General features: G+C 40.4%; 4 protein-coding genes and 2 pseudogenes across 5 annotated transcripts; 3 read left to right on the forward strand and 3 right to left on the reverse strand.

Moving 5' to 3' along the window:
- Positions 1-37874: 37874 nt before the first annotated feature.
- On the forward strand, positions 37875-198275 carry NOTCH2 (notch receptor 2). Of its 2 annotated transcripts, XM_054564807.1 has the most exons (34): positions 37875-38201; positions 83614-83695; positions 109801-110060; positions 113208-113543; positions 122305-122427; positions 139126-139359; positions 140682-140837; positions 141271-141459; positions 142408-142521; positions 143328-143441; positions 145094-145327; positions 148938-149048; positions 161891-162083; positions 163432-163577; positions 165327-165440; positions 167837-167956; positions 168350-168502; positions 171216-171444; positions 172469-172670; positions 174084-174237; positions 176040-176224; positions 177853-177985; positions 180543-180779; positions 183169-183281; positions 184248-184753; positions 186133-186480; positions 187056-187198; positions 187396-187606; positions 188041-188137; positions 190160-190325; positions 190965-191266; positions 191992-192139; positions 192725-192822; positions 193722-198275. In XM_054564807.1, exons 1-34 carry the CDS (start codon positions 38129-38131, stop codon positions 195108-195110), a joined length of 7413 nt encoding a protein of 2470 aa, XP_054420782.1. In that variant the 5' UTR covers positions 37875-38128; the 3' UTR covers positions 195111-198275. The 2 variants fall into 2 exon arrangements, with proteins under 2 accessions (XP_054420782.1, XP_054420784.1); XM_054564809.1 differs by lacking the exons at positions 161891-162083; positions 163432-163577.
- On the reverse strand, positions 72242-72856 carry LOC129063748 (high mobility group protein B1-like; annotated as a pseudogene).
- On the reverse strand, positions 89991-90866 carry LOC129063747 (protein FAM204A-like; annotated as a pseudogene).
- Positions 198276-216774: 18499 nt separating the features above from the next.
- On the forward strand, positions 216775-219042 carry ADAM30 (ADAM metallopeptidase domain 30). The gene has a single exon (XM_054564784.1). The coding sequence runs from the start codon at positions 216775-216777 to the stop codon at positions 219040-219042; it is 2268 nt and encodes a 755-aa protein (XP_054420759.1).
- Positions 219043-227832: 8790 nt separating this feature from the next.
- Positions 227833-228381, reverse strand: LOC129063718 (active regulator of SIRT1-like). Its single transcript, XM_054564785.1, has one exon. The coding sequence runs from the start codon at positions 228379-228381 to the stop codon at positions 227833-227835; it is 549 nt and encodes a 182-aa protein (XP_054420760.1).
- Positions 228382-242825: 14444 nt separating this feature from the next.
- REG4 (regenerating family member 4) lies at positions 242826-252548 on the forward strand. Its single transcript, XM_054564779.1, has 5 exons — positions 242826-242892; positions 245836-245933; positions 248589-248726; positions 250456-250561; positions 252469-252548. The coding sequence occupies exons 1-5, from the start codon at positions 242826-242828 to the stop codon at positions 252546-252548; spliced, it is 489 nt and encodes a 162-aa protein (XP_054420754.1).
- The last annotated feature ends 9948 nt before the right edge of the window (positions 252549-262496 follow it).

Consider the following 262496-nt stretch of genomic DNA (forward strand, 5'->3'; position numbering starts at 1 on the left):
AGATTGTTTAGAAATATGGGAGACAAAATTCAACGCACTACTAGAAGTAGCCTGTAAAAATCAAATGAGGAAAGGTGGATTTCTTCTAAGAAGGAGGTAATTTCAGTTTCTTTCAGAAAGAGAAGATTGGCTGGTTGAAAACCAAGAACGAAATAGACAAAACAAATTCAAGTCTTTGGAGGGCTGAGAAAAGCTGTGTTAAAAATACATTAATGTATATTTCATACTTGTATTTTAATTGCAAAACAGATGAGAATAAAATACCATATGGCAAAAAGAGTCAAAGTTGAGTCATAACATAGGGAAGATTCTTGTGGTGGTGTCCAAGGAATGAGTAAGGAAGCAGTGCAAAGCCTTGGGGAGAGGGAATTCTTAATATTAGGATTCGGGGTTGTTAATCGTGAGATTCCCGGGTAATACAAGAGACCCTGGAAATGGGCCTTGGCTTAGGGAAAAGGAACTACTGGATCCAAGTAAGGAGGTCTGGCCCGCCCCACTTTCCCTCTCACTCCAGCTTATCAGCTGATTTTGCCGACTATCTCGTGACCCTCCCAGAGGTTTTGGAAAGGAAACCAGATGCAGATGACGGTTAAGAAGGGCCAGCTGGGATGGGGAGCCACACATGGTGAAAGGCAGGTAGGGAAACTGAAGATTAATGCATATAAGAAGCTTTAAGAGGCTAAACCTATTTCAAGTCACATTAGATACTGGCTATGGGGGTGGCAGCCTATTTGTTCATTGAATCAATATTTACGGAGAGTTCTTTCTAGGCCAGGCCCTGTGCCAGCATTGGGCTGAGTGCTGGGAATCGAGCTCTGAATAAACTATTTCCTGATTTTTCTGCTCTCTTCTGGTGTAAGAATTGGAATGATGTCTGACTCTCATTGGCACAGAGAGTGAGCAGGACTGTTTCTGCAAGAGGCAGACATCGGCATGGACAGAGAGGTCAGGTTGGGGACAGCATGGCCTGGCTGATACCATACTTATATTGTACCCGGAATTTGTGTTTATTTTCTATGCTCAACTTCGTATTGCTTGTTTTATATTTGATAAGCAAATCAACTATTTTATATTTCCTTATAAGTAATTTCTAGGTATACAGTTATAATGTTTGGGGGAGGGGCTTTTGATATTCAGTCTTAACAGCAACAATGTTCCTACATTGCTGGGCTTGACAATCATCTAAAACAAGTGTATTTCAAATCACTCAGTAGAAGCAGCAGCAAATCAGTGAGGGCGCATGATCCATCACTCCTTTACTACATGGCTAAATCATGAATCACAGTGGGGAACCCCCGGCAGGGTGTAAGGATTTTAAATCATTACAAGAGCGGTGATTAGTGTGCAGATACTCTGGGGAGATGATCCCCACCCAAAACTCGTTGAGACACATTTGGTAAGCACTAACTCAGAAAGGCAACCTGGCAATGAACTTCCCTTAGGGTGTATGCCCTATTTCACTCAGCCTGCAAGTAGGCCTACAAGATCACCCCTGTTCTCCCAGGCAAAAGAATTTGTCGTAATTAGCCACAGAAAATTGAAGAAACACGGATGGTGTCATCAATAGCCCTAGGCCCTTCACTTATTACATAGGATGGAGATGAATACTCAAACAATTATTTGCCATTGTGGAATGTGTTTTCCCTAGTAACAATGTTGTACATGATTGTAAGACCTCTATAGTAGTTTATTTAACTCTCAAACACATATATGGTTGACACCTATACAGAATCTAGTCCAGTGATCTTAGAATAACTGGAATTCAAATTATATTAATTGAAAAAAAAAGTTATACCAGTAGAAAAAGGGAAAAGAATAGGGGAATGAGTAAGAGGAGGAGCCAAAGTTAAAGTTCACTTTTTAACTGATTTAATTTTTGCTATATATTTATAGGTATAGGATCTAGTTGAAAAGATTTCAATCTCTGCTCTAATGTAAACAAGGATTCTAGGAGACAGAAGATTTTAGGATCTACTTTTTAAAGTTTCTAGATCTGTGGTCTGTATAATTTCAGCCTCAATCCTAAGCCCCATTAAATACCGAAGCCATTTATTGCTATGGAGAATTTTAATCAGCATAATTCAGTCTTAATGTTGATTAAGTGCTTACTCTGTGCCAGGTATTTTCTAGTCATTTTATGCATATTAACACATTCAAACTTCACAAAACTCTAAGGTAAGTATCATTATTGTTTCCATCTTACAGATGAGGACATTGAGGCACAGAGAGTAAGAAACTTGTTCAAGATCTCTTGACTGGAAAGTGATAAAGTCAGGATACACAGCCAGACAAGGTGACGCTGGGGCCGTACTAGCAGCCGCCATTCTGCACTGGCTCTGCAGACTTACTGATCCCAGTACGTATCTCCAAGGAAAGGGTTTGTGAAAACAACCCTTAGATATTTAAATGTTTGGTACTCACTTGTTACCAGTGGAAATTTGTTAACTTTATTTCTAGAACAAAGTGACAAGCTTAGTTTATAAAATCATCTTTCTCTGCCCTTTTTTTCAGGAGGTAGTAGTGACATTTTAAGAAACAAAATAAGTTTAGAGTTCCTTTGGTGAAGACAAATGGTGTAGGGCGATTCTTACATAAACTGGGCCAGCCTTCCAGGACCTGTTTTTAAGAGGTACCAGTTGCCGGTAGTGAAAGCAACCTACATACCAACGAAGTTAATATTCAATAAGATCATATGTTTATTTATATGCATTAAAATCTTCCTAGATAGCAAAACATACATTTCATTTTTCTTCTTTTTTTTACTGTATGCAAAGTTTAATATTCTAATTCCATACATTATATTTTCTTCACTTTGAATTAAAATGCATTATCTGATAAAACAGTAAAGCAGGCTAGGAGTTTAAAGATCACATGTTTAGTTCCCTTTTTTTCAAGTAAGATGTGAATTCTTCATTTATAAAACCAAGTGAAGATCTGAAATGCAGTTCTAAAAATATGACATTGTGATTCTTTAATAGTATATTAAAATGCTATATAAATATTCAGAGAAACAATTACATAATTTTTCATATAACCCTTGATTAACCAATGATTTATTTGACCACCTTGGAAAAGTATAAATGGAATCCTAGATCCTAAATCTTATAACTAAATGACCCTCTCTTTATTTATTTATTTCATTTCATTTGATGGCAAAATATCTTAATGGAACTGTAATTTTTTTTATTTTTCAGTTACAGTTTACATTCAACATTATTTGGTATCAGTTTCAGGCATATAGCACAGTGGTTAGACAAGTGTATACTTTACAAAGTGGTTCCCCCATATTTCCAGAACCCACCTGGCACTGTCCATAGTTATAGCAATATCATTGATTATATTAACTATGCTGTACTTTACATCCCCATGACTATTTTGCGGCTATCAATTTATACTCCTCAATTCCTTCAACTCTTCCACCCAGCCTCCCACCCCGCCTTTCCTCTGGCAACCGTCAGTCTGATCTCTGTATCTATGAGTCTGTTTCAATTGTGTTGTTCATTTATTTTGCTCTTAAGAGTCCACATATGAGTGATATCACGTGGTATTTGTCTTTCTCTAATTCATTTCACTTAGCATGATAACCTCCAAGTCCGTTCATGCTGCTGCAAATGGTAAGCTATTATTGTTATGACTGGGTAATAACATATCTGTCCAATTTTCCCAACAGCACTTATTGAATAGACTGTCTTTATCCCACTGTATGTTTTTGCCTCCTTGGTCATATATTAATGGACTATAAGGGTGTGGGTTTATTTCCAGGCTTCCCGTTTTCTTCCATTGATCTATGTGTCTGTTTTTATGCCATGAGCATGCTGTATTGATTACTATAGCCTTGTAAAATGGTTTGATAACAGGTAGCATGGTACCTTTGACTTTGTTCTACTGTCTCAAGATTGTTGTGGCTATTTTGAGGTGTTTTATGTTTCCAAATAAATATTTGGATTATTTGTTCTAGTTCTGTGAATCATTGGTATTTTGATAGGAATTGTGTTGGATCTATAGATTGTTTTGGGCAGTATGAACTTTTTAATGATGTTAATTCCTCTTATTTATGAGCACAGTATTTGTATCTTCCACTTATTTGTATCTTCTTCAATTTCTTTCTTCAGAGTCTTATAATTTTCTGACTATAGGTCTTTACCACCTTGTTTAAAGTACCTATTCTTTGGTGGGTTTTTTGTTTTTTATTTTTGTTTTTTTTGCATTTGCTTTTGTAAATGGGATTGTTTCCTTAGTTTCTCTTTCTGGTAGTTCATTATTGGTGTATTAAAATGCAACTGGTTTCTGAATATCTATTTTGTAATTTGCTACTTCACTGACTTCATTTATCAGTTTTGGTGGGTTTTTTTTTAAAATAATTTTTAGGGTTCTTATAGGGTATCATGTCATCTGCAAATAATAACAGTTTTACTTCTTCCTTTCCAGTTTGGATGACTTTTACTTCTCGTCTAATTGCTGTGGCTAGGACTTCCAGTGCTATGTTGAATCAGACTGGTGAAAGAGGACATCCTTGCCTTGTTCCTGATCTTAAGAAAAAAGCTTTTAGTTTTTCCTCATTGAGTATGATGTTAGCTGTGGGTTTGTCATATATGGTCTTAACTATGTTGAGGTATGTTTCCCCTAGTTTCATTTTGCTGAGTTATCATAATTGGGAGCTGGATTTTATCACATGCCTTTTCTGCATCTATTGATATGATCATGTGATTTTTACCCTTTAGTTAAGTAGTGTATCACATTATTTGACTTGCAGCTATTGCACCAAACTTGCATCCCCGGAATAAATTCAACTTGACCATGGTGTATGATTTTTTAAATGTATTGCTAAATTCAGTTTGTAATATTTTGTTGAGGATTTTTGCATCTATGTTCATGAGGGATATTGGCCTATAGTTTTCTTCTTTTGTTATGCCTTTGGTGTTGGAATCAGGATAATGGTGGATTTGAAAAATGAGCTTGGGAGCCTGTCCTTCTCTTGAATATTTTTGAATAGTTTGAGAAGATAGGTGTTCTTCTTCAAATGGTAAAATTCACCTGTGAAACCATCTGGTCCAGGACTTCCATTTGTTGAAAGTTTTTTGATTAATGATTCAATTTTGTTCTTGGTAATCAGCCTGTTCAGATGTTCTGTTTTTGTTTTTTTTTCTTGATTTAGTCTTGGAAGATTATATGTTTCTAGGAATTTATTCATTTCTTCTAGATTGTCCAATTTGTTGGCATATTATTGTTTGCAGAATTTTCTTACAATCATTTGTATTTCTTTGGTGACAGTTGTTAGTTTTCTTCTTTCATTTCTGATTTTATTTATTTGGGTCCTCTGTCTTTTTTTTTTTGATGAGTCTGGTTAAAATTTTTATCAATCTTGTTTATCTTTTTAAAAAATTTTTTAAAAAAGTTATTTATTGATTTTAGAGAGAGAGAAAGGAAGGGAGAGACACATAAGGAGGAGGGGGGAGAGGGAGAGAGAGAGAGAGAAACATCAATTTGTTGTTCCATTTACTTACGTATTCATTGGTTGCTTCTTGTATGTGCCCTGACCAGAGATCGAACCCACAACCTTAGCATATTGGGACAACACTCTAAACAACCAAGCTACCCAGGTAGGGCCTTGTTTATCTTTTCAAAAAACTTGCTCTTGGTTTCTTTGATCTTTTGTGTTGTTTTTTAGACTCTATTTTGTTTATTTCTACTCTGATCTTTATTATTTCCTTCCTTCTAGTCATTTGGGGTTTTGTTTGTTGTTCTTTTTCTAGTTCTTTAGGTGTACATTTAGATTGTTCATTTGAGCTTTTTCCTGTTTCTTGAGGTAGGTCTATAGTGTTATTAATTTCCCTCTCAGGACTGCTTTTTTTGTGTCCCATAGATTTTGGATTATGTTTTTATTTTCATTTGTCTCAAGGCAACTTTTGACTTTTCTTGATCTCATTGTGAAACCATGCATTGTTTAGTAGCCTACATGTGTTTATGTGTTTTTCAGGGTTTTTTGTAATTGTTTTCTAGCTCCACATCATTGTGGTTGAAAAGATGCTTGATATGATATAAATCTTCTTAAATTTATGAGACATGTTTGTGGCCTATTCTGGAAAATATTCCATGTGCACTTGCAAAGAATGTATATTTTGCATTTTGGGGATAAAATGCCCTAAAAATATCAATTCAATCCATCTAGCCTAATGTGTCATTTAAGGCCTCTGTTTCCTTGTTGATTTTGTCTGGAAGAGCTATAGATTGATATTAATTAGGTGTTAAAGTCCCCCACTATGACTGTATTACTGTTGATACCTCCTTTTATGTCCATCGATATTTATTTTATAAATTTAGATGTTCTTATGTTGGGAGTATAAATGTTCACCATGGTTATGTCTTCTTGTTGGATTAATTTCTTTATCATTATATTATGTCTTTTTTTGTGTCACATTATAGCCTTTGTTTTAATGTCTATTTTGTCTTAATATATGTATTGATACCACAACTTTTTGCCATTTTCTCTTGCATGAAACATCTTTTTCCATCTCTTTATTTTCAGTCTGTCTGTGTCTTTTGATCTGGAGTCGGTCTTTTGTAGATAGCATATATAGGGTATTGTTTTCTTTTTCATCAACTATCCTTTTGATTGGAGCATTTAAGTCATTAAGTCCTAAGTCATTTGCATGTAAAGTGATAGTACATTGTTCCTTCTATTTTATTATTCATATTTATGTTCCTTTTTTGCCCTTCTTTCCTAAGGAAGTCCCTTTAGTATTTCTTGTAGTACTGGTTTAGTGGTGATGATCTTCTTTAGGATTTTTTTTTTTTTTTGCCTCAAAGCTCTTTATCTGTCCTGCCATTTTAAATGATAGCCTTGCTGGATAGACTTGGTTACAGGCCCTTGCTTTCCATCACCTTGAATATTTTGTGCCAATCCCTCCTGGCCTGAAATATCCCTGTTCAGAAATGAGTTGAGGTTCTTATAGGAGCTGTCTGTCAGGTAACTGTCTTTTTTATTTTTCTCTGCTTTTAAGATTTTCTCTTTGCTTCTGATCTTTGACATTTTAAAGATGATCTGTCTTGGTGTGGGCCTCTCTGGGTTCATATTGTTGGGACTGTCTTGTTGGGACTCTGTGATTCCCAGAATTGTGTGTCTTTTTCCTTCACCAGGTGAGGGACATTTTCTGTCATTATTTCTTCGAATAGGTTCTCTCTCTCCTTCTTCTGGTACTCCTGAGATGTTATTATATTTCTTGTTGTTCCAAAGGTCCCTTACAAATCTAATTTTTTAAAGTCTTTTTTCTTTTTGCTGCTCTGATTGGATTCTTTCTGCTACCTTGTCTTCCAAATTCCTGATTCAATCCCTGCTTTAAAAAAATTTAGTTTGCTTTTGATTCCTTCTAGTGTATCTTCATTTTAAGTATAATATTCATGTCTTACTGGCTCTTTTTAATGGTTTATATGTACCTTTTAATGTTTACCATTTCTTTGTTAAAGTTCTCTTTAAGTTACTTTAGCTTATGATTGTTATTTTTAACTCTTTGTGGTGTATTGCTTGCCTCCATTTTATTTAGTCCTTTTTCTGAGCATTTTCCTATTCTTTCATTTGGAGAATGTTTCTTTGCTTCCCCATTTTGGCTGCCTCTCTGTATTTGTTTCTGTGCATTAGGTACATCTACTATGTCTCCAAGTCTTGGTATGGTGAACTTACGTAGTGAGAGTCCTGTGGGACTCAGGGGTACAGATGTCCCTTATATGGGCTATGCGAGCCTTCCTGGTGTGATTTTGTTTGATTGCTGTTGACCCATCTGTGGGTGATTTTGGCTTTCAGGATGGCAGACTGTGAGGATTGATCCTGATCACAGTGTATGGGCTGCTGTGCAGGAGCTGACACCCAAAAGTAGAATTCGTCACAGCAGGTTCTGATACCTGCCAAGCTCTCTCTTTGGGTTTGCTACTTATGGAGTTAATCAGGTTGTGCTCTTGTGGATAGAAGCCAGCCACTGGGTTTATTTGTTCTGGTCCTCTAGAGGGACTCCAGTGAAAGTTGGTGTCAGATGATGTTTGTAGCAGGGTCTGGGACATCTGTTAGGAGCTACCAAGCCATCCTCAGTTGGGGGCTGCCTGTTCTGGGCTAGGTGTTTGGGGAAGGGACCAACATGTCTAATGGGGCAGGTTTGCATCCATCAGACTGAGCCTGGGGTAGGTCAGCAAAATGCCCAAGTCACCCTGAGATCTGGCTCCACCTGCTAGCTGCCTATTAAGTGCAGCCACTGAAAGAGCCCCTGGTGGTACGTGCAGTGTGTGAGGCAGGATCTGAGTCACCAGGTAGGGGTGAGTGGTGCTCACCAGGCTGATACAGATTCAAACTTGGCAGCGGTGCTTGGTCTGAGGTAACTTAGCGAAAGTCTCAGGGTACACCAAGGCCAGCCAACACCTGCCTGAGGCCTGTGGATTTTTACAGTGGAGCGGGGTCTCAGGGAGTCATGTACATGGAGCCAGTAGAGTTCATCAGGTTAAAAGAGACTCAGATTTGCACTGTGGAGGGAGGGCTCTGCACAGGAATGGCAGTACTGTTTGGGGCACACAGAGAAAAATAGCCCTTGCCCCAAAGTCACCAACTCAGTCTCTTTCTGTGTGTTTCTAATACCTCTGGAGTTTGCCTAGACCTCCCTGAGAGCGTTCTAAAAGAGTCTGCAACATGGGCCCAGGCTGGCTGCAGGTAGCTGATTCTTCTGCAGGGCATGTGTTTGGCAGGGTTAGATGACAAGGAGTCAGGAGGGTAAGGCTAATGCATTTCTCCAGGCTGATGCTGTATGGAGGGGAGTGCTTGACCCAGGATGGATGGCATCTGTGGGTGGCATGGGAGAGGGATTCGGCACAGGGACACTGGTGGCCATCCCTCCAGCTCTCTTCCTGAAGCCAGACAACCCAAGCTCTCCTTGTGTGACTCCAGACCTCTCTGAGCCTCCAAACCTTCACCAGAGCCCAGGGTGAGTCCCCATGAACTAGATTTTGTATGCTGGTCCTTTAACAGGGCACCTAGACTTTTAACAATCTCCCATTTCACCCTGGGGAACAAAATCCCTACTGATTTTACAGTCAGTTGTTACGTGGGCTCCTCTTCCTGGCACTGGTGCTGTGGGCTGGGGGACCCAGGACAAGGTTGAGACCCCTCGCTCTTCAGGGGGCACCTTTGCAGCTGAGATATCCCTCCAGTTCTCAACCACCACACGTGAGTGTAGGGCCAGCCCTTTTTACAGCTCCGCCCTTGCTACCAACGTTGGCATGGCTTCTTCTGTAAATCCTTGGTTATAAGACTTCTGTTCAGTTAGTCTTCAGTTGCTTATTTATGTTGATTGGTCTGTAACTTAGTTGTAATTCTGATTTGATTTTGGAAGGAGGTGAGTGTAACTTCCACCTGATCTGCCACCATCTTGGATCCCTCCTAAATCCTTTTCATTTTTCTTACCTGCTGTTTTCTGAAGTTAGTACACATTTCCTTCTCATTTCTCTCAGATTTGATATAAGGCTAGCCTTTTCATATTTGATACCCTTAGAGAAAAATCAGCAAAAAGAAGTGAATGGGAAAGCATTTAGACTTATTATGTCTTAATTTGTGATATTTTAGCATTTCAGTAACTCTTATCATGTATTTTCTCCAGGTTCTGTTAGGTGTAAGAAGGGGGAGAGAAACTAATGTGGAGTGAGAACTTTTCTCCTTCCCATAGTTATTTCTTGCATAGGGTATTTAAAATTTTTTTTATAGTAATCTCACTTTGGAGAAAGGAACAGGAAGTATATCATTTTTACTGGGAATTTTCTTATAGAACGTAATTTTGAGTTTCTTCATGAGATAAAAGAGATGCTAAAATTATATCCCGCTTCAGTTTCAAATAATGTATTTTGGTTCAAATTTTGCTGTGAATTTTAGAACTTAGTATTGTGTCATAGTGGCTTGGCTAGAGTTTTTTGATTCCTAAGGACTGTTAATCTTATATCCTGAAATATAGTTCAGATGTCATTCAACAAATGAAAATGAGGTGACGTTAGTGGGTTTAGGGGTAAATGCACCAGTGAGAATAAGCCCCTTAAGAATAACAGCCTCAGGGAGATGGGTCAGGGACAGCCCTGTCCCCTCCTTGGTACAGGAGCTCTGTTAGAAGGCCAAGCCCCACTCTGGAGGCGAAATGGCTACACTACACATCTTGTTTGTGTAGATGACACTGTGAGACCCAAATCTACCCTGTTAGCTCATTCTCTAAGAACCAGCCAAGCAACTGAAAACAGTACATGCTTGGCTAAGTCAAAGCCCAAGGGGATACTAGCATCATAAGATTTACCCGCCCACCTGGAGCATGAGTGTGTGAGAGAGTAAGGGAAAGGTGGTGTCACCACTCTCTTTGTGTGTGTGTGTGTGAGATTGTGTGTGTATGTCTACCAAACTACTAAACAGCCCTCTTTTCCTCTTCTAAAGCCTTGTTTTAAAGAAGGCTTGGCTCAGTTGCATCACTTTCAAGTTACTGTAGCTGGTTTACAAACCACTCTGAAGTTATGCCCTGGCACAAATTTATCAGCTATGTCTTAGAGTAAAAAGGAACCCACAGACATTGTTTAGTATGAGAATATGATCAAAGTGAGAATAGATAGTATAGTAAGAAATTAGATAATTTATATATTTGAGCTCAATACTAAATAATGAATGTTATTTCTTAAGAAAAGTCTAATATGATATTAAAGTTTAAAACAAAATCTCTAATAAATTAGATTTAAAGAATTATATTCCAATAGTGAAGAAAGATGATGGTAGAAGAATACATGGAGGAAGATTTTAATTTTAAAAAATTAATTTAATGTAATTTTTTTTTAAATTAAGAAAAATAGGAGGTCTAGAAAGCAGCCAATCCAGGTTGGCATATGAGAAGGGAAGGCTCCAGGGAGATCTCCTAGATAAAAAAAACAAACAAAAAACTAACGTACTTAATTGTGCAGAAAATAGAATTGAGAGGTATATTACAGAGCTACTAAAGTATTTAGAATTAATGATTGTATAAATTAAGAAAAAATTAAAAAATCAAGTAATAACTCCAGGAATATTTTAAAACTTTGAATAAGAAAAAGAACATATTCATGTTATTCTATTTAGCTCAGTCGAAAAAACATTCACAGTCATAATTATGTAAACTCTGAATGTTGATTTACTGAAAAATTATAACTTAGGAAGAAAGGGAATTACTATTAGATTTCTAAAACTGTTTCATGAATTAGTTACTTTAATAAAATTCTCTGGATCTAAGACAGTAAAATCATATCAGCAAAAAGAGATGTTTTACAAGAGAGTTAGTTGAAAGCTATAGTCCCAGCATGATAAAGATCAAATAGAATAAGAGCTAAGAGAAACCTTTGCTTTTTTATTTTTATTTTTTTCAGTAGAAATTGGCTCTGTCCCTAGAAACTCTGAATTTTAAATTCTGGTAATCAGGCCAGTGTTCCACTGATGGAGCAGAAATGTGAGAGCACATTCTAGTAAGTCAAAGGTACACAAGAATTATAAAGAGGACATGGAGAAACTGATGGAGTTCTGCTATTCTGCTGAGCTAAAAATAAATAGGGAATGGATTAATTTAAGGGGGATAAAACTCAGGTTTCTCTCAAGGTTCTAACGTTTTCAAAATGTATTTGTCTTATCACTTAAAGGCTTATAATAACAATAATCTAAGCTCTGTTTATTTTTCTCAAAAAAGGAATAGACATTTGAAGAGACAATTCTGTACTCCTTAAAGCAGAAAGAAGCCGTCCTTTTACCGTGTGAATAATTTAACCAGAATCATTGCCCACTATTCAGAGAATGGTTTATATAACCTTTGGGTCAACTTGTGCTTCATGGTGCACTAAGCTCTTGACACTCACCTCTGTAATCCAGAGGCAGATTTGTTATTTGTATTACCAGATATTGACTGCAAACTTTCAAAAAAAGGAAACTCCCTCATCGGATTACAGAATATTAGAACAAAAGAGAACTGACAGATGATCTTGCCTAAGCTGCTATTTTATAGATGCAGAAACTGAAGCACAGGGTGACTTGCTGGTGTCTTGCCGGTGTCTTGCCAAGCTGGGACAGAAGCTGGCCTAGTGCTTGGCTCCCGACTCTCAGATCCACTCTCCATTGCTGAGCTCATGTACCTTCTCTCATTTTTTGGTGAATGAATGTGTTAGGCACTGAGAAGGTAAAAGTGAAAGACATAATACTTAACATTAAGGAGTTCAAAATCTAATAGGGAGAATAGATACATAGATGCCTCCTCCAAAGCATTATATTGAATTCTGCACACTGTTGCTAGAATGATCCCTCTAAAAACAGAAATTAGAACATTTTGTCTGTCCCTACTTAAAACCCTGCAGCGGCTCCTCATTCTTGTCAGGTAAATCCTCCTCCTTGTTTTCTGACCTAACTGCATCGATGTTGATGTTGATCAACCATAGAAAACCATTTGTGTTTCCCTAAATGTGACATGCTGTTCTATCCTGCTAGGACTTGGCTCAAACAGTCCCCTGCCTGAGTGTCCTCTCTTTATCAAGCTCCAGAAGGATTATCTACCTTATAATACCTTTCCTTAGGTTCCTCTCCTCTAATTTCCATTCTTACAGATGGAATTGACCACTCCCTCCTTTGTTTATTGGCTGCTGGGTCCTGCTTACACTTTTCCTGTAGCACCTATTGTGCTTTGTAACACTGATTTTAAAAAAATACATAAATATATGTATTTCTGTTTTCACATCTCTTTCTCTGATAATTGAAGGTAAACTCTTTGATGGCAGGACCATCTCGTTTGTATCCTTAGAACATAGCTCAGCATCTGGCTCATAAAAACTCCATGGAATGAATGGCCCATAGAGGCCCTTACAAAGTGCTGTTTCAATGCAGTGGAAGGAGCCCTGACCTCTACTTGGAGGAGCTGCCCCAAGAGATAAAGTATGTGGGCCACATCTTAAATGATCAGTAGCCCATCGAGGCAGAGGACGGGTGTTGGTTCATATCTGGTGGCAAGAATAGAATGCACAAAGGTGCAGAGGCCTGAGAAATGGTGGAAATGGTGGCATGTGTGAGAAATGTTAAGGAAACCTGAGAGGATGAACTATGGGATCTGTTGTTAAAGTAAAAGTATCTGCAAAAGACAGTCAGGGCCTGTGTGTGAAAGTTCTGGTGATCTATGCTAATAAAGGAGGCTTTTTGTTTTTGTTTTTATCCTCATCCAAGGACACTTTTTCATTGCTTTTAGAGAGAGAGGAACAACAACGTGAGAAACATTGATTGGCTGCCTCCCATATGTACATGGACTGGAGATTGAACCCACAACCTAGGTAGGTGCCCTGACCAGGAATTGAACCAGCAACCCTTCAGCTGTAGGACAACACTTCAACCAATTGAGCCACACTGGCCAGGACAAGAAAGGAATTTTGACTGTATTACAAGGGACTAGTAAAATAGTTGTAAAGGTCAGTATTAAAGAGTATGAATAATTGGATGTGTGTGTCGAGAGGTAGGACAATGCAGCAACTGAGCAGAGGCTGCTCTAGAGAGGGTTGGGACTAGCAGCTCTGAGTCCTGTGCGACAGTGCTGATCTGAGGGTTCAGAGAACTGAGAATGGTCCCAGTGAGAAGTGATGGGAGCCAGAAGTAAGGCAGTGGAGATGGAGAAAAAGAGGATGATTGGAGAAATACAGCACTGGTGGAACAATGAGTGGTTGAAGAGGAGGAATGAGGGAAAGAGAGGAGTAAAGAATGATTCCAGTCCTGGCCAGGTGGCTCAGTTAGTTGGAGCATGCTCCTGTACACCAAAAGGATGAGGTTTCAAATCCCACTTGGGACACATACCCAGGTTGTGGGTTCAATCCTCGGTCAGGGTGCGAACGGGAGGCAACTGATCAATGTTTCTTACATCAATGTCTCTCTCTCCCCCTTCCTGTCTCTCTCTCTAAAATCAATAAAGATATCCTTGGATGAGGATTAAAAAAATAAAAAGAATGATTCCAAGCATTTATCCAGGATGTTTAAATGAATGACAGTGTCCTGATATGGAATGCAGGAAGAAGAAGTTTTTGAAAAATAGCATGAAATTGAATTTGTGATGCTTGTGAGGTACACACATGAAGATATTGAGAAAGCAGTTGGAATTATTTGTCTCATACTCAGGAAAAAGGATAGGTTATGAGTATACTTAGATGATAACAGAGTTCCTAGGAGAAGATGAGAGTGTGTGGAGCTCATGGGAGTGAGAGAAGAAGCTCTCGGACGAGGCCCTTGGAAACGGAGGAGAGCGAGACAGCCAAGACTAAATTGGAGTAGACAAAGAAGAAGTAGGAACAGATCCAGCATGGAGTCATGGAAGCCACAGAAAAAGAGAGTTTATTCCATAGGGAAGAAAGAGTTAGTGGTGTTCAAACCAAAGAAAGGATAAGGATGATGAAGACTGAAAAAAGGTCCTGGAAGAGCTGTAATATAAAGCTGCAGACCTGCTCATTGGGGGCTGGAGGAAGTCCAGCATAAGCCAGCCCCAGCGTTGAGCCAGTGAATCAGAGACAAAAGGCTCCTATTTCCTAGTCCCACCCAGTTCATAAGCTTGAGGTTGAATTAACCTATGATTTACACTAAAATGGCTTCGTGTAGTTAGGGCTAGTGAAATTGAGGTGGTTGGACTATCTCTGGCAAGAACTTGATAAAGAATTGAGGGGCTTTCATGTTAATTTTATTCTTCATTTTTTGTAGGAGTTGGGATTGGGTTAAGGGGGTAGCTGACTGAAGATGAGAAAAACATAAAAGGGAAGGGGAAATAAGTATTTGCTCTTTAAAAAGGTGATGTGCCAAACAGCAGTTCTAGGACTTTTATCCTCCTGCCTCCACAAAGACTAGGGTCTATTTATAGGAAAACTATAAGATAGCATGGCCAATATAGGCTTCAGTGGGTGAGTAAAAAAAAAAAAAAAAAAAATGTGATCATGATGTAATTTGTTTCAGAGTCCTCAAAACTGTTTTAGTAAGGGACTCAGTAAGTATGGGGATTCAAAGTGTGTTCTGTGGACAGGGTTGAAATTAAGAGTACAGAAATGGAGAGGAAGCACTGAAGAATTGTCAGAGCCAATTAAGAATGCTGTGCCATACAAGCACTTCATCAGTGGACTCATTGTGGAGCGTGGCAGGGGTGAGTTTGGGTGTTGTGAAATTCACACAGTGATTCACATGGGGCATGACCTGGGCTCTAGTCATGTGTAGGAGGTCCAGGTGTCAGACAATAGTAATTGGAAATTAAGAAAAGAAAACTAAACAACAAGAAGCCCACAGATGGTTTGAGAAGCACCGCTTTTGGATCACAACTCATTTGTAAGTTAAATTTCTTATAGTTACTTTGTGACAAGATAGTTGACAGAGAGTTTGAGTACATACTAAAAAATTCAGACACAAAGTGAAAGGAAATTGAAAGTAATTGTAGAAGATGTAAGTTAGTGTCAGAAATTTCCAAAGTTACCTTCTGAAAAGATTTTCTAGATTAAATAAAAGATTTTCTAGTTTATTTTTTAAAATTTTGTTCATTACAATATCCCGTAGGTCTGTCATAGTACTTGGTACACGGTAGGCACTAAATAAATATCAGGTGACTATTTAATTAGTTGTTCTAACTACAATGTAGAGAATAGATTGAGTAGCGAAAAGGCGAGCAGTAGAAAAAACAGGAGAATTTAGAGACAGTCTAACTATAGGCTGATGGGGCTAGTCAGCCTAGTAAACACTAAAGTAAAGAAAATATAGATCTAAGAAATATTGAGAGAAATCTCTAGTTTTCCCCATCTTAGTAGGCAGCATGTCTATCCATTAGGGTACAGTTTAGAAATCTGAGGTCATCCTTGACTCTTCCTGTTGTCTTTGCACCCAGTACTCTGTTGCTCCTTGAGTCTTAAACAAGTCTTTATTTTGACTTTTCCTTCTCCTCTTCACACCACTTTAGTTTAGGCTGTAGCTTCTGGGCCCGCACTTTTGCAATAGCTTCCTAAACAGTCTCCCTGACTGGCTTTTTCCTGTCAGCCTTTCTTTCAAAATTGAAAATCTGGTATTTTCACTCAGCTGTTTAAAACCATAAATGGCTCCCAATTTACCTTCTAAACTTAAGCAACTCCTAAACCCTGTGATAACAGACCCTTTCAAGGCCATATATCATCCGGTACTTGGCCCACACTCCAGCCTTTTCTTCTGCTCCTTACCCAGTGATCCTTGAACCTCAGCAACATGACACTACCTGTAACCCCTGCCCCGAGGGTGTGCATGCTCATTTGTGCTTCTATGCTTATGCTTTTCCTTTTGCCTGGACTGTTCTCTGTCTCCACGCTCTGCCTACTGTTCTGTCTGTATTCATTTCCTATTGCTGCTGCCACAAATTGCCACACACGTAGTAGCTTAAAAATGACATGAACTTATCCTCTTCACTTTTTGGAAATCAGAAATCTGAAATGACTCTTTTGGGGGCTAAAACCAGGTTGTTGGCAGAGCCGCATACTTTGGGAGTCTCTAGGATAGACTCTGTTCTTTGTCTTTTCCAGTTTCTAGAGGCTACGCACATTCTTGGGCTGATGGTCACATCATTCCCACCTCTGCTTCCATTGTCACATCCCCTCTGGCTCTGACACTCCTGCCTCCCTTTCTTATGAGGACCCATGTGATTACATCAGACCCACCTGCATGATCTATGATCTTTCCCTCTTCCCCAAGTGTAATCTGCAGAGTCCCTGTTGCCATGTAAAGCAACATACTCCCAGCGTTAGGACATGGACATCTTTAGGGAGCCATTATTCTGCCTGCCACACCACCCAACGCCCACTGATCTCTTAAAGCTCAGCTCAGATAGCATGTTTCTCTGAGTCATCCTCTGTTAATCCTTCCACACAGAGCCGGTCACTCTATTTTGTGTCATATACGTGCTGCTGCCATCACTGCATGGATTAGCTTGTATTGCATACCTTACACTTTTATTTGTCTGCTATACTCTGAGGCCTTGAGGGGGGGAGCTTATTTCTTTGTATTCCCAGCGCCTAGTACAATACATGACATACAGTAAGTATGAACAGAATTTAAGTTTAGAAAATGAATGTGCCAGGCACTGTGATGAGCCATTTTCATGAGCCCTAGAGATGTGGATTTAAATGGTGACTGAGGCTAATGTGTCCTGACTCTCCAGGGTCCTTTCCACCACTCCCACCCTCATGGTCACACCTATCTCTTGAGTCACGTGGACTTTCTGATCTTTCTTTTCCCTGCCTGTCCCATCCTCATCTCTCTGATTGTATTGTTTTTCCTCCAGCTTTTCTGTTCTGTGAATCTCTATTTATTCTTCAAGGCATAAATAATTTTTCTTCTTTTGCAATGCCTTTTATAATCTCCTCAAGAGAGAATTAATCTCTGCCTCATTTGGTTTACTATTTTGTATACATATCTGTGTTACACATCTCACATTGTGTTTTGTTTGGTTATGTACATATCTATTGTCCCATAAGAGTGTACAAGGACCATACCTTATTTATAGCAGTGCTAGACATATAGCAAGTGATCAACAATATTTATTAAATTAAACTGAGCATGTGCATGCAAAAGCATGGAGGGCCATAGGAAGGAATCAAAGATAAAGGATGCCCTTGAGAAAAGGTAAGGAGGGAGGAGGAAATGGGCATGACACTCATAGAGTGTCAGGAGATTCAAGGAAGCGAGAGTGTAATGAAGAGCAGAGTTAGAGTGACTCACCTTTAACGGAAGAGGAAAGCATGAGCAGCAGCACCAAAGGCCACCGAGACGCTAACCTGGGAAATCAATGAGAAAGGCCATTGAGAGATCCTAATGGTTTTAGGAAGCATAGCTTTTAGACCACTCAGTCAGGGCCCTGGGTCCACTCTGTTTTTAGGTTGGGGGAGGAAGGATAATAGAGAAAATAAATGACTTGAGGAACAGGAAAACCAGACTTATTCCATCAACTTGTTTGAATGCCTGAGGACATGACACCACAGCACGACTCCAACGTCAGGTTGGAAGGCTTGGTTCTTTCACCTAAGACAGAGTTCAAAATATGGGGCGATGTGGGTAGTTCTCAGGGAACACAGGGACCCATTTGATGTGTTCCCTTATACGAATCAGATGTTTTCATTAATGGGGCAGTCAGCATAGTGGCCCAGGAACCCAGACTTAGGATTAAAGGTGAAATGGCTAATCTGGCTTCAGATCTGAGAGCAATTGCTCTTCCACAGAACTTTTCTGGATATTGGGATTTCTCTGTTCGAGGCATTCTCTGACCCAGTGGAGCCATATTCTCCACGCCTCTCTTGTCCTGAATTTTGCTCTCCTGTCTTCCACCAAAACTACCTTCAGCCACATTCTCTAATCTGTGTATTACTTGACTAACCTCTATGGCTAGCTGTCTGGATTTTTTTTTCCCAAATTGATTTCATCTAGCATCTAGTTTTGTGTTCTGCTTCTATTGTGTCTATTTTGGTCTGATAGGTAATGCATTTTCAACAGGAGTGAGAATGGTTTTTGGTAGGATAAAAACAACTTAATTTTTAAATATATAATGCAGATACAATATAGCACATAAACTAATATATCTGTGGTATAAAAATGTTATGGGGGAATAATTTAAAAATGTCTTAAAAGGCTGCTTAGGAGGGCAATATGGGGGGGTGGGTAGAGGTTGAGGAACACTGTGATAGGTTATGAGACCAAAATTTGAGTACAAGAGGAACATTAGGAGAGTGGATGGTGAGGAAATGGAGGTAGCCAGGGTTGGTTACTTGCTTGAGAAGTAGATTATGGAGAAGATTCCAAACGAGCAAACAAATTTTGAGTGTTTATTATATGCCATGAACTGTGCGAAACACTTCCACATTTGTCAGCAGAAACTTTCTCCTTATTTTAGTCCCAATGTACATGTTCTTTTTAGGAACAACAGCAACAGTTTCCATTGAGATGGTAGCCTACATATCTCCCCTCAGCTTCAGCAGTTTTTATGCTAATTATGAACTTGGAAGCAACTTCTCATTCACATTTTGCAACATAAGAAAATGAAACACACAGTCCAGCTTGTGTTTGTAGAAGCTCCTTTCATGGCAGCCTTTCAAGGGGTTAGGCAATTTAAAAGATGCAATTGTAATCATGACTAACTCATTAAGATGCTTCAGGGAAACCTGAATATCTTTAACCTACTTCTGAAAAGAGAGGCAAGGAAAATACAGGATTGAGAATAATCCAGGGAAAACAATTCCAACTCTTTGAACAATAGGCAGACTCTAGAATCTCCTTAGCTAGCTGGGCTTGAGAGAGGGCAGGACAAGAAAAAGTGTTCCTTAGAGGAAATCTGGCAATCATTTGTGTCTACTTGCTCTTCTAGAGTATGACCTTTATTTGGTTGTTTGTTTTGACTTTTAAATGCTCTTTGTTCTCTCATAGCATTCATTAAGAATTTACCAGTAAGTCTTTGCGTTTATACTAGTCAGATTGTCTGTGCCAATCTTGACTCCTGAGCTTTCCTTCTCTCCTGCTTTCCTACCTTGTCATGAGCCCTGAAGCAGGGATGATGTTGTTGGGGTGGAAAACTGAGGGGAGAAGATGGATGAGCCACAGTGTCCACTTTGAATCTATAGCCAACTCTTGGCAGCTTATCCGTGGTAAATCTTGTTTTCAGCTTCTTGTTGACTTTATCACCCACTCTGTGTGCTTAACTCTCTGATGGATGTTATCATTAGCTCTGTTTATTCACAATGCCAAGAGCACCAGTTGAACAAGGAACTATTCAGGAAAATCTACTCTTCAAGGGTCAAGTTGACCAGAGAAAAAAAGAAACATTATTGTTTTGTTAAAATTGGCTTTGTTTTAGAAATAATCATTTACATTTAGTCAAACTAGTTGTATGTACAATCACAGTCTTATTCCTTGTTCCTGGTTATACTTTTCACTTGAGAAGGAAGAGAAGAGATGAAGGGAAGGTTTTATTTTATTTTATTGTTTTATTCCTCATGCAAGGATATGTTTATTGATTTTGAGAGAGAGAGATATCAGTGTGAGAGAGAAACATCGATTGGTTGCCTCCCATATGCACACTGCCCAGGGATCGAACCTGAAACATAGGTATGTGCCCCGAGAGAGGTGGAACCCTCAACTTTTTAGTGTACAAGATGATGCTCCAACAACTGAGCCACCCAGGCAGGGCAAAGGGAAGATTTTAAAACACGGTTTTAAAACCCGAATGTCCATCAGTAGATGAGTGAATAAAAAAGCTGTGGTACCTTTACACAGTGGAATACTACTTCACTATAATAAAGAAGAAAATGTTACCCTTGCAACAGCATGGATGGACCTAGAGAACATTATGCTAAGTGAAATAAGCCACTCAGAGGAAGATAAGTATCATTTGATTTTAAGCATATTCGGGATCTAATGAACAAAATTAACTAACAAACAAAATAGAGACAGACTCCTAGAGAACAGGCTGACAGCTGTCACAGGGGAGCTGGGTGAGGGGAGTGGAAGGATTGAGAAAAAATTTTTAAAAAACTCATGGGCATAGGCAACAGTATGGTGATTGCCAGAGAGACTTGACTTGGGGTATGAACACACGATACAGGGTATAGATAATGTGCTATAGAGTCGTGCACTTGAAACCTGTATAATTTTGTTAACCAGTGTCACCTCCATAAATTCAATAAAAAGGAAAAAACAAAACAACAAAAACAAAAAAAACATGGTTTCCAGCAGGAGTCTGAACCACAGGTAAATGTGTGGGTTTAGGGGATAGGGAAGTATCTTTGCTTAGGCGCATGCAACTGAGAGGAACCATTGACTATAGGAGTAGAGCAACAGGGCACATTTGTGGGTAATTAGGCAGCTTTTCCAGTCCTGGATCACTTTCACATTGTGACCTCAATATATTTTTTGTTTTACAAAGTCTTAGAGTATCAGACATATCCACTCAAACAATTCTTTCAATAAAGTGAGTATTTCTAGGCTGTCCTGGAAATCAGTACACTTTGAATTTAAGCCCTGTTGTGACATTGGCTAACTCTAACTTTCGGCCTTTTCAGTTCTCCAAGGTGGTATGAATAATGGAAAACATACAGGCTTAGGAATTATTACACCATGGGTTAAACCTACCCCTGCCACACTTACTAGTTTGTTGACCTTGGAAAATTCATTTAACTTCTTTGAGCCTCAGTATTTTTATTTGTTAAATGGAGATAAAATGATCTTCCTTGCAGGAATGTTGTAAGGATCTAATGAGATCATGTATGAGCACACCTTAGTCACTAAATAAATAGCTGCTCTCATAGGAATATCTGCACAGATGTAGGAAAAGGCGAGGTGACCAAAGGCATGGCCATCTGAGCTCATTAGCTGCTAGATGCTTCCTTAACTTTATTGTATCATTAGAGAATGAGGCGAATGCAGCTTGGCAAAATAGAAATTCAGGCCTGTTTTATTTCTGCAGGATCTGGGCACCACAGAAATCAGAATGTGCAGGAGTAAGACAGAGAGAGAGAGAGAGAGCGAGAGAGAGAATGAGAATAAGGAGGCTGGAAAGGCTCTGTTCTCCCGAGGCAGGAAGTGCGGGAGAACAGAAAGGAGAGGCGAAGGGCTGCCTGCCGGTGATGTGCCCACCCAGCTAAGTAACCAAAGTATTTCCTGCTTAGTCTCCACAGATGTTGCTCCTCGTCTCTGGATAAGTCCCTCGAGAGTAGCTGCACTAACTGCCTTGTCCATGGAGCTGACAAACTGGTAGGTCATCAAAGAAAGAAGGAGTCATGGGAAATAAAGGCCTGCAGTTCACACTCTCAGTCAGAGTCAGGTGGGTGTGAGGTGGCACCTTTGCTCGTGCTCATTAACGAAGTTTCTCTTCACGTTCTCCTCCTCCCCTTCACCTGCCTGCCCACTGCTAGGTTCCACTGGGTAGGCAGCAAGTGCCCACTCAAATCATTAATTATGTATTGCGTGTGTACCCAACATTCATTCAACACACCTACATTGAATGTCTTCCATGAGAACAACAAAAACAGTAAAATAGGTTGTAATGCACAGCGTGGGGAATATAGTCAATAATGTTATAATAACTATGACAGTATCATGGTCACTAGACTTACTGTGATCACTTCATAGGTATATAATTGTCTCATCATTATCTTATATACCTGATAATAATATAATATTGTATATTAACTGTAATTCTAAAATGAATTAAAAAATAATAAGGATTAGACTGTGCACTCAAGTAGGTCTCAATACAGTAGTCACATGTTCAGCTAATTGTTAAATGGTATATACAGTATGTAGGAACCAACTGTAGAGGGGCTCAGGGAAAGGCACAACCAAAGTGAGGAAGGCCTCCAAAGGAGATTATCTTTGATCTAGGACTTTGAGCTAGAATCCCACAGGTCATGGAGAAGATGGGGTGAAGGAGGGGAGGGAGTAAGGGTGTGCCAGGAAAAAAAGGGCACATGCAGAGATGGAGAGCATAGGAACTCAGAGCATATCCGGGAACTGGCTGGTAGGTTGATGTGCCTGGAACATAGACTGTGCATATGGGGCAGCAGCAGGAGAAGAGGAAAATGTGACCAGAAAGCCAGTTTTTAATTTTTTTCCCCAGCCTGTGGAATTTAGGCTCTACTCACAGGGATCGGGGAGCCACTGGTAGGTTTTAAACATAAAGTGATAGGGTTATACTTGTATTTTGGACAGTCTTGTGGCCTTCAGAGCAGTGAATGGATTGAAAGAAGGTGAGACTGGAAACTGGAAGATCAGTTAAAGAATAATCAATTGTATCAAAATGCTGCCAGCTGGTCCAGGAGGATGTGGTTCAGGAGTTCACTGAAGATCTTTTGTGACATCCAAAAGTAATTTTATTAGAACACTTCAAGCAGAAGCCAGGTTACTAAGCCAGTGGTTCTCAAAATGTGGCCTCCAAACCAACAGCATTGGTGTCACCTGGGAACTTGCTAGAAATGCAAATTTCCCAGCCTCACCCCAGACCTCACCCAAAAACTCAGGGAGCGGAATCTAGAAGTTGGTATTTTCACATGCCGTCTGGGTGATTCTGATACATGGTAGAGTTTGAGAACCATTGACTTAAGCAAATATAACTCAACTCTTACAGTAACAGAGCTGTCTGATATTCCCTAAGTAATCATTAATATCATGGTTCCTCAGACCTCTGCATAAATTGTGTCCTCTGTCAGCCATGTGCTCTCCCCCACTCAATATATATATAGTCTCTACCTAGCAGTATTGAATTTATAGTTCAAGGCCTAAATCCTGTCACCTTCCACAGAAATTTTTCCTGTGGCTTCCCCAGACAGCCTTTCTACGAACACTTTTACACATATTTCTATTATGGCACTTATTTTATTGTGCCGTGTTTTTTTGGTTTATATTTGTCTCCCCACTAGCTAGAAACTCCTCAGTGGTAGGTGGTGCCTTGTTCATATCTATTTCCCCATCGTTTTCACAGAGAAGATGCTCAATAAATGTAGGGAAAGGAAGCTATCATGGGTGGAGGAGGTAAGAACAGCAGGGGATAAACTACCGTTTAAGAAGTCTGGGAGTGAAACAGAAATTTGGCTGAGACAAATTTAATGTGTGCGGTGTGTAATACATTAAGGCTGAAATAAGATTGTTGGCTGAGGGGATTAAACCAGTAAAGAAGAGATGGATGACAATGACGGTGGGGACAAAAGGAAAATGAAAGGCAACATGGTCTTGCAAAAGGCAGAAGAGAGTGAAATCAAGAGCCAAAACAGAACGATTAACATTGGAGTGAAGAAAAGACTTTTCTCTCGGATATGAGGACAGGCAGTAAAGGGGGGTGCATGAGAGATAAACTGTGAGGTTGAGGGGGGTTGGGAATTTTTTAGATGGCCCCCCAGTGTAGAAGAGGGAAGGCTAGGGAAGGTTTTAAGGGTAGATGATATTTGAGCTAGGAGACGTCTTTCTTGAAGCGGGAAGTGAAGCCTCTTGCTGGGAAAGAAACAGGGAACAGAAAGAGGGAAAGAGGCCCCAGCGGAGTGGTAAAGTCTTGCAAATGCCAAGGAGGTAAGTGGGGGGGGGGGATGGTAGGTGAGCTTGGAGAGCAGCAGCAGGGGGTTCTCTGGGGCTGCTCCATTTCAGCTGCTGAAGGGCCGCCCCTTCACCCTACGGACTTGGTGACGGAAGCGGTGCCGGAGGATTGTCTGCAGGGCTGTCTCAGCTGTACGCTAGACAACTCTGGACGCAGAGCCCAGTACTAATACAGAAAGCATTCTAGGTCTATTTATCATCAGTGCTGAAACACAATGCAGAAACTAACAGTGCTGCATGTGACAACTATGTAGCAAGAAAGGAAAAGGTTTATGATATATGAGTAGCTGATACAGCAGGATAACAACTGCATATATGTCTTCATCATAACTGTTTGGAATGCGCATATGAAGGAATAACTAAATAAAATATTCCCAAATGCTATCAGCCATGGTATTATAGGTGATTTTCTTTTAATTTTTAAATAACATTTTTTTGTGGTTTATAATTGAAACAAAGAAACGGCAATAAATAGAATCGGTTCTTTCCTTACTGGCTTTGTTTTTGATTAGGTACACTAAGAAGAGAGTATTTCAAAGTAAAATTGTAGCATGGAATGAACCTGAAAAATCGTCTGACTTTCTCTCATCTGAGGGGCAGAAGTAGGGACATGACATCCTTGAGCCACCCCAGGGCTGGAGGCTGACAAGCAAGAGATTAGGCAGCATGCTGCAGGGGAGCACAAAGGACAGATGCGATCAAGCCTTTGTCTCAAGAAACTTTGTGGACCAGGTTTACAATACATGATTACAGGACAACTTATTCTGTGCTCAGGTGGATCCCTGAGGTAGAGACAGGTGGGGAGGCACATGCACCGGTCAGGGGTCACTGTGTGTCACTGGAGGGGGTCAGATGGACCTGGGCTGTGCCACTGTTTACAGCCGTGTGCTTTTCAACAACTTCTCAGGTTTCACTTTGTGAAGTGGGAAAAGTAGTATCTACTCATAAACCAGTTGGCGCATTACAAACAAAATAGGTGAAGTGCTTCATTCAGTACCTGACGCACAGTAAGCGCTCCATAAATATTTACTGCCATGATGATTAGTAATGTGACTGTTGTTATTATTATGCACAAATATTGATTATAGAGGGACCTGATTTGGACTGGGGGCATTTTGAATTCTTTGGGGAGAATTCAGGGAGGCGTCTGGTCGGACCGAGGGCAGTTCTCTCTCACCGCAGGAACGATGCTGTGGGTTCACCGCAGGCCTTCAGGAGGGAAGAAGGAGATGTGCAAGGAGGAACTCCCTGTTGGTTCTTCTTCTGCTACTGTTTGTGTTGCTTTCCCACTTCTAAACAGGTGCACATTACTCCAGAGCACCTTTTCACTTTCCTCTCCCACTCTCCTCTTCTGGTTTTCTGTCTGCAACTCTTTTTACTTCCCTTTTCTCCTCAAAATCCCAAGTGGTAGAAGGGTAAGAAACTATACTACCTTTGAGATGTTCCAAGTTTACCTTTTTGAAACTTGGAGGTTGTCTTCCAATTCTAGGAATTTACATGTCAGTCTGTGTTCATCCTATCCATTCCTTCACTTTCTTAAAATATAACTGCACTCCCCCCGCAACTAACCTCCTCCCAGAACTAAATTGGAAATACAACTAAATTAAAGAATAACCACCCTGAATCACCAATGAAAGACTAGCTGAAAAGGAGTCTTATAACCAAGGATTTATAGAAGAAGCCATACCAAGACTTGCAGGAGGGATGAAGACGCAAAAAGGGCTGGCCCTCTCCCACAGACAGTGGCTGAGATTCCAGTGGGATACCTCAGCTTTGAGGGGTTCCACCCTGAGAAGCACGGGGCCTAAACCCCAGGCTGGGCTTCCCAGACCAGAGTACAAGAGCTGGGAAGAAGTGACCATATAACGTCTGGCCATAAAAAGCAGCAGGGTTTCTGTCTGCCAAGGAGAGACGGAATCTTCTGGAGACACAGGCACCCTCTTAAAGGACCAACACACAAAATTTCATTCGCAACCACTCACCTGGGCTTTGGTGGAGGGAGGGCAATGAGGATTGGAGTCTCCTGGGGAAAGCATGGGGTTTGGGGCTCTGGGAAGTAAGCTGGGGGGAGGGCCAGTGAGGATCCCTATGCTGAGTTGCTCTCCAGTGCCAGTGCAGCAGTTACCATCTTTCTTGGTCAGAGCACTTCCCTCATGGCAGCCTCAGCCTGTGGGAAAGCAATTATCCCACCTTCTGGAGGAGGACAAGGAGAAGGAGGAGGAGGGGGAGGAGGAGAAGAAGGAGAAGGAAGAGGAGGAGAAGGAGGAGGAGGAAGAGAAGAAGAGGAAGAAGAAGAAGCAGGAGGTGGGCAGGAGGAGGAGGAGAAAGACGAGAGGAAAAAGGAACAATGACAAAATACAGAGGAGCAGAGTCAAATGAATAAAATGGCAATAAATTGTACCTATCAATAATCCCTTTACATGTAAATGGCTTAAATGCTACAATAAAAAAACATAGGGTAGCTGAATGGATAAGAAAGCAAGATCCATATACATGCTGTCTACAAGAGACCCATCTCAGAATGAAAGATACATACAAACTAAAAGCAAAGCAATAGAAAAAAAAATTTTACTCAAATAAAAAAAAAGCTAGATAGTCACACTTATATTTGACTGAAAAGACTTTAAAACAAAGGCTATAGCAAGGAAAAAAGAAGGACACTACATAATGATAGAAGGAGCAATCCAAAAAGAGGAAATAACTCTGGTAAACACTTAAAAAGGAGCAATCCAAAAAGAGGATATAACTCTAGTAAACACTTATGTACCCAGTGTAGGAGAACCTAAATACGTAAAGCAAATCTTGATGGACATAAAGGGGAAGACTGACAGTAATATGATCATAGTAGGGAATTTTAACACCCTATTGACATCAATGGATAAATCTTCCAGGCAGAAAATCAACATAGAAAGAGTAGCCTTAAGTGACAGACTAGATCAGATGGATTTAACTAATATTATCAGAGCATATTACCCTAAAGCAATAGAATATATATTGTTTTCAAGTGCACATGGAACATTTTCTAGGAGAGACCACATGTTAGGACAGAAAACAAGTCGCAATAAATTTAAGAAGACTGAAATAATATCAAGCATCTTCTCTGACTATGGTGGTATGAAACCAGCAATCAATCACAGGAATAAAGCTGAAAAACACACAAAATCATGGAGGCTAAATAACATGTTTCTAAACAATGAATGGGTTGACAATGAGATCAAGGAAGAAATCAAAAGTTACCTTGAAACAAATGAAAATGAGAATACAACAACCCAAAACCTATTAGATACAGCAAAAACAGTCATAAGAGGGAAATTCATTGCATTACAGGCCTACCTCAGGAAACAAGAAAAGTCTCAAATAAATAATCTACACTTAAAGGTACTGGAAAAAATAACAAACAAAGCCAAAAGTGAGCAGAAGGAAAGAAATAATAAGGATCAGAGCAGAAATAAACAAAATAGAGTCTAAAATCAATGAAACCAAAGGCTGGTTCTTTGAAAAGATAAACAAAGTTGACAAACCTTTAACCAGACTCATCAAGAAAAAAAGAGAGAGGACCCAACTAAATAAAATCAGAAATGAAAGAGTAAAAGTAACAACTGTCACCAAAGAAATACAATGGATTATAAGAAAATATTATAAACAACTATATGGCAACAAATTGAACAATTTGGAAGAAATGTAAATCTTCCAAAACTGAATCAAGAAGAATCAGAGAATCTGAATAGAAAGATTAAAACTAGGGAAATCGAAGTAGTATTAAAAGAAAAAATCTCCCAACCAATAAAAACCCTGGACCAGATGGCCTCACAGATGAATTTTACCAAACATTCCAAAAAATAACTAATACCTATTCTTCTCAAACTATTCCAAAAAATTCAAGAGAAGGGGAAACTCCCAAGCTCATTTCACAAGGTCAGCATTATCCTAATTTCAGAATTATATAAAGACACTACAAAGAAATAGCATTATAGGCCAATATCCCTGACAAATATAGATGCTAAAATCCTCAACAAAATATTAGCAAACCAGATCCATAAAAGGTCATATACCGTGATCAAGTGGGACTTATTCTGGGGATGCAAGGTAGATAGAATATCTGCAAACCAATAAACATGATACACCACATAAACAAAATGAAGAATGAAAACCACAGTGTCATGTCAATAGATGCTGAAAAAGCATTTGATAAAATCTAGCACTTATTTATGATTAAAAAAAACTCTCAGCAAAGTGGGACTAGTGGGACCATACCTCAGCATAATAAAGGCCATTATGACAAACTCACAGCCAACCTCAGTGCAATGGGCAAAAACTAAAAGCATTTTCCTTAAGATCAAAAACAAGACAGGGATGTCCACCTTTACCACTCTTATTCAATATAGTACTGAAAGTCCTAGCCATAGCAATCAGACAAGGAGAAGAAACAAAAGGCATCCAGATTGGAAAGGGGGAAGTAAAACTGTCATTATTCACAGATGACATGTTATTGTACATTTAAAACCCTAAAGATTCCACCAAAAAGCTACTAGGTCTAATAAATGAATTTGACAAAGCAGAAAAATACAAAATTAACACTACTCAGAAATCGGTGGCATTTCTGTACACCAATAATGCACTATCAGAAAGTGAAACTAAGAAAACAATCCTATTTACTTTTGCAACAAAACAAAAATCACATACCTAGGAATAAATTTAACTGAGGAGGTAAAAGCCCTATATTAAAAAATTAGAGAACATTGAGGGAAGAAATTGAGGAAGATATAAATAAGTGGAAGCATATGCTGTGTTTATGGACTGAAAAATTAACATGATTAGAATGTCCATACTACCCAAACCAATCTATAGATTCATTGCAATTGCTATTAAAATACCAATGGCGTATTTCACAGATCTAGAACAATTATTCCAAAAACTTACATGGAACGAAAAAAGAAAAAAACCCCAAGAGCCTCAACAATCTTGAGAAAGAAAAACAAAGTTGGAGGTATCAAAATATTTGATATCAAACCATACTACAAGGCTATTGTAATCAAAAGAGCCTGGTACTGACATAAGTTCAGGCATATAGATCAACAGAACAGAACAGAGAGCCCAGAAAGAAACCCATGTTTTTATGGTCAATTAATATTTGACAAAGAAGGCAAGAGTATACAAAGGAGTAAAGACAGTCTCTTCAAGAAAGTTGGACAGGTGTTGGGAAAATTGGACAGGTACATGCAAAAAAATGAAACTAGACAACCAACTTAACCATACACAAGAATAAATTCAAAATGGATTAAAGACTTAAATGTTAACTGTTGAAACCATAGAAATCACAGAAGAAAACAGGCAGTAAAATCTTGGGCGTACTTCATAGTGACAGTCTTTCTCATATATCTCCTTGGGGAAGGGAAACAAAAGATAGACTAAAGAAATGGGACTACACCAAATTAAAAAGCTTTTGTGCAGAAAAGGAAACCGACTAAATGAAAGGACAACCCACTGAATGGGAAAACATATTTACCAATGATACACCTGAATGAAAGGACAACCCACTTAATGGGAGAACATATTTACCAATGATACATCTGATAGGGAGTTAATAATCAAAATTTGTAAAGGATTCATACAATTCAACACCAAAAACCAACGAACAATCCAGTTAAAAAATGGGCAAAGGACCTGAATAAATACTTCTCTAAAGAGGACATACAGGTGGCTAGTAGACTTGTTAAAAGATGCTCAATGTCACTATCATCAGAGAGATGCATATTAAAACCACAGTGGGATATCACCTTACACCTGGCAGCATGGCTACCATCAATAAATCAACAAACAACAAGTGCTGGGGAGGATGCAGAGAAAAGGGAATCATAGTGCTCTGCTGGTGGGAATGCAGACTGGTGCAGCCAGTGAGGAAAACAGCATGAAGTTTTTTTCCAAAAAAATTAAAAGTCAAACTGTTATCTGACCCAGCAATCCTGCTTCTGAGAATATATTCTAAGAATCCCCAAACACCAGTTTGAAAGAATATCTGAATCTCTGTATCCCTATGTTCATAGCAGTGTTATTTACAATAAACAAGATCTGGAAACAGCCCAAGTGCCCATTAGTAGACGAGTCAATAAAAAAGCTGTGGTGCATTTACACAATGGAATACTATTATGACTCTAAAAAAGAAGGAAATCTTACCTTTTGCGACAGCATGTGTGGACCTGAAGATTATTATGCTGAGTGAAATAAGTCAGAGAAAGACAAATACCATATGATCTTACTTATATGTGAAATCCAATGAACTAAATAAACTCATGATCAAAATAGAAACAGAAGCATGGATACATGGAACAGACTGACAGCTGTCAGAGAGGAAGGGGGTCTGGGTAAAAAGAGAGTGAAGGGATTAGCCAAAGAACACATATGCATAACACAGAGACACAGAGAACAGTGTGGTGACGGCCAGAAAAAGGTGGGGCAGGGCCTGGGTGGAGGTGGGCAAAGGCGGGGGGAATGGAAACATGTGTACTAGTGTCAACAATAAAGTAAAACATCAGCTTAAAAAAAATAATAACTCTACCCTTCATGACTGTCTTTAGTAAATACTCTTAAATGATAGTCATCAGTAGAAAGACAAGGATTTAGGACCATGAGAGTTCAATTAAGCAAGGCTCATTAGAGGTAACTATATCTTTAAAAGAAACCAACAGAGGTGTGAAGTCCGCACAGGGCTTTTCTTGGCAATGAGGTGTACTTTCCTGGACCCAGATATAGATCCCAACGTGGGAAGCATACTCTGTCTTGCTAGCATCTGTTCTTGTCTTGCTTAGACTTTTAGTAAGTGTGATAAAGAAGGGAAGACATCAAAGGTGTGGCAGCAAAGTGATGAGACCAGAAATCTAAGCGAGAGAGCAGGATGGTCATATTACATTATTCTTTGCATTTATTTATTTATTTAACTTATTTTTATATTTAAGTATAGTTGGTATGCAATGTTACATTGGTTATATTAGTTTCAGGTGTACAATATAGTGATTCAACATTTTTATACCTTACAATGTGATCACCCCACTAATTCTAGTGTAGAAATCAGAATGATTGAAAACAAAAACAAGCTGGTATCCAGATCAGGTACAGCCACCACTCACCTGCTGAGTTCCAGTTTCACATTCCATTCTACTTTGACGAAATATAATGATGCACTTTCGGCTGTGCTGGAAACCCTATTTGTATGTGTACAAGGTCATTATCTTCTGCAACAGATACCTGCACTGAGCCCAGCAATTACCACCTCTGTCTCTCCACACATTAGCACACGTACACACCACAGCCCAGCAATTACCACCTCTGTCCCTGCACACATTAGTACACATACACAACACTGATTTGTACTTTCCTATCAAATTACTCTTTCCCTTTTTAATTAGAATGTTTTCAGAAGCAAACCCTATCGTTAAGGCCATGTACGCTTCTATTATAAATACCAGCTGCCAGCCATTAATTATCCCCTGATGAATTACTGTAGAAGGAGACTTTATAATGCTTACTTTTTAAAATGGGATTTCTTTTCCTTACTTTTGGTGCCCCCATTCTCATACTTAGTTAACCATTTTGAATTGCACATAAGAAAATGTTCCTTTTTCTTCTGCTTCAGGGTATATGATCTGTAGTCAGATAGTATGACAATTTTTTCCATACTTAAAGGTGGAAACTTTTTGTAGGTCTGGACCTCGCTATTTAAAAACTCCTTGGCTAATCTGTGAGGGAAGAACATGAGAACGTTGGGTAGAAACAATTGAAGTCTCTGAGAACAAACACCTTAACATTTCACAAATATCCAGAGTTGCATAACCACTGCAGTGACTGAAACACTGGAACTCATCCAGTAATCCTGTGGTTTGATAATTATACAGTTGTAGGTTTATGCTGCTCTTGAGTTGGGGAGACATCCTTGTGCATACAGGTTAATCCTTTTTTTTTATTACATCATTATATATAAAGTGTATATACTGACTTAGGAACTGAAGTGTAATTACCTCCCAGCATAAAATACTCAAAAATTTAAGTCAGGTAATGCTAAAGTGAGCACTCCTGTACTAATTTCCCTCCTTCTCTCATGGATAGTAGAGAATTTTGGATCCTAGGTAAGTTTTATAGGTACCATTCATCATACAAGTACATACACATGAGAAGAGTTAACTCTACAAGGAAAATCTTAAATTTTCCTCTCGTTCATATTAAATTGAAACAATCACATTCCTAAAAGGGCAAAAATATGGCAAGAAACCCAAATTTCAACTTCTTATATTGCTTATACCCTTAATCAGAGCAGAGACGATTGTGTCTATGCTCATTTAAAGGGCTTGACTGGTTTCTAATTCTAATAGTAGTTTGAATCTTGAGATTGGCTCCTGCATCTGGAACTTGTCCTCAGTTTGGCTGAACCTGGTGGACCTCTCAGAATGTGTACGTACTATATGCTCTATGCAAGGCAAAGAACCAATACTGTGGGGTTCACAAACATGAGCAAAGGATGTTTCTTGTGTCTACACTGTTAACAGTGCAGGTGAATAGGTCATCTCAGTTCATTCCTATCTTGCAGTCTGGGGACTAAACAAAATCAAAGTGGCCTTAGAATTAATCACAGTGCTCTCTACTTCCCCATAGCCTTGTGCTTTATCTTTGTTCTAGTTATGTTTTTTCCATATTGTTCCCCCCTGCCCCTTCAATTGGCACAGGCCAATACATGTCTGTATTGCCACAGAATCAAGGATATGCTTTGTGGAGGGTGGACTCTCAAAAAAATGCTTTTAAATCAAAGAATGCATTTGATTATTTAGGCTTAGTAATTACAGTGGGTCAGCTTGTTCTGTACCGATACAGAAGTGATAAGAAGCTCCTCAACCTTTTGCCAGAGGTCCCTACACTAAAAATCATCTTGAATGTGCTTCACATTGTTGCAGAAAGAAAGAAGTGTGGAATGAGATAATCAGAAGTCTGAAACTGGGGGTTTTGTCTCAGCTCAGTCACTAATTACTTATTTAACCTTGGGCAGACACTTAAACTCTATCTCAGTTTCCTCATCTGTGAAATGGGAATAATAATGACTGGCTTAGCTATTTCCCACGATTGCTTTGAGAATCAAATGAGATATATGCGAATACTTAAAAGTGTTTTTGGAAAGCCCAAAGCTCTGCACAAATGCAAGGCATTATTTTGCAAAGAAACTTTACTTTTAATCTCTGCATCACACCCCCCTGGTTTCCTCAGCTCTGTGGTGACATATATGGAATAACTCAACCTATGCTTGGTATGTACCCCAGAATCTCTTCTGCAGCATTTATAGTGTTTCACTGATTCAGCCTGGGAGTCTCCAAAACACGTAGACATTCTGTCACTCTTGTTTCTCTCTCCAATTCATATAGATATGGATGCTCCTCATTCAATATTTATTTAAGACATACATTATTGAGCACATAGGTGCACTATCTATCATGCTAGGAACTTGGGCAAAATAGACAAATAACAGCATCTCTCCACTTGAGTGGTTTTACAGACTTTTGGATCTGAGAAAACAGACATGAGAACAAACTTGTCCAGTTCAGCATTTGTTTTGGGAGGCAATTTTACATAAAAGTTTTAGTTAATAGAGACATGTATGCACATTTTTAGTTTTGACTAAAATACAAGCTAGTGTTGGCTCCTACCCATGTTTTTCTACTGATAATGGCCTGTAGATTTTAATTTGAGCTTGGACACAGATTGTTTTTTTCAGAGGAAAGTTTGTGAAATCCCATTTCTATGTATCAGTGAATCTATAAAGCTTTGAGGAATAGCAATTGCTATTGATTAGTTATAGGATCACCTGAATGTTTTTCTGCTGGTTTCTCCGATAGAGTAGAATTTGCTTTGACTAGAAGCATTGTTCTTGGGGAAGATAATTCCCAATCCAGTTGAGCAATTAAACTGCTCAGAACATTTGTGGCTAATATCTCCAGGAAGCTCCTGGCATTTCATGTCCTCAGCTGCTATTTGAGTTTTGAGACACTACTGTAGGACCTCCTGGCTTATGATCGGGATCAGGGAAATAGTGAAATAGTCACCTAAATGTACCCAGTGGAATTTAGGCTTAGCTATGGAGATGTCACATCCAATTAGTCACATATTTCAGTGCAAGTCCATCCTTTTGGGAGACTACTCCCAGCTCTCCCAAAAGTAGTCAACAGTCCCTGCTGCTACTGAACACAGTTTCCCTCCTTCCAGCTACCTTGATCTCTTATCTTGTCTGCTTAGCTAATCTATGGAAACTCCTTTTCCTTCCCCGGTATTTCCTATGTCCATCATGCCTCAAGATACTGAGGTCATTGCTAAATCCTTGATCGCCCTTTCCTCTCTCATTGAAGCAATTACTAGTCTTACGAGCCAATGCCCATCTTTTCTGCCTTTCCACAGCCCCTGCCTAATTCCTTATCTTCCCACTTTAGGGAGCAGGCTGCGGTCTCTATTGTTCCGCTATCTCTAGAGTCGTTCCATTGCCTGGAACAACTTAGATCACTAAACATGAGAAATCTCTTCTTTATCATCTTTTTTAGTCTTTCGGTCTTCCAGTTCTTAGTCCAGCTGTTGAGGTTGTCCTGGAAGCCCTGCCTGACCACCCGTGTGCTGCAGTAGTACTCAGAGTCCCTCAGCTGTCACACTGGATCTTACTTATTGGCCACTTGTCTCTCTTTACCCCTCTACTTCTTATATAGGATCTGGCCTGTGGTAAATATTCATCCAAATGCTGGTTGATGGGTTGGACATACTTGTTCTCATCTCTTAGTCTTGGCCAATTCCAGTATTCCCTCGATTTTCAGCTTCCTTTTTTGTTTTGTTTTTATCCATCTATATCCATAACTTCTTTCAAAATGTGTTCTTAAAAACACCTTTCAGTCATACCCTCTACTTCCACTCATAACATTTATTCTTTATTCCTCCTGTAATTATGGGAATGTATGTAATAAATTTAATATAACAAATACTAAAACATTATATGTTAACATAATAATCGCTTTCCTTAAAACAATCACCTTGAGAAATCGTACACTGTTGTCATAGTAATGTCATAGTCACAGTCTTTCTGGAAGCTGTTCTTCTGAAGATATTTTAATAATGATAAATCTAATCTTTGCAAGTGATTTTTAGAATTGTATACAGTCAAATCACTATGAATGGTATTGAGTAAAGCGAATGATCAAGCTGATAACTCTGTGTTTGCAAATAAAAAGTAACATTATCATCTTTCTCTGAACATATTTACACAAGGGAAATTCCAGAAACAATTGGACTATCTTATTTTTGAAAAGTTTCTAGCATCCCAAGGTGACTACTTTTAATAGCACTCGCTTATCTATTATAAAGTGCTTATTAAAATCCAGTTGGGAATTTTACAGGCCTATGATCATACTGATTTGTACTTGTTTAGTGTTTTTTCACATTGTAGTTCAACATCTATTATGTGATAGATGCTGGAAATTAATAAGACCATGGCCTTTGTCCATCAGGACCTCCTAATCCAGTTGAAAAGATAGAAATACAAACAGTCCTGTGTGAAAAATAGATATCAGTGTAAGATAAAGAAGCAGTACAGTAGAGGGACTGTCTGTGAGGGGGAGGAATTTGCTACAGTGTCACCAAAGCCTTCTCAGGACTGAAGGATGAATAGTTAGAAGTTCACCAAGAGGAGGAGGGAAGGGGACTGCAAGAGTCATTCCAAGTCAAGGGAACAGAAGGTACAGAGACTGAAACAAGAAGATATGTTTGGGGAAATCTCAAGTCATTCAATACTGTTATTGTGTAAAGTTCACAATAGGGCAGACAGGACAAGGGGGGGACCCAGTGAAGAAAAAGCCTTGTATTTATCATTTTTCGAACTATGGACTGTATCCTGTAGGAGCCAGGGAAAGGCTCTGTGAATAGGATTTCCCTTCCCAAAAGGACCATAAACCTCCACATCCAATTAGTCACATAGGGTTGCTTGCTCCAACCCCCCAGTATTTTTTTGTTCAAGATTGTCTCAGATACATCCCTTTCTTTTCATGTGATATCTACCTCATTAATTCAGACCTTCATCAACCCACACCTGCCTGGACTGTTTCACAAACCCCTGGCAGGCCCTTGGTGGACAAAATATCATTTTTTTGTTCCTGACAATTCTGTTTAGGATTATCAGAGCACCCTACCTTTCCATCCAGTCTCACTCCGGTTCTAAAATCCTCAATGTTTTTCTATGACCTGAGAGTTAACTGCACACCCTCCCTCCCCACTCCTCACTCCCCGCCCCCTCTCAGCTTGTCATTCAAGGTCCTGCATGTTCTGGTCCCAACCCCCTTTCTCTCCTTGACTCCTGTCACAACTAGTAGTGACAGAAGTCATTTACTGCTTCCATTATCTGTGCCTTCACTTTTATGGTGGCTCTCCCTTGGAATGCTATGCCCATGCTATGGCCTCACATTTTTCATTGCTTTTTTAGACAGAGAGGAAGGGAGAGGGAGGAAAAGAGAGAAGTATCGATTGGAGAGAGAAGCATAGGTTGGTTGCCTCTCTCATGTCCCGACGAGGGATCCCCCGTGCCCACAACCTAGGTATGTGGCCCGACTGGGCATTGAACCGACAGCTTTCGGCTGCGCGGACGATGCTCCAACCAACTGAGCCACGTCAGCCCAGGGAGCTTATTTCTTACAAATAACAAGCCCACTTGTATCCATTGCCTGATGTCATCTCCCACACTCCTGCCCTGGAAGTAACCAATATTCTGGTTCTATTCTTTTACTATATATTGGGTGGTATACATCCATAAGTAATCTATGGTATTGTCATGAAAAAGCTTAAATAGATATATATGATATACTTTATATCTCCTTCTGCAACTAGTTTTTTCACTATCATTGTAATTTTAAGATTTATCTCTATTGACGTATGCGAATAGTCTTTTCAACTGGTGTATCACATTTCATTTTATAAATATACCATACATCACTCATTAATTTTTCTGTGGGTGGGCATTTAGGTTGTTTCTAATTTGGGGCTATTATAAACAATGTTACAATGAATATCACTAGCTGGTCTTGTGCTTACAAATTTTACTGGCCTTTTTAGATCCTGTACCCATCCCAGCTTCTCCATGAAAGCCCGACCCGAATCCCGCAACCCACAGCCGCAAAAACTCCGTCCTCAAAGTAGTTTGTGCCTCCTGCGTCTTTAGTACCATTCCATTGTGCTGAGCAAACGAACGAATTTGCTCGAACGAATGCGTGAATGAATGAATGAATGAATGAGTAAGTGAATGAGTAAGTGAATGGTGCAGCTCAACCCAGCTGACGGCTCTGTTTTTTTAAAATGGGCTTTGGCGCCCTACCCTCATTTCCAAGACAGCGCCGGTCCTCTACCGCATTCCCCCGGTTAGTCCAGGAGGATGTGGATGTGTGGGTGTGGGGGCGATACCTAGCTCGGCGGGTGAGGGCTGGCTCTCCCTGCAAGTTCAAGATCTCGGCAAGCCTAGCGTCTGAAGTTCAGCGTCCCCCTTCGGCAGGGCAGGGCCCAGCCAGGAGCTCCGGCGTCGACGGCGTTAAGGCGCGTCGGGACCCGGCGCGGGCAGGGGGAGGTTGGGGGGCTGTCTGAGAAGTCGTAGTAGATCCCTCCGCGTGGCTCGGGCCGGCGCTTCTTCCTGCGGGAAACCCCTGGGTGCCGAAGGCGGCGGAGCTCGGCCGCGGCGACAGGGGCGGGGCTTGCGGTGGGAGGAGGCGGCTGAGGCGGAAGGACACACGAGGCTGCTTTGCCGCACACCGAAAAAGTTTGTCTCAGAACTTCGGGCGCGGCTCAGGCGGCGGCCCGTGATCGCCTGACTAGGGGAAGGAGTGGAGACATCAAGCCTGAGTTTCGGGGCGCAGCGCGAGGCCGTGAGCTGCAGACAGGAGGAGGAAGGAGAAAGTCGGGGGCTCCTCTATCGGGGCCCCCTCCCCATGTGGATCTGCCCCGGCGCCGGCGGCAGCGGCGGCGGCGGAGGAGGCAACGATGCCCGCCCTGCGCCCGGCTCGGCTGTGGGCGCTGCTGGCGCTTTGGCTGCGCTGCGCGGCCCTCGCGCGTGGTGAGTATCAGGCTGGGGGTGCTGTCCCCGCGCCGCGGTGCGCGCACCGCCGACCCCGCCTCGGCCCGCCACCTGGGATGACCCTTCGGTCCCCTCTGTGCGAGAAGGCCGGGCTCGGCCGTCGGCGCGGAGTGAGGCCACTTGGTTCCCGAAAGTTTGGGCATCGTGGGGGCCCCTCCCTGAGCGCGTCCCCTCCCCCGCGCTCCTCGCCGCCGCCTGCTTCCCTAGGCGGGTGGCCCCACACACGCCTCCTCGGCCGGGCAGCGAAGCTCAGAAACTCCCTTTCTCGAGCATGGAGTTCAGGGTGTTGGGCAGTCTTGCCCTTTTGGTTCCGCGTTTCCCGGGGTTGAAGGGGAACCGAGGGCGGGCTGCCCGTGACATACCGACGCCAGCCGCGGACCGCAGAGGGGCTGAGCAAAGGAATGCCAGGTTCTGGCCTGGAGGAGCGGAGGCAGGGCCTCCCAGCCCGGCAGCTCGCACCTTCCCCGCCAGACGGAGTGGGCCAGCGGGGAGGCACACAGCCCGGGTGGGTGGGGTTGGTTTGGATGGGACCCGGGGTTCGCGGTGCGCCTGTGCCCTGACACCCCGAATCCGTGGTCCCGGCGTGTTGTGCTCCAGCCTCTGGAAGGCGGAGGCAGGAGTAGTAGCAAAACTGGTGTGGCTGCATGCTGGGCCACATGATTTAAAAATCTCAACCGCTGTTATTCTTTCCGAGGCGCGGAGCTCCGGCGCTGTTTCAGAGTCCGTGTCCAGCCCCAGGAATGTGGTGTGACGATCACCAACCTCTCCAACCTGGCAGCCGCGCTGCTGCTCTTTTGGCAGGTTGGGGGTGGGGCATGGGAGGGAGAGGAAAAAGGGAGACGTTAATTCAGAGTGCTTCCTCAGAAGGCCTCTTTATGGTTGGATATTTGCAACAGTCTTTCTGAACACGGTTGGGTCTAGGAAAGGAAGTCGAATCATTTTTCACTCTTCTCAGTCTCCAAACTACCTTTACACTATCTCAGTTTCCAAAAATTTTCAGACCGTTTAGGGGAAAGAATTTGGGCTTCGGAACTCTGCTCTGTTATCCTGGGTTCAAATCCAGCTCTGCTGTGCAAACTCTCCAATGCAATGGGAATGAAATAACCCAGCTAATAGGATTAATTAAGAGAGTGCATATTGAACCCATGGCAGTCAAAAGGTATTCATCAAGTCCTTTCAGGGCAGAGCTGTGTTTTATTTTTTCTGAACTCTCTGCTTCCAGTGGGATGGTGGCTTACATATGTTTGTTAACTGAAAGTAGCCTAATCTGAAGGAATCTTTTACCTTGATTAAGAGGAAAAAACCCAACACCTGGTACATGAGCTATGTCTCTGCAAAGAAAAGGTAAGGCGATGAGCTTCAGAAAAATTTGCTCTTTGTTCATTGTTAACAGGCAGTGGACATGCCAGTCACACATGTTGAAAGAGAACAAGATTATCACAGTGCTGGGTTGTTCAGAACCAGCCAGATCCTTTTTGGAAAGTTCAAATTCCACACACCTCAAGGTCCCTAAAAATTTCACAAGTGGACGAGGAGGCCCTGTGATGATAAGTCCAACCTGTTTCAGGCGCATTTAACAAAGCACACAATGGTAGCTTTGCCTTTCTTTTTCCTTTGAGCGAGAGCTTTAGTGTAAGTGTAGATTTAGAATAGAGAGGAGTATAAACAATGGGCTAGTCTGAGGGTTACAGTCCCTGGTTGGCCATTAACTTGTTTAGTAAATAACTTCATCTTTATGATCTGTAGTCTTCTCACCTATGAAATAGAAGAAATAACCTACTTTAGAGAATTGGAGGGAATAATAAATATGATTGCAGAGCAGTTTGCAAAATTAAGTGGTCACTGATACGACATCAAGAATAGAATTATTCTAACACACAGGACTTCTCTCATTCTAGGACCTCGGTACATATAAAGGTGTCCTCTTTTTTACTTCTGCATTGATGAGTTGTTGCTATTACTAGCTAACTTGTAGGTGAGTAAGTTGAATGTTAGTCCTTTAGCTCAAAGGACAAGATTTAGGTATTTTGATTTTTAGGCAGGTGTTTCTCAGATGCTAAACTGCAATAGAAGAGGTTGAAGAACCTGTTTCTTGGTACAAATCTTAAAACTTTTCAGAGTTTGGTGATGTTTTGCTAAGGTACCGATTGTAAAACACTTTTCCAAACTTTTGAGCGTTCCTGTATTTGGCTTGTGGCCAACTGTTAATTTAAACATCACTGAGTTCCTAAGGCGAGGAGCTGTCAACCCATCTGTCTGATTGTGTAAACAGCTACCCAAGACCACCCCTTGCTTCTTGTTTTCTTTTGCTCTGCAATATGAGTGACTCCCGGTTTTGCTGCATTCTAGGTAATTTCTCAGCTGCATTTACATCTTGCTTTTAAAGAAAAATCACAAAGAGCAATTTTTTTTTTCAGATGGAGCTGAAACTCTTTTTCTTTCTTCCAGTTCTTTCTGTATTATTATGCCATTTTTTGGGAGGGGGCAGGAGGAATGAGAGTAATTATTTCTAGTCTCTTTTTTGTGTCCCAAAGTTTTGATTTTTAAAAATATTTACCCACATTTTCTGCACCGTTCTCACTCTACTGCCTCTTCTGTAGTCTTCTTATGGCATGGAGGAGTAACTTCTGGTTCGCCTGCATTGTATCTGCTGACTTTGGGACTTTTAGAAATGTTTAAATTCAGTGGGATATGCTTGGATGCTTCAGAGCAGCCTTACAATACATTTTAAAAATATCATACCCACAGAAATTTTATTTTGCCCACAAAATTTGCATTGATCTAGTTCCCACTCTCTGATGCCATTCCTAGTAGTCCTCCTCCTTACTCTGTCCACTGTGACAAAACAAAGCTCCTTAACCTGGCTGCTTCGAAATCAGCTCAGGTGATTCTTGAACTCACTACCCAGGAGTTCTGATACAGAAGGTCTGAGAATCTGTATTTCTCAAAGTTTACAGGTGATTCTAATATAGTAATGTGGTTGGAACCTACTGATTATTTATTACCCTGCCTTCAGGTGTGGGTGTATATGGGGGTGTTCCTTCTTAATTTTAGTAATTTCTAGAGTGAACCTAATCTTAGCCATTCCAGTGTTTAACCCTCTATTTTTAACATAAAAGTTATAGAGTGTAATGCCAATTCTTCATCTGGGCACAGTAGGTCCCCATTAGCTCCTTAGAAGAGCTTCATATATTTGAATGATACTATCATAAGCTTCCCACCCCCTTTTTTCCCCTCAAGCCTCATTCATATATGCCATTGTGGACCTTCTATCTATTTGCTCTTAATGGTTTTAGAGTAAAAAAATTCTACGCCATGATTTGGATGAGAACGTCATAAGAGATTACATTCTTTGGATATTGTGTTTATACTCCTTATTTCTTGGTATTTCTACTTGGATGTCACAACTTGAGCCAATCATTTTCCTGCCACTTTTTCCTGCTTCTCCTCTCTTCTTCCCTTTCTCTGCAAATGACTTGAAGTCAAAAGGTTTTTACTTCCTTATACTCCTCTCTTTATATATGTATTTTATTTTATTTCCTTATACTCCTCTCTTTATATATGTATTTTATATTATATATAAATATACATAATGCTATATATAATATTTTGGAAAAATCACTGGCCTAGGAGCCAGAAGACCAACTTCTCCTCTAGGTATGTTATTAATTATTCTTGTAATTTTGTGGGAGGGGTACTGTTCTGGTCCTCCATTTGCTTAGGTACTTTGTTCATAGTCACTGAGCCAATTACGGAGTTGAGGCTAGAATCTCTCCTGGTCCTCAGTCCAGCGCCTCATCTGCTCTATGCGCCACTTACATCTCTTGTACGAATGAGCTCATATACACAAAAACACTCAAAACATCCTCAAGTGCTTACTGTTAATGTGTGCTTCTTGTGGGAAAAAGAATCGTCTTTTCACTTGTAATTCTCTCACCCCTCCCTCTGTACCTGTCACAGTGCTGTGGCCTCTAATATGCTGCCAATAAATATTTGTTCAATTGGACAACTACTTTTAGCATTTGTTATTCTGCACTACTATGGTACTCCAAGATAGTTTTTTAAAAAAGTATTTGCAAGAGTCATTGCTTACCTTACATTTGGGGAAAAACCAGATTTTCCCCTTCCCCAAATGTTGTATTTAAACGCACTATTTTGAATTTATCTCACTTTCTCTGTCTGTCTCTCTCTTTTCTGATCACTTCTGCAATTCATGAAGTTCACTTTGACTTTGGTATTTAGCTTCAAAGGCACTGGCATTTACCACCTGCCTCTCACTTGAGTTGCTTCTACTGTTTCCTGTATTACTATATTACTGGGCCAGCAATTTCTATTATTTTGTTCAGAGTTGCCATACCCTAATGTAATTTGATCATTTTAGGGACTGTTGGAATAGTGTTTTTAAATTTTTAAAAATTGAGTTAACTAAGTTTATGTTTAAATGATTTTTTGAGACTTTTTTCCCATTGTGAGTTGGGTATTGCAAACTTGTACTTGACTAAGGATATGTACATTTAGTAAAGTTTGTTTTTGTTTTCCCCCCACCAAGAGAGTTCCTGGAAAACCACTACCACTGACAAAACTCTAAAGGTGAGATAGTAAATAAATACAATTTTGAGATAACCCAAAAGTTTGTGAGCTATATCCACTACTAGATTTGCTCCTTGAGGGCAGGGACCATGCCATATGCATCCCTTCCTGGCCTGCAAAACCTGCCTGGCAGGTGCCCAACGTGCAGAGTCAGCAAGCAGCAGGGTTTGGTCACAGCATCTGTGACTCCTGCTTTGTCCTTTCCACCTCTGGGACAGTCTGGAGGAGAGGCTGATGGTGAGTCAGGGGTGTGCCTTTATGCTCCGTTCTCCTTTGAAGAGAAAAGATCAGTTGAAAGCTGACCACACCTACAGACTTTTATACTATCTCTTTTTGTTAATTAATGGGTAGCTGAAATTTTCCTCTTTGTTGACTTATGCGTTGGCAGGAACTCTAAATTATTGGTTTGGCCAAAAAGTTGGTTTAGTGTTTTCCCTGCGATAGCTCTAGTAGTGCTTAGTTGTCTTTAACTTCATTAGAAACAATTTGTTAGATTGTACTGTGACAGCTGTCTTATCACTGTGCATTTAAAAACAACTTATCACACTTGGTGAATTTTTGTAAACCCATTTTAATATTAAAGATGGAAGAAAATAGACAGCATTTTTGGCATATTATGCTTTATTATTTCAAGAAAGATAAAAACGCAACTGAAATGCAAAAAAGATTTGTGCAGTGTATGGAGAAGGTGCTTTCACTGAACAAATGCGTCAAAGTGGTTTGTGAAGTTTTTTGGTACTGTTGACATTTTGGCCAAATAATTCTTTGCTGTGGGGCTGCTTTATACATTGGAAGATGTTTAGTAGAACCCCTGGCCTCTACCCACTAGAAGCCAATAGCTGGAGATAGCTGACACACTAAAAATATCCAAATCAATAAAGCTATTGGTGAAAATGAAAAGTGTGTCTTTTATTATATGGAAAAAACCATACAGATTTTTCGGCCAACAACATATCTAGTTGCTTTGTTCATCTTACAACATTCTGGTCGAGAGGTAGCCTACCTTTTTCTGCTCGTACACCTCTGGTGATAGACAGTTCCCTGCCACCAGAGGCGGGTTAGTCCATCTTTAAACAGTTCTAATTTTTAAAAAGTCTTATATTCATCTGGAATCTGTCTTATTATGACCTGCCTCCATCCTCTCAGAAACCTGTCTATTAGGACTTGCATCTTCTCCGGAATTTGCCTCATAAAATCGTGAGCCCTGTGTGGGTGGTAGGACTCAAAAGGGATACCCTTTGCCAAACTGACATATACCCCTTTGTGAAAGGAGTTAAACCCAGTGAGGAGCATGAAGCTGATCCCATCTGGGGTATTCTCCTGAACATTGGAGAAAAACAAGGAGAAGAGTAAAGCAAGACAGGGAGATAATAAAAGCCACTGGTTGGAGTGAGAAAAGCAAAAACAATTAGCTGGGTTAACTTATTTATATATGTATAGGTATATGTATGTGTATATGTATATGTATATAAATACATGTTTCTGTATATAACTAAATAGTATTCTGGTAGAAGTCCTACCTATTGGCTCTAAGATATATTATCTTTGTAGCCCTCTTAGTGGTATGTTAGGGAGCACTGCGGTGTGTATCCATCCTTAATTTGTGTGCTTCCCTTAGCGTCATTTGGTAGGGAGTGTAGGGTATTCTGTTCTAGATGTGTGGGAATCTCTGACCAAGTAGAAGATAGGATCCTGCTTCCAAGGAGTGGGCCTCATCATGGAGACAAATGAGCATACAATTAGGAATATGAACTATAGTCATTTATTCACTTACCTACACTCTCTAAAATCAGTTTTCTGCAGTCATGTTGGCTGAGAACTATTGGGTCTGGTAGAGTAAACTCCAGGTTCACCAGGGAATAGCGACCCCCAGCTCACCCCTGCTGGGCTTATGTGCTGTTCTCCTCTTTATCTGTTGTAATTTAGAAATATAAAAACTTCACTTGGGGAAAAAGACAAAGACCCCTTTGTCTGGTGAGGGTGTAAATATAAATTTGGCACATGTTGTGGTGTCTATTATGTCTATTAGTGGGTTTGTGGCAAGAGAGAGAGCTGTGTTCTCAGCCTGGATGCCAAGCCTGATCTAGGACAAGTTAAGGTAGAAGTATCTCCTTTGGAAGATCTAGTTCCCAGTGGCGGTGGCTGAAGGAACTTCTTGTCACAGCCAGGCAAGGACTGAGGTGCGGTATGGACACACCCAGAGTTGCTGCCTTAGGTGGGTGGCATTGATTAATCATACTAACATCTCCCTCACCCTCTTGTGCTTGTCTTGGCAAAACCCTGTTCTACCAGCTCCTCAGAGTTTGGGCTTTACTGGATATGACTGAGCAAACTCTTGGGTGGGGGATGTCATTTTACTGTTCTTTGCCACTGTTGAACTGCAGGCCAGTTGCCTCGGTCCAGCTCTGGTGCCCTTGGTCTTCTGGCCAGGCAGTGTGGGGCCGGGGCCTCTCTTCCCTGTAGACTGAAGCACCTTCCCGAGAGGCCTGCCCTAGGGTAGTTTCTGGCCTTCAGCTCAGTCACTTTTGCAGGATATTGGAGGCTGGGCAGTGGCTCTGGTTCTTTGAATACATCAGCCAAAGATCATGCCAAGACGGACTCATTGTCTCACAAAGACAGGTTGGGTGTTGCAGAACCTGTTTCTGGGTTAAGAGTAGCTCTCCCACTCTCATATATATTTATTCATATGAAGAAAGTGTGTGTGTATTTTGTGAGGTAAGGAAAATATGATGATAACATTTTGATTGGAGTCAGATATTGTCTCCCTAATAATATGTTGTCTTTTAACAAATAACATTGCTTTAAAATACAGTTTTGCTTGCTGAATAAAGTTGTATGAGAAGCTGTGGTGACATTCTAAAGTATACTACCTTGTTCAGAAGCAGGTGCATTTTAAAAATTGTTATTTGCTTCTTTTTCATCTCTTTTTATTCTCATCCCTCTTTTGTGAAGAGATTCTGGAAGGCTTTTACGCTTCAGAGATGAAATAGCCTATTTTAACTAGTACCTGACAGGGAGAAGTTGCTATTTTGGAATACTTAGCCAAGATTCAAATAAGAATAGTTGAAAAGTGTTTACTCACTGATATATTCTATTGAGTTTTTGAATATGAATAGTTAGAAAACTAGATAGTGCTAATGTGTTAACTTCTCAAAATGATAAATGTGGTAAGCTGGCAAAGAAACTTCTGTTTAATTCTTTGCTTTCACATGTTTTTGTTTGTCCAGAAAGTGTTGAGACTTATTGGAGTTTGAGGACATGTATATTTTGGTTATTACTTTTTATGTTTTTCCTTTGCTCTGAGCATGCCCTTATTTGCTAGATATTCTTGAATTGGAAACATTAAGGACATTTACTTTATTACAACATTTAAAGCACTTCTAATCTTTATGAAAATTACTAGAGAAAAAAACACATCCTGTGAGTCTTGTCTTTGGCATTATGTTACTAATTTAAGGAACAATGTATCATGGCTCCTATGAAACATACTTTCTAAGAGATTTAAGGAAAATGGTTGTAACTACAAACAAACATTGTAGCATTTTAAGGCAAGGTGACATAGCAACAGCATTATTTTTTTTAGTTTACACATAATTAATTCATCTATATTTTGTTGATTTTCTCTGGCATCTGTACAAGATTTTTGGAGGTGGTGATGGTGGTGGTAGTATTTTACTGTTAATATTTTAGTGTACATCTTTTGGTTTTTATTTTTCCCTAACTTTAGTGTTAAAAAGTTGTTGATTCATAAGGTATGTACAGTTTTCTGTTCTGCTTTTCTTTGGTGGTTATATTTTTCATAAATTGAATTTAATGGTTAAGTAGTATTCTAATTAATAAGTTTACTGTATTTTGATCATTCTCCTTTGGTTTGCTTGCATATTTAGTTGGTTCCATCCTTTTTTTCCTGTATAAATGAAAATGATATTAATCATTCTTATATAGAAAGAAATTTACCTCTTTAGGATTTTTTCCATTAAGCTAGATTTTCAGAAGAGAGAGTAATATATATATATATATATCAAAGAGAGTGATTTTAAAAAAGATCAGGAAACAGGATTTTAAAAAATCAAGAAAATGTAAGAGAAAATCAGAATGTCCAGTAATCTTACCAGTTCTAACCAAAACCCACAATTAATATTTTGATAGAGTCCAGTGCTTTTCTGTTTCTGTTATTGTAATTGGGATTTTAATGTACATACAGTTTTATCATCTGTTTCTGTTCCGCTTAAGTACCGTGAACATTTTCCCACTTAAGTAAATGTTCTTTAAGAATGTGGTTTTTAAGGCTGCGTACTCTTCTACCTTAAGAATCTGTTATATTTTATTTAAATTGAAATCTTTGTAGTTTCAATTTTTATAATTATAAATAATGCTATGATGAATATTCTTGTTATAAACATCTGTAGGGATATTTGTTCCAAAAGTCAAATTATTGTAACAGAGAATATGGCCCTTTCTGTGACTTTTGATGCACACTACCAAATTCCCTTCCGATAGCTTGATCCAGTTATGCCTCCATCAGCAGAATGTCATTGTTCCCAACCATTGTCCACACCAGTTTTATTTTTTAAAACTAACAATTTGATAAGTAGTAACTGCTACCACGTCTTAATTTTCCCTCCTGACTACAGTGATGGTGTATGTTTTTTCATATGGTCAATGGCTATTTGTATTGCATTTTCTTTTATTTACTTATTTTGGTAAATTGTTTTTTTAACCCATCAAGGTGTTTATTTTTGGTTACTGATTTGAAAAAGCTCTTTAATATTAAGTGTATTAGTCCTTTATCTATCTTAAACATGGTGCAACAGGTATGGACAGGTTAAACTAAATAGTATAAAATAGCTACCAATATTGATATAAAAATTGCTTATTTGATAGGTTAATTTTTTTAATCGTTTGATTTTTGAGCTTGGTCAATTTTCTGAGCATTTGTTAACTGGCATTTTCTGTAGCTACTTTAAGATTCTAATCTGACTACATCATAAATCAACAAGCTGTCAGTTGTATATGCTCAGGAAATGCACATTCACTTTAATATTTTATAAAAAGCTGCTGGAGGAAAACAGTATATTTTGGAGCCAAATATGTGATTTTGGGTGGGATTTTCATCTGCTTCTGCCTCTCTTCCTAAATATCTAAATATTTGAAGTAACATCCCTGAAAGGCAGGTTTAATGCACTACTAAATCTGACCTAATTGATCATAGTACAATGGTCTAGCCAGTCTGTTTGGTCAGACAACGGGGTGACTAAGATTCCCTCCCCTCTCCCCTCACCAAATTGATTAGTTGTGGGACAGAACTGACTGAATCAACCTGTTGTTTTGGCACCCCGTGGACACCACCTGTTTTTTCCATTTCTCCTTCCAGCCTCCCACTGCCCTAGTGTAGTGCTGTGTGCACAGTGGGTAGGAGATCAACTTGTTGCTGAAGAATGTTGCAGTAAAAAAACTGGATTTTTTTTCACGTTTGTGTGTTCTTAAGACACCCTGCTGCTTTTGACATTAAGAGCTCCAGCTGAACTGCTCTGTGCAGAAGCCTTGCAGGTCTTAAGTGTTTGATTCAGAGTAATTTCTGGCAATATGAATGCTTTCTTAAGTATTATTGGAATTTACTGGCTGGTCGTTTGCCAGCTATTACCATATTTAGCATGAGGAGACCTGGAGAACAAGGAAATGCACATTTCTGACCAACCAAAGAAGGAAACCGCTTTTGAAAGACTGAGACTTTTTAAAAGGCATAGTTCGGAGAGCACTGGTTAGAGTGAGATTCCAGTTTGTGACTAGTGGTCTTTGTTTCTGTGCCCAATCCGCAAAATTAATTTATGGATGAGAAAACAGATTTGATAGGGAAGCTCTTTCTGATCCTGAAGTCTAATACTATTTCTGGGAGGAAATTAGAGAATTCTTCTGCCTGGACTGCACAGTGAGAGGCTTAATCAGCAAGTGAAGCTGTTGATTACAAACAGGTTGGTGGGTGTTAGTCTCATCTTTCTTCTCGAAGGCTTATTAGTTTTCTGCTTTGTCATGGCCTGAATTTGTCTTGGCCCAGCTCTTTTTCTCTATCCTACTTTTGGAACCATCAGCCTTCCCTGGATGGCTTGAACTTTTTTGGCCTCAGTTTTTCCATTTTAAAGATGGAGATAGCATTTGGAATGATCAGTCAAAACAATGAACAGAAAACTTATTTTTGTGAAGTAAAACAACTCCAACATTTACATAGCAATGTAGAGTTTACACAGCACTCTCACAAAGTCGCCTGCTGTAATCCTTGCAAAACCTTGGTGGAAAATGAGCCTTAGAGGGGTTAGTTTACTTGTATACCATTGTTTAACCCTAGATAATAAATGACAGTGCTGGGGCTTAAACCTGTGATTTGACTTTTAAACCTCAGCTGAAGTTTTTTTTTTTTTTTCTTTTTTTTTGTCGAAGTCTTACTCTGTGTTTGTCATTTTGCTAGGGGCTTTATATATGTTTCCTCATTTAATTCACATGACTATCCTTTGGGGTAGACAGTATTTACCTATATGACAGATAAGGAAATTGGAACTTAGATTCATAGCTTTGAGTATCGGGATGAATCTTGTGGTTCTTGAGGGGCGGAGCCAGGATTCAAACATCTGTCTGGTTCCAGGGCCTGCAGCCAACACTGGCACTTTGCGTGCATTTATGCAATTACACATCACAACCGCCCTACAAGATCAGGTGCAGGTAAATTGGGGAGGCCCAGGCCTACAGCATGCTCAAGAAAATGCAGTTAATAAGGGGCAGAGTTGGTCTGTCTGTTTCTGTAACCCTTACTCACTCATGTACACTGAAGATGCATGTTTTGATAATATGTATAACTAAAATTGAGTTCTTAAGACAGTGTTTTGAACATAGAAGCCAGCTGTTACGAATCGTATCTTCTGAATAAATAAGAAATGGGTGGGCATTAGTTGACTGATGGGCCTTGCCTTCTCTCAGTTAATTTCTCTCCCCAGGACAAGCAAATTGAATTTGGGTTGAGAGGAGGGTTGTTCCCATTAGCATTTGGAAGGACCAGTCAAAACAATGAACAGAAAACTTATTTTTTTAAAGGATAAGTCTTTAACCCCAAATGGGCCACAGATATGAGCCTTTCAGAGGGCCCAGCTCCTGAGGGCTCAGCTTGGGGGCATTCCTTTTTGTGTTTCTGGAGACCTCTCTTTGTGAGGGAGTTGTCAGCTAATGGGGAAAAAAGGTGGGATACTTGTAAGTCTGGCTCTAAATGTACTACTGGCCCTGTGTCCTTGGGCAGGTTTCTTAAGCCCTCTGTGCCTCAGTTTCATTATTTATAAAACGAAGATAATAGCAGCATGTAATTGTTAGGGTTGTTTTGAGGATTAAATAAGTTAGTAAGCCTTATGTTCATAGGATAGTACCTGGCACAAAGTAAGAGGGCAGTGAATAGTAGTCGTTGTTGGTGTTATTTTATGTTGCAATATGGATTGGCCTTTTGTTGCTTTCACTTTTTCTTTAGTCAAACTGGTGAGAAATAGGAACTTTACCTTTGTAACATGTAGATTGTTCACTGGCTTCTGGTGACCCTATAAATATTTAGGGGTATTATATTTGAGTTTGTTCCCTTACTGGAGTGTACTTCCAATTTAAAAAAAAACAACTTTTGTATATTATAAAAATTGCAATGATTAAGTGTTAAATTATTTCCCTATTATTTATTAACCAGACACCTGTGGTTGTATGTTAACAGAAACTGATATTTCTGAGGTATAGCTTTGAGGACAACATCAGGTCTAACACTTTTTCCTCCGCAATTTCCTGTCATATGACAAACATCATGTGCCATCCAGGGTCACCATGTGGAATACTAGCCTAAAGACAAAATATTTGATGTTTTAATTAGCCTCGTAGCACTTAATGGACTGTCTCTGTTAGACATTTTGAAATAGTGAAAATATCCCATGGTCTATTATTTAAAGTTCAGGGGCTCCTGGAGATTTGGGATCTCAGTCTGGGAACCAGCCATGCAGTCCATCCTTGTTTTACAGATGAGGAAACCAAAGCCCAAAGATGTGAAGCAACGGGTCAAAGGGCCCAAAGCAAGGTCAAAATTGGACCCAGAATCCAGGCACTTGTTTTCTAGTCAGGTGATCTTTCCTCTATATCCTCTATTCAAATGATGCATCAGTATGTTGGCCCTCTGTTTTTTGAGATCTGAAAATGAACAGAAGGAATAGGGTGGGTGGGGGAGGGGAGAAGCGTGGCCATATCCAGCATGCCAGAGACGGCAGAGAGAATATTTGCCTGTGAACCCCTGCCTGTCCCTTTGGATGTCTTTGTAGTGGTTAAGACAACCCAGCAGGGTTGGTGTCATTAGTGATTCAGAATTGGATTACCCAGGACTGGTGGAGTCACTGTCTCAGAAAAGGGTTTCATATTTTAAGATTTGTTTCCTGTGGCACTTTGCTTATTCTTAAGTTTTGGCAGACTTACGCAAACGGTTGTCAGGTTTTTTGTTTTGTTTTGTTTTATGACAAAACTCCAAGTTTTATTTTGCTGACTTAGTAAACTGTTTTCTTAACCACTCCCTCTGCTCCCTCTGTAATTATTTCTAAGACTTTTGTTTCTCAGTTGTGGGAGTACTGTGAAAGGTTTTCTTTTATAGTCTGAGATATTTATAATTATGCATAAGCACCCTGTTTATAGAAAATGTATGTGGTACATATGTTAACTCATATACCCTTAAAACACTTAAAATATTTTACAATAACTTAAATCTTTCCAAAAGAACAGCTGAAGCCACTTACAGTGAAAGGGGCATCCACTAAGGACAGCAGTATTTGAATGTAATGCATAGAGATAAATGTGAGTGTCACTTTGGAGGAACTGGGAGTATTTGCATGAAAGCTGAGCAGGGGATGCCTGCTTATCAATGCAGTGAGCAAAGCAGGCAGTCTCTGTCCTCATGAACGTTAGAAGAAGTAACAATCGCTTCCGTATACTGAGGGTTTGTTATGTGACAGATGCTTAGGGAAAAAGTATTTTACCTGTTTCCTTTAGACCTCACAGCAGGTGGTATGATTCTTATTTACTGAAGGGTGGAGGGCCGGTCACCCAGCTCACCCAGCCTGTCAGCGGTACAGAGCAGCACACTGGGGCCCCTCTGTCCTGACTCCAAAGCTCACACGCTACCCGCTACCCGCTCTCGGTAACGCCACTGCCCGTAATCCCACAGATAATAATGTGACTTTGGGTTTACTAATATTTTGTGTACTAAACTGACTTCAGTTTTACTCTTCTTAATATCTTTCCTCTGAATGAACATTTGCATAATATGGAAATGACTTGAACTTCCAAATTCCATTTTGAGGTGTTGCAGTTCTTTCTCAATCTTCTTGAAAGGGGAAGAATGGATTTATGTTTGTCATAATCCAAGGGAAGTTATTTAGCATTTCTTTCTCTAACTTCTTGATCCTAAAAGAAATTCTTTAGTAGATTAACAACAGGAATGAATGTGTAACTTTTTTTTCTTTTTAATAAAATGCATTTTGAAAGATTGAATCCAGAGTCGTATTTGTGCCAGGTTTTTAAGTTACAGATAGTTTTTTCTGGACTGTGCTCTTGTATTCTTATTCTTTTATTCTGAAAGGGATGTAAGAGACCATGTAAAATGATTGGAATGCCTCAGCGTATGAACAATAGACATAGCCAATTAATAATAAAACTACCCAGTACTAACCTATCTTGGCCTGGGAACTTTGGAATTAACTGTGGGCAGCATTCTAAACATATCACTATGAAAAAGCACAAGGATAAACTTGGCTTTTCATTTCTGTAAACTTTCTCCTTATTATTTATCTCCTTTGTTACTGAAAGTTGAGGTTGTCTGTACTAATAAATGAGAGAAGTATGTTTGGTACCAACAGATAACCCCTTCTGTTTTAAAATACAGTCCTACACCTGAGTGCTCAGACATGTGGGTCCTTGCAGACATACTGGACTTTCTCCTTAAGATTTTGTTGTGTTAGCAGCCGGTTGAATGGTGAAGGGGAGAATGTCCAGTGATATTAAGGATAATGAAAAAGAAAAATGACCGTGTAAGTTGATTGCTTATTTTTAATTATCTCTTCGAATGACTTTTAGATACCCTTCCCCACTACTTTTTGATTTTTAATTTAGTGTAGCTAGTGAGTTTTGGAACCAGCTAAACCTGGCTCTGATTCTTAGATAAGACTATTAGGCAAGCCACTTAACTTCTCCAAGTCTCAGTTCCCTTATTTATACGAAGAGGATAATAGTAGTAGTACCTAACTTGCAGGATTATTGGTAAATGTTGGGAACAACATTTAATTGCATGGTTCTGAACACAAAATAGGCACTCAAGTGTGGGGACCCCCAACATTTGAACTTCATTAGCCTCATGGTAATTACCTTATTGGGAGGATATGGGCTGGGAATACTTGTCTCTGGACCTCCTTGTTTCAATTTTCTTTTAATGATCCCCTTTAGACTCTTCTCCATTGCCAAGGGAAGATTATGGGTCACCTAAAAAACAGAGGAAAACACTATTGTCTAGTAATTTCAAGTATATATATTAACACTGTGAATTAAAATACTTTTGTGTGCTCATAGTGTGCAGCTTCCTGCATCTTTCACTTCAAAAGCAATTGATTCATAGGAAAAATTATTTAGTGATTCAAATTAAAGCTGGAGAACTCTTTCAATAAGGAGGATCTACTTGGTTGGCTTATTTGTTCCCATCTTTCATCCCTGAGTCTTCATGGAAATCAGATTTGAAATGTTAGAAGCAGTTGGTTTTCAGCATTGAGAAAGCTTATCTAATCAGGCATGTGAAGTGGCCTATGTCGGATTTCTGTGCCAGGGAAGGCTAAGGGAGGTTGAGGAGATTATCACTCTTGCTTGTAATTCCTGAGCATTGTTGAGACACTAGGATAGTAATGGGGAAATTTAAAAGTTTTTTTTGAAGTCGGTTACACTAACCCAATGCACATATATCTCCCGACCCATTTGGGCTCATCTTGTATAGGTATATGTGACCTAATTTGAGTCATGTAATTAACAGTTTATCATTTCTGGGCTAGATGATGAGGATGGTTTTGTTTCCAGAATTTAGGATTGGGAATTTTACATAAAATTACATTTTACATTAAATAGTGCTTTCTGGTTTATAATCATTTTTCTAAACATGATTTTATTTGAACCACAAATAAACTCTGCTAAGGAAGACAGACCAGTGATATTATTTTACTGATGAGAATAATAAGTCTCAAAAAGCTTATGGAAATTCCTGTAGGTCACATGATGAATATATGGCAAAGCCAGGAGGGCAGTAGTTCATTTCTTTCCTTTTTTTTTTTTTTACAAGTTTATTTTTTATTGATTTGAGAGAGAGGCAGAGAAATATTAACTTGTTGTTCCACTTGTTTATTTATTTATTGGTTGCTTTTTGTTGTGTCCTGCCTGGGGATTGAACCTGCAACCCTGGCTTATCAAGACGATGCCCTAACGAACTGAGCTGTCCAGCCAGGGCTATTAGGGCAGTGGTTCTTGTTCCATTATACTGCATTGCTTCATCCATAATGTCCCTAAATCTGAATTCTGTTACTCATGATATGAAAGGGTTCTCTTCCTTTCAGTTTGATTAGCTGTGTCAGTTAGAGCATGTCGGCAATGAAGTAGAAGTTGAGGATTCTTTTCTGACATGGGTCATTAACTTTTCTTAACAGATTCTATGCTGCAGTAACCACTTGTCCTTGTTACCTAGACAGGATGTTGATCCAAAGTAAAAAAGTCTGGAGTATGTGGCTGACTCAGCCTAACCCATCACATCTATTTTTTCTGCCAGTGGGTCCATCATGTCATGTTCATTGACATGCACTTTATGTGCTCTGATGTCCATTTCCTAGTACTTTTTTCCTCAGCTGTTTAATGTCTAAGCCTTAGTTCTTCCTGAGTGGCCTGAAATGACTTTACTGTTCCTTAAATTTTTCCCAACTTCTCTCAGGAGCACGCAGCATGGGCTACTCCTTAGTGCAATTTCATTTCATAGCTTTTGGCATTACTCTTAATTATCATAACCTTAAATTTAAACAATGTAAATTGTGTATGCTGATAGGCATGTCCATATTGTACTGTCATTTTAGCATTTCATCTTTCCTTTTAATCAAAATGAGGAAATAGAAAATGTTTTGTTATGGTAGTTTTACACATACACCCACAAGGAAATGCCTAACTTCTGTGGGAACTGTAACTGATACAGTTCAGGGAAGAAAATGCATGATGGCTCAAATTTTAACTCTGCCAAATGTTGATGGGGAAAGAAAAATGATCAAGCTCACACACTGCACTCCAGTTTAGCTTCCTGATTCTAAAGCTATCAACTTATGAGTGTCTGCCTTGTTTACATCTAATGGTGTATGAAAGCATGCTTGCCTTTCCAGAGTGCATTTCACAAGTTGTGCTTTTCGTTCAAGGAAGTCATCTCAGCAAACATTCTTTCAGGTGTACAGTGTAGTACAGCTTATTGGAAGCTGAAGGTTTGACACCTTATTATCAACAGAATGCTAAGTGGACCATTTTGACCCCACCAGCAATCCAGTTGGACATTTGGCCAGGCCCTGTGAGCAGAGAACTTCCTTTGAAGGGCCACTGCCATCTAGCCACATCGAGGTCATGCACCTTTCTCACTAGGAAGAATTTGGCACTTACATATCATGAGAGCTGGGATTCACCATTCTCCTTCATCCTGAGAGCTTTGATAGGGTTGCTCCTGAAACACATAGGTATCCAAAATGCATATAACTTGTTCATGGAAAATTACGAATTGATTATTGTATATATATTTTTATTTATGACAGGTTGAAATTAATAGACTTGTTGCATTCACTTCAGTTAAGGAATATTTATGGGTTTGATAGAGTTTCAAATTTGATGATGTGTATATTTGAATTAAACAAATATTCCTGCTGTGTGTGTGTGTGTGTGTGTGTGTGTGTGTGTGTGTGCTGGAAGGAATAGACCTTGGCACTGTTTTTAAAAAATTATTTGATAATAGTGCCTATTTTCAGTTGGCAAAGAATAACTATGCAGAATGTTGCTAAGGTCACTAGAGAAGATTTAGGGAAGTTGTAACTAGTTTAATAACCATCTGTGGAGTGACATAGATCGACACACCCAATTACACAAGACCTGAGTCTGAGAACTGTTGATGTGCAATCATCCCATCAGCATCTGGTCATCATTATCAGCAACAATAGTGGCTCCACTGTTTCTTTGGGGCCACATGAGAACACACTGTGCCCATAGTAAAGGGTAAGTCAGACCTGACTAAAACGTAGCTCTCCCTAACGCCTTGTCCCCAAACCTCTCCTTAAATATACCCTTTTGCGAGATTTTGAAGTAATTCAGTCTATTGACTGTTTTTCATAGATTTTCCTTCTTAAATACCTTGTCTTTCCAGCTCAAATTTTTGCCAGTTCAAACCAGGAAGTGCCAAGGTACTATGGGTCACTTTTCTAACTGACATCTTTGCTGTTTGAGAGACGTCATGTCTGTGGCTTCCTGCTGCTTTATGTGTAAGAAGGTATTCAGTATCTATTCTGTTTTACACTTAATGTTACAACTGCTATCAAACCACTTACGAGCACTTTCTAATGTAAATCATTTTGGTCACTATGAGTGGGAGGAAAGGAATTAGTTCGCAGGAATCAATTTGCATGTTGAAAAGATAATATCTAATAGTTTGCAAGAGCTAAGCACTTTCATGTGCATTCTCTCTTTTACTAGGGGTGTGTTCGTTTACGGAGACTGAGGCAGAGACCCTGTCAGACCTAATCCAGTCACCCCGTACGTACAAGGGCTAGCTGGAGAACCAAAGCCAGGTCTTCTGTCTATTGGTATATAACTGGATGATTTTGTTGGCAGAAATATGGAATCTTCTGTTTTTAAGGGGTACCCTTTTGCCCTTAGAAGTTATGTTAGCAATTCTTTCCAGAGTGGAAAGAAGATGGTTACATTTTCCTACCTTTTCATAAAAATCACTGTTTTCTTTAAATCTTGTTGGTTCTAATGTGAGTGTGATAGCATTGCAGGGCTTCTGACTAAGGAGCCTTATAGAAAATTAAAGTTTTATAGAAATTAGCAAGCTTTCCCAAAATTTTTTGAAGGAGTAGACTCAATCTAGTAATTCTCATGTGTTCTTTGATTTATCAACACATTCCAAAGTTAAATTTTGTAGTTTTAATATTTACCTTCTTTCTGAAGCATATATCTGCTCACAAGGGGGTGCTTAATATTTCTCATTGATTTGGCAAGTGGTCAAATGTATGGTGAGCACTGGTAGAGCAGTGCCATGTAACTTCAGTGCTAAGGTTGCTGTGTGCAGACTGGCTGTGAGACCTAGCTTATCTTTTGAGAAATGATGTGGAGTTTCAGGAAGTACCCTGGGCCTGTGGTCAGAAGTCCTGATATGAGACACCGTGACGCTAGGGAACATGCTTAGCTAAGACACCATTAAGAAATAGACTTTGCATTCCTTTTAAAAGTCAGGTCTTGTGCTGAATGTTAGAGTTATTGTTTCAAAGGGCCTTTTCTTTCTTTCTTTTTTCTGTTTTGTCTAGTTTAGGCTCTTCTTGAGCCTAAACTAGACTCAAGAGGAACCTAAGCTCCTAGGTGAGCTTAGGAGAAGCAGAAGGGGAGAAGCAATTCTTGGGAACTTTCCTTGGAGGTTATAGCTGGCTCTAAAGAATCTTGATTGGAATAAATGAGTAACTAGTTCCTAGGACTAATGAACTTCCCACAGTCCCTTTGGTGTACATGTAGTTTTCTGGGATTGCATATTCTCTCAAGCCATCATGTTTTGGAATAGTGGTTTTCAAACTTGAATGTGCATCAAGTTTTGGAGGATTTGTTAGAACACAGATTGCTGGGCCCACCCCCAGAGTTTCTTATTCTGTAGGCATGGAATGGGGCCTGGTAATGTGCATTTCTGATAAGTGCCCAGGTGATGCTGCTGCTGTTTGGGGAACTACACTTTGAGAAACATAGACTTGGAGCAGTTTCAGGTGTTTGAGTTTTAGGGCAGTGGGAGCTATGCAAGCTTGGCTTGGATTTTTTCACAGCTCTTCTAGTGCACAGAGGAGAGCTTCCAGATGTACTAATCAATTAATTCAACAAGTATGTGTGTCCACTATGTGCCAGGCACTGGTACACTTGTTAGGGGATGCTGTGAGGAAAGCACACAAGAATCCCTTCATTTCTGGAACTTCAGTGAGCATAGGCCAGGATTAACCTGATATTCCTGCTAGTTGTTGAAGCTTGCAGATGAGCCTTTTCCTTTTCCTAGCCCCCTTCCACCTATTCTTCTTTCTTTTGGAATCTTTGAATTCAATAATAATGACATTGCTGTTATTAATCATCACCATAATGTTTAATTCTGTGTCAGACAGTGCAGTTAAGTGCTTTACATTCATTACCCACTTAATCTTTAGAACAACCATGGTGTTTTCATCCTAATCTAAAAGATGATCTTTGAAAGAGTTAGTAACTTACCCAAGATTTTGCCACCAGGTAATGGAGCTAGGTCTGTCTGCCTGCAAGATCACGCTCTTTACTATCATATGTGTGTTAGTCCAGTGTTTAACCTCCAGGCTGTGATCACTAGTGGGTCATGAAACCAATTTGGTGGGTCTCAACCAGCACTTTTTTTGGGGGGTGGGAGGGAGCAGGAATGGAATAGAATAGGAAATACTACACAGTAAGAATAAGCATTGTTTCTGGAAATTTTTGTTTCACCGGGCACATATATATGTGAATATTGAGTTCTGCCTTAAAATATATTTCTTACAGTAGACCACAGTAAAAATGTTTGTAAGCTACTGCCTTGTTGGCTATGGGATCATAGGTTATCAAATGATTTTTAAAAACAGATTAGAAAATTTGGGACTTAGAAAAGTAAGTACTTTTTCAAGAGCACAAAAATAGTGAGTGGTTCTGCAAAGACAAGGTGTCTGACTTTTAGTCGCTGGCCCAGGGCTTTATTTCTCACACCTTACCGCTTCCTTAAAAGTGTACCATATTGCCTGGAAATTGAATCCTGTCTTGCCATATGATGGAAAATATGGCACAGAACCTTTAGAGATGTTGACAAAACCTGAAAAGGGAAGTTGAATCCCAGCCTTCTCTGGGTAAATGAAAATGGGGGCCATGGAGTCCCCAAAGTCTGCACATAAAGATACAACATTTCTGCTGCTATTTCCGGTGTGCTTGATGGGATGAAGATAATAACCTTAACTAATGGTGCCATGCCATAGCACATTTCATATAGTGACTCAGTTAATTAGTGATTATTTTGACAAGATGACTATGGCTAGGATGCCAACTTGGCTGTTCTGAGTGAGAGGGGACATCCTATCAGCGTGAGTTAGCACTTCTCTTTGCTGTCCCCAGTTCCTCATTTTGTTCCTGCTGAGTTCAGAGCTGTTTTCCTCATGGCCTCAGCTTCATTTTCTTCTGCCAGACCATACACTTTAATTAGGTGGGTAATTTAGGTTCCTGTAACTTCTCTCCTTAAATTAGCATATTGCTGATTTTCACTGGGGGCAGGGCCGTGGATCGTCAGCATGATGAGGTGAGGATAGATGTTGTCCTTCGTGCAGAATGCGTCCCCAGTACTTTACATGAAGGAGCTCACAACCTGTCTAGGAGTAGTAGGGGACACTTGGAAATAACTTGAGAATGCTTACAAACCCTTCCAGCAAGTGCTCTTTAGTATCGTACAAATGTTTTATGGAAGCTGAGGGAATGCAAAGTCAGGGCCTCTTCAGGGGGGAAGGCATGGGTGGGGAGGAGAGGCTAATACATTCTAGATAGGAGAATGACATGTAGAAGCAAGTAAGGTTGAGATGAAAACCTTAAGTTATGAATCATAAAAATTGAGTGAGAAGGCCTAAAGAGTGAAGTAATTGGCCTTCAGTTCTTTGATTGGATGATTGAAAGTCATAGAACCTTGATCTCCATTCTATGGTCCCTTTCATCCTATGACATGTTCACCGGAGTTGTCTTCCAAAGCAGCTGATTACGGAAGAGTGACTGTCACTCACCCTAAAGGAAATGAAATACAGACAACAGGAACATGTACCAGGTTTATCAGTTTCTCTGTATTTTCCCCCAAATGCTATGTGTGTTCTAGTTGTGAATTGCAGGGGTAAAGCAGGAACCACCAAACGTTAAAAACAAATGTATGCCCCAAGAAAAAACTTTTTTTGTTTTTTAGCATAAGCTCTCTCCTCCAAGTAAGTTAATAGATATTTATAAATTATATACAACTGTTAAACCATACATGCATATGTAAATTCTTAGTAAAGTGTAATTTTATGTTTTTTAGATTGTAAGTGTGTAGACATTCTAAACGTTTTTCTGGTACCTCAGTGGATGGTCTTGCTTGCTTCTCCCCACCTCTGAGATATACATGTCTTCATTTTGTAGACCACTGGTCTAGAATGAAAATTGAAGAGTTTAATGTCAAAGCTATTGGTTCTTTCATTAGGTAGGTTATTCTTTTACTTGCAGTATTTCTAATGTTCCTCTGCAACATAGTTTTTGAATTGAAGTTTTGAATTTAAAAGGTGTCTTTTCAGAGTAGAAGAGCTAAGGATGGAGGATGTATGTGAATTTGGTTGGATCTTTCCTTGAGAAGAATGCTGTTTTTAATCTAAGGAGAATGAATAACTTCCTGTTCATGGTCTGTGGTTTTATTTGTTTATTTTTTAAACTTTATTTATTGATCTTAGAGAGAGGAAAAGAGACAGACAGACAAATATCGATTTGTTGTTTCACTTATTTATGCATTCATTGATTGATTCTTGTATGTGCCCTGACTGGGGATGGGACCCGCAATGTTGATGTATTAGGATGACGCTCTAACAGACTGAGCTACCTGGCCAGGGCTTTCCTGGTCTCTGCTGTTATAAAACTTTTGTTTGATGTCACTAAGCCTTTCCTCCCCACCGTTATAGTGATTAACCTGCTTCCTAATCCATATTAGGGCTTGGTAAATGCTTGCCGATTAAAAAAAAAAAATTCAGCCTTAACTAGGGAACAAATTAGAAATGACAGGGTATGGAGAATAGACAACACTTTTCTGTGGAATACTGTTGAATGGTACTGGTACCATGCAAAGGTTGTTGATTTGTTATAGGTCTTTTGCAGTATTATCTAAGGTTGAGCAAGACTTATAATCAGAAAATAAATTAGTTTATTTCATTTCAGAGTTTGGAAGCCCAGGCTTATGGGGATTCATTAAAACAAAGATATACTGAGTAAATGTCGTGAAAGGTTATTTTGGTAATTAGAAGAAATTCCATTTTTGTAATGAAATAAAAAGGAATAATACTGGTTATTATTTGTGGAGAGACTCTGGAGAGCAAATCAGAGAGATAAAACTCACTTTGGTTACACCACAGAGTGAGGCAAACTCAGGGACACATATTCTATATATGTAGGTTATTTCCAAATATTTTTTTCAGTTGTGTGGATCTTTAGGCAAATCATTTCAATGTTAGAGTAGCTCAGTTCATTACTGTTACTGGAAAAACGAGTTAAACCAAGCACAAGTCCTACTGAAGGTGAGTCAACAGTGTCATTTTAGCGTAAGGAGGGACAGAGTACATTAAGTGAGTTATTCCAAGCCTTGTGGTTTTCCTCCAGCTGAGCAAAGACAGCTGTTGTTTCAGAAGTGGGGCTTAGATGCAAAAAAAGAAGTTATCCATTTCCTTTCTTTCTCAATTATAGCTATTTAGTTTTCTTTTTGTGTGAGACTTTAAAAAATCCCTTTTCTCCTTAGATTTCTATCATCAGATTTCCTGAATTAGAGAGTATATTATTTATTATAGACTATTTGTAGTTTAAAACTGTACTTTGAATTCATTTACCAATTCATGGACCAGGGTTGTTATATAGCATCAGATATCCTTTAAAAATGTCATAAAGAGACAGAAAACTGGTCTATTTTACCATGTCATCATTTTCTTCCGTTTTTAATGGTGTGGACATGAAATAAGGTGGTATTTCATTGAACAATATACCAGACTGTAGTGAAGAAATTTATCCTTTTGACTTTGGAAGATGAGAGTCTTGTGTTCTCGGCCTTGTGGAAAAATAGTGCTATGAGCTGTCTGAGGTTTCCTCAAGCAGGAGCCAGTATTATTAAGAGTATGTGTCTGGATAGTTTATTTCTTGTTTTGGGAAGGCGAGTATTTGTCTTTTCCCCCCTCTCAGTTGATTCCTTTAATTGGAGAGAAATAGACCAGATGAAGAAAATGTTCTATCTCTTATAGCAATTTTGGTTTACCACATTAGTTATTATCCTTCTCTGAGTAGCAAGCCACACTTTTCCTGTTTAGTGGTTCAGTTTTCACCAGCTTAACTGCACATGTGTTCTTTGAAGGGGTTTGTTTCTGATCAATTAAATTATGAGTAGCTTTATCAAATAGTGATGCGTTGCTTACTTTTAATAAAGTCAGCATTATTAAGAGTAAAATCTTATCAAGATAAGTCATGATCATTCTCATGCTCTGGTTCCATAATTTCCTTTGCTTCTGTGATGCTATTATTGAGAAGAAATGGTATCTAGTTACAATTCTACAAAGGAATCACTCTATATACAGTTTCACCCATTCTTTTACCTCACAGTATAGTTTGTTTTTGTGATTTTCAAGAGAAATAGTGCATAGCAGCAGTTTGAATCCTAGAGTTGGCAAGTTTTTTAAAGTGGGATTCTTTTCTTGTGAAGGTAGGACTGATACTAAGGAATGGATGTCATTTCTTACTCGGGCATGTTTGTGAAGCATGGTCCTGAAATACAGCGTTGGAGGTCCCTCTAGTCCTGGGAACTCTGTCTTGAGTTTGTTTTTAACAAACATGGGTCATTAGCCAATCTTTGGCATAAATTTTTTTTATGTACGTAGCTAGTACGTGGGTGCTGATTCACAAGTTATAGTCACAAGTGCATATTATGGAGGTTTGAAAGTTTGGGTGGATATAGTCACAAGTGCATATTATGGAGGTTTGAAAGTTTGGGTGGATATCAGGTTTTTCTAACTGCATCTCAACAGATGTATTAAGTGAAAGGATGCTGTACTAGTGGGTAAAAGATTTGTGCTTTAGTCCTGGTTTGGCCATCTTGACTTGAATGATTTTGGGCAAGTCCTTTCTTTCTTTGAGTTGTGGTCCTCTTCTGAAGATGGTGCCTATGTGATTGTTACGGGGATCAGATGAGATTGTATGAAAATGTCTGTAAACTATGAAGGCACTTTGATTATTACCTTGTCTTTGGCCAGTTGATGTGGGTTCATTCAGCCTTCTCAGGGCTGAGTAATCGAGGGTTGTAAGGTAACCTTCTGATTTGTTTGGCTAAAGTGTTACATGGCCTTAGAGTGCTTCTAAGTTTAAGTGGGGAACACAGGTGGAAATCAGCTGAAAATTCCTGCCCATTAGAAGCTGGGATGTTAATAATCCTAATACATGTTACCAAGTCAACACCAGCTCTATCTTTAGGTAGGGTAGGTGCTTATCACTCTTATTTTACTGGAAGGACACTGACCAACTGACTAACTTAGGAAATGACTGACTAATTACTGAAATTCACATCACTAGAGTTGTTTCTTGAGGGTAAGGTGTTATGTTCTTTGGAAGGATGCCAATTTGGGTTATTTTCTGTGGAGGTGGAAGAGAAGTTCACTGTGCTCAAATTTATCAATTTGTCTTCACATTCGAAAGCCAGATTGCATCAAGGGGGAGTATATTTGGTCCACTTGATATTTTTAATATAAAACTTAGAATATGTATGGGAACTTATATGTAGGCCTGTAACCAAAGTGATTACAATGCTTGGTTTTAATGTTTTCAATGAGGTAATGTGTGCTTTGGTGGGGAGGAGGAGAAATGTTATTTAATCACTCCCACTGCACTAATAACCACATTCAAAAATCCTTTGTCCCTTTGCTTGAACTGAGGGTTACTTGCTCTAATACTGGTTTTCCAAAGGACTTAATCCTGTTAAAGTGATGTGGTGCCCGTGAGAAGGACGTTCCTGCTGGGCCTGAGTGGTAGAACTGGTAAAACTCCCTTTGTAAATCCTTTTTGTTTAACGTGAGTGTCACTCCCATGTCCCCAAAGTGAAATAAATTTATACTGAGGAGAGTATTTTAAGAGCGATTAAAAAAAAAAAAAAAGAAAAAGATTAAATTATCTCCTCTGCCAGGTCATTGTGATCTTAGAAAGCTAGAATAAACTATCATTTTGCAGATTTTTTTTTTTGTCTTCTTTTGTGGGAAATTAAGGGTTGTTTATGTTCTCTTGGAGGGAGATAGAAAACTACTGGCCTGCTCTGTTAAGAGTTTGGCCTGGCAAACCTTTTGCAAGCATTTACCATATGCCTGGCATCATGGTGGGTTGAAGCTAGGTGGAGCAGGCCTTCTGGAGGTGTTGCGCAGTCTGTCTGTTGCTGGAACTCCCTTGGGCTGCCAGGCAAAAGGAGTGGCGGTAAAGCACATGAAATGGGTTGTGGGCCAGGGCATCTGCTTTTTATTTTTTTTTAAATTTCTCTAGGAATTTATGACTTATTTATGACAGTTGGGGAAACACTGTGCTCCAGAAAGTCAACACCTCTTACAGGATTTACCCTCCCAAATTTTAATCTCATATATTGGAGTTTAGGTCATTTCTTTTGCTCTTTCTGAGAACTCTAGACTGAAGCTGGAATAAGAGAAGTCTTTGGGCTTCTTTAGAACCACATCCCCCCTCCCAAAGAAAACCCCAAAACCAAAAAACCCCACAACCTTTGTCAAAGGCAGTGTGACTTTCAGGTTTGTCAAATCAGGTGTTGCTACAAATGGGGAAACCTAGATCTTCCATGTTTGAAGACATAAACATAGAAAGTTTAAGTCTCTGTATGGCCACTTATTGGTATACGCGGATTTTCTGCTTTTGTTGCCTTTCTTTGCTCATCTAGTGACAGTTGAATGAGCAAGAATTAATATGAGCATTTGCAAACCAGATCGCTGTTAGTGTGCTTGGCTGTTTATACTAAACTATTACAACTCCATAGAAATCTAAGTAGTGTAGGAGAAAAATTCTTGCTTACTTTCACAGTAAAGAAAGAATATGAGTAGTTGAAAGGTTCATGGTATTGGAGGGCTGGGTATTTAAGAGGAATCAATTGAACTTTGAAAATTATGACCATTTCATCAACTATCTTTAAGTGTACATTATTTTTTTCTATTGACCCTGGGAACCCAAGTTATGTTGGTGTGAGCTGGCATTGATTTGTGTTTGAAGAAACAAAAGAAGAGAGCAATTAAAACAAAACTAAGTAAAAATTGAAGTTTGGGGCTCATGGGGTTTTTTTTTTCCCCTACCCTCAGTATTTAATAAAGATTTGATATTTTCCTGTTCCAAGGTTCTTGCCCCAGGCATGTTCTCCGGAAATGGGAAAAATATACGTTGACCATTTCCAGATTTAGATACATTCTTTGCAATGCTGGTTTCTATACTTATCTGAAGTATTCTGGGTATGATCCCAGGATTTATAGGACCTTTTGAGCTCTTTGGTTTAGACAATTCTCAGAGTTGCATGCAGGAATTTGGAGTTGAATATTGTCCACAAGTGAAGAGGGTTTGTTTTTGGCTGAAGGTATAGAACCTCTGTGACTCAGATGATGATAATATACAAGTAGAAATAACCCAAATGTTATGACCTTATCTTTTGCAAACCATGACTTCAGAACAGTTAAGCTGTACATGTAGTGGGACTTTATGTAGAACTCAGACTCCTATCATCCATTAGCACAGTACATTGATTATGGTGTTCTGTTGAATCAGTTTGTGTGAGTAGCCTTCATTACCACCAGTCGGGGTTTTTAAAAAAGGCGGTGGGGAAGAATGCCTGTGGGGAAATCTGAGTCTGTTCTTTGGATTTCCCCCAGCTGGTTTTGGGAAGTCTCCATGATTTTATATAATAACATATAACAATCTTAAGTTTTTCCATTTTTCATTTTGAACATAATTTTGAAATTTATTCTTTCTTTTGGGGGTCTATTCTAAATTAACAAACAATAGGAATTGTCTATTCCATTTAAAAAGCATTCTAAACAACTTAAGCTAAAAGAAATTGTTTCTTTTGCGTGAGTAGCAAGAAGATTATATGTATTTAAAAAAGTTTTTTCCAGCATGGGTACTTAAAAGCATATATTTAAAATTAGGGCTTAAAAAAATGAAGCTGTACTTAACAAAATAGTCTTTAAAAAGTTTAAAAAGGGAACATTTACTAAAAGCACAGGAAATTGGTGACAGGCAGAATTTGTCTCTGATAACAGAACAGATACAGATTATAAAACAGAAAAGATAATAGATAGAAGATAAAACAATGGAATAACACCTCAGATTGGCCTTTTTTGACCACTAAGCAGTGCACAAATATATATAACCCTTTGTGTAAAGAATTATTTAGTGTCCAGATATGATATAGCTTCTTCCCTTCTGTTGGGTTTTATCACACTGAGACCCTAAACCTTTTGGACATAAGCCCTATGATTATTTTGGTCAGTGTCATTTTACAAAAAGGATTAGATACTTAGAGTGAAGAAATACATTGAGGCTATTTTGGATCAGATTGGTGCATGTTGTTATATGGATGTGTATCTGTGAATCTACTTGGGGGGAAAATGGTATGGTACCGTGAAAATATACTATCTTAGCATAGTATTCACTTGGAACTTTTGTTGCTATGTTTTCTGTATTTGCCATTTAGGTATAAATTATTTTGACTTCCATTCAACCCATTTTAGTTAATTCTTAACACAATACACATGGCCTAAGATTCATGAGGAAGAGTAGGAAAGTGTGTGCCTTCATTCATGAAAATTTTAAGGCAGGAACTTCCAAAGTTTTAATATTTTAATTTTGTGAAGATTAGGAAAGTATAGTTCCACTCTCAACTTTATATCCTGTTAAACGCCAGGAAATTTGCACCATTTTATCCTTCTCATTTTGCTTTTCTACTCCTTATACAAAATGAAATTAGAATTAATAGGCACAGTCATGTTTGAGTATCCATTTGGAGCCTTAGACCATTTTAAGCACATAAACTCTTGAGTTTGTTAATAGGTTTTGTCTTAGTTACAGAGAGTTAGTTCAATGAATATCTTACGAGTGTTGAGTATACCTGTTCTGGCCAGGCACTGGGCTAGGTACTGGGGTATACAAAGGTGAGCCAATCATGCTCACTGCCTTTGGGGAATTTGCACAGAGATGGGTGAGAGAGATGGATAAGCCAGCACTTAAAACACATCTGCCCAGAATGTAGTGGGAGAACAGAGGAGAACTATCTAAATTAGACTGGAGGGTCTCTGAGGGTTTCTTAAGCAACATAATACCTTATCTTTGGTTTGAAATATAAGTAGAAGTTAACAAGATGGAGCTGGAATGGAGAGAGGGGCAGTATTTTCCAGCTGGAAGAATTACATGTGTGTAGAAGTGATCATTAACAAATAGGCCATATGTGATTTATAAGTATATGTGGAGTTTTCAAACTTGAATTTCATATGGAAGAACTAAATTCATTTTCATTCCCCAAACTGGGAAATTAAAATTTAGCTCACAAATAAACCAAAATTTTCTGCAGTCTTTAAAAAGACAGAAAAATAAAAGAAAAAGGAAAAAACAACACACAGTATACAAGGTCTGTATGGAAGAAGTCCAGCCATTGTTAATATAACGAGAATGGTTTGCGTGACATTGATGTAACCTGGCAGCCAAGAAGAGTGAACTGAAATGCACATACATAAACAGGGACGACTTCACTGTACTAGTCAGTAGAGGTGATAGATCCTTTGAGTGAGCATGTGTACTGTGTGGCCATCCCATTCAAAATGACTGAGTGAGTAGAGCAACAAATCTGCATCAGATTTTGCATTAAGCTTGAACATTCCTCGGCAGAAACTGTTTGGATGGTTCAGAAGGCTGCCGCTATGGGCAGCTTCATCACAACAGTGTGTCCACTCATGCATCATGTCTCCTGCAGAGGTTTTTGGGAAAACATCAAATCATGCTTGTGACTTAGCATCCCTAACAGCACAGACTTGGCACTCTGAGACTTCTGGCTTTTCCCAAAACTAAAATCACCTTTGAAAGGAAGAGATTTCAGACCGTTGTAGATGAGATTCAGGAAAATACACTAGGGTAGCTGCTGGTGACTGGGAGAACTGTGCAAGATCCCAAGGTGCCTACTTTGAAGGAAACTGAAGTGTCATTGTCCTATGTACAATGTTTCTTGATCTTGCATCTTTTTCAGTAAATACCTCTATTTTTCAAATTACAGGGCTGGATATCTTCTGGACAGATCTTATATGTCAATATAGCACAGCAAATATTGATGGATTCTGTTTTCTGAAATAAATCCAGTATTATAAAGTAGAACAAAATTGGAATTTTTAAAATCAAAGATTGTTCTAGATTCATCAACTCACTGGAAGGAACTCACTGGGATGAATATTTTTATAAAACAAAAATTCTATTAGTAATGTCAAAAATACCCTTGTTCTATTTATAACTGCACTTTTTGTTGGTTATATTCTCTTAAATCAAGGCATACCTGTTTTTGAAAAGTAGTTTTGACAATATTTTGCTGTGAACCCTATAGGTTAAGCCTTAATTACCTTGATGGGTCTAGTATCAGCATCTTTTAAGTAGGAAACACATTTTTTCTTAGATGGCATGTGTAAAGGGCATAGAAGTCCTTGGAACATTATCAAAAAAATAAAATTGGTATCTCCCTTGATGCATTTATTTGCCTTTTAATCAAGACGAATTTCAAGAGGATGACAGATGTTTTTCGACTTTGTTTTTATTTAAATGTACCACTTGGGATTTGAAGCTTCTGCACTTCTGTTTGTTTGGATTCTTTTTTTCATGGCTTGATCCCAAAAAATGGAATAAAAAATTTAACGAAAGCGTTGTTGTTTGAAATTGCGGGGTGCTACAAGAATTATTGCAAATCCCTGATGGCTCCCTGTCTGCCCTTAATTCTCCTATTTTTGGTAGTAATGCAAGCAAGTCATTTTAGAGAACTGTGCTTTGTTCATTTTACTGAGCCTCTTCCAGACACCATGTGCCGAGGGAACAGCAGCCAGCCACAGCCAAAGTCCTAAGATGTAAACTCAGACTTCATCTTTCTCAAATGCTGCTACTTGAAATTTGCATGAACTTGATGAGAAAATTAAAAGGGCCCCGTATACCTCCTTTTCACTTATTTTAGGAAGCCCAGTCATTCAAGTCATTAACATGTCCTTTGAGTGAGCAGAGGACATAAGCACAGACAGACACCGCACTGCGGACCGAGGGAGCAGGGTATGAAAAAAAATCATGTGAGATAGACAACAGGCTTATTTGAAGAGGCTGCAAAGCAGCAAATAATGCCAATTTGACATGATTACATGTTAATACAACAAGGGAGATGGAAGGCTGCTGAGGTTACACCTGCTGGGGTACAGGCTTGCTCATGTTAGAGGTTTCCTGAAACAAAAGGGGGCTTTTGAACCAGTGATACGTACCTGGCATGATACTGAAAAGCTCTGGAAAACCTAAATAAATGCCTAGAGAAAACTTTAGGGATGATTCCATGAAGTTTGGACCTTGGGCCTGTTTTTAAATGGGCATATTCCTTAGGCATTGAAACTGGTTAAAATTAGTGACAGCTTATTCTGTTGTTTGCAGTTGTGTTTACAGGCAAACTTTGGAGATGTTGCGGGTTTGGTTCCAGGCCACTGCAATAAACTAAGCTGTAATCTTTTTGCCTGTGGAGGGTATTGTATGTACAATTGGGGCCTATGAACTTGAATATATACTGGAACCTTGTCTGGACTGAGTTACACTTAGTACTTAACAACAGGGGTTAATTTCTTATTGGTTCTTTTTGGAGTTATTCTGAGATTGATATTGAGGGTCTGCTATATAATAAAAGCTATTTTTATTTTCATATTAGAGTCTTCTGGGTAGGTCAGATTCCCTCTGTACCTACCTCTAACTTCCCTCCATTAGAGTGTATAGACCATGAGGATAAGAATTGCTTTATTCCTGTTTAATTTCCATGCAGTGCCTAGTAGGGAGAGGGTCATGCTCACAGTAGTTGTTGAACAACTGTTAATAGAACTGTATTGAAATTGAATAACATTCTTGCTCATATATTAATTATTTTACCTTTAGCAAATCACTTCTTACACCTGCAGTGCTATATACATATACTTTAAAAAAACAAAAACAAAAATAGCAATGATGTGTGTGTCTGTGTGTGTGTTTGTGTGTGTGTGTGTTTGTAGTTCAGTGTGTCTTTTTTCAGACTGCTACTGATGGCAACTGGGAAGAATTTATTCCATTTATTGATATTACATCCTAAACTGCCCAGAACTCTTCTGTTTTTCTAGATTTCTCGGTTTAAGTTGGGGTTTGATTGATATAGTAAGTTTTCCTAAAGACGCCATTTATCATGCAACCAAGAGTTGAAGTACCTATTAGGTGAGCGAGCCTTTATTGAGCTCTTACTGTGTATCAGGCATTGTTTTTACACTCTTTAATGTATTAATTCAGTTACTTCTTAGGAGAACTTTCTGAAAAATTACAGATGGAGAAACTAAAGCATAAACAGGATCCAGCGATAGATGGTAGCAAATGGTAGAGCTAGAATTGAAACCCAGATCTTGATTTCAGTGTCTAAACCACTAAACCAAATTGCCTCAAATCTACAGAAAAGAAGAAAGGTTCTCTATCCTCTAAGTCTTTAAAAGTGAACATGCAGAGCTGGAAGACTGTATAGAATTAAATGGGTGTTACAAGAGTATGGCTTGGCTTATGAGGACCAGAACTGCCAAGAGCAGGCTATATAGGTGAGGCAGGGGTGAGCTGGGCCTCAGAAGAATGAGTAGAATTTAGATAATAAAGAGGAAGTAGCTGTCAGAGGAAGCTGAGATACGAGTAGAGGCACAGAACTGCGTTCAATGGTGAGCTGTCAAGCAAGAGGCTGTATTAGAGTGGTGGGAGTCATTCCGATCTTGTAGGTGAGCATGAGGGTTTAGACGAGAAGTCACAAATGGCTTGTTTCTGGAAGAAAAGCGCCAAATTCGGCACTGTACAGAGGTATGGCATAGACTTCTCAGCTGGTTCTGAAGCCCAACTGAGAGTAAGTTCTGAGAATTAGGAGCCGAAAATCATTGTAGATTACGGCAGCAATTTTCAACTTGTGTGCTGCAAGAATTTTTAAAACATGCAATACCTTACTAGTTGGGCACTGACTTCTTTTCCCTTAGACTATCAAATAAGAAAAATGACAACAGCCAGCACAACTATAGACATCCAGTGTGAATGAATAAAAATTATACCTTTTCTGTCAGGTTGGCAAAAAATGTATTTTTCTGGTGTGCCTCAGAATTTGAGTAATTAGTTTATGTGTGCCATGGGGTGAAAAAGATTAAAAATTGCTGGATTAGGGAGTGGTGGAGTGACACATTGCAAGTTAGATGCTATTAGAATAAACTCTACCATTTTGGGGAGATGGATGTCTTCAGCCTGAGTCTAAAAAGAGATGGTTTGGATAAGCTTATATAAGAAAGGAAAACAACATTGATCACTGCAATTTTGTACAACCTTGACTTTTTTTCAAACCTATATCTGATTGTCCTTTTCCTTGCTTAAAGCAGCCCAGTCATTCACCCTCACCGTAGAGGATACCCTGTGATCTAACCCCTGCTCGCTTCCCTGGCCTGTCTGCTGTTCCTCCCCTCCTTGCTCAATAATCTGTACCCATATGAATCTACATTACCAGATTCATTCCCACCTTAGGGCTGTATATTTGCTGTTTCCTCTGCCAGGAGTTACTCTTTCCCCATATTTTCATGATTCTTGTTCATTTTTAATTTATTATTATTTTTTACTAATAAAAAATTCTATTTACTTAGAAGCATTCAGAATGTCAACAAAACAGCAGCAACTTTTTTTTTTGTTGCAATTACAGAGTGGTATTCAATTAGCAATTATTTTGTATAAGCTGCATCAGTGACAACTGAAAGATGAGAAAATTACCATCCCCATAAACAGCTAATTTGTGCTGTGCATCAACAAGAACCTGCTTTAAACCTCCATGCCAATTTATAACTGCCATACTGTATCAGGCAAGGTTAGTGACTGTTGAAAATACCATCAGGCAGGGCTATCTAAAGACACATTCAGTAGTGTGTTAACTATACAAAAAAAGACACTATGGTTTTAAAAATAAATCTTATACAACCTTACATTTCAAATTTTTTTCTTTAAAAAGGAGTGCACAGGGGGGGTTAAATGCTTTATAGGCAAGGGAAAAAAAAACTGCTACAACCAACTTATTCTTCATCATCATCTTCTTCTTCTGCCTCCTCCTCATCCTCTTCATCTTCCTCCACTTCCTTCTTTTCCTTGTTTTTTTCAGCTTTGACAACTCCCTTTTTGGCAGCATCAGGCTTTCCTTTAGCTCATTATGCAGCAGTATCCTTTCCGTATTCCTCCTTCAGCTTAGCAGCCGTCTTTTCATAAGGCTGCTTGTCATCTGCAGCAGTGTTACTCCACGTCTCTCCCAGCTTCCTCGCAACATCACCAGTGGATAGGCCGCGATGTTCTCCTTTGATTTTTAGGTGATATTCAGAATAAAACAAGAAAAAGACGGAAGGAGGCCTCTTGGGTACCTTAGGATCCTTGAACTTCTGTTTGGTTTCCCCTTTAGAAGGAATATAAGTTTTCATTTCTCTTTTATAACGGGCCTTGTCTGCCTTTGCCATAACCTCAGATTTTTCTTCTTCTTTTTGAGGATGAGTGGACACAGTCTTCCGCCTCTCTGAGCACTCTGACAAGTTGACTGAAGCGTCTGAGTGCTCCTTCTTGTGCTCCTCCTGGCAAGTTTGCACAAAGAAAGAATATGATGACATTTTGCCTCTCGGCTTCTTAGGATCGCCTTTGCCCATGTTTAATTACTTTTCCTCAGCAAGCACAGCATTGCCCAGTGCCTGTGCTTGCCCCGGCGTTGTCTCTATGGAGCGCAATGTACTACTGGCGATTCTTGTTCATCTAATTCCCAGCGTAAAGGTACCTCCTTACACACAGGCCTTTCCTAGTCATCCTGCCTTTGTGATTACTTTGTGTCCCATAACTGGGTTCTGTTTCCAACAGAATCAATCACTTAACCACCATCTAAAATAATTTTGTTTATTTTTTCACTTATTAGCTGTCTTTCCCTAATAAAGGGACTTTATTCTGTTAGCCATGGTATCCTTGACATCAGGGCCTGCACCTTACCATGGTAGATGCTCTGTATTTTCTGAATATTAGAAGATTAGCCCCCTATATGTTGCACAGAAAATGTGAGAAAACTGGAAATTGGCTTCTAGATTTTTATGTCACAGTGCCCTGTGATGGAGTGATGAAATTGACATCTGCTCCTCCTTGATTTTGCCTCTTGCAGAGGAGTAGGCGTGTACATGAAGATAGGCGTGTGTGCGCACACACACTCTATGAGGATTGATTTCAGTCCGCCAGTATTTATTGAGTGACTGTCATTTGAGGCTTAAGATGAAAATTTGGGAAAAAGTCACTCTTTTTCTGAATGACTAGTTTCTCTGAGTCTATTAAAACATCAGTTTAATTTTAAGCATCAGTTCTCCAACTGTGACATGACTGAGCATTTTGTTTTTACCCCACAAATATAAAGCTGCTTTCAATTTCATTGTTAAATGTATATGTTTTACACTGGGAAAAATTTAAGTTGAATTTTGAACTAAAGTCTTTCCCAGTCACTGTCATGGTTTTGAGTTCTCAAAGTTTTAACTTTTTTTGTGTAGCAAATAATTACACTATTCATTTAGAAAATAGCCCCCAGGCAAAAGTCATGAGTCGCAAATTTATTTTTTAGTTTACTCAGGCAATATGTTATCATACAGATCATCCAACACCTCTAGTGGATTATATAGTCTTAGGGGAGTCCTTAAAGTGGACATATGCCTTTGTACAGTTGTTGTTCTCAAAACGTTCCTCCGGCCAGTAGCAGCAACATCACTTGTGAGCTTGTAAGGAATGCAAGTTCTCAGGCCCCCTCTGAACCCACTGAATCTGTCTGTGGGGGTGGGGTCTGGCAAACTGTCCAGATGATTCTGCTGCAAACTCAAGTTTGAGAACCGTGGCTTAGTAAATGTTAAAGGTTCAAGGTAGCATAACCCCACAGATCAGCCAAATGGCATTAATTATTAGCCCTGTAAGCCCACCTCCTTTTTGGTCACTGAATTTGATTGGTTCACTAAGAGTAGGCTGTTTAAGTGATTTGGTAGATTGATTGTTACATATTGACTTTGTGTTGTTTGTATTTCTCTGAACCTGTCACTGTATTGATTTGCCAGGACACCTAATAGGAACAGACTGCATTTTTTTTTTTTTTTTTACACCCATGGCTTTCTGACATGGCTGCTGGGTCCTTATGCTCTTCTGGATAGATTTCTCCAGGTACCAGGCATGCCATGCATATACTTTTAGTGAGGGAGGTGTCACTGCTGGATCACATGGGACCTTTAAGAGCATTTAGTTTACCCTAGTTTGGTTTATAGATGGGGGAATGAGCTTACGTGAGGTTGTCCTTTGCTTGTAGTAAGTAGCACAGCTAGTGAGAGGCAGAGGCAGGTTTTCAGGTCTCCTGACTCCCTCCACTGCACCAGGATTCCTGCAGGGGAAGTACAAAGCTGCAGTTTGCTCTCTGCCTGTGGGACACTTCTTTCCTACTGAGAGGTTTTCTTTTTTTATTTAAAGGAAAAAAAGCAAATAGTAAAAAGTCAGGAAGTTCTCATTGGAACTAATAAAAGTGTCCAAAGAGAATGAAAAAAAAAAAAAAAACAACAACAAAAAACCCAGTTTGAGAACTTTGGTATGGAGGAAATAACCTGACATTAACTGTTTTAATTATAGTTGTTGCATTGGGCTTATCAGTGTGGGAAGAGGGAGCATTTGAGCCCTACAGGGAAGTGGGATATAGACAACAAGATGACCATTTTCCTGAATCTGCCTGTTCAAGTTGCAGCCTAGCGACTGCTTGTGTGATCCTAATGGCAGTCATGGAGAGGTGGCTAGACTCAATAAGGGACCTGGGTCCTAGGCTGGGCACTGCCAAAGCTAGTGGTTTGGTGCCCTCAGGAAGCCACTGAACCTTCCTGGCCTTCACTTTCTAGTAAATTGGTATAATAATGCCTATCCTGTCCATCCTGAAATTAAAAATGTCAGATAGTAGGAAGCAGTGTATCATTGTAGGTAAGAGCACAGACTGTCGTGGAGCCCAGGCTTTCTCAGTTCAAATTCTGGCTCTTTTTAAAAAAAATTGATTTGAGAGAGATAGAAACATTGATTTGTTTTTCTGTTTTATCCATATATTCATTGGTCACTTCCTGCATGTGTCCCGACCAGGGACTGAACTTGCAATCCTGGTGCATCAGGATGATGCACCAGGTCACTACCAACCAAGTCACTGCGCCAGGACTCAAATTCTGGTTCTTTAATTCACTGGTATGATAATAGGCAGGTTACTTATCCTTTCTGTGGAATGGGCATAATGAAATTAACTACTTAATAGTGTTACTGGCATTGGGGTTCTTGGGTTCCCCAAGATATAAATTGAGAGGAAACCCCAGAGAAATTTCCAGACAGATTTTATTAAGCTTATGCTCGAGCACAAGGGCGGCAGCACAGAGGAAAGGAAGTCCTTTTAACTGGCTCAGGGGCTGGCTCTGCTTGGCTGCTTTTATAAGCTATGGACAAAGTGGGCTTGCATAAAAAGGTGAGCTTTTGAAAAAGGCAGACTTGTGAAGGGTTTGGGGAGTGGAATTTTCCATGTCAGGGTGGGGTTGCTTGGCACCTATATCTATGCTGTTGGGGCAAGATGGTGGTGTTGCTCATTCCCGCCACCCCAGTAAAGTCAAATAGTGGCCAGATCTTGATCAGCTGTCCTTGTGGGTCAGTAGTCTAAGGAGGCAGTTAGGAGGGTGATAAAATCAGCTACCTGTGTGTTTTTGAGTAGGGAATAAAGGGGTGGTGACATCCTTGTGTTCCTTCAAACCACTTGGTCTCAACTTGGCTTCCTGGGCATCTGCTATTTTCTATTCCCGGGCCTAAGCCCCTATACTGTTTCATTCCACATACCACCCCCTCCCCCATACCACGAGAGATTTTACCCTTCCTATTCTTTTTTGTTTTAATTTTTATTTATTGATTTTTTAGAGAGAAAGGAACGAAGGGAGGGAGGGAGGAGAGAGAGAAACATCAACTTGTAGTTCTACTTATGTGTGCATTCATTGGTTGATTCTTGTATGTGCCCTGATTAGGGATTGAACCCACAACCTTGGCATATGAGGATGACACTGTAAGCAACTGAGCTACCTGGCCAGGGCCCATCCTTCCTATTAAGGGATTAGAGTAGTTCTGTAACTACTTTCTGCTGAACATTGTCCCTATACTTAGCAGGAATAAAATTCTCTCACTCTCTGATCTGAAGAGCAGTAAGGATATGGGTCTTTCTTGTCCAAGCTGGAAGCCTTGCATAATTATCAATTTAATGTGGAACTGTTGTAGCCTGGAAGAGACAAACTTTATGAGAAGGTTAAAGAGGCAAGGACCAAATAATAGGAGGAATAGAAGGGTCACCAGGGGCCCCTGAAGGGGAAGGAACTAGGTAAACAGGGCAGATAACCTCTAATGGTTTCCCAGACTTGATTTAGGTTGTCAGGGTATATACTCCTTTTAACCAGGTAGCCTGCTGCGATGATTTCTCCAAAGTTTATATTACGTTATCTAGCTATAGTCTGTAATTGCAAGGCTCAGGGGGAAAAAAGTTCTCAATGATTCTAAGGCGAAGGATGGGAGAAAAATGAAACAATAGTTCAGAGGACTGCAGCCAAACACTTTCATTAGGAAAGCTCAGGATCCAGTGTAGTTCACAGGTGAAAAAATAAAATTTTAAAGATAATTAACTGGAGCAGAATCTAATAGCTACCGTTGTGTATTATGGTTTCTATTGAAACAGTTTTCTCTCGGAAATCATCCTCATTTTATCAAAGATAGCCAACATAAGACTAATTTATTGTATAAGTCTAGTTTGAATAAATTTGGTCTGTTATTTGCATAAGTACAACAAGAATAGTAATCGGTCATATAGGCTTTTTTAAATCTGCTTTGCAGGAATTTCATAAGAGGTCTCCAGATAGAACTTTAATTAACCTCTCAGGGCTAAGAAGTCCAGCTGCATAGTTGCCACCAGCACTTGCCTTCAGTGCCAAAGATTTGGGTGAATTTCTCAGGTTCTTGAGGTTTCCCTAAATGTCTTGAGCTTCTTTTGCCATGTCTCAGGAAAGCAACCTTTGCTCCTCAATCTGGAAAGACCGCTGCGAGCCATGCAAACCAGGTACCAGGCTGCTTTTCCAGGGGCTTTCACAGCCTCTGAAGTCCATCTTAATCCCTTAGAGCATTCTGGTGAGATTCAGTCTGTGCGTATTTCTCTCAAGCATGACATTCCAGTCAAAGCCATATCGAGAGTTTCCAATTGTGTCCTATTGTAAAGAGAACAGCTTCCTATGGAATTTATACCAACAACCATATTGCCAAACTCCTTCAGAGTCTCCAAATTTCTGGAGTGATTAATTAGGGAGAAAAATATAAAAATATTTCAATATGGCTTACAAAGGTATTTACCAAACTGCTCTATGTCATAGGTAGTTTAAGAGGAAACATGTTTCCTTTTATCTGGAAAGCAAAAATTAAAAATTTAGTAATATGTCCAACAAAAAGTTATAAAAATAATTATCATCTGTTCATTCAGTCCCATATAATTAATTCCTGTCTGTCTTGATCTTTTGTCAGTATTTTATGAATCCAGTTTTTCCTTAGCATTTTATAAATTTTCATCCAATTTAAAGGTATGATCTGAAAGTATATCCCCAGAAAAACTTTTATTTTAGAATAAGTTAGAATCTTTTGCATGGATCTTTCTGAAGATGAAACATACTTGCAAAAGCACCAGGGTAAAACAGTCACGGTATGTAAATGACAAATTTAAAATGACATCGTTATAGATCTGATTATAATGCAATTGACAAAGAACTTTGCTTTTCTATAACATATTTTAAGATAAGAATTACAAATGAGTATTGTATTAGGACTTTATAGGTTACTGGAGGTTTTTATGTAATTTCCAATTATAATATTCATATATATAAAAATATGTTACCCAAATCCAATACAACTCTTTCCTTAGTTGACAAAGCTTCCTGTGCAATTCAAGCATATCAAATAGACCTAATTAGTTCAAAACCTCTCCCTTGTAAGGAAAGAAAACAAATCCTTTGAGGTATTCCAGGGTACCATTGGAACAACGCAAAGCCATTTCTAAGTTCAGAAAAATTCCTCCTGTTAAAATTTGAACCTGGGAAGTTTGTCATACACACTTACCGAAAGATCTTATATCATTATGAAACAGTATTAGATCATTTATTTACCCAAAGTGACAATAAAAATGTATCAAATAAATATTTAGGTCAACTAAACTTTAGTTCTTAGGATTTAGAAGATTGTTTTCTTAAGTAATCAAGGGTCTAATTAAAACAGTATAGCACAGAACTATTTTAATAAAGCAGAATCTGTGCTTTCTAGGCAGTTTTTTTAAATAATCGTATCTGAAGTAGAACAATAAATACAGGAAAACCTTTGTTTTTCACAGAGTAAAAAAGAACCAGGCTCTCATTCTACATTTGCTTATTTTTGATATTTAAATTCATTTATTTAATTAAACTTTAATCTTATTTAGGTTAACCATAAATAAAATTTCCTGAGGATTTTTTTAAAGAAAATTTTTAAAGATTTTTATTTATCTATTTTTAGAGAACGGGAAAGGGAGGAGAAAAGAGAAAGAGAGAAACACCAATGTTTGGTTGCTTCTTGCGTGCCCCCTAATAGGGACCCGGCCTGCAACCCAGGCATGTGCCCTGACTGGGAATCGAACCAGTGACCCTTTGCTTTGCAGTCTGTCCAGTGCTCAGTCCACTGAGCTACACCAGCCAGAGTTTCCTCAAGACTTTTTTTCATAGACCTTGTACAACTTTCCTGGTCCCTCTTAGTTTGTCTGTTTCTACTCATTCAGAAATAACCAACCTTATTTTGGGAGAAACCTTTTTCTTTTAATTCTTTCAAAAAATGTATTTTCATACTGTATGCCTATTACTAAAAACATACAGTTTCTTTTCAGCTTAATGAGAAATATTAGCTCTTAGGAACTTCAATTTCTAGTGACAACTAAAAAGTAAGCAATTAGTATTGATATATTTATGAACACATTTAATAATTTTCTCAAAAATACATTTTCTCACAACACAATTTTTTAATGTGTTACAAGACATGTTTACTAATGGACTCAAATATCTTTAGTTTCTCTATGATAACTAGAAAGTAGAGAAACCTATTTATCTACATTATCAGTAATCAATGTTTTATTATCTTATTGGAAATGTGCTAGACATTCAATGAATAGCCATCATTTAATTTAGCTAGCAAAACTTTAAAGTTTCAAGTTACCAAAGAGATTTATAAAATAGTTTAATTACATAAATGATTTAATTATTGCTAGTTTACCTAAAAGAAACTTTTTATCCCATTTTAAGTTTAACTTACTTGCTCCTAAGTTTAGATTAATTATAAGAATTTTATTATACCAAGTTATTTTCCTTGCTGACAATTTTGCAACAGAGATAACATGAATTTATTTAACTAATAAACCCAAGTAGGCTAAAAGTATTAATTTAAGGCTGATAATTTTTAAAGATATGTCTACTTAACCAAACCAAACCCAAATCAGCCCCAATCATGTGACTCTGGAAAGTATTTGGGTTAACCTGTTACTAGTTTAAGATTTTGCTCAGATGACCAAAGCTTTACATGTAAGAATTTTTTTAAAGCCATGTAAAAATTATAGCCAATCATAGAATGCTTTCTATTGTCTCTGAGAGGCCTAGGATCCTCTCCTTCAAGGGTACCCTTTAAGGTGGGCTTGTCAACAAACACAAACAACAGAAAATAGGAAGTGTGCACAATAAAGGTGGAAAGCTCAGAAGGTGAAAAGGGCAGCTTCAGAACGCCTGAATTTAAAGTGGCAGATTTTCCTAGAGGAAGATGGTGCTGGGAGGGAGCCAAAGCATAGGATGGTGGCTGCCAGGTGTCTGGAGATGAAGAAGATGGCGGAGGGGAAGAAGAGGCCTCAGATGCCATTTTACCCCTGTGCTTGATCTCAGTGGGGGCAAACTGCAAAACCATTCTGGGTGGCCACAGCAAACAAGTCATGGGATAAACTAACTGGGAACTGAACTGAAAGTGCAATGTTAGGAGCACCAAATCCTAACCGTTAGAACCTAGGGAGGCGTGGCTTAAACTCTGAACATATGGATTCCTCTCCAACATGGATAAAGTTCTGGTGAGTGAGCCCTGGACAGGCTACCTTTGTCAGCTGCTTTACCAGGTAACCGTGAAAGCCCAAGAGGAGTAAGTGAAGACCTCATTCCCCTGGGAATGGCTCAAAGGGCCAGTGGGAGAGAGCCGCGCCTCTCTTCTGTGGGGTCCGAAGGCTCTCACAAAGGAGTTTACTGTGGTCACCGAGAAAGTCAAAGCACTGAAAACAACACATCTCACACACATTCATGCATTCTCCCCACCCCCCGCCCCGCCCCGCCCCGAACATACAGTACTTTCAAATTTGATTTGCCAGCTCTAGACCAAATTCAAAACCAATTTTTAGATAAAAACAAAATTCCATGGCTAGGTTGAGACACAGATTTGACAAGTAACAGATACAGTTCCAGTGATCAGCTACCTAATTTTCTTACTGTAAAATGAAAGGGCTGTTGGTCAGCTACACTTGGCCAGTGGCAAGCACTGCAGTTCCATCCCTGGAACAGTTAGTCAAGGCAGCTGCTCAGACAGAACCTGAAAGGACTGTCACTGGCCAGAGATCACTGAACCACAGGTGGAAAGGCCACTTTCAAGGCTGTCCTTTCGTGGTTGCCATTGTTTTTTGACCCCCAAGAGAATACTGGGGATAGGCCACATTTTTGTTTTTATCTTTTTTAGTGTTGAAGAGAGTAGTCTAACAAGTAGCCAGGATTGTCAGTAAGTCAGTCTCATCAAGTGGAAACACACACAAAACAGAAACAGAACACAAAAGAACCTAACTTCTGCAGTGGGTGGGACTGGAACGCAACCTCAGGACTGACTGAAATCCTAGACACTGAGGGTGGAACAGAAGGAGGCAGTCCATCTGCCCACTGGTATAACTTCTGTGGTGGGACTAGAATCCAGCCTTGGAACATGAACCTGACCTCTGGACTCAAACCGCGGCACTCAGGGTGGGAGAGAGGGAAGCAATCTGCCTATCAGTATAACTGTAGTGCAACTCGAACCCAAACTCAGGGGCTGCGGTGGGACTTGAACCTACTTTCAGGGACACAGGACAAGATCAAACAATCACATGAGAGAAAAAGACAAACTGGCCAGGAAACAAAATATGTCTGTGTAGGAGGAGAGGGCCAGGAGTATCAGAGACAGACTCACGGATTGCAGGGATGCTGAACCAAAGGTCCGAGGTTTGACCACTTGTCAAGCCTGATTCATGACTCTTCCCCCTGCTCTGTCCTGCTGCTATAGGGACACAAGGGGTCCCACCTGAATTGCCACAGAATGTTACCAGCATTATGGTTCTTGGGTTCTGTAAAATGGAAATTGGGAGGAAACTCCAGAGACAGATTTTATTAAACTTATGCTCAAGCACAGGGCAGCAGCAAAGGGGAAAGGAAGTCCTCTAGACTGTCATGGGGGCTGGCTCTGCTTGTCTGCACTTATGAACTGGAGACAAAGTAGGCTTGCGCAAAAAGGCGGGCTTGCGCAAAATGATGGGTATGTGAAGGGTTTGCAGAGTGGAATTTTTCTTGTCAAGGCAGGGTGACTTTCTACCCTTGTTGGGTTGCTTGGCAACTGTCTTCCATACCTGAACTATGTGGGCAAGATGGTGGTGTCACTCACTACTATCCGAGGAAGGTCACGTAGCGGCCAAACCTTGATCAGCTGCGCATGTGGGTCAGTGGTTTAAGCAGGGCAGTTAGAAAGGAGATAAAATCAGCAACCTCTGCGTTTTTGAGGAGGGAGTGGAGGGGTGGTGATGTCCTTGTGCTCCTTCTAGCCATTGGTATCAACTCAGCTTCCTGGTCTCCTGGTATTTTCTATTCCCAGGCCCAAGTCCCTGTACTGTCTCAATAGGGTTGTTGAGAAGATTGAATTAGTCTATGTAAAGTACTTAGGACAGTACCTGGTATTTAATTAATAAGTGCTAGGTGTTAACTGCTGTTGTTATTACTGTTTTTTAGTGTTATTAATTTAAGAGGTGAGATTTCTGTGAACATGTTCTCAAATAGTTCTATCACTTGATAACAGTACTGGGCAAGTACACAGCTCTTATGGAATAATTGTTAATGGAGGATGTTTTTCTAACCTCCAGCTTGTACCTGGGTCCTGCTGTGAAGAGAAACTGGTTTTGATGCCCAGGAGGGGTGGGTCTAGAACCTCTGATACTGCAGTTTATTCAAAGTATGGTGTGGCTATAGGAAACTCAAAGTGGAGACTTCTCAATTTTGCTTTCAGGTATTTATACGTGAACCGTCCTAGGAAATGGAAATCTTGATAATCTAGAAAATGTTCATGAACTTCAATTTTGATCTTTATTGTTTGCTAGGTTTCTTTCTGTCTTGCCTTTTCGTTGTTATTAGAATTATAATAAGCATTTTGGTGATGAAAATTCTAACTCTAAAAGCTAAACAGTCAAGGTATTGTAATTATGAAGCAAGTGAGTGACAGACTTTGGATAGCTTTACTCCTTTTTTGGCTTCAATCAATTAAACTTTCGGCTATTGCTGTTTATTTCTGTTTTGGGGAGGGATTAGGGTGGTGAAGTGCCTTTTCATTGCCTCATAAGGGGAATGGGGTTCAGGAATTTGAGAATTATTTTATCTGTATGTATAAATGAACTCTTTTATTTACTTTGAGCCCCCTCCTCTATAATCTTTATTCATTGTCTCTTCCCTTTTAAAGTGAGAGATTATATTTTATTTATTTCTCTATGTATTCCATTTCTCCTTTTTCCTCTGGATCCTAGTATAATGCCTGGTACATACTAGGTTCTCAGCTACAGTTTGTTGAATGAATACTGTTTATGTGTCTTGATTATTTCTTTGAGTGGCCTTTTCTGAAACCTTACCTGAAGACTTAAGTAATTAATTAATATCATGGTGGTCTAATATGTACCCAGGTCTTCCTTGATATGCATTGATGCTCTTTGCATGCCATGGGTGTTATAGTTTGGATTTCCCTAGTTTCATTGGGAGACTGAGATGTAAGAGCTGGGGAGATCAAGTCACAGAGAATTAAAAGCATTATTCAAGGTCACAAAACAGTTACTGTTGGAGGAGACACTTGGGATGAGCTTCCATGCTTCTATGACCCCAGAAGCCAAAAGAAAAAAAAAAACTGATCAAAACTCTAAAAGGAAACCCAGATCAGGTTGGATATAGGAACGAATGTTGACTTAGATTGAATAACATTTCTTTGATGTCTGAGGGTTATGATTAGTGACTTATTTCTAATGTGCATTTGTTTTTATTTTTAGCATTGCAATGTCGGGATGGCTATGAGCCCTGTGTAAATGAAGGAATATGTGTTACTTACCACAATGGCACAGGATACTGCAAGTAAGTTTTTCTCTGTGCTTTCTTTTCTTCATATATTTTATTTTACTTCAGTAGGATACTGGGCAAAATTCAGTTCTACTATTCTATTTTTAATACTTCTGTGAAATGTTACACGTTCTCTAACTTTTCCGATGTTACATGTTCTTGTATGCATGAGGATGGAAGGATGTGGGAGTCACATAAATAGCTAATAAGAACTCCTTATATGTTATTTTTATCTTTTTCATTATGATAAAGACTTTCCAGTGAGTATTTTGAAATGACTTAAGCTAGTTTTTAATTAACTAGGCTAGTAAGTATACATGTTGAGTGCATTCTCTTACATTTTTCAGTTTAAGGAAAACCCTTAAAATCACTCCTCAACATGATAGTATGATCTTGTTTTTAGGTCAAACTAAATAGATATTAACTTTTTAATTCTGCCTAAGAGCCATATGAAATTCTTTTTTTTTCTATTGTACAAATTCTGAAAAAGACTGTGCTAGAAGAAGATACACACATATCCTAGGGATGGGGTGGGGAGCCATTGCTGTGTGTAAATGTCATGATATGAGTTTAAAACAATAAGGATGAGAATAGGGCTAGGGAGCATAGGCTAGTTCTCAAGAATGTTTCTTTTCTTTTTCTCCAGCCATGTAGATAGCCACAATTTTTGTTTGTTTGAGGTAGCTTGTGGGATAATCTCATAAATAGGTTTTCTAGGTTTCCTATGACCTTTTTTTCCCTTCTACCTCAATTGAAAATTTTTGATAGGAACATGTATCATGGAAAATAAGACTTGATAATATGAATTTTATCTTCTTGAATACTTTTATGGGAATTTATCCAGGACATTTTGTTTCTTCTCTGGATATTCAGTCAAATACCATAAAGATAATAATGACATTTGTTCCCATCAAGTCTATTCTGACCAGGATCTAGGTTCTTTAATGTCATAAACAAGAATTTTTCCAAGTCAGAAAGAATTTTCTTCACTGAAGTGAAAATATTCTAAGCTGTGGTGACAGTAAGGCTTAACAATAGGTTGTTTGGATTGGAATAAGATAACATTGGAAATGAAAATTTTTATGTAACTGATTATATACTAAGTAAACAATTATGTACGGCTAACTTAGTTCTTCTAGCTGGAAAAAAAAAACCAACCCCATCTCAAAACATGTGATGCATTCTCCTCTTAAGAATGGAAACACAGCTGGAGATAACAAGGGAAGGAACTTTAATTCCTTAAAATTGGACACTGAAATCTTGTTCAGTCCCTTTTTGGCATCTGGTGTCTTAGTTAATTGCTTTCTTATATTGTTTAGCTCTCTTGTGATAGTTAACCCATTACATTATGATTATTTGTTGATATATTTGTTTCTTCTAGTGGGTTGTGAGGTCCTGGTCTTATGCATGTTTGTATAGTTATAATGCCTGGTATGTTGCTAGTGTTTAGCAATGTGTTTCTTGAACCAAAAAGTGCTCAGTAGATAACACTTGCATTAAAAATAATCTATTTGTCTTAAATAAGAAGAAACTGGTCCTTTCCTCTAAGAATTTTATTTGCCTCTCATAGCACCTAGGAAGGTAGGACTATACAGAGAAGCAGTTCGGTTTACTTCCATGCAGTCTGGAGACAACTCACCTTGGTGACTTACATAGGGGAAGTTTCAGATTGATTCTAAGAGCTGGCCTACATGTTTGTGGTCTGACATGGGGAGAGACGGTTTCTAGAGGAGGACCAATTTCTGAGCACTTACCAGGAAAGGACACTAAGGGTCACTTTTGGGAGCAAACTGATTTGTGGGCCGCTAGTCTCCAGCTCTCCAACCAAGGTGAGAGAGACCAAGTTGTCCCCAGTTTCTGGAAGAAGCACTGCTAGGGAACAGGGAACTCACTTTGTGAATGACATAAATGGAGCTGCCTGAAGTCTGTCCCTGGATACTTGTTAAATTGTTGGTGGGATGGGTTGCTTACGGATATATTCCTGGGTGGGTCCCTCATATGTCCTCCAACCCTGTTGTGAAGGATATGCGCTCCCTGAGAAAGGCAAAGTAAAAAAAAATGGGCGAGGTCATCCTTTTGGGAGACCAATATGGACCACAAAACTTGGGAAAAAAGAGAGTTTTGCTACCTCAGTGAAAGTACTATTAGCATCTTCAGAGTGGCAGTGTCAACATAAGTGGACACAGGACACACAAGAACAATAATATCAGGGAGGCCGAGTCAACCATCCCTGCAATCCCATGCCAATCTCCATAGGTGTTAAACAGAAATTTAAGCAAAAATAACATCTGCTTAGTAGACCTTTCAATGTATTCTCATCAACTTTGTTTTTTCCCTGGGGAAAGAAGGTAGGTAATCCAGCTTGTTCAGTAAATATTATTTTCACAAAATGGTAATTGAATATTAGAACACTTAACAGGTTTATAAGAATTACATCAGACATGCAGGGCATGTGATTAACTTTTTATTCATGAGATTGCTTAGTGGATTAAGAAAAGAAAGTTAAAGCCAAATTCCTTTGGGGGAGAGTGGAAACCAATGGAAAATGTTTTAAGGTAGGAGCTATCTGACTGTTTAGAGAGCATAACACTACTGATTCAGCTAAAATATAATGGTTGTTTACAGAAATTATAGAAATCCTTGATAATATCACATTGATGGATGAGGATAAGTACTTGTAAAGGTTAGTTTTGTACACAGCTCAACTGTTTTTTTTCCCCCTTCACTGTTAGGAGCCTAAGTAGTCAATCAGTTTGTGATTATATTGGGATGCCAGACAAGGAGAGCCTGTGTAATCGTGCATAAAACTCAATTATTGCTCCTAAATAGTTGTTGTCAGATCTTAATAAAGCCCTCTCACTACAGAGAGATAAGACATTTCATTCTCTCCCTTGTCCTACTGGGAGGTGTAAGTATATAATTAAGTTTAGCTGTCATTAATCACTTTCAAGTTGTTGGTCTCAGACTTTCAAATATAAACCATTCCAAATCCCAATTTGATTAAAAATCATGGGCAACTCAAGTTCACTAGAATGCTGGGGGTGGGTGAGGTTATGATTTATAAAACTCACAACGTGTGCATTGTTAAGACATGTTTGCCATAATTATTTAAAGTCCTTGTCTGGCAGTTTTGGCCCTGGGCAGTGTGGCTCAGTTGGAGCGTCGTCCTGTAACTGAACAAAAGGTTGCAGGTTCGATTCCCGGTCAGCGCATGTACCTGGGTTGTGGGTTTGACCCCTGGTCTGGGCTGGGCTTAATCCCCAGTCCAGGCACTTGGCGGGAAGCAGGCGATCAGTGCTTCTTTCTCGCATCAATGTTTCTCTCTGTCCTTCCTTTCACCCTTCCTCTCTCTCTAAAAGTAATGAAAAAATGTTCTTGGGTGAAGATAAAAAACAAACAAGCAAACAAACAAATAAAGGCCTCGTCTGCCAATTCTTAATATCTGGTTTGTCTCTGGTTTGTGTTTCTATCAACAACTCTTCCTCTTGCCTATGGATACAGTTTCCTTTACTTCTTGTTTATGGTAGTTTTATCGTTTACTTGACATTGTGGGTGATGCATCTTAAAGCTTATCTTTCACTAAAGAATGTGAAATTTTGTTCTAGCAGGCAGCTACATTACTGGAAGATCACCTTGATCCTATGGAAGACCTGCTTTTAGGCTTTGCTATGTTGGGTTTGTTTTGTCCTTAGTCTGATGGTTTAACTCTGAGGCCTGGGATGTGGGTCTTACTCCCAACATGTGCCCACCTAAGGGGTTTCAGTGGAAACCTGAGTTGTTTCCTAAACCCTGGGGTGTTTCCCAAGCACCTCTATTTTGGTAGGATTTGAATTCAAACCTCCCACTTTCCAGAACCATGCTCACCCTTTCAGCCTTCTACCTCTTGTTTTCTCTTGGGTTCCTAAACGTCACCTTGTTCACGCACAGTCAGGAATCATTGACGGATCTGAGTGGAGTTGTATGCGTGTTTTAGGGCTACCCTCTCGGTGCTGCTGTCTTTTCCAGGCCCCTCCAATTCTCGCTGCTTTGCAGTTCCAGACACCTTTTTACTGCTCATCCAGTAAGACTTTCACTTTCTGCTTGCATTCCGTCCCTCTTCTGCTACATGGACTGGGAACACTTTCCGGGAAAAAGCTGTATAAATGTAGGTTTTATATAGTTTGCATTTTTTTTCCCCCCTGAGGCTCATATCCCTTTCAGTTTTTGCCTTCCTTTGGTTGTTCTTTAGTACCTTTGATATTTTGTCCAGAGTTTATAATTATCAAAATCAGGAGAGTTGGTTTGATATGTTTCCCTGCCATTAATTTTAATGGTAGAAATTATTGTTATAAAGTAGTCTTTCAAAATTTTCTACATACCCCTTAGGAGATAACTAGCGCAGTATTTGTTAAACAGTGGAAAGTCATCATGAGTCACCTAGGTCCTGGACATCGGTGATTGCATTTGAGAATCTTTACTTTCTGCCAAAGTATTTAACTAAAAACTACATTTTAAATTAAATCATTATAAATATGTTATAAAATACAAGTTTGTGTCACATTTTACTTAAAATTTGTCTACTATCTATAAGAGACGTTTAGTATTAATGACTAATGTTTATCTTTGCCAGGGTGAGGGAGTAATGTTGGTGGGCTAGGCCTCCTGAAGCCATCCAAGGAAAGTGGAGTTGTTGCTTTTGTCCTCCTGATATGTTTCTGCATAGTTAGGAGCAAATAGAGACAGTTGGATTCTTCGAGTCTGGCACGCAGCAGATGATACATTAGAAATGTTTGTGTTTCAAGGTGCTCCCCTAGAAAGACATTTTCAAAAGTCACGGCTGTCAACATTTTCCCCTTTCACTCACCTTGTTAGTATATTCAGTGCTGTTTGGGACATTGCCAGATCAGAGAAATACACTGGGAAAAATATCAACTGTTAAATCACTTTTTCTTTCTTCTTTGTTGAAATTCTTCCAGCAAAGTTCCTTCAAGTGGGGTGTCCTATTTAGCAGAACATAGCACATAGAGTTTTGCTGGCAGATGTTGGCAAAAGCCTGGGCACTTTTTCGTAATTCTTTTATCTTTACCATAAAATGAGGAATGGTGCCTTTTGGCTCACTAAATACCTTTCACAGGGTAATCTTTGTTTTTTTAATGTGATGCTTAAGGAGTTATTAACTCAGGAATTATTTAGTGTATGCTATTTATGTATATCATATGTAACAATGTAACAGATAACTCAGGTCTATGATAATAATTGATATTGTTATCACATTACTTCATACTTCTTTGGTAAGCCACATAATAGTAATCAATTTGTTAACCTGGAGTTCTTAAAGAGGTTCAGAATGAGTCTTACTAGAGTCTTGTAAGGTCAGCTGTGAGACAATTGACTGTAAAGTGGAACCGCCAGTGAATCAGGCTGGGACCAGAGTTAGGTGAGTGAGGCATTTGTCTTGAGCATAAAATTTAAAAGGGTGCCAAAAAACTCAATAATCAAATAATATTTTTATGTAATAGTTAAAAGATCAAAATTAATGCAATAAAACTATGATAAAAGATGACCAGATTTTAAATAAAGAGAAGATCAGTATTACGGACTTTTTTTCCTTTGCCTCAGACTCTAGTATGGTTCATTGTTCCACGGGTGAGTGGATGAAGGCTCCTGGAAGAGCCCTGCCTGATGACAAGGGGAGGGTGGAGGAGTGTATGGCAGGTGGACTTGAGCACAGCCAGGATTCCTGTTGCTGCTCAGATCATTGGCAAGTTAAAGACTACTATGCTAGCTAACACTTATCAGGCACTTACTGCGTGCCACGCTCTGTGCTTAGTTAAGTTCTTTATATGCATTTTAGTCCTCATATTATTTAGTCTTTTTCCCCCATTTATTTATTTATTTATATCTGAAGTTACACTAAAACTAACCAATTGCTTTTATTACGTGACTGTCAAGTATCAACTCTACGGCATCCAATAAAGAACCAATAATTACATTTAAAACATTAAGATAGAGTCATTTGTAAAACAATATCGAGACTTTCTTACATTTATGACTAATCCATTATAAACAAACGCCAATCTTAAAAAACACAATTTCAGAGTACGTGCCGTTACACTGAGTACAGATAAGAAAGCACGAGGAGCTCATTGGCTATGCTACACCAGATGGATGAAAAGCAAAATCGATTTTATACTGTAGGTCCTGTGAATAAATAAACCCTGATCTTTTTTCCTGTATGTATGCTTAGATTCCCTGTACAAATAACAGAACACTCCATTTCATTCATTTCAATAGAGTAAACTCTTTAGAAAAAGACTGATAATCAACCCCCAAATTTTATGCTTATTTTTCTACTTCTACCAATTTTCTGACATATTTAACATAAGGAGGGATTTCAGTCAATTGACCAATTGAAGACTCGTGTAAAAACTCAAGAAAAGACACAATGTCTTGAAGGACCCTGGCGAGTTACATGTATCCCATGTTGCTTTTGGTTTCCCATCTCTTCTTTGCTTCAAATCCTCATGCAAGTTTCCTCTTTTTTTGAGCAACCTGTGAATTTTCAGCTTCCTTTTTGGCTTTTACAAAGTTATGGCAGGCCATGGCTTTGGCAATTTTTACACCAAGCTCTCGGGTAGCTAGCTGGTTGCTCAGCCTGGTCGATGCTCTTTTCAAGACCCGACTTCTCCATTTTTTTCTTTTTCACAGGGGGTTCAAACCTGTCATTGACTCCAAAATACTGAGTAAGTTCCTTCCGCTGGGCTTCACTCGAGGACTGTTCACTATGAGATTTTTCTTCATTCTTCAATGTACCTTTTTTGGAGCGTTTTCTCTTTTTCCTTCTGAATCTTGAAGTTGAAATTTTCTGTTCAGAGTGTTTTTTATGCAGTTCTTGGAATTTATTCCACACATGCAAGGGAATTCCAGAAGGACACGCTTCATATGCATTTGTATTTGCCTCTGCTTCAGTTTTTGGTCCATCTGCAGGGAAGTCTGAGATCTCTGCGTTTGTAATGGTCCCATCTTCTTTATCTTCCTGTAAGTTCAGTCCAGAGTTCTCTAATGTGTCTTCATCTTCATAACCCAACTCAACATCACTTTCATTTAGGCCGGGAGGTAGAAGCCCACGCCACATCTTTTCTCCGGTAAGAGGCCAGCCACCCGGCAGCCATCTTAAGCTGTTTAGTCTTAATATAGCTATTTTACCAATGAGTATATGAAAACTCAGAAAGGTTAAAGAGTTTACCCAAGATCACATAACTATTGAGAAGCTGACCTCTTAGAAAATGTGCTGTCACTCTGAGTCTCAATTTTCCTATCAGTAAAATGGGATCAAATTACCTATTTTAAAGTGGTTGCTCAAACTACCACTTTAAAGGAAATGTGGAACATTTGAAAGTGTATAAAAGGTGGCTTTTTAGATAAGGGATATGATTAAAACTCTTTTTAAGTCTTGATTTTAAACTAGAGACAGTAGCATTTGATAGGCCTTGGCCGCTCAGAGAATACTGGGGTATTGAACCTGCTTGTAGCTACATGAGGGTACATGAACCAGGCTTTGCTCCTGCTGCATTTCTGAGAAATAGGCTTTGACTTGAAATCTCAGTGCAATTACTGAAGATGAAATATAAGAAGAGGGCAGTGAAGGTGGGGACAGAGGTTATTGTCAATTAAAATGCTCTTTAGTAGAGAAAATTAAATTGAAAAACTTGAAACTTCTCTCTTCTTTTTCCTAATGGAAGTTGAGCAAGTCCAAACAGACTTTATGCTGCTGTGAAATCGAGACAGGCCAAGCACAACGACTTTTGATAAATGTTGCTGCCAGTGCAAAGTCACAAGTTGTTGAACACAGCACCTTATATTTGCACAGTGAGTTACAGGTGTATAGATATATGCTCTGTGAGGCTTTCCTTGTTGAGGACTTGCGGTCTGGACTTCTAACAATACCGTTCTTAAGTGATTCTTCTAATTAACACATATCCTTGAAACATTCTTTAACAAGTATGTTAAGTATTCCTCAGGAATTTTTCATAAAGGAAGTGTTGATTATCAGCTTCTTATCAATATATAACAACAGAATTCCCATACTCTTTTAACTAATCTTTATTCTTTAGGTGGGAACCCTTATAAACTTAAGTGTTAGGTGGAAAATTAGGAGAAGGTGGCTCTTAGGCTAGGCCTGTCTCCTTTTGCCTGCCTAGGGTAACTGCCAATAAGTTCAGTCAACTCATTTTGGCCTGCAAACTTGGCATAGATAGATGTGAATTTAGCTAGATTTCTTTCAACACAATCCCCAGGTTAACTATAATCCTATATAAAGTTTCTTTTTTATTGTTTTATGGTGGCATGTCAGCACCATTAATTTTATGTAGGAATTCTTTTGCTTTGTTTTTTCTTGTGACTAAGCAGGATGAGAAATATTTCTCTTTCAAGATCTGGAATAGCTTAATTAAATCCTTCAGTTTAAATTTGTCTATCCGTCTTTCATCAAGGTTAGCACGATTGAATACAAAGGGGCAGAGGATATCAGAATGTGATAAAAATGTAATTAACTTGAAGTTTCTAAGTACTTTTTTCTTTGTTAAGCTGCCATAAATGTGTGCTTGTGATGGAGGTTTTCATTAAGCCTCTTCTCAAAATCCTGTACCTAGGAATTTTGTAGCTGGGGATGAACTTTAGTGTCTCCTTCACCCTCACTGTGTGTGTGTGTGTGTGTGTGTGTGTGTGAATGTTTTGTTTTCATATTTGTCTTAGTTATATTTTACTTTACATCTCAATTTAAGGTCTACTGCATTTTCTCTGAGTCTTCCGAAAGTTCTCCATATTTAGCCATTGTCAGTAATCTTCACTAGCACTTTGTCCTCTGTATCTAAAAATGTATTATAGGTTCTTCTACTATTGCTTTCAGCCTTTCATTATTAATGTAATTATATTTTTAAAAGTGTTCCTCTCCTAAATAATGTCCTATTGGATCTTTATGAAAAGGACTTTATACAAGTGAAAACAAAGTCTAGTAAAGGCATCATTGTCCTGGCCTGGTGGCTCAGTTGGTTAGAGTGTTGCCTCATATACCAAAAGGTTGTGGGGTTCTGTTCCTGGTCAGGGCACATACCTAGGCTGTGGGTTTGATCCCCTTTTGAGGCAGCCAATCGATGTTTGTCTCTGTCTCTGTCTCTTTTCCCTCTCCCTCCCTCCCTCTGCTTTCCTCTCTCTCTAAAAGCAATCAATAAAAAAAAATTTAAGGGCATTATTTAAGTGACAGATGGTATTACTCAGTGAATACATCTAACTGGAATACTATATCCAGTTTTTTTTCTTTACCTATGTATGAGGAGAAAGTAGGTATTAATGAGAAAATAACCTGGTTAGGACTTATGTGGAACAGTAGCATTTATGGCATTGAATCTATATAGATTCAGGCCAGTTTCCTGAAGTTACTATATTTATAAACTTGTATACTGAACACTGAAAGTCAGATAGACTCTGAAGCACAGTAGGATCCTTACTCTTTGTCTTAGTCGCCTCGGGCTGCTGTAACAGACTACTGCAAACTGGGTGGCTTAAATAACAGACACTTATTTCTCACAGTTCTGGAGGCTGGGACGTCCAAGATCAAGGTGCTGGCTCCTTGTGAGAACCAAGGTGTTGGTTCTCTGTGAGAACCTTCTTTCTGGTTCGTAGATGTATGCCTTCTCACTATACCCTCATGTAGTGGGGAGAGAAAGCTCTGGTCCCTTCGTCTACTTATAAGGGTCCTCGTCCTATAGTGAGTATCCCATGCTCATGACTTCATCTGTCTAATTACCGCCTAAGGCCTCACCTCCAAATAGCATCACATTAGGAATTGGGCGCAACATAGGAATTTGGGAAAAGGGATACAAACATTCAATTTATAACTCTTTGAAGTTATTTATTGAGTATTAATTGAGCCAGCTACTATGATTGAGCATGTGGTGGGTTTTGTGAAGAGACAGAAAAGGCCAAGAGGCCTGTGCTGTCTGACTTTTTTAATCACAAGTACGTGTACCTTGGCAGTGTCTGATGGAGAGTGTTGTGTTTCTCTGGCATAGGGCGTGGTGGCAGTTTTCTGACATCTTGCCATCTTGTTGGGGAGCTGAAGCACACATGTATGTATAAAATAAAACCGTGTGCTGCACAGATGTTAAGAACTATGGCGATGCAGACAAGGGAGCAACTGAGGGACAGAAGACAAATCAGAGGAGTTTTAGTGGGTAACTTAGATTATCAATCTGAAAATATTGACAATGCTTTAGGAGGTGGATAGGTAAAATGATGAAAGTGGAAGGGCTGTCATTTCCTGGAATAATTGTTACCAATGTTATCATTTTTTCTTAATGACATAGTTTTAAAACTTCTCTTCACCTTGGTTGCCCTCTTCTGTCTGTACGTCAGTTTGTGTGAGGTTTACTAAACCAGAATGTGGATTAATCTGGTTTCCTAGTGACAGAAAAATAATTTTTAAAACATCATTCCTTTAGCACATGTTGGCTAGAGTGCCTGAACATAGACTGTCTGGAGTGAGGGAGGAAGGGGAGACCTGCTTCCCCCCTCAGACCTTTCTTGACTGTTGATTCTTATGCTGCTTCCAAAGCAGAACAGCCAGAGAGGCTTGTAGATGCCATTGACCATCAGAACTCAGGAACCTCCGAGGCAAGGAGGCTGGGCTGGGGTAGGAGGAGTGAGGGAAAGCAATGACACGAAGGACAGGATCAGTTTTCATACACAGCAAAGGGCGTTCTCCTAACTGGTCATCCAGGTGTCCTAGCTTCAAATCTCTTCTGTCTAACATATCACTGGTTTGATCCAGTTCATTTCAGGGATCCAGAGTGAGCAAGCATCTGTTAGCCAAATCTTCGGTTATGCCAAATTAGCTCATGTTCTTTACTGCTTGTTTCCTCTGATTATATAGTACACATCCAGACCCTCAATTATCCAGAATAAGCCAGGGTTGCCTATTTTGTGTGGAAAACATTTAACAGTGGCTATGATTCTCTTGCAGAGACTGTGGTAGAGACTTAGCCATTTAATCACCTGTCCCTTTAAGATTTTGAAATGCTGTCTCTGGTTGTGTAACCCAGACACATCTCCTTGAGGAATCATTTTACTGGCAAACTAGCCCCTTCTGAAACCTCAGTCATCCTTAAAAGTACTTCAGGAACCTCTTTGACTTTAATTTTTCCACTTAAGTCTATTTGTATATAATGATTGTGTTGTCTGATTTTTTAAAATCTCATATTGTTCAAACTCAGAGCATTGGGTTTCTGGGTCACTCTTAAAAAATGGACAGACTTGATTACTAATGAAAAGTTGACTCATTTCCTTCTAGGCAAAGGCTGACATTGACTCTCAGAGATCATAATTAGTCTCCACAGAAGCAAACTCTAATTATGGGATATCACCTATTCTTTCCTAAATTTTAAGTATTATGACCTGGGGAAGTGAGTAAAATAGGCATTTATGTATTGAGAGGATGTATTAAAATGATACCTGGAAACAGATCCTACATGAACTAAGTTAAGTGGTTGATTCCATGCAAGTTTAAATTTGGTGCATCTCTTCCCAGACCATTGTTATACGCACACATCAGTCATTTTTAGCCTTGTGTAATTTATCAGCAGCTCAGATTCCATAAGGAGACTGCAGTGTCTACCACCATTCTGTACTGAAGAAAACAGGCTCTCATGCTGGCCAGTTGTTCAGGGAAGATGCTAAGACTTTTCTTTCCCTTTTAGGTTCAGGATTCCTTTTATCTTCCATATCCTATTTAAATATATTTTTCTTTCTCCTTTTTATGTTCTTTGCTTCCATATGCTTCCTGTGAGGAGTTAGCTGAAAGTGTAAGTTCATTTATACAAGCATGCATTGAATTGTCTTTGCACTTACGAGGATAATGGTAGGCAGGGTAAAGGATTTAAAAGAAGAGACACAAGGTACATTTCTTGCCCTAGGGAGCCCTTGCACAGAGTGGGTCAGTGGTCAAGAAGAACACAACCATTGACTCCAAGTATAAACATCAGCAAGTATCATTACATCCTTGGGCGGTACTGCTGAGGGAATTCAAAAGCCAAAGTTGTAGAGTCATCCTACTTAGGATGATGAAGGGACCTTTGGCGCAAGCATCTTTTCTACTCCTCTTGTTTTATAGGTGAGGAGACCAAGTGACTTACCCTGTGTTATGTAACTAATTAGAATGTATACTGGGACTAAAGGTTGTTTCTCCAATCTCACTAGGTAATCAAAAGATTCAGTACTGTTTCTTCTCATTATTGGTAGCAGCCTTCAAGGAACTAATGTGGATGAATGTTTTATTTATATATATACCTTGGTGATAGGGGGTGGAGGAGAGGGAATTAAAAAATAAAAACTTCGGGCTTTTCTGAGTCAATTTTTCTGAAAGACCAATAATTTTAACTCTAGCTATACATTTTTATTTTTTTTCATGTTCCATGAAATGAAACACTGAAATTCTTTTAAGTTCCTCATAAAGGTCTGCATGAACATCTGAGGGTCCATGGGACGTACCTAAATGGAATCTTACACTTTCAGAGCTTGAGAAACTATTACAGGTTATTTGTTCTGGCATTTTGTTTTAATACATGAGGTGATTGAGGCTCAGAGAGGTAAAGTGTCTTGTTCAAGGTCTAGTAGCAGAGCCAGGGCTGGTTTAGAGGGAAGGTTTGTTGGGAGCCACTTTATCAAAAAGGTATGAGAGCCTGTTAAGATACTGGGTGAGAGATTTTTATGAAACAATATACTCGTTATATTTTTATTCATAAATATATTTGTTCCAATATGTCCTAAATACATCTCACCTATCATTAGACATGGTTTGTTTTCTTTTCTCTTTTTAAAGCAGAGTAATACAGGAGCATGGAACCATGTCAGGTGTCAGGGCTTTGCCCTGACTCAGTTTAGTAAGGGAAGTGCCTCCCCAGAGTTAATGGGAAAACATGGGTCATGATTTATATTTTGATTTCTTCTATAAGATAGCTTTTTGTTTAGATTTGGGAGATTTTATTTGGAACTTCAGTTTGGTTGCTAAGTACAGGTCCAGCCTGGGCCATTTCAGGTTTTGCAATGTCTTCTGTGCTTGTTACCTACATCTTTTTTGGTTTTGGGATATTTAAATGTACTATATTCTCAGAATGCATTGATCTCCACTTTAAGTAAACTTCAGGGTATTCTTTCAGGATGCTTGTTTGATTCTCAGTTTATCTGGTTTGGAAGGGCACAGATCATTGTAATACCTAAGTGGGTTTTTTTTTTTTTTGTTTTTTTTTTTACACTTTTAATCTCCCAGACCATAGTCCTATTATTTAAGGGAAGTATAGTGTTGTTTTTTGGTTTTTTAAATTAAAGTAGACACTGTTATTCTTTTTCTATATGTCCACTGTTTTTATCTGTGGTTCTAGTTAAGGCCATTTAAGTGGGATTTTGAAGTGTTTCAGGGCATTCTGAAGTTATATTTTCCAGTTATTCATTGAAGGGTTTTGCATACCTGCACATATGATTACTTTGAGAATGGTTTATTCAGAATCTACAAAGAAATATTTTTGCTCTTTCAAAATTTGAAGAAATGCAATTTTTTCTTCATCTTACTTTTACATTCACATTTGGTTCTATATGATTTGGGTGCAATTATTATGAACTAGGAATCTTTTCAGACCAAATCATAAGCTTTTGGAATAGTTTTGTTTTCAGACAGTTTTTTGGAGTTTGAACTTTGAAGGTAGTCATCCAGTCACATTGGAGAACAGAAAGCAGGCACCACATTCCCTCTTCTTCCTTGAAATCTTGTTTAATTTTCACTACTCAGTCTCTAAAGAATCTAACAGTTCATACTTCTGAGGCAGTAGGACGTCCTATCAGGGCTCCAGGTTCCTGGTGGTTCATGTAAATGTTTTATCGAAGATTAATAAAAGTGCAAGAGAAAATGAAGACTCTGTGTGTACATGTTAGCTAACTTCATATTTTGGGGGGAAATGTGATTTTTTAAAAAATCTACTTCATATGGCAGTGGCTGGCTCACTTTGAATGACTTAGGGATGAGTGAAGGCTAACAAGTCCTCTTTATATCAGGAATATTAATGAGTTTTGATAATCTTTGGGTAAGTACCTCAACCTAGTAGTTCCCAAACTTTGAGTACAAAGGGCCTTTTTAAGGTGTAAAGATTCCACAGACTGTTGTGTTTTGCTTTTTGGCTTCTGTTAAGAATGAGCACTGAATAGTTGACGGCTTCCTATATGCCCATTACTGTGTTAGGCACCTGGAGTATGGTGGTGAACAATTAATTCTTAATCTGTTGGGGAGCACACATATTCATAATAAAGTATAATAAGAGATATGATATGTTAGGATTATGGGAATGTACTGAAAGGATATTGAGCCTATTTTCCCAAGGAAAAACATTTAAGTAGGATCTTGAAGGAATTTTAGGGGTTAGCTATGAGAAGAAGATGGGGAAAAGTATTTTGGACTGAGGGAACAGTATGTACAGAGGTCTGGAGGTGAGAAGCCTTGTGCTGTAGCACATTCTGGGAGCTGAAAGAAGTTGAACCTAGCAAGAGTATAATGCATAGAGGAGAGATGAGCTTGCGATGAAGCCATTTCTCAGTCTCTTGTTTGAGAACAATGCATAATGTCAAAGCCTAAGAATTCAATAACCATTTTATAATGGCATATGTTTTAATAATCGTAACAGCATCTAAAATCCATTTAAATATGCACAGGACATTATTTAGTAGTCCAGAGAGTGCCTTATAAGCACTTGCAGGCTTCTTGCCATAATCATACAGTGCATAGCTTGGGAACAATTGACCTAACTCACTCATTTTTGCCTATTACTGTGAAGGGTGCTTTTGTAAACTCATATGTTTAGAGTATGTTTGCCATGTTCTAATCAAAAGTAGATGTTTTTTCAGGATTCAGTGCAGTGAAATATGGTAAGGTACAGATTGTGTGCTAGAAGACAGAAGAAAGACCACCTTCTGTTAGAGCAGCAACACAAGTCTTTCAGCACCATTTGTATGTCCTTGCCCAATCTTTCAGGTGATGATGGAAGAGACTGGGTGCTCAGTTCGGCTTCTGAGTTCTGATAAATGAGCCCAGATTATAAACTGGAAGATAAGGGCATTTGCAAATTCTTGTGTAAATAAAGCATGGTTTCCCATTGCAGTTACTGATTTCATGGTCTCTAATGAAGATGAATGATGCTGTGAATGAACAGCTTCAAAGCTTGTATCACTGCAGCTTCTTTTGGGTTTGGATTTATTAAAATCAGTGTCTGTTTATTACTTTATTCAGATGGGGGGCTGGTGGTGAAAACCTGAACACATGAAAACCAAGTGAGGTGGTGTTTCAGATGATTCCCAGCCTTGCATTTCCCCGTGAAATTCTTTTCCTGTGGGAAACTTTTAATTTGGAAGCATTCAGCCTAATGTGGGAACCAAGATTAACATTTTCTGAAATACCTCTACAAGAAAAGCAGAAATGTTCTCTTCCGGAAGCTGAATTTACATAGTAGAAAATGGGCTGTCCTGCAGTATTTGGTAGTTTTTATTAGTGGTGGTAAAAAGTGTGTGTGTGTGCGCTCACGTGTGTGCACACATGCATGTGTGTGTGTGTGTTAGAAAGAGAGAGAGTTGATTGTATATTTATCTTTGTATCCTTTACATCCAACCAGCAAAGCCCTGGAAAGTGTGTTTTATCCCAAACCAGCCCAGTATTGGGTCCTAACTCTATACACGAATAACTTTTGTCTGGTACTTTTTGTTTTTCCTTCTTGCTGAGTAAGCTGTAGTGGTTTTTTGTCGGGGAGGCGGGGGAGGTGAGAGTGGGAGTGGGAATGGCAAGAAGTTAACGTGACAGAGCTTCCCTTTTCTTCCCCTCTCTACCAGGAAGTTAACTAGAAGTCTTCATGCGTTGCTTCTTTTCCTTTTTTAAAAACAAGGTCAGTAATTAGCATAACCCAGTTAGTTACCTTTGCACAGAGTTACAGAATTAGCAAGTTGACAGTCTGATGAGATGTCAAACTGGAGGTCCTGGGAGGAGGGAGACCATGAGGTTAGACTAATAGGTTGGGCCTGTTGTATGCCAACCGAAGAATTTAGCCTTGATTCTCTAGGCTCTAGGGCATCTAGAAGTTTGTAGCCAGAGCCTTGGGAATTGAATGTTAAACAGAAACTTTCACTGGTTACAGTTAGCCTTGGCTGTTAGCAATTATTTTTATCTACTTTAACAGGGGGAGCAGGGATGGAGGCAGGAAACTAAGCTGGCATTATGGTCACAGAAAAGAACAGACTGATTTGGGGCTCTTTCAGAATGCAGGCCTTTATTACTGACCAATGCTTAATTTGGTTTCTGGGTTTTGTTATTTTTTTCCCCTTGCCCTTACCTCATTTACCTTAACGACAGCTCCCCCCTCCAGAGCACAGCTAGGGCAGGCTGCCACTGCGGATTGGGGGGCCGGCCGAGAGGCCCAGAGCAAGAAGAAAGTGGGTTGAAAGCAGAGTTCTGTTTAAAGAATTTTCTGCTGGAAACTAGCCCAGAGGGAGTAAAGAGGAGCTTTAATGAGGAGCAGCTGCAGGGCCGACGCAACCCACATGAGACATTTTTTTCCCCTCCGTTCCACATTCTGTATAGTTTTTAAAACATCGTGATTTTGAAATAGCTGTTTTGTAAAGCCCGCCTCTCTTTTTCTTCTTGTATGCAGTGGGGTTTTGCTTTGTTGTTTTATTTTTTTTAATGACCAAATCCTTGCTAAAAAAAAAAAAAAAAAAAGCTACAGGCAAAGTTGCAGCAAAGCCCTGGATGCAGTTTGTGCTTACCCTGCCGATACAGAACATTCAGTGGAGAAAACAAGGACAGAGAACACTGGCTTTTATTTGGAAAAGGGGCTTATTTCCTGCTCAGACTTCAGTCATCTTGGAGCTGACATGCTGCTACAGTGTTTTCAGCTTTTCTCTAGACGAGTGGCTATTCACTTAGGAAACTTGAAAGAACAAATTTTTCTGTCCTGTATTACTAGGGAGACAGATCCTGAGCTGCAGCCATTGCCAGATAGATTGGAATTGCTATTCAAATCCCAGGGTCGTTGAAATCTGTAAAGTGGCTACATGTAAACGAATCCAGGCTGCCCGTGACATGTGAGAGCTGGGGTCTGGTTCTCGTCTGTTTTACTGAGGGGGGCTGTATGGGCATCCTTTCCATTGGAAAGTTTTCTAGTTCCATTAGGATGAATCCCTTGTTTTTCTCTCTTTTTCTCCCTTCTTTCTTCCCCTTCACCTCATTTCTCGTGTGTGTGTTTGAACAGTAACAATGAAAAAGAGTGGACCTCTTCATGTCAGAAATGGCAGACTGTTTCAAAGAAGGCAAAGACCTGTTAAGTATTCAGATCAGCTTTTGGAATTATTTTACAGGGAAAAGCCCTCCAAAACTTTCCCTGTATTCATAGCCTCCTCTCTGAACTGTATTCTTTCAGCGCTCCACAGCTAGAGAAGGGGGATAGAGCAGGAGGAAGTCACTGAGAGAACCACTAAAATAAGTGCTAACTTCCCTCCAGGAGGGAGGCATTCAAACAGTTTTGGGAACAAAAGGCAGCTGTTAGATTTATTCAGTTACATTTTAGAATATATTTTACACAGACCTTTATTCAAGATGGAGGCCATTTAAAAAAATTTACTGGGGTAACTTAATAGAACTTAGATTTGTGAGGGAACTTGGATGATTAGCCAGGATGATTAGCCATGTTTCCAGCCTCTAACCAAACTCAGTTCAAGCCGTCCCAAGAAGAAAGCTATTTAAGCTCCTGTTTTCAGGCTGAGTCTTAATTCTCACTTAGATCAGCAGGTATGAGGGGTACTTGTATTACAGTTGAGCATGAATTTGCAGAGTTGAATGGCCTCCTGCCTTAGGAAACATGGGTCCTTTATTTCTAGCTGTTTCACCTATTTCTCCTCTTTTTTTTCCATGTCCACAATTCTGCTGAGCCTTCTTGGGTCTGAGGAATAATCTTGTACTGCAGGATGACTGGGTGGGTTTGGCCTGTGTTCTACTAGGCAAAGCACAGAGTGGGGTTGAAAGGGGATTTTGTAGCAGATTTGGATTGACTAACTTTATCCATCATACGAAATATAACCTGCTTTGGAACCAGTTGCCTAATTGTACATAGTTGCTCATGGTATACAAGATACCTGCGCCAGAGTCTCAAGACATGCCCTTCCTCTTCCCCACCCCCACCCCACACAGGAAATCAAATGGGAGTTTGACAGGCACAGGAAAGACATAACAATATCTTAAATGAAGAAGAGCCATACTAGTAGGAATAATGTAGTACATAACATGGCAATTCATCTACTGTTGGAGGGATCAGAAATGGGTAAGATGGTTTGGAAGAAGCTTAATGGAGGACATAAGCTTTGAGCAGATCATTGAAGCAGAGATGGAAGGAACATAAATTAGAGATGTAAAGATAGGAAAGCATGATGTTTCTCACTGGAGAGTAGAAAGATTTTTACATAGGTAACAGTAGACAAGAGTGGTGAAGTAATCTGGAGTGTTTGAGTTATGGACTGCTAAGCAGTAAGAGAGCTGGTAGGAGTGGGGCAGACAAGCAGGTCACAGATTTTAAGGCACGTGGATTTGAAGGGCTGGGCACTAGTGTGAGTTTCTGAGCAGAGAAGTGAGATGATCAAAATTATACTTGCAAAGGGTTATTCTTTATGTAGTGTGCTTAGTTTCAGCAAGGCATTTCCTGGCTGTCACTGTGGGGACGTGTGGCTAGAATGATGGTGCAGTTAAGATGATAGAACTGACTGAATAGGTGCCAGTCTTGGGGTAGGACCTAGTAGAACACTTTCAGTTAAGTGCTATTTTATGTTTTGATAAAAGGTCTAGGTAAAGAGAGAGATACAGTTATGGATGATGCAAAACTGGGAGAAATTTCTAAATTCACAAACTTGGGAGCAGGTCTGTTGGCTTTGGCGTCACTATCAGTGCAATAGGAGTTCAGGCCAGTTGACATCTGAAGTACGGCGCCATACTGAAATTCTGTGATTATGTGAATGACGTGTAAGTTATCTCAATCAAGAAAACTTGAGGTAAAGATTCAGCATGGTGAATTTAAAAGGAACAAATAATAGGTTCAACTATTGGGTTCAAAAAGCACATTGGAAGAATATAGAATAGAGAAATATGCTGACATAAAAGTAGTTCATGTGAGGCCCTGGTGGGGTAGTTCAGTTGGTCAGAGTGCCATCCCAATATGCCAAGGTTGCAGGTTTGATCCCTGGTCAGGGCACATACAAGAATCAACCAATGAATTTATAAATAGGTGAAATAACGAATCGATCTTTCTCTCCGCCGCCCCCCCCCCCCGCCCCCGCCATCATCCTTCTTCTCTTTCTCTAAAAAAAATCAATAAAAATAAAAAAAATTTAAAAAGTAGTTAATGTGAAAAAAAGAAAAGATCAGGGTGTTTTAAATGACCACGTGTTTAGTAGCAGGTAATGGTATTTTGTGCCTTCTAAAAACGTGAGCACACCTTTAGGCTGCAATAGTAGAAACAGTGTCCAGAAGGTGATGATCCAGCTCTGTGCTGCTCTGGTAAGAACATATGTGTTATGTTCTTTTCCCTTCTTCTTCCCATTTTGGGCCCCACTTTTTAAAGAGGTTTAGATGAACTAAAGTCATCCTGGGGGTGGGGAACAGGATAGGTTTGATAACTCTGCTTGCTACTGGCTGTGAAATCTTAATCTTTCTAAGCTTCAAGGTCCTCATTACAGAATGGAGATCATAATACACTGTTATAGGGAGTAAGAAAAAAAGATAACAGCTGTAAAATGCCTAGCAAATACATAATACATAGTAAATGCTTCAAAAATGTTGGTGACTATTGATATTACTGTTGTTATCCTAAGCATAGAAGAGCCACTAAAATAGTGAGGAAATTTTAAAAATTTTATACTGAGGACTAGGGCAAAGCTTTGAATCCTAGAGAAAGGACAACAAAGGGTCAACAGAACTGTCTTCAGATTCTTGGAGGGCTTAGTGTAAGAGAGCAGAGGCTTGCTCCTCTTTGTTCTGGAGTACTCTGGAAGGGATAGCCAGTAGGAAATTGTAGGGAGGCAGAATTAAAAAAAAAAAAAGATACAATTAACATACTATTACATTTATTCTTTTAAAGTGTACAGTTTATTGGTTTTTAGTGTATTCACAGATATGTGTAACCATCACTATTATCTAATGTCTAAATATTGTCATTATGTCCTCCCAACCCCAAGAAATGCTCTAGTTCTTAGTAGCCATTCCCCATTTCCCTCTCTTCCTGGCTCCTGGCCACAACAATCTGTTTTTTTTCAATCTCTGTAGATTTTCCTATTCTGGACATTTCATAAAATTGAAATCATACAATATGTGGCCTTTTGTGTCTAAGTTACTTCAGTCAGCATAATGTATTCAAGGTTTACCCAGGTCATAGCATGTATCAGATTTTTATTCCTTTTTATGGCCAAATAATATTTCATTGTTTGGATATACCACATTTTATTTATCCATTCATCAGCTATGGACATTTAGATTGCTTCCATTTTTTGGTATTCTGAACAATACTGCTACAAACATTTTTTACAAATTTTTGTGTGAACTTATATTTGCATCTACCTTGGGCATGTACCTAGGAGGGAGGCAGAATTTTAAGACGTCAGGAAGAAAGAGCTCTCTGTCAATGGGATCCACCTACACAGAAGGCTGTTCTTGTGTTGAAGTAGTGCACCAGTAATTTTATTTTACTTAGTAAATGCATGGTATTTACTATGTGCTGGATATCACTCTTAAGTGTTTTGTAATTACTTAAAAGCCTATGAGGTAGGCATTATTATTAAACCCATTTTACAGCAAGGAGAGTTAAGTAACTTGCTCAAGATCACACATCGAGTAAATGGGGACCTGGGATTGAAATTCACGTGGTCTGGTTCTAGATAGCAGGAACAATAATAGCAGGAACAATAATTTCAACATTTATTAAATTCTAACTATTTCTAAGGCACCATGCTTAATTGTTTGCATTCAGATAGAAACTTGTAATCATCTTTTAGTGACATTGTAGAAAGACTTCTACCACTGGGTAGAAATTGCCGTAGGGTGCCTTGAATTCCAAGTTTCTGTTATTCCAAGGATGGATGGAAGTAAAGTAGGCACAAGCCAGCAATAAGATGTGTGTCCTCAGGCATTGAAGACTGTCAGAATTTATGAGTGATAAGTATTATAGGAATTCAGTTAGCAAGAATTGTCAGAACATGGTAAGAAATTATATGTAACTTAAAAGAATTAACCAGAATTAACTTTTGAGATTATGAATGGAAGTCTTAGAAAAATGAAGGAATTTGAAGTTTCATGGGAACATTATGCCACTTTTTAACTGTTTTGATTCAAGTATTGGCAGTATATATTTTATTAGGGTAGGTAGATGACTTTTAATAAACTCAACATATGGAACTGGAGCTGCATATTTAGTAGTAAAATACATTATGGTAGTTGTTTAAAACCAAATGAACAACAGCAATAACAAATGCATATGAGAGAACAGAGCAGGGCAGCCCAGACTTAAACTAAAGGTGGTCATAATTGACAGGGAAGAAGGAGAAGAGGAATCAGCAATCTAGACTAAGCATTTACGAAGCTTTAAGATGGACAGAGGGAGTCACAGAAGCCAAATGTGAAAAGAGTAAAATGATGGAAGATATGTTCAGCAGTACCTCCTGTAGGAGGAAGAACTTCCCTTTGATGAAATCTCAGATGAGACCTCTGAACTTGACAAGGGGAACATTGCTCTTAGAACAAAGTTTCTGAGCAGTAATTTGAAAGTTCTGTTACAAAGAGACAAGAAGAAGATGGAAAAGAAAGAAAAATAACTGTGAAACTAGTCTGCAGTTATAGAAGTTTGGCTGTGCAGGAAGAAGAATTGAGAAAGGGAAATGAAGCTTAGTGAAAAATGTAGGTTAAAAAAGTTTTACATGTTTTAAGGTAAAGAAAGAGGCTGTAGTCTCATCCTTTTGAACATCTTAAATAAGAAATCGAGCCTTTATTATTATACCAGCAAGAGGTCTTAGTTTGACATAAAAATAAGATGTGGTTCTATACCTGGACTTTGGGAGAATAAGTCAGTTATACATCAATCACATCTAAATATCTCACTAGAGTAAAACTAAATGTGTCTTACAGAGGTGCCTGGAGGCCCTTCGTGATCCACCTTTCAGTCACAGCTGTCATCCGTTTCTGCTGCTCTTTTTCTTAACCCCTTTGTTAGAACCATGGAGGTCTCCTTGCTGGTCCTCAAACATGCCAGGGCTGTTGCCTGTTTTAGGGCTTTTGCATTTGCTGTTTCCTCTGCCTCGAATATGCTTCCCCTAGAGACCTCCATGGTAGTCCATCACCTCATTCAGATGTTTACTCAAGTGTGCCTTTTCAGTGAGGTCGTCTCTGTTTTTCCTATTTAAAACCAAAATACCTCACTATTATCTATCTCTTCTTATCCCTAATTTCATCTTTTCCTATCCCTCTTTCCTGCTTTATTTTTTTATAATGTTTACCTATACCTAACAAGTAATACATTTAACTTACTCATTTTGTTTTTGTCTTCCCGTACTAGAATTTTCAACTCTAAAAGTTCAAGGATTTTCTTAGCACTAGAACAATACCTGGTACTTACTAAATGTTTGTTGCATGAATGGATGAGTGTCATATTCTTTGTGGAAACAGATATGAGAACAATCGTTTTCATTATCAAAACATCATTATCAATAAGGATGTAGGATGCTATGTATAGAATAAGGCTTCATATATTCTCTTATCCAGGAGTTGGCAAACTTTCTGCACCAGGTAGCAAGTAGTTTTGTGGGCCATATAATCTCATTGTAGCTGTTCAGCCCTGTTACTGTAATGCGGAAGTAGCCACAGACAATTCATAAATAAGTGTATGCCCCTGTATTTGAATAAGACCTTATTTATGGACACTGAGATTTGAATTTTACATAACTTTCAAATGTCATGAAATATTCTTCTTTTGATTTCCCCCAGCCATTTATTTTATTTAAATTTTTCAGATTTTACTTATTTTTTTGATTTATTTTTAGAGAGAGGAGAAAGGAGGGAGAAAGTGAGCAAGACAAACATTGATGCGTGAGATACATTGATTGGTTGCCTTTTACACGCCCTCAACAGGGGGCCTGTCCTGCAACCCAGACATGTGCCCTGAATGGGAATTTAACCAGCAACCTTTTGGTTCCCAGGCCAGCACTCAGTCCACTGTGCCATGCCATCCAGGGCCCCTGACCATTAAAAAATGTAAAATTATTCTCAGCCCAACAGGCAGTGGGCCAGAGTAGACCCTCAAGGTGTAGTTTGCCAGCCTCTGCTTTTACTGGTTTCTTAAGCATACCGTAGTTATAATTTATTTTTCCTTGTAGGGAGCAGCAATATAAACACTAGTAACCGGTAATTCAGTAATACTTACTTTTGTTTGGCTCCAGAATATTTTGTAGTAGTTCATTTTTATTTTCCTGGGAACCTTATGGGTTTGTGATGTGCTTATGATGGTGATATTTCAGTGAGTTTGCATTCTCTGAGCAGATACCACATGATAGTATTGGAGAGGTATTGGTAATATGACAGGCCATGAGCAAAGCTGGGCAAAACCTACCCACATTTAAAAGTTTGCCATTATTTACAAGGTGAATAATTTTCATGTGGCGGAATCAAGCATTGTCAGCTAGGCTTAATGTCCAGAGGACTGGAGTCCTTGTGAATGAGAATTGTGGTGCAGTCTTGAACATTATCCAGAATAAATTTCTTGAATAAATTGCAAATTCTTTTAATAACACAGCTCAGGGTTAATTTTAGCTGTGCTCCATTGGCAGTTTTTACTCCCCTACTTAAAAAAAATTAGAAAATAACCTATTATCAAATCAAGCTGTGACTTAAACAATGCATCATATTTTCCTCAGTAAGTACCAAGAGAGAAAGAGTGTTTTTCATTTGCAGAACTTTTTAATAGAAGGTTTTTCACATACTTGATTTTATTGAATTCTTACACAACTATTTAAAATCTGAGAAAACTAATAGTGAAGTTAAAAATGTTGTCCAAGGTCACAGCACCAGGACTCCTACAGAACCTGACCATACAAGGTGCAGACTCCTTGCTGGAAACTTGAGCCAATCTTTGGTTTGAGTGCTGTGTCCTCTGCTCCCTACCTCTCCATCTCTAACTTTGCCTTCTCATGAAGATGCTCAAAACTCTGACTGCTCCTGGCTCTGCTGCACTTCCTGTACACAGCTCTGGGAAGGGGCGAGGAGGCTTGGCCAATTGCATCGCTGCCACACTGAGCTACTTACTAGCTCTGTTTCCTCCTCAGCCATTTTAGCTGCTGCATAATTCTTCTGGGCATATTCTATCTTAGTTCCCTAATCTCTGGTTCTCCTTCCTTTCTCAATAACTGTGACCTCTGAAGGCTACCTTGACAACCAGTAGCTAATTAAAAGTCTTGGATATGATTGGCAAAGACAGGAAGAAGTGAAACATGATGCCAGTGCTTCAAGTCTGGGTGACTGGGAGCATCAGGGCACAGTGATTGGGCGGAGGAAGCTGTGATAGGAAGGGGGGGGGCTTCCCCATCCCCGCCCCTCCCACAACATTATTTATTTATTTATCTATCTATTTGTTTATTTATTACTCTTCAATTACTTTCAGTATTATTTTGTATTGGTTTCAGGTGACTGGCATAATGGTTAGAGAATCACATGATTTACATAGTGTTCTCCTCAGTATTTCCAGTACCCAAATGGCGCCATACAGTTATTGCAACATTATTGACTATATTCCCCTTGCTGTACTTTACATATTTGTGATTGCTCTGTAACTACCAATTTGTACTTGTAAATTCCTTCACCTCTTTCTTCCCAGTTCTCCAACACCCCTCCCAGGGAGCTGGTTTTGAGGAGAAGGATTTAGAGTTTAAATGTGTTACCTTTGAGGTAATGGTGGAACAATGTTGTAAGTTTAGTTTTCTGCGCTCCAAGAAGTAAAATGTAGAAATAGTTTGAACCAAATATCTGGGGGTGCAGCCACATGGTAAAATTTATAGTTAGAATTGAAGTCATCATGTTCCTTCTCATTGTGAAAATGGAGACTTTCCATACCTTTTTAATGGTATTTAGAGAAAATTCTTATAAATATTACAGACAATTTGGGATGGTTGTGTATGTTATGAATCAGTGGGTGGCACATACAAAAATTCTTCAACATACAATATGGAAAATGTTACAGGATGTTATTCTTGAATTGTTTTCCACTCTTCACTTTGGTGTCTATATGGTACCTTAGACATTTTTAATGTCATTTTAGTTATATTTTGTGCCTTTTTATTTGGTTAAAAAAAGCTGCCTACTACTTATATCTTAACAGATTTAAGTTAAAAAGAAAAGCTCCTGTGAAGTGTTCCCCATTCCTTTTTGTTTCTTTATCACAGTCTCAACCTCCTGAACATAGCCCAAAGATCTAGACCAATTGATGTTTCAGTGGAGAAAAGAAAAGGAGAACGTATTATTTCTAATGCTTAATTGAGAGACAATGTAAAATGGTAAAAAAAAACCCATGGTATTTTATATTTTTAACTGGAGAGGATAGAGGGCCAGTCCATGCATTATCATGTGAATGTCTTAATCCTATCCAAGGGCTTAATCAAAATGAGAAAGTTAATGAATTTAAACACAGGTATCAACAATGCTGCACAAAAAGGTGCTGTTATACCATACCAGTCTGTGTGTATATGAAAGAAGTCTATGGTTGTATTTTGCCTTTAAATAAGGGTCATGCTGACTGGCTGCGGCAAACCATGCTGGATCACCTGCCTAGTATTCTGTCTCCAGCCTAGACTCAAAAGGACATGGGAATATGAGGTTAATTTCTCTAAACATTTTTGCTCCTAAAGTGTGGCGGTTTGCAGTTGTACCTTCAGGCCTGTCAATTCACAATCTAGTGTTTTCTCGACTGGACTGCATTACCTTGTAAGCTTTTGGCCTTACAAGAAGTCATGTATTTTCATGGACTTCTCTCTTTTCTACACAGATGTCCAGAGGGCTTCTTGGGAGAATATTGTCAACATCGAGACCCCTGTGAGAAGAACCGCTGCCAGAATGGTGGGACATGTGTGGCCCAGGCCATGTTGGGGAAAGCCACCTGCCAGTGTGCCTTGGGGTTCACAGGCGAGGACTGCCAGCACTCCACCACTCACCCGTGCTATAAGTCTCCCTCCTGTCTGAATGGAGGCACCTGCCGTGTGCTCAGCCAGGATGACCACGAGTGCATCTGCCAAGTTGGTTTTACAGGTATCAGATGCGCCCTGGCCCATACATTCCTATTGTCAGTATATGTCTTTATTCAACAGCTTTAAATCTTGACATCTGGCTCTTAAGAGTCCCCCAACTCTGGTACATTCGTAACATTATGGTAAGGAACTGGAATGTTCCAGACAACTATTTTTAGCTTCATTTTGAGAGTTTTCTGAGGAGAAAGAAAAAGAAAAATGGTCAGATACTCAGAAGTATTTGACTGCTTAAAGTATACATGTCAGGATTGGAGATCAGAATGACGTCATTGTCACCAGAAGAAAAGCTGTTCGTGTTCTTAATTATTTGCTTCTTGAAATCTCTCCCTAGACATTCAGGGTATTGGCTCTTCTCGCTTTCTAAACTCTGATTGGTCCTTTTGCTTCTGCATTGCCTTGTCCTCGTCCATTGTATTTTTGTGTTCCTTGGACCTCTGTTTTGAGGCTCCGTTAAAGTCTTATTATGGCTGTCCCAAGGGAATCTCACTAACTGTCCTTGTGTTCATCACTTGCTGGTGACTCAGATAGTCATCTTTTTTGCTCTACCCTGACCCTGACATTCAGACTCATATTTCTAACTATGTATTGCATATTAATTATCCTTGGAGATTCAAGAGGCATGTCAAACCCAACATGTTGATATAAATAGTGCTGCTCTCCAAGTACTTCAGACTAGAAACTCCCTCTCGCTTGTCCTTACCCGCCTTAGGCTCAGTCACCCAACCCACCCTTTGAATCGCCTCTCACCTGTCTACTTCACTCCATCTGTTCTCCTGTTCTCCAGTTGGGGTCCCTGCATCTCTCACCTGGACCCCTGCCGTCATTTTCTAACTGGTCTCTTTGCCTTTATCGCTCCATTTTGTTCACCTGTCACATTGCCACGTCTTTAATTATAAATGCAAATCCTATCATAAACTCACTGGCTTACAATACCTAATGACTTCCCATCATCCACAGAGTAAACTGCAAAGTCTTTTCTGTGGCTTCCATAGCCCTTCGCAGTCTGGACCTTACATCTTTTTATAGCCTCACCTCCCTGCTAGCATCTAGCTCTAGTCACGCCATCATTCTCATCATTTCCTGAAAATGTCATACGTCCTATTGCCTCTCTGCTGTTGCACATCTCTTTTCCTGGAATGTCCTTTTCTATAATTGGTGATTGCCCAATGTTTTTTTAAAACTCTTGTCTTTCATGACTCCTTTAGGCAGTTAGTTTTTATGTTCTAATATTTAATGTACTGTGTCTATTGTAATTATTTTTTTACATGTCTCTCATCGACTAGATTATGGGTCCTTCAAAGGTAGGCTTAAACTTTATTCCAAATGAACCGTGTTTATTGTTAGATGAGAAAAGGAGAGCCATTCATTTTTTTTGTCCCCCACTACACCAATAATTCTGTAAATCTAATAAGCAAAAAATGAAAAACATACTGAGAAAACTAGACTGGATCAGTTAGTTTGGAATTCTTGTTCTTGATTTTTTATTAAAGGGTGTTGGTAGAGGTAGATAATAGTTAGGATGATCCCTTATCTCCACTATGACTGTGACAGCTTTAATGCTGTGAGTCATTGAAGAGATTTGGTAGTTAAGGGAGTTATTCTTTCCTGATTATCAGTTTTGAGTTGTTTTGCTCCACAAGACAAAGGGCGACTATGCCGATTTAAAACGGTTTAATCCTGAATAGGTAAAATGGCAGTAATGCCTTCTTTATCATTAAAATGATACTCTGAAATGATCCCCAGATAAAAAATTTTTCCTTTGCCATTAAAAGGATTTCTTCTTGGGGTTCTGCAGGGTTCCAGTTATGTTTGTACATCTGCGACTTTTATAAGTCACAGGCTAAGTTCATGACTTTTAGCCTTTTAGTCTCATGACTGCTTCTACTTTTGTCTAGTTTTCATATACAAGGAGTAAGAGATTCTTCATCCTCTTCAAACACATCAAGCAATATTTATATCAAGACTACAGTTGGTAAAATGTTTCCCAGAATATGTGTGCATGTGTATTGTGTTTAAAGGAAAAAGAAGTAGTATTGACTTGCTTATATCTTCTAAGTTCCAAGAACTTAACCTTTTGCTGTTGTGATAGCCTTACACTCTTCCTAGTCAGACTTTATTACCTTAATCTCCACTCTTAGACGAAGAATAAGCAGGAAGCTAATGCCTATACTACGTAACATTTGTGGGAAACCAAGTTCAGGGACCTTTTTATTTCAGTTATAGGCACACACTCTGATGATACACATGGTTGTCTAAAGTAACCATTTTAATCTCCTTTCCACTGCTGGTAGGTACTTCTCATGAGGAAAAAGTAGGGAGAAAAATACCAGGTTTTTAAAAATTTTCTTTCTGCTTTGCACCCTGAGATATGTGTTGTGCCCAAGTATTTAATGTACCCTTCCTCTTTGGTTTGGCATTTAGTTACGGGCAGAAAGCACCTCTGTGTGCTCCAGTGTCACCCCTTTCTCTCTTTTACAAAAGCTATCATGACTCACTGGCTTCCCTACGGGATATTGACTTTGACAGCCACTTAGAGTATTACAAATTCAGCAGCTTCTGACATCTTTAGTGTAAAAAAAAAAAGCTTAAGCTAATGACAACAAAAAGCCACATGAATACCAAGTTTATTAGTAGCATGGCAGTGTTTTTTTCCTCTTTTGAACTCTTTCTGCTTTGCTTCCTTGGAGTCATGCCTTGGTATCCAGCATGTTAGAGCCTTCCTGCTTCTTCTGGTACCTTTCTACCTAAGAGAGTCCACAAGAGTTACCTTCCTAGCCTTTTAGTCTCATGACTGCTTCTACTTTTGTCTAGTTTTCATATATAAGGAGTCAGAGATTCTTCATCCTCTTCAGACACATCAAGCAATAGTTATATCAAGACTCAATTAATATGTTTCCCAGAATATGTGTGCACGTGTATTGTGTTTAAGGGAAAAAGTAGTAGTATTGACGTGTTTATATCTTCCAAGAGGTCTATTTAGTAACTATATGTTATGGAAAATATCAATACATTTTATTTATGCAGAGAGCTTAGGGATTCTCCATGCAGTAACCCCCTGATGGGAGCGTTTGGGTGGGAGATGCGGGGTGTTGAGGATGGTGCCGACTCCCATTTCCGTGAGCAGTACTGAGTTCTGTTATCCTTCCAGGTAAGCAGTGCCAGTGGACTGATGCCTGCCTGTCTCAACCCTGTGCAAATGGAAGTACCTGTACCACTGTGGCCAACCAGTTCTCCTGCAAATGCCTAGCAGGCTTCACAGGGCAGAAATGTGAGACCGATGTCAATGAGTGTGACATTCCAGGACAATGCCAGCATGGTGGTACCTGTCTCAACCTACCAGGTTCCTATCGGTGCCAGTGCCCCCAGGGCTTCACAGGCCAGCACTGTGACAGCCACTATGCACCCTGCGCGCCCTCTCCCTGTGTCAATGGAGGTACCTGTCGGCAAACTGGTGACTTCACTTTTGAGTGCAACTGCCTTCCAGGTGAGGAGTTCCCTTAGTGTCCTGGGATTGGAAGATGCACCTCCTGCACTGGAGGAAAGTGGTGGGTGGGGCTCAATTGCTCCTTTAGGAAGTATCCTTCCTAATGAGAGTGGAGTCGGGGAGGGCCTGAGGAGAAAGGGGAAGTGAGAATTTTGTGTGAAGAGGGAGGAGTTTTATGGGTCCAATGTGATGTATAAACTGAGCAGGGGGTAATTTAACATGTCAGGGTTTATGATGATGAGTGGCTAGGGAATTGTTTAGTGTCCTTTTTGGAAAAACAGTAATAAGAGAAACAGCTGTGGGAAAGGGATAGACAAGTCTATGGCATGGAAAGGAACACAATGAGAATTAGACATTGAAAAATAGGTGTGACTAATGAAGTGCTTTGAATTGAATTAACAGTAATAGGTGATCAAGTTCCCTATATGCTTTTACCTCTAGAAAAATAATTTTCTATCTAGTTAAATGTATCTACTTACCTTTCTATAATTTTCCCTGGGTTTCTGGACCTCACATCTCTCTCCAGTTACACTCTCTGACTTTGGGGTAACTCTGCCTTGACTTGAAGCTAAAGAATTTTGGAACTGGGGTTGGGGGTAGTGCTCTGTTAATCAGTGAGCACTTTATGATTAGCACTGAAAGATTATATATGGCACAATCATACATAATCCCAAGGTGGAAACAAAAAGATGAGCAATGTGTGAGAATGTGGGGCCCAGCATTCAGCAGAGGTGGAGAAAAGAGAAAGCCTGGCCAATTCACTGAGCTCCTTATAAAAATGATGAGGATGCTGAAAACTGAGAATTTTGATTGGGAACAGAACATAAGCAGCTGGAGCAGATGAATTACTAAGCAACAAAGATTCTGTTTTTATACAAATATCCTTAGTACAAAAACAAAAGAAGGAAAACTGTTGGTGGGAATAATGTGCTAAGCAACAGAATTGCCTCAAGAAGAGGTTGTTCTAGCTACTCTTTCAGAATGAGAATCTTCGATTCTGGTGTTGAAGGTATGGTTCCCCTGTAATGGGGTTGTGTATTTTATCTTTTGGGGATCAAAGGTCATATATTAGTCCCCGTTATAAAACCAAATGGTAATTTACTCAGTTCATTTAGTAAAAATTTATTGACTGCCAGCTATGTTGTAGACACTGTGCTATGGGCTATATAAGACACTGCCACATAATTGAAAACTTTCTACTATTTAACTGTAAGCCACAAGAGTGAGCTATTATTGTATCACTTTCAGTTTCTCTTTCAATGAAGAATAGATAACGCTATCATTCTAAACACTAAATAAACTTTTATTGGCATAATATTACTGTAGTCTACATTATCCAAAAGAATAACTAAAAGGTATCTTCACTCCTGTTTTCGTGTTAAGGATTAAGGAAGGAAATAGAAATGTAAACAATTTAATTTTACAAATATTCTAATAGTCTAATATTCTAAAAGTCTACTAGTCTGAGGGGCTAGTAGTAAAGATTTGTGTGATTTATTGTTGCAGGCTAATTGTGTTTTTAAGTTTCAAGAGAATTGCTTTTAATAGTCGCCTAGAACAAGAGGTTGATTTGGCAGCAAAATACTGACGGGAAGTTAGAGAAGTCAATAAAGGAAGTTTTTAGCTAGGAGAGAGTGATTACTCACTCCCATAGTCTCTGCATTGTTATCCATTAGCCATGATAAGAACCTTAGGGAATTCTGAGAGTGTGTGCAGGAAAGGATCTGTCAAACCAGAATAGTATCTCCTCCTTGAGAAAGGAAATAACCAGGGATTCCACAGCTGAGAGGCTGCCAGGGCTGGTGGGATGGAGTGAGGAGAACTTGGCTCTCTCTTAAAAATTGCTTGTAGTTTTAAAGCAAGACATTTATTTAATCACTGGTGAAGTGAGAGAGAGAGAGAGAGAGAGAGAGAGAGAGTGTGTGTGTGTGTGTGTGTGTTGGGGGTGTGGGGGTAGGGGAGACTTGGTGAAGAGAAAAACTAACAGATAATGCCTTTTATGAGTCAGGCACTATGCGAGGTCCTTCTGCATCCATTAGTCCATTTACACAAAACCTTGGGGACAGGTATTCATTTTTCAAGTTTTCCCATGTGAAGTCACTCAGTTTGGGAGATGTCAAGCGATTTACCCAGAGTGGCACAGCTGACATATGGTCAAGTGGAGTGTTGAACTCAGGCAGGTTCTTTCCAAAGCATTTGCATCTTGCTGCACTACCCTGAGCTACTTGTATACCCCTCAATGTGCTTTGAATATGTATGAAACTTTTGTTAAATATATTGAGGTGTTTGAGTTAAAAAGAAAAGTAGGCTTATGTTATAAGAAAAAAGACACTTCTAATTATGATTGACTAGTATTTGTTACATATCAGCCTATATGTGACCTGTTGTAGACATTTACAAACAGGTAGACTAGTTCTTGTCTTTCAGGATCCCATGATCTAAAAATCAGATGACATTAGCATAGACAATGTGTAGAAGTAAGTTAAAAAAGAATATAAAATAATAGATGATTTACTAGCACTGTGGTTAAATAGATATTTACACAGTTTGTGAGATTTTATGCTCATTGTTTTTCTGTCCTAGGTGGTTTAGAAAATATTAACTTTATTTCCACAAGGAAGTAATGTCTGGAAGATGATTTTGTTTTATAAAGTTTTGATAAATGCAATACTTTTCTCCTTGCCCTTTCCTCTGTTGCCCTCCACACTTTTCTAAATGACTAAAATGCTACTTAAAATAATAATCAATATTTCACTTCTAAAACTGGGAATACCAGGTCAGCAGAGTAGCTTGTGAAGGCAGTCTGTAACTCCCAGATGGCTGCTTCCCAGCACATTTGAAGTCTTTGCACTTTTAATTGAGGCCTAGCCTGATCACCCTATTTAAAATTGTAACCATACTCTAAACCTCCTTAATTACTGGCCTTTATCTGCTTTTCTTTTTTCTTTAAGACTTATCTTCTTACTATTGAATTTTTACTATATAATTTACTTCATATGTCTATTGTTTGTTGTCCGTCTTTTCCAGATTTCTGCTTTCTTCTCTTCTACAGAGTGAAAGCTAGGATCTTTGTTTTTGTTAGTGATATATTCTAAACACCTAAAAAACAGTGCCAGGTATGTAACAAGCACACAGATGCTTATTGACTGAGTTTTGTACCATATCACAGCGTTGAGAATGTAGCTGTGTTTGGTTTTCTTATTTTCTTCCTGGTGTCGTGCCTCTTAGACCTCACCTGGCTTCTCCCTTTGTTCTTGTATTCTCTGATACTGGATAAGAAGAATTTTAGAGTGTTCTTTAACTCTGAAAGTCAGTGAACCCCACATAAGTTAGTGATTATATTGGAAGGGTTTAATTATGGTTCTTTTCCTGCAAAGGGCATTAGTGTTACAGTGAGTTGATTTTAGTATTATTTTAAGACTCCTGGAGGGGGGAATTAAAACTGCAAAAAAATGACTCATTTTGTATGACAAAGAAAGTAGAATTTCTCTATAGTGGGAAGAAAAAAACAATATATTCAAGAGGGAACTGATAGACATAAACCAAGGAACCATATTTCATCTTCTTCTTGGGTCAGCAACTTTTAATAATCCAGACCTTCATGAGCTACCATTAAGTAAAGTATTTAGCAGATGCCCTGAGAAGGAGCACTCAGCCAAAATCATTTTAACATAAGAACAAAATAGAAAATAAATTATTCAATTATTGACTCCCAGTATTTTGAGGTTAGGGTCAATTAGTGGGGAGAGAGTGAAGTAGACTGGTTTTGTGTTTGTGGACATTTAAAAAAGTTGCACAGGTAATCAGGGAACAGTGGGGTGTTTGAACCTACTGGCTGTGAACTTGTGAGTTCACAGTTGGATTGAACAGACCTCAATGTACTTTCCTTTTTTCCTTCTCTCCCACACCTTTTTATTCCTCTGTGATTTTTTAAAACTTGCATAAAAAGCTGTGTGATCTTGTCCTCTCCAGACAACAAACACCCTTTGTGTGAACCGGCCCTGTACTTCACGGGGTGATTATGTATAATATCCCTATATCATTGAAATAATGCTTGAGCCCATTTTGTGGCTTTTGTGTCTGCTCTGTTTTTGCTGATCTTAAAAGCTGTTAGAAAGAATTCCTCCTTGCATTCTCACACACAGGGCATGTGATGTTCTCCTGGGCATTAGAGTAGTCATATCTTGGCAGGTATCTCTGGAGCAGATGCAGAAATTTGCTCATGCCGCTTTTCAGGGTGCATTATTTTAGCTCCTTTGACATGGGTCCCAAGTGCAATTTTACTCGATATGCTTGGAGGTGTTTCCTGGTTTCCCATGCTTGGTAGTTTGCCCATGCTATCTCTTTAGCTTTCCATCATCTTCTTCCCCCACCCTCCCTGCCTTTTTACATAGAACTCGTTCTTTATGATGCATCAAAGGCACCTATTTCACTGAAATTCCTTTTATATTCTCTATCCTCTTGGGGATTAGAGACCCTCTAGGGTCTTTTGGCAAGCTCTGCACCTCTAGCAGATTGTTTATTTGTTCATCTTTCCCAGTAGATACTCTAGTTTTAACTCTGCCCCTCCCTCTCCATACCCAGCTTAGTGCCTGGCTCAAAATTGAGACTCAATGAATATTTGACAAGTGAGTGAATTGAATATGATAGACAATTCCTATATTATATAATTTTTAAAAATATACTGAATTTATTTCTTTTGAGTTCCCTTATTCATTCCTGTGACTTCTTTGGTAATAAAGTTAGAAAGGAAAGTGGAGAGCATTGGGGAGATCCCAGGGAGGCAGGCAGGAGCAGCAGTCTGGGTGGGTGGTGTGGCGGGGGGATGCACGGGCCGGTCCTGGGGGTCGGTGAGCTCCTCTGGCTCATTCAGAGGATGGAAGATATGTGGCAAGAAAATCAGTTGGACCCAGATAGGACCTACTGCTTTGTGATAGACTTCTTTCCAGTGGGTGGGGGGAGAAAGTAGTCTCATAGATTTTTACCTTTTTGCCTTTGTCCCTGCCATTTCAGGTATCCCTGGTTTTTTCCTCACTCTTTTATTCCTCTACATAGAAGCCTTTCCTGAGGACTTTCAGCCTTGCCTGAGAGAATCCCTTTGTGCTTTCTCATCTTCTCCTTTTGCTCTCCCCTCTGTGTCTCTACACCTAGCGTTTCCACCCTCACGCCTCCTGGGGTCTGGAAATGGAAAGATACAATGCTCTCTTGAGAGATGCTGTTCTCTGTGTGGGAAGACAAGTTCAAAGGACTCATTTCTGCTCCCCACCCTCACTGTCATTATTTATCAGTTACATGGCCCATAGTTTTATAACAGCACAGTCTTAAAATGTTCCTTCTAAGTTTAATTTCTCTCCTTGTGGCCTTTTAAGGACGTGAATTGGCGTTAAGCAGTAGATTCCTTTTAGAACGGTCATGGGAGCCTCTCTGTAAGTCTGCTACACCCATCCCACACACAGGTCTGGAGGCTTGTCTGTTTCCCTTTCCCCTAAAACCTTAAAATATATTTTAAAGAAGTGATTGCACTGTAACTTATTCATATAAGCCTTACCCACCCCCCTTGCATAGACTTCCTTACAAGAATTTGCTGGCTATTTCCAAAAGAGCTCTGTAACTCTATTTTTAAAAGCGTAAATCCTGCCTTAACTTTGATTTGGCTTGAGTTTTTCTCAGACAGGGAACTTTTGACCCAAGGTCAGTTTTTCAGGTTATTCAAAGAGAACTCTGAAGTCCCAGAGAATATACTGATTGAAACTGGGTAAAGTCTCTAGTTCAGTACAGACTCCTACCTACTAGTCATGTAAATTTGGATTGTGGCTGTCAACATCTTCATCTGTCTACATAAAAGGATTAGAGCAGATAATCTCTAAGGGGCGCTTTGATCCCATTGATTAATAATATTAGCTAATATGTATGTAGGAGAGGAATTACTGAGTGATAGGGTAACTATTTAACCTTTTCAGGAACTACCAGACTATATTCCAAAATGGCTGCACAATTTTACATCCAACCAACAATGTCTGAGGTTTCTCCACATCCTTGCCAACACTTGTCATTATCTGTCTTTCTGATTACCATAATCCTAGTGGGTATGAAGTAAATCAAATTGTATTTTTGATTTGCATTTCTCTGATGGCTGATGTCAAGCATCTTTTCATGTGCTTTTCAGTCATTTGTATAATATCTTTGAAGAAATGTCTATTCAGATCTCTTACCCATTTGTAATTGGGTTGTCTTTTGTTATCGTATTATATATATTGTATTTTTATTATTGTTTTAAGAGTTCTTTATAAATCCTAGATACAAATCTCTTATCAGATACATGTTTTGCAAATATTTTCTCCCATTCTGTGGTCTGTCTTTCACATTCTTGATGGCGTCCTTTGCAGCCCAAATGTTTTTAATTTTGATGAAGTCCAAACTGTCTATTTTTTTTCTTTTGTTGCTTGTGCTTTTGGTTGTATTTAAGAAAGCTTTGCCTGGCTCAAGTCACAGAGATTTAATCCTGAGTTTTATTCTAAGAGTTTTACAATTTTGACTCTTACACTTTGGGTTAATTTTTGTGCCTGGGTGAGGAAGGGGTCCAACTTTATTCTTTTGTATGTTGATACTTAATTGTTCCAGCACCATTTACTGAATTAAGCATTTTTTTATATCTAACTCATTTAATCTTTACAACAACCTTTTGAGGTAGGCCCTATAAATTCCCCCAGAGAGGAAATAAGTATCGTGTCCACATTCACGCAGGTGTTGCATGACGAGGCTGAGACCTGGACCTAGGCATTTTGGCCTCAGAGGCCATGCTTTAACCATGAACTAACTCTTTCACATTTCTCCTTCTTCTCTATCTACCTATTCGCCAGGAGGAACTACCTCAAAAACAGTCAATCATAAAAAGAGAACATCTTATTTCTTATATGTTGTGGTTATAAAGAAATGCTTCTGCTTTCTTAATTTGTCTGTGGTTGGTGAATTCAGTTAGTTGTAGCATTGGCTCATATAAATTCAGGGTTGCAGTTTCCAGTCCTTATACAAGGGCTTTATCATCTCCCTGACACCCTAGTCAATAACATTTAGTCTTAGTCACTGGAGAGATCAGATTCGGGGGCGGGGGATGACCATCACCAGTTCTAGAACATCACCAGACCACCCAGGTTCTAGCAATGGTGGGCCGGAAGCCCTATCTCCCTCCCACACTCTAAAACTGAATCTTGAGCTTTTTTAAAGATTGTTTCCATTAAGAGCAATAGACTAGGGACAAAGACCTCAGTTCTTGTTCAAGTACTGCTGCTTGGTAGACCTGTAGATTCGCCCTCACTTTATCATAACATTTTCTGACTTAGCCCATTCATAGGATTAAACAGATATATCATTAATATGACAATTTAAAAAAAAAATCTGAGTCTATAAAATTTTTCATAGTCTTTCTCAAGCTTACTTAGTGAATCAGCTGCCTGAATGGCCTGAGTACCAAATACAAGGAGAAACAGAATTCTCTTCAGTCAAGCTTTCATTTATTCCCATCTTCTGTGAAATGATTTCCTTTGGTCTCTGGGAAACTTGATTTATACTTATTTACATGACTGCCAGTGTGTTCAGAGAAATTAGCCGTGTTCCAGTGTAACAGAGCAGGTGTAGAATACCTCAGTGGCTTGTGGTGAGGAATGAATAAAGCAAGGTGTGATCGATGTCTCTCCCCTCCCTCAGGCTGTTGATGCCCTGAAAGTGGGGACTCTGTCTCTTTTACTCACTGTTGTATCCCCACTCATTAAGTGTTTTGAGTGTGAGAGAGGAACCTTAAGGGACATTTTGAAGAGGCCAAGTACATAGTCATGCTGTATTTTAAAGAGCACCATGTTTAGTGAGCATTCTCTTGTTTTAAAGCTGGCAGTCTTCTATTTTAATAGCTAAGGAATTAGGTAGCAAGGAGAAAGAAAGGGAAAAGCCCAATATATAAATTACTGTGGGCAGTTAGGGTAAAGTTTGATGTGCTAGTTTCATTTTTCATAAAAGGGGAAAATCACGAGGAAGGAAGCAAAGCTATAAATGTAGTGACGAGGGTGAAGAATTTGAAGGGTTGGGAAGTTTAATTAGTAATAATACTACCCCATTTTCAGATAGTTTTTTATATTTATATAACATTTGACTTGTGATGTGGCATTTATAACAACCAGAAAGACAGGCCAGGCAGGTGGAGTCAGCCTCATTTTACAGAGGAGGAGGTTGATTCAGAGTTAGGAATTTACTGTATGTTAAGTAGTTTATAGTGGTAAGGTTGGAACTTGAGTTATATCTTCAGACTTTAACTTCAGTATTTTTCTTATGCCCTTCACTCCCACCCAGTTTTCCCAAACAATCACCCCAAGGGGAAAAAGGAGTTTAAATCTAATTAGATAATCTTTTATCTGTTCTCATTAATCTAGCATGGAGCTGAGGTAAATCTAATACCCCTTTGTTAAGAACCAGTGAATAGCTGTCCCCAGTAGAGATTTGTCTTCACTGGGATTTTATTTCATGAAATTTGTGAGGTAACTGTGAAAGCATGTCATTGGCATAATGAGTCACTTTAACCGTCCAGCTATGCTTGAGGCAGGAGAAGGCAGAAGGCTGGGGGATTTTTTAGTACAGTGAGTTCTGGGCTGACCAGCTGCTGGCTACTGAACTGAAATAATGGAGTAGATTTGTTCTGATGATCATGTCCTGCAGGAGAAGATCATTTCGTCTGTATGGAATTCATCATTTTCGCTTGTTCTTCCCTTACCAGGCTTTGAAGGCAGCACCTGTGAGCGGAATATTGATGACTGCCCTAACCACAGGTGTCAGAATGGAGGGGTTTGTGTGGATGGAGTGAATACCTACAACTGCCGGTGCCCTCCTCAGTGGACAGGTATGTACAGTGTGGCTGAAACCAAGATGGGGCATGGATTGGTAACAAGAGGCAGGCTGTACTTGAAGTAGACACTTTTCACATGGGTCTCTGTGCTAGATCGTTGTGCTAACCCTCTAGGTCCTCCTGTGTTCACATAAAGAAGCATGTTCACAGGTATTTATTGGGCAGCTGCTCTGAACTCAGCCCCGTGCTAGGTGCTGTGGCAGATATGAGAAAGGAGCATTACTGACAGACTCGGAGGTTGTCTGGGAAGAGCAGCACGTTGCCCGGAATGTAGTAGCTGTGCAAGAAATACTTGAAAGGAAAAGAACGTGCTTAAGTGCAAACATATAAATGTTCTTCCCACACACACATACAAATGGTAGCTATGTGAGGTAATGGATGTGCTAACTAATCTCACTGTGGTAATTATTTGCAATATATATGTATATTAAGTAATCACATTGTGTACCTTAAAGTGGACAATCATATTTCAATAAAGCTGAAAAAAAAAGGAAACTACAACTTGTCAAATTTTGGTATAGTATCAAAGAATATTCATAACTATAAGAAAAGGCTATTAGACTACTCTTCCAACTTAAAAAAAAAGTATAAGTTATAGAGACTTTAAGAGTTCAGAGCTTGTTGCTTTTTCACAGACAGAACTCTACCTTATCTTACTGTTGTGTCATATAATTATGCAAAGGGCTGGGCAGGTGCTCTTGATGATGTATTTTTATGACACTTATCTACATTTTTATTTTTCCCTTTTTTGGTATCCTTTGTGTGCAAAGGACAAAAACATATTTTTGTCTCTGACTGTGGAACAATAGTCTTCCTTAATTTTACAGCCTCTTGGAAGTTTCTGATATTGTCTTAGCCAGATTTTCTACTTCTGTTTGAAAGTTCAGTAATTTTATGCAGACAGTTGGATCCAATTTCTGTTTATTTATCTAACTGAAAGTGGAGACAATTAAGAGCTGATTAAGTGATTAAGAACTGAGTCTTTTAGAGATAAATTGATTAATTTAATGTGGAAATCCAAGAACAGATTATGTTATAAGGAAGAAACTTCAGTACCAGTGACGGATGGTGCCTAGCAAAGAAGTCTTCTTGTTGGATTGCTGCCAACACTACCTGGTATTTAGTGCTACAAATCACTTTTCCCTCTTCAGAGCAGCTAATTATTTAGAATACTTTTTAGAGCTGTAGACCATGAATGAAAAAAGATTAAAAGGATTTAAACTTCAATAACATGATTTCCTGAAAGGGCGCATATTTCTGCTTGTAATGCCAACTGTCCTTTTTTAATATTTTCCCACTCGGTTTCCCTAGAATTGGACTTCCCCTAGAATTTCTTCTTGGTGTCTTGATCCTAGGACTTCACTTCCAACCCTCTGCTCTTTCTGCTGTGTTCTCACTGTATCTTTTGCCATTTCTGTGGTAGATTTTTCAAAGGCCATTTTTTTTTTTTCAACTTGAAAATTACTGTGAAGTTAATTACATGACAATAACTGGAAAGATTTGAGTGTTTCTTTTTAATGTCCCTGGCAGTGGTACTAGGTGAGACAGGATGTTTGTTAGGAACTTGAGCCCATCCTCATCTCTCCCTTGCCCGTGGCAGAGCGGCTCTAAGGATTCAAGATTAAGTGATACTGTGATTTCATTGCAGGTTTTTCTTTGATACCACACTCAGTTTCCTACTTTGATATTAACTAGGAAGGCCCAATTTTGGAGGAAACTGTCAGTGAAATGATATTTTACCAAAATTTCTTACCCCAGGATGGTGAAAAGTACCTCTTTTCTGTGAGGGTCCTTATAAGATGTTTCTTTGCCCATATATTCTTGGATTTCTAGAAAGGATGGCAGAAATGATGGGTAAGTTCATTGTGGCAATGATTATTTCTTTTTATCTGCTGTCATTTAAATTGACCCCTAGACTTTGGTTTTTCACCACAGTTTCCCTTCCTTTTTAACTCCTTCCAGTTCTTTGATTTTCAGTGACAACCTTCCTTTTTGCTATCTTCATCAGCAGTGGGATAAAGTCTAAGGTTCTTCTGCTTCATATGAATGAAGGAGTCCTTCCTAGCCCTAGCCCTGTCTGCTTCTCCACACGTTCCATCCACCCAACAGTACTTCGTATTCCAGCAGTAAAAACTGTTTCCAGTTCTCCTGTATGCACCACATCCTGTGTCTCCATTTATACCATTTCTTTTCTCTAGATTTCCCTTCTTCACTCCTCTCCCTCTCGTCCTCACTATTTTTGCCTGCCTGGCTCAGCTTAAGTGGTTGCCTCTTTCAGGAAGCCTTCCATGACCTCTTTCCTGTCTCTCCAGGCTGAGCTAAGTATTCTCCTCTGGGCTTCATCACTTTCCCATACAGTCCTCTGTGATAACACTCACCACATTAATATTGGTATTACTGTATGCTTGAGGTGTGGGAAGGTACCGAGTTACGGGGTGGACCTTTGTTCTCAGTAAAATGTAGCTGAGCTCTTTACCATCCCAGCCCCCACCTCATTATGAGAAGAATAGAAAGATAATTTTGGGTTGTAGAGTTCCTATTTCTATTGGTATTAGAGCTATAAATTCAGGTTAGTATTTTCTGCTTTATACAAATCAAAGAAATGACTGGGCCTGGGAGGTAACTAATGTTTATTAGCATCCAAATATGGTGCTAATTACAATGTTTATTTTGTGTAATCTTTGCAATAACTGTATTAGGGTAGTTTATTAAATACCCTTTTTACAGATGATGAATATCAGAAGGGCTGAATAGTTTACTCAAGGCACATAATAGTTGGGCCAGGGTTTGAATCTAGGCTTATTGTACTCCAAGTTTTGCTCAATTCTGTGGGGTTTTTTTCCTATACAAATTTACTCTGTGAGTTGTCTTTTTAAAACATTTTTATATTTAAGAACTTCAATTATTTTTAAGTGATTGAAAATTTAATTTATAGTTATTTTCAGATACGGTGATCTACTGTTTGTGTTTTTGCTTTTTAAAAATTTACCTGGTTACTTTGAGATTAGAAGTTAATATTAAGTGAATGCTTTACATTCAGTGTGGTGGTTTTTTCATTATACTGAAGAGCTTTATTACATCTTTATTCAGAATTCCCCTTATAATTTCTGGTTGTAAAGTTGAAGCATGAACTGTTTGCTCTGAATTTTGAGAGACTAGGAGAAGAAGGGTTGGCGTAGGACACTGGGCGAGGGAGTGAAGTTGCCAGCTATCTGAAAAAGAGTGGATGGAACTCTATCGCAGAAAAAATAAGTGCCAACTGGAAATAAATGGAGATTCAGGAATTGGCTGTGTTTTTAATGAGAAGAGCCTGATACTTACTGTGTTGTTTGTACACATGCATAGAGGGCTTCGTCTCTTGTTGCAAATTTTAGACTTCAGGATGACCTGAATTTTTCCAAGTCTATTTATGGTTTGATTTGAGGTAAATGAGTCAGCCTCCTTTTTTTTTTTTTTTTTTGGAAGGCTTTATTTGCCATCCACGGAACTAATATCTCTTAGTTACTTTATTGGGGTATTGGGCGAATAAATGGTGCAATAAAAAAAGCTTTTTGAATTTTTCATTTACTCAGCAAACAATTATCTTGTAAAACATTCTAGATTATGCTGTTTGGTATGGTAGCCTCTAGTCACATCTTGATATTCAGCACCTGAAATGTGACTGGTCTGAATTGAGATGTGCCACAACTGTAAAATACTTTATTTTGAAGATGTGGTATTAAAAAAAAAAGTAAAATATTGATTAAATGCTAAAATGATGTTTTAGATACACTGAATTAAATAAAATATAATACTAAAGTTAATTTTACCAGTTTCTTTTTTCCTTCTTAAAGTGCTATCAGGGAATTTACATCTGTGTCTCTTAGATATTTGTATTGGACAGCACTACTTTAGATGCAGAGATGTTCTGTAGGTGTTACCATTGCTGCTACCGTGTAGGTGTCTCCTTTCTGATTCTGGGTGGTAGTGGGTGTATGTGTAGCTCTGTGTAGAGGGGCCTGGAGTTGGCCTCACTAGAGGAAAGCATGGTGGCCACGTTCTGGCGTGGCTTCCACATCAGTGGTGAACAGAACTGTTTTCTAGTTCCACACAGAACCATTATACCTGACATGGCTACCTAGGTCAGTATTAGTTTGTGCCCTCAAAAGCTTCCACTGCTTTGCACAAGCTAAAGCCCAGGTAGAAGAAGGAAATGATACTGGGTTTGGACAGTGAATTACTTTCTTTACTGGAATCTTGCTATAGAGATGGTTCCTTTACAGAATGGAAGTACTCCTGAGGACTTGATGAAGCCCGAGCACAAATGTTTTTATGATTTCTGTGCTTGGCCCCAAGCCATCTGCTGTCTTGTGAGAGAAGTTCTGCTCAGGCAGATAACCACTTAAGAAAAAAGTTATGAAAGGCCCCCAAATTAACTAAGGCAGTGTAGATTAATGTTTTGTCTACGTATATTGTTATTTGAATTTTCTTTTTAAAGGTTCATTTCCTTCAGAATTAAAGTTGCCTCTAAACTCAACTCACAAATTCCTCTCTGGCAGCTTTTGGTTTTGGGTTCACTCCTAGGGCAGACGTGATTTATTTTCCTGTGCTTATTATTAACCCAGAAATGTAATTTCAGCTTGGGTTTGGAATAGTGCTTTTGGGACACTAAGCAGAAGTGAACAACGGAAGTTAGGTGGATATAAGTCAAATGAAACCGACTACATTTTCTCTCAGCTCTCCTTTGTAACATGATGAGCATGAAGACTGGGTTAAGGTTCCCTTTGCTGTTGGTTGCTCCAATTTCAGTAAAATTTTTTGGCATGAATCAGCAAGGCACATATTGCCAGAGGTGCTCCATGAGCTCCTTATGTCTGGAAATGGAGTCTTTTCATGGTGGTATTTTGATTTTGAACTAAATGCTTCTATTCCAATCTAACCCTTTAGTTGGTGATAAGCTATTCTCTAGGATGAGGCTTTTCTCACAGCTACTTTTCTGCTCTTGTTGGTTAAGAGTACAAACTATTTAATTATACCCAGGACTGTAGTTTTCTTAATTGCATTTTGCATGGGGAATGGGAAATGCATCTCCCATTTCAGTTACTCTGCTGTCAACTTGATTGTGAAGTCTTGATAATAAGCCTGTTTTCTGGAATTCTGATGCCAGCCCCAATTTCAGTTTGCTATCAGTTGGGCAGACTGCCAGAGTGCTAACCTGAAGCACTCTCACCCCAGAGGTCTCAGAGCTGATGGCGGCTGTACTGGTGGGAACAGGGGTGAGAGGTTAGTATAGGTCCCCACTCAGTGCAGGAGGTGAGACTGAAGGATCTTTTCTGCCCTCATCCATGACTCAGTATCTGGCTTTGGCTACTTTCCAGGCAAGATCCAGTTTCACTTCATAGATTTCAAAGCCCCCACAGAATGATTGTAATGTAGCTTCAATAACAGATATTTGTTGAATAACTGCCGTATTCAGTATACTATGCTGGATGCCATAAAGACATGAAGAAATATATCAGTTTCTATCTTTAAAGAAGAGTCAGATTTGCTAGAAAGAAATAAGTCTACATAACCACAATAGGAAATAGAAAGTATGAATGGGCATGAGTTTGAAAGAAGGATGGATAGGACTGGGGACCATTTAAGTACTCCATTGGATGAGGGAGGAGATTGAGAAGAGTTAACTTTCATTTTGAATCTGAGTAATGAGAAAATGTAGGAACTGTTGACACAGAAGTGAGCTAGAGATGATGGTGAGTTTTCCAAGTGAAAAACATTCAACAGTAAGACTCAGGAGGTCAGAACAGAGAGGTAGGGGCTAGAGACTCAGAGCTTGAGTTTTGTTTTTGGTTACCTTGGGAATGTATCAAGTCTCTAAGGGCAAGTGTGTGGAGTGAGAAGAACAGAGAGTGGAACCTGAATTGTGAGAAATTTCTAAAGAAAATGAATGAGGAAAGAGATCCAAAGAAGGACGATGAGCAAAGGGGATGTGGGAGATTTGGAAAGAAGCTTACCATTATAGCATCACTGAGTCAGTGGTGTGTTTTAAGATTGTGCCCTTAACTCAACTCTACACACCTCTTTTGGTAGCGCGTGTAATGTTTTCCTGCTCTTACTGGTTGACGGGCTTGCTTTGCTCAGTGGACTCTCAGCCTCTGGAAGATTGGGAACTAGTCTTACTTATTTTGGCATTCCCAGGTCCAGATTTATCAAATGATGGTTATTGAATGAATTACAGCCAGGAGAGTCAAATAAGAATAATTGCACAGAGTTAATCAGACTTTTTTTTTAAGTAATTGGAAATATTCTACAATGTAGTTTAAAGGAGACACAGAGACCAGATTGCAAGGCTTAAAAAGAAAGTGAGTGTTGAGGAAGGAGCGAGGGGAGGTGTGGGCATAGCCACTTATTCAAGATTTTTTACCGCTGGAAAAGGGGGAGAGGGAAGTGCAAGGCTGGAGTCATAGTGGACAGGAACTTCATTCATGTGACTGACCATAGATCCTTGGCTAGATTAAGAATTAAGACGGCTAGAAAAGGGATTGGTTAATGAACTGGGTTATTTAGGAGGAGCTAACTTTTAAAAGTTTTAGTTGGGGATAAATTAGGTGAAATGGTTGTTGGGAATGGGAAAGGAGGAAGATGGGAAGGTATAGTCTAGAGTGTACCAACTCTGAGATCTTGGAATTGGAACAGTGAATGTCATATAGTGAGATCCAGGATGGGAGTATGTTTGCGATACGGAGTCGATGGAGAGGTCAGTTGAGGTGAGAAAAGTAAGAATTCTTGGCTCAGATGACCTTATTGGTTCCTAACCCAGATATTGATTTCAGAGGAAATGGGAAAGAGTGAGAGGAACATAAGCCATGTACTTAAGTCATTTGAGGAAGTGAAAATTGGCCCATGAGGACAATAGATAGAGGTAAAGTGATTTAAATTATAGTATTTAGTGTTCTTTTTATTTTTAAAGGTATACATGTTTAGAAAAATTTGGATTTGAATCCATCTTTCTACTTTTTAATGTCAAAATGAAACTGTATACTAATTGCCTTTTCTTTAAGATGAAGAATATTGTCTCTTTGCTCTCCAGATTTTGTTTATATGATCTGGCATTTAAAAATTAATATTATAGTATAGTTAGTATTGAGTTTTAAAATCTTATACATATTCTTTAAAAATTATTCTTAATATTTACACTATTTTATAATCCAATTTATAATGTTTTAGGCTTCATTCTGTGTGTAACTTGCTTTATGTTAACTACCAGTACTTTTATATCACAACCTTTTCATTCCTGAGTTACTTATTTTGATTCTTTTTTCCATCAGGTGAGTACGTCTTTTGAGTATTTTTTTTTTTTCCAGAGAAGTTAACATGTTGGTATATCCTTAGAGGTCTTGGATTTTTTGGAAAATACCTTTTAGTTGCCTTCATATACAAATGGCCTCTTGCCTAGATATTGAATTCTTGGGTCACATATTAATCTTACTAAGTTCCTAGATTGGAGTGTTTTAGGGAAGTCCCAGAGAAGTCAGCCTCTGTCTCTATCACTCCTCTCTCTCAAATCAAATCTTTAACCAATAATTGGTTATGGATATTTTATCCTAGTACTTTTTGAACCCTTTGGATCTGCAGACATAGGTCTATTCTCACCTCTGAAAATATTATCTTTTTCATTTGTTTTTGTGTTTTCAGAAACACCTATTACCTTCACGTTAGGTCATCATTCTTCCCCATGGCTGCATCTTCTCTCTTGCTGTTTTGTCTCTTGCTGGTTTTTTCTTTGTATTTTATGAGAACTTCTGAAGTTTTTCCTTCATAACACTGATTTATTTTTCTTTATTGTTAGTTCTGTCCTTTGTACTTTCCAATTCTGATTTTATTTGAACTGCATTTTATATTATTTGTAATATTTACTCTTTGTACCCAGGTCCTCTCTATTTCTCCCTTTCTCTCGGCCTGCTTCCTTTCATCACAGTCTGATGTCCTAAATTATTTCCCATTTCTTTTTTAGAACCTATATATATCTAAATTTATTCAGAATACAGAACCAGTTATTTCTAAAATGTGTTCAGTTTCTGGAAATGAATATTTTTCACACGTATGTTCTTCAGCTACATTTTAAGTGGTACGTTCCCCATCTTTCATATTTCAGAATATTTTCATAGGTCCTGTGTGTTTTCCATTTTGCTCATCTGTTCATAATAACTGCCCACAAAAAGAGGAGGTTGATTCTCTTTGGAACCCCTACTGCAGTTAGTTTTTTCTCCAAGTGAAGTGGGGGTTTCTTTATGTAAACTTGTATAACAGTCCAGCAGCCCAAGGAGGGGGAAAGAACCAGAGAGCGAGCCTCCAGGCAAGGGGACCAAAGCTTGGAGCCACTTTCTTCTCTGTGCCAGAGTCAGCCTTCTGGACATCCAGAGGGTGCAGCATCCACTGCTCTCCATACAGCGTCTGAGCCTGGATGCTCTCTGGTGTTACTGCATCCAGAACTTGCCCCAGATGCACCGCAGACTTTCTTGTTGCTATAGTGGCCATGGGAGCCCTGGAACTCCCCAGCGTTTTAAATTGCTGTTGACCTGGAAGGGTGAGATAGAGTTCAGTCCATCTTCCCCAGAGCAGCAGAGTGGGCATTCTGAAACACAGATTGGATTGTGTTGTTTCTTTGCTTAAAACACTTCACTGAGTCCTCTTTGTCTCTGCATAGAGTTCTAAGGCTCGGCACATAACTCCCTCTGCAGCCATATCTCCCCAGTGCATGCCTTGTAATTGAACCCCACGGAATTGGTTTTTTTTTTTATGGCCTCAAATGAGCCATGTTATGTTTTCTATTCAAACCTATGCACATACACCTCATTCTGCCTGAAATACTCACCACTTCATCCCCTCTCACACATGTTCTCACATACATACAGGCTCTTACACAACCCAGTAACATATGAAGTCTCTCTCTCTTGCTCTCGTTGTCTCTTACTCTCAGCAATTTAAAGTTTATTCAACTATAATGCGGCTTATTCTGACTTTAAGGTAGCATTAGATGACATGCTTCTGAGTCAATTCCCAAGATATTTCTCTTGTACTTTGTCTGTTTTATAGATTTGTGCAATCTCTGGCACTAGTGAGTCATCTAGGTTTGGATTACATAGCAGTAAACAAATGGATAAAAGAACTTTAGAAGTAGCTAAAGCAAGAGCCCACTATGACCTTAGAATATAGTGCCGAATGCTGCCATTACTGTTACTGTTATTTGGATGATAAATTCTTGTTAATGCAAACTTAGGTATTTGAAGGGGTAGTCTAGGAAAATAAATTGTCAAAAAAAAGATGCACTACCTTGATATGGGTTGCCATTAGGTCCCGTAATTGTAGCTTGCCAATGAACTTATTATCCCCAACTGGACCTGGACAATATAGTTCTTCTCTGTTCTCCTCCTCTGTGCTCCCAAGGCAACATATATCTATCTATTAGAACAATTATTGCCCTTTGTAATTATTTGTTTGGTTATAAAACCTGTATTTGCCTTTAAGTCCTGCAGGGTTATAGCCACAACTGTTTTATTCACCATTATCATCCCAGTGTGTATAGGTCAAGCCTGGCACATAGTATATTCATATTTGTTGACTAAATGAATGAATGGGAACATTACATTTTCCATTTGTTTCTGACCCTCACCCCTCCAAATTTAGGGCTGTTACTGGATTCTTTCAGGGTCTCTCTCCTTACCTCCCTGAAATACTTTAGTGTCTTTCTTCAGTGTGGACCAGGGCTATAAAACTGGAGTTATTGTACAAGAGGATTACATTTGACAATTAAGTGCTTAACACAGTGTATTATACCTAGAAATAGCTTAATGAATAAATTTTTACTGTTTGAAGTCAGTGGCAGCATTAAAGAATAAAGAAACCATGGATTCTTTACCTACTTACCTTTATGCAGATGGAAGCAACTGGAAGAGGAGGACCTCTGCCAAAGATGGCTGACTGGGATATATTCTTGAGGAAATCTTAGGTTTCAATTGAAGAAGGAAGGTACCCACAATAATGTAGAGTTACTTTTGAGACATAGTTGAAGGATTAGGGTCAAAAGACAAGATGAATTTTGTGTAGTCTAAAGTAGAAGAAGTTCAGCAACTAAGAAGGGGGCTGGAATGAGAAGTTTTGTGTATTGATTGGTGGATGTAGATAAAGGGGTGTTGAATAGGTTAGAGACACCCTAAAGGTGTGAAGGAGATGAATTGAAAGATGATTATTATTTTGGGATTGGAGTGAGTTAAGAGGAGGAAGGAGCAGGTAAACATTTGTTTCACAAATATTTTTGAATACTACTCAAAAAATATTACTAACTGGGCACTTTGGTAAGTGTTGGGGATTTACTGATGAAGTAAATAGCTACCACCCATTTCTTTAAGGAACTTAGTCTAGTAAGAAACACAGACATAAATAATTATTTCAAAACTTTGAACTGTAATAAATGCCTTCAGGAAAAGTAGCAGCATATTAAGAGGCAGAAACAACTGAGCTCTTTGAGAAGGTGACATTTCAACTGTGGACAGCGAGCCAGAATTAGTTAGAGAAGTGTGGGGATAAGAGTGGTCCAAGCACAGGGAACAGCACTTACAAAGTCCCTGATGAGGGGGAAATATTGTCATCAGTTTGAGAAATGAAAAAATGCTAAACTGATAGAGCTAGTAGTGTTTCAAAGGGAGGGACTAGAGAGGTAGGCAGAAAACCTGGATAGGATTTAGAATTTTATCCTAAGTATAATGGAATTCATCAAAGGGCTTGAACAAGCAAATGGCACAGTCCACTGTACATGTTGGTATCATTCTGGTGACTGTTTAGAAAATTTATTGATCATGATGCAGGGAAACCAGTCTTTTGAGGAGTCCAGAAAAAAGGTGATGGCATCTATGAATAGTGGCAACATTCACACTCACTGAGATTCTTGCATTTGTCCATATGTGAGTGCCCCCACCCATACATTATCCCCTTAGTCGCTGCCTACCCCAGGCTCTGTATACACATTGGTGCTTGTGCATTTGTGTACATGTGTGGATGCCAGTATTTATACAGAATGATTCAACCAGCTTTAGTCCCATCAGGCAGCAGAATGGTTAAGCTTGTCCTCTCTTCTTTCACTTCAACAGTGGAATGGAAAAATCTGTTTATAGGAGAAGGTTTTGTAGGACAGAGGTGATAAGATGCTCTGCTGTGGAATGAAAAGATGAAACTCCACCCCTCAGGAGCTTGGGTGACTACCGGTTGGAAGGGTATATTGGAGACTGAATTCTCTTGATTTAACCAAGAAGAAGAGGTAGCAGGGTCATGGCGAGGGCCAGCCAACCTCTTTTTTTATATGTTCTCATGTGGTGGCTGTTGTTGCAATGACAGTTGACCCTTAACAGGGCCATTGATGTGATAAAAGCTTTTCCCACACACTTCACAGTTGAGAGATGACTAGAAAGGGAGAGGGCTTCTTCCCAAAGTGCTAAGGCTCATTGACCATTTCTTTTCTTTTTCCCCTCCTCCTCCTCTTACTTCTCAGTCACTTGTAACTCCAAGTCAGATTGATGGTTTGTGGTATCTTGAGAAAGCCACAACGAGCTGTTTGTATCCCAGTGTATTGCAGCTCACAAATGGTGTCCATTTCGTGGTCCATGGCCCACTGGGCTAAAGCTTGATGCTGATGAGGTCTGGGTCATGGTTTTCCATTTCAGTACAGTCCTCTTGGGCTCAATTTTATAGTTACTGCCACAGCTGTACCCGTAGTGTACCCTATGGGTTTCAGACAATAGGATGGGGCAATAAGAAAGATCAGTATGAAAGTGACCCTACTCCTGTAAAACCAGTACAGCATACTTATTTTTCTAATGGTGAATTAATAGTGTCACCTTCCTTAGTAGCATTACTGAGGCCTCTTGCTCTCCCTTGTGTTTTCAATTCTGCCCTGCCCCTCAACAGTCAGCTCAGAGTCCCCTTCCCCTACTACTAAAGTAGTCTGTTGTTAGCATGTCATGATTTCTGTTTTTAATTATGTTTATTTCAAGTTTTCCCTCCAGCTAACTGTGCAAATGTGGGCAAGTCACTGTACCTCTCTGGTCCTTGTTGTCTCATCTGTAAAAATGAGAACATTAGATTAGGCCTAAGATCTATTTCACATTGATACCAAGTGTCTGTTACAGTGTGTGACTTGTAAACTGAGGTGAATGGCAGACACAGTCCCTGCCCTCATGGATGTGAGGTCAAAGGATAAGTAACTAGCTATATAAATCAAGAGGGGAGAATATCTGAGGTGGAGAGAACAGGATATGCAGAGGCCCTGAGGTAGGAAGGAAGTTAATGTTTAAGGAACCAACAGTAAGCCCTCGTGTGTGGAATAAAATACGTGAAGGGAAGGTATGTGTTTGAGATAATTTATGAGGCAAAACTATCCGCCAGAAAATTATCGGTAGCTATAAGAGGCTCTGAGCATTTTAAGGTGTCAACAAAGGATTTGGTAGTGTGGCATTTCATACCAAGTTAGCCCAGACTCATGGTGGCAATAAAGAAGGTAGTTTCTAAAAACAAGTGATTTCTTTCTCTCTTACACACAGAAGATGGGAAAGGCCTTTAGTTCCAGTGTTAAATGGCAATAGTCTATAATATCTGGCAGGTGAAATTACTAAGAAGGATAATTGATGCCCTCAAAAACTTGCCTCACTGAGCTTTGTACAATATATTGGAGTTCACCAGCAAAGTGTGTGTGTTGAGACAGATGATGATACATGTTGAGACTTGTTTGGATTGAAGATTTAGTAGCGTGGTCAGGCATGGAGGCAACACAGCTCGCCCTTTTCACCAAAGGCTTTTATGTGCTAGGTCGCTCATAACTTGGTGCTCTCTCCTTCTCCCCCTATTAACAGAAAGCCCTTTGCTTTTAGTCCCTCTTATATTCTACGGACAGACCAATCTTTAAAGGCAATTTTGATCCTGTCTTTCCCCCACCCATGAACCTATGATAACTCCCTTTGCTTGTTGTATCAAGTTCAGAATTCATAGTCTAATTCCAAGCTTCAAACGATCTCCAGCCTTTTTCCTTTTAAACTTCAGCCAAAGAATGCACTTTAGTCATTTTGATATCTTCAAGGCCTAACCTTACCACCCTCAGTGTGCACATCCCTCCAGCCCAGGATGTAGTGGGAAAAGCTGAATGACCTAAATGTATCCAACCCCTCTAGATGACCACCAAGAAATTTTCCTACTTCAGCAGTCAGTATACTTTTGTTAATTTCTAACAAAGGTATTCTTTATTGTGTCAAGTTTCTATGCCTTCTCAGTGCTTTAAGACCCTAGGATCAAATCCAGGGCTGGACACTTAACTGCACTGTGGTAAAAAGCAGCAGATTTAGAGTCAAACTGACCTGGGTTTGAAGGACATTGCTCTCTCTTACTGGTTTATGACCTTGGGAAGCTTCCCTCACCTTTCTGAGCCTTATTTCTTATTCGTAGGCCTCTGCATTGGTTTTCTTCTGTGCCAAGAGGGTGATAACATGAAGGAAGCACAGTGCCTTAGAAGATGTTTCATTGGGAATTTTGGAACAAGCGACTGTAGTGGCCCCCTGGGTTACTGTTTGCTACCTTCTGAATTTAAAAACTGGTTGATAGAATTGGAATTAGGAGAGAAAAAAATTCTGGCAGAAGTGAGCTTGGGAAGGAATGCTGTTCTGGAGCAATGTGCCTGCAACTTAGAGAAAAATGATCCATGCTGTAGGGAATTCTTACCAGCTAGTGTGCTCTTGGCAGTAGACTTGATTTCTCTAACAAACATTATCTAAGAGATATACCATCCTAAGGTGTTCAGTGATCGTATGTAACCTTCAAAAATCAAACTCATTCCAAAAATAGTGAACTGTGCCCAAAAGTACATGTGGTTTTTAGATAGTAATTTGCACTCGTAAGTTTTTCCAGTAATCGGATTGTGTGAGTCATGATTCTAATTCGCCCCTTCTTTATCCCCTCCACTGCCCCCTGCCTTTGTGTGCTTGGGAACCTGAGACACACAGAGATGGCTTTGATGAGGTGAGATTCCATCTCAAGTCTTCATTAAGAATTTTAGAGTCAGGTGGCTCTAGTTCAAATCCCAGCTTTATTTGAGTGCAGAAAACTTCACACTGGGCAAGTTATTTTACCTTTCTGAGCCTGATTCCTCAACTATAAATGATATAATTTTTGTTACAGCTCAAGTGCAATGCCTGCTTTACAGTAAGCAATCAGTGATTTTTGGTTTCTTTTCCCAAGTGCCAAGTTTGCATTCCAAGCATTGTTTTTTTACCTAGTCTGTCTTATTACAATATTTAAGTGCTTGGGTATTATAGTGCATAAAGAATACATGAGATGTTTTTAAACACACAGTGTCTTATACTCAGAATTATCATAGAGCCAGTCAAAGAGAAAAATAACATCCAGATTGCTCACAGCAAGTCATTTGGTTTGAGCATAACATAGATATTTTAATTAGCGTAAATGTAAGAGACGAGATTCTCGGTAATTTCCAGGGTACAGCAACTCTTCATCTACTTCTTGGTCATGTTTTTATTCCTAAATCCCACCTACATCCTAATTACACATCTGTCTCTATCTGAAGTAGCATGTCTGTCAGCATGGTAAGGGAGCAAAGCTTGCTCTCATAGATGGCATCACCTGCCCTGGCCGAAGTTGTTGCCAATACATGCTCGCACTTCTGTACTCACTCGCGCACTCTGTGTTAGTTAACACTGTGGGTTGCAACTGACAGATCCTCATCTGAAATTAGGGAAACCCATTGCAAGGGACTTCTCTCAGAATAGCTGTGCCCCTGAAAGGGTTCAGAGCAGTTGGGCTTCCGGAACAACTAGAACCATTAACTTGACCGCACTTCTTTTCTGTGCACTTCTGATTTGCCCCTATCGTTTTCTCTGTAGACTGGCCACTTCACCCTTTTGGTCCATGTGGCAAAGGGTCCCTTGTCCAAAAGTTTGGAAAGAGACACGGCGATGTGTAGCTTGTATCAGATGCCCCTCCCATCAGGAGGGCGTTATGTAAAGACATGATGGCTTCTTTAAGAATTGTATAGAGGAAGTGGGGTGAGGAGAGGAGCGGGGATGCTGAACACAGAGGTCCAGACATGCGCACACACCCATCCTGCCATCCTAGGCAGGGGGGTCTTAGGTGGAAATACAGAAAATACTCCTGAACTGAAGAGAGGTTGGTTGCAGCCAAGCGATGGGAAATAGATGTTCAATTAAATAAGTGCAATAGAATGATGCCGGTTCTTTAATAACGGGTGTAATGATAAGTGTAAAGAATGGAGTAATAGTGAAAATAAAGAATGGGTGGTCAGTTAAGTCAGATCAGACACAACTAACTTTTCCTAACCCTGATGGCCACACAGATGGGCACATTGCAGGCTTTCTGAAACTACTTGAGCCAATTGAACTGCTGCTAGGTATTCTGGGGACTAGGGATAGCATTGGCACTTTCTGAGTGTAAGCATCATGTGCTTTTTCATTAAGAGGCCTCTTCAACAGAATACCTGTTTGAATTATTCACTGAGTTCTTTTGCAAAGAAGAATTAAGGGCACCTTGAGGTTTTTCGAGTTACAGCCACTTGTGTTTTAGAGAATTCAGATGACCTGAATATTAGTTCCCTTTGATAGCTCTCTAAAACTGGTATTAAAAAGACCTCCAATAAGACCAGTTCATCAACCTGTTTTACAGTTCAACTGGGCTGGCACTAAACTGCTGTTAATCACAAATTCCTTGCTTGTAAGTTGAAGATATACTCTTATTTCTTGTCATGGGTGCCGGGAGCCTTTGCCATAGTCCCCCATCCATTGCTATTGTAGTGACCTGCAGTAGGTCCATGACTGGTTTCACCTTTATCATCCTCCAGTTTGCTCTCTTTCAGACAGAGCATACTGATCCTTTTTCCATTTTCTATCTCACTGGGCTGACTTTCTGTGTCTTATTCCCCAAATCTATATCCTTGAAGCTTGGGTGATGCAGGCTGAGCACAGTTTGTTCCAGTTTCATCATCTTGGTTTTGTTTTTCATATCCGTATTTTACCAAAGCTTTTATTGTCCTTAATATTTTCTATCTTTGTTTGCCCTTACCTTCACTTTTAAAGGAAATTTCTTATTTTGAGACGACTGTAATTTCATGTGCAGTTATAGGTATTAATGCCCTTTACCACGTCTCCCTCAGTGGTAGCATCATCTTGCAATACTGTTGTACGGCATCGTAACCAGGTTATTAGCGTTGATAGGCAAGAAACATAACAATTGCTGTAGCATTTTGACTTTTATATTCTTTCTCATTATTCTTTTCCTTACTCATCTCTCAGACTCTTCTGTCCTTGCTCTTCTCAGTAATATATTCATTGTCCCAGGGATTTAACTGTGTCAGGGATTCTGAAAGACTTATCTTCTCTTTGATAGATTCGTGAAATTCTCATGGTGTCAGAGTTTCTAGGAATAGCAACTTCCATTTTCTTCTTTAAATTATTTGCCTAGAATAAATATCATTTGGATGGCTCAAGGTGGCCTTAAAATTAATGTGAGAACCCGATCTGCTGTGAATTCTGCTTGCCTTAATTTCAGGCAAGTCACATTAGGAAAAGGAATGTGTGGGAGCTGGTGTGGTACTGTTCCTTTGAGACTGAAGAGCCCTAATCACAGGCACTTTCCCCCCCAAAGGACAGTTCTGCACAGAGGATGTGGATGAATGCCTGCTGCAACCCAATGCCTGTCAGAACGGAGGCACCTGTACCAACCGCAATGGAGGCTACGGCTGTGTGTGCGTTAACGGCTGGAGTGGAGATGACTGCAGTGAGAACATTGATGACTGTGCCTTCGCCTCCTGCACTCCGGGCTCCACCTGCATTGACCGTGTGGCCTCCTTCTCTTGCATGTGCCCAGAAGGAAAGGCAGGTAAGGCCAATAGGGGGACAGGGCTGGAGGTTAGGGAAGGGGCCTGCGAGCATTCAGGATTTCTGCCTTCTTCTCTTTCAGTCGGGTAGCTGTGTCCTTTTAATAACCATCAGCAGGAACATTTTGCTCAAGAGTGTAATCGCTAGCCCAAGTGCTACAAAGCTAGTGTTTTTCCTTAGCGCTTTTGGCTCTCACCTCGACTCTATATACCTTAGTTTTCATCCTAAAAAATGAAAGTTAGTCACTATTGTCTTGGGAACGTCTGTTGACCTCCTTAAAAATCTTGGACTGAAAAGCATCTCAGAAATTAAGACAAAAATTACTAATAAATGGAAATAGGGACTTGATATTAGGAAGAAATAACTTATTTGCTCAGGAGGAGTTGGCAGGAGAGAAGCATTTAAATGTATTCCAACTCTCAATGTCTACAGAAATATTCCTCTAAGAGAGGATTTTTACTGACTTCAGAGTTAACATTGCTCTAGCTCCTCAGTTTAACAGCTTCTGGTTCTAGGAATAGAGAGCAATGAGGGAGGAATGTGATGGAAGACGATAGCTCAGGTGAGAGAATTCCGTGCCCAGCAATTTTGAAATACTCTCATGTTTAGGCCTTTCCAAAAGCTCCACCTCTAGCTTTGTAGAAGAAGCCTTAGCTACCTGTTCTTAAGCTAATTGCAGAGTGGAAAATCCAGTTCCCATGTGAACTATGCAGAACATGGGGCCTGGTAATATCCTCAGAGTCCTGAGGGCACTTGAGCCAGGAATGTTGACACTATTAAAAGGTTGCCCAAGCATAGTCTGACGATGTTCAGCTGGGTTGTTTTGTTTTTTTTTTCCCCCCTTTCTGAGGCTAGTGAAATGCTGGAGCCCCATAATCATCAGGTAGCATGATTTTTGGTAAAGTAAGTTGCCAAATAAAATACAGGATGCATGCAGTATTTTGGACATAGAGTAGAAAATTATTTATTGTTTATCTGAAATTCCTGTTAAACGGGGCGTCCTCCATTTTTGTTTGCTGAATCACTGCTGTGGCAGTGCTATAGGCAGGTTGTTACCATTTTCCTGTCTCTGTCATCTAACCATCTCACTTTATGGCTTATAGAATACTCTACCCTTGAGGAGAGGTCTAAAGGGTTAGGGTGAGGATACCAGGGCTTTCTGGCTCCTTATTTGGCAGCATGTCCTTCATGTAGGATTAGCCAAGGGGAAGTTGCCTCAATCTCCATGGTGGATTTTGATGAGCCAGTGTATGCTTTTCCCTCCTCCGTGAAAGAGACAACTCTTCTCCAAGCAGGGACATTTTCTCTTTCTTCTTGCCACAGGTCTCTTGTGTCATCTGGATGATGCATGCATCAGCAATCCTTGCCACAAGGGGGCACTGTGTGATACCAACCCCCTGAATGGGCAGTATATTTGCACCTGCCCACAAGGCTACAAAGGGGCTGACTGTACAGAAGACGTGGATGAATGCACCATGGGTGAGTTCACAGAACATTTTCTCTTCCTTGTGTGTCTGTTGAGCTCAGCAGGCATTTAAACTGAAGCACATTTTACTCTAGGAGCATGCTTCCCCTGACCTCAGACCTCTTGTTAATTGCCCACTGTTTACCACTAACCTATCAGGATAATGATCTATTCTCTAGGAATTGAAATATATGGACGATCTGTACTTGATTCTTAATATACGGCCGTATCTTAGTAACAGTTTGGGCAAAAGAGCAGCAGAGACACACAAGACTTGAGGTTGCCCTAATCTTATTGTTTAACTTGTTAAGTATGGAATTGAGAAGCAGACCATTAAATGCCTGGCCCCAGCGCTTTGCAACAATCGGGTCCACATCTGTAGTCCACATTTGTGCAACCTCTCCATCAGGTGCTTTGATCCTGGTAATTGGTTCTTGTCTCTCTCAGCCAATAGCAATCCTTGCGAGCACGCGGGAAAATGTGTGAACACAGACGGTGCCTTCCACTGTGAGTGTCTGAAGGGCTACGCGGGGCCTCGCTGTGAGATGGACATCAACGAGTGTCATTCAGACCCCTGCCAGAACGATGCCACCTGTCTGGATAAGATTGGAGGCTTCACATGTCTGTGCATGCCAGGTACTTGGGCCCAGCTGTGTGTGGGGTCCAGACAGGAGGTACTAACCTGTGCCTCTCTTAGGTGGAGCACTCGGGATATGTGGCTATTCCGAGAGCTCTGTCAGCACTTCCTGCTCAATACTGATGGGGCTCCCAGCCAAGGGACCCTTAAGGAGTGAGGCAGTGCTAGAATTTTTGGAGCTAGGAAGACCCAGTCAAAGAAGCCCATTGTGTCAAAACTCAGAACATTTCCGAAGTGAATGTTTTTATGCAAGTATTCTTTAATTTAATAAAGTATTCAACCTAAGAATCTTTTAAATAGCAGCTTTCCCGATTCCCGTATATATTAAAAATACTATGCCATTCCATTTATAGAAGTTAATTTTACCCCTAATTATATAGGACCCTGCCATTTACCCAGGGTGATGTGCGCATTATTAATTAGTTGCATTCTGGAGCGCTTCTGCAGAGACCATTCTGTGAACTCTCAGAGAATGCAGTGAAGTCCAGGTCACGATGAAGGTTGATGGTGGCTGCTTGCCTTGTTAAGGATGCTAGTCGCTCTAGCCTTGGGCCTGGGCCCTCCTGACCTTTACTTGCACCCTGAGAGCAGCAATATCTCCATCTCAGCTGGTCTTTAGGAATAAGCAGTGGGGGTCCTATGGGCCTGGCATGGTCCTGAAAGCAAAGCCTGGACCGGTCAGAGAATGTGGCGCAGTCTTTGTTGGCATGCTAGATCATACCAGTGTCTTTGGAGGTAACTTCTTCCCCCTCTTCACCGTGACATGGATATCCCAGGGGATTCCCCTGTGTGATCAAACAATCACTATCATGGCACAGTCCCCTTGTCCTCTGCAGAAATGTTCACGCTGATAGAGGATGTAGTCATCTTTGCGAGTTTGGATTTTCTTGTCTAGAATATGCCTTTCTCTCTCTCTCTAAGCCACTTGTGTGGTCTGTTTTGTTCAGGTTTCAAGGGTGTGCATTGTGAATTGGAGATAAACGAATGTCAGAGCAACCCTTGTGTGAACAATGGGCAGTGCGTGGATAAAGTCAATCGCTTCCAATGTCTGTGTCCGCCCGGTAAGTGCCTACACCTGCCCCTGTTATCTTTGAAAGCATAAAGCTGACTGACCACAGGGAGGGGAGGAGGGAGAGAATGTGTGTGGGCTGTACATGAGGAAGTCATTAAAGTAAGCACTTCAGAATAGGAGAGTGTGTGTACAGAAATGGGGAATTTGTTTCAGCTAGATTGTTTTTCAAATCCTTTGTGGCCAGAAGTCCAAGTCTACTCTGAAAGGCCCATGACCTCTCTGTCTGTGTGTATATTTCAGAAAGTTCATATCTCACAGAGGCCTTAGTTTTAGGCTATTCAGGATTTTATTTTTCCCCCATGGGTCATAGTCTCGAAGGCCATTGGTGAGACTATTATTTTTAGACATTTCACCTCTGAATCAGAAACAGACAAAAGTCAATTTTTCCCAATGAATGCTCTGCCTCTCCTTATGCTCCCCAAAGCTGTTGTTGAAGACATGCCAAATTTCCTACCATACACTGTAGTATCTCTGACTTTCCGAGGGAAAGTCCCCGTTCCTCTGACACTACACTCACTTGTTGGAGTGCTTCACCTGTAACCTTTCAATCCTTGTTTTAACTAGAAGGTGAAATATGCGAGGGGAACAAACAGAGGTGGAGACACACACAGGTTGACGTCCTGGGCTTCACTCAATCATCCCAGTTACGTGTTGGAGAGAATTCTAATTTTACTTGTGCTGACCCTTTGGTATAAGCCTTGCGAATAATATCCCGACGATTCTTGGGCATCATTCTCATATAAAGGAGGGCGTAGGATAATCCTTTGTCTTGTGTCATCACTATCCCTTTTTAAGGTTTCACTGGGCCAGTTTGCCAGATTGATATTGATGACTGTTCCAGTACTCCGTGTCTGAATGGGGCAAAATGTATTGATCACCCGAATGGCTATGAATGCCAGTGTGCCACAGGTAAGATTTTCCTCATTTTTTTACTCTCCTGGTAGGTCCACCTGAATGAAACAGGAGACTGTCCTCTTCCAGCTGCCCTGCCAGGCCAGTCCACTGACAGGGGCTGTTCTGTGTTGAGATATGTTCTTCCAGCATGTTTTTTGCTGCTCTCATTGTTTCCTTCGACAACACCTGCCTCTTTCTTCACCACAGTAGTGGCCTGGCCTGGACATTTCCATTTGGTGTCCATGTCTTTCTGGGACAGATTTTGGCAGTGGTGAGTTTCCAGCTGGCTTGACTTGCTCCTTTGGGAAGGGGAAGAATTCCGTTGGAAAGCTATTTTTCACTGGGGCTTCTCAGCAGGAGGTCTGTCACTGTATTTCTTGAGGCAAGTGATTGAACAAAGGCCCAGAAATCTAAGGACAGTTGTATGCAAGTGCAGAGATTTTCTGCCTAAAGCACAGACCATGCAGTGAGAGTCAGGTGTGTCTCTGGACAGGTGCAAGAGCTCTGTCTGGGGAAGTTTGTGTACTCTTTCCTGAATTCTGCTATTAGAGTGGAAGAGAATCTGTTGGTAAATGTTCTACATTTCTGATCTGTGGCCATATTTCCCAGTTGGAAGTGATCTGAATAAGCCAAATGTCCCCTAGTACTCATTTTCTTCTGCATAGAACAATATTGTAGAAAAGGTCTAGAAATGATGAGAAAAGGTGATTTTCCAATTTATTTTTATCCCACTGTTTAAGAAATTAGGAATATAATTCAAAACATTTTTTTTAATTTTAGGAAATGGGTTCTTAAACAATTTTAAACATCATGTTCATTTCTTTCTGATCACAGAGAAGCAAACTATGTCACAAAAATAAACAATGAGTATTTCAGTAGTACTGGAACACTACCACTTAATAGGCCTACTTGGATTAGGCTTAAACTTCCTTCTCTCCTCATGAACTGTTGTCTCTGGTTGGAGAAGTTCCAGGTTATGTCCTCCTCTGGCCAGATTCTCCTCATGGAGGATAACCTTCACGGGAGAGAGATGAAAAACCTTGAAGTCATGTTTAAAAGGGAGGAGAGCCTTACTGGAGTCTCCTAGAAGAGATTTAATGTTACATGAAGGAGTTTTTATTTGTCTCTTTTTCATTTAAATGTTTGTAATTTGTTCATTTTATTCAGCAAGTATTTATTAAAAACTTACTGTATGTGCATAGTATTTTGGGAGGAGTTGAGAGGAATAAAGAGGAGTTCTCTGTCCTCTAAAGTCAGAATTTGGAAGATAAGGTTCATGAAACCATTCATGTATTACCTATATATTAGGCTTGGGAAGAAAGGAATATAGAGGTAAATAATACATAGGAAAAATATTGAGAGCTATTCCCCACGAAGCCCACCAGTAAGGAATGAAGATTCAGTTAAAGCATCTCTGCAATGAAAGCATTAATCACTTAGAAAAAGGTACTTGAATTCTACACATTTGATTTAAAAAACTTTTTTTAAAGCACGACTCTCTAGGCCTGCCTTATAAATGAGTGCAAATAGTCAGTTTCAACTGCTCATTCCTACAGTATGAGTTATGGCATGGGAGGTGCAGGGATAAGTGGATGTGGCTACATTTATGTTCAGGTGTGGAATATCTGCCTTGGTTTTCAATCCGTCTTGGTAAAATTCTTTCCAAGGATTCACCGGTGTGTTGTGTGAGGAGAACATTGACAACTGTGACCCCGATCCCTGCCACCATGGCCAGTGTCAGGATGGGATTGATTCCTACACCTGCATCTGTAACCCCGGGTACATGGGCGCCATCTGCAGCGACCAGATAGATGAATGTTACAGCAGCCCCTGCTTGAATGAGGGCCGCTGCATCGACCTGGTGAATGGCTATCAGTGCAACTGCCAGCCGGGCACCTCAGGTAAGCCCGCTCGCTTTGTGTTTCCTTTGGAGTTTTCACTGCTTCTCAAAAACAATTTACGCAGGTGTCTCAGACTTTCTTGGCATATGCTTAGATATCCAAAAAACAGTCCTTTTTCTGAGACGCACAGCCAAAGTCAGAGCCAGAGACATCTCAGAGGGAGATGGCTCTGGCCAGGGAAGAAATTAGGGACAATAGCTTTAGAAAGCTGGTGATTTTTATGTATGTGTTTTCCCTAAAAGGAGGCATGCTACTTCAAAAAACTGAAATTACTATTCAAAACTGAAGACCCTCTTGCTTTTGTGGCTTGATATTACTGTCTTCTTTTTTTATAATCTCCACTGCAGACTAATACAGTTGTCTCCCCCCCCGACCCCCCGCATCCCTTTCCTTCACCCTCCCTCCCTCCTTTCTTTCCAATAGTTTTCTTTCAAATTCAGAGTCCAGTATCTTTAGTGTGACAGTTTTCTTCTGCCATTTGTCTCTGTTGGGCTTTGGGCATTTGTGAGGATTGTAAAGGAGAGGAGAGACTTTGCAGCGCACCCTGATTGCTGCAAATTAGAATGTAGAGCCACCACTTCTCATCCCAAGTTCATGGCTGTTTCCTGACTCCAGCCGAAGGACTCTTAGTTGTGAGGGCATGCTCCTCCTTGCTGGGGATAATGTCGAATGATTTTCTTGGGCAGTAGCATTTCACAGGTTTCACTGGATTCTGTTTTACTTACTCGAGGAATAATCATGGTCCCAACTGTGGTTAATGGACAGAGAAGTACTATATCTCAGATCAAAGGCAAATGTATTAGTGGAAGATTAACTAGTGTGTACCTTTGTTAGAAGGGAACCTGCCAGAACAACGGAGTGATTTATTGAGAGCTCACTCTCGATTTAAGGAAAAGGGCCTAGGTAGGGGGCAAAGGTGGGGGAGGTGGTTAGTTGCTCTCATTTTATTTTGTTATTTCCAAATGCATTCCTTCAAACTTGTCAAGGGCCCTGGGCTTCATCCAGGACCTCGTACATGCCAAGTTTGAAAACAAAGTCCTTTTTGAGTTGTTCAAGCATATGAAAAACATCCCATGCCTTCACAGTTGAAAATGCCTTCCCCCTCCCCACGTTTAGATAACTCACTAAAAGGGCTGAATAGATCTTTGTGAAACCTTCCAAAAGCAATTTGCTTCCGGGCTGGTCCCCAGACATGAGAAATTGCAGTACGAAAAGAAATTTGAGAGATTTACAAGCAATTGAATGGATGCCTTTAGAATGGCAGGGCTGTTTTAGGCCTTGCTATCGTTCCTATTATAACAAGCGTACGGGAACCTGGGTGAGTGGCGGGTTAGCAAGCACTTTGTTTTCTCTGTGATGATATCGTTATGGCAGGATGTATCAGGTGTGTTCCCTGGGGAGGACAGCGAAGGCAGTCACTGAGGAAGGCAAGAAGTAGATGTGAGTGGTGTGCAGGCAGCGTAGAGAGGGAAGGCCCAGAATCTCATGGAGAACCGCCAGATTCACTGCTGTGGCTGTCAGGGGAATTAAAGCAGAGAGACCCAGGCAACAGAAAAAAATCTCGTAATGGGCGGAGAAAGACCTGGCAGGTAGGGCCCTGGGTGAAAGCATTCATTCAGCTAATCTTTAGGGATAGACTCTCGAGTTCTAGAGTAAGAATCCACGACCCATTCATAATATGGTCCTAGGTTGGTAGGTTGGAGCATGGATGAGCATGTAGACAGGAAGGATACTTTACAATTTGCTGGCTATGGTTGTGGTTTCTCACTCACTGGGCACTGCAAGTTGGGTGTCTCCTCATGCCTTCTCTCACTCGTGCTCTTATGATGGGACACTGTTAGGTAAGTTATTTTTGGTTTGAAGTCACAGAATTCAATTTGACTTACTTAAAGAATTATGAATAACCAAGAAAACAATAACAAAACGAGCAGAATTTAGTGAAAGCACAAAAAGGCACTTCATGGGTTTCAGGTGAGTTTGGAACAATCAGGCTTTGCAGAAATGAGCAGGGAGCTGGGCCATTTGCAGACCATAGGTCACACAGTTCATATTCTTACATTCTAATGAGAAAATCCCGTTGGCCCAGCTTTGGGGTGGAGTCACACTGGACCACCCAGCTTTCTGGGGCCTTCTTGGTCAGATGGTGGTTAATGGGGTTGTCAGGCAAAGGCTGGACACCTCTGTTAAAGATATTCGCTTGGATACAAGGAGTATGGAAACCCCTTCCTCCTGTGTGGCTAGAGAGGCAATATAACCTCGTCACTCACAGAATGACCAGTATGGTGTTGTGAAGAGTGTGAAGCCAGAGACCCGGGTTCATATCCGATTGTGCTGCTGTGATTGTACAAGTCATGATAAAGTGGGTGTAGCACAACCTGATTTGGCGCTTGAGTTAGAAGATTAGGGAAAAGTTATATAAAGTGGGGAGGGAGAATACTGTGCACCTAATAATGGCTCAATAAATTTTGATGTAATTATTGTTATTAATAAATATTAGTGCAAAGTGAATAAAAATTATGGCATTTGTCATCAAAATTTCATGTTAGTTTATAATCCTTATTACCAGGCTTTATTTTTTTAGATTTTTTTAAACTACCAGAGTATTCTTTTATAATACTCAAAAAGCATCACAAAATTCATGTTAAATAAATCATGAAATATCAAGAGTATTTTTACCAAATAACACTAACAACAATGATTGGTATATCTCTACTGTTTAGTTACACATATTTTTAGTTAAAGCTTTCTTAACATAACCAAACTCTACAGTTTATTCTGGGAATAGTTCAGGAGGAAGGCAGCATGCTTCAGGAGGAAATCACCAGACTCTTTAAAATTTATCCTGAACTTTAGTCCAGAATAGCAACTGTCAGTTTGAAGCTGATGGTAGTGGGTACAAGTTCCGAAATTCTAATTTTCATGTGAACGCTTAAATTTTATCTTTGGAACACAACACTGTCAGTGGTTGGTTTGTTTTGAAATGATGTGTACTTCTTTCACTTTAATGTGAACCGTACACTTAGGTCTGAACAGCTCTGGTTTGTGTGTCAGTAGTTCTTTCAGTGAAAATGGGATTCAAGGAAAAAGCAACTGTTTCCACTCAAAACTGAAACAGTCACACAACTGCTTTTCCTGGAGATAACTCCATATTTTGCACACAGAGCAGTAGAAGTGTAGTCAAGGTCAAGACGTTATAACATGATAAAGTTAATACTTTTGACTGCTTCACCAAAGCCATTGTTAAGTGAACCTGTCTTTTGTTGTGTTTTCACTGCGAGTGCCTGGAGGTAAAGAACACAGTGGCCACCACTGCGGTGTGGTGCCACGGCTCTGCTTTCTGCTGAGATGCCGCAGTCCTGCCGCGATTGCTTTTGCGCATCCATACAAATGCCAACACCGGGGAAGAGGCAGATAGTGGCTTAGTATGATGAGGAAGGTCAACTTGCCCTCACGTCCCCCTGGCAGGGTCTGGGGGATTGCACTTTGAGAATTGCAACTTTACCCAGGGTTGGCTGGATACTCTTTGGCTTTCTTAACAGGATCACAAGCAGACATCCTTGGTATTTCTGTGGCAACATCGCATGGTTCCCCTTTGCTTTTATCCTTGCAGGTGTTAATTGCGAAATCAATTTTGATGACTGCGCAAGTAACCCTTGTGTCCACGGAGTCTGTATGGATGGAGTTAATCGTTACAGTTGTGTCTGCTCACCAGGATTCACAGGTAATGCTCCTTTTTGTTGGGAGGTTCCACCTTAAGTCTCATTACTTTGGTAAAAGGGCACCTATGGGGACATTACTTTTAAAATGTTTCCTATTTCTTTGTCTTTTGGAAGTTTAGATGTTTTTGTTTCTGTGCTTCTCTGGTCCAGTTTTCTGCTTACAGGCCTTCCTTAAACTATACCATGGAAATTTTCACTAGTTAGTGCTTTTAGACGATGTGTTTATAGCTCCTTGAAAAGAATTTGTAGTCAGACTCTGCATTTCTGTCATGCATTGTGCTTGAGTTACATAGCTTCCGAAGCCACCTTCCTTTTTCTACACTTAGTGGTGAACACCTTCTGTAATGGCATAGCCAATGTAAAATTCTAAATACTTTCTTCTGAGTACTTCTTATGGAGCTTGCTGGACGAAGCCAGAACCAACCTCATTTGCCTAACACAATTGAGATTGTTTTCTCCCTAAGAGGAACAAAGTAAATGCCTAAAATAAAATTGGCTAGAATCCTTCTTAAATTATAAATGGCTAGAGCACTTACACATGTACACATGTGTACACACACATCTTCTCTTTTCTCTCTTTTATTGTTAATCAGATTAACTCTACCTTTTACTCTCCTGATAAAAAAGTACTAGAGGCTACTGAGGCCCCTTCCATACCTGTTCATTAATGGCATCATCAGAGGGCATATACTCTGCCTATCCTATTCTTCCTAGGCAATGCCATACACAAGCAGGCACTAACATATGCTGTGATCATTTAATAAATACCATGTGGTCATTTGCAACCAATGTGAGGAACTTCCCTAAGAGCTTTTTAAACTATGATGGCAAAAGGCAGTCAGATGTCTTTTTATAAGAGTAAATGTCTGCCTCTTGCTTGCCAGGAACTTAAGAGTCCTCTGTACTTCAGAGTCCTTTTCTCCTGCTTTGTGTGATTGTGGATGCTGGACAGGAATGTTGGTGGCTTGCATGGGTCACTGTAATCCCTGTTCGTGGGAGATCACTCAGAAGACAGGTATCATGAAAGCTCTCATATTTAGTGCCCAGCTCTGCTGGTGGTAGCCAGATGTACTTCTGTGTCCTCAAAGTTATTACTCCAAGGTTAAGTGACAGGCAACAGAATATACAAAAATTCTGCTGGATAGGATATTAGGTGCATTTTTTTAAGTGGGTAATAAAAATATAGTTACCATTTATTAAGGACTTATTTTCAGCTAGACATTAAATTAAGTGCCTAACCTCATTTCACTGTCATTGCTATTATCATTCTTACAGTACTGATGAGAAACACCAGAGCGTAGAGGGGCTGAGTAATATGACCAGTGCACTACAGCTAGGAGTCCAACCCAGGGGTCCTACTGTAGAGCCCATGCTCATTCCCACTGCACTGGGCAGCCTAAGTGAGTGCCTGTTGTGGTTTCTTTTTAGGTATACAAGCCTTAGACTAGAGTTCTTCCTTTTACTCTACCTCCTCCCCCCACCCCCACCCCTTCTTTTGGAAAAGTCAGTGAATCATAGTTTCTCTCTTTTTAACATTCAGCAAACCAGGAAGGTCAAGGAGGGAGGACATAGGCTAAAAATACTATAAAATAAACTTAAGGTGTAGCATGAGACTACATAACCAAGAAATGGAATGTTTTGGTTACTGGGTGGTACCTTGTTCTTGGAACTGTTTTCTAGTCTGTTGGGAGTTTTTTTCGGGGGGAGGGAAGGGGGAGGTTAAATCAACCGCTGAAAATATCAGAGACAACTGTGGTATACATATACACTCAGAGCTGCGAATGTGAGGTGCTTTATTCTTTCCTTTGTTTTATTTACTACTACTTTTTAAAAACAGATTTAAGGGAGTTTTTAAAGTAAATTTGTTGGGCTAACATTGTTTAATAAAGTTATATAGGTTTCAAGTGTACAGTTTGGTAATACATAACCTGCATATTGCATTATGTGTTTTATCACCCAGAGTCGTATCTCCTTCTGTCACCATATATTTGAGCCCCTTTTACCTCCCCCACACCCCTTTCCCTCTGGTAACCACTAGACTGTTGTCCGTGTCTATGAGGTTTTTTTTTGGTCTTATTTATTTGTTGCTTTCAGTTTTATATTCCACACATAAGTGAAATATTGTGGTTCTTGACTTTTTCCAAGTGACTTATTTTGCTTAGCCCGATATTCTCAAGATCTATCCATGTTGTTGCAAATGGCAGTATTTTATCTTTTATGGCTGAGTACTATTCCATTGTATATACAAGGTCTGTCTGGAAGGTAGCCAGCCATGTAATATGAAAAACAGACATTTATTGAAGAAGATTCAAGATCTAAGAAACGTTGTACATAAGACAATGATGCCTCAGTCCCCTTCAAAGTAGGCACCTTGGGACCTCACGCAGTTCTCCCAGTGGCCATCAGCTGCCCTGTCATATTTTCCTGAATCTCTTCAACAGCCTGAAATCTCTTCCCTTTCAAAGCTGATTTCAGTTTTGGGAAAAGCCAGAAATTGCAGGGTGCCAGGGCTGGGCTGGGCTGTAGCGGGGCTGAGTCACCTGGATGATTTGATATTTTGCCAAAAAAAAAAACCCTGCACGAGACATGATGCATGAGCAGGCGTGTTAATTGTGGTGAAGCTGCCAATCATCAGTTGCCCATAGCTGTGGCCTTCTGAATCACGCGAATAGTTTCCATGGAGGAATGTTCAAGCTTAATGCAAAATTTGATGCAGATTCATTGCTCTACTGGCTCAATCATTTTGAAAGCGACAGCCACACAGTACACACGTTCACTCAACAGTGTCTACGGCCCCCACTGGCTAGTACAATAAAGTTGTCATTGTTCACACATGCACATTCGTCCTTGGCTGCCAGGTTACATCAGTGTCGCACACACTGTTCTCGTTATACTAGCAATGGTTGGGCTTTTTCCAGATAGACCTTGTGTGTACCACATCTTAATCCGATCATCTATTGAGGGACACTTTTGTTTTTATATCTTGGCCACTGTGAATATGCTACAACGAAAACAGGGTATATAAATAAATGCTTTCAAATTTTTTGAGTAGATACCCAGAAGAGCAGTTGCTGGGTCATATGGTAAGTCTAGTCTTAATTTTTTGAGGAACCTCCATGCTATTTTCCATAGTGGCTATACCAATTTACATCCCCACCAGCAGTGAATGAGGGTTCCTTTTACTCTGCAACCTCTTCAGCACTTGTCATTACTTGTCCTGTTGATGATAACCATTCTAACAGGTATGAGGTGGTATCTCATTGCAGTTTTTATTTGAATTTCCCTAATAGCTAGTAAAGTTGAGCATCTTTTCACATATCTGCTGGTCATTTTTATGTTTTTTGGGGAGAAGTGTCTCCCCAGGTCCTCTATTTTTTAATTGGATTGTTTTTTGTTGTTGTTGTTGCTATTGTTGAATTGTATGAGTTCTTTTGCATATTAACTCCTTATCAGAAGTGTTGTTTGCAAATATCTTCTCCTATTTGCTGGGTTGCCTTTTTGTTTTGCTGAAAATTTCTTTTGCTGTGAAGGTTTTTAGTTTGATAGAGTACCATTCAGTTATTTTTGCTTTTACTTCCCTTGACTTTGAGGTCAAATTCATAAAATACTCTCTAAAACCAAGGTTCATAAGTTTAGAACCTGTGTTTTATTCTGTGTAATTTATTGTTTTAGGACTTATATTTAGGCCTTTGATCCATTTTGAGTTCATTTTTGCATATGGGGACAAACAGCAGTCTGTTTCATTCTTTTGTATGTGGCTTTCCAGTTTTCCCAGCACCATTAATTGAAGGGACTTTTTTCCCCCCACTGTATGTTTTTATCTCCTTTGTCAAAAATCACTTGCCCATATACATGGGGGTTTATTTCTGGGTTCTCATTTCTGTTCTATTGGCCTGTGTGTCTGTATTTCTGCCAGTACCATGCTGTTTTAACTATTGTCACTTTGTAGTATAATTTTAAGTCAGGGAATATAATACCTGCAGCTTTGTTCTTTTTCTCAGGATTACTTTGGCTTTGGGAGGTTGGGGGAGAATCCTTTGTGGTTCCATACAAATCTGATTATTTTTTGTTCTATTTCTTTTTAAAAATGTCATCGGGATTTTGATGTGGACTGCATTAAATCTGTATATTGCTTTGGGTGATATGGCCATTTTAACTATGTTGATTGTTTCAATCCATGGACATGGAATATCTTTCCATTTCTTTGTGTTTTTTTTCAATTTCTTTTTAAAATGTCTTGTAGTTTCAAAATATAGGTCCTTTACATCCTTTGTTAAGTTTATTCCTAGGTATTTTATTCTTATTGTTGAACTTGCAAAAGGAATTTTTTTTTCATTTCTTCTTCTGAAATTTCTTTGTTGATATATAGTAATACAGTGGATTTTTGTATTCTGCAACTTTACTGTATTTGTTTATTGTTTCTAATAGGGGTTTTTTTGTGGTGTCTGTAAGGTTTTCTACATAAGAATCATGTCATGTGCCAAAAGTGACTGTTTAACTTCTTCATTCCCAATTTGGGTGCCTTTTATTTCTGTCTCTTGCCTATTGCTCTGGCTAGGACTTCCTACGTACCATGTTGAATAACAGTGGTGAGAGTGGACATTCTTGTCTTGTCTCTGGTCTTAGAGGACAAGCTTGCAGTTTTTCATTATGGCATTAGCTGAGGATTTGTCATATATGTTCTTTATTATATTGAGATACTTTCCTTTTTTCTCCTTTTTATTGTTTCAATTATAATTGGATGTTTTATCTTAGCAGATGCTTTTTCTATATCTAGTCATATAATCATATGATTTTTATTCTTTATTTTATTAACTTGGTGTATCACATTGATTGATTTGTGTATGTTGAACTGTCCATGTTCCCCTGGAATGAACCCTACTTGATCATGAAGTATATTTTAATGTGTTATAATCAGTTTGCTAGTATATTGTTTAGGATTCCTGCATCTATATTCATCGTAGATATTAGTCTGTAGTTTTTAATGTGTGTGTGTGTGTGTGTGTGTGTGTGTGTGTGTGTGTGTGTGTGTGTTATCCTTGCCAGATTTTGGTATCAAGATGATGCTGGTCTCATAAAATGTGTTAGGAAGTATTGTTAGTTCTTCAACTTTTTGAGAAGAGTTCTAGAAGAATAAGTATTAAATCTTCTTTGATGTTTGGTAGAATTCACTAGTGAAGCCATCTGGTCATGCCCTTTTACTTTTTGGGAAGTTTTTGAGGGTTGTTTCAATTTCCTCACTGTTGATTGGTCTATTTAGATTTTCCAGTTCTTCATGATTCAGTAGAGGAAGGTTATATATTTCTAAGAATGCGTCCATTTCTTCTAGGTTATTGAATTTGAAGGCATGTAATCTTTCAGAGTATTCTGGTATAGTCCTTTGTATTTCTGTAGAGTCTTTGTAATTTCTCTTTTATTTCTGATTTTGTTTATTTGAGTCTTTTCTCTTTTTTCCTTAGTGAGTTTAGCCAGAGGTTTGTCAATTTTATTAAACTTTTCAAAGACCCAGCTCTTTGTTGCATTAATTTTTTTGTATGGTGTTTTTCCATTTATTTTCATTTTGCTCTAATTTTTATTATTTCCTTCTTCTGCTATCATTAGGCCGCATTTGTTCTTTTTTAGCTCTTTAAGATATAAAGTTAGATTATTTATTTGGGAATTTTCTTGTTTTTTTTTTTTGAGATAGGCCTGTAATGATATAAACTTCTCTCTTATTATCACTTTTGCTGCATCTCAAAAGTTTTGATATGCCATATTATCACTCTCATTTATCTCTATATATCTTTTATCTGCCCTTTTATTTCTCCTCTGACCTAGTCATTTGTTAGTAACATGTTGTTTAATCTTCACATATTTGTGGGTTTTTATGTTTTCTTTTTACAGTTGATTTATATTTCAAAGCATTATAGTCGAAGAATATGCTCAGCATAATTTCAGTCTTGTTAAATTTGTTGAGGCTAGTTTTGTATCCCAGCATATGGTCTATCTTTGAGAATGTTCTGCATGCACTAGAGAGGACTGTATAACTTGCTGTTCTGGGATGAAAGGCTCTGTAAATGTCGATTATGTCCATTTGATCTAATGTGTCATTTAAGGCCGATCCTTACTGATTTTCTGTTTGGAGACTCTATCCATAGCTGTCAATGGGGCATTTAGGTTCCCTACAGTAATTGTGTGTGTGTGTCAGTTTCTCCCTTTACGTCTAATAGTAGTATCTTTATATATTTTGGTGCTTCTGATTGGGTGCATATGTTTTGATGTGTTATGTTTTCTTGATGTGTTGTTCCCTTTATTATTATAAAATGTCCATATTTGTCTCTTGTTACTGTTGTTATCTTGAAATCTATTTTGTCAGATCTAAGTATAGCTATACCTGCTTTACTCTAAATGCCATTTGCTTGGAAAATCATTCTCCACCCTCTCACCTTGAGTCTATATTTTTCCTTGCAGCTCAGAGGTGTCTGTTGATGGTGGCATATAGTTGGTTTTGGGGTTTTTGTTTGTTTGTTTGTTTTTTAATCTAATCTGCTACTCTGCCTTTTTTTATTGATGAGTTTAGTCCATTTACATTTAGGGTGATTATTGATGTATGAGGATCTCCTATAGACATTTTATCTTTCGTTTTCTGGTAGCTCTATGTCTCCACTGCTTCTTTTCTCTTTCTGTATGTTTCAGTTTGGTGATATTCTATGATATTTTCCCCTCTGTTTCTTCTTTTTTTAGTTATGTGTTTCATTTTTGGAATTTTTTTTGTGTGGTTACCATTAGGTTCATGCAAAAAGAAAGTTTCATATGTACAGTAGTCCTTTTTCTTCTGAATGCATCTTATCAAAGCAGTTTTTTTTAAGACTATGTTTGTTTTCCTCAGACCTCTTTCTACTTAATGATTGAATGGGAAAAACAAAAAAATCATGTGGTACTTCTATAAAATACTTTTCAGTTTTACAAACTACTTTTTCAGCTTTATCTTCATATTCATTATTTTGCTGACTTTTCAGTATCTCCATAAATGTAGATAGGTTGGGTAAGAACCTAAAAGCACATGCAACAATAACAAAAACAAACACGTGGGACTACATTAATCTAAAGAGCTTCTGTACAGCAAAGGAAGCAATAAGTTAAAGACGACCTACAGAATGGAAGAAAATATTTACTGTATATGAAATATATGTTATATATATATTTACAAAACAACATATCTGATTAGGGGTTACTATCCAAAATATATAAAGAACTCATACAACTCAATAGCAGAGAAGCAAATAATCTACTTAAAAATGAGCAAAGGACAAGAAAAATAATTTTGTAACTATGTATGGTGATGGATGTTAACTAGACATTGTGTTAACCATTTTGCAATATATGCCAATATCAAATTATGTGTACACCTGAAACTCATATAATGTTTTATTCAATTATGCCTCAATTATAAAAACAGAATAGGCTGGAGTAACTAGACATAATTTTAGAAAATATTATTGGAAAATTCCCAATATTTTCCAGGTAGAGGATACTGGAAGTGTTCACACAAATTCTCAGGGTTATATGATTTAACCACAGACTATGATATTATATGTCACAGGGAGAGTCGCATGGGGCGCTCTTGGATCTGAGGGTTACTCTATGGAGCCAGCTGAGGTGGGAGTGTGAGCTCTGATCCCGCAGAGCCCATCCCGGGGTTGTCACGGGTTGGGGGAATAAACACGAGTCATCGCAAACACTTCTCTGTGCCAGGAGAGGGGGCATGGCTCTTCCCTCTAGTGGGGAAGGCCCTGAGCCCCCGTGTCCAAAGGCTTTTATTGAGAACCATATGCACAGGGGTATGGATGCAAAGCTCATTAATCAATGCCAAAAAGCTATGTTTACACAAAACAAATAGAGATCATAGATAACAATTGAAGGAACACAAGACATCTGCCTCAGGTCAGGGTCTATGAATAATGCAGATCTCCTTCCCAGTATGAGCTGGTTAACATAGCTTTTGAGGGAAGAACAAAGCGTGCATCAAGGAACTTAGTTCTAGGCCTGATTTCCCCCCGGGAACCGCCCGATCCAGTTTAGGTCTGTACCTGCCTTTAGTATTGTTTCAGGCCTGAGCCAGGCAGGTGGAGCAGAGCCACCAAGAGACAAGGAGACTTCTTTCAGATAGAATGAGGACTCTGGCCATGTCCGAGCCGAGCTGAGGGGTGCAGGCCTTTTTGCCCTTTCTCTATGTCTGCCAAGTCCTTGTCTGCTGCCCATACTGGCCGTGTCTGTCTTAGGTTGTGCCTCCTCGTGAGAGATCTTACCTGTCTTTGACTAACTGACCATTACAGGGCCAAGCAGAGTGAAGGAGGCAGGAGCTGTGCTCCTGCCAGGGGGACAGGTTTCGTCTCCTCAGTGGCCTGTTTTCCCAAGGCCTCCTTGATTAGCTCCAGCCTTGGGGCCCTCTTGCCTGAGTGGGGCTACAGCTCCTGAAACCAGACGGGGTGTTTCCCAGCATCTTTAAACTGTAAATCATTGTTTGTTTTTAGAAATCCAATATCATCTGGAACACTTGAAACTTTGAAAGCTTCACAATCTACCAAGCCCTAGTGATTTTCAAATAGCATTTGAAAGGCTTATCATGAGTAACACATCTACCAGTATAGCTAATCCTCATTGTAATAATATTATAAAACTAGAAAATTACCAAAATATAATAAAAAAGGATATGAATTTTATAACCTCTTCTAAGTCTCTTACCATAGTTTCTAATCAGTAATAAAGTGTATAAATCTTTATAGATTATAAACTTATAAATATTGAACATGTAATTTCTTTTTGGTTCTCTGGCCTTTAGCCAACTCAATCATGGCGTGTCCTGCACAGGTGTACTGCTGCAAAAAGAAGTGGGGAGCATTGCATTGTGTAGAAAATGAGTTCATGCTTTTAAAAAGATTTAAAGTATGATCAGGAACCCAGACTGCATACATAAAAAAATGACTTAAGACTATGGAAGAAAGTATAAACAATGTATATACATTCAAAAATGCATAAATGATGAAAGAAAACAAATGGATGTTTAGGATCAGGGGAAAAAATGGGCAAAGGACCTGAATAGATATTTTTCCAAAGACGACATAGAGATGGGAATGATGCTCAACATTACTAATTATCCGGGAAATGAAAGTCAAAATCACAATGAGGTATCAACTCACACCTGATAGGATGGCTATAATCAAAAAGACAAGAGACAGCAAGTGTGGCTAGGATGTGGAGAAAAGGGAACCCTTGTGCACTGTTGGTGGGAATGTAAAATGGTACATTCATTATGGAAAACAGTATGGTGGTTCCTCAAAATACTCAAAATAGAGCTACCATATGATTCAACAGCTCCACTGCTGAGTATATATCCTGAGGAATTAAATGAGTAGCTCGAAGATATATCTGCACACCCATGTTTATTGCAGCATTAGTCTCAACAGCCATGAGGTGTGTGTGTGTGTGTGTGTGTGTGTGTGTGTGTGTGTGTGTGTGTGTGTGTGTGAATGTTATTCATCTGTGAGAAAGCAGGAAATCCTGTCACTTGTGATAATATGAATAGACCTTTAGGGCATTATGTTAGGCGAGATAAGTCAGACAGAGAAAGACAAATGCTGTATTATATCAGTTATATGCAGAATATGAAAAAGTCACACTTGTAAAAACAGAGTAGAATGATAGTTCCTGGGGGCCAGCAAAGGGGTTGGGGCAATTGGGGAGATGTTGTTTAAGGACACAAACTGCAGCTAGTAGATCAGTATGTTCTGGAGATACAATGCACGACATAGTGATTATAGTCAACAAAACTGTATTATAAACATCAAAGTTGCTAAGAGAATAGATCTTAATTATTCTCACCACCAGAAAGAAATGATCATTATGAGACATGATAGAGGTGTTAGCTAACAATACGGTGTAATCAAATTGTAATATATAAATGTATCATACCATAAACTTACAGTATGTTGCATGTCAATTATATCCCTAGAAAAAAATTAACAAAACAAAAAAGGAAATTAGGAAGTTTTATTATCCTCATTTAACAAATGAGGCAACTGAGAGAGATGGAGCTTACGTCCATGTTATCAGCTGCTGAGTCACAGCTAAGACTGTGAGTTCCTAGAAGGCAGGGACCCTTCTAATTATCTTTTCAGCCAGTGTCTAAAACAATGTCTGGAAATGCTCATTAAATGTTGCTGAATTAATGACTAGAACTCAAATGTAGACCTCTGACATCCAACCTCAGGCTCTCCAGTCTGAGTTAATCCATGATTTCATTCATTGAACGCCAATTAAACATAAGGTACGAAACATTGGCTAACTTCTCATTCAGTAGCTGCTGAACCCAATAGGTCCATAGCCTTGTGTTAGACATTTCTGATGCTAAGTAGAAACTCCCTTACTTGAGGGTAAGAGCTGGCTATGGAAGCAGCTGTCAGTTCACATAGGAGACTGCACAAGGGTGCACTTAACTCTCTTGGCTAAAGATGACTTGAAAAATTGGTTCTGGAAAGAGTTTTAAGTGCAAATGAAGAAAACTTGGAAGGAGTGGCTTCTCAGAAGATGCTTCCAAAAATGGACAGAAAATAAAGGCTCTTTGCTCTCATTCTCCCCTGCACTGCAGGCTGAGGATAGCTCTACGGTTCAGTTCTGGCTCACATCTTGGTGCCATTGGCAAACATCTAAAAAAAATCAGAGTTTGAGGCTAAGGAAGTCATATGTTAAAATAAGTTATTAATAAAACACTTAAGAGGGAAACAGCAACCACTACCAGATTATGGGTCTTTACCACAAATACCACCAATCATGGTTTAGAGAGCAATGGAGAGTGAAAAAATGTTAATACCCATACTTTAAAGGGGTGTGTGTCTATTTCATTTGGAATTTCCTGTTCTAAATGCAGGGTTAGTCTTTCTTAAATAAAAATGCATGTTTTTTTCTGAGTCAGAACATTGTATTCTTTGAAATTTGTAAATTCCTTTATAACAGTTCCTTGTTACTACTCATTTGCAGAATTATGGGTTATTTTAAATTTTATATAATTTTGGAATACACAGTTAAATCTCAATAGTTAAACATTTAACAGAGCAGCCCTGGCCGGGTGGCTCAGTTGGACCATTGTCCTGTACACTAAAAGATTGCAGATTCAATTTCCAGTTGGGGTGCACGCTTAGGTTGTGGGTCCAGTCCCTGGTCACAGTACATACAGGAGGCAACAATCAATGTTTCTCTCTTGTCTCTTTCTTGCTCCCACCTTCCTCTCCCTCCCACCCCCCTTCCCTCCCTTCTTCTTTCTCTCCAAAATCAATAAACATATACTCAGACGAGGATTAAAAAAAATTTAACAAAGGAAAACTCATGTAACTGGCATACTCTATTCAGTTTAAAGCAATAAATATTAAAGTTATAGCAGACATTTTTTTCAAAGGGCAATCTTAGGTATGTTTTAGAGAAAGAACATACTTCAATTTCATATGTTCTAAGCAATTACATTATTACATGATGATAAACTAATGATTGTCTGCATAAGAGTTTCTCAAAATGTATATTTGAACCACCTGCGTTATTTAAAGTGTGATTTGTTGGACCCTACCTATCACAATCCATGGTGATAGGGCCTAAGAATCTCCTTTTAAAACAAGTACTTTAAGCAACTCTTGTTTGTACATTCAAGTTTGAGAACCACTAGTCTAAACTGAAAGATCCTAAATTGTTTTCTCTGTTATGAGAGGACAATACAATTATATTTAGAGTATTCTTCTTCCGGAGGCAAATAATGGATTAATACAGCTCTACAAATGAAAGAAAAATGCCTTTTCTTTTTAACCAAATTAATTGTTAATATTCCGTTCACTAAGCATTCCTATTGAGATTTACTGTATGTATAAATAAATATAAGTGGTTGACTAAGAAAGATGAGTTTGCAGTAAACCAGCTGAGAACAGTGCTAAAATAAGCTTCTTTGAGTGTACTCAGAGCAACGTCAAGTACTTTGGTAGCTTTAATGTTCTCTTAATAAATCTTGATGAAGTTTCCCCCTTTCTAAGATGGAGTGAAGAAGAAATGTATTGGGTTTGCCAAAAAGTCCATTTAGCTTTTTCCATAAAATAAAAGACACATTTTTCATTTTCATCAACAACTTTATTGATTTGGTTATTTTGAGTATGTTGGCCAACTCCCACGTGGTATAACATTGATTGTTCTCAATTGATGTCTCGATTTGATCGCTATCAACTTCAGCTGGTCTACCTGATCATGGAGCATAGTCCAGCAAGAAATCTCTAGCAGAAAACTTTGCAAATCACTTTTGGCACATTCGCTCAGTCACAGCACCTTCTCCATACACTGCACAAGTCTGTCTTTGTGTTTCAGTTACGTTTTTACCTTTCTTGAAATAATAAAGCACAATATGCCTGAATGTTGTGTATTTTCTTCCATCCTCAATATTAAAAAGGCTACACAAAAATCACCAAATTTTGGTGTTTCTTTTAATGCATGCTAATATCACAGCTGTCACAATATAAAAAAATTGTTTCAAATGAAGGTAAAGAAAACTCACCGCTACTAGAGCCATCTTATGGAGAAAACCAAACAAACTTTTTGGCCAGCCCAGTATGTCAAACACTACAACACCATATTAGCATTTTGTTAACTCTTCATTTTAAAAAGACAGTGCTATTTGCTGCTTCCTTTCATGGCACTAAGTGCTTTTGGGTGTCTTATTCCTTAAGTGCTGTTTGGTGCCTGTACAAAGATGAAGGTGTCAACATAGTATATCTCAGTTGTGTCTCCATTCCCTAATCATTTTGGATTTGACAAAAACTGTCTCCCTTCTCTGCAGGGCAGAGATGTAACATTGACATTGATGAGTGTGCCTCCAATCCCTGTCGCAAGGGTGCAACGTGCATCAATGATGTGAATGGTTTCCGCTGTATATGTCCTGAGGGACCCCACCACCCCAGTTGCTACTCACAGGTGAACGAGTGCCTGAGCAATCCCTGCATCCATGGGAACTGTACCGGGGGGCTCAGAGGGTGAGTAGCTGCCACATAGTAATAGTTTCTTATTGATGTGTGTCAAGCCAGTTGGGGTTAAGTTTTAAGTTCTGGCCATACCCTGCAGAAGTCAGTCAAGAACTTGAGCTGAGATTTGGCTGAAGAGTTTGGGAGTCTGTATCATAGTCTTCTATGATACCCTTCCCCACCTTCCTCACCTGTGAAGCCTTCCCCACCTTCCATTACTGAGCTGGTGGGAAATAAGGAGAAATGTCTTCCTCATGTGCATAGTCAGCATGTGGGAGGAGTCCAGGATTGTTTTATGACCCTTTAGTAGTTATGCTTTGACCACATCGCAAGATTGAGTTTGCAGGATGCTCTCTCTGATATTTTTCTGTTTAAAAAGCTCAACTCTGTTCTAATGCATTACCAGTATGTGCCTCTGAAGTAGAGTTGGTCTCAGCTAACTTTAGACATGGCCCTGATAAAATGTTCACAGTTTGCAAGCCCCGTAGAGTTGCGTGATGTGTTGGTAGATAATTTCTAGAATCAATGAGTGTGACATTAAGTTTCATGAGAGCCCTGCACTCTTGCTGTGCTTGCCAGAGGATAGGGCCATTGTTACAAAAGGGGAAAGAATTAAGAGTGTGTTTAGAGGAGAATGGGAAAATCAAGTAATTTCCAAGATGAATTTCCTTGGTATTCCTGCTTCAGAGTAGGGCAGCCTTCAAAGCATCCCAACCCATCCACATTTTTCCTAAGAATCTCCAGACAAGGAGGCCATCCTCTCCTGATACCACATAGTAAGTGTTAATTATGCTCAAATTGTGAGCAATGCCCATCTATTTCATATGCCCCCACTTTTGGTCCTTTTTCTACTCAGTACCCTAGGTGCTTTCTGGGGCAGGGTTTCAGATCAAAACGTATCTCAGAAGTCAGACAGTCCAGATCTTCAGAGTGGCATAGAGTCTCTGATACTAATCTACTTCCTGGGTGTCTGTTTTGCCTCAGAAACAAATGATCTTAAGGTTTGCTTTACTTTAGTTTTATATATAAGGAAAAAACTACAGATTTATCCATGTTAGCTTATCTTTCAGATGGGTTCGATATGTTGTGCCAACCACTGTTTGTATATGGAAGCTCTGTATAATTAATTAATTAATTCCTGCAGCATCTTTGTGAACCAGCAAAGTATCAGGAAGGTCCTTGTACTCCAGGTGGGCCCACATGATTCACACCATGTCCATGGTGATCCATGTATAGGTCCCTCGATGAGATTCGCTTATTTTTATCTCCCCTGTGTCTCATGTCTTTGCCAAATCCTGTACTTAATTCTGATTCAATGGTACCTTCCTACCCCACGGTAAATAATTCTATCTTCTTTTAGATACAAGTGCCTCTGTGATGCAGGCTGGGTTGGCATCAACTGTGAAGTGGACAAAAATGAATGTCTGTCTAATCCGTGCCAGAATGGAGGAACTTGTGACAATCTGGTGAATGGGTACAGGTGTACTTGCAAGAAGGGCTTTAAAGGTGAAGGCAAAAGTGCATATTTCCATCTCCCTGCTCTGCCCTGTTGTTGTTGCATACCTCTTGGCTCACATCTCCCTCCTCCCCTCCTTTTTTTGTTCATTAATACAACAAACATAATTTGAGCATCAAATATTTATAAGGCACATGGGGAATAAAAACATAAATAGATTATAGATTATACTTTCAGCCTAGCAGAGAGGTGAGCTATTGAAACAGTGCTATTAAAGATGAGCAGCTAGGCCTCCACTTACACAACTTTGGACAGGTCTCTAATTGTAAGCTTCTTGGTGCAGGTTTGATTCTATGATTCAAAGGAGATATTGGTAGTAGAATGAAAATATTATCTTACTGTTATTTTGATTGCAGTAATATCATGGAAGGATTCATGTGTTCAAAACCTTCCCACAAGTTCTCTCGCATGGTGAGATATTCTTAGATACAGAGTTCCCTACATAGCCTTCTGGAAAAATGCACAATAGGGGATATTGTGTAAAATTATTTTTTGAGTTGTCACTGTTGCATTTATGCCATCAATTTTTTCTTGGAAACTCATGAGAGGGAAATCTGTGGGTGTAAATCATTTATATTTGAACTGCCGTATTTACTTAGTCTTTGAATTCCCCACTCAGAAATTGTACCAGGCTACTGTGAATCATCAGTATGTCTCAGAGTCACTTTATTTGATTGCTTGAAAAATTCTCTGAAACCATATGTCAGTTATTAATTTACTGATATATTGCATTACATTTGCATAGAAACATATATATTTAAAAGCACATTTATTTCTTTATCTCATTGAGACTTGCTGGTCAATGAACTAAATAAAATTCAAAATGCACAATCCGTATTTGTACGACTGCTGACTAGCCAGCCCTCTGTAATCCCAGATCATCATTTTTTATGGTACTCTAGTTACTCTATTTTTAGGCTTGGTGCCAGGCCTTGTTGAAGATCCCAAGGTGTGTAATAGTTGGGTACTGTCCTGTCCTCACTAAGGCTCTTTACTCTTTTTTTTTCCCCCCATAGTGGGAATAGATTTCATGTCTTGGATCATGGGGAGACAGCTTTCTGACTTCAGGAAATACTACCACATTGATGGTAGAGTCTGGACATGCATTTGAGAATGTTATGTTTTGATAACACATACCCTCTTTTTAAGCCCTGACCAGACACTTGTATACAGAGAAGTTATACATGCTCTGGCACAAATAACGCCCCTTTTCATATGACAAGATCTTTTATTACAAAATCATAAGCATGTAATTCTGTAACTTAACAATATCACACTCAAGCATACCATATGACATTTTAGATGAAATGTTCAAATTAAAACTATAAATTATTATACCCATATTATTACACTACCAACCATACTCAAGCAGGCATTACTTCTGCTGGATGCTGTATTTAGATGCAGCAGCAGATTTTTGCCCTTAGTGAACTTCTTGGTCAATTATCAAGAAATTACTTGTGCTGTATTTGGAGGTGCATTAGACTTCCAGGCTATTAGAACACATCCTTCCCCTACTTATCTTGTAAATTAATAAAGCACTGTCTTTTACTGACTTACTGTATGTCGAGGACTTGTCACTGATATGAATGAACAGGTGCTGCAGTGGACTGAAGAAATTAATGCAATTTCTGAGCTGTTTAGTGTTTACTGCCTAGAGGATTGCTTAGTAATTCAGATAATGAGGAGGCTAACAGAAAGTTTCACTGTTTTTGGTTTTTCCTCTATTCTGTCTACAGGCTACAACTGTCAGGTGAATATCAATGAATGTGCTTCAAATCCGTGCCTGAACCAAGGAACCTGCTTTGATGACATAAGTGGCTACACTTGCCGCTGTGTGCTGCCATACACAGGTGAGCCCTGCAGGTGCAGGGACAACGGGGATGCTGGGTCTCGCCTTGTCATTCCACGCCTCTGAGTCTCAGACGGGATCTGTGGGCAATGATGCCCCTCTGAGGACTCACCCCTGGTTACCTGTTCTGCCCTCCCTGACTGGATCTTGAGCACTGCAGAAACACTGTGGCCTCCCTAGATGTGAGTTCTGAGGAGATTCATTTGCCTTCCTTGCACTTTAGGGTTTGGAATTTTTGTTCATCATATATGGTCGAAACTGACACATAGCTGATGGTTTAGTCCATTATGTGAATGGACCCAGTGTTCCATGGCCTATTCTCTTAGTCTTGGTTGGAATAACACAACCACCACTTACTGCTAATACACTATGTGCCAGATACTTTATGTACTTTGAGTTATTTACTTTAGTGTTCACAATAAATCTGCAAATATAAACTCCCTTCACTATTTTAGACATGAAGAAGCTGAGGCAAAGAGAGGTTACTTGCTGAAGGCCACAGAGATAGGTGGTAGGTCTAGGATTTGCCCCCAAGTCTCTGAATCTTCAGCTTGTCCTCTTAACTGCCCTTCTTCTCCTCACATTCAGTACATCTTCATCTCATTCAGAGAGGTATTGCCTTGGATGGCGACCACAAGCAGAAGACATGGGTGTGACTTCGTTTCATATCAGGCGTTCTTTGGTTCAGGTGGTATTTTAGGAGTGTGCTTGGACATTTCTGCTTTGTGTTTTCCTGTTGCATTACTGCCATCTTGTGATTGGTTGTATTTGTGTGGCTTGTTTACCACCTCATCGTCCATTTTCTTCATTTCTGGGAACAGAGAGAAACATGGATGGTGGCTCTGCATGGTGTCCAGCGTGCAGCATGCAGTTAGGAGCATGGCCTAATCCTCACCCCCTCAGAGTCTTGGGCTGTGCATAGTAGCTATTACTAGTAACTCTAAGCAGTGAAGAGTGGTGGAGTGGCCACAGGCATGACTCTGTGACCTGAAAGACTTGATTCTGCATTGTTTGCCTTACTTTAGAAGAAATGTTCTTGTAGGGAAATGGCATTTAGCTAGCTTGGTTGATCAAATCAAAGTTATCGGAGATCCCTAGGTATCCCCAAAGACAGTCCATATCATGTCGTTTTGTAGTGACAGAGCTGACAACACCTGTTGGTAGTGAGAAGGCCATCTCAGTTAGAATCATAAAAACTGAGATTTGATGGCTGTGGGGAGATGTAAGCAGATGTCACTATACTTAGCCACATCATAGACTTATCTGAGTGTGAGTGTGTGCAGTTCATCTTGAAATTATTTTTTGTCTTCTTTCTATTTTTATGATAAGAATGTTTGACTATATGCTGACTGTTGGTTTTTTGTCAGATTAGGATACCTATAAAAGAACTTACCGTGTGTGATCTTTGAGAAATTACATTAGACTGAAAGCTTATGCAGGTAAAATTTCAGTGCTGATAGCTAAGGGTTCTACATGTCCTTGACTTTGGCCAGCATGAAGGGAACTAAGCAACATTGCTTCCCTTTGTGAGCCACTGTTGTGACCAAGCACATTAAAAGCTAGTTGGGGATATTGGTGAAAATTTGTGGCAATTTTTTTTCTTTCTGAATATAAAATTTTAGGATAAAATTTTAAATTTAGTTGTAACTTGACTTTAAAAACAACCTTGTCTCCCTTTAATAAGAGCATCCTTTTTTTTTTTTCTCTCCTGGAAGCTTATATTCAGCACACTAAGGCAGAAAATATTGATGGGCAAAAAAATGACGTTATGTTGTTGATGTCGGTGTAAGGAGACATATTACTAGGCATTAGAATTACTTTACTATTTCCCACCTCTGATGGCCTTCTGGTCAACCACAGGCCAGCATAGGTTATGAGGAATAGAAAGCTGTATTGTTGCTTCTTCCCTGCTCACATGAAGGGAGGTCTGTATGGCTAAGCCTCTGAGTAGCTGAATCTTATCTCTGGAGATGCAGAAACTATTTCTCCTGATTGATGTAGGTGTCCAAATGCTTGTAACCACTCATTATGATAACGTGAAGATGACAGCAGCCCACCAGTTGTTGAGTACTCACTCTGTGCCAGGCTCTATGCTAATAAGAACTTTGTAAGCATTTTTTCATTTAATCCTCAAAAAGCTTCTATGAGTTAGGTACCATCCTAATTTCCATTTTACTTACCTGGAAGGCTCAGAGAAGATAAATAACTTGCTTGAGGCTACGCAGTTAGTAATCAAGTCAGAGCAAAGATTCAAAGGGCCAAAAGTCTCTCAGATTCCAAAGCTCTTAACCACTACTTTAGACTTGCATTTGGAGAGCATCCTTTGGTACAGAACTTGGGGAAATTTCAGTTTCTTTGGTTAGTTTTCTGTTACAAACCCTGTCATTTACTTTGCAGGCAAGAACTGTCAGACTGTATTGGCTCCGTGTTCCCCAAATCCTTGCGAGAATGCTGCTGTTTGCAAAGAGGCACCGAATTTTGAGAGTTACACCTGCCTGTGTGCTCCTGGCTGGCAAGGTAACAGCATGGGAGTGGAGAAACCAAAAGTTTTTTTAAAGTAATCAGGTCATCAGAATACATGGAAAGTACTGGTATCTGTCACTAACACAGGCCTTATAGAGGAGCTGCTAAACGCAGTGACTCCAAAAGCCTTTCCATTTTGCCTGTCTGTGGGGTACCCTAGTGGCTGGAAGACTTTGGCCTGAGTCTGAAACCATAATGTCCTGCATGGAATTTTAGCACCTGGGCAGCAGCTTGCAAGGAGCACAGAAGCCTTAAGGGACCTCCCTAACCAGGGAATACCCTTAGATTAGCCCCATCTATACCCCTGCTGCAGCTCAGCCCCCTCATAAATTTCTGTGGGAATGAGCTTCCCAAGACTGAACCATTTCATTGCGCCTGTGTTTCTAGGTCAGCGGTGTACAATTGACATTGATGAGTGTGTCTCCAAGCCCTGCATGAACCATGGTCTCTGCCATAACACCCAGGGCAGCTACATGTGTGAGTGTCCTCCAGGCTTCAGTGGTATGGACTGTGAAGAGGACATTGATGACTGCCTCACAAGTGAGTATGCCAGCCAGCTCCTCCACCCCGGGGACAGAGGAGCACACAGGGGCGCAGACAGCTTCAGTGGAGGCAACTGTCTCTCTTTGCTAAGACCAGCCACTGCAGTAGTTTATCATATATCTTTAATATTAGTATTTTTAAAGTCTTTTTGGAGCTAGTAGCTTTTAGAGTTAAGACAATGGACTGTGTTTTAATCATTTCCTTATTGATTTACATTGACAAAGTGGGAATAGTGATATGGTACCTGTTCTTTTAAAGCTGATTATTGAGGTGTAATTAACATTTCATACACTGCCAGTATTTTAAATGTGCAGTTCAATGGGTTTTGACATATGGCAACTGAAACTATTACTCCAGCTAATGAACATATTCACCCTCCTAAAATTATTCTCATCTCTTGTAATTTAACCCTTCTTTCCACTTTCCTGTTCTAGGCAATCAGGGATCTACCTCTGTCATTATAGACTTGTTTGCATATTTTACACTTTTATATAAATGTAATCATATAATACAAACTCTTTCTTGGGGAGAGGGAATGTGACTTCACTCACTCAGCATATTATTTGAAACTCATCCATGTTGTGTGTATTAATGATTCATTCTATTTAATTGCTGAGTAGTATTCCATTGTTTAGAGGTACTACAACTCGCTAGTAAGACATCTGGCTTTTTTACAAAGTTTAGGGGTATTACAAGTTAAGCTGCTATGAATGAGTCTGTGAGGGCATGTGGTTTTACTTCTCAAGAGAAATAAATACCTGTATATAAATATCTAAATAACAGATGAATCATTGAATTATGTAGTAGGTATATGTTTAACTTTTTACAAATTTGCCAAAATACTTTCCAAGGTAGTTAGTTGTACCATTTTCTTTCTTACAAGTGTTATATGAGAATGTGAGTTCCAGTTAAATTCCATTGTCAGGAACACTTGACATGATTACTCATTTTAACTTTAGCTATTCTAGTGGGTGCGTGCAGTATTTCACAGTGGTTTTAACTTGCATTTTTTTATTTATTAATGATGTTGAGTATCTTTCATGTGTTTATCGGCCAGCTGTATATCTTACTTAGTGTGGTGTCTATTCAAATCTTCTGCCCAGTTGAAGAATTGATTATCTTATTACTGAATTGAAAAAGTTCTTTATATCCTAGATAAGTATTCTGTCATATATTTGCATTACAACTATTTTCTCCCAATTTGTAGCTTTTGTTTGACTTTTTTTGAAGAGGATGTTTCCTTTTGATAAAATTCAGTATACCTATAATTTTTTATTATAGCTCACTTTCCTTATATTGTGTTTAATAAATCTTGTCTAACCTAAGGTCACTGAGGTTTTATCTTTTTTAGTTTATTCTGAACATTTCATACTTTTAGCACTGACCTTTAGTTCATTGGTCTATTTTGAGTTAATTTTTGCATTGAGTATAAGTTTTATAGGTTTTAAAAACTAATTTTGTTTTCTGTTCTTGCTAAACTCACTATTCTATTAATTCTATATTAGTTTAGCTTCTAATTTAATTTAGATTTCTAGGATTTTTTTACAGAGATAATCATATTATTTCTAAATAAATACAACTACTATATCCTTTTTCTGAAATCTGTATGCAGTTTATTTTCTTGCATTGTTGCAATTCAGTATGTTCTAGATACAGTTGATGGAGAAATTGAAGAGAATGGGACCAAACTATTTGGATTCCTTTACACATTACGTAGTATCTCAATCAAATTTTTCAGTATTTAAAGTTTTTTCTTATTTGAAGTAGGACTGGTAATGTTTACAGTTAGTTAAAAATAATTCAGTAAATATGGGGAATTTCCTAAATGATGCTATGGAAATTGTAGTAGCTGTGTACTGTGAATAAGAAGGGATAATATGATTTTTACAATTGTTCTAGTAGAGATTACAGATGAGCCTCAGAATGGAAGTAGCCCAAGAGATGAATATCATATTAAATATTCCTCTTATAAAATAGGGGCTCCATTACCCACTGGGTATTTAGTTTTCTTTTTATATTTATAACCTGCCTTTGAAATTATATTTTAAGGTCCTTAAGAGCAGGGGCTACATCTTGTTTTTCTGCTTCTGATTTGAATGCCATTGAAATGCAGAGGACGGTGCCATGATGGTAGCTCAAAATTTGTTGATTAATTGGTGTGAGTGTCCGGTGTTCTAAGACTGCGCTATGTGATATTTAAACCAGAAAACACCTTTGTTTCCTAATTCTACCTAGACCAAAAAAATAAAAACAAAGAAAGAATGGAAGGGTGAATGGCAGGAAGGGAGGGAAAAGAGAATAAAGAAAGATGGGGCAGCACAGGGGCCTGACTACTGTGTATTCTGTCCTGTCCCACCCACTCCACTGCCATGTACAACTTTTAAAAATCTTTAATGACATTTCTGAGATTCTGTGTGTTGAGGGCACATATTTGATTTGTAAATGTGTAGGGGTCAGTGCACAATTTATGACTATTAATTTTGCAAACTCTTAGTGGTGTATGTAAAGTTCATTCCAATTATCAACCCAGCAAAGCATTATTGCATTCATTTTCATAAATGGAGGAGTCAGGGCAAGGAGCTAAGGGAGAAGTACAAGTACAGAACAGTCAGAATTGTTACTGCTTAGTGTGACTCATTTTGCCTTTATGAGTCTAAGATTAAACTGCTGATGTGGTTCAGAGCTCTAATTCTTGTGTGTAATGGCTTAGATCCCTGCCAAAACGGAGGTTCCTGTGTAGATGGAGTGAACGCTTTCTTCTGCCTGTGCCTTCCTGGCTTCACTGGGGATAAATGCCAGACAGACATGAATGAATGTCTGAGCGAACCCTGTAAGAATGGAGGGACCTGCTCTGACTATGTCAACAGTTACACTTGCAAGTGCCAGGCGGGATATGAAGGAGTCCACTGTGAGAACAACATTGATGAGTGCACTGAGAGGTGAGCAGCCCTGTCCATTTGGTCCCAACGTCTTATGGGAAAGAGGGAGCACAGTAGTAGGATTGTGGGGCAGGGCTAAGGTATCCGCTTGGATCCCAGTCCGTAATCGTCTCCTGTTGCTCAGTCCGGATTCCTTGTAGATGTGGAGTTAGCAGGTCACAGGTCAGGGACTGACAAGCTTAGTGGGATGGATCATCATTTACTTCTACTTAGTGAACAAAAAGAGATGCACACGTAGTTGTGAACAAGAAACAAATTTTCCTCTTTGCTTTGTGTTCCTATTAGTCGGCAATTTAAAATTTTCTATTTATTTGCATATTTTTCTTCACTGTTTAAGTAATTTCTAGAAGGTCTGTTTCTTTTTTATTATTATCAACAAATTTGTTACGTTTCTTTTTCATCAGTAAATCTAGAGTCAAGAACTACCTATTTAGCACTTTTCTATTTTTTTTTTCAAAGTTTTATGTATTTATTTATTCTTAGAGAGAGGGAAAGGGAGGGAGAAAAAGCAGGAGAGAAAAATTGATGCGAGAGAAAGATATCAGTGGACTGCCTCTCCCACAACACCAACCAGGGACCTGGCCGGCAACCCAGGCACGTGCCCTGACTGGGAATCAAACCAGTGACCTTTTAGTTCACAGGCCAGTACCCAATCCACTGAGCCACACCAGACAGAGCTATTTAGCACTTTTCATATGAATTAAATGGACTTAGGGATAAAATGAAGTAAGATGTATGTAGAAGGACCAAGCAAAATCTGGAGACATTCACTTTCTCTGGGAATCTGTCATTAACTCAGCCTTTGAAATAACTTCTCCAAGCTTCTCGGTTTTGGAAAGGAAGCTGGGACTCAATACTGATTGGCAACCAGTCTAGTTTGGAAAAAGGCAAAATTACTGGATGTAGGCATGTGGGATGCTCAGGAGTATTTGCCTCTGTGACATCCTAGGAACCTTTCTTTTTAAATAGCAGGTCAGAAGGCCGGATTACATAGTTGATGGTGCTCTCCCTGTTTGCTTCTTAGCTCCTGTTTCAATGGTGGCACCTGTGTTGATGGGATTAACTCCTTCTCTTGCTTGTGCCCTGTGGGCTTCACTGGTCCATTCTGCCTCCATGAGATCAATGAATGCAACTCTCATCCATGCCTGAATGAAGGAATATGTGTTGATGGCCTGGGTTCCTACCGCTGCACTTGCCCCTTGGGCTACACCGGGAAAAACTGTCAGGTAATTAAATTCCAGCCCACTCACTCTGCTTCCTCTGAGTAGCAAAGTATTATACCTACTTCTTTTCTAGGCCAAATAAACCCCTCCTAAAGGAGAAAAGTCCAGGTCTTGGGGATGTCCCTGAGATAAATCAAGTTAACTTCTTAATAGCTAAATATAGTGACAACTGGCAAGATTATACAGATTAACAAATGTAAGATTGTTGTTAACAGGCTGAGAATCACAGAAAAATACATGTGGGAAATAAGCACGTAGATATTATTTACATTAGAAATACAGAAAGGGAAAAAAGGAACAATCGAAATTAAATTTTTAAAAGTCAGATGTAATATCTAAGGGGATAATAAGTACCATGTCTTACAATGTTGTACCATTCTCAAAACCAAGCTATTCACATACCATTTAAATTCAAATATGTAAATACACATTTTTGTAGACTCTTTGGTTGGAAGGACTCTTCAGAGCCAACTAGTTTGGCCTTTCATTTCATGGAAGGAGAAACTGAGTCCCAGAGGGACAAAGTAACTCTTATAAGGTTGCATACCAAACACTGTGTTTCATTTTATGCCATTTTACCTATTAAGGTAGCCTTACAGTAGCACCTCAGTAAGACTTTGTCTGTATTAGACATGCAGATATTACCACCTCAGCACACTCTGCACATTAAACAGCTTGTTGCCAATTCTGTGGATCAGGAGGACATTCCTCATGGGTTTCTGCTTATTCTGCTGGTGTGAAATTATAAACGCTGGTGGAGCATTCGGTCCGCACTCCCCCCCCCCCCACAGCCCCCTTCTTCCACAAACAGTCCCTATCGTGAATGTGCCTTCTTCTCCCCAGAGGCCAAGCCTCCCTCCCTCCACGCCCCCCATGTGAACTGTGGAGAAGAGCGCCAGTCTGCTTGCACTTTTTGCCTCATGTTTTTTGTAAGCCTGATTTTCTCCCCCCAAAATAAGCTGTTTGAACTAGTTTTCAGGTTTATTAACAGGCTTTAAGTTCTTTTAGTCATGTTCACCACAGACAGATTTGCTCAAGACCCACGTGGATTTCTCACACAGGATTAGCACAGGGACTTAGTTACCTGTCTGACAGCTTTGGCTCTTTTGCTTTCCAGCCCGACAGGGTGGCCACATATCTAGATATAATAACGATATAGGGAATAACTTAACCTATTAGGCTTCCTCAAATTCTTAAATTTCTGTGTTAAGAACTTTTTAAATAGCAGAGTTAAGAGGAATTGGACTATATACAATGATTAGATTACTTGGGAACGCTGGATCTAGTTTAAGGCTTAGGTGAGGGCTTTCAAAAAATAATTAGTGTGCTTTTCTTTGATTTCTTAAAATGTAGTATAAGTTATCTTCTTCATTTCTGGTATGTGAATGTTGACATGTGTGTATGCCCCTGTTTCAGACGCTGGTGAACCTCTGTAGTCGGTCTCCATGTAAAAACAAAGGTACTTGCGTTCAAGAAAAAGCAGAGTCCTGGTGCCTATGTCCCGCTGGATGGGCTGGTGCTTACTGTGACGTGCCCAATGTGTCCTGTGAGGTGGCGGCCTCCCAGAGAGGTAAGTTAGGCCTTCTCAGGCTCAAGGGTCATTCCCTGAAGTCCTGACTGGCCGGTGGCCTCTTAGGGCAGGTGTCGTTATGGTGGGTTAAGAGGAAGGGGTAGGCAGTACTGGGTGGGCGAGGCTCCAGCAAAAGGATCTGAGACAGAAGATGTAAGGGCAGAAGAACAGGTGTAGACATTCCAAAAAAGAAATGTATTCGTATACCTCTTCTCCTTTATCCATTCATCAATCAGTGGACACCTAGGTTGCTTTCCTATCTTGGCTGTGGTAATTAATTCTGTGATGAACATGAGAGTGCATATATCTTTTCAAATTAGTGTTTTCATTTTCTTTGGATAAATACTCGAAAGTGGAATTGCTGGATCATATGGTAGTTCTATTCTTTAGTTTTTGAGGCACCTCCGTACTGTTGCCCATAGCAGCAGCACCAGTTTACAATCCTCCAACAGTGCGCAATGGTCCCCTTTCTCTACGTCCTCTCCACACTTGTTATTTGTTGATTTTTTGATAATAGCCATTCAAACAGGTGTGAGGTGGTAACTCATTGTGATTTTGATTTGCATTTTCCTTATGATTAACAATGTTGAACATCTTTTTGTATGTCTGTTGGCCACCTCTGTGTCTTTGAAGAAATGTCTATTCAGGTCCTCTTCCCATTTTAAAAATCAAGCTGTTTTTGGTTGTCTTTTGATGTTGAGTTATATGAATTCTTTATATATTTTGGATATTAATCCCTGATCATATATATGATTTGCACATACCTTCTCCCACTCAGTGGGTTGTCTTTTTGCTCTGTTAATGGTTTCCTTTGCAATGCAAAGGTGTTTAAGTTTGATGTAGTCCCATTAGTTTATTTTTGCTTTTGTTGCCCTTGCCCGAGGAGACACATAAAAGAATATATTGTTAAGACTGATGTCACTGAGTTTACTGCCTGTGTTTATTTCTAGGAGTTTTATGGTCAGGTTTACATTTAAGTCTTTAATCCAATTTGGGTTTATTTTTGTATATGGTATAAGGAAGTGGTAGAGTTTCATTTTTTTTTCCATGTACCTGGTCAGTTTTCCCAACATCATTTATTGAAGAGACTGTTTTTTTCCCATTGTATATTCCAACATAGATGAATAGATAAAGAAGATGTGGTGTGTATATATATGTATGAGGACCATAAAAAAGAGCAAAATCTTGCCATATGTGACAACATAGATATTAGAGGGTATTATGCTAAGTGAAATAAGTCAGAGAAAGGCAAATATTGTATGGCCTCACTTACATGTGAACCCTCCCAAAAAACCAGGACAGAAATGGACTCATAGATACAGAAAACAAACAATGGTTGCCCTAGGGAACAGGGATGGGGGGATGGGTTAAAAATATGAAGGGGACTAAGAGGTACAAACTTCTAGGTATAAAATAAATGTCTTAGGGATTTAATGTACAGCATAGGGAATATATTCAATAATATCATAATAACTTTGTGTGATGACAGATGGTTACTATACTTACTGTGGTGATCACTTCAGAGGATATATAAATGTTGAATTATTACAATGTACACCTAAAATTAATATAATATTGTATGTCAACGATAAGAATAAGAAGTGTATTTTAAATGAAATGAAGGCATATTGCACTTTCAGGGCTTGTTTATTTTCAGTACCCATCTGGTGTTGAGTGTCACGAATTAGACAAGGATAAAATTTGATGTGTCAACTGTCTTGATTCGTTTGCACATTAGTTGGTCCCAACCCGACATGTCATAAGCCCTTCTGTGATGTCTCTTCCCCCACTGGGTTCCCCAGGGCTGTCCGTGGACCGCTTGTGCCAGCACTCGGGCGTCTGTATCGATGCTGGCAACTCGCATCACTGCCAGTGCCCCTTGGGCTACACTGGGAGCTACTGTGAGGAGCAGCTCAACGAGTGCTCATCCAATCCCTGCCAGCACGGAGCCACCTGCCATGACTTCGTTGGTGGATACAGATGTGAGGTAAGACAAGCTGCGCACGTCAGAGACCTCCCAGAAGATGGCGCAACTATTGTGAACACTAGCATAATGGCTTTAGCTGCTTATGTTTTATTTTTACAAATGTATGCACTTTTTTTAAACCAATCACCGTTACAGTATTTACTTATTACTGGTCCTTTCAGTCCCTTGTGCAATAAACTAACATAGCTCTAGTAAGGTATTTTCATAGAGTTCTGGAACCATCTCACTTCCAAGGGTTGCTTCCAGGATTCAGAGCCATTATTCACTACCAGAGTGCGTTTCACAGGCCCGCCAGAGCCCCCTGGCATTTCCCTGAGGAGCAGGTGAGATGGGAGAAGCTACTTTGAGGAGTGTCCCTTTGACCCATGCCATCTTTGTATACAGTCATTGATCAATCAACTAATAATTCTTTCAAAAAAATGTTGCTCAGCCTGTTCTGTGTAGCACTATACCAAGTGTTGCATGTGTATATTTGAGGAAGTGTGTGTCTTTTAAGGGACATGTCACTGTCTTCTTAATGTCTGGGCTGACAGTGGCTTCAGAAAGATGTTACCAAAATCCCAGAGACATGAATTTGATACCAGTTCAGATCACCAAGCCACACTGAGCAAAGCTTTGCTTCTCTAGTTCCCAGAAGTGAGCCAAAGATGGCTTCTGTTTATTTGCCCCTAGGTTATTTCTTCATAACAGGCTGGGACCTGTTAGCTCAAAAGTTACCAGTGCTAAACTCAGAATTGTACACATCCATTTGTTTTAAACATAGCTGTTAATAAGCTGATTTTTAGCCATTTTGAGCCTGCCTGCTTTGTATATTCTGCAAAATAGCACCCGGTATCTGCTAGTCATAGCTGAGATGAGCCCCAGCATGTAACGATCCCAGGCCACTGCTGCTCTTCACAGCTCTCTGACCCAGACACTCCAGGCTGGGCGCTAAGTGACATCATGAAACACATAGGCCCCTCTCAGTTACCCCTTCTCTTGGAGCTCGCATGCCCTCCGCTCCTTATCCCTAATGGATGATCTCATGCTATGAGGGACTTCCCCACGTTGACACCTGTGTCACAGCATTGCTCAGATAAAGCCACCTCATGGTCAATATCTTTTTTCTTGGGCAGCCCTGAAATCCTGAAGCACCAAGATTTCCTGTAGCTTGCTAGCCCACCTCCCCTGCCTTCACCTCTATCCCAGCCAGCCTCTCACACATATGTGTAGTGTGCTGAACCTGGAGATGAATACATGCAGTGTCTTTACTTCCATCCACACAGACTACTTGACTGGGTCATAGCATCCTCATCATATACAAAGGAATACATATTTTAGAGGTAGCAACCTGCACACAGGAGGGACAGAAGTTTTGCACAGGGGTCGCATTTGAACTATCCCTTGATGTTCAATCCTTGCCTTCTTTAAAGTAGCTCTTTCAGCTGGACTAGGTAAATGCTGGTAGGCTGCGGTCAGCCCTGCACAGGGTGATTACCGGGAGTGCAGTGATGCCGGAGGGACGCACGAGAGCTGGGTGGAGCGTGGTGGGCAGAGCATGGCAGTAATGCTCCAGCTCTCATTTGCTCTCATGGTCTGTTTCCAACAATGGTCCAATAATTCTTGTCCTTTTTGTTTGCTCCTGGCAGTGTGTCCCAGGATACCAGGGTGTCAATTGCGAGTATGAAGTGGATGAGTGCCAGAATCAGCCATGCCAGAATGGAGGCACCTGTATTGACCTGGTGAACCATTTCAAGTGCTCCTGCCCACCAGGCACTCGGGGTATGAAATCAGCCTGACCTGTTGTCCACCCGGGGCATTCTCTAAGTTATAAATCCAATTTTAGTGTTGAGGGCGTTGTTTTTTTTTTTTTTAAAGCAAACATTTAGTTCTGAATTCTGGTAATTCAGCTATTTCATTCTCTCATAGCTTGCCTGGCTCTGAAGTTCTGACTCATGCTCTTAGTGCTGTCTAGGTCTTGTTGACATCTAATATTTCCTGAAACACAGAATGTGGAAATGATATAATGTTGCAACCAAATTAGCCTGGTTAGCAAGATTTCTTGGAGCTTCAAGGGAAAACACCCATGAATAAAGGCATGACCTCCTGAATAAATAATTCACATTTATCAGTTTACGTATTTTTTAAAACTTGCCAAGTCTTGCCTCCCTAAGGTGGAGAAATGAATGGATGAAAACATCTCCCTATTTTCATAAGCCCAGGGAGGAGCCTGATGGCTAAGGCTGTAACTAAGACTGGGAGGAAAGCCTACTGAGCTGCGGCCTCAGACTGTGAAGGGTGGAGCCATCAGTCTGCTATGGGCCCTGCCTCCTGGAAGGAGCTGAGAGTATTGTTCGTTGGAAGACATATACCTACCTTCAGAATTTCGTTACGTATATAGAAACCAAATGCAAAGAAATTTTCCCTCCACTTCTTACTCCGAAGCTAGGATGTTAGACACACTCTTTTGCAGTTGATTTTTTTTTCCATTTAATTGGAGATGTTTCCATATCAAGATACAGAATTTCCTTAATCATTTTTATCCTGCAGAATTCCCTTTTAAGGGCATGCTATATTTTGCCTAACTAGTGCCCTAGTGATAGAAATTTGAGTCTTCTTGCATGTATATAAGTGTATTTGTAAAATAAATTTTAAAAACTGGAATCTTTGAATTAGAGAATATAAATATGTATTTATAATTTTGGTTGATGTTGCTCAGTTACAGTGTATGAGCATACTGCTTCTCAGTGTGGATGAATGTATTGTCATTTGGTTTTCCTTTTTCTGTGGTTCTCTGTTCATGTCTCTTCTTTTTTTTGTTCCATTGTTGATCTTAATATTTGACAGAGATTAGCTGTCTGTGGTACAGAATGTCATACACGTATTTTTCCCATATATTATTTTTTGTCTTTTGATTTTCTTTATGGTGATTTTTTTTTTTCATTCAGAGTTTTTTATTTTAATCAGGTTGAAGTTATCAGTCTTTTAGTATGGCTTCTGGATTTTGAATCCTAGTCAGCAACACCTTCCACACTCTAAGATTATAAAGGAATTCTCCCATATTTTCTTCAAGTCCTGGGATACTGAAGTACTTTTTCTCCATGGCTGCTGATTTGTCCCAACACAGTTACTGAATATTTGATCCTTTATACAATGATTTGAGATGGCACCTTTATCAAATCATTAATTCCCCTGTATATTTGGGAGTTTTTCTGGACGTTTTTTTGTTCTATTGTTCTATTAATTTATCAGTACCACCCTAGAGGTTTTAATTATTATGGATCTTCTTTTCCAGGGTTTTCTAGGCTACGGTTATAATTTATTTTTCCATGTAGCTTTTAGAATCAGATTGTCTATTAAAAGTCATATTGCTATTTTTTGGGGGGGGGTCACATTAAATTTATAAATATGTATAGAGAAAACTGACATCTTTATGATGAGGAGTGTTCCTAACTAAATCACAGTGCTTTTTTATTTGTCTCCTTTTGTATCTTACATGACTATTTTAAAGTTTTCATATAGGTGTAGTACATTTCTTGTTACAGTTATTCCTAGATGTTTTATTTTTTGCTATTGCTATTGAAAATGAGGTCTTTTCTTAGATTTTTTTGCCTTTTAATAGTCCATCTTGTATTAGTACATGCTACAAATTATAGGAGTACAGAACTTACTTTTGTAATTTTTTTAGTTGATCATGGGATCCTTTCTAGACTAGTCATTGATTTCTTTTGTTTCTCCAAAGTATTTACAGGTATTTATACTTGATAGCTCATTTATATCTATAGTACATTAAATTAATTCTGTTCCAGATAAAATAACCTTTGAGCTCTCAATAGGATATTTTCCCTCTATTTTTTAATACAGGAAACAAGTACACTTATACTATTTTACAGAAAAATAGTCAATGGGTATTAAACTTTAGAAAAGTTATTCAAAACTAAGTTTTCAGTTCTTACCAATATTTTTACATACTTACAACCTGTGTATTTATTGTTATATTCTCTTTTCAACTCATTTATATTTTGAGTCAAGATGCATAAACTAAGGAGAAATTAGGAGTCTCTGTTGAGCTCCAGTTTCCTAGTCTCTTGGGTGAGACAGATAATACTGGTTGCTCCATGGGGACTGTGTCATGAGTGGAAGAATAGATAGAACTGCCATCAGGAGGGTGGTGGCTGTCATGGATCAAGAGTGTGCTTTGACCTTCCGCACCTAAAAGTTCTCACCACAGTAGAACCTGATTAATTTTGAAAGCGCCAGCAAGGATGGCGCTCCCTTTTGCTGAAAGCAGTGTTCCAAGAATTGTCATAAGTCTTGATCTCTCCTCTCTTTCCTCCAGGCCTGTTTTGTGAAGAGAACATTGATGACTGTGCCAGGGGTCCCCATTGCCTTAATGGGGGTCAGTGTGTGGATAAGATCGGGGGCTACAGTTGCCGCTGCTTGCCTGGCTTTGCTGGGGAGCGGTGCGAGGGGGACATCAACGAGTGCCTGTCCAACCCCTGCAGCTCCGAGGGCAGCCTGGACTGCATCCAGCTCACCAACGACTACCAGTGCGTCTGCCGCAGCGCCTTCACTGGTGAGGGCCTCCCCAGATTGCCTGCCCGCTCTGCTTGGGGGGTGGGCGCCCTTCAGGAGGAGCCTGGGACCCGAGTGACACCTCCCAGACCCAAGGGAAGCCTCTCACACAGGAAAAACTAGGCCAGCTTCATTCAAGGGCCCAGTTTTTTTCTTAGCTCAGTGCTCCACAATTATTGTAATCAGTCGCTACCTTTTGTTTTTCCTGAGACACATTTTCTCTTTTGCTACACATTGATTTTCTATATGTGTATGCATGTATATGCATATATGTGCTATGTATATACACATATATAGTATAAACATATATGTTATACACACATAGCATATATATAGCATATATGCTAGACATACACATACAGTATACGTGTATATAGTGTTATATATACATAGCATATATATATAGCACATATGCTATATATACACATATACCCATATAGTATATATACATATTTCAGAAATATAAAAAAATAGAAGAACTATAAAGAATAGAATGTTGGGAATAGTTGAGCAAGATAACATTTTTCAGTTGTGGTGAAATGCACGTAACATAAAGTTTGCCATCTTAACCTTTTTTTAGTGTACAGTTCAGTGATACTAAGTACATTCACGTTGTTGTACTACCATCACCAACATCTGTGCACAGAACTCTTTTCAGGAACCTTATACCTAACTCTAGTTTCACCACTCTGCCTTCATGTGGCACGTAATGACTTGAGTAACTGAATAGTCACTGCTACTGTGACCTTCTTTTCACCTCTGGGACCCAGAGATGCTTAGGATCTTTCTCAAGCTTTTTTTCCCCCCACATCACAGAGCATAAAGATGACCAAGTCCAGTCTCAGAATAGGGACTTTATCATAGGCCTTTACTAGTTACTTCTCTAAAAGGGAAGCTTGGTGACTTTTGGGGACTAAAACAGTTGTGTCTGTCTAAATGTGGCAGTATCATCAGATACTCAACTTAGAAATTTGTCTTGCATCTCTAGGGTCATTTCTAATCATATACTGTAGCAGTATTCCTTGAGAATTAGATAATAGGCTATAGTATTCACGTTATTAATAATTTGGCAAGTTGGACTCTGCTACATTCTAAGCCCATCTACATGTCCTTCCTTCCAATTTTAAAGATACGTTACCTTTAAGAACTTTGGAATTTTATGAAGAATGGGAAGGATTTTGCATAATGAAAAATGCCTGGGTGCAGTATCAAAAGAGAGGCATACTTTTGTGAAAGCCATACCTATCGAGGTAGCACTGGACAGAAAGAGCACGAACAATCTGTCTACAACCTCATATTAGCCACGATGTGCTTGTAGAACCAGAGAAGCAATGAGGCCTCCTGTTTTTTTGTCACCACTGAGGGTTCCTTTATCTGGAACAGTGACAGGTACTTACAGAGGAAGGGGGAACAGGTGAAGTGAGGAACGGAGACCACCTTGAATTAGAGTTCCATGGCCAGGAAGTGATGGTCGCGCATTCTCCACACTTGTTTGTAATTGTCATTGATTGTAATTACTGCGGGATGCTGTTGAGGAGATGGACACTGAGGGACCCTTGATCCCTGAGCCCTGTGTCCATGCGATGGCTGCGCTCGTGATGGCTGGGGCCGTGATCCAAAGAGACAAACACCGATACTTCTTAACTCTTAGTTCTGGTTGGCCGGGAGTATTACTCTGGATTTCCCTCTTAAAGCCACCTCTTCCCTTCTACGTGACTGCAAGGCTAAAGGTGCCTGTCTCCTGCTATTTGCCAAGCGACCCCAGCTGTGTCTCTCTGTCTCCCCCATGATTTCAGTTGCTTAGTTCTCTTTATCTTGGAGCAGTGGGAAAATTAATGCTGAGAAAGTCGAGCTATATTTTAAAGCAGTGGCAATCAGGTTACAGAAAGGCTAAGAAATGATTGAAAAGATGAAAATTCTCTATATATTGCAAATCACCATTTATAGGTATTTGGCCTGGGGTAGCCTCTCCTGTGAACAAGACGATGTTAACAAAATGCAGTAAACAGTTTGTTAAATATTTCTTTTGACTTATGAAAGCTAAGTGCCTTCGGAAAAAAAGCTGTGTCCTTTTTGTGTGTGGTGGTTTTAAAGTCATTTTTCATATCCATCCTGGTTCGTGCGTCAGTTGGGAACATAGGCCATGTGTGCTTAGAGGGTAGACAGGACAGGTGAGGGGACTGGCCTGAGCCAGGAACGAGTCGATCACTTTGAAATCCAGGGAGTGTTTTCTTCATCATCTCATGTTCCCTTAGGCCTAGAACCGAACTCTCGTACCTCTTACTCTACCTCCGTACCTTTGGCTAGCTCACATCCTAACAGCGTTCTGTTCAGTAGCTTGCAGTTACTACTTCTGCCTCTTAAAATTCCTCTTCATTTTCTGCTTTGAGGTCGTCGCTGTGAAACTTTCGTCGATGTGTGTCCCCAGAAACCTTGCTTGAATGGCGGGACTTGTGCTGTGGCCAGCAACATGCCTGATGGTTTCATTTGTCGCTGTCCCCCGGTAAGTCCATGTTGCCTGCTTCAGGAGCATGCTGTCTTTCATACAGTCCGACAAAGCTGAGCTCAAATCTGGTCTTTCCAGGTTCTATGGGGGAGCTTTCTTGGTGGGGAGGTTTCTTGATTTTAGCTCCTTCAGAAAAAGGTGCTTGGGTTTTTCATGTAGAGCTGTTAAGATACTCCCAGAAACAGCAACCTCCCTAACCTCTGACTGTTGATCTTCAAAAGCACCAAGAGAAACCACAAGAAGTGGTGGAATGTGCCCTGGAAGAAAAGACTGCTGTCTCTGGCTTCTAAGTCCTGCGCTTCAGGGTCATCTTGCTGCCCAAATTGGGGCAGGGTTGGTTGGAAATGCGGCTTTGCTTACATTCTTTAGCAGGGGCTATTTGGGAGCAAGCTGCTCCTTAAACTAGAAAGAAGCCTAATTTTAGCCATTTGCTGTGCAAACTCTTTTGCCATTGCCAGAGGCTGAAACCTCCCTAAAACAGAGATCACTGTGTGTGGGGTGACACCAAAAGGAAGCCTGTGCAGTAACCTTGACCTGGGCTAAGCAGGAAGTATAAGAATGAACTGACATAGGCAGATTTTTATTTACCCAGAGCTCCTGATATGATTCATGAATTCCCATAAAGCCATTATATTATACAAGTGATCTAATGATGGCTAGGCAAGTGCTTACAGGTACAGTGTCACCTATGTCTTATCCCACCGTGACCTGTGGGCTTAATTTGAAAGTGATCTTTTAAACTGATGGAATTTACATCACTCCATGGAAGCTCCAGCTCTGCCCTACAGGTTGACTTGAAGAGGTCTCTTCCTAGAGTTTGGTTCAGGAGCCTGCATGGAGGGATCTTAGCCAAGTGTCTCGTCTTTACCTCCCTAGAAGTATGGCAGAGGGGCCTGGGAGGGGAAGGGGGGCATGCCCTCAAGAATCGGCCCATCATCCGCATTTGTTCACTGCCTTCCACAGGGATTCTCCGGGGCAAGATGCCAGAGCAGCTGTGGACAAGTGAAGTGCAGGCGAGGGGAGCAGTGTGTGCACACGGCTTCAGGACCCCGCTGCTTCTGCCCCAACCCCCAGGACTGCGATTCAGGCTGTGCCAGCAGCCCCTGCCAGCATGGGGGGAGCTGCATCCCACAGCGCCAGCCTCCATATTATTCTTGCCAGTGCCCTCCGCCATTCTGGGGCAGCCACTGTGAACTCCACACCGCCCCCACCAGCACTCCTCCTACCACCTGTCTTAGCCAGTACTGCGCCGACAAAGCTCAGGATGGTGTCTGCGATGAGGCCTGCAACAGCCACGCCTGCCAGTGGGATGGGGGTGACTGTTCCCTCACCATGGAGGACCCCTGGGCCAACTGCTCCTCCCCACTTCGCTGCTGGGAATATGTCAACAAAAAGTGTGATGAGCTGTGCAACACAGCCGAGTGCCTGTTTGACCACTTTGAATGCCAGGGGAACGGCAAGACATGCAAGTAAGGGTCCAGGGTCCCTGGAAGCTGCGGGAGACTGTCACTAACACAGCCCGGTTTCTTGTTCTTGCTCCTAACCACTCCAGTGCTTCAGCGCGAGCTGCCTCTGCCTTTCAGACTGGTGCCCCGAGGCCCTCTTCCTGGTGTCAGCCTTGTCCCATCGCACGCTGCCCTGTGCTCTCCTTTGCTGACAGAGGTCCAGGAATGCTCATTGTACAACTACCCTCTCTCTGCCTATTTTTGCCTTCTCACCTGCTGCTCTCGTGACCTTCTGGGGAAATCACTTTTGGAAGTGGTGTAACCCACTCTCAGGCAGCCTCTCACATAACCTGCCTGCAGGATGGATGGAAAGGTCTGTACCTCTGTCTCTTCACCTCATGCCTTTCCCTAAGACTGGGTTTCCCCAGCTAGATTTATCAGGAAGCATAAGGTAGATTAGGCCACTTAACGCTCCTGGTCTTCATTTTGCAGTTATAGGGTGCTTTATGGTTTATACGGTAACTTTCCTTTTAGCTGTCCTATTTATCTTGACCCCGATAAATTCTCAACAACCTTGTGAGGCATAGATATTGTTAATGGCCTTTCACACGTGAGGGAACTGAGACCTGGGAGGTTAAATTGCTTGCCAAAGCACGTACGGCACTTCCTGACTCCTCACGTCTTTTTTCATTGAGCTAGCGTGGCAAGTTGTACCAAATGGTGTAACTACCAAGGGGTGGGAGTCGGGGAGGAAGTATAGGTAAAATGGTTTGTGCATCATTTAGGTTTTGGGTCTCAATTTCCTTTTCCCAGTATTTGAAAGAGGCTCTACAAGTTAGATGTAGTATACTGTATGGGACACACTCCTTCCTGCCTGCCTTCCATAGCTGAGATTTAGTCTTGACTGGGAAAGAAATAGGCCATATCGACACGGCCCTTTGTATAGCAGCTCTTGATGGTTCAGAGCTGTAAATCCAGGCTCTGGAAGCGCCTCTGAGAGGCTCCTTTTACTTCTGGAAGTCCCTTGTTACCTCACCGGGGGTAATGGATATAGAAACGGAGGAGGCATGAACCAGGTTACTTTTCCTTTCAGGTATGCAGCTTTGTTTGTACAGCTGACTCAGAAAGCTGATGAGCTGCCAGGGGGCCCATAAGCCCATGTGGTATAGTGACCACTGTGTTAGCTCTCATTCAGGGAGCACTCTCTGATGCTGTGTGGCATAGGCTCTATGTACTCTAAGATGGCAGGGATAGGAAGTTCAAGGAAGGCTTCATGGGGCATTTGGGGGTCTGATCTGGGCCACAGAAGATGGGTAGGCAAAAATCCACAGTAGCTCCCCATGGAAAACCAGATAGAGTTCCAGTCTCATCTGAGCTCCTTCCCTTCTGTGCCCCCTGCCTAGGTATGACAAATACTGTGCAGACCACTTCAAAGACAACAACTGTGACCAGGGATGCAACAGCGAGGAGTGTGGCTGGGATGGGCTGGACTGTGCTACTGACCGGCAGGAGAACCTGGCAGAGGGTACCCTGGTTATTGTGGTGCTGTTGCCACCTGAACAGCTCCTGCAGAATGCTCGCAGCTTCTTGCGGGCACTGGGCACCCTGCTGCACACCAACCTGCACATCAAACAGGACTATCAGGGGAACCTCATGGTCTACCCCTATTATGGTGAGAAATCAGCTGCCATGAAGAAGCAGAGGATGACACGCAGGTCCCTTCCTGAGGATCAAGAACAGGAGGTGGTTGGGTAGGTTTTTGGTTTCTGAACTTCTTACAGCTTAATTTTATAAAGCTGAGCACTTCAATACACAGAAGAAGTCATAAGTGAACCTATAGAAATGCAAATTCAGGCAAATAGAACAGCCCACCAAGTAAAATGAACATGTGATCCCAGTATTTATATTTAAGGGTAAAGATTTGCCTTGATCTTGGGGTCCTGAAAGGCGGTCTGGAGCAAAGAGGAGGTAGAATGTCAGGAAGCCTCTTCAAGTGCTAGGATCTTTAACCTTTTGCCAGGGTTGCTTCAAATCCGTTCAGTTGGACTCCTCTTTTATTTTAATTGTTGGCTGCTCAGCTGTGTTGCCTATGCCAGAAAGCTTGGACTCAGCCAGGCCAAGGAAGGTAAGACGTCCTCTACGTAGGAATTAGGATCTATATTTTAATTTCTGAGATCTTTCTGGAGGAGGCAGCATCACAGAGGGGAGAGGCTGACACTGAAGGTGACGAAAGAAGGCTCATGCAACCCTTTCTAACTGCGAGCTCGACTGGTACCCTGTGTTCCTCACCATTTCCCTGTCTCCTCTTTTCCCTTGGCACCCACAGCTCTAAGGTATATCTAGAAATTGACAACCGCCAGTGTGTTCAAGATTCAGACCAGTGTTTCAAGAACACAGATGCAGCAGCAGCACTTCTGGCCTCTCACGCCATCCAGGGCACCCTGTCATACCCTCTCGTCTCTGTCTTCAGTGAGTCACACACTGCGAAGGGGAAAGTATGGGGAGACAGTGTCACCTGGGGCAAAGAGAAAAGAGCACACTTTTCAATGTGCAGCTCTTTGTTTTCCAGGGTTGGGGAGCGCAAAGCTGCCCTCTAAGTCAGTTTAAAGCCAATATTGAGAGGTTGAAGTTTTATTCAGCACTTTTCTTCTCATTTGCAATGTTAGGTGAACCATCGAGTCCACCACGCACTCAGCCTCTCTATCTCCTTGCCATTGCTGTTGTCATTATCCTGTTTATTCTGCTGCTGGGGGTTATCATGGCCAAACGAAAGCGGAAGCATGGCTCCCTCTGGCTTCCCGAAGGTTTCACCCTTCGCCGAGACTCCAGCAATCACAAGCGTCGTGAGCCAGTGGGACAGGACGCCGTGGGGCTGAAGTAAGATGGTTTACCAACAAGCCACGACTCACAGTCGTAATTAGCAGGGATAAATCAAAAAGCAGATCTTTTTGAGTCATGATTTTTCATTCTGAGCTCTGGCCATGCCACAGTATCGCACTTGACCGTAATTCTGAATACCTACCAACTAACCGTGTGCTTCTGTTCTGTACATACTGAATATTATCGCATTGGTGCTCAGCTTCTGTGTTGAGGCACACTTTTGTTGCAAGCTCTTGATCAGCAAGAAAGGAAAGGATGTTTACTCAGGTAGCGGGATATAAAATACTGTGCATTCGTTCTGGGCCAAAGCCCCTAAAAGTCTGAGTATAGCAATGAGGGTGTGTCACAGTGAGAAAGTATTAAAATCCACTCTATTAGTTGATGATAGACCTCTGCTCTTGTTTTTCCCCTTCATAATCCTGGCATATCAGGAATCTCTCGGTGCAAGTCTCAGAGGCTAACCTGATTGGTTCTGGAACAAGTGAGCATTGGGTCGATGATGAAGGGCCCCAGCCAAAGAAAGCCAAGGTAAGCTGGCCGTCATCGGCCATTATCTGGTCGCATTTCAACTTCCGTCCGAGGTAGCTGGTGTGTCCCAAATGGGAGTAATAGTCTTTATACAAAGGGGGATCAAGAAAAACCAGAATCCCTCTGGAGGATGGGCGCCTTGTAGTACAGGCTTCCCCTGCGAGGTGAGTGTTCTAGGGACCCATCTGTATCAGTGCACCCCTGCTGGTGGTGGTGTGAGAGGCTGCTTTCGGCTTCAGTGAATTTTTTTTTTTTAAGATTCTTTCAACGCCTTTGCCCATTTTGTAATGGGTGATTTACAAATAGACCTGCCCACACCATGCTGAGTGTTGAGCAGTTTTTGACCAAAAACAGCATGACCCCCAGGCCCCACCCTCCCAATTTACCCAATCTCCCCAAGCAACTTTTTTTTTATTTCCCTGGATGAAAGAGTCCTCAAAGGGAAATGTTTTGCTGATGTGAAACAGGTGAAACAAACAAACAAAAAAACAGCAGAAGCACTAAAAGGCATCAAAACTGATGAGTTCAAAAACTGTTCTGAGCAGTGGAAAAACCATCTTGATAGGTGTGTTGCATCAAAGAGAGGGTACTTTGAAGGTAACTGAAGTTTAAACACGTAAGAATAAATACACAATTTTTTGTAAATAAATTTCGGGTTTTTTTGGGTCCCCCCTCGTATGTTGCCCAGGCAGTGGCTATCCCAGGTTGTCATGAAAGGCAGGAATCTTTAGGTCACTGATGGCCTTGGGTTACCTACGTGTGTTTTCAGTAAGAACTCTAAAAACACAAACATGCTTCCTTCCTGAAAAGTGCCATAGATGGTAGTTGAATAAGGGCTAAGGTGTGTAAACAGCAATTTCCTGCATGGCTACAACTCTTCTTTATTCGGTCTGAGCATTTCTCCTCTGGAAGAGAAGGTTTTCACCTTCTCTTTTTAACAGTGGGAAAAAGCCAGTGACCATTGACTTCAGAGGCTCCTCAGCCTGAGCCCAGGAAACTAAAACAATTTAGCAGTAAGCAATAGATTGGGCTGAGGCTGATGTGAAAAAGGAAACCACCTAACTGTAGCCATACTTGGCTGGGGTACGTATGCATCCCGTGGATATTCCAAATTAGCTTGAGGAAATGAATCTTGTAGTATAGGCAGGCAGTGCAGCACAATGCTTAAAAAAACACTGCTTTAGTTACCATTGGAATTGGATTCAAGTCCAAACTCTGCTACTTAACAGCTGGCAAATTATTTAACCTCTTTGTACTTAATTATCCTTATCTGTAAAATAAGGCTTTTAATGGGGATATTAATAATTCTTTTCTGTGTGAGTTATTGTGAGGATTAAATATAGCAATATGTGTAAAGTGCCTTACCTATTTTCTATCACATACTAGATATTCAATGAAGAGTAGCTGCTTCTCAAATTATAATAATAATTATTGCTCAACAAATACTTTCTGAGTGCTTGCTGTGTGCTGGGCTCTGTGTTCTTACAGGATGGCAGCCTTGAAGCAGGCTTGTCCCCTGTTCCTGTGATCCTTACAGTCTAGTGGTAGTGACTGCTGGGTAGTCCCAAGTGAGTTAAACAGTCAGTTAAACAGAAGACCAAAGTGCCTTGTAGGACCAAACAAGACGAATTAAAGTCTAAATTCATTTGAAGGGTAGGTAGGAGTTAAAGAATTGGGAGAGACCCTGCCAGACAGGAAACAACATGAGCGAACACACAGAAGCAAGAAAGTGGCGTTTCGGAGATCTACAAATAGCACGTTAGGGAGGTAAGATAGGTCACATGTTAAGGCTGCAGCCTACAGTTGAGAGAGTTGTACAGATGGCATAGGACAGGTAAACAGAGGCCATATCGCGAGAGCCATGGGAGGCTGGCGTGGACACGAACCTGGAGGATGAGAGTAGGAGTCGGGAGCAAACTGCGTGGGAGATTAGGAGGAGTGGCGGGAGGTCTGGATTCGCTCCGTGTCCACAGATCCTGGTGGTGGGCCAGGCCGAGAGCAAGAGTTGTCTTTCCCTGTCAGGCTGAGGATGAGGCTTTACTCTCCGAAGATGACCCCATCGATAGACGCCCATGGACGCAGCAGCACCTCGAAGCCGCAGACATCCGTAGGACACCATCGCTGGCTCTCACCCCTCCTCAGGCAGAGCAGGAGGTGGATGTGCTGGACGTGAATGTCAGGGGCCCAGGTCAGCACCCCAGCTTCCCCCTCTCACGAGGCTGGGCCTGCCCTTGGTTTTGGGTTGTTGGTCCTGTGTTTGTCCTACTTGGTGATATGCCCCCTGCCACTTCCACAGACTCTAACTTAGCTTGGAGAAACTATGAAATTATGAACTTATATGTAGAAATTACAAACTAATACTAGAAAAAAGGGAAGGATTTCACATCGTTTCATATACAGTGTGCTTGGGAACAAATAAGCTGTTTACATGGGCAGGCTTTCAGTATGATAGAAAAATTTTATCCCAAAGCAGGGGGGTAGAGCTTTAGTTTAGTTGATACCTTAGTGCCTATAATTCTATTAATATTGAATATTTTAAAATGTCATCCATTTTAAAATAACATAACACTTAGCAACTTGAACAGAAAAGCTTATTTAACTTCCCCTTCTTGCCGTCTCATTACTCTTCTGTTCTTGCTTGTCTCATTGTTCTTTACAGAAAGGGCCTCATCAGAGGAAGAGTAGGTGGCCAGTTACCATAAGAAGTGCAGGGATTTTTTTCCCATCAGGATGGCTTTACTCATATTGAACTATCCTGACAATAGGGTTAACTGAATATTAATCTTTTTCTTCCTTGAGCACTCTTTGGGATTTTCCTTTCCTATAGATGGGTGCACCCCACTGATGCTGGCTTCCCTCCGAGGAGGCAGCTCTGATATGAGTGATGAAGATGAAGATGCCGAGGACTCTTCTGCCAACATCATCACAGACTTGGTGTACCAGGGTGCCAGCCTGCAGGCTCAGACAGACCGGACTGGTGAGATGGCCCTGCACCTGGCAGCACGCTACTCGAGGGCGGATGCTGCCAAGCGTCTCTTGGATGCAGGTGCGGACGCCAATGCCCAGGACAACATGGGCCGCTGCCCTCTCCATGCTGCAGTGGCAGCTGATGCCCAGGGTGTCTTCCAGGTAAAGAACGTGAGAAGCGCTGCATCCTTATGCATCTGAAATGTCTTATTTTTGTTAAGGCACTTAATATCGCATTACATTCATTCAATAATTCTTTGAGAGAATAAAGCAAATGGTAGAGTCATGTTTGTTCGATGGGAACACAGAAAAAGGAAGGCAGGCAAATTGACCTAATTAGCTACAGCCAGATAGTGATAGAGCCAGCAGCAGATAACACCAGTCTTCTGATTCTTGATCACTCTGCTTTTTTTTGATATGCCAAAATGCCTCCCAAATGAGTAGATTATATGGGAATGATACCTGTTATGAAGACTTCGATAGTGTCAGCTTCTGCCTGTGGGTTTATCACATGAGTTCACAGTATTCCCCTTGATGCCCTTTTATTTTACCCTTATGAGGAAATTGGATGCTTTCTGTACACCACAATTGAGGTGGTGATATTTTCCCACAGCCCTCTTCTTTCTTTAGAAAGGAGAACTTCTCTTTACATGGGGCAGTTGTCTGTTGAGAACATGTTTGTTCATTCATTCATTCATCCATCCATTCATTCATTCAACAAACATTTGTTGATTGACCATGGTAGAAACTTGGGCACAGAAATAAGACATTTCTTGCCCTCCAGGAATTGACATGCAGCCTCAGCTATGATGCTCTTGTTTCTTTTCAGAGTTTCATTATATTCTTTATCCAGGTGACTCTGTTTTCTGTACTTTCTCCTCTTCTAGATTCTGATCCGCAACCGAGTAACTGATCTAGATGCCAGGATGAATGATGGCACCACACCCCTGATCCTGGCTGCTCGCTTGGCTGTGGAGGGGATGGTGGCAGAACTGATCAACTGCCAAGCAGATGTGAATGCGGTGGATGACCATGGTAGGGGCAAAGCAGGGGTTGGGATTCTTACCTGCAAAGCATCCTCCAAGGAGCAGGTTCATTATATGATCCTTAAAGACCCGTCTCAGATCCTAATCCCCTCATTCATTTATTTGTTCCTCCTTTTAACATACTGAGCTCAGAGGACTGTGCAAGTGGAAGATTTATAGATGAAGATGGGAAGGGGGTGTTAGTGAGGGGTTTTGGACCTCAAAGCGAGTCTGTGAAATGTTTGTCAGTGTAAGTTGAATGCCATGCCAGTCTTGACACAAGGACTTATGAGAGCTGAATGCACTGGGGTCTGGTAGACTGGTAGATGCTCTAAATTTACATTCTGGCATGTAATACGTAAGTAGGTCATTGTCTTCAGTGTGTGACAGGGTATCTGCCATGGGGAGGATGAGGGTTCCATAGACAAATGACGCCTTCTGAAAGCTAAGCAGCCTGTACTGAAGTATTCCTAGAACAGAGAGCTGATTTCCTGCTGCTCTCTGGGAAGTTCCTTGTACAAGTCATGATGCTCCCCTACACTAAGAGTAGGACATGTCCTACTCTGTCTGTTTATACGAATGTTTTTTCTTGCAGGAAAATCTGCACTTCACTGGGCAGCTGCTGTCAATAATGTAGAGGCAACGCTTTTACTGTTGAAAAATGGGGCCAACCGAGACATGCAGGACAACAAGGTACAGTCCTGGCTCTGAGCTGGAGGGCAGGCACAACGGTGCCCAGAACACAAGCCCCCCCGTTTCTGCCACAGCTCCTCATGATAGGTATAAACAGAACTGGAGGCAGGGTGGACAGGACCTGGGTCCAGAGAGCTTGAGGAGGGGTATCAGGCTTATCCAGAGAAAGGTCAGAGTTGAGCTCCCAGTCTCCTCAGCACTCAGTCTGATCCAGGCTCTTCTGTGATAACTTGGGTGTAGCCTTCTGGTCTTTCTCGTCTTTGGCATTCCCCTTTCTGCTGTTCTCGGTTCTGCTCACGCTCACTTCCTTTTCTCTTGCTTGTTTTCCTGTTGCTCTTTTTTGAGAGTTCTTGGACCCCAGGTTTTTTCCTGTTTGCTTTTCTTCCTCTGTGTTTTGTGTCCTCTTCCCCTCCTCTGGCTCACCTTTTCTCTTTTATTTTCTCTTTTCCCCTAATTTAGGTCTTTCTTGTGCATGGTTTTTCTCTGCGTTCTTTTATTTTTTTCCAGCTCTGTACCTACTTTAGATTCTCCCCTCCTACCTTCCTTATTTCTAACTCTTCTTCTCTTAGAACCCTTTTCTGATAAGCTCAGTGCTCTTTAAGTGAGTCTCTGTCTCAGTGGCATGCTTTATTTCATACACTCCCACCTAAGAAGATGCTGTCCTCAATTGGCAAAATTGGTTCTTGGGGTGGAGTGAAATAATCTTACTCTTTTTATGTCTAAAGCATAGATATCCACTCAGCACATAGCTAGATACTTAATTTATTTTTGGCATTAAAGTTTCACACAGGGAGGATGTTTGGAAAAAATGTCTACAGCGGTGATAATGGAAAGACTGCAAAAACACTGCTGTATTTTTGAGCGTCATTAATATGTGCTCTTTGTGGGCCTTTCCGCAGGAAGAGACACCTCTGTTTCTTGCTGCCCGGGAGGGGAGCTATGAAGCAGCCAAGATCCTGTTAGACCATTTTGCCAATCGGGATATCACAGACCACATGGATCGTCTGCCCCGGGACGTGGCTCGGGAACGCATGCACCATGACATTGTGCGCCTCCTGGACGAGTACAACGTGACGCCGAGCCCTCCAGGCACAGTGCTGACTTCTGCCCTCTCCCCCGTCATCTGTGGGCCCAACAGGCCTTTCCTCAGTCTGAAGCACACTCCAGTGGGCAAGAAACCCAGACGACCCAATGCCAAGAGTGCCGTGCCCACCAGTCTTCCTAACCTTGCCAAGGAAGCCAAGGATGCCAAGGGTAGTAGGAGGAAGAAGTCGCTGAGTGACAAGGGCCAGCTGTCTGAGAGCTCAGTGACTTTGTCCCCTGTCGATTCCTTAGAGTCTCCTCACACATATGTTTCTGACACCACATCCTCTCCAATGATTACATCCCCGGGCCTCTTACAGGCCTCACCCAACCCTATGTTGGCCACTGCCGTGCCCCCTGCCCAAGTCCACACACAGCATGCACTGTCTTTCTCTAACCTGCATGAGATTCAGCCTGTGGCTCATGGGGCCAGCACTGTGCTTCCCTCAGTGAGCCAGCTGCTGCCCCACCACCCCATGGTTCCCCCAGGCAGTGGCAGTGCCGGGAGCTTGGGTAGGCTGCATCCGGTCACTGTGCCGGCAGATTGGATGAACCGCATGGAGATGAATGAGAGCCAGTACAATGAGATGTTTGGTATGGTACTGGCACCCGCTGAGGGCACCCCTCCTGGTATAGCTCCCCAGAGCAGGCCGCCGGAAGGGAAACACATAACCACCCCTCGGGAGCCCTTGCCCCCCATTGTGACTTTCCAGCTAATCCCCAAAGGCAACATCGCCCAACCAGCCGGGGCGCCCCAGCCTCAGTCCAACTGCCCTCCCGCTGTTGCAGGCCCCCTGCCCACCATGTACCAGATTCCAGAAATGGCTCGTTTGCCCAATATGGCCTTCCCCACTGCCATGATGGCGCAGCAGGATGGGCAGGTGGCTCAGACCATCCTCCCAACTTATCATCCTTTCCCGGCCTCTGTGGGCAAGTATCCTACCCCCCCTTCACAGCACAGTTATGCTTCCTCTAATGCTGCTGAGCGAACGCCCAGTCACAGTGGTCACCTGCAGGGTGAGCATCCCTATCTAACACCGTCCCCAGAGTCTCCTGACCAGTGGTCAAGTTCGTCACCCCACTCTGCTTCTGACTGGTCAGATGTGACCACCAGCCCTACTCCTGGGGTTGCTGGAGGAGGTCAGCGGGGACCTGGGACACACATGTCTGAGCCACCACGCAACAACATGCAGGTGTATGCATGAAAGAATCTGACTCCGGTGTAGGGACAGAACTGCCTATAGTAAATGCTGCTGTGGAGCAAATGAAGGTCACCCAAGAGAGAAATGAAGAAATCTCTGGAGCCAGCTTCTGGAGGCAGAAGAGAGGAGATGCTCTTACCTTCCCGGTAAGGCAAGGGAAGCCTTTCATCTGCTTCACTGGATATTTGCAGAGTTTTGAGAGAGAATGACTAGCCTCCTTTTACTCTCTTGCCCATCAAGCCAAGTTTATGGATTTGCAAGATAAATACAAGACTTGGAACCATGTTTACTCTCTTATTTGGAGACTCGGGTACATGCCCGTTGTATCCCAGACATTCTTGCAGCTCGGACTGCATGTTAAGCCCTGGGGGCTTCTGCCATATCCGTGAAGAGATTCTACAGTAGAGTCCTATTGGGAATTGTGCCCTGGAATCCTAGCTGAATTGACCTGTCTCGTCATCTTCGCTTTGGAAATGCTTTGACTTTGGTACTTTAAATTTTGCACCTCTCTGTGGTTGTAGCCCCACCAGCAAGTTATAGAGCTTGGCCTTTGCGCCTTTAATCATTCCTGCTCTGGAACATAACTGCTGCTTCCTTTCCCCTCCTGTTTTTTAGTGTCCCTGGAAGTCGCACAGGGTTTACTTTGGTTATGGTTCTCACCATAAACCTAATTTGTTTCTTTAGAAATGGACATACTGCTTTCTACATAATAACATTCCCAGAAGAGGAGCAAAAATATTTCTTTGAGCCCAGTTTGGGGACAGCAGATCCCTTCAAGAGGCTGTGCCTAATTCTCTGGCCTGCATGCAGGGCTTCATGTAAACCTTACAGGAGGAAGGATGAGAATCATTTGTTTCATCTATGGGCCCTCAGTATGAAGTTTTATCCTTGGCAGTATTGGTACTATGACCCCCTTTAAAAAAACAGATGAAGATTTGGAATGTTGGAATGACTAGGAGCTAAGCTAACGGATGTAGCAAGTGTTCCCACTGACAGGTCCCTTGCCCTCCCTGCCAAGCAGTGTGTTGACTCCAGTGTGAAACACGTTTGTTTGTTCCAGATCTGAGTGCTCTTGGGTACTTCCCTCAGGCCTCTAGCAGATAAAGCTAGTCTATATGATGAGCCTCTCCTTCCATCAGTCCTCACAGAAGAAAATGTCTCAAATGATACTCCCTCACCTTCTAGCATGGAACTTTCCTTGGCTCAAGAGCCCATTATGGTTGTCTTCCCTTCACCAGGTGATCAGTCTCTATTCCTGATTGATTCTCTTCCTGATCACAGGCCTGTTCACCAGTCTTCCCTCCACATGGTATGGTTGGAGTTACTGGTGCACCCAGTAGCTCCTCACTGAACACAGGGATTTTCAAGTGCAGGGAGTAGAATGTTGGCCTAGTTTTCTAGGGTCAAAGCAGTCCTATAAGAAGGTTGGAAAGGGAGGAACTATGAGTCAGCCTTGCTATTTTTTGGTACCATTTCATTTCCTTTAAAGCAGTCATGACATCTCTTTGTGGGTAACTACCAAGAGACATTTTCTTTCCTAGAGTCACCTTCTAGATGATACTGGACAGTTAACAGACTCACTCTCCTTGCCATCCTCATGCTCAGTTTGGGATTGCATCTCACCTAAGTCTGCTCTCTGTATTTGTGGCCTTGGCAACTTCCTTGACTCTTTGTCAAAGGCAGAAGTATTCTAGTTAACACTAGAAATGGGAAGACAGCAGTTTTGCCCCCTTCCTCCCCAAGTCAGCAAATAATTGGTCCTCTTGCCACACTGTCACATATACCTGGTGCTATGATGTCATGATGCCCGGAAAATTAGTTTCAATGGCATATTTGGTGGATATTAATAGGTCAATTGCCTACTCTGTTTTGGTTTGAATAACAGCCTTCATTCCTACCTTGGCTGGCAGTGTTCATCAGTGCTTCCCACTCACTTGACTGTCTGTGGCCCATGTAGAAGCCCTGTGTGTCTGTTAGCATGGCAGTCTACAAGTGATTTTTCCAGTTCTGCCACGTTCACAAACCAATGAAAATAATTAGTCCTCTAATGTAAACAGATTGTTCATTGTGTGTTTTATTCTCTCATGTGGCAACTCTGCCAGCCCCTTTCATAGTATATTACGTTTTGTCATTCTAAATGCTCTCTATTCTTGGGCGCATCTGTTAATTCACAGGTAGGAGAACCTATGTGCCTGAATCGTCATGGACCTCACCACATGTGCCCAGCTCTCTCACCTATTCCAGCCCCACTTACTAGAATTACCAGCCTCTGATCCAGCAGCTTGGACCTTGTATAACCTCCTCCCTCTCCAAACACAGTGTAGGCCTAACTTGCTTTTTTCTAATTGTGGAATCCTTTGCGTTTAGGGGAAGGGAAAGTGAAAGCTGCCATTACAGACTACAGGCTTCATTGATGAACAGGAAGATACTGTCTTTCAAGCATTTGTCAGTCGCTTAGATGTTAAGGTCCCTTGAGTTGTATCTAATCCATGAAAAGGTAGGATGGAGACTCACTTTCTCACTTGGTTCTGAATGGCAGACTAACCCTTGAGGAGACACAGCTTTTGTGCCATGTATAGGTCAACCCCCCATTTTTGGTTTATTTTTATAAAATTTTTTATTCTGTCATCCTTTGGGGATAGATTTTTTTTTGTTCATTTGTTTATCTCTTCTGTTTGTGTTAAGCATCATTTTCTGATGGTAAGGGAGGTAGAGGTTTGAGGGCAAGAGAGACAGAGAGTTAAAGATTTTAGTGTAAGTAATCAGATATGAAGCTCAAGTCCATCATAGCATCTTACTATTAAACTTGCTAGTTCATAATTCTTGCACAGAAAAGAACCAAAGGTGTAATGTATTGTTGGCAGGTGGTTTGGGGAATTTGGCCTTAACCAATACATTGAATGTGTGATGTCTGTTTGATAGGACATGCTCTATTCCCTGAGGCCCATCCCTAACTCTGGTACTGCAGCTCCTTCCTTGTGTACATTTCTCTTAAGAGTGATATTATATCTGTTTGTATGGGAAAACTAATAACCAATAAAATGACTGCATATTCCTAACTATACGTAGTAAGGAAAATGCACACTTTGTTTTTACTTTTCAAAGTTTCATTCTAAAAGTAGTTAAGATGAAATTTATATTAAAGCATTTTTATCACAAAATAAAAACAGTTACATGTCAAGCTCAGTGGTGTGGCAGTTTGTATTTCCTTTTCCCGCATCCCTGGCCTTACAGTGATTCACCGCACAGCATTTGCTTAGAGGGAAATCCTTTTCATTCGGAGTCCCACAGGGCCTAGCACTCGGCCTCACCCTTTTTTTCCCCCCCCTTTAGGCAGATCATAAATAAATGCTTTTGAGGAAGACGTTCCTGTCAAATAGGAAGCATCACAAGACTTTTCTGTGCACTAGCTGGCGATAGACAGTTGCTCAGGACGGAGTGCCTTCCAGTGAGAGTGGAGGGTGTTTGCTACAGGCAGAACTGAGAATGAGGATATAACCAATAACATTGATGGTGCTGATACCTAAACCATTAGTTTGCAAAATTATCCTTCAAATTAAATTTGTAAACTTAATATATACAATTATAACATTTTGCTTGTAAATATGTTAGCAAGTTCATTTATTCATTTACTTGTCAAGTAAACACTTGAACACAAATATTTGATATTGGTGATATCTGTGGCATTAGCAGCCTTCCATCAACTTTAGTATCAAGTTTATTTCCATAGTAAATTTGCAGGAACTACTGAGTCACATGTACATGATAGCAGTATTGTTTTTGAATGACCTGAAATTTTAGGCTATAGTTCAGTTAAGAAGCTGATGGATCCTTATTTAAGTTCTGCAAAATAACATTTGAACACAACTGCCAGCCCATAATGGTTATCCTGGGAGTGTTATCATTGTATATAAAACACACTTGAGTCTCCATGTTGGATTTTGTAATAGTGTGGAAAGAAAATGAGTTTGAGAACTAAGGAATGCCTTGCCCAGGCTAGTCCTCTGCACACTGGCCTCTCAGAGCTGGACCTGCCTCTTCGGACTTTGGGAGCTCAAAATTGCTCCATGGGAACCTGTTCTGGTGGGTCTGGGCTGCTGGCCCCCGCCCATATCCTTCGCTTTTCACTGCAAGCCTAAAATCGCAGCCCTTGATGGTGTGGGGAGAATCCCGGGCTCTCCCAGCCATGAAATCCAAGGAAGGAGAGCAGGCTGGTGGTCCAGGTTGTCGTGGCACAGCTGGAACAGCAGGTGTGGACACCGGCCCTGGACATGCTGGGGCAGGGACAGTGCTTCCGTCAGTCGTGCAGCTAACAAGCCTCCTGGCCCAAGGGGAGGGGGGGTCCTCTTTCAGAAGGCGATGAATGGGCCAACTGTCCTTGATGTCCAGGGTGCAACGGGCAAGGGGGGAACTGCAAGCTAGTTACTGCCCCTGCCTCTGCCTCTGTAAGTGCTCCCGGTAAATACTGCCACAGGCCAGCTCTGTGAGTGGTCAGGCGATTCAGCTCATCTGATGGCATTTTTAAAATAAAATAAGGATCAAGTGCTTGCAAAAGCCCTAAAGAGAGAGAGGGTATATGTGGTGAGTGTGTGTGTGTGTGTGTGTGTGTGTATGTGAATACTGTGTGATACAGAGAGGGTGTTCAACTTTCCCTTCCTTTGACTAAGAGTTTAGCAAGACGCATTGAAAAGATTTGCACCAGTCGAGTCCTGACTGAAAGTGTGGGCAAGCTCAAATTAGGGTAACACAAGAAGGGTTTATTTACAACAGGACTAACTATGAAGCACGTACATGAGGAGCAGGGGAACCTTGGCAGCAGTGCAGAATGTCCTGGCCGGCAGCGGCACAGCTATTACCCCGTAGGTCCAAAGGGACCAAGGTTGGGAGAGGTTACTGACCCTGGAAGGAGAGGGTCCCAAAGGGCAAGTTATGTCCAAAAGAGCTGTGTGACTTCCGTGGGGGGAACACAATGAGCCCCAGGCTCCCTCACTATGAGGAAGCCAGGTCATAAAGACCCTGTTCTCACTCTCCACCCTGGACCTCCTGTTTGCTGAATCCAAGAGGAAGTCTGAAAATACAGGAGCCTGTTGGATTTCACCCATCGATACAGTCAGCTTCCTGGGGTGGAGGGCTCGGTGGAGAAAGGAAGCGAGTGGATCTGATGGTGCAAACACATCATTATCTAAAACATTCTCCCTCTAACTGTAACATTTCTAAAAAACTTCTACTGACAGCCTTCCGTTGATGTGTCAGGGCAGGGGATGCAAAGTAAAAGGAATGACGTATTGATAATTGGGATTTAACTTCTTTTCCTGATCTACTCACTAGTGTTTCTTCACTACTTTGGCTTGTTTCAAGCACCCAAATGGGAGCCATCAGCAGCAGGACAGATAAATTATGGTACCTCCATTCAATGGAATGCTGCACAGAAATGAAAAAAAGAAAAAGCAACTCGGACAATTGTCATTGACATAACATTGAGCAAAGTAAGGTAGACACAAAAGAATACACTCTGTATGATTCCATTAGGTAAGTTCAGGATGAAGAACCCAGTGGTAAGTAGATACCTGAATAGTGGGTGCTTTTTTGGGGAGACGGTTCTTGACTGAAAAGAGGGCAAGGAAATCTTTCTGAAGTCTGAGGAAATCTTGACCTGGCTGGTGATCTCATAAAATTTCCTCAAGGTTTGTGCATTTTACTATTGTACGTTATACTTTGATATAATATTGGGTTAGTCAAAAAGTTTGGTTTTCTCTGTAAGATGGTTCTAGTAGCTCTGAGTTGTCTTTAACTTCACGCAAAGCCATTTTGTTAGATTGTATTGCGACAGGTGTCATATCAGCGTGTACTTAAAAAAACATCAAAATTGGTGAATTTTTTCATAGGCATTTTAATATTGAAGATGGAAGGAAGCATGCAACATTTTTGGAATATTATACTTTATTATTTCAAGAAAGGTAAAATTACAACTGAAATGTAGACGAAAGAAAGATTTGTACAGTGTATGGAGAAGGTGCTGTGACTGATCGAACATGTCAAAAGTGGTTTGCTAAGTTTTGTGCTGGAGATTTCTCACTAGATGATGCTCCATAGTTAGGTGGACTGGTTGAAGTTGACAGTGATCAAATCGAGACATTAATTGAGAAGAATCAACATTATACTACATGGGAGATAGCTGACATACTCTAATTCAAGTCAATAAAGTTACTGGTGAAAATGAAAAATGTGTCATTCATTTTATGGAAAAAACTAGACAGGCTTTTGGCCAACCCCAACTGACAAATATATAAATACCTAATATCATAAAAACAATATATTTATATATAATTTGTTATAAAATTATAAAATGTTAGTATTTTATCATGTTTGTTTCAGACATTTAAAGATGATACAATACTTATAGCTTTCTATACTTCCCTCTCTAGTTCCATTTTCCTTCTTTTCCCAGTTACTTTTCATAAGTTTTGTTTATGAATATTTTTTATTCTTAAAAGCATTATTATTTGCAATATTTATTTATGAAGAAAATGTTTTCAAATTCAATTGTATAAAATGTGGGACTGCACAATTGCGAGAGTAACTGAGCAAGGCCAGCCTGTTGGCCGGCTGGGTGGGATTTCTGGAGTCCAGCTGGATAATCCATATCTGTCTGCATCTTGCTTGTTGTTGGGCATTGGTCTGACATAGCCTAAGTATGTGTGGAATTGATTCTGGGTTCTGTAATCCAGCGGGATTTGCAAGACTCTCACTGTGAATCATCACCTGCTCTTATGTGCCTATTTCAGACAATGTAGGCTGAGCGAACGCTGGGCTGTAGGCATTCGGTTCCTGCCTCCCTCTAATGGAATTGTCTCATGTCTCCACCGCCCTCCTCCATGTTTTTTTCCCTTGACTCTGGAAAAGGTTTAAGAACATGGACCTAGCAAATGGTGGACACCAACCACTAATCATGCTACACCAGAGTCTGTATTACTGTGACAATTGCAAGGTCTTACATATGAAAATGGGAAAGGAAGAAGAGAAGCTGCCTGCCTCTGAGGTTACTTAGACTATATACCTGGACAGCCTGAGAAAACTTTCTGAAAAACTACCCTAAACCATTAGGAATTCATTGAATAAAGTGATGTAAAATTAGTTCATAGAAAAACCTTTGTTATAAACAAAAAACGATCTGGGGATTAATTGAAGAGAAGATCATAGTTACAATAACACACGCACACGCACACGCACGTGCGCACACACACACACACCCCACTACACGCATTTCTCCTCCACCCCACATAAACACAGCAATCACCTTTAAAAAAATGACTAACTGAAAATACTACCAAATATCCCCTATTCCTGAAAAGGTAAGTGACTGCTGCTTCTGTATCAAGTACAGTTTTAGCTCTGCTCTATTTCTCTCCTTCCCATCTGCTAGATGAAAAGCATGGGTACGTCGGATCATGCCCACAGCGTGACCCTCAATTCCTTGAACCCATCTCACCATCACCTAACACATGTCCGATTCCCATAACAAGCCCTTTCCTACTGAAACCTGCGTATTTCCCCCCAGGTGCAGTCTTCCATGCAGCAGAAAAACGTGAGTGAATCTTGCCTTGTTTGACTCTGAGGGTGCTCCTGGCGGTCTCTGACAGACAGCCACACAGGCCTGTGCTCAAGTCCAAGACAGAAAGATTCCCATTTTAACAGCTTATATACAGAGCACTGACTGTAACAGTGAGAGTTTATGAATTTATTTCAAAAGTATCTGCCACATTCACAAAAATTAAGCCTGTAAGAAGCCATGAGAAAATCTCAGAGTTTCAAAGAGTTGTTATCACACAGTTCTCATTCCACATAGCACTATCAAATTGGAAATAAAATGTAACCATACTCCTATATGTATGAAAATTAAAAAAACTTATGTCAGTTATTTAATATGTTAGAAGATATTTAGAAACTACATAAAATATCAAATAATACCACTTTTTGAAATGCTAATTACTAAAACTCCTGGAAAGCAACTAAAGTTGTAAATGCAGAAACTCTAGCCTAAATACTTACATCATAATGCAAAGACTGAATCAGTAACCTAAGCATTTTATTTAAGCAGTAAGACAAAGAACCACAGACGAAATCCAATGAAATAGAAACTGGAAAATAATCAAGATAAGCAGAAATTAGTGAACTAACTGAAAAAATAGTAGTAGAGACAATTAAGTTAGCTAAAAGTTTGTTCTTTGAAAGGCTTATAAAAGGGAATATTCCTGCAAAAGCCAACAATAAAATTATAACAAAAGTACAACTCACAAGTATAAAGGAAATAAAAGTGGGAATTTAGGGCAGACACAGTAAAATAAAAATCATGAATATAAACAAATTTATTCTAATGTATAGATTTTTTTTAAAAAAATCAGGCCTAGGTACTATACTAGGTAATTTCTATTGAAGATAGTCCCTATAATAAACCTTCCAGAGAGTTAAAAATAAAAAACTCCTCAACTAATTTTATGAGTCTAACATAACTTTGATAGCAAAACCCTACAAAGATAATACAAGTAAGGAAAATTAAAGGCCTATCCAACCTATAAACAAAGATGCAAAAATTATAAATCAGTTACTACCAAACTGAAACTAGCAATGAATATTGTATAAATACAACATGGCCAAAAAATTTTTCTCTCAGTAAAGAAAGAATGGTTAACATTAGTAAATCAGTTAATAGATGTCACCAGTTCAAGGAGAAGGCTCACACACCATCATTTCAATAGGCTCAACAAAGTATTTGGTAAAATTAAATCTTCATGGTAAAAATTATGAAATGTAGCAACAAATTAAAAACAGAGAGAACTTCCTAAAACTAATTAAAGGTATCTACCACAATCAACAGCAAAGCTTATACTTAATGATGAACTCATAAACTTGTTTCTTTAGTGTTAAGTATAATGCGAATTCCAGCTTTGATATATTCTGTTCGACTTGGTCTGGAAGTCCTACTTGTAGCCAGGAAAGAAAAAACAAAGACATTGCTTACAGACCATCTGACTGTACAGTCATGTGTCACTTATCAACGGGGATAAGTTCTGAGCAATGCACCTTTAGGCAATTTACTCCCCGCGTGCATCACAGAGCTCACTCACACACACCTAGATGGTAGACTTCCTGTACCTCCAAGCTCTGCAGTCTAGCCTATCGCTCCCAGGCTACACACCTGTACTTCACGTTCCTCTACTGAATACTGTTTGCAACTGTAACACAATAATAAGTCTTTGTGCATCTAAACATACCTAAACTTAAAAAATGTACAGTAAAAATAAAAGATAAAAAATGTTGCACCTGAATAGGGCACTTAACAGGAACGGAGCTTTCAGGACCGGAAGCGGCTCCGGGTGAGTGAGTGGTGAGCGAATGTGAAGGCCTAGGACATTACTGTATGCTACTATAGCCTTTATAAATCCTGTACATTTACACTACATTTATTTTTTAAAAGTAGATTAGCATTGAGCTACAACATAGCAATGGCTATGACATCAATAAGCAATAGGAATTTTTCAGCTCCATTGTAGTCTTATGAGACCACTGTCCTGCAAATTGTCCATCATTGACTGAACTGTCATCATGTGGAGATGGCTGTTTACATAAAAAAGTTAAAGAGAAACTATAAACTATTAAGACCTGTTGCCAATAAAGAGGACAAGAGAAACTTAAAAAAAAGAAGAAGAACATTTCCCATTGGTGATCTGCTGAATCAAACCCAATCGCGAAGAAAGTCATAAGCATTCTGGTTGTGGGATGCAGGAGTCATCTGTCGAGGTCAGGTGAGGAAAACTAGGTTGTTGAGAGGCTATGGATTTAGGGGCGTCTGTTAACTTAATGGAGAAAACTGGAGGAAAAAAACAGTGTAGCAGCTTTATCACCCGTGCCTCAGGGAGAATCACCCCGGAAGCATGCCGTCCTCATTCCTCATCCCAGCCTCAAATGTCTGGCTGAAAGCAAATCAAGCACTGACTGCAACTCCGCAATCTTGCCTTTCCTGAGTAGCAAATCTGACTTCTCCCAGCGGCCTGTGTGGATTAACAATGTAATGTCACTTAGCTCCAAACTCAGTCTTTCTGTCTGCTCCGTGATCAGGGGTCTGGGCTTTTAAATGTTTTCGCTTTGCTAACGGGCAATAGGTTAAGCTATCAGTAGAGGGTGCTGGAGAGAGATTGTAGGAGGAAAGGAAAGATTTTCCTTCCTGGTACCGTGACTCCCCGACAGGCGCCCCCCGTCCCACTACAGCGTCAGTGGCTTCTCCAGCCCCCAGCGTCTGCAGTGACGGCAGCCCGGGCATCGGCAGCCCGGGCATCCGCAGCCCGTGACAGTCCCAGGCACCCGCTTTTCCCAGGTGGTTTTGTAAGCAGGTTTTGTACTAGACACCCCAGTGACATACCTTCTCCAGTGCCCCAGGGTGCCTCCATGAGACACCTTCCTGGGAACAGCTCTCCCAGTACTTTAAAGGTCAGGTTTCTGGCAAAACCCACCAGAGCAGCAGCTCAGCCACTTTTCTCTGCCTTTCAGCAGACAAGGCTGTGCCTACAAGGCCCAATCTCAGCCTTGGAAGGAGGATAGCTCTTCCTTGGATGCGCTATTTCACCCCTAGGGGCGGAATCTATATCATACATCATATCATATAGCACATATCATATCATACTGTATCTGTTGTATTACGCAGTATATCCAATATTCCAATATCCTCCAGCTACCTTTACATTTTAATAGCCAATCTCTAATTATTCTAATCTTTTGTTATAGTTTTATGTTACATTTTCCTTCTTCAATGACTGCATAGTTTCTGTCTCCTGACTGAACCCGGACTGAGATATACAAAGCTAACTTTTGTAGAGAAATAAATTCTATGTTGTGCTTAGTTTTATCCTAATATTAATAAGACAGAGCTATTTTCAAATCTGTATAATTTTCTTTAATTATTTTCTAAGAGGGACATAATGAATCAGGATGGACATCTCAAAAATGTAAGCTATTCCTTTTTAACTTTTAGGGGGGAAAAGATAGAAAGGGACAAAATACATTTGTGGAAGGTTTTTTCAATGCAAGTAAAAAACTACTAACCACATTTAACCTACTAGTACTATCCCTTCAATGAAATATTTGAAACACCAAGCTAACCAGTCAACCTAAAGATTAATGATTCCAAAACATATTTAATTTTCTCACCTCAGAATATAGATCAAAAATTGTATTAAAACTTTCTTTCATTGTAAAATATAACATAGAAAGAAGCATAACAGTTTTAGAAATGGTTTAACAAATATGAGTATCAAGTGCAAGTGTTCAAGAAATATATTACCAACACAAACACCAACCACACCTTGCCCCTCCCCCAGTCCTCATGTGGCCTCTTAAAAGTAACAACTCTCCTAAGAGTCTATCAATTATTTCTTGATTGGTTGATTTTAATGCTCACCGGAGGATATGTTTATTGATTTTTAGAGACAGAGGAAGAGAGAGAGAGAGAAAGAAAAAAAATACATCAATGGTGAGAAAGAAACATCAATCAGTTGCCTCCTCTATGTGCCTGGGCCTGGGACCTAAGCCATAACCTAGATATATGCCCTGGCTGGGAATCAAACCTGCAAACTTCTGGTGTAAGGGAGGAACCTCCAAGCAATTTAGCCATCCGGCCAGGGTTCTTTGGTTTATTTTTTATCAATTCTGCATGTATCCCTAAAAATACAGTTTGATTTTGCCTGATTTTGATATTTCTATTCATTTGTGAGTTGTTGTTTTTTTTTGTGATATTGACCCATGTTACTGCATACAGCTCTGATTCATTTTCCCTGTTGCTGCACTCATTGCAGTTAATGGAAATTAAGATTATTTCTGGTTTGGGGAATATCGCTATTTCCAGGCATCCCAGTGTACATGTGTGCACACTCTTATGAGGTATATGCCGAGGAATGGAATTTCTGGATTATAGAGCATATTTTCAAATATGTAAGATAATGCCAAATATGTAAGATAATTTTCAAATATGTAAGATAATGCCAGGTTTCTAAAGTGATTTTACTTAATCACATGGCCACTTGTCATCTGCATCTGCACTCTAAGTTTTTATTCCCTACCTTTTGAAATCATCGCTAACTTGATGGGTATAGCATCGGAAAGCAGTTTTAATTTTCAGTATTCCCTGTAATAACATATGGAGGACCTTTCGATTTGTTCATTGCCAACCTGAATTCTCTTTTGTGATTGTCTACAGAAGTCTTTTGCTCATTTTTTCTATTGGATTATATGTCTTTTTCTCATTGACATGTCAGAACCATTTATAGTGTCCTTTAGAGTCATAAGCTTTTTCAATGTTTGATTCAATAATAAGACAAGATTATTCTAGGAGAAAAAAGTTTTATTTCATACAAAGAAAATCACAGATATACTACAAGAAATTTATTAAAGTACATATTAGGTAGAAGTTTACACAATCACAGGATGAAGGGGGACAGAAGAATGACATGAAACCCAGAAACTAGAGGGGTTTAAAATGTCCTCTATATTGAAAGATACTATAAAAGTTAAATGACAAATAAAAGATCGGCAGAAGTGTTTTTCAGTATATAAATAGCTCCAACAACTATTTAGAAGCAGAGAAAACTATGTAATAGAATAACAGACAAAGGATCTGAACAAGGAAATTTAAGAATTATTTAATGAATCATATATTTCAAAGTACTAAGAGAATAGATCTTAAAAGTTCTCATCACGAATAAAAATGGAACTACGTGTGGTGGTGAACTGGACTTATTATGCTGATCACTTGCAATACATATATCCAATCATTACGTTGTATACCTGAAATTAATAAAATGTTACATGTCAATAATATCACAATTAAAAAATTTTAAGTTACTTGGCATTAAGCTAGTGTAATGTGCTCAACCTCACTAATAATCAAAGAATGCAATTTAAAGTATGAGCTGTCTTTTTCCTAATGTGAGTCTAGATTAAAAAGTTGGATACCAAACATTGCTGAAAAGAAGTAAGAATAGCTCTGCTGTCTAATTTGGCAGCTAGTATGCACATGTGGCTACTTAAATATAAATTAACTAAAATTAAGTTTAAATTCAGTTGCTCAGTCACAATAGCCACATTTCAAAAGTTTAACAACCATAGGTGATTTTTAGCTACAGTATTGAACTGTATTATCATTTCTATCATTGCAAAAAGTTTCACTGAACAGACTAAAGACATCAATGAGCAAGATAATGGAATAGGAAACCCTAGGCATGCCTTCTCCCACAACAAACCAACAAAATATCTCTGTGAGAAACCCAGAAACCAGTTCAAGGGTTCCTGTAACCTAAGTGGGTTATGAAGTCAACCACATGGAAGTTGGGTTCAGAATTTGTGACACTTGCCACTTTCTCCTCTCAGAGGTCCTCTCCCAAACACACACGCATGAACGCACACGCTAAATGCAGCATAATTGGGAGGAAATTCTTGATGCCAATGATTTCCTCGGGGAGAAAAGGAAGTAAGATATAAGCTCAACTGACTCCCTGGGGGCTGTGGAAAAGACCAGTGTCTGTCCTTCCTGCATTCCTGAACTGACAGAAAAAGGGTTCCAGGTTAAGAGGTCTGGGAGAACAGACACAAAATACTCACTAGGGTGTGCAGCACCGCAGTGGACAATAGGTGAAGCGCCAGGATGGCAATTTACCCCAGAGAGGCTGTAATATTACACAAAGACACTAGAGGGAGCACCTGAAGAGTAACTGGCAATTTCATCAAATTATATGCACAAGCCCAGAAAGGACACAGGTACTTTAACACACACACACACACACACACACACACACACACACACACACAGAGAAAATACTTGAGAGATATCCAGAATCTCTAGACTGGCTGTGTGGAAAAAGTCCACTCTTCATGAAACAAGACAGCCGTCTGGGAGGGTTGGCTTATTCTTCAGAAGACAAAATTACAACATTACAACAAAACATTACGACAACAATAAAAAAAAACAGGACAGACAAGCAGGCAAGCACATCATGTTTAAATGAACCAATTACATCTTTAGACCATGCCCAAAGAAATGGATATATATAAATTGAAAACAAGGAATTCAAAATTACTGTCATAAGGATGGTCAATGAATTAAAAGACAGAACAGATCGGTAACTAAACATATTCAAGAAATGTGATATGAACAAGTTAGAATATCCACAAAGAGAAACTATGATGAAGAACCAAACAGGAATTCTGTAAGTGAAGCACACAACACCTGAATGGGAGGATTCACTAATGGTACTGGGCAGCTGACTGCACCAGGCAGAACAAAGAGTCAGTGACCTCAGAGAGAGGACTTTCATAATTAATGAAGTGGAGAAAGGATTAGAAAACAATGAAGAAAAATGAAAAGAACTACAGGACTTACGAGATATCATCAAGTGAAACAACATATGCATTCTGGGAGTCGCAGAAGGAGAAGAAAAAGAGACTATTTGAAGAAACAATGGCAAAAAATTTCCCAGATCTGAGAGAAATGGACATACACATACAAGAAACTTAAAAATCTCTAGTTAAGATACTATAAATTAAAGATACTCTCATAGAAAAACTTCTTATCCAAAGTGTCAAAGTCACTAATAAAGACAGAATGTTAAAAATGTAAGAGAAAAGTGTTACATACAAGGGAGGTTCTATCAGATGTTGGCAGAATTCTTGGCAGAAAGCTTTCAGGTTAAAAGAGCAGGATGATACATTCAAATTATTGAAAGAAAAAAATCTGTTAACCAAGAGTATTATATCTGGCCAAATTATCTTTCAAAAAAACTAAGGAGAAAGTTAGATTTTCCCAGGAAAACCTGAGAGACTTTTTGTTACCACTACCTATCCTACAAGAAGTGCTCAAAAAAGTTCTACAAATTGAGGTGAAAGAGTGATAAACAGTAACACAAACTTTGCAAAAATATATGTCTCTGTTAAATGTAAATATTTAGACAAATAAAGAACCCCCAAGTGTTATAATGTGCATTAATAACTTCAATATCTAGCATAGAATATTTTTAAAAGAATAAAAAGCAATTCTAAATCTATGTTAATGGATAAGCAATGCAAAAGCAGCAATTTGTGTCATCAATAAAATAAAGTGGAGTGGAATAGAGATGTCAAAGAGCAGAGGTTTTATATGTGATTGAAGTTAACTTGTTACAGTTTAAAGCAGATTATAACTTTAAGATATTTTATGTAATTGTAATTGTAACCACAAAGAAGATAAGCCACAATGAACATGCCTATAGAATATACACAAAGGTAAATCAATAGGAAATCAAAACACGTCACTCCAAAATAAATCAATGAAACACAAAGGAAGACATCAAGGGATGAAAATAAGCAATAAAACAGCTAGAAGAAATAAAAAAAACACTGTTTTAAGTGGTAGGAGGAACTTCTTCCCTGCCTTTAAAGTAATTACTTTAGATGTAAAGAGGTTAAATACACCAGGTGAAATATTGCGGAAGAAACGCCCAGAAGCTAGGTTCTTCTCATAAAAGCAGTAAAGAATTATAGGCCAGTAAGCCTACTAGCATGCAAGCAAAGGTTATTAATGCTATGTTCTAACAGGAAAGCAAAGCAAGAGTGGCTAGAGCAGCGGTGGCCAGAGGCTGGGTGACCAGCACCCAGGTGGCCAAAAGAAGTGGCCAGGGCCTCCTGGCCAGAGGTCAGCTGGCAGGGGTCCCCCGTGTGGCAAGAGAGCCACAAGGCCAAGAGAAGAGGCCAAGAGAAGAGAGAGAGGGTCCTTTGTTCTGAGGACTTCCATAGTTGGTGGGCTGGGGTGAAGAAGTTACATTTTGATTGGCGGGGAAAGGTGGGGCCAGCTTTCCCTGGGGAGGCCTGGCTACCCAAACAAACGTAGGTGTGGGTGGGGGTCTTTTAGCCCAAATCCTTATCCTTCTCCAGACTCTATTTGCTCATTTTGCGTAAGTGACATGGGGAAGTCAATTAACCAAAGTTATTTCATGGGCTTTTCTTTGGGCACTGTAGTCCCTCTCCCATTCTCCCTTCCAGGCCTTGGGATGAACACAGTCACAGGTTTTCCTTTTCCTAGCCTGTGGAGAAGGTACCCGTCCTGCCCTATCATAGTTCACTTGTTGTTCGGGATGCCTGGCAACCTTACCAGACCAGGCTCAGGACTACTGGGTCAATGTGTGAGCTTTTGCTTTTAGCCTCCTGGATTAAGTTCTTTGTTAGATTACAATGGTGAGGGCCCTGCCTTTATTTCCCCTCTGGCCACTCATTCCACTGTAACAGAAAGACAAAGACTGGCTGAATGGGTAAAAGAACAAGATTCAACTGTATGCTACCCACAAGAGATTCACATTAGATATGACTCACAAGGGCTAAAGTTAAAAAGTGAAAACAGTTATTCCTTGCATTTAGAAACTTAGAGGGGGGTGGCTCTAATTATATCAGGCAAAATAGACTTTAAAGTAAAAAATGTCACAAAGGACAAAAACATATTGTAAAATAATAAGAGTCAATTCACCAGAAAAATATAACAACACTGTATTCGTTAGAGCACCCTCATATATGAAGGAATCATGGAAAGAACTAAAGGGAGCAATGGACAGCAACACAATAAAAGTAGAAGACTTCAATAGAACAATTTGGGTAAATAAATCAAGCAGAAGGTCAATAAGGAAAGAGAGAACTTGAACAGCATTACAGATCAATTGGACATAGATACGCACAGCACGTTCTTCCCAAGCACACATGGGACATTCTGCTGGATAGATCACATATTGTGTCACAAAATAAGTTTTCACCAATTTAAGATTTAAATTATACAACATATCTTCTCCAATTATAATAGAATGAAACTAGAAATAATAGCAAAAGTAAAAGAAAATCCACAAATATATGAAAATAAAACAATATACTTTTAATCAAGCAATTAGTGAGAGGGAAAAAGTCAAAGGGATTTAGAAAACATATGAAGACAAATGAGAATGAAAACACAACATAACAAAACTTACGGGATACAACAAATGTACTAAGGGGAAAATGTATAGCAGTGAAAGTTTACATTAAAAAGGAAGCAAGATCTCAAATAGACACTTCATCTTATAATTCAAGGAGCTAAAAGAAAAAAGAAAAAACTAAAACCAAAGTCAGCAAGAAGAAGGAGATTACAGAGATTAGAGCAGAAGTGAAATTTTAAAAAAAGAACAGTAGAAAACAATGCAAGAAAGAACAGATTTTTTTGAACAGATCAACAAAATTGGCAAACCATTAACTAGGCTAATGCAGAAAAGGAGAAGACTCAAATACCTAAAATTAGAGCTGAAATAAAATATTGCAATTCATGTCACATAAAGAAAAATAATAAGAAACTACTATGGACAATTATATGTTAACAAATTAAATAACCTTAGAAATGGATAAATTCCTAGAAATGTACATCCTACCAAAGATGAATTGCAGAAGAAAGAAAAGATGTAAGTAGGCCTATAACTTGTGAGGAGATTGAAGCCAACAAATAAAAGGCCAGGATTAGATAGTTTCACTGGAGAATTATATCACACACTTAAAGTATGAATAACAACAATCCTTCTCAAACTTCCAAAGAACGGAAGAGGAAGAGTCACTTCTAAAGTTCTATGTCACTTCTAAGGAGTCATTCTATGAGGCCACCATTGCCTTGATACTGAAACCAGACAAAACACAACAAGAAAACTATGGGTCAATATCCCTGATGACTAGTAATACTAAAGTTGTAAATAAAATACTAGCAAAAGGAATTCAGTAGAACATTACAGTAATATTTTATGATCAGATGGGATTTATACCTGGGCAAAAGGATGGTTCAACATATCAAAATCAACCAATATAATACACCTCATTGACAAAATGAAGGACAAAAACATGGTTATCTAAACCCATACAGAAAAGGCATTTTACAAAATTTAATACTTTCATGATAATGACACTCAATGGACTAGGAATAGAAGTAAACTATCTCAACACAATAAATCCATATATAAAAACCTCACAGTTAACATCATACTCTTTGGAAAAAGGTTTCCCTTTAAAATCAGGAACAAGTAGGCAAGGATAATCACTTTTGCCACTACTATCTGACACAGTACTGAAAATTCTAGCCAGAGCAATTAGACATAAAATAGAAATAAAAGGCATGCAATTGGAAAAAAATTAAAATAACCTGTTTGTCAATGATATGGTCTTGTAAATAAAAACCCCTAAAGTACCCACCAAAACAACTATTAGATCTCATAAATGAATTTGTCAAAGTTGCTGGTTATAAAATCAAAACCAGCAATCAGATGTGTTTCTATACATTAACAATGAACAGTCTGAAATGGAAATTAGGAATATAATCCCATTTACTGTGACATCAAAAAAAGATAGAAGACTTAAGAATAAACTTAACCAGGGAGGTGAAAAGATATACATTGAAAACTATAAAACATTGCTAAAAGAAATCAAAGAAACTTTTTTTAATTAACAATTTTTCAATCAAGAATATTTATATTCTACCCTATCTCTTGAACAGTAGAGATGCTATAAGAGTTACATAAATAGAATATCATACAGACCTCTATATAACAAATGTGGTTAGAAAACCAGTATTTTACATATTAATGTTCAGACAAATGTGAGGAGCCATAAGATGATCATGCTATATCAAGCAAAGTTAGCCATTTTTTTAAAACACTGTGTAACAGGCAACAATTTTATATAAACATCCTTGACTATGCTTTAAAAAATTTTATTTTTCAATTACAATTTCCATTTAATATTATTTTGTATTAGTTTCACATGTACAGCATAGTGGTTAGATAGTCATATACTTTACACAGTGTTCCCTCAATATTTTCAGTATACACATGGTACCATACATATTATAGTTACTACAATATTGTTGACTATATTCCCTATGCTATAACCTACTTACCCATGACTATTTTGTAACAACCTATTTGTATTCCTTAATCCCATCACATTTTTCACCTCGTCCCCTAACCTGTCTCCCTTCTAGCAACCATAAGTCTGCTGTCCGTATCTATGAGTCTTTCAATTTTGTTAATTTATTTTATTCTTTAAATTTCACATGTAAGTGAAGTCATATGGTATTGTCTTTCTCTGGCTGACTTATTTTACTTAGCATACCCTGTAGGCCCATCCATGCTGTTGCAAATGGTAAGATTTCATCATTTTATGGCTGAGTAGTATTCCATCATACATATGAGCCATAGCTTTTTTATCTACTTGTCTATTGGTGGGCACTTGGGTTGCTTCCATACCTTGGCTATTATAAATAATGCTGCAATAAACCCAGGGGTGCATATGTTCTTTCAAATGAGTGTTTTAGGTCTTTTTCAGATATATACCCAGAAGTAGGATTGCTGGGTCATAAGCCAGTTCCACTTTTAAATTTTTGAGGACCCTACATAGTGTTCTCCATATTGGCTCCTCCATTCTGCATTCCAACCAACAGTGCATGAAGGTTCCTTTTTCTTCACGTTCTCACCAACAGTTGTTATTTGTTCATTTACTGATGACAGCCATTCTGACATGGTGAAGGGATATCTCATTGTGGATTTAACTTGCATTTCTCTGATGACGAGTGACTTTGAGCAGCTTTTCATATGTCTATTGGCCATCTGTATGTCCTCTTTGGAGAAGCATCTGTTCAGGTCTTGTGCCCATTTTTGAACTGGATGGTTTGTTTTTTTGGTGGTCAGTTGTATGAGTTCTTTATATATTTGGATATTAACATTTTATCAGATGTATCACTTGATACATCCATTCTGCGGGTTAGCTCTTTATTTTGTTGATGGTTTCCTTTGCTCTATAAAACTTTTAATTTGATGTAGTCCCATTTGTTTGTTTTTGTTTGTTTATTTCCCTTGCCTGAGAAGACATGTCAGGAAAAATATTACTAAGAGACACATCAGAGATTTTACTGCCAATGTTGTCTTCTAGGAGATGTATGGTTTCAGGTCTTACATTTAAGTCTTTAAACCATTTGAGTTTATTTGTGTATATGATGTAAGAAGGTGGTCTAGCTTTATTTTGTTGCATTCATCTGTCCAATTTCCAACACACCATTTACTGAATTGACTTTATCCCCATTGTATGTTCTTGCCTCCATTGACCATACAATCATGAGTTTATTTCTGGACTCTCTATTCAGTTATATTGATTTATATGTCTGTTTTTATGCCAGAACCATACTGTTTTGGTTACTATGGCTATGTAGTATAGTTTGATATCAGGTGTGAATACTCTTTTTAATTTTTGCCTCTTTCATGCTGGAGAATCAATTCAATCATATAGTGTGGCACAATCTGAGTTCCTTCACTCTTTTGGTAACTGCCCATTTGTGTCCTTCCCCAGAGAGACAACAGAGGTGACTGGTACAACTCTGGGCTGGAAAGGCCTAAATGTGCAACTGTGTCACAAACATCACCATCTGGGCCAAAGACAGTTTCAATTTCTAAAATTGGAATGATAACAATAGGGTTATCATTATCTGCAGAGCAGGGTTCTTGTGAAGAATTCATGGGCTGATTCATGCAAAGAGCCTAGAACGGTGCCGGGAACATAGTAAGCCTTCCACAAATACTGTATTTCTTATGAGCCCCAAAGCTGTAATTTCTGGCCCATGAAAAACATTGCTTGTGTGGATTATTACAGGAGCTTCTTAACTAGTCTTCCTGACTCAAGCCTCATTCTTTATTAAATTTCCCTGGAATGCAGCCCAAATGAATTCCCTAAGGACTAACCTGAAAATGTTCTTCTTGTGACAGAATTCCTCAACAGACTTTACAACCTTGGGATTTCCCTCTTCCGGGGACAAGTCCCTCCCTTGTCCGTGCTGGGATCTTCAATAGACCTTTGGGGTCTCCTTTCTCATGCATCACCCATACTCCAAACATAAACAACCATGTGCCTTTCTCTGAAAGTTCCTGGGTTTTGTGCTTCCTTGGGTACTTTTCTCTTCCTAGATTCGCCCACCAGTGCGCAAACACACCAACAAATCACGCTGATCTCTGGCACACAAGGACACACAGCAGAAAGAACGACCTGGTAAAGTGAAGGCCCCTGGGAAGCTTTCTCTTGCCTGAAGCCCGGTGCTTCCCACGGTGGGAGTGGAGGTCTAGCATCTACACTGATATTCTCCGGGCTCCTGCCCTTCGTTGCAAGCCAGCCCGTCGGGAAACTGGGAACGGTGGGGTGGCAATATGGGCACAGGCGCCTATAAAACATCCGAATCCAGCTGATGGAAAACATCAGGGGTGTCCTAGATCCTACAGAAAACAGACTAAAGGGCACAGGAGAAAGTCAGCCCTGCCAAGTTCTCTTTTCTTCCTCCTGTGTCGCTACTCCTCCTTTTCTTTCTGCCTGACATCGTCATTTCTCCTTTAATCTCGCGCACCATTCTCTCGTGTCTTCCACGTGCCCCCAACGGCACCACCCAGAAAACGAACTAGACGCCCTGGGCGGGACATGCGCCCTGACCCATCCTAGACCAAGGCCAGCGGTCCAGCACACGCTGCTCACCTAGTCGCGCACTTTGCGCCGCTCCCGCGCCTCTAGCGGCGGTCCCTGGAAGTGCAGGGGCTGACACCCTGGGGACCAGAGCTGTGCCATGAGGTCAGTGAGGGCAGCCCTCTCCCGAGGCCATTTGCTCCACGTGCTGGTCCTGGCGGTGCTCCTGGTTGACACCCTGGGCGAGGATTTAATTTTTCACCGGGAGTTGGGGTTCGACTCTTATGAAATCACCATCCCCAAGAAACTGAGCTTCCGGGGAGGGGAGCAGGGTGTGGCCAACCATGTGTCCTACCTCCTGCAGGTAAAAGGCAAGAAGCATGTCCTTCACCTGTGGCCCAAGAGGTTTCTGTTGCCCCGACATCTGCCAGTTTTCTCCTACACAGGACAGGGGCAACTCCTGGAAGACTACCCTTACATACCCAGGGACTGCAACTATATGGGCTTGGTAGAAGGAGTGGAGGATTCTGAAGCTACTTTCAGTACATGCAGTGAGGGACTCCGAGGCATTTTGAAAATTGATTCCAAATATTACCAAGTCGAGCCCCTTAAGACCTCTTCCACTTTTGAACACATCGTATATCTTCTGAAGAACGAGGAAGAATTTCAAGATCAGATCTGTGGCTTAATTGATGAGGCTACTGAGGAGCAGATGGGCCAACCTGAGAATATGGCTAGGAGAAGGGATTTTACTGGACCCTCTACACACACAAAATACTTGGAATTAGGCCTGATCTTTGATAATGAGAGATATTTATATTCAAATTCCAATCTTACTGAAGTCACAAATGATGCCATTCTTCTGACTTCAATTATGGACACCTACTTTCAGGAACTTCATGTGAGAATACAACTGAGCGCACTTGAAGTATGGACAGATAAAGACAAAGTAGATATTGGCTTTTCAACATTACAGGAAGCTTTAGGCCAATTTTTGATATACCAGAGAAATGTACTAAGTACTATGTTTTCTGCGGATTGGGCGCAACTCTACACTAAAAGACGTTATATTGATGCTCTTGCATGGTCCTGGGGGAAAGTGTGTACTATGAGATATGCTGGATCTGTAAGCGTTTTTCCAGATAATGGTCTCCTTGGACCTGCCACTTGGGGTGCTCATAATCTGGGCCATAGTGTGGGAATGAACCATGATGACAAATACTGCAGATGTAAGGGTAGGCGTAGTTGCATCATGGGCACTGGACGAATTGGGTTTAGTAATTGTAGTTTTATCCATTTTTTTAACCACGTACGTAGAGAAGCCAACTGTCTAAATAATATCCCCAAACAACTATTTGTGGTTAAGAGATGTGGAAACAAAATTGTGGAAGACGATGAGGAATGTGACTGTGGTTCATTAGAGAACTGTGAAACAGACCTATGTTGTCAACCAGGATGTAAATTCAGAGATGGTGCCAATTGCAGCATTGGGCTGTGCTGTCATAACTGCCACTTTCGTCCTTCTGGGTACATGTGTCGAAAGGAAGAAAATGAATGTGACCTTGCAGAATACTGCGATGGGGCCTCAGGTTTCTGCCCAACTGATACGTATAAACAGGATGGAACCCCGTGCAAGTACGAAGCTCGTTGTTTCAGGAAGGGCTGTCGATCCACGTATATGCAGTGCCAAAGCATTTTTGGATCTGATGCCAGGGAGGCTCCTGATCAATGCTATGAAGCAGTTAATTTAATAGGTGATCAATTTGGGAACTGTGGCATTATAGGATCTGGTTCCTATAAAAAATGTACCAGGACAAATGCAATATGTGGCAGAGTTCAGTGTATAAATGTCAGAACACTCCCTGATATGCCAGATTATACTAACGTCATTTCTACTCACCTCGGGGATAAAAATCTTAAGTGCTGGGGCATTGGTTATCATCAGTCCTTGGTGCCCATGGGGATTCCTGATGTGGGCGCCGTCAATGATGGTACCTCCTGTGGAACAAACCGGATATGTGTGAACACAACTTGTATGGATAGTTCAATTTTGAATTTTGACTGTTTGCCTCAGAAGTGCAACCACAGGGGCTTTTGCAACAATAATAAAAACTGCCACTGCATGTATGGCTGGGCGCCTCCCCTCTGCGAGGAGGCTGGGTATGGAGGAAGCGTGGACAGCGGGCCGCCAGGAATGCTGAATGTGGGGGTGCCCGACTCTGTCCAGATCACGTTCCTTATATTACTGCGTCTTATTTTGTTACTCATCACAGTGATTATTGTGTTTTTCAGACAACTTATAGGAAATTATTTAACCCCCCCCCCAACTGAAACACCACTGAGTAACACTGAAGTTAGAGAAACACCACTGCCTAACACTAATGTTAAAAAACCCAAGGCAAAAACTATTAAAAGAAACAAAGTGTAATCAGGAAATCCATAGTCACTCCATAACACAGGATCATATACTGAACAAGCTTATTATTTATCCAAATGGCTCTTCATTCTTTTCCCACCTTTTTTTTTTTTTTTTTTTTTTTTTTTTTTTTACTTAATTTCCCTTCATGATTGACCAGCAAATAAATGATATTCTTGTTTGGGGAAAAATCAGTGCCTTCTACTTTCCTAGTATTTCCTTGCCCCTTAGGTTATGATCAAGGTTTGCGTGTCCTGAGAAGGGTGCCCTAGCGGCTCTCCTGAACGCTGAAGCTCTGAATGTTGTTTCATGGGATGACAGTGGCTTCCAGAGTCAAGCCCTGTCTCTCCAGATCCTGGCAAAGGGATTATTTTCCTTTCTCTTGTCTCCCTCAGCGTGATCAGTGAAAAAGTCTGTGCCTGTGTCCCATGCTGAATGATTCATGGTGACTATCACATTTTGCAATGTAATATAATACTTTATATTTTAAGATTTAATTATTATCATTATTAAACATTAAATTATAATATATTTATTGTATATTATATATTATACAATAAAATTATATAGTATATAATGTATAATAAACTATATATTGTTAATATAATTATATATTAAATTATAATACGATTGAATTAATATAATATAATTTTATAATATACTTTATGAGGGATGTCCCTTAGATAAGTATTTCCTCCTGTGTAGTCACTGTGTGGGTCACTGCAGCTTTCTGATGTGTGGGTCTGATGCAGTGTTCAGGGTGACCTCAGCTGGGTTAAGGACACTAATCTACTCTTGCTTTGCACTTCAGTCTATAAATGATGACAAGCCTGCCAGTGTCGCGGGGGCAAGGATCTAACGATGTTCTGTGCTTTGCGATTCTGCTCACAGGGACAGGTTTTGTGTGCCTGTGTGCTGAGGGACACCTGGCTCTAGGTTTGCCATACCCCTAAGTAGAGCTGGGGGGAGTGAAAAATGTCTTTCACTCCCCAGTACCTCCATGTCTGCCTCCAGAAATTCTCTCCCCTCTGTGCGTTGCTTTGGGGGCAGGAGAGGAAGACCGAGTGGCCCGTGGGAGGAGTCAGGGTCCACCTCTCCTGCCCAGGGAGGGTCTCGTCCTTCCCAGACCTCGTGGGCCCAGCTCTTTTCAGCCTTGTTTCAGGCTGAGCCTCCCTGCTGTTCTCTCTCCTTGCCCACGGCACCTCCTTCCCCAAGCACCACCACAAGCCCACTGTCCCCATCCCAGTGTCCCCTTTCCTTAGCCACATCATCCTAATTACAGGAGAAGTTGAGGATGCCTCACAGTAGTGGTCCCCGGAGACTGTTTGGGGGCTCTGTTTACTCAGGGGCCATCAAGATAACCTCTATTTTGTGGTTATCAAGCTTGGTCATCACTAGAAAATGTCCTAAAAAAGCAAGGGCGTTGACTCACACCTGCAACCCTGATGAAGATGGCCGCCGCGACTGAGAGTTCACCGCATGCCCGACGATGATCTGAGTGTCTCCTGTGTGTTCATGTCACACTCCTGAAAATTACTCTCGGAGGTAGGTGTGATATTTGTCCTATTTTCCAAAAGAGAAATTGAGGCACAATGAGGTTAAGTAATCTGCTTGAGAATATGTACCTGATAAGTAATGATGTTATTCAAGGAAACAATATATCTTTCTTCAATAGACATTAGGAAAGTGAATTTAGAAAGAGGACTTATTTAAAAACTGTAAGGATATTGATCCATTGGGAAATGTTCCTGTGAAAATTTTATTTATTATTTTATTTTTTAAGTTCAAATTAAAATAATAAAGTTTATTGCTTTCATCTCTTTTTTTATTTTTTTAATTATATTCTATTGATTATGCTATTACAGTTGTTCTGATTCCCCCCCACCCCCCTCCATCCAGCACCCCCCACTCCCTCAGGCAATTCCCCTACTATTCTTCATGTCCATGGACCTTGCATATAAGTTCTTTGACTATTCTATTTCCTATACTGTACTTTACATCCTCCTGGCTATTCTGTAACTACTTATTTGTACTTCTTAATACCGTCACCTCTTCACCCATTCTCCCCCTACCCTTCCCATCTGGCAACCTTCCAGTAACTAACTTCCTTTCTCTTGCTTTTAAGAGTCTGTCCTTATCTTTAACTTTTGGCATTTTAATTATAATGTGTTTTGAAGTGGTATTCTTTGCATCCATCACAATTGGGATTCTCTGCACTTCCTGGACTTGCATGTCTCTTTCCTTCACCAAATTAGGGAAGTTTTCTTTTACTATTTTTTCAGATAGATTTCCAATTTCTTGCCCTTTCTCTTCTCCTTCTTGTACCCCTGTGAGGCAAATGTTGGACCTCTTAAAGTTGTCACGGAGGCTGTTTATACTATCCTCATTTTGGGGGGATTCTTTCTTCTGTTGTTCTGCGTGGTTGTTTATTGTTACCTTATGTTCCAAATCATTGATTTGAATCTTGGCTTCATCCATTCTACTGTTGTTTTCCCATAAATTGTTCTTTATTTCAATTAGTGTATCCTTCTCTTTTGACTGGTCCTTTTTATGTTGTTGAGGTCCTCATTAAATTCCTTGAATATCATTATAACCAGTGTTTTGAACTCTGCATCTTATAGATTGCTTGTCTCCATCTCATTTAGATTTTTTCCTGGAGTTTTGATCTTTCTTTCATTTGGGCCATGTTTCTTTGTCTCCTTATTTTGACAGCCTCCTTGTGTTTATTTCTATGTATTAGGTAGAGCTGCTATGACTCCCTGTCTTGGTATCATGGCCTTATGTAGTAGGTGCCCTCCAGGGTCCAATGAAACAGCCTCTCCTGTCACCCAAGCTGGGTACTTGAGGTGCCCCCTTTGTGTGTGCTGAGTACACCCTCCTCTTGCAGTTGAGCCTTGGTTGATGTTGGCAGGTCAATGGGAGGGATTTACCCAGGCCAGTCAGCAGATAGGGGAGCATCAGCCTCTGCCTTCCGTGAATGATCAGCTGTGCAGGGCAGAGTGGTCATACTCTGATGTGGTCTGTAGCTGTCCACTGGGGGTACTGGCCCTAGGGTTTCCTGGGTGTTCAGGCCAATGTCAGCCCCCACCTCTGTTTTCCCCAGGGCCACCCTGCCTGAGCTGTAAAGCAATGTGAGATGGCTGCTACTTGTGCTGGGCTTGGAGATTCCTGACTGAAGCCAAGCTGTGACTCTAATCTGGCTGCAGCTAGAGCTCATTGAAGCCAGCTGTTGCTTTTTTGATAGGATTTAGGAGCCAAGACCAGCCATTCTTATGGGAAAGCAGCTTGGGTGGGCCCATAAATTGGGTTGGGTAGAGCCTCTGTGGATCTCCAAGGTGGGTCACACAGTGTTAGCCAGGCTGATGGAGTCTCAGATATGGCACCAGCCTATCAGCTCTGTTGAGGGAGGGCTCAGCAAAGGGATAATGGCCTGTGCTCATCCAGATGCCAGACACTTCATTCTCTCCCTATATAACACTGGTGCCCTTCAAGCTGCCATACTGGTGCTGGAGCTCAGAGGAAGTGAGTCTGAGTAGCTGAGTCTATATGCGGGTTCCCCAAGAGGAACTGCTTGGGGCTCCAGCAGCCTCCTCCACCGACTCAATCCCCACTGGTTTTGGCAGCCAGAAGTTGTGGGGATTTTTCCTCTTGGCACTGGAACCCTGAGATGGGGGGCCTGGTGTGGGTCTGGGACTCCTCACTCCTGAGATATCCCTCCTAGATTATCCACTTGGGTGTGGGAAAAGCCTGTTTCACATTTGCAACCCTCCCACCAGTCTGGATGGATGTGGTTTCTTCAGTTCCATAGTTGTCAGACATCCATTCAACTCAATTTCTGATGTTTCTGAGTGATGGTTGTTCTATATTTTAGTTGTAATTTTGATGTGGTTGTGCAAAGAGGTGAGCTATGTCTGCCATCTTGACCAGAAGCTGAAAATTTAAAAGTGATAAAATGTTCATAATATTTACCATCTTACCTATTTTTTCTTCTACTATATTGAGAAATTAATGACAAATATAATTGCATAGCTATAAAGTGTACAATGTGGTGATGTGATATACATATACATCATGGAGTGGCTCCTAAGATGAAGATAATTAACAGATCTGTCACCTCACATAGTTAAATTGGGGCAGGGGAGGTGGTGAGAATCCGTAAGAGAACTCTCAGCAAATTTCAGGTATATTATTAACTACAGTCACCAGGTTGTACATTAGATTCTGAGAACTGTGTTACTTATAACTGAAAGTTTGTACCCTTTGACCTGCATCGACCCATTTTCCCCTTCTCTCAGCCTCTGCAACCACCATTCTGTTCTCTGTTTCTATGAGATTAGTGGGGGTTTTTTTGGTTTTGGTTTTGTTTTTACAATCTACATATAAGTAAACCACATAGAGTTTGTATTTGTCTGGCTTCTTGGCTTCTTTCAGTTAGCACAATGTCCTCCAAGCTCTTCCACGTTGTTGCAAATGGTGGGATTTTCTTTAATGGCTGAATACTATTCCATACACATACATACACACACATCACTTTCTACTTATTCATTCATACAGTGAAGGAGATTTATGTTGTTTCTGAATCTTGGTTACTGTAAATAATACCACAATGAGCATGGGAGTGCAGTATCTCTTTGAAATATAGATTTCATTTTCTTTTTATAATAATATATACCCATGAGCGGGATTGCTGGATTATATGCTAAATCTATTTTTAATTTTTGGGGGAACCGCTGTACTGTTTTTCACAGTGGCTGTACCCACTTACATTTTCACCAACAGTGTTTAAGGTATCTTTTTTCTCCACATCCTCATCAGCATTTGTTATCTCCTGTTTTGTTTTGTTTTTAATAATAACCATCTTATAACTTATGGGGTGGTGTCTCATTGTGGTTTTAATTTGGATTTCCCTTATGATGATTACTGTTGATCATCTTTTCATATGCTTACTGGCCATTTAAATGTCATCTTTGGGAAAATATTTATTGAGTTCTTTGCCCATTTTTTATTGGATTATTTGCTTTTTTGTTGTTGAGTTTATAAGTTCTTTATATATTTTGGATATTAGCCCCTACCAGATATATGGTTTGCAAATATTTTCTTCCATTTCCTAAGTTGTCTTTTCAATTTATTCTTTGCTGTGCAAAGCTTTTTAATGTGACATAGTCCCACTTGTTTATTTTAGCTTTTTGTTGCTTGTGCTTTTGATGTCTTATCCAGGAAATCGTTTCCAAGACCAATGCCAAAGATCTTTTCCCATATGTTTTCTCCTAAAAGTTTTACAGTTTCAGGATATACCAGAGGATATGTTTATTGATTTTAAAGAGAGAGGAAGAGGGGAGAGAGAGAGAAACACTGATGTGAGAGAGAAACATGGATTGAGTTGCCTCCTGTACATGCCTTGACTAGGGATGAACATGCAGCTAGGCATGTGCCCTGACTGGGAATTAACCCACAACCTTTTAGTTTACAGGATGATGCTCCAACCGAGTCACCTGGCCAGGGCAGAAAGATGCTTCTTTATCGTTTCAATAAACCCACATGAACTTGAGCTTTCTGGAGTATAGTTCTCCTTCATCGCAAACAAGTATTAACTATAAGAATCTTCAATGAACTGTGAGCACAAAAGTCAGGTCTATCCCTGCTTCAGTTCCACCCTTCTCCCTTGTGAGATGAGGAAGAGGGTACCTCTAAATTCTCCTCTGGCTTTGACATTCTATAATTCTGGTTCCTTTTCAACTACTTTGCATTTAGAAGCACATATCTTAAAGGAGCCAGTTAAACACCTTGTCTCCAGTGTCCTGGCATTCCTAGGGCTATTTCAGATAAGAGGCTCTCATGTTGCTGTAATCACAACATTGAGCCAACTCTGACCATCTGTACCATGGCCAAATGTTTGTTCATTTGACATGTACAGGGAGGAGACAGAGAGCTTGCATGTTATAAATTGTCATCTTAAAAAGAAAATAAACATAAGACTTGCAATAAAACCATAAAGTTTATTCATTTTAAGGCTGAACCCCATGAAGGATGCCTATAAAATTCTTATCTAAAACAATGTTTGGGAAATTGTTGAACAAGGACACTGTCATGTGAAGAGCTATAAAGAAGCTTTCTTGGCTAAGTATATGGGCTATATTAGAGAAGAAAATAAACACCAACAACATCTTTTCTCTGGAAAAACAACTGCTGGCTTGTTCCCCAAAACTTGTGTATTTGACTCTGCTCTTTGACTCACAGGCTCAAATTTGATGCTTCCGTCTGTGACTTGTCATTAACTCTGCATTCCTTTCTTTTAAACCTTATCAAGACCTGGGTTTCTAGATGTGATATCATTGTTTTTTGAACACCCTCATTTTTGAGGTTTACCAAGAAGGAAGGAAAAATATATTTCCCTGCCCCGTAAGCACAGGTGTAGTGACTCACCATGAGACACTTCCCTACGGTGACAACAGAGCCAGCTCTGCCCTCGTTGCTTGAATACCCTGTGCCATCTGACAGGAATTCACCTTGGTCCTAGAATTACCTACACAATTAGCCTACTTTCTAAAGCCCGGGGTGATGATGGTGTTGGAGTCCCTGGATCCCATAATCATGCTCCTGAAGTCATGTGCCATGCCTTTGGTTAGGAAAATGCCCAAATGTAGGTGGAAAACCTCTTTGGAAGTAGCAAAAGCTCTCTCTCCTCTCACACATAATTGGTGAGAATATAAGATGGTTTAACCATCTTAGGGAAAAGTTTGGTAGGTTCTTACAAAACAAAACAACTACCTATTCTATTACTCAGTAATCCCTAGGTATTTATCCAAGGAAAATTAAAACATGTCCACAAAATGACTTATAGGAGAATGTTCATAGCAGTTTTATTGTTATAGCAAAAACTGGAAAAATCCAGGTATCTATCAATAGAATGGATCAACTCTGATGTATTCATTCTATGGAATACTGAAAGAGAACAATGAAAAAGAAACAAATTACTGATACACAAAACAACATAAAAATCTCAAAAACATTGTATTAAGTGAAAGAAGTCACACATCCAAGAGTATATACTCTTTAATTCCAGTGGTAGAAGTTCTGGAATTTAAAATGAATCTATGATGGAAAAAATCAAAACAGTACTCGCCTATAGATGGGGTAGGAATTGATTGGGAAGGGGCACTGGGAACTTTCTAGGGTGATGGAGATGTTCTCTATCTTCATAGGGGTTTGGTTTACAGGTTAATAGGCATCTGTCAAAACGTTGCAAATGTACACCAGAGATGTGTGCATTGAGTTGTATGTTAATTTTACCTCAAAATAAAAAACTGCATATAAATATTGAACTTTAGTATAGTAAATGATATGTATTTGGAGGAAAGTGTACTGATGTCTTCAATTTACTTTGAAATGCATTGAAAAAACATGGATTTATAAGTGATTGGAAGATAGTAAATGTATCAATATGTGAAATAGCATAGGTAGTAAAATTCTAATGATAGACTCTAAGCGATGGGTATGTTCAGTAGGATGGACAGTAAACCCGGGCAGTGAGGAGGAGGGAGGCACGTCTCACCCACTAACTCAGCAGCCCTGAGCCTGGTCCGATAACATGGCCAGGTGCTCTGACCTCCCAGGAAACATCACGCTGACACGGGAGAAGGGCAGACCCTGAAATTCTGTATGTACCATTAGCACTGTCTGAGAGAAAGGCTTTGAAGCTATGTATTCTTCCCAAGGCCTAGAAGGGGGAAGAGACAGGGGTCCACAGTGCCCACAGTGCCCACAGAAAGAGCCCATAAAACAACTTTGGTTAATTGCCTGCCTCTGGTCACTATCTGTTTTATGAGGCAGTCCACAGTGCTTAAGGAAAAACCCACAAATAACCTTAGTTAGTTGCCCTAACTTTGATTAGCTGCTTCCTGTCACACATCTGTTTTACAACAAGATGACCAAATGTGGTCTGGAGCAAAGTGAGAGTTCAGGGAAAAAGACCCCCATACATGCCTACGTTTAGGCGGTCATGTCCCCCAGGGGAAGCTGCCACGACCTTTACCCACCGATCGGTATGTAACTCCCTCACCTCGTCCCGCCAACTCCATCAGTCCTCAGGACAAAGGGCCCGATGCCTTTGGCCGTTCCCTGTGCCCGGGCCTTTCTCCCCGACCTCAGCAAGGCCTATTCTCTTCCGTGAGAACACGTCACGTGTGAACTCTGTGTGCCCGCTCATAGACTTGCTGATCTTTAATTCTTCACTGCATCGGCAAGAAGAACAGAGTTTTTCCCATAGCAGGTATACAGGTAAAAGCATACCGCCTCTGTAAAGTCTTTCGACTCTTTTCCACATTTGAAGATGTGTGCGATAAGGAAGTGCTGCCAGTCTCTGAAGGTCCCACCGGCAGGGGAACCACCTGCACCCTGGCAGCCACACTAAGAGTTGGCCACGCTCCTGAGAACACCTCTTTCTCCCCAAGAATATTTTAAAATGTCCTTCTGAAACGAAAATCTGATATTACGTGCTTACTATGTGCCAATGGTTATGCAAAATACTCTTTCCCTCCTTGGGGCCCGCATTTATTAGAAGCTGGAAGCATAGCCGGCAGCCCTCCACCTCCTCCTAGAGGTGCGGCCCCAAGGGCTGCAAACCTGGCCTCTCCACAGCAAACAGCCAAGAGGCCCTACTTGGGCCAAAGCAAACAAATCAGACGGAAATGTTCTTATCTGGCAAGCAGAGAGAGCGCCTCCCAAGCCTGCAGGTTTCCACCCCAAGTGTAAATCCTCCCTCAGGCTTCCAGCTCCCCAGCTCCACTGAGTTGGCCCCTGGCTTCAGCTCCGGAGCTTCCTGGAGTCAGCCCGGCCCCTGGAGTCAGCCCGGCCCCTGTGCATGGCCTCGCCGGGCCCTAGGGCCAGCAGCGGCTGTGAGGTCAGAGGAGGCAGCTGGGCCTTAGTGTCCCTCCCACTGCGCCCTCCTGGGAGCCTAGCTGCAAAATGCTCCCGCTGGACCTTCTGGGAGTCTCCCCCAGGGAACTCAGTGTCCTCGGCCACCTTCTTCTTCTTGGTCACTGGCCAGTTGTGGTCCCGGTTCTGAGGCGCAGTCTGTGGGGTGATGAACTCAGGCACCGTGCTTCCTGCACTGGTCATCAGCTTGACGTTCACTCCAAGGTGGTCCCCACACTCTTGCTTCTGGAACTTGGCCAGTGCCGACTTGGGCAATGGGCCCTTGGCTGAGGTCTGCAGTTTCCCGGCCTGGGTTGCCTCTGCCTTCACCTTCCGGGCCACTCCACCAGAGCCCCGCTCGTCTGGGCCCGGCCTGGTGCAGCCTGGGGGAGCTGGGCACCCCAGAAGGTCTAGCCTTCCAAAACTCTTTGCATTCATAATATCATTCAATATGCAAAACTTTCCTATGGTAGATGTACAATTTATATCTCACTTTATTAGTAAGAAAATAGAGTATTATTGGAGCTAAGTGTCTACTGCAAGCCCTCCGCTAATACGTGGCAGAGCCTGGTGAGAATCCGAGACACTGATGCCAAAGCCCAGGCACCCACAACGACGCTCTCCTGCCTCCCTCCAAATCCATTGTTTGACTTCGAAATGCCTCAGAAATTTTCCACTCCAGTGCCATTATCTTAGAGACAATAATGAGGCCCAGAAAGGAATAGTGATTCGCCCACACATGAATTCTCTTTTCATTAAGGTCTGGGCCATTTTCTTTGGGTAGTTTTGATGCCCATACTCTGTGACCAGTTAACAGCACAAGCAATGAATACAGGGTCTGGCAGAAGTAACACCTGCTTGGGTGTGGTTGGTAGGGTGTAATAATATGGGTGTAATAATATATAGTTTTAATTTGAATGTTTCACCTAAAATGTCACATGGTGTGCTTGAGTGGGATATTGTTATGTTAGAGAATTACGTGCTTATGATTTTATACTAAAAGATTTTGTAATAAAAAGGGGGCGTTATCTGTGCTGGACCCTGTATCTTACTGTTTGAAATAAAAGGAAAGTAGTAAAAGAAAACACCAAGTGTCCCTGAGGATGTGGAGCATTTGGAACTCTCATCCATGGCGGGTGAGAGTATAAAATGGTTCAAATACTCCGGAAAACAGTTTGTCACTTTCAAACAAACTCAAATATACACCCATCCCACCACCCAGCAATCACACCCAAAGTCATGGAAAGAAAACACATGTCCACCAAGAGACTAAGAATGTCCATAGCAGCTTTAGTCAAAAGCTGAAAATAGCCAAAATGTCTATCAACTGGGAATGAGTAATTATAAAAACAATCTGTGCTATATTCATGCAATGAGATGCTGCTCAGCATGATGAAAGAATGAACTGTTAACACAGGCAACCATGTGGAAGAGTCACAAAAACTTTACGTTACCCTGACTGGTGCAGCTCAGGTGATTGGGCGTTGTCCCACAAAGCAAAAGGTCACTGGTTCGATTCTTGGTCAGGGCACATGCCTAGGTTGTGGGGTTGGTCCCCAGGCAGGGCTTGTATGAGAGGCGACCCACCGATGTTTGTCTCTCACATCAGTGTTTCTCTCCCTCTCTCTCTCCGTCCCTTCCTCTCTCTCAAATAAATAAGCAAATAAATAAATATTTTTTAAAAGTCTTATGTGAAGTGGAAGAATCCAGACATAGCAGAGTACATATTATATGATTTCATTCATATAATGTTTTTTAAAAAGGAAAAACTAATCTATGGTGTTAGAAGTCAGAGCAGTTGTTGCCTTGGCGGGGGATCGACTGGGAAGGGCAGGAGGAAATTTTCCGGGGTAATGGAAATGTTCAATATCTTGAGCTGGGTTGTTGTTACACAGGTGTAGAGATTCATCATAATCCTTCAAGCTTAATATTTAAGATGTGTGCATTTTATTTGATGTAAATTAAACCTAATAAAGTAATGCCATCATAAGAACCATTTAAAAAAAAACAAAGAAAACAAGAAAAATTAAACAAGGAATTTGGCAGCAAGGGGAATTATATTTTCATCTAGTCATTCTGAAGATGTGATATGGTAAGATTCCCCACCCCCCACCCACCCTTGATGAGGAACAAGTAGAGAGTACAGTGGAAGTAAAGTGACTTAAAGAGTGAGAGAAGGAAGGAAAGGAGGGAGGGAGGCTGGGAGGGAGGGAACTCGTTACATATAGACTCCTCAATTGACATCTCTGTTGCATAACTACCATTGCATGTCTTGAGCAAATCAGCTGACGCTTTCTAGTTCATAGAGTTTTCCACAAAATAGATACTGGATTGTCCAGCAAACATGGAGAAGGGGCGATTGCTCTATGCCACCTTGTCCCCACTTTGGGGCTGAATGAATGGGCATAAACTCTACATCCTCAAGACAAGAGTTTCTCCCATGGTTGTAAAAAATGAACACATCCTCGGTGACTCATTTCCTCTCTCCTGCTGATAGGACTTTTTCCAGTATAGTGGGATGTTATAGAGTTTGCTTGAAGCAGTGTTCATGGTCAATATCTTTAACAAATATGAAAGGACAAAGTCCAAGACTGTAAAAATTTATATCCTGGGGCAGCAAGGAAGAATTTTTCCATAGTTTTTTTCTTTTCTTTTCTTTTCTTTTCTTTTCTTTTCTTTTCTTTTCTTTTCCTTCCTTTTCTTTCTTTCTTTCTTTCTTTCTTTCTTTCTTTCTTTCTTTCTTTCTTTCTTTCTTTCTTTCTATAATGAGTAGTTTTTGCTGTTTTCTCAGAATTTAGAGTTTTAAAAAAACTCAAGGCTCACCATTTTATTATATTGTCACTTTGGATTTTTCCCAGATCCCTCTACCAGACTCCATTTTCCACATTCTCCTAAAGCATCTTTCTTACACTGACCATTCCATTAGGTGCTACCCACCCCACTGCCCCTGCCTGGCTGAAGTTCTTTTTTCATGCCAATCTAATAGTATTGAAATGTTTAGAGGTCCAAAAAAAAAATCAACCTTTTAAAAACTTCCAAGCCCTGGCCAGGAGCTCAGTTGGTTAGAGTGTCTACCTGATATACCAAAGTTGCAGGTTCGATCCTTGGTCAGGACACATACAAAAATCAACAAATGAGTGCATAAAATAAGGGAACAACACAATTGATGTCTCTCTCTCTCTCTCTCTCTCTCAAATCAATAAATAAAAGAAATATTTTTTAAAAAATAAAAAAACTTCCAAGAGTCACCAATGGTAAAATAAGAACTGTTCATTAATTAAAATGAGTACTAAGTGACTTGCTGCCGCACCAAAACTGGAGACAATTTCCCCTTCACCTCAGATGAAGAAGCAATGAGAAGCTTCAGTGTTTGACTCAAGAGGAACTTCACCGGTCATTCGAAGACAAAGGCCACAATATCCAAGCTTCAGTCAGGGAACCTGGAGTCAGGAAACATCCTGCAGACATGACAGAGATTTCTTAGTGAAGTGCAATCTAGGTATCATCTTGGAGATTTCATTAAATTTAACTGAAATTCAAGTTCCACAACTTCCCCCCGACAACTCCCTACAATTCCTTATAGCTCTCAGGACTCACTTCTCCAAAGTTTCCTTCCGTCTCTAAGCCTCTTTGCCAATAGGGACAATTTCTTTTGTTTCACATTTACATGTTTCTACAAAAAAATCGACTCCCATCTTCTTGGTCTGTCCCGTCCAATACGGCAGCCCCTGGCCCCATGTACAGCCGGTCGGTGGTCAGTGCCAGGCCGCGGGGGAAGCTGGGGAACGGAGAGATGCCTTCTGCCTGCGTGACAGGACAGCACGCTGCCCAGGCTGCGGTTCCCGCCAGTGTGCTCCTCTCTCTCCCCTGACCCTCACCCAGTTTCTAGTAAACCTCTTTTCTGAACCTGTTTTACGTGCTCCCTTGACTTCTACCCTGAAAAGGGGCAAGAAGCTCCCCACTGGGGACACGAGCAGTTGTGCAAAATGGAAGTTTTTATAGGAAGCTGGACAGGACGAGAAGGTTATTAGGAAAAGGAAAGAAAGGACTGTCCCAGGTGAGGTCCCCCCTTTTTGGAGGAAGCAAATGACAGGGGTCTTCTAAGGCAGATGACATCAGTTGGGCTGATCAGTAATTTCCAGCTTCAAATTCCACTCTTGAGAGTGAGAGCAGTGGAGCTGCGGCTAAGTCTTGGTTTGCTGTCCTGGGGACAAGCGGTTTCACTTGGGGCCTGCGGGTATTTAATTAATTAATTAACAAAAGCTTGCTGAATATTTGTGAGAACATCTCAAGGGGTCTTATTTTATTTTCCATCAGAAAATTCACTTTGCCGTCAGCATTTTTAACCACTCTCCTCTTTGTAGAAATTATCACCCACCTATAGAGACATATCATTGTTAGTGTTTGCACTTGCAGAAGTCTTTTCAAGAATTAAGGTAAAAGCACCACGTAGGTGAAGGTAAGAGGCTTCAAATGAAACCAATTCCTTTAGAGCATGAATTCTGCCAAGAGAGAAAAGAAAACATTCAGAAAGAGGTGAATATCTTCTCGGGGAAAAAAAAAAATTGAGTGAAGCCTTTGTCTGTGGGGAGGGGAAAAGATATGTGTGAGCTTGCTTGTCCTCTAGACGGAAACACCTAAGAAGAAGAAGGAACAGGTTTGGAAGCACCTACTCTTTCTTAGGTTTTACATGGGATTATTATACCTATTATTATACCCATGGTAAGTAATCATTATATGATATATGTCATGTATCCTGAGCCTCCTTATTTTCCCCTCAAAAATTTGGGCAAAGAAAGTGTGCATTATACATGGCAAAGTATGGATAAGTACCAGCATGTGGTAGACAAACAGAGGAGATGCGTCTCTGCTGCCTGAGAGGGGAATAAGGACAAACCTCCGAAGGGAAGTTGCCAACCAACCAAGCCGAGTGATGGAAGCTCCCACAGGACGGGGACCAGGTGGGTCCTCTTCAACTTTCTCTTTCCTCCCCTTCTCTTCCCCGCTGCACCCACCCACACAGAATTTACACTTAACAATGTTGATGTAAGAATGTCTAAACCTGTAGAGACTTTTGTGAGAATTTATTCAAGCCAAACTGCCAGGAAGGAAGATCTCAGATGCTCCAGAGAATGACAGTTTTGCAGTTTCTTTTCATGCATTTGAGATTAAGATGAGAAGGTAAAAAAGATTACATGGAGGTGGGAGAAAGCAAGGCAGGGATTGGATTACAGGACAGTTAACACAATTCCTGTATTTTGCCATATATAATGTACATTTTTTGCCCAAATTTTTGAGGGAAAAATAAAGATGTGCATTATACATGAATACAATGATTACATACCATGGGTATAATAATCCCCTGTATAATGCACACAAAACATGGGTGTGCATTATGCATGGCAAAATACGGTATGTGCTCTTGTGGGCGGGTAGCTTATTTTAAAGGCGTGTTGACCTATATGCATAAAAACAATGATCAGGGCTTGCTTAAGGCAAAGATAAAACTTTTACTAAAGGGTTATATGCCTGGCGTGTGACTACCCACCATGACATGCCCAGTTCAAAATCTATTATCAAATCTCCCTATGAGATTACTTTCCATAGAACCCATTTTTCATCCCACAATAGCGTTCAACATTTATTGAATTCATTAATTAAAAAGTGAATAAACATGACCCATCGAAGAAGAGCATTGCAAAATAAAGGAATGGCATGGAAAAAGGCACGGGGATGTGACCTTGTGCGGGTTGTTCCAGGAAATACCAGCACGTGCAGAGGGAGCACAAGCCTGAGCAGATGGAGCGTCAGTGCTGGTGGCCTCCGAAGGAGGCTAAGACCGGGGAGGCTCCCCTGCTGCGCTCAAGTTTGGATGGAGGCGGGCTTAATGGTAGAATTTCACCTTAAATGTCACAGTAACAAGTTTTTATTATACAAATGGTACTCTAGAAGTACATACATTCAAATTTAAATTTTCTAATGGAACCTAAATTTAATCAGCATCAGATATTTGAACGTTTTAACTTTATTCCAAACTCTATTCCATTGAGCAGTTATTGTCTGGTATTTTAGTTCTGCTTTGTATTTTAAAAATTAAATAAGGTTACTACTAATGTTATTCTAAACATCATTATAATTACTTTTTATAGTCAAATCATATTTGTTTATTGTACCGCATTCTTTTCTTCAGCGATCATTTTAATTTTTGCCAAAGGACATGTTTGAGCTGTAATTCCAATAAGAGTCTGTGGACAATAGCCTTTCTAAGGTTTTACAGTTTTAACATGTCTTTATTTCATGCTTACCTTTAATGATCAGTTGGCTGAATATAGAATTCCAGGTTGAAAAAACCTGGTTCCTTTCATAGGGTCTAAAACAAACAAACAAACAAACAAACAAACAAACAAACAAACCATCAATGAAACAAAGAACAGCTTCTTTGAAAAGATAAGCAAAACTGATGAATCTTCAACCAGACTCCCCAAGAAAAAAGAGGACCCATATAAATAGTCATAAATTAAAGAGAAGTGACAACTGACACCACAGAAATAATGAAGGATTGTAAGAAAATAGTACAAACAAATTGGATAATCTGAAAGAAATGGTAAACTAAAGATATATAATCTCCCAAAACTGAATCAAGAACAAAAAATCTGAACAAACCACTACCAAAAAAATCGAGTAACTAATCAAAAAACTCCCAACAAAAGTTTGAGGCGGGGGGAGTTCTTTTCCTTTACATTTTAAAGATAATTTAAGGTTGGTTGTCTGAGTTCCATTTTTTTTTTTAAAGATCTTATTTAATTATTTTTAGAAAGAGGAGAAGGGAAGGAGAAAGAGAAAGAGAGAAACACTGATTGGTTGCCTCTCTCATGTGCCCCAACTGGAGACCTGAACCCACAACCCAGGCCTTTGCCCTGACCGGGAATTGAACCAGTGGGCTTTTGCTTTGTGGAATGATGCCCAACCATGTGAACCATTCCGGTCAGGGCCCGAGTTTCATTTTTATTTCTCCAGGGCAGTGCCAATCTGATCCTTGAGGTCTTGTAGGTAATTGTTGGTTTGTAGTTTATAGGATTCTCTCTTTCTAAATTTCATGTAGAAAATATTTTAATAATTCTACTCAGTATTTAGTGGGCCTTTTCAATTCAGATATTTCTCCAATTAGATATGGTTTTGCATTGCAAAATTTATGTGAGTTCTATTAATGCCCACCTTTGGAGTTAACTAGTGGGGACATAACCGAAATGCAGGCCCAGCTGCCTGCCTCTGTGAAAGCCAGTACTGGAGAGGCAGGTGCCAATATAAAGCAAAGTGGTTTATTTGCAGATGTTGGCCACCTGGAAGATGGGGCACTCACGTCTCAAAGCCCATCTCCACCTCTCTGTGGGGGCAGAGGTTTTTGTAAGGAGGGAGAGGGGAACAGACAAAGAGATCAAGGGTGGGGGTTGAAAAGTTCTGTATGTGCAGACAAGCACAGTCACTTCTGATAAGGACAGTGATGGTCTGCTGTGCATCATCCTAGTTTCATCATCCTGGCTCCACGGATGGACAAAGGTCAGCAAATCTCCCGGAGCGGGGAGGCTCCAGGGTCGCGGTCTGTATCTTCTGAAGTTCGTTCCTAGGATTCTTATACAAACATGCTGTTCATCTACAAGCCACAGAGTAGTCAGAGTCTGCACTTAGAGAAACAATGTCAAAAGAATGGTGGGGTGGGTCACAATTTCCCACGGTAACAATTTCCCACTGTTACAGGAATTCAGTAAAAGACTTTAGTTAAAGTCTTATGAGCATCTACTTCTCTTATTTAACCTCCTTCTTTTTTCTCTCTCATCCCTAAACTTAAAATATTTATATAGTGGCATGGAGATAGCAGAGTGAGATGTAGGGGAGGAAGAGATTTATCTAAACACATATTTGGTCAAAACTTTTTGCTCTTGCATCTGGACCAGTGCTTTCGAACTGAAAAGCCATGGAGTTAATACCTCTGTACTGTGCTGTGCTGTGAAGTAATGAAGCTTCTCATCATTCAGAGGTCCCAAGGGGAAGGAGCTTGCATTTAATAGGTAGTAGAAGAAATAAAACCCATCTGGTGATATCAAACACACAGTTAGTTAGGAAATTGAGGCTCAAAGAGGTTCGGGGGCATGTGCAGTGTTACACAGTGAGTAGGTAACAGAATTAGGACCTGAACCAAGATCCACTGGAAGCCACCCTTGTGATCTTTCTCCAGGGCATAGTCAGAATGGCAGAGGCTCTCTAGAACATCCTCAGTGAACCATCAAAACATTACTTTTTCTCCTGTCCTACCATGAGTTTATACACAGGCTGGAAAAACCCAATGTCAAAGGCTGAGAGCACTGGGCTGGAATAAGGAAGCCTGGCTTCTGAATGCAGCTCTACTCCCGACTGTCTGTGCCCTGAACCGGCCACAGGGCTTCTCTGGGCCTCAGGTCCCTCATCAGTAGAGCAAATGGGACTTGATAGTCAACACCATTATCCTTTCCAGCCTTAAAGTTCTAGTCTGTTGAGGTTCTAGTCTAGTTGAGGTTTGAATAATCTCTGATACCTACAACATAGTTCATCCTTTGCTTTCTACACTGGAGAAGGAAATCTTGTACCCTTTCTAAATAGGCTACTTTTTAAGAAGGCTGTGATTCTGCAAAGAGAGAGCTAGATTTAGAGTCAGAAAGCTGGGGGTCAGCGACCAGCTCCACCACAGACCAGCAATATGAACCTGGGCGAACTCCCTAATTCTCTTAGTATCGGGTTTCTTGAATGTGAATGAGGATGCGGGACCTACATTGCTCCCAGGGATTCTGTTAGGATCTCATTTGATGACTTAGGTGCAAACACTTTATCATAAAATATTGTGTGTCAGCGTAAGCTATTTAGACATAATTGCCCTGAGTTAGAACACGCTTCAGTGCAGAACCAGGTGTGTGCAGAGAAGGGTGGGGCTGGTGCGCTGAGGAGAGAAAGTCTGTCTGTCCTCCTCACACTCGCCAAACGGTACTTTGCTGACATCCTGCCCTGAGGGCAAGTCCTCTCTGCAAGGGTCTCCAGAGCTGAAGTGGGGCATCTTTACGGGAAGGAAGGAGAAATAGAAGAAATCAACAAAGCAAAGAGGTAAAAGGAGAGACCAAAGGAAGAGCAAGCGAGTGGAGAGGCTGTAACCGATGACAGGATATTGCTGGTTCTGACAACCTGGGCTGTACAGAAAAGCTGCTGTGTGCAAACAGGGAGAGGCTTACATCTGTCCTCAAGCCATCTCTCAGACGGTTCACTCTGACAGCAGATAAGATTTTATGGGTGGATTATTATTTGTAAATGATATTATTGCTCTATGATGAAACAAAGGCCATATAATTCCTGAGGGAAGAAGATATAAGAACTCCAGAAACTGCCCGTGGTCTCTCCGGAGGCTGCGGAAGGCGGGTCCTGGGAGCCTTGAACGCCCGCCGGGGGGCCTTCCCTGCAGGTGAGGGCAGGGGACTTTCTTGGACTGTCTGCTTTCCTCTGCCAGCGATTAACTGGGCCAGCAGTGACGAGTTACAGCTCTAATGATGGTGGGCACGCTTTGTGTTGCTGTTTTGTTTGATTTGAGTGACTTGTTTTCTTTCTTCCCTGATTATAAAAATCATTGGTGGTTTTGGAGCCCAGCAGTGCTGGTTTAAATCATGGCTCTGCACTATAGCAGCCGCGAAACTTTAGGAAATTTACGTAATTGCTCAACGACAAATTACAGTGTCGTTGTCTGTAAAATAATCCAACGATACCTGCAATGCAACCTAGTTATGAGAATTGAATTAGAGGAGATAGGAACATTCAGTGAACGTCAGTCCGTTAACATTCATTTACAGATGATTTGAAAAGATGCTGTACCTCCCTCCCCCCAGACAGTTGGCCTGACAGAGAAATTCTGACTATTTGTGTGTTAAGAGGGTTTCAAGACATGGAAAATACCTCCATCATTTTTGGAAGGGAAGTGTGTCAGAGGGATGTGGGGTTAATGCAATGATTTAATAAAGGGGGGCGGTGATCCTCACACCCCATACTCTTCATCCTTTTGTTTCCTCTTCATCAACACTGTCTATGTGTTCATATGGACTCGAATATGGAACTAACCTTTAGATTTTCCAGGAAAGTTTCCATTTCAAATATTATATGCTCCATCATTCCCCATGAGAATCTATTATTTGAGAATTAGAACATATATCCTGATTTTTGGGTCATAAAACATGCTTAAATGAGAATTCAGTGAATTGCCCATCTTAATAATCATTTGGGGAAAAATTTTGGACCAAATGGATAAAAATAGAGGAGAATATGGGTGGCAATGTAGAGGGTCATAGCCAGTTTTCTTTTTTTTATGTAAATTCCAAAAGTTATAAAGGAGAAGACAGATATCACAATTTTTGAAATTTTCAGTGTGGTAAAAAAGATAAATAAGAGAAAATACAAACTGCAAAATATTCTTAGTAATATACAAAAGACAATAAGTGTTAAAGAAAGGCTTCACAAATACCTGAAAAAAAAAAAAGATAAAAAGTTAAACAGAAAAATGTGCAAAGCTTTAAGCCAAAAATTTACAAAAGAAACATTAAAAAGTAATCATCATATGAAGAAGTGTTCGATTTTGTTAGCATTTAAAAAATGAAGTTTTTTATTTACAATGAACAACAACAATGAAGTTTTTCTCTAATAGATCAAAATTTGAAGAAAAAAATGGACAGATCAGGCATTCGCTGAGGTTCGGGGAAGCAGCCTTCCTGGGCACTGTTAGCCGGACACACGGCATGGCCCCACAGAGGGGATCTTAGCCTCAGGGAGCAATGTGACAGTGAGCAAGTTCTGTGAAGTTGTAACACTGTGTCTGTGAATTTACACTAAAGAAAGAATCGAAACTACATAAAAATTATGTGAGTGGAAGAGGTTTATTACAATCAATTCATTTCTGAGAAACAAAACCAGGTTACATGACTTATGTGACTCCATTTATATAAAATCACAGATGTCTTTGAGCTAGTAACTAAATTTTTTCTCTCTGGGAGATGGGATTCACTTCCTGTTTTCTAATTTTTCATTGGTCAGTCAATAATTCATGTACTGTTAGATGATGGAAAAAGATAACAGTTATTTTCTTTTTATTATTATTATAAATGTAAGTTTTATTGTTGAGGTAAATAGTAAATCATGATTATTCAAGTTTTTGTAATTTTTTAAATTTTACCTAAACAATTGCCATATGTATTAATTTTCTTTATTTTTAAGTACATATAATCCCCAGATACCCTAACAGTCTTATAAAATAATTGCATTGTTATTTTATACATAGTTGAATGTACTTGGTCGCCCATAAAGTGCAAATGTAATGACTTAGTACCCAACATTGTTAATTGTGTAGCCATAATCATTTCTCGCTTTCTCTTTTATTAATGGAAGCCTGGTATTTATTCAGGGCAGCAAAATATAGCTTTAAAAATTTATTTACTAGTATTTCTTGCATCGACAAAATACTAGCAAGCCAGGTTCATCAACATATAAAAAGGATTATACACTATAACCAGATGGCATTTATTATTAGAATGCAAGGATGGCTAACTAGGTAAAAATTGATTAATATAATGCAGTGCATTAAAAATGATGGAAAAATGTGATTATTTCACTTGATGAAGGAAAAGCATTTAATAAAATTTAACACCCTTTTTTCATAGTAAAAAACTAAGAATAGAAGGATACTATCTCAACATAATAAATAGGAGCTTCCAGCCAAGATGGAGGTGTATGTAGATACACTTCACTTCTTCATACAACCAAAAGAAGAATAACAACCAATTTAAGAACAAAAAAACCCAACCAGAACTGCCAGAAAATCACACTGTATGGAAGTCCAACAACCAAGGAGTCAAAGAAGAAACATTCATCCAGACTGGTAGGAGCAGCAGAGACAGGCATCTGGGGTGGAGAGGAAAAAAGGCAAGGCAGCAGCTGGCAGACCAGACAGTTCCACATTCACGTGTGGATAAATTGGGAGGAGCAACTGGGGAGCAAGAAAGACCGTGCAACCCGGGGTTCCAGCACAGAATAAGAAACCCTCAAAACCTCTGGCCACAAAAATCTGTGGGGGCTTCAGTGGCAGGAGAAACTCCCAACCTCGCAGGAGAGTCTGTTGGAGGAGCCCACAGGATCCTAGAACATACACAAGCCCATCCATCCCTGGGAATCAGCACCAGAAGGGCCCAATTTGATTAAGAGTTGGAAGGAGGGAAGTGGCTGAAAGCAGAGCAAGAGCCAGTGGCATGGTCCCTTCTCGGACCCCTCCCCCACATACAGCTCCACAACTCCACGTGGATTGCCCAGCCCTGGAAAATACCTAAGGCTTGGCCCCTTACAACGTAACAGGAGCTCCAATACAAAGAAATAAGGCCCAAATGAAAGAACAGATCAACTTTCCAGAACAAGAAGTAAGTGATGAGGAGATAGCTGACCTATCAGATGCAGAGTTCAAAACACTGGTAATCAGGATGCCCACACAAATAACTGAGTATGGTAGCAAAATAAAGGAAGATGTGAAGTCTATACAAAGTGAGACAAAGGGAAATTGGGAACCAACAGTGAAGAGAAGGAAACTGGAACTCAAGTCAATGATTTGGAACAAAAAGAAGAAATAAACATTCAACTGGAAGAAAATGAAGAAAGAAGAATTCAGAAAAATGAGGAGAGGCTTAGGAACCTCTGGGATAATTTTGAACATTCCAACATCCAAATCATATGGGTGCCAGAAGGAGAAGAGGAAGACCAAGAAATTGATAACTTACTTGAAAAAACAATGAAAGAAAACTTCCCCAATCTGATGAAGGAAATATACATGCAAGTCCAGGAAGCTCAGAGTCCCAAAGAAGTTAGAGCCAAAGAGGAACACACCAAGACCCATCATAATTAAATTACCCAAGATTAAAGGTAAGGAGAAAATCTTAAAAGCAACAAGAGAAAAGGAGAGAGTTACCTAGAAAAGAGTTCCCACAAGACTATCAGCTGATTTCTCAAAAGAAACTTTACAGGCAAGAAAGGGGCTGGAAAGAAGTATTCAAAGTCATGAAAAGCAAGTACCTACATCCAAGATGACTCTATCCAGCAAAGCTGTCATTTAGAACGGAAGGGCGAATAAAGTGCTTCCCAGATAAGGTCAAGTTAAAGGAGTTTATCATCACCAAGCCTTTATTATATGAAATGTTAAAGGGAGCTATCTAAGAAAAAGAAAATCAAAACTATGAACAGTAAGATGACAACAAACTCACAATTATCAACAACTGAACCTAAAAAATAACAACAAACCTAACTAAGCAAACAACTAGAACAGGAACAGAAATGGAGATCCCATGGAGGTATATCAGTGGGGAGGGGGAGAAGAGGGAATGGGGGGAAGGTTACAGGGAATAAGAAACATAATTGGCAGGTAGAAAATAGACAGGGGGAGGTTAAGAATAGTATAGGAAATGGAGAAACCCAATAACTTGTATGTACGACACATGGACATGAACTAAGGTGGGGGAATGCTGGAGGAAAGGAGGGTACAGGAGGAAGGGTGAAGAGGGATAAAGGAGAAGAAAAAAAGGGACAACTGTAATAGCACAATCAATAAAATATACTTAAAAAAATAAAAGCCATAAATAAAAAACCCACAAGTGAACATCATACTCAATTGTGAAACATTGAAAGCTTTTCTTCAAAGATTAGAAACAAAGCAAAACTGTCTGTTTTTTACCAGTTCTATTTAACATAGAACTTGAAGTTCCAGCCAGAGCAATGAAAAGGGCATCAAATGCAATCAAATTGGAAGAGAAGAAGTAAAATTATCTCTGTTCACAGATCATATAATCTTATATGTAGAAAACTCTGAAGAGTTTATACACACATAGAAAATAAAACTATTAGAATGAATAAATGAAATCAACAAAGTAGCAGGATACAAAATCAACTACAAGAAGCATTTTATTTCTTTACACTAGCAGTGACAAGTCCATTTACAATAACATAAGAAAAAAATAAAATACTTAGGAATTAATTTAACCAAGGAGGTAGAAGACTTGTACAATGAAAACTACCAACCATTGCTGAAAGGAAGGGGTTATATCTTTAACAGGAAACAAAATTTCACCAAAATTCCCAGTAGGCATCTATTTATATCTGCTTGGGCACACTATTTGTGGGCAATATTTGCTGCAAGTTTTCTTTTCTTTAAAAAAAAACAAAATGTGATCACCTAAGTATAAAAGGGTTGAGCTGAAGTCATAAAATCTGATTGTAGCTGTGTGACAATGAGCAAATGACTTCAGAACCATCAACCTCATGTTTTCTCATCTGTAAAATGTGCATATTAGACCACATGTTCACTTTTGAATCTAACACCAAATAAGTCACTGTTAGGACTGAGTTGATTACTTGGTTATTGGAAGCCCATCTCAGCCTCATCCATGAGAAATTTTGCCTGTGACGCCCTCTGCTGGCCATCCTGAGAATGGCAGGGGCGGCTCTCCACAATATACCAAATGCCTCTATTTGGTTACTTTTCAATCATTCAGACCTATAGTTAGGTCCTGGGTGGTGGCCCAGACACCGCGCAGGTGAGAGCACCACCTCATAAGTTAAAATCTCCTAAATACTGAGTTTGAGATACCCTTTACTGGTTTAGCCAGACAAATATTTTTTTTCTCCGGATATGAGTTGGCATCTAAATTCCCGATCCATCTCACCAGTGCAAATGCTTTCAGATTGCAGATCTAGGTGAATCCGGGAGCTTCAGGCAAATACTGACCAGGGCTCTGAGATCCTCTTGGTGACAGTTTCCGAAGCGCGTCCGTCCGCAGGGGAAGAGGAAGATGACTGCCAGAAGCGTGTGGCTGCTCCTACTGCTCAGCTGCGCGGCCAGCACGCAAGTCCTGGGGGGTGAGTACCAGCCACTCCGCCGGAACGGAGCCCGCAGCCCGTGCTCATGCAACTCATGGCGCAGCCAGACTCATTCCCCCCCAAAATACTCAGGCACTTACAGGAAATAGACGTCAAAGGCAGGAATGAACGACAATGTGATATGGTTATTTATTTATTTATTTATTTATTTATTTATTTTAAAAGCCATGGATTTAGAATCAAATTCCAACTTCCTATGATTGTAAGCCATAGTTAAGTCATCAACTACATGTACATTATAGTGATTATTTTAGTTTATTTTGAAGGGTTTATTATTCGATTTCCTGACAGCCAGACATTCATAAGTGAGAGCTCTAATCAGAACTACTAATGTTTAGGCATTGCTTTCCTATTTGAACATACAGGGAATTTTGGTTGGAAAAATGGCTTCTACACAGGTATAGACCCAGCATCACACATAAAGCAATATGTCAACTAAGTGGGAAGCCGTACCCTAGAATTCACCAGGGCAGAAAATGGGAAGAAAACTACATGAGTGAGCTAAAAATAATTATCACTGAATATCAGCATTGGAGGGAAATGAAATGTGGGCTCATCTGGTGTAACTCCATTGTTCTAATGATGAGGAAGGGTAGAGACCTGCCCAGGCCACACAGTACGATGATGGGACACTCTGGCTGCTGGTCCCAGGGGCCTCGGAGTCTCCAGCGGCCTTGCTGGGCATTGCATGTGCAGGGGTACGTGAGGGAACTGTGCCCGAGCAGCACTTCTTTTGAGAAGAGGGCCTCTTGAGGCGTGTGGTGCTGTGGATGACCTGGCACCTCTCCCAGAGGGAGGATCGATCGGAAGGGAATACAAAGAGAAGCAGGGTTCTCTGGGCACCACGTGGGTGGCCGTGGCTGAAGTCTGCGGTCCAGCCACTGGCTGTCTCAACCATGTATGGCTGCTCAGGACTCGGACCCTCAGACACCGTCTCTGAGCCCTGCTGGGGCGTAAAGACTCCGACAGGCCCCTCCTGCCGAGCCCTCATCAACAGCCGTGTCTAACCAGCTAGTCAGGAACTAGTCAGGTAGTTCCTGTTGCTCTGGTTCTGGCTTTGCTAGGGCAGCTTGAAATTTGCCTGAGCTCCGTCCTGGGACATGAGACACAAGCCCCATCCCCAACTCCAGGATTTCACCAAACCTTTCCAGTGCCTCTCCTGGAGAAGGTGAAGCCAGATCACCCACCCCCGGTCCACCCATCCCTTTTTCACAGCTCTTCCTCCCGGCTGTACAAAGACTTTCTACTTCTTATTACTGTCTTGGGACAACCTCTCACGACACACGCTATGTATTCTTTGTATTGTGGCTTATGGGGAAAGCCTAATCTTGCATTTAAGGGGGGTATGAGGAACTGGGAAGTACATTTTCTCTCTCACTGAGACTTGATAGTCAAGATCATTACCCTGTTGCCCTTTTGAAACAAGTTATTCAATACATGTGGAGGTGAAGAGCATCATTATTTGTGGACAATAAAAGACTCCATCTAGTGACTATTTTCAAAAATATCACACTGATTATAATGATAATATGATTGTTTTAATAGCTACAATTGGTTAAGTAGCTACTATTTATTGAACAATGATTACTACCGGCTCTATGCTAATCACTGTCCATGCATTATCCCATTTAATCCTCCCAAAAATCCAATGAGGGAGGTACCTGTTGTCAGTCCCTTGTGCAAACAAGAAAACTAAAGCTGAAAGAGGTTAAATAATATCCCCGAGGCCACTTCTAGAAGTGGTGGAGTAAACAGGCAGTCAGCAGTCCAGGCAACACGCTAGCACCTGCGGGCTCTGGTCCCTGCCCAGGGTGACAGGAGCTGTAGCGCCGGGAAAGGCCAGGGCAGGGCAACGGGGCTGCTGGAGGGACGTAGCCCCTCCCAGGTCCCACCTCCCCTCCAACTGAGTGACCTCTGGACCTCTGCAGGTCACTTCACCTCATTGAGAAGATTTTCTTATCTGTGCAATAGTATATACCAGAGCGTCTCTATCTCTCAGGAAGGTTCTGGTAGTTAAACAAGGCAATCTGTTGATTCAGTGACGTGGCTGTTCACCAGTCGCCTAGCAGGAGAGCTTTGCCTGCCCTGATCACGCTGCCTTGGCTCATAGGCCCTGAACTCTCCTTCCCTTTTTGCCAAGCTTGCCTGGCAGATACCCAACCCTTCAGGCAAACAAATGCTTGTTCTTTCTGTGCCCATCTTACACATTCCTGTTTCTCTCCCTCTGCTCAGTCACCTCCTTTACCTAATGCGTCCCCTCTCCGTGCGACTAACTCGCAGCCCACCTATTCTTAAGTTTCAGCCAAGTTGCCATTTTACCTGTCCTGTGTCTTCCTGGACAAAAAAACCCAAAAACAAAACCAAAAACCCACTCCCTTCTTAGAATGCCTGAAACCACCAGTGTAAGCCCCTCACCCACTCTTGCGATGCCTCGGATGATAGCTGTTTGATCTCAATACCAGTGCTGAGTTCTGTCTGTTGCTGAGTGTGTCTATTCAATTACACAGTCCCTTGTGGGGGGAATGACCACAGCGTGGGTGTGAGGACCCCCTGGGCCCCCTGTGAGATGGGCCTGAGCCCAGCAAAACTCCATCGATCAGCTCATCTCTGTGAGCCCCTATTCCCACATTTTGGTTCTCGTGGAATCCGTATCTGTCCAGAGCCAGTGTCCCGTAAGCCTCAAAGGAGCTGATGACTTCCTTTTCCCCGGTGCACAGCTGCCCTGGTGAAAGCCATAGTTCCCTCTGGGAAAGGCTGGGAGTCAGCCTCCCTGTATGAAGAATTTGCAGCTTTGGAGGATCCTGGTTCAAAGACACCCAGCCTCCCTTTCTGTCAAGGGATTCCTGTCTATAAACTGGACCAAGTGTGGGAATGGGTTGGTTTTGCCATCCTAACTGGTCATTGCCTTTTGTTTATGTGCAGATGTCATCATACTGCAAAACTGTCCCACTGGGTGGTTTTACCACAAACTCAGCTGCTACGGATACTTCCAGAAGCTGAGGAGCTGGTCTGATGCTGAGGTGAGAAATGTGGCCCGTGCTTGGGCTGTTTCTCCAAAGCAAGGGGCCACCTGGGCTCCAGGTCTCCTTCGACTCAGATTCAAGGATCCTTGCTTGGCACCCAGAAAAGCCATCGAGCTGGCGAAACAGAAAGAAGAGGGTTGTGTGTTCAACTCATTCCATTTTTTAAGCATTGGTGGAGCTCTAGGCCCAGACCCTTGATGGGCTGCAAAGATGTAAGACTGGATAAGAAACAGCCCCTACCCCCCAGGAGGTCACTGTCAGTAAGAAAGACAGACAGATGTCATCAGAGGAGAATGAGAAGCTGAGGAACCTGCAGAAAGAAGAATTGAATTGCGGTAGGCGATTTACCAGAAAGAGAGCCAGGGCATGGCCAGGCCTGCAGCAGGGACCTCCGTGCCCTGATGGAGAGTGAGCAGAAAGAGACAAGGCCTTGTTGTCTGCACAACCCAACAAATACTGATACATCGTTGTTGTGTTTTTCCCGAACTGAGGCTTGGTCTAAGAGATAGCAAAGAGCCAGATAAACTAAGTTACCTCAGAGGTGCATGGGGAGTCCATGCCACTGTCTCTTTGGATTGCGGTTGCTTAACTGAAGTGACTGTGGGGGCGCTTCCTGGGCAGATGTGGGGTGAACTGGGCCCAGCATGGCCCCAGAATCCCCGATATAAACAGCTCAGCAATGATGGAACCCCTACGGTGAGATGGTCACTGAGAATACAAGTATTCTCTGGCCTTAAAAAGTGCAGAATTAATGCAAGATTGTGACATATTTAAACAGAAAATTCCAGTGCCGTGTGAGCATACAAGGCTTTCCAAGATTCTGATGAGAGCAACCAGCAAACCCAGGGAAGTCAGCCCTGGTGCACCCCTTTCCTGAGCTGACGTGAGCAACAGTTTAAAGAAACAAAGCTAAACAAACAAGGGGTCCCCAGACTGTCCAGGGAAAGAAAAAGAGCTCACAGAGGGCGATGGATTTTCTCCTGTTTGTGGGAAGCAACTTGAGAAAATAAATCTTGGGAGGGCATTTGTGTGCCTGTCCTTGGAGATTCCAGCACTAATTCTGCCAAAGCAAGGAGGAAGCTCTTTGGGGACCTGGGAGTACCACAGGCCTGAGTTTAGGTCATGACTGATGCTCCTTCGTCACAGATGTACCTCAGTTCACAGGTTTTCTTGCCATAAAATGAGATAACACTGGCCTGGCTGGTGTGGCTCAGTTGGTTGGAGCATCAACCCACAGGTCGAAATGTTGTGAGTTCACTCCCCGGTCACGGCACATACCTAGGTTGCGGGTTCAATACCAGCTTGGGAAATACGGAAGGCAACTGATTGATGTTTCTCTCTCATGTTGATGTCTCTTTCCCCCTGCCCCCAACAAGCAATGAAAAAAAATTTCTTCGGGTGAGGATTTAAAAAAATGGAATAACACTTTCATCTCTTGAGATTTTCAGAGGGATTTATTAAATAACTTGCCAAAAGTCTATGGCACCGTGGTAGATGCTCAATCCAGGTTTTCAAGGAAAACAAATGCCCACAAGATTGATACTGAGCTTTGGCAGAGATAGCCATGAAGGACCAGAGGACAGAGAAGGTTCTAGACACTGCTGCTGCTCCTTGGCTCCTTGCCAGTGTTGACGGCTGATTTTAGTTCTCAAGACTCCTGGAGCTGACCAAGGGGACAGTGAGAAGGATGGCGGGTGTGACCTCAGACTTAGGAGGCAGAGGTCTGAGGTCTGCTCCAGCGTCGTCACTACCAACCGTGAACTTGGGGGGAAAATATCACTTAAATGCTTGGAACCCATTTCCTCTCCTGTCTCAGGAGTTTCTGTGACTGGTGCGCCCACCGAATGTTGACGGCTAGTCCGGCTTCCATGCCTCACACACTTGAAAGTCAGGTGAAATTCCCAGTAGGCAAGCATTTTGGAATTGTGAAGTGGTGGCAAGTGGGGGCACTAAATTATCACCAAACAGGAACCACATCCAATCCCAAGGAAGACCCTAAAGGCACGCAGTGGAGCAGCAACCACAGCCAATCCTTGTTTATATTAAGTTAAAGTTTTATCATGTAGGCAAATCCCGTAACATAACCTCGAGAGAGCATAACATAAAGTATGTATCTCTATCTATAAAATGCATATATATGAAATATCTGCTTTGTTTCACTGGACAGTAAGTTTCAGGTTAGAAAATAGCACATTCTATATTCAGTTACAGTCAGTGATTTCTTAGATTTATTTGAAATGCAGTATTATAATGCATAATTATAGTAAATGTATCCTTCTAACAACTCCCTGTGTGGCAGTGACTATTTTCTCCATTTACAGATTATGAAACTGACCTCAGAGAGGTGAGGTGACTTATCAAGGTCACATACACTAATGAGAGGCCAGATCAGGACCCCAGGCATCTCCATGGACCCCAAAGCTCACGCCCTGGCCTGGAGCTGCCTCTGCCTCTGAGATCTGATGCTTGTGACAGTGTGTTCTCGCCCGTGGTGACAGGAAGGACAGGAAGTCTTCCGTGGGGTTTAGGTTACTAGTTCCCGAGGAGGCGGGGCTATGTTAGTCCATGCAGCCTCGCACACTAGGGTTCTGAGGTGAGGGCTATGCTCTTAAACCCAAAGGCATCATCGTGGCCACTTTTCCTTGCCCACAGCTCGAGTGCCAGTCCTTTGGAAACGGAGTCCACCTGGCGACTATAGAGAATTCAAAGGAGGCCGAAGTCATAGCAAAGTACATACGCGGCTATCAAAGAAACCTGTCCGTATGGATCGGCCTGCATGACCCAAAGAAGGTAAACCCAGACTTTGTTCACCAGCGCCCCCTGGGGGAAAGCCCAAGAGATAGCCCCTCTCTGGGAACTGGCCACCAGACCTCCTGACAAGGGACCTGCATAGTAGGTCTTCTTTCGTTACCTGCCTTCAAATGTGAGATAAGACAAGGCCTAGAGGTCATGGTCCAGTTCTGGCTCTCAGTGGAGAATGCAATATCTGCGACATCATTTTATAGACCTTTTATCTAATTAAAGTCCTCCCAGATCCTAGAGCACAAAATCGCCAGCTTTACAGAGCCTTCAAAAACCTGTTTGTGTAAGTATGGATGGGTACATATGTATATATAAACACACAGAGACCTGTTACAGGCCCCTCGCTTAATTAAATCTCCATTATATCTTAGCTTCGAGTTGGAAACTTCCAGCTAAGCTTTGTCCTAGATGCTATAATGTGTTTGATGTTATCCTTAACTTTTTGCACAGACCCTCATTTTCTTCTCTGTCACTACCTCACTGTAAGGAGCGGCGTGGGAGGCTTTGGGCTTGTTGCCGAGGCCTCTGTGGGGTCTGCAGCGTGCAGATCCTTCGTGGGGCTTCTATGGTTTACCCAAACAAGCACGAGGAACACAGGACAGAACACCAGACTGCTCCTTGATCAAACTTTGCCATACATGTCACACATATTTCCCACAATTCATTTTCCATTTTTTATGTATTTACACTGCTATCAACCAGAGCTCTCTCATTCAGAGATAAAATAAATATTTACACTATTTCCAATAGATAGTTTTTGTAATTTAATTATTTTATATTTATGACTGAGGAAAGTAAGTAACAAATAACACTCTAAAAAGTGTGCAATGGCCCTGGCCAGTGTGGCTCAGTGAGATGGAGCATTGTCCCATAAACCAAGTGGTGGCAGGTTCGATCCCCAGTCACGGCATATCCCCAGCTTGCAGGTTCAATCCCTGGTTGGGGGACGTACAAGAAGGCAATCAATCGATGTTTCTCTTTCCCATTGAGGTTTCTCTCTCTTTCTCTACCTTTCTTTCTCTCTAAAGGCAATAAAAAAAAGTCCTCAGATGAGGTTAAAAAAAAAGTGTGCGATGTCTCTAGTTGTCAAAAAAAATGCAAATTAGCATGATATAACATGATTTATGTTATAAGGCTTTTGCTTTGTCTTAATAAATAATGTTTTTAAGGATATGGAGAAATAGCCCAGTGAGGGGGGATGTAAATTCCTCCAGATGAATTTTTTTGGAAAGCAGTTCGGCAATAATACATATCAACACCTCCAAATATTCATGTCTTTTGAACGTTAATTCTATTTCAGGAATTCTATCCTAAGAAAATAATTTTAAGCACAGAAACAGCTTTTATGAACAAAGTTGTTTATAGCAGCACTATTTGTAATAATTGTAAATTGAAAACAATATAAACTTCAATCCTTAAGGGAATTATTAAAGTAAATTATGGCACATCCTTACCATTAAAAAATGTTTTAGAAGCAAAGTACAAAGTTGAATATATATTTTAAAGATCACCACATTTTTTAGTACAATAAAAATATTGTGATAGACAAAAACGTTTACACCAGAAATAAATGCATCAAGATTAGTAATGTCTAGAGAATGACTTTCTATTTTTCCTTCTTCTCACATTCCTGTGCTTTCCCAATTTTATGATAAAAACTGCATTGGAAAGGGTCCCGGGAGGGGCGGCTGACCCCTGCGTGTCCTCTGTCCCACAGAACCAGCAGTGGCAGTGGGCCGATGGGGCCTCGCTGTCATTCAAAACCTGGTCCGGCAAGTCTGTGGGCACGAGCGAGCACTGTGCTGAAATAAGCGCCAAACACGGTGAGTGCTAAGGCATCGCCCTCCCCTCTGCCCTTTACCTGTCAGGCGGAAAATGGACATCCCTGCCCCCTCCCCCCATTCCACGCCAGCACCTCTTCTGTTCTGCGGGACAGTGGCCTTGTTGTAAACATTGTGTACCAGCCTTCAGTCATTTGTAACCACTTAACAACCTGGCCTGCCAATGTATCCGCTGTTTAGTTATTTACTTAACATTTTCTTTATATCCACTCACTTTTTCCCCTAAATACGTTTATTTTTAAATCCTATTTTATACCATGGGGCGGGGCGAGGAGGGAAGGGGGAGATATGTCACATTTCGGGAAACCCAGACTATAGGGAACACATATGTGTGACTTTTTTCTGGCTTTATGGTGAGGATCCCCAGGAGCCCAGAAACCTCATCTTTGCCTGGGTCATTCCCTCTCATTGGTTTCCTCTCCCAACTGCAGTGCCCAGCGCCTCAGCCGCAGGGGGTGCGCATCACCTAAGCCCCCTCATTCCTCTTGCTGGCCTTGCCTTCACTCTTGGCTATTTAGGCTAACACACGAGAGTTTTTGAATTTGGTACGATGACATTTGTATACTAATAATATTTGTCCCATACACTGTTTAGCGTACCCTGAACTAGCACCCCCACGTGCACAGACACTCACACACACACAAAGGTTGTCACAACCAAAAATGCCTCCAGACATTGCTTAATGCCCCTTTGGGGAACAAAGTCACTCCCATTTGAGAACCGCAGCCAGGAAGAGATGTGTAAGGTTTCAGGTGTAAAACAAGAGAGCAGAATAGCAAAGATGAGAAGGAGGCTTGATGCCAAAGAGAGCATCCCAGGGGGCTTAGAGCCAGTGTAGTCTCACCAGAACTCCCTTCTGAGGCGGGAAGTGGGCCTGGGGCGGTCTGGACTGAGGACTCCGGCGCTGGGGCTCCGGAGGGAAGGCACGCAGAACAGGGTTAACTTTCATATGAGATATAAAGCTTTTATGCACAGAAAAGACCGGGAAAGCTTCCTAACAGCAGAGGATGAATGGTGGACATTAGAAGGCAAACTCCAAGGAGAGCAGGTCCAGGAAGACCCTCAGACATAAGAGCACTTTATTGCCAAAGAAGGAAGGACTTGCACAGACTCCCAAAGACCACACAGCTGCGGTTAAAGTCATAGGGAAGCTCAGATGAAAGGAAACAAGCAAGACCAATAGGTAGAAGCTACCAAAATGTGCACTAAGGCAAAAAATTTTGAACAATGAGCACTGTTGAAAAATAATACAGGCTACCACAGAAAGTAGTGAGAAACTCATCACTCGAGTTAACCAAGCCAAAGTGAACATTGTAGTTGTTACTGTAAGTGCAGTCTTAGAAGTGTTAGAAAGAGGTTCAGTGGCACATAAAAAGTCTGCTGGGGAACATTTTAAAAATACGAATTCCAGGGATCACTTCGGACTTACAACATCAGAATCTCTAGGGTTGGAAGCAGGACCAATGAACTGGAGGGAAGCAGTGGACCAGGTACCTCCCATGGTCCCTCCCAGGAATCCGAGATTTCAACTGGACAAAGCTCTCGAAAAAAAAGTTTGCCTGTCAGTCCATGTTCACAGCCTCATGTCCTCTTGAGAAAACCAGGTCTTCCTTTCCAGATTCCTTCACTGATTGGATGACTATGCATATAATGGAGGGTAATGGGCTTTACTCAAAGTCTACTGATTTTGATGTTAATCATATTTTTTAAAAATACCTTCACAGCAACATCTAGACTGGTATTTGAGCAAACCGTGGGCACTGTGTCCTAGCCAAGTCAACACGTAAAATTCACCATGACACCTTATCTCTGCTTCCAAGCAAAACACCCAGAAAATGCTGCTAAGCTCAATATAGAACTGATGCATCAAAATGTTTATTTTCTTACAGATTTCTTACAGTGGGAAGGCAATAAATGCAACCAGCACCAACACTTCCTGTGCAAGTATCAACCCGCGTATCAGCCGTAGAGCAAGAATGGAGATTTCTGACAGCCCTTGCACAAGCCCCTTCTTCTTCCTTCTCGGCCACACTGGCCTCAGCTGATCACTGTCTCAGAGAGTAAATGCAGTAACTAAGGCTGGTGAGGTTCTTATTGTGCTGACTTTATCAGGCTCGGAGGCAGAGGCCTCAACGTTGATACAGAGTGGCTTCTAACTCTACATGTTCACCCTGCAATCGCTGTCCTTTATATTCTTCTTCCCCTCTCCCTGCTTCCATTTGCCTCAAGCAGACTAAGATTGCACAACCCCCTGCCCCGACAAAAGAGCTGGGTGTTGGGCCATCAGGGATACAGGTTTGAAGACGGGAGGAAGAAACTGGGCCCGAGCCTCTACCTCCTCCGCTCTCTATCCCTATGGCCCCTGTCTGTTGCCCGCACCCTCTCCTCAGCCACCTGCTTGTTTTTCCTTTGGCCATGATCCCAGCCCCCAGTAGAGTCCCTACTAGGCTTATGTGGACCATAAATTCCAGGGCCATCTTTGTTTTTTTTTTAGATCCTCACCTGCGGACATGCTTATTGATTTTAGAGCAAGGGGAAGGGAGGGAGAGAGAAAGGGAGAGAAACGTTGATACAAGAGAGAAACATTGATTGGTTGCCTCTCATACATGCGCCAACCAGGGACTGAGCTCACAGCCTAGACATGTGCCCTGACTGAGAATAGAACTTGCGACCTTCCAGTCTATGGCACTGTGCTCCATCCATCTGAGCCATACCAGTCAGGACTTCCAGGGCCATCTTTTAACAGAGAGTTGCATGCACAGAATGTTGCTCTGGTCCAGTTCAGTTGTGAGGAAAGAGAAAAGGTGGAATGAGACTCAGAAAATACATCCAAATGTTTCTTCATCTCCTTCCTCCTTGTCTCTGCCTCTCATCTCCTCGGAATAGCTCCTTCCCAGGGGCAGCCCTGACCTTAATAGAGGAGAGATGGAGGTGACATGCCTGCTTGACCTCTGAGCAGGGGTGAGCAGCTGGGGGTTGTTAGACTCTGCGGACTGCAGCCTATGAGGGGAGATGGCCGTCAGAACAGGTGTGGTGGAGCTGACCTGGGCCTTGGCTGCTCTTCTCTTCCCTGCTACTAATGGCCCATGTGGCCTTGCTCAAATCTCTGTGCCTGTGAGCTTGAAGATTCTTTATTGGAGGCAGCTGCTCCAGTACCGAGGAGGCAATTTTGCCCACATGAAGATTCAAGGCTCCTTAGGTCAGGGATCTACAAGGCAATGTAAGAAGAAATGATATGGACTTGACAATTACAGAAAATGTGGCTTTGGTATGATCACATTTGCATTTCTTAGAGGGAAACACCACCAGAGAGGAGAAGAGATGTGGCTGGGCTGTGTGTGGAAGGCCACTTGCTTCACCCACGTTGCACTGGCAACCAGTTTACGCACAGTGTTACGCCCTGACCTGAGAACGCTCTGATCAGCTCAGCAAGTGCTGGCTGGGAGGAGGGTACAAAGAAGAGGGAAATGAAACAGACAGAGCATCGGCCCTCCCCAACCCCCTTCTCTTCTCCTTTCCTGTCTTCTTCCTTCCTCCCATTACACCCTTGTCACTCTTCAATTGTCAGAGAGGAGAATGTCAGAAATAATGCATTTTTCCCCACCAAGCACTGAGAAGCTGGTTAACCCAAAGGAAAACCTCTCCCTAGTGATAGTTCAGACCAGATGACAGGGAGCTGGAAAGGGGTCTTGTGAAGCATATAGTTACTTCAGCAAAAGTCACCACCAACTCCTGAGAGGGTTTTGGGCAAGTCACGGTCAGAGAAACACTCAATAGTATCAGAGTCCATGATAGAGATGGTAGGTAAATAGTGGGTACTAGGCTGATATGAGCCAAAAAAAAAAAAAACCCAAAAAACCCAAACAAACCCAAAAAACAAAAATCCCGTTGGATCAGTGCCAGATTCTGTGTTGTTACAACTAAAAAAATGTAAAGGAAATTTGGATGACAATATCCCCCAAAGGTAGAAATTCTCAGTATTTTCTGACAATGGCACATATGAGAGAGAAAAGACATCTTGGCCCACCTAATTCAGTTGCAAATTTCAGAGGAAAAAATACCTCATTATAGCAAAAAAGTAGAGACGAACAAAATAAAAATACAATAAATAACAAATAGCATATACACCAATGCAAAACTAAGTAAAATCTAACAGTTGTCCTATAAACATATTGAGATATTTAAAATATATTTTAAAAACAGTTCCAACTGAAAAGCACTGCCAGCTTCCAAGGCTCTTGGCCCCGTCACAATAGGTAAGTGCCCGCCCTGCACTTGCTGAAGGCTGTGGTTTGCATGTGTGCCCATGCAGAGTGAGCTCTGTGACACTCTTGAATGGGGACATGCAGTCACTTGTCTGATTAGAAAACAGGTCCTCAGTTAACTCTAGAACTGTGCTGATTCTCACTTACGTGTATGGAATTGTAGTAATTCTTAACAATCCATTGAGAAGGTATAGTACTCAAGAAAATTGTATTGAATGCCTGCCATGTGCTAAGAACTCATCTCAGGGACTAGGAATCTATTCATGAACCAAACAAATAAAATTCCTGACCATTAGAGAATATACAGTTTAGTGAGGGTGAGGAGCAAAGGTAGAAGAACAATGAAATACATTAAGTAAATAATGCGGTATGAAGAGGTAACAGGTGTTATGATGAAAATATAAAGCCGGAGAGGGGTCCAGGGAGCAGGCATGTGGAGGTGTGGATAGAATAGCTACTGGGCTTGGGGTCACAACTGACAGCCAGGGTGTCTCCAGCTAAAAAGAAAATGTATTTGCTAATGTTACTCGACAGTCCACAAGTAGATTTGGGCTCAGGCATAACTTGACCATGGGCTTAACAAAGTCATCAGGATGGGGCTTTCTCTCTGAATATTTGACCTTTTTTTTTCTTTCTGGGAGTTAACTTTATTATGCAGCCCCATTTAGTTGCAAGGTTGGCTACGGCAGCTCCAATCCTCACCTTACCGGGATAGAGAGCCACAGCCCTCAAACGAAAGCCTCCAAATGAAGCCCCCATGGCCAAGAACCTCGAGTTGCATGCTCTCCCTTTAAGCAGTCACTGTGGCCAGGAGGGTGGAATGTGACACTTAGCCGAGCTCACTTGTGTACCTGCCTCGAGCCCAGGGCTTTAGCGGGCTTCACTTCAAGGGCGGGGCCTCTGTAGGAAGGATGCCCCCCTGGGAAGGCGCAGCCCCATGGACCCTCAGGACAAGAGCAGGCAGGACTTCGACCCCTACCTGCCCTCTCAGCTGTGTTGGGCCGTGCACCCACTGCACTGACGTCCTCTGCGGCCCTGCTGAGGACATGCACGGCTGGGAGTGGGTGAGGCGGTTCCTGACCTGGGGGCCCAGGGCCATCCTCTGCGAAGCTCTGTCCTAAGGCCCCACTGCAGGATTTAGAACCAAGTGTCTGAGTTGAGACTGGAGAAGCATCTGGTGCCTAAAAAGGGAAAAATCAAGTAGATGTTCTTTCCCAAGATGTGTTCGCTTATGTAAACTGCAGCCACAACCTAGGCAGTTTATTATATTGGGAAGAGCAAAGGGCCTAGGATTAGGCCACTCTGGATTTCAGTGACTGCCTCCAACTGGCTGTGTGATGTGAAGCCTAAGGTCTCTGAGCCTCTGTCTTCTTTCTCAGGGATCTGAGGGTTAAGTGAGTTAAAATAGGTAAAGAGTCTATAATGGGGGCCTGGCAAAAGTGCTAACAAATGTGATTGTCCTCTATGAAAGTCACACAAGATGTCATAATTAGTGGCTTACTGCTGTGACACAAACAAACACCCTCTACTGGGCCATAGGAGGAGAGCAACACAGGAGAAAACTGGATTCCAGAAAACCCTGTGGATGCGTCTGCCCGGCTGTGCACAAGCACGTAGGAGGCAACACAGACATGGGCTAGTGGAGGAGGCCCATTACCAAGCATTGATTCACACATTTCACACACATTTCCATCCAGCATGCAAAGTCTTCATAGTCACTGCATGGATAAAAGCAAAGGAGAGTAGCCAGAGGGCGTAAAGATGAAGCCAGAAACCAATTATTTTAAGGTTACATAGAGATGAAAATCTTTGCATTAAGTTAAATGTCTTAGGACGTAGAAAGTAAAAACCATAGAAGAAAGAAAAATGATGAATTGTACTTCAAAATTAAAAACTCTTGCTCTTAAAATATACTGCCAAAAAGCTAAAAGACATGCCAGGAAATGGGAGAAAATATTTGCACAACATATATCAGAGAAAGGACTTGCAATTCCAAGAAGAAAAACAACTCATTTTTTTTTAAAAGGGCAAAGGAAGTGAATACTTCATCAAAGAATATATGCAAATAGTCAATAAGCAAGCACATGAGTAGATATTCAACACTACTGGACATGAGAGCACTGCAAATTAAAACCAAATTTGGTTATCCCAGGAATGTGTGATTCAACTCAAGAAAATCAATCAATCTGTGTAATATATAGCACTAATGTGTGATTCAACTCAAGAAAATCAATCAATCTGTGTAACACATAGCATTAATAAAATGAGAGAAAAGCCTCACATGGTTATTTCAAGTGTTTTTTAAAAAGCATTTGGCAAAGTCTATTGTCTTTTTATAATTACAAAATCTCAGAAACTAGGAACAGAAAGGAAGTTATTCAACACAATAAAAGGCATTTGTGAAAAGCCTGAAGGTAACATCATACTCAAGGCTAAAAGATTGAACACTCTCCCCAGATCAGGCACCAGACAGCATGCCTGCTTTCACTTCTGCTTTTCCACATTGGAATGGAAGTTCCAGCTGGAGCAGTTAGAAAAGAAAAAGAAGTAAAACACGTCCAAATTGCAAAGGAAGAAGTAAAACTCTATTTACAAATGACATAACTCCGTTGCTGAACAATTTACCACATATTGATTTCTACAAAGCAGGCACTGGATTTGTATCTGTTGACACAATCCAGGATGAATGAAAGTCTCTGATACAGTAAGAAGGGAGAGAGTTTCTAACCATCCTCCTGAAACTGGAAAAGTCGGTGTCCCTGCTACCTGTCACTACCAGAACCAATAAATAGAGACAAGGGTTGAATCTTTATGGGCACTTTATTCAGATGGCCGGGCATCTGAGAAGACATTGGGTTAATGACCCTCAAAAGCCATCTTAACATCTCATTTCAAGCCAACATTTTTAAAAGGAGGAGAAAGGGTAGGTAAGGGGTTTGGAAAAAAGGCTAATTGGATAAAAGTTGCAGTCCAGCTGGATTTTCCTACAACTTCTTTATCTGTTGATCAACAATTCTTTACCTAAGTCACAGCCATTCTCTCCCGAGAACACCATGTCTCAGACACCATCTCAATCGTCAGCTTGCAGACCTCCCGGGGTCCAAAGATTGAATCACTTGTCAACCTCCTGGAGTCCTTCATCATGCGTTCCAGCTCCTGGAATAACAGCTTTCTACATTCATTAATCACGTAAGCCTATTAACAAAGGCTAAAATCTTTAACTCTTGAGTTCCCCTTTTACTCTTGAGTTCCCATTTTACTCTCAATCCTGAGCAGTAGGAGAGGAGAAAGGAGGGAGATGGTACTGTTTGAAGAGCTGTCACTTGGAGCCTGTAGTTTATAAATTGGGACTAGGGGCTACTGAGGAATATGGCTCTGTCTAGAATGGCCAGTTTCGGATGTCTAGGCGTGAGCTGTGGTGGATGGCCTGGAAAGTGTCTAATGAGGATGAGTCAGGTTGCAGTGGATGGGTGGCCTTGCATAGGTGAGAGACACAGAAGACCATTTCTTCGGGAACTACCCCATGAACAACATAGAGTAAACAGCATGTAAACAGAAAGTGAAGAAAAAGAATGACTTTTAAATTACACTAAAGGAAAACCAGTATGGGATGGGGGTATTTGAAGTAAATTTCCTCACCCACTCTCAAGTGTAGGTGCTTTAAGTTTTCCCTGATGATGTTCTATCTCTTTAACATGTCTGTTCAGAAACCATCCATAAGGATATACATGAAGGGGTTAACCATGGTTGTGATGGAATCTGGCATATTTTCTGTTTGCTTATTTGCATTTTTCTGAAATGAGCTTTGTCTTCATATTAAGAAGAGAACAATCACGGAAACATCCTTTGTAGGAAAAAATTTACATTTGCTGTGCAGATGTTTTTTACTAAGAATTTCAGACATTTAACAATAATTTGCAGGCATGAGAATTCTAACAGGCGCATGAGTCCCAGGTCCTTGGCGCCACTGCTCGAGCAGGCCTTCCCATGTTCCTGACTCTGTTTACCCCGCAGGTTAGCTTTAGTGTCCCACTTTTCCTCTAGATCCTGCTGCACCATAAGCCAACAAAACAGCTTTCAAAAAAAGTTTCCCAGTGGGTACAGAAGGATATTTATTCTGCCTCTGATCTGAATCAAAGCCAGATTATCCCAACTCACCATGCAAAGAACAATCCTTTCATCAAGTTACGATTGAAGACGATCTGCAAGTATAATGATGGTGGCAGTTGGAAGTCCTGGCTGAGGCCAGCAGAAGTGCAAGTTGCCAAGTTCCTTCCTTAAGAGTCAGATAATTCTTTTTCTTATCTCATGAAAGGCTGACACTATCCACGCAGCAGACCCTCCCTTGACTCCCCCAGGTCTAAGTAGCACACATCAGGTGTGAGACATGGGCTCCTCGGTAGAGGAAATGGGTAGGGGGCGGTGAGAGGGAGCCTCAGGACTTTCTACAGGACTGGTCCTCTGCAGCCCTTGGACTTGGGCTCACCTGTCCATCCTCTCCCCAGCGCACCAGGATAAAAATAACCGCGTTCATTTATTGAACACTTACTGTGTTCAAGACGCTGTGCTTGACACCTTACCTGCATTATCCCACTTAACCATCACCACAACCCAATGATACAGGAACTATTATTCTCCATATTTAATAGCGAAGGAACTGATTCTAAGAAGTTTTAAAGGATTAGTTCAGTTTATCCAAGTACTATAAGTCATGTAGCTATGAATATAAAATTTATGTTTCTATCATTATTTATTCTTCCACTCCAGCTCCCTCCCTCCCCCTACCTTGACAACAATTCCTATTTATAGCTGTTTTGGTAAAATATTTTGCTTTGTGAGTATTTAATTTAAACTTACATAAAGGTTACTTTGCCTTACTTCAGCAATGCTGAAGTAAGTGCGCATCTAATCTCTGTGGCTAACCACCTCATAGCACTGTGCGTTGTACCTCCAACCGCATTTTACAAATGTCTCTCCAACAACGGACACCCAAATTACCTTCAACTACCCATTTGAATTCAGTTTTATATTTCTTTACAAAGTACATATCTATTAATTAATCTATCTTCTCCCAATTAATTGGTGATGCAATATGTATCATGAAAATGTCTATGTAGTCATGAGTCTGCTGCTAAGTACCCTAGTTTACCCCAACGGCCGATTCTTGCACCAAAACCACACAATGTTTATTTCTAGGGAGTCATATACCTGAAAGAAGTCTTCCTCATTATTCTTATTTTTCAAGTTTAACTTGGTCATTTCTGAAAATTTTTTAAATATATACTTTAGAAAAATAATCAAGTTCCTAAAAAAAAATCCAACTGGAATTTTTATTGGGTTTCAATGAATTTGTGGATGAATTTTGGAAGAATAAGTATCTTTATCATATTAAATTGTGCATAGGATGTTTGTCTATTTTTTCAAATTATCTTCTATGTTGTTAATTCAAGTTTTAAAAGTTTTTCCATGAAGATATTACATAGTCTTTGATAAACTAATTTCTAGACATGATACAGTTTTTGTTGCTATTGTTAATTAAATTTACTTTTTCATAGTTCTGGGTTGGTTAATACTAATATGAGGACATCCTATTGATTTTTTTAAACTGATGTTGTCTCTGACAACTTTTTTGATTCCTTTCTTTAATTCAAATATTTTATTAATTTTAGTTGAGTTTTCCAGGAAACTAAACATATCATCTACAAATAATAATAATTTTATATCATCTCTTTAATTCTTTCAAATATCATTTCTCTTTTTTGTTTTTTTTATTTTAGTCTCTTTTTATTGTTAATCCTATTACAGCTGTTCTCATTTTCTCTCCCTTTCCCCGCTCCCACCCAGTCCCACTCCTCCACTCCCTAAGGCAATCCCCATATTGTTGTCCATGTTCATGGATTGTGCATAAATGTTTTTTGGTGAATCCTTTCACCGCCTTTCATCAGGTCACCCCTCCTTTCTGACAGCTGTCTGTCTGTTTCATGTATCTAAGCTTCTGTTACTCTTTTGTTCATTACTTTATTATGTTCATTAGATTCCATATATAGGTGAGATCGTGTCTCTATTATTGTGTGGTAAGCAATACTGTTCATCCTTGTCTTATTGCTGATTTTTTTTAAGATTTTATTTATTATTTAGAGAGAGGGGAAGAGAGGGAGAGAGGGAAAGAAACTTCAGTCAGAAACATCAGTTGGTGCTTCTCGCATGCCCCTCTCTGGGCACCTGGCCCAAAACCCCAGGTGTGTGCCTTGACCGGGACCGCAACTGGCAGCTTTTCGGTTTGCAGGAGAGCACTCAGCCCTTTGAGCCACACCAGACAGGGCTTATTCCTGATCTTAAATTAATGTTTCTCCCTTAAGTATTTATAGATTTTTTTTTAAATGTAACGTTTAACGCTTTCTTTTCTAGCCCTAGTTTGCTGATATTTTTTTTTTTTTATCAAAGATGGGAAGGGAATTTTGTCAGATGCTTTTTCTACAAAAAGACCTTTCTTTTGTCTTTAGCTGAAGTTGGTACTAAAGGTAGTGGCTTGGGGACATTTTAGGGAGTTTTACTCAGTTTTCCTGGGTATCTCCCATGTGTATAGGAGATATACATGTTATTAAACTTGTTTGTTTTTTCTCTTGTTACTCTGTCTTTTGCTATAGGAAGATCTCAGCCAAGAACCTAAAGGGGTAAAGGGAAAATTATTTTTCTCCCCTACAGTTTTTTATTAGTGCCTTACAGTAGGAAATCGTTCTTTTCTTTATTAAGCACACAGGATGATTATTTTAACTTCTTGGTCTGTCTGTTTCCAGAAACGCTGTTTCAGATGGTCTGTGTTGTTCAGCGTGCTGTCGTTCCTTTCTCGTCTTCACAGCATTGCTGTTTTGGCACATGTATTCGTGTTCTCTAGGGGTGATGGCTGCACTCCAGCGCTGTGTGCTGTGGAAGCACCGAAGGCCTGGCCCTGGTGTGTGTGTACTTCAGGTGAGGGGTGGGGCCAGCCCTCAGCAGAGAGCCCCCGGCATTGCATACCCATTGTTGACAATTCCTGTTTGCTGTCAGCTCACTCGGAGACACCCCTGACCAAGGTTTCACATTTGAACTTCAAGGAAACAGTAGCAGCAGGAGGAAATATTGCTGGGCCATCAGTGTGGGGTTTTGAGAATGGAGGTTTGTGACAGATATCATCTGAGTATGATTGGTCAGCCTGCAAATCTTTGTGTGAACTGGGCACCAGAGTGGGCTTTTACACCATCCCTCCGTCCGCGGCCCGCCCCAGCTACCCTCCACCCCAGGCTCCAGCCCCCTTTCCAACCTCACTCCCGCCCCTGCACTATACCCCCCACACTCCTGCCTCAGATTTCTCAGGGATTTCTTGCAGCTTTTCTATTTATTTGCTTTTTAAAAATCCTCATCCGATGATACGTTCATTGATTTTTAGAGAGGAAGGGAGAAAGAGAGAGAAACATTAACGCAAGAGAGAAATATTGATCGGTTGCCTCCCATTCACGCCCAACTGGGGATCGAACCTGCAACCTTTTGGTACAGTATGACACTCTAACTAACCAGGCCACCCGGCCAGCACCCTCACAGCTCTTTTAGACAATTGCTCTTCCCATTCATGCTTTGCTCACTTTTCTAGTGCTTTCTGGGTTGATTTGGAAAGA

The sequence above is a fragment of the Pteronotus mesoamericanus genome, unplaced genomic scaffold (assembly GCF_021234165.1).
Source record: "Pteronotus mesoamericanus isolate MK-2021 breed Mesoamerican mustached bat unplaced genomic scaffold, CSHL_Meso_final scaffold_99, whole genome shotgun sequence".
In the NCBI taxonomy this organism is placed as follows: domain Eukaryota; kingdom Metazoa; phylum Chordata; class Mammalia; order Chiroptera; family Mormoopidae; genus Pteronotus; species Pteronotus mesoamericanus.

Coding starts and splice junctions, on each gene's coding strand:
- NOTCH2 (XM_054564807.1), top strand. CDS start 38,129: ATGCCCGCCCTGCGCCCGGCTCGGCTGTGGGCGCTGCTGGCGCTTTGG. Junction 38,202..83,613: donor CTGCGCGGCCCTCGCGCGTG/GTGAGTATCAGG, acceptor TTTTATTTTTAG/CATTGCAATGTCGGGATGGC. Junction 165,441..167,836: donor CTGTGTGCTGCCATACACAG/GTGAGCCCTGCA, acceptor TTTACTTTGCAG/GCAAGAACTGTCAGACTGTA.
- ADAM30 (XM_054564784.1), top strand. CDS start 216,775: ATGAGGTCAGTGAGGGCAGCCCTCTCCCGAGGCCATTTGCTCCACGTG.
- LOC129063718 (XM_054564785.1), bottom strand. CDS start 228,381: ATGAATGCAAAGAGTTTTGGAAGGCTAGACCTTCTGGGGTGCCCAGCT.
- REG4 (XM_054564779.1), top strand. CDS start 242,826: ATGACTGCCAGAAGCGTGTGGCTGCTCCTACTGCTCAGCTGCGCGGCC. Junction 242,893..245,835: donor CAGCACGCAAGTCCTGGGGG/GTGAGTACCAGC, acceptor GTTTATGTGCAG/ATGTCATCATACTGCAAAAC. Junction 250,562..252,468: donor TGAAATAAGCGCCAAACACG/GTGAGTGCTAAG, acceptor ATTTTCTTACAG/ATTTCTTACAGTGGGAAGGC.